The sequence below is a fragment of the Gymnoscopelus microlampas genome, assembly GCF_963454915.1.
Source record: "Gymnoscopelus microlampas genome assembly, chromosome: 8".
Classification (NCBI taxonomy): domain Eukaryota; kingdom Metazoa; phylum Chordata; class Actinopteri; order Myctophiformes; family Myctophidae; genus Gymnoscopelus; species Gymnoscopelus microlampas.
The window spans coordinates 44455158-44699637 of NC_139945.1; the positions used below are offsets into that span (position 1 = coordinate 44455158).

Genomic DNA, 244480 nt, shown 5'->3' on the forward strand with positions numbered 1-244480 from the left:
GCCGGTCACGTAGATCTACGTGATTCAATTATTATTCTTTTTTTTGGGCAGTGTAGCCGCCCCCTATAAGTGAGTTTTGGACACCGACCAAAAGATTTGTATACCCCCTAACCCTTCCATTGTTAATGCAAATCGATACTTTTGCAAAGTCAGCCAATCACATTACAGCTAGTGTCATCACCACTAACTGTAATGTGATTGGCTGACTTTGCAAATTCAGGACTGTGATTGGCTAGCGAAACACATGACACATGTGCAGCCCTATGAATAGCAGTATGGACTTTAAAAAAAGTCATTTAACTTTTTAGCGGCGCTAGCCGCTCTATACCTTTAGGTATAGAGCGGATATTAGCCCTCTATACCTGGCTTTTGCGTCAACGTTCGGATTGGTCAGGCTCGCCAAGGTTCTGATTGGTCAGGTCCGTCAACGTTCTGATTGGTCAGGGTCGCCAAGGTTCTGATTGGTCAGGTCCGTCAACGTTCTGATTGGTCAGGCTCGCCAAGGTTCTGATTGGTCAGGTCCCTCAATGTTCTGATTGGTCAGGCTCACCAAGGTTCTGATTGGTCAGGTCCGTCAACGTTCTGATTGGTCAGGCTCGCCAAGGTTCTGATTGGTCAGGTCCGTCAACGTTCTGATTGGTCAGGTCCGTCAACGTTCTGATTGGTCACTATTCATGACATCACTATGTTACTATTCATGACATCACTATGATGTCATGAATATAGAATTAGATGTCTATATAAACAATGATATAGACATCTAATATGAGATTTAATATTGTTTCTCTAGTAGAAACACATAACTATGACAAAATATATCAAGGGCGCCGCTACCTTCACACAGGTGTGATTTTTTTTAAAGTGAGTCATGTTGTGATGACCACACACCGCCCACTTCACACTGGGTGTGATTTTTTATTCGACAAGAGGGCTCAACTTACTGTACTGTAGGCATGATCCCGCGACTCTCCTAGAAGGAATCAACGGATGTGACGTCATCCCCAAAAAACGTCCAATGATGGGATTTGGAGAAAAACACTTCTACAGTAACTATAGCTCTGATTCTTATTTTTTGGGCGAAAACCAGGCATTTTCAACGCGCGATCGCTCTAAAATGGCCGATCGCTGTAAAAAAATGTTGTTCCAGTGGATAGACGGGACCCTACACCACCCCACGGACACTTTTTGGTTACATCCGCATGCACGTTGTGGCTTCTGCGGCGCTCCATAGATCGTCAAAACAGGTAAAAAAAAAACGCTGGCAGCAGCAGGATAAAGCGGATGTATAGTACCTGGCGGTGAATGTGTTAAGTATTACAATAGCATAGAATTTTGAAGAGCACTTCACAATCATGCCTTTCGTTTGCGCACAGACGCACAGCTGCTGCACACAACATCATGAACAGACAACTTATTTCAAAAGATGCACATGCAGATGCACATGCAGAAGAATGCTGCTGTTCTGACTTGCAGATTGGCCGTTTAAAGTTGCAAAAAATACTCACACAACAAGCACCACAATTAGTTTTGCTCTAAACGCTTGAAACCCACCGGGCACGCATGCATAAGCGTGCAGACACCGCTTTTTCCCGCTCGCATGTTAACACATTGATTGCCTAGATCGAGTTAACTCGATTTTAGAATCCATCACTTGCTTGCCTAGATCGAGTTAACTCGATTTTAGCAAAAAAATAAATTTTTCAAAAAAAAAAAAATGTTTTTAATTTTGACCCAAAGACCAAGGAGATATGATTTTTCAAAGATTTAGACTCCTATCCACTTCCTTGTTAACTTAAAACTTAAAAATTCTGTATCTCGGCTCCTGAGTACTTTTTTTTTTCCCAATGAAAACTCTCTTGGCATAAAACTGCAAAAAATCTGCAAAAAATCTGGCAGTGAATGTGTTAATGAATGACCAGCCACGCACGGACGTGGATTTTTTTTCCCGCTCCGGCATTTTCACCGCATTGACCAGACGTCCACTGTGGCCATGTTTGGCGAGCCGAGAACAGTTGCGCTCAAACCTCCGCACACAATAAAGAGGGAGGGTGACCAGCGTAAGTCACACTCAAGCCTCTGTGAGACCCTTGGGCCAGCCATACAGTAACACTATGCATGAAGGGTGTGTACAGTATGCACACAAATGATGCTGAGAAACTTTCTTCACAAAGACCAGCATGTATGAAAAGGAAACTTCTGTACTGTAGGTGGGAATGTGATCTGACTAAAATATAGGAAGTGAACAAAAAGACAATGTTATCCCTTGACCAATAATATAAATCTTTGTCACAAAACAAAACATACTACAAATATAGTGAGGATTTTTAACAGTCAAAAAACTGAGAATTAACAAAAAACAAACAGCTTGTAGCAAACAGTAAAAAGTAAATCAAAACCAGAGTCCTCAAGGTCACATAAAAGTGGTTATAAATGTGGTTACCAACAGGAAAACAGGAGTTTACCTTGTAAATTGTGTCCAATACACAAGCAACTGCTTTGACCACATGCCATTTGTTTACAATGTTTGGTGTGCTTGACAAAGACAAAGTGCAGTGTGAATGCTAACAGAAGCAGAAACATATGAAAAATGCAACAATGTTGCAACTTCACCCCGAATTGCACCGAGTCTACTGAACTAAACTGTAGAAGAATAACCATTTGAGTGACCCCATACAGCCTTTACTCTAATACCACCCGGCCTCAGGCCAAAATGCCAACTTTCTGCACAAGATATCTCATTATAGAATTGGCAAATTGCAGGATGAACCCTACTGATTTTGGTGACCTCATGGCCTTTACTCTTAAGGTCCTTATACGACGGGAGCATTTTTTTGGTGCGATTGATTCACCCAAAAATATATGTTTTCGAACAGTTGTTTGTGTCGTGAGTACAGTCGCACAGAATCCAAATATCAAAGTGTTGATAAAGGGCCAATTTTTATTTGGAACAGGTCATTTTTTCTGAGCTTCTGCTTGAATAAAGGCATTAACTACATGAATATGTATTTTTTTGACATTTGATGTCAAATGTCTAACGGTGAATGAATTCATTTATTTTTTGCATTAACAGATTGTATATTCTTCTTTACACACTTGTTTTCTGTATTAAAGGGGCTTTTTAATATAGGTACTTTCAGAGTTAAATTAACACTCAGGATTTACAGCTGACTTGTAGCTGACTCCAGGCATGAACACAGATGTTAACAGGCCACCCAACAAAAATAATCCGTAGTTTAACCCCTGTGACACACAACCTATACATTAAACTCTAATTGGACAAACAGAAAGAGAGACACAAGGAGATAGAGACTGACGAGGGAGAGAGAGAGAGAGAGAGAGAGAGAGAGATGGAGAGATGGAGATAGAGACTGAGAGAGCGAGACAGACAGAGAGCGAGTGAGAGGCACAGGGACAGGGAAGTTTCATGTCTGTGATAAAATACACATCTAATCCCAAGGACCAGTGGCCCATTGCACTGTATTGATTGGCCATGATTGATTCTGTGGGGGAATCGTCACAGATCAATTTTGTATTAAGAATTGATGTTCTGGTGTGGTATCAAGCACCGGGGATACAGAAACCCATCTATTACCTGTGATAATGGAAGTTTACCATTAACTAACGTGGTAACTGTATTCCACAGGAGTCTTTGTATATTTGGCTGGCAGGTGTTCAGGACCCCAACCACGTCCAGGGTGAAGAGGTCACAGCAGTTAGAAAAGATTAATGAAATGGGTTGGAAACTGAGTGAAATAATCATTAAAATGAGAATGGGTCCAACAATGACAGCAATTAGCATCAACTGATCAGTGTTGAGGCATTTGTCTCCTATTATATACAATTCAATAAAATTCCACTTTATATGTTACATTATAATACTCTTTGCAAAGAAAATATTCGCACATCCACTTCGTTCAGATGCAGGTGCGCTGGACAGTGACAAATGAAGCAATGAGGAACAAACATTCATGAACACAAATCTTGTACTCTGCTCTTGCTCAGCAGCACCAATTATTCAATTTGACACGATGTTTCGGTCCCTCTGGACCTTCATCAAGAGTGTCTTCTCTGATGAAGGTCCACTTAAGTATTCAAAAGTACAAATTATAATGCATTGCTGTATTAACATTTTTAACCCCCCCTCAAATTTAAAGATTTTCCAGAAATAAATAATAGCGAAAATAACAGATCTACAAGCTCACAACATGTCACATCATAACGCATTGTCAGCTTGTTGCTACTTTCACTATATTTTAAATTAGGCTTAAGTGGTTAATTTACAACGTAATTTTCACCTTCCTAGAAATGTAGTGGAGTCAGAAGTACAATATTTGTCTTTGAAACATAGTGATAATAGATAATAAGTGAAAGTTATAATTAGCCTACAGTACAAGTAAATGTGCTATGTTACTGTTCACCACTGCTGGACCCACGTGAGTCTGGCAATGCCAGGCTATCCAAACACAGTTGTAAAGCGAATGGGTAATTTTCTGACAATTTCCTGACCACGTCTATTCACACTGTGCGAGGTAGTCTGTAGTGATCCCTTTTTAACAGCTTAATAAATATGTCAATGAATAGCGAATGTGTTCATTGTATTGCCTGCAATAAGTAGAGCGGAAATATTCAGTACACAGTAAAATCCTCAGCGTTTATTCATCCATTTGTAACTCAGAGAGTGTACACATGTAACCAAAAACCCTTCCAGGTCCATTTGGATACATTTGTATTTGTACACAATTCAAAAAGAGTTAAATCAACACTCAAGATTTTATAGTGTATTGTAGGTCCAAGGTCATAATCTCAGCCCCACTTTCATCCCTGCCCATGAGGTCTGGTACTAATGCTGATGGAATGACACCTCATTGAAGACGGGCCAGGGAGGGCCGGCCTTAGAAGGACTGTGTCTTATGTGGAGCCTCATCTCCAGATGGGTCGAGGCTGATTTAGTGAAGAGCGTAGGGGTCTTTATAATGACTGAGTGCTTTAGGCAGACAGACACATCTCCATACCCACCCATTTGGACTGGAATAGCTGAAGGGTGAGCAGTGAGGTCCTGTCCATTTGGAGGAATGACAGCACAATCAGAGATGTGTTAATCACATCTGGTGGTGTCATTAATCAGAGGAAGCACCACTGCTAACTGTTATGTCTCTTTCCAACAGAATGCATTTCCATTTATGATTTGGATACCCTCCAGTGAAAAAACAGAGACCTTTCACTGATGGCGATGAATAATGCTAAAGAGTGTCAAAAAAGTTTTGAGGTTAGACTCACATTTTTAGAGGTTGATTTGCCAAATTCTCTCAGATCCTGCTCATATTCTTCAAACAATGTCATTATTTAATTAGTGAGGTTGTATTTACATTCACTATGCTTACTGTTAATCCATATTAATAAAGCCAAACAAAAGAGTAAAGCAGAAACATTAACCTGACCTTGTGGTTCTGCTTAGAGCTTGAATGCCTGACTGTTTTTCGAAAAAAAATATTTTGAAGTGGTTTGTGAATATACAGTATGCACATACAAAAGGAAACCATGTCTGCCTATTTTGTTTAAGAATGTATTTAGCAAGACTGATTATTTACCACAAAATCTACTGGGAAAAAAGAGAATTTAAGACATGAACACATTGATTTACTGTACTAGACCTGGGGCTAATAATGGCTGGTGTAGTTGGTCTCTTGGAATATTGTTTATAGTAAATAAAACACATTTTCTGACATTAGCCAGAAGTCTAGCAGAGCCCCCAGCTGAGGTTAGACCTAGTTTTCATTTGAGTAAGAGAACGCAACCTGGCGTGCTGACACAATCCATATTCAACAATTTATTCACCATCCCAAATTTTAAATAAGAATTTATTTATTTAATGGTACCCGGAAGTGCCATCTTGAAATCAATGTAAAGTACTGCAACATTCAGCTATAATACGGGAATATACTGTACCACTTATTTCAGACATTCCTGATAGTATTCTTTAAAAACCATTTCACCATACATGCTGTTTAGAAAGATCTGATACCATTATAAGCTACTTATGCTGTTGGATAGCCCTAAAGTGGGGGGGGGGGAGAGAGAGAGAGAGAGAGAGAGAGAGAGAGAAACATACTGTATGGCCCACTGGTATCATAGAGGTAAAACATTTGCACACCAGCGCAGAGGCCTGGGTTAGCTTCCCAACAGTGGTGCCTCCGGCTTGGCTGGGTGCTCAAACAAACACAACTGGCATTGGCAGCGTTTACGTGTGGGGAGCCAGCAGGGGATTGTGTCCTTGTTGCTGCACTAGCGACTCCTACTGGTTGGTCTCCCCAGGCCAATATGCTGGCAGGACGTTGGTATAGCAACAGGGACCACAGTACACATGGGGGGAAATTGGCAATGTCTAAATTGGGGAGAAAATGAAAAAAACATTTGCTCAAAGACAAAACAAAAAGGTGTGTGTGTGTGTGTGTGTGTGTGTGTGTGTGTGTGTGTGTGTGTGTGTGTGTGTGTGTGTGTGTGTGTGTGTGTGTGTGTGTGTGTGTGTGTGTGTGTGTGTGTGTGTGTGTGTGCGCGCGTGCGTGCGTGCATACAAGGGTGGGGGGTCTCAACTTGAGTCAGATGTAAGAAGGGGGGCTCCAAGGAAAAGTGGTTGGGAGCCATTGGACTGTATGGTCTATAGGAACTGAGCACAATAAGTGGGACAGAGATGGATGCTGTGACAAAGCAGAGCAAACACAGATCTAATGACTGACATATATAGAAATGATCTAATGGCTCTGTTCACGTCCACTTTGACTCCAAGTTTAGCTAAGGTCACAAAATCTGATTTGATATGAAATGCTTAAGGCCATAGTAAAGCCAATAAGGGCTTGTTACAATAGTTTTTGAATAAACAAAGCATATTTCTATTTGGGAGTACTAAAGTATCCACTGAATAATTCTGTCTTTGAAAATCATCTGCTGTTGCTGGGGGACAGTGATACACTTTTGGGAACTTCAACCATCACATATCCCCCTGTGTAATTTGCTGTTTATTGTCAAATTACTTTCTGCCCAAGTACTATTGGCAGCCCTTTCCATTGCCACTTAATCCCTACCACACAGCTGTTCCACAAAGATTAATGCACAGCAATAGAAAATAGCATAACAAATAGAGTAAATAAATAAATATAGGTTTGATCAACAACCAAAGAGGCTGGCTCTATGGCTAAACCAATGTAAATCCACTTGTTTTGTGAACCCTGATACCACAAAGTTGTTAATTTCACAGTGCTGAGAGGGCATGCGTCATTTTTAGAGGGCCAAAAATGATTCCTCTCCCAAAGAATAGATCTGTGATGACATGTTGGTCCCTTCACATACAGGTATTTGGTTGGAGTAAACACTGCATAATCAATTCCACATCACTGCTGATAGATCACTGTCCTAAAGCAGAAACGTGGCCTGAATCTCTATAAGGGCTGCTCCCCTGACACACATGTATAAGACATTCTGTTCTAAGAGGGTTTGTTTCATGTTGAAGAGAAATTACATACAATAAAACAAATAGAATTCAATACTACTAGAAATAGTTATTTTTGCATAGGCTTGGCTGGGTCTCTCAACTCAAATCAAATGCAAATCTTTCCCACTGAGTATGACAACACCCACTTCATTAATGGGAACAACTGAGGGAATCCTTGAGATGGTTTCTTAAAGTGGATGTATTACACTCAAAAGTGCAAGAACGTAATAATTAATAATAATAGTAAAAATACCACTAACCGAAACCTTTAATAATTACTGAAAACTAATTGACAGACATTCAGACTTATCTTAATTTGCACTTTATGCCCCTAAAATCTGTAAAATGTTAACGACGGAACTCTGCTGGACTTAATACCCTATTAAGTAAGGTGTACTGTACATCTTCCCATGTTCCCTTGAAGATACAGTACAGGGCCCTATTTAGATGATCTATGGCACAAGATGGTGCAAGGTTTAAAGCGCATGGCACAAGTGCCTTGGGGGCCTGTCCAACTCTCCAATTTAGCAAGTTACACAACACATATTCTGGGTGCAAAGTAAGGAACAAGGTAGTCTCTGAATTATTCATGGGTGTATTTTGGCAATAACATTTATCAGACCAATCACAGTGTCCCTATTTTGGACGTGTCATTATAGGCAAAAATCTGTAAAAATAGGCTTAATTACGTTGGTGCCACGCAGGGAAATAGCAGAGCTACAAGCTCACAACGCATCGCGATGTGACAAGTTGTTTTTCACCATGCAATGCAACACCATTGTACTACTAATTATAATGGCATAAGGCATAAGTGGTTAAATAGTGGAATCGGGAAGTTCGAGGAGAAGCAAACTGTTTTCTACTGAGGAAACGGAACTGCTCATGCTTGAAGTGAAAGCAGAAATAATGTGATATAATGATGTCAGGAGATGCGGGAAACATCAGTTCACCATTCACCAAAATCATCAAATGGAAACAAGAGCTGGACCACCCTCAGTGGCCATGCTGCTTCTGGCATATTTTGAGAGACATCTGTGATATAAACTTAATAATCACATGTTCATTCTCTTTACTAAAACCACCTACTGTACTGAAGCATGACTGGGGGACGCTGCATGCTCTATGCGCCGGAGCCTCAAAGCGGATATTGATGACAGGTCATTGTTATTATGTGTAAGTACCTAAATGGAAATAAGTCCTGGACTTTATTGTGTTATATTCTCAACTGGTTGTAACTTTTGTTATTGCTTTTCAAATCAACTAAACTAAAGGCCTGTTACTGTATATTGCACAAAGAAAAAGAAAATCAGAAGGGTATATATGGGTTCACTAAATTATTCCACTACAAGAGGTCTTTGAACATATTTATATCAGCAATAATGTGTAGGCTACTATGACAGCAATGGGGAGGGCATAGGGAGCTGATATTTATGATAGCAGATGACAAATGTCTATTACAACCTGATGAGAAAAGAGCGGTTTACAGCAGCACTCGGTCCTTAGTGCTGTGAACCGACATACATACGGTACTGTAGGTTTAGATAGCAGGGAAATACGGCACTGGGACTGTGCTGGACTTAAGAGTTAAGACCATGTCTGAGCTGGTCTAATGCCCAATCACTTTCTGACTTTTCACACTCTCCATAAGATAGTACAGATAGGCGCAAGTACATTGGTACTTACACAACGTGGTCGCTGGGTATGAAAATGACAACTGCATTGGTTGTAAACTAGCGATGACACTGCGCTTTGCGTATTCCACTAGCTGTAACGGGCCTGTGTACAGTATGTATTGTAAGTGTGCATACTGTATGCAGCTGATTGTGCATAGTATGTATAGAGTACACAACTGTAAAAGATGCTGTCATAGTTGTGATTTCTTGGTTTTTGTTGAAGTTGTATGACTGATTAATTACGTTACATTGGCATCATTAATTATCCTCATGCTGTTATTTGAACTTCAATGCCCACAGTGAATTTTGTTGATAAATGACAAGACCATATGTTGTTTGTTCACATACCACCCCTGAACAACGGTAATTAATCAAACAAGGCTGAAAAAGTCATGGCTGACAAATTATTGTAACATAAGGTCAGGTAAGAAAATCAAATGAAAACAAATTGAGACTTTGCACACAAAGTATGCTTCAACAGCCATTGGAAGAAACAGCTCCAAATTCCATATGAGAAAAGGGATTATCCAGCCTTCCATGGCTCACAACTGGACACATGCAGCAACCATTAATTAGCCTAATGAGCTTGACATTTTATATGAAGATCCATTACTTATTGTCATTAAAGGTCATTTTTGCAATTAAAGGTCTGTCACAGTTTATATTGCAATTAAATGTCTGTGACAGTTTATAACCTCAATTTAAAACATTATTAAATTATATGCATACATTAGTAAATTATTATGCAAAGTGAAGAGTATGAAGAATATGTTGCAAGTCACCATCACCAATGCACTGATCACTAGCAACTGCTATACTACTACAGTGTACGGTACTGTATGTAAATAAAAAATAATTAAACCTATGTGGGATTTCCTCTTAATGCGTTCAAACTTTTTTCAAGTTTCTAATGTTCTGCAAATTTTTTTGAAAACCCAAATATTTGTGCTAAATTAATTAGCCAATAAATCACATCAAGGCTCTTCGCACAGTCCAGCACGTTATGGTAATTAAGGTAAGTTACATCTCAAGAGCCAATCACATTGGCCTTGTTTGGGTAAAACCAAGGCTATGATAGAAGAAGGTTCCACGGGCCAGTTAGGTGCCATTGACGCACATGGGTGGCAACACTAGATCCGGAGGTTCAGTGAATTACATTGGAGTAATGAGAGCAGCTTGTGAACAAACAATATTTCTGAACGATTGGGACCTTTGTCATTGTTATTCTGTTCAGGAATATAAAAGAAGACATATCACAGGTTGTTTTCCAATCATTTGTTTTTTGATTTGTACTGTATAATTTTATTGAGGCATCTAAACAGCGGCTTGTATTGTTTCTGGCTCTGCAGTATCGCAAGATTTGGTTGTCAGGCTGTCAATGATGGAGAGTCTTGTGATACGTTGGCATGTTCAGAAGCTTACTTTGTGTGTGTCTTCTTTTATTTTCCTGGGCAGAGTATTTCACACAGGTTGCAGTCGTTCAGAAATAGTGTTTGTTCATAAGCTGGTCCACCTGGCCCTCATTGACTCCAATGTATTCCACGGCTGCAGTTTGCCTACCAGTGCGACAAATCTGCCGGCTGGAATTGCTGGATTGTAGTCTGACACATTGTCTCTAGGAGGAACTAAAAGTAAGTCATTAAGAGAATGTGAAACATACATAGGTTATTGTTGATAATCTCTCTCTCTCTCTCTCTCTCTCTCTCTCTCTCTCTCTCAGCAAGAAATAATAACACTCTGTCCCCCAGTGCAATATCTGACTGCTGCTAAGTGTATTAATGCAATGTTGAAGGTATTATGTGATTTTTTCATTTTGACTGACCCCATGTGAAATATGAGAACATCCACACACTGGTTTAAAGCTCCAAGACGTATTTTATTAATGGCGTAACGTTTCAACCTTATAGGTCTTCATCAGGGGACTTCATCAGTATTTTACTATTTACACATTGACTGCCAGGAATTAATTAATTCATCATCCTTGCCAGTGTGTTTACCTTATTTTGACGATCCACGGAGACCCACGGAAAGCCACGATGTGGACACAGATGTAAACAAAGCTGTCTGGGGGGAGGGGGAGGGTCTCTTCTTTCCACCGGAACAGCCGCGATCGTCAGTTCTGTTGTTATCGGCAGTTGAATATGGCTCGTTTTCACCATAAAAAGAAGAGCTAGATGTGTTTTTCTAAATCTCATAACATGGGAGTCAACCGAGTTTTTTGGGGGGGAATGACGTCATTTCAGCTTCTGAAAATCATTCTCTCACAGTCAAGGGATCATTCATAGGTTGGCAAAGGGCAACTCTAGCGTAATCACTGAAAACAAGACTTTTTTTTAAAGACCGCATATATGCGTTCTTGGCAGGCAATGTTAATGACTAGATATTTTATTAGATTATTTGACTGACTACTATGACTTTATAATATTTGTGTGTGTGTGTGTGTGGGGGGGGGGGGGGGGGGGTGGGATTGTGGATTGCTGCCAAAAAAAATATTAATGTCCTTTTTTATGCAATGACAATAATGCATCTAATGTAATCTAATGTATGTGGCAGGAAAAATCTCTTACGGTTGCTCTCCACCGCACCGCAGCAGTATACGTGTTGGAAAGCGTCTTGTTGCCGAAAATCTGCTGGTGAATGGGTGGAGGACACTGTCGCGTCGGGTCTCAAGTTATAGGGAAGCGTCGAAAGCTGACTGAGCAAGCTTTCGATGATTGGATATCAACGGGCTTGTTACTGAAAAAGACATCAAGCCATAGGCTATTTTTAGCACCTTCGTAGCCGGTGTCAGCTCTCAGGTGCATTCAGCATCTCAATCTTTTCAGGCCGCGACCCCCCAAAATAATCATATTTGAACTGGGGACCAGTTTAACAATTTATTGAAAAGTAAGGAGATGAATGTAGGACGGGATGAGGAACCCAAGGTAGGCCGAGACTCAGGGTGGGGGCGTAGTCTCAGGAGCTGACGGCCATCGTTGCTCTACTCGGGGAGCGGTCGGTCATCTCTGCTCCGTCACTGCCACTAAAAGAGCTGGCTAGAAGATGTAATGAAAGGCCGGGAGCTGGAGACAGAAGGTCTTGAAGCTCGGGCAACGTGTCGCATGATCCCCCTGTCCTTAGACCATCAATCGGGCGAGGAAAAACTCCCACTAAGCTGAGTGAAGAAAATAGGAAGAAACCTTGGGAAGGATCGCAAGAGAGGGACCCCCTTCCGGGGCAGACAGGCTGAAGATGATGCAACGTGATACGGTCATCCCAGGTGGAGATGGGCGTTACGGATCTCGTGGATGTTGCTTCTGATGTAATTGTGGTAGGCTTGGGAGGACCATTGACCGGGGATGCAAATTACGTGATCTGAAGGACTTGCGTGGACGTAGTAGAAGGAACGCCGAAGTGGAAAGAGTGGCCGGAGTAGAGGTGAGGTTGAATGCCGGATAGGGTTAATATTTACAGTACACTACAGTGGGGGGTGATGGGGTCGCCAAAAAAAAACCCTCATAATATGGGGTCGTGGTATAAAAAAGTTTGAGAACCCCTGTGTTAGACAATGGCTAGAAACACTTATGCAAGTGTGATACTCACAGACAGAAGTTATTGACTGGAACTCAATAGATTACTGGCACTTCATAAATAAACTTAATTCAGTGTAACGATAGTTCATGTAGACACGGAAGGCAGAATGTTTATATACTTCATTCATACTCCCCGGACCCCCCCCCCCCCCCCCCCATTCGCTAATAAACTATTCAGTCGTACACCTTTAAGTCAGTACGTTCAACCTCTTGTCATTTCATTTTCTACAAGTTAAATCACTCACGCTCCCATACCCACAGTGCAATTCTGGCGGTCCATTTAAGCAGCCTCAGTTCTCTGTTCATTCTACGTGCTTAGCTGTCAATGCCGGTTGTACAGCTGTCAGTTGTAAAAAAATCCTCCACCTCCCCGGCCTCCTCCCCGTGGCTTCTGGTTTTTGGTGGGATGGTTCCATAGATGGTTGTTATGGTGGTGGTTGTGCATTAATATATGGGTTATGGTTAATATGGTATGGTTAATAAATGGTAAATGGTTCATTAACGGTCTGGTTATTTCTGAGCTGAAATGTCTAAATGAAATCATACTTACTTATCAAACTTGAAAGCAATGAATAGCAGAAATAGTCTGAAATTGGTCTGTCGTGAAGCAGAGCAAACAAGCTTGTGAATGGGGAGTGGCTAATGAATGGGGAGTGGCTCACAATTTTTGCTACTTTCTTATATAATTGGACAATTTGGCTAATGTTTGACCAGTTTTTATAGTATAGTTTGTTGATTACTTTTGATGCAGTGATGGTCTTTTTTTCTTAAAAGTCTGTAAATTGTCACTTCACCCCCCCCTCCAAATCATGTGGTTGAGAACCACTGCTTTAGATAAACCAACATTGTTCTTGTCAAGAAGTTTTGTAAAGGACTACACAGATAGGTACAGTACTGTATGTCCATTTTAACCCTTCAACTCTAGTTAAATATTGCACTGATCAGAGAGCAATGGTAACCGAGCAATGGCCATTTGAAGTGTTAAACACTGCTGTAACACTGTTGTAGTGCCCCATATGTGTGACTACTCTCATGACCCCTGAACTCATTCAATGCCAATGAAATAAAAGAATAATTGTGAACTGTGCCAGCAATTTTTCAATTTTCTTATACCTTTTTCAAGTAGTCACAGAATATTTATCTCCAGTATAATCGATCCACTCAGATGTGCTAATCACTGAGGGTTGCACTGTGTGGTTTCACAAATGGCAATGAGGTCATTGGACCTCGTTGACATTAATTGTCTGCCTTTTGAAAATAACATAATAACATTGAAAAATACATAGAAAAAAAAAATTGCTCAGGAGCCGAGATACAGCCTTTTTCAGTAATAAGTTAAACAAGAAGTGAGTGGAGCAGCAGATCTTCAAATGATGATATCTTGGGTTCTGAAAGTTTTTTTTCCAATGGCACGTTGCGCCATTGCGGTAAAACACGTGAAACGCGTCAATGGCACTCAATGAGTTAACAGTGTTTGTGCCAAGGTTGGTGCAACAGTGTGCCTGTGACCCCTGGGCGCCCATGGGGTGGCCCCTAGGGGCCATACGTTGCCCCTGGTGTGGCTATTCTCATGGCAGACCCCTGTTACCCTCTAGGCAATTTTAATATAGGAAGGGGACAACTACCACAGGGGTTCCTGTGGGTGAACCATGAAATCTGATTGTCAAGGATGTTAACACCACTGTATCTTGTCAAACTGCACCTTTGATATGGGATGGCTGACCCTTTTAGTGATGCCATCAACACCACAGTTTTTGATAACATCAGGGATCATCACATCTCCATATTCAGTTGATCGGTCAGACGATTAGTACGAACACACACACACACACACACACACACACACACACACACACACACACACACACACACACACACACACACACACACACACACACACACACACACACACACATCAGGAACAGCAAAATCGGGCCAAAGCGGTAAGTGGGGAAAACCAGTATAAATATACAGAACAGATGTATAGATACATGGACCACACACCAAGGTAGGAGTGGACTCCTAGAGGGGGAAGTAAGAGGATGAGGGACAACTAGATGCAAGTGAGGGGGTTAGAGAGAGACAAGTGACTGATCCACACATCACATATATTAACCCTGTGCTGGTAAGGAAGAGAGAGCAATTGATGGCGAAGGGAGGTAAGCAATGAGGACGAGTGACAGGAGGGGAGAAGAGGAGAGGGACAGAGGAACTGCCAGCAACACTTTGGATGGAGAGGAGAAATGCAGGCTGACAGGTGAACCCAAGAGGATTGACTGGCCTGCATCCAGCTGTCAGTGAGAACTCATCTGGTACCAGCAGAACCTACAGTACATATCAAATAGTGGGAGGACAGAAGGAGCCCTATGCCTGTTCTTGCACAGATGTGGCCAAGCCCCACACTAAGCTGTTTTAATGAACGCTTAATGATAATTCAGGACATGGGAGTGATTATCATCTCACACGTAGTGTGACGATGGAGTTGTTGCACTGCCTCGACTCAAACGATATACATGTTTCCAATAATGATGAAGAACTAGGTATTGAGTAATCATTGACACCAGCACTCTGTGCCAATAAACCAGTAGTACTGTAGACTGTAGTAATATAAGGACACATTGCCATAGGTCCTGTAATCATTACGCAAAGGCAAGGCAAGTTTATTTGCAAAGCACATTTCTTTGTCACAATGTGTCACATACTCAAAGGCAATTCAAGGTGCTTTACATAAGTTATAAAAGGCATTTAAAGGCAAAACATTTAAAAGCATAAAATGCAACTTATTAAAAACAAGGCATATAATAAAACTCACAAATTCCTCCCTAGCAAATAATGTTTTTTTGCCAAGACTAATGCATTTTTGAACTCCAGTACTAGATTTAGAATAATACAGTAGTCTCTTGAACTGCATGTATCTCAATCTGTACCCTTCTGCACCATGACCCTGTGCATCTAAGTCCTGTGAACAGTTTTGTCAAGCACTTGAGACCATGATTTGTTTGTGCAAATATAGCAAAATCTTGTAACAAGCTGATTTTGTTCATAAAGCTATTTAGCCTCATGCTTGACAGCTCCTGGCTGAGTATGCACCTGTGTCCTGCTGACTCTCCAGTTAGGCTGCTTATGAACAGATGTGCAAAGCATTTGTTGCAATGTTTAGGATCACTTGTCTATCAAAAATAACATTCACGTTTGTGCAAATAAAGACAATTGCAACATTTGTATATTTTAATTCGTTTCTTGTTAAGTATATTTTAAACAACACATCAAATGTGATTAAAGCACTCCTGCCAACCACAAGAATCATAATCTTATTAAGTTTATTTTTATTTTTATGTTTAGTTTTATTTTTGAAGTATTTTCACATACTACAAGGAATTTGACTTGATGCATCTATCTACAGTATAAAGTCATGGATGTCTGTGTGTGTCTGTCCCCCGGTCTGTGGGGGATGTACATCTGCATTTTTTGCAATAAAAAGAAAAATATTTAGAAAAAAGAATTAACTCCCTAACAGCCCTAAACATACAGGTAATGGTCAGTTTTTCAGTGCCACAAATACTTGGCAAATATTTGTATTATATAGAATGAAAAACTACATAATGACAAACAGGTACATACATAAGTATGCCATTAACTCCAGAATACTCTTATACAATACAACATGGCTACATAATAAGGTGATCAATAGTCAAGAGTATAAACAATAGAATAACTAAGTAAAGCACAGTCTTAGCCGAACTGCCACGACTGCATCTGACCTGGGCCGCGTCATCGTCAGGAAAGTGAGTTCAAAGACTAACGGACAACAGAATGGAACAGTACCGTTTGCAGAAATATAAATAAGTGATAATATAATATACAGAAAGAAAATGTGGCATGTGAGGGGTGCTGCCGACGCATTTCGGCACCAATCTACTGCTATTTCTGCAGCCCGCGGCGTGGACAGTTTTGCCGCCGTCATTTGCAATAGGTCTTTTTTTTGGGCCGGCCGCTTGGTGCCCCGGGCTGCAGCCCCTAAAGCCTGTGCATTAAGCCGGCCTGGACATGGCACTTTGGGCAGACTTTCAAACACCAAAAACTAATTTCACAAACATCGAAAGAAACAATCGACACCCTAGCATTTACCACTGAATGAACTAAATCTGGTCATTCTAGAACAAAGACCACTCCGAGACCTTGACAGCCATCCTCCAGCATTTATCTCTTTCCGAAGGTTGTGCTCACATAACTTGTAGTGATGCAGACAGTAATGAAACAGCCAGCGCTGTTCGCCTAAAGTATAACAATGCTTCTCAAAAGCCGGAATCCGACTGCAGCTTAAGCACGACTAACAATAAAGTATCCCCTTGCACTACCCCCCTCCCCTCCCGGGGGGAATCGACGCCCTTTTCTTCAACACTGGGTCTCTGTAAATATTACGGGAGCAGTGTTGCCACATCCGCTTAGTTGCTTATTTGGGCTTGTTTCTAAAGTGTAGTTGCTTATTTGGGGGTTGTTTCTAAAGTGTAGTTGCTTATTTGGGGGTTGTTTCTAAAGTGTAGTTGCTTATTTGGGGATTGTTTCCTTATTTTATTGAAACCAGTGGTTCTTAAACATTTTCATGTCAAGGACCCCAAATTAAACAGACCACCCCCCCTCATCTGAACATATTTTGTGCCAGGGACCCCCATATAAGATTTTTTAGTTTGTAGATCTGCTATTTTCAAATAGCCGTAGCCTAGTCGCTTCTTTTGGGCTTCTTTTCATAGACCTCGTTGCTTGTTTTTCTCGCTAAACCTGGCAACACTGTACGGGCAAGGCTAACGCAATTGTTTTTATAGAAGTGGTGGACAACGTTTTTAGACGCCACACGGGTCTTCACAATAATAACGACGATTAACGTCAGGGTGAACATGGCCAAATAATAACTTAACAGCCAAACTAGCTCTGAGGAAGCACGCTAGCATGTAGGCAAGCTGGGCTAGCATTTAGCCTAGCTGTGCTGTTACTGAGCAAAAAAACACAATAAAAGTCACTAATACTGAGTCCCAAACTAGACAAAAACAATCGTGTCTACAAAACTTTTGTTTTGGACAGACACAGCTGTGAGGAATGCATTCTCCGACCAATCAGTAGCAGCAGCGTTAAACGTCAGTGCTTTGGCCCCGCTTAGCCTAGCTCGGAACCTACCCTGGAGTGGGTAGTTTTTAGGCACTCATTTCGTACCACTTTGACACCACTCCAATTCCTTGTAGTGGAAACGCTGGCACAAGTAGGCGGTGTGGGGTAGAGTGCTGTAGAGCCATGCCAATGGAAATGCAGCTAAAGTGCAGTCCGGGGACCCACACTGAGACTTGAACACAGTATCATCTTGTCTTGACTACATGCTCTCACACCTCAATCACAAGGTCAGAGCACAGCTTCATGATGTGCAGAATATTCAGTTTTCAAGGTTATGGATGAACATTAGAGACACGTCATGTGACCGTACTATCCCTACTTAAGTTTCTCAAAACTAGCAGAGTGACAATCCCACATTTCTTTCAAGTTCACCACTTGAAAGAAATGTTGGATTTGAGTTGAGCTTGCACTTTCTGGGAAAATCCATTTAAAACAGGCATAGAGAAGCATATAACATTAACAAGCCATGTGGAGCCTTGCATCAGCTTGATCATTGAACAGTGAAGTTGTAATAGCCAACACAATGACTACTGCTGAATGTTTCTGCACGCTCGGCATCATGGGGGTTCAGGCCCTCAGTACTGCTGCACCCAAACTCAGGAACTTACTCCTAGCCTTCATTTAGGACACAGACTCAAAGGCTACCTTCGAGACTAGACTCGAAACCCATTTTTTAGAATGGATTTCAGCAGTATTGCACCATTACCCCATGCTAATGACACGAAACTCCTTTTTTATGGCAGCATTTATCTTTTTTGGCCATTGCTCCTGTAAGCCATTTTAGATTCCTTTTTCAGTGTCCTTGGCAGTGCTGTGATTCTTGTGATCAATAACAATGGAGCGATGACCTCTATCTAATTTCCAAACATAAGAATAAAACATGACTGGTTGTAAGAACACAACTACAATAAGGGTGATTGATTTATTGATTAATTGATTGATTGATTGATTGATTGATTGATTGAATACTTTATTGGTCAGAAATGTAAACAGCACATGGTACAGTCAGACATTAAGGCTAAAAGGATAACACAAAAAAGTCCTGGGGACTTATTGTGGAAACTAGCAATTGATTAGGAATGTGTTAAATTTTCATTAGTGAATGAATGTCTAATTCAGACACGGCACAATTTGCATCTACATTTGTGAAAAGAGAAGAATAGACAGACGATGTACAGTACTGTAGGCAGGTTCTCCACAAAGCAGAGACAAAGGATTAATAGTTTGTTATCAGACACCAGCTGGGAGACTTGCCCTCTTGGTCAGTAACCCATCCTTCGAAAAGACGACAGTTGGAGAAGTAATTAGCTAATTAATGAGCAATGAAAATTGTAGCATCTCTAGGCATTTATACACACATTAGGCAATCTAAGGTGACTGGAAAAACCTGTACAACTAGGCAACATATTAAACTCACTTAGTGATTGATAGAGGTGTGTGTGTGTGTGTGTGTGTGTGTGTGTGTGTGTGTGTGTGTGTGTGTGTGTGTGTGTGTGTGTGTATACGCTGTATACTATATATATATACTGTATATCGTTGCTTTCGGGCAGGAAACCTCTTATCTCCATATTTTAACTTTTGGTGTTTTTTTCGTAAATCAATGTCCTATTTGATCATACTACAGCGTCACAAAAACGTAGCAGATATACAAGCTCGAAACGCGGTCCGAAGCGGCCCATTTTGAGCTTGTAGATCTGCTACTTTTGTATTTTGGAATTTGAATACTGAAAAGTAACAGTTCTGGACTCATGAGGTTTCCAACCGACATATATATATATATATATATATCTTCAAGGATTGTCACAAGATGTATGAATGCTTGAAGGACAAGGTTAGTGCAGTGCAGAACCTGGTCTTCACACTACGGCATAAACAGCTATAATAGGAACATTGCACAGTGCATCTCCCAATCCATCTGGCTCCCACAGGCACAGTGAAATCACAGCGGAAGCCCCAAGGTAAAGTACATTATGTGAATGTGTGAATAAGGACCACAGTGAAATAGAAAACCCCATGTTGATTTAGAGACTGGGCTGCTGTGGCTGTTGAAGGACCAAAGGAATATGCTTAAAATAGTAAATGCTCCTTTCACATATGTGCTATGAATCAAATTTGAATGAATCAGTGTTAACTAGACTGAATTATAATTATGAAATTGTGGGTTAATCATATTCTTAAGCAAAAGTACACGAGAATCCGAGGTACAGTATAGTGTGATTACATCATGGCTACAGGTGCCACTGGCACAATGTTAAGTGGAGAGCCTTAAACACCCGTAACGTAACGTGGTCCCTCATATATTATGGAGTTTATAACATAGATTCACCAGATTCACCTACAGTTTTAATCAAAAACATTCTGTTACTAACCAAGCCCTATTGTAGCAGTAGCTTATCATCATACAATGAAGGACTTCAATGCGTTCCAAAGAGGAGTTCCAATTCAACCATGTTATAACATAAAATAATTAGATTATTATTTTAACCATTATCATAGAGCTCAGTTGATCATGAATTCATGAGACCAAGACCTTTAATGTCTGGTCTTCAACATCTGCCTAGCATGTAGGCTTCCGCTGTAGGTCACCTCTGAAGTCCGTTCTTTAAAGTTTATTTTCTCTTTTGTTTTTGTTTTTCAATAACCCAGTTTTATCTATTTATTTATAGTGTGGCTTATTCATGTGTACATAGATTAATGTTTGTACCTTTTGCAACACTGTTTTATAAATATAAAGCTGCCTTCATTGAGCAACATGGGGATGTTATGTCACTATGATTGCCTTGTATCCTCAACATAACTATGAGCAACAGAAGATGGACTGCTATAGTCGCTAGACATTGCTTCATGTCATCTCCTGTGTCCACTTTCTGCCAATACGCCTGGCTACACAGAGCCCTGTGCCACACACAGTCAATGGAGCATCACACAGACAAATTGAAAACTCCTCATACAGTACATAGCAGAGGACTGCAATATCCACTCACTCTGATGAAGACAGCACAATTGTGTCTGTAGTGCAGAGTCACATTTGTTTTGTTTTTTTACCTAAAAATGCCAGAACACTACTACTACTTCATGCTGTATATTCCTTCAGATATGTATTCTTCAAATATGAAATATCCACATATCAGATAATGATATTGGACAGAATTGATAATGGTATTAGATAGTGATGAAAATACAGATACAGTGCTGTATCAATATCTATTAATATAATTATTATTGTTATTATAGCGAAGTGTTACAATAGTAATTGCAGTAAATACACCATGCCTGTCTGGTCATATAACATTTAATGAAAAAGATAAGGCCGATCACTGAAAAGAACCATGTCATTAGCCTGGTAAACCATCCCGGTCGCGTGAATTCACCATGCCCACCGAAAGGAGTTGTTCAAAAACAGACATCATTTAGCTGGGGACCCCCTGGAACTGCCTCAAGTACCCCTGGGGGTCCCCGTACCCCACTTTGAGAACCAATGGACTACACAGTACAAACTCACTTTCGATCCCTGATAAACTCTCTGTTCTCAGCGCATAAGCCAAACTGCACACTTTGGGTGCTCATATTCCCCAACGGGTATGGTCTAGTACTGTTAATCATTCAAGCCACTAATGTGTTACCAAAACTCCTCTTGCAATTATTTGTAGACTGACAAGTACAGATTATTTCTTAATGATGTCTGGTTTAGTGCTATGGTTTCATATTTATAGAATGATGTGGGTTGACTGCACTCCCCATAGAATAACTTGCAGAACGCTTGGATTCATTGTAGTGTCACTGTATAACTATTTGCTGCAATAAATGGTCCTAAATCCTTTGACCTGAGTGTTTTGAGTGAATTAACATACCAGCCAGGCTCATCGTCTTATTATCAAGTATTTCTTAACAGTTGTAATCTGTATTGCATGCTTACAGTGAATCATGCCGCAGTGTTGGATGCAGCCAGCAGCATGAATCCCGAGATAATAGGAGAAATGTAGCTGACACCACTACTAACTTTTGATGTACAGTAACTTGGCAAAGTTTTGTGTTTGTAACCTACAAACACATGTATGCGTAAGACAGTTTGTTGGCTTTTTGTCTATTTAAAGCCTTTTACATATGAGGATACCAAAGAGGGAAATCTAGAACAGTTCTTTTGAAACATACATGTTCAACACCCATAGGACCTAGCCTAAATAAGCTATAAGCCAGAGGAGCACCTTTACTGTCTTACATCCTCACAATAAGATATCAGTAAGTGAATGTGTGCAATGTGCAGACCAGTAAAGGGTTTATTAATACTGCATACTTTGATAGTCACTTCTCAATATTGGACAGTATTTCAAGTTCATGTTTACTTAGGCACCACTGAGAAGAGTCTCTTGGAAGTCACTGCTAGCCTAGACACATTGTATTTGGTACTAGCAAACTATGTCTATATTTCTCCGTTGCAATTACGTGTGTATAACTAATCGCAGTTCATTTTCACACATTTGAAAAAGGGATTGATGCTTTACTAACCACTGCAGCAACATACCGTTAAGCTGTAACCAAATGTCCAGCATTGAGTGTTGTGTGCATGCATACTGCTGTTGTGCAACTTTTGGGAGAAAAAAAGAAAAAAGAAACACTGACATAATTATAATGTTGTATGTTTGAGTCAATGCTAATCTTAAGAAACACATGTTGATACACACAGGAGAAAGGGCTTTAATTGTACTCTTTGTGGCAAAAGCTTTAGTCAATGCTAAAGATTACTTTTTGTTGCTCTCCTTCATGGAGCTACTTGCGGATTATACCAGGGTCAGTCCACCTTAGGTGAACACGCACTGACCCTCTGCACCTTAATCCCCATGTATAACGCACAATCTTTTTTTTATTTTTTTTTTTTATTACTGCGCTCTTTTCTCTCTAAGCACCTTAGCGTCTATAAGTATATCATGCACAGTATACATACATTGCTGCTATGCTCAGGCACCTTAGTTTGTCTCTTATCTCAGGTACTTTGTAAATATGTAGATAACTTGTTTTTGGCCTTCTATTGTTCTCTGTTGATCTCCTTCCCACTTAACCCCCTACCCCTCTTCTTTTTCTCTCTCCCCACTCTTCTTTCTACGGAATTTAACGTTGCGATGGGAGTGTTGTACAAAAACGAATTTCACCCACTTTTTTACCTTGTAAACCTGTGATGTGACAATAAACCTGATTCTGATTCTGATTCTGATTCTAAGGCAAAGGGTGAGAACCATAACAACTATATAAAATGTAATCCTACCACAATTTTTCCATAGCACCATACACTCAATTTGGCGTCATGGTGGGTGGGATCCCATCATAAGATGGTCTCTATTTATTTTTTAGCAGCCGCTCTACCTTTGACTATGTCCGTCCGTATGTCCGTATGTCCGTTTGTCCGTTTCAGCACGGGCTTTAAACAGCTATAACTCCAGTTCGCAGCATGCCAGCAAGTCCAAATTTGGTATGTGGACTTAGACCACCAATAGGGACGAGCATTGATTGCTGAAGCCCCGCCCCGCCCTATTATAGCGCCACCAGGAGGCCACTGCCTTTAAACAGCTATAACTCCAGTTTGCAGCATGCCACCAAGTCCAAATTTGGTATGTGGACTTACACCACCAATAGGGACGAGCATTAATTGCTGAAGCCCCGCCCCGCCCTATTATAGCGCCACCAGGAGGCCACTCATCAAAGGCACCGCTTCCTTCACACAGGGTGCGATTTTTTATTTTATTGTTTGGATCCTGTGACAAATTAAATCAGAGTGTTATTTCACTGCTGACTGACATTAAGTTTCACAGGACTCAGGCTGGCGGGCCAGGTTGCAGGTACTGTAGGCTCCACTGGTTTGCATGAGTCTGCTGCCTTACTTCTAACGATCTGGAGAAGCGAGCTGGCATGAGAGCACAATTCTCAACTGGTGTGCAGTCAATTAGGACAGCTGCACATCTACTTCTTTAGTCTCCAAAAAGAATATGCCTCCTTTTTTGGTGGACTAGAGGAAGTGCCAATTCAAACAAAAACAAAGCCAAAAATCCTGTTGCATAATATCTCCACAATGTCATAATCCCAATTTCAGTTCCTTTTTCTCTCTAAGGGTACAGTATATCGTCGCTGTCCAGCAGGAACCAGATAACTCCATTCTCAGCTTTTTTTTTTTCATAAATCAACGCTGTTGAACACCCTTTCCGTCTGTGTAAAAAAAAAAAAAAAAAAAACGATGAAAAGTATTAAAAAGCGCCTCTGACAAAACCTCCTTACTCCATTGGATCGTCTAACTGTCCGTCAAAGCAGGCAACCCCCCCTCTCCTCTATTACACTGTGCAGTGCTGTGTGGAGGATCAGCAGATAAACAAACAGTGACGACGCAGTTACATTACATTACATTACATTACAGTCATTTAGCAGACGCTTTTATCCAAAGCGACTTACAATAAGTGCAATCAACAAAGGTAGGGAACGAAAGCTACTAATCACCAGAGGTTATAAGTGCATTTTCTGCAATAACAAGCAACCAAGAGCATACCTAGCGCTAAGGTAAAAGTGCAATATATCAGCTACCTATTTCCTTAAACAGATGAGACAAAATAGCTAAGTCAAATGAGCAGGAGCTAAAAACAAATAATTGTATTGACTAAACAAGATCCAATAAACAATTCAACAGCAGTTTTTTCCCCCCCGTAGTCTGTTAAAACTATGCAGTGTACCTGTTTATCAAACTTGCCTTATTGCCTTATTTATATATTGGCCTATATAATAAGTGTCATGAAGCATCAGGGCATTAATTCACACGTTGTGATGCATTGTGAGCTTGGAGATCCATTTGCAATTTAGCCCCATTTGGAATCTCTCCCTCCGCACGATTGGAGCTATTGTCAGCTGTTCTGACCGACACAACTCCTAACTCCATTTGAGCTGGATTTCTGTTTGGACAAAACTCCTAACTCCACTTGAGCTGGATTTGGGTAAAGTGGTGGTAATATAATGACACATGCAAGTATCTGACAATATATAAAGTCACTATATCAACTTTGACGAGGCAGTATTGCTTTGTTTTGAAAATATACGTTTTTCTTCATTTCCTGAAAAGTTTATATTTTGTCTTTTCATTTCCTGAAAAATGAGCGTTTTGGAGCTGATTCCTGCCGGACAGCAGAGATATGCAATACTGTAGCCTCCCTTACACCATCTTTCAATATTTCACTGCCAATATTTGATTATTATTCATAACAACTCCTTGTAGGGACTAAAATATCTCTTCTGGTTGGTCAATTTGGTGTGCAGCACACTGATGGAGCCTGTGACAACAATCTGACTTGCTGTGCTGCTGAGCTAGCGGATTTTTTTGGGCTCTATTGAGCTAACAGATAAGCTAGTACTGTACGCTCGGAGGAAATGAGGAAAAAGTGTCACAGAGTGGAAATGAGCTGATCAATTATTGCCATCTAAAAACAGTAGGCCCCAAGCCCTATGTCAACTTTAGTGCAGTAGTAAATTGAGGTAGAATCCATGACTGCTGATTTGTAAGGTAAGGTTTAAATGGGGTAAAGAAACCACAAAAGCACTGAATTGGTATCATACACCATGTTGTTGTTTGTTGTTTGGGCATGCGATCAAGGAACCTGGGTCAGCTACATGCAGGACTATAGCCTTATTTATAATGCTATGAGCTTTTACTCTGCAAGTCCCTGGGGAACCTCATACTCCATGTTTTGAGTGTGTTTATACTGGTACCTAAGACAAAAGAGTATTTATTTAGAGCATTTGAGCTCTAAATATGGAAATGGAGGTATGCACTGGACAGTAGAGGAATGAAAGTCAGCAGGAGTACAACAGAATATGTGTGTGTGAACGAGAGGGAGGACAGTGGTACGATGAGGATGCAAGGAGTAGAGGTGGTGAAGGTGAATGAGTTTAAATACCTGGGGTCAACTATCTTAAGTAATGGGGAGTGTGGAATAGAGTTGAAGAATAGAGTGCAAACTGGGTGGAACGGATGGAGGAAAGTGTTATGAGTAATTTGTCACAGAAGGGTACCAGCCAAAGTGAGAGAGAAGATGTATAAAGCCCAAAACATACTCCGTCCAGCCAAAGTTCGGATGACATGTTGGATGTCAGTCGTACCATTTTAGATAGATAGATAACTTTATTGATCCAGCGGGGGGAAATCAGTCGCCAAGTTACAGAGTTACAGGTAAAGAGGTAAAGAGTAAGGAAAGAAAGTACTGTCGTATACAGCAACAAGAAGCCCCGTCAATACAGAACAACAGTGTACAATAGTATAAACCACAAGTGTCCTGTACTGTACTATGCAGGAAGCAACAACACAAGGTTACAGTGTCTCACCGTATGCTGTCCTAAAACAAATAAAGTGACCATTATAGTCAGTGCAATGCTTTTCAAGCACTATGCAGGAAAGCAACAACACAACATTTTGAAGTATGTATGGGGCTCAAGACGATATTGAGACCAGCCAAGCTTTACGGCTTGGAAACCGTGGCATTAATGTTAAGACATGAAGCGGACCTGAAGGCGGCACAATTGAAGATTGAAGATTCTTGACATTTTCATGTCAACGACCCTTAATCTATCTATACGTATGAGGCCGCGGACCCCCATTTGAAAAGATTTTGTGCCAGGGATGCCATAAGGGATGTTTGTTGTTAGATTACATTTAGTACAGAATTATGTCTATGCTGTAGGTGGAGAAAGTGAAACCTATGATATGAAAAGTCATTCTTATACATTCTCTCATTTGACTAACTTCTCGCAGGTGAAATAATAGTGAAATTATTGTTTTGCATTGCAACGCATTGTGAGCAACAACTCACAATTTATGTATCACCTCAAGAAACCATAGTAGAACCACATGTCATTCTCCTATTAACTTGTCGCGCGGGCGTATCTTACTACAAAAAATACATATATTTAACTGAATAATTACCGACATGTCAACACTTTTTTCCAGTTTAAATCACTATACATCACTAGTTTTATTACTGTATGTAAGGTTGTATTTTCTGACTGTGGTAATGCAACATGTAAAAAGTTGCTCATCTTACTCCGTTTTCCCCTACCTACCTACCGCCATCAGATTCCTTTTTTTTAACTGTGGTACTGTGGTATTTTTACCACTGCACTGTACATTTTGCATGAGTATGACCTAGACAGTGGTGCTCTACACAGTGGAGAGATCACATTGATGTGGCATGTTGACTTCTGGCAATTTTAACAAGTAAAATGCATCTGGTAGTTTATTATGTGGGTTCTATGTATTTTGCTTATTCTTGTGCATCTGAATGTGTCAATGTCGGGTGCACAACAATGTGATGTAGACATATGCAGTATAGGTCAAGAGAGGACAGAATGATAATAGTCTGTCTGCCTAGGCTTCTGTCACTTGTCAAATAGCACTGACATCTCATGCATACACAGTACTAAGCCTCTCTCTCTCTCTCTCTCTCTCTCTCTCTCTCTCTCTCTCTCTCTCTCTCTCTCTCTCTCTCTCTCTCTCTCTCTCTCTCTCTCTCTCTCTCTCTCTCTCTCTCTCTCTCTCTCTCTCTCTCTCTCTCTCTCTCTCTCTCTCTCTCTCTCTCTCTCTCTCTCTCTCTCTCTCTCTCTCTCTCTCTCTCTCTCTCTCTCTCTCTCTCTCTCTCTCTCTCTCTCTCTCTCTCTCTCTCTCTCTCTCTCTCTCTCTCTCTCCCCCAGTGGAGGGAAACAAGGTATGACTGTTTCGTTAAATCTCTGAATCTGTACCACAAATCCTTTGAGCACAACCGAAGGAAATACACAATGGCAGCCGACGGCTGTAGAGGTCTCTGAGCTGTGTTGAGACAGTGCTGTCTCATTATTCTTTGTCACACACACACACACACACACACACACACACACACACACACACACACACACACACACACACACACACACACACACACACACACACACACACACAGAGGAAACAGAGGAAACATCATTCTGAATCAGTAAGAAAATGTGATGTTTCATTTAAGAATGAATTAATGAATACATGAACTTCAGCCTCAATTTTGTGGGATCATGTTGAAGAATTGTACTGTATACTGTAGTGTCACTATTAAATATTGTAAACATGTGCAAATGTGTACTAGACTAGCTAGCCTACACTCTCAATTGCAAGCCTACGTTTAAAAAAAAAAGTGTAGTAACCAAGATGGAAAGAGGTATTCACATGTTTTGCCTTGCGGTATGAATCAAAATCACAATAAAACGGTGTGCACATGAATGCACTGCTATTCAGCACAGTCAATTCTCACAGTTATAGGGAAGGCATACATAAAAAAGAAATGGCTTGTCTTAGGGTAAATAGTGTCTGCTAATTCTGTTTGATCCAAGGTTTTTGCAGTGTGCTGCAGTCAAACCTTAGTCACTTTTTGTTACCATAAAACACGCCAGTAACTGATATCCGTCATGCAAATTCTGCTGAACGTTAATTACAATGTATTCATAAGATTGTTGTGGTGGTCTCCTCTGTGACGGTGGTCTCCTTTGTGACAGTGTCACATTTAACATTTCCCTATTTGTGTGTGGAGCACAGGTCTCCGCCAGGTCAGGTAGGTTATTGTGGGCCAGCAATGTTCGGAATTCGCCAATCAGGATGGAATAGGAAAAATCGGAAAGGACCATCTTGATCACTTAACTATAGAGACAATGTGTACCGATTAGCATGATGATTGGACAAAATTTGTAGGAGTAATATAAAAAAGAAAAGGGTTGCAAAAATCGGCCTTCTGGTGGCGCTATAATAGGGCAATGTTAAAAGGGTGGCATTTGTTCCTCAATGTAGTGCGAATGTGCGTGCAAAGTTTCACTGTAATCGGATGCTGCGTTCACGATTTGTGGCATTTTGTTCAAAACGGGCCACTCCTGCAAACTTTAGATGTCAATGTTAGCCAATCAGGATGGAATATGAAAAATCAAACAGATCCGTCTTGATCACATGACTATAGAGATCATGTGTACCGATTTGCGTGACATTTAGATAAAATCTGAAGGCTTAATATAAAAAAAATGTCGGCCTCCTGGTGGCGCTATAAAAGGCAGATGTGAAAAATGCAGGGCAAAGGTTTTTCCTTCGCCTCTTCCTGCGCCTCTAGAGAGTGTGCATACAAAGTTTTACACAGATCGGTGCATAATTATGCCCTTCAATTCTATCTGTGAGGCACTTAATACATCTTATACAAAAGTGCTACACTTTTGATGATAAAAACATTATTATCATCATTGCTTGTCCATACCCGTGTGCTTTGAACAGCATTTAAGGTGGTGGTCTAATGTTGAACATACTGTATATAGCCAATGTTCTCAAGTAAAGAAAACAATCTCAATTGATCACTAAGGAACACATGAATTAAGTACATTTTATTGTGTTCAGTTTGTTAAGACAATAAACCTTTTTAGCGCATTACTTTAGTATGTAAAGAGCATTACATACAAGAGTATTTGATTAATTCCATTTTATCAAAAATAAGTAGAATTCTTTCCTCTTTTTTTTAACCAATAGAAAAAGAACTAGAGACTGAGACAGTGGGGGGATGTCAACGTGTGTCTCTTTCAAACATGGAAGCATATGTAATGGGAAACAAGATAACTAAATAAAAGTACAAATACAATTATATCTACATAAAAGTGTTCATATCACAGACCACCATTTTAATTGAACCTATAGCAAAAGCTGCACTATGTAACTTTCCTCTTCTAGCCTGGATTTGAACCTGTTTTTTTATTGGATTTTTTTATTGTATTCATAAATAAAAAAGTGACAGTGCCGCTTTCATTATAAAGTCATGCTAACTAGACTGCAAGACGGGAGTATTGTTACAAACAAAACAACATCAAACAATGTCATTTCTATGTCCCTGCATCTGGACCCACATGCATGAATAGCAGGAGTGAGTCTAAAGGCATACCAAATGCAGTCCCACAAATGGCACTACAGTATAATCAATAGTTTCCCAGGCCACTTGTTAAAAATGCTATTTCCATCTCCAAGTTGCTGAGAGGGCCCCTTCACAGGAGAGAGCCACATATCATTCTCTCCACACGACTGGCGGAATGAAAAATAGGGGCCCACTGTCACTGACCAATATTGATTATGAGTGAAAATGTGATCATTTTGTATTAACTTGCCCCTCAGAGCCCTGTTCTGTCAGGTTTGCTGGTGGAAATTAATGCTTTCATATCACGCTTAAGAAAAATATGGGCCGTTACTCATTTTGCCCTCCAGACAAAGGGGTATATGCCAATCAGAGAAATGTAATAGCTTTCAGAAAGGAACATGATGATATGAATTAGATTAAAGTCATTATTTAACACCTTTCCCCCCCCTCCTTTAAGGATATTTATTATTGCTTCTGACACCACTTTAATGAAGCCCTGGACTTGGCATTTAAAATATCAATTTCGATGATTAGAGTTGTCACTGTTAAAAAGAGAGAGGATGTGTGCGAGGGAGGGCTAGTTGAGTTAGCCTGCTCTCATAAAAGGCTTGGGTCATGATAATGTTGTCAGTGTGTAATGTTTCATTAATTAGTGACAGACTGAACTGAAACACAGGGACAAAACAAAGTGAGTGAACATCTAAAAGTTCTAAATTTGGTGGAGCTTAGCATTATCCCAGTTTTTGCCTGAGCCATAGCATGGTACTCTCCTTTATATGATAACTACACAGTACAATTCTCAGTGATAATGTATCTGTTTGTAACTCAGAGAATGCACAGAAATGTAACCAAATGGACCCTTGTGAGTCCATCTGGTTGTGCACTCTCAGAGTTAAACAAAACGTTCATAGTACACCACTCACGCACTGTAACGGAATAAAAGCACAGTCTCTTCCATGCACACCTCATACACATTCATAGTACACCCACCCCTACATATGCATAATACAGTAGCCACATACAGTATTGTAATGCACACCACAGCAATTTAATTCACTCCTTTGTTTCATTTTGGCATTTTCTTTCTGAAGTACAGCATATTGAATGAAAGGAAACAAATGAAAAGAAAGACTTTGAATATAGTCATGTCAGCATAACAAGATAAAAGCAGTAGGCAAAGAATTTTGGATGCCATATTACTGGCCCTCACTTTATCCCTGTCTGAGTGGAATGGTGGGGGTCCATAATTACAGTATACCCTCCAGACAAATGCCCAAACCTGGGCCCCACTCAGTGCTTATTGAAGGAGCCTTTCCTCAAGAGACACAAGTCATAAATACTGCCCTACAGGAAAATAACCTATGGTATTATATATTATTTTGAGAGTGTTTTTCTTTTTTTTGTGGTCCTTTTCCTATTGTAAATGCAATAAATCTTTGCCAATTCTATTGCACTTTCACACTCCAACAAACTTAGCAGACCCTTGAAGGCATTTTGTCCCCCTCATAGACACTCCCCAGACTAGTGATGGCTACAGCAGCAATATTACACAGAGTCATATTGCACATGCCTTATCTGGCCTCATAAATACTTCCATTCAAAGTAGCAATGCATTAAACATGGGGGAAAAATAGAGAGCCAATATCTTATGTTTGTTTCCAAACCAAATCCATATGAAAGATTTAATAAGCCACTTGCATATGGGGTTACTCTACATAGTGGTCATCCATTAAATCTAAATGAATGTAGCACAATGATATATCTACTATATGAGGTTGAAGTTGTGACAAGCAGTGTCTGTGGGTCTACGGTGGACACGCAAATTATGCCTATATGGACTGGACATTCGCAACGCGTTGTCACATATATATATTGTCACATATATATATATATATATATATATATATATATTTACACACACATACATACACAGTATATTGCTGAGGTTCAAGTTTGGCAAAGGGGGAACGTAGAGGACGTGATCATATTTATTTTTAGAGAGCTCCATTATTCTTCCACCTGTGAAGGCTGGGTGGAATTGGGTTTGAGTATGCGTGGGTGAAGGTGCCAGCTCACACCATAGTCAGTTATATCAACTGCACAGCCATAATCCCTCTCAGACTTGCTGGAGAGCTACTGTAAGTTGCCATGCTGCTCCATACAAATGCACTGGATTACCCAGAGTTCCTGGCAACGACAAACAGATGTCACAGAACACCACATTGTCAATTTCTCAAGACAGGTGGGAATTGCTCTCCAATCTGTAGCAAATCAGGGGTAGCAAGTGAATTACACTGAGACAAGCCTATAGGGGGAAAGCCGTTGTCTTTTTATACTGTCACGCTCAATGGAGGGGTGAAAGTCATGTTATCATTAAATACCCTGAACAGACATGTGGCAACAGCGATTTCACTCTTCACGTGTTTTAATTGATACCATCCATCAATTTCAGCTCTTAAATCATGGTCCTGATTTGATCTCACACTGCCTGTGTAGTTTTCACCAGTATTGTTATCTCAGGCTTAGTCTAGTCCTGCAGGCCTTTGGCTCCAAATGGGTAGTGCCCAGTTAGTCGGAGCTCTGAATCAGACCAGAGGCCCTATTGGCCAGGGGGATAAGAATGAGCAGACCCTCGATCACACACTTGCATACACACCACCAGCTGCTCTAGCAAAAGCAGGGCTCTGTGACAGAGAACTGATCTGTGTGTGCCGCTCATGAGGCAGCGGAGAGATGGGTTAGTCCATCTTACCTTAAGATTGACATATGCTCTGAGATCAAAAAATCGAGGCTCTCTGGTAGTGTCAGGAGTTCACCAAAAGGTGACAGTTTTTATGTGGCTCGTGATTATGAGAAAGTGTGCTGCATGACAATGCTTCGATGCCACACTGCTTCACTCAGCCAGAAAATGAAAAGAAATAGAAAAAATAAAAATACGAGAGAAACTGACTCTGTTAATCATTTAGAGAGTTGGCTTTTGAGCGGTCATATCATTTCTACACTGATAACAATATCAACAACTCACCAGAATCTCATGAGCCCTTCGCAATCTGTGACGACGAGTGCTGGCCAAGAACGGCGGGAGACATTTGTTCTCTCTCCCCTCTTTTTCCCCTTCCCTTGTTTTCATTTGGCTTGGCATGCCATGAAGGAATGGCTAATTAAACAATCAAGCCCATGGAGGAGTCACAATACCCATCTGTCCCATTGACTTTGTCACAGCACTCATCCTCAACCCCAGTGTAACGTCTCTTGTCTGATGCCAGTCTAAAGAGAATGGCACTTGTTATTCCCCCCCCCCCCCCAATCTCACTCTCTCCTCTGTGAGTAGAAAGTATCAGCATCAAAGCAGCAGGAACAAAAGAGAGCTCTGAGGGACCAGACCAAAGCACTGACCATGGGCTTGAGCTGTGTGGAAATGGTTCGGAATTTGAGTAGTTCAATTGTGTCTCTGAAGATAGACAATATCAAAATCGTATTCAATTGCCGATCACACACTGTAAAATCCTGAGAGTTAATTTAACTCTGAAAGTAGTGTACAACGTTTTAAGTCCCATTTCTACTTCTGTGTACCACAGTGCTTGTTGTGAAGTTGTGAGAGAATACATCTGCTCCACACTACCTGCCTCGCTGGACCTGTGGCAGTTTGCATACTGTCAAAACAGATCCACTGACGATGTAATTGCCATGGCTCTTCACACCGTCCTGTCGCACATGGATGACAAGAAGCTGAAGGACAAGCGCGTGGGTATGTTGTTTGTGGACTACAGCTCAGCTTTCAACACTATTGTCCCAGCAAGACTTGACACAAAGCTCAGAGACCTGGAGCTACACCCTTGCATGTGCGACTGGATACTAGACTTCCTGTCAAACCACCGCCAGAAATTCCTTTTTATGAGCAAGATCATTTTTGTTATTTCCATAAGAGAAAGGGAAGAAGAAGAAGGGGGGGGGGGCAGGGGGGATAGATCAATAAAAACAAACAAATTATCTACATTTGTACACATAGCACTGTATATCTATCCAGTACAGTAAGTACCTGAAGTAAGACATAACGTGTGGTAAGTAGGTATGTGTGTGAGCATAGCAGCAGATATATACTGTACATGATATGCTGGACGTTAGTTAAGGTGCGAGAAAAAAACTAAAGAAAGCATATTGTACATGGGATTAAGGTGCAAAGTGTCAGCGCGTGTCGACCGCATAGTCCACATAAGGTAACTGACACTGGTATAATCCGCAGGTACAGTAGGTCCATTTAGGAAGTGCAAAAAAATCCAAGTCACTATCCGCAGGTAGGTGCAGCAAAAGGATAAGTGCTGAGCCCTCTCCTCTACTCCCTGTACATGCACCTCATCCTGAAGTATGCTGATGACACGACAGTGAAAGGTCGGATTATCAACACTGATGAGTCTGCCTGCAGAGATGAGATCAAGTTTACTGGCACTCTGGTGCCAGGAGAACAGCCTCACCATCAACAAGACCAAGGAGCTGATCGTGGACTTCAGGAGGCCGAGGAGAGACCATGCGCCCGTCTTCATCGATGGAACTGCAGAAAGGTCAGTGAGTTCAAGTTTCATATCAAATATTCACTCGATGTCTCGCCTATGGGAGAGCGCCCTCTGGCGTGATCACAGAAGCATTACCTAGCATCCAGACAATTCTATTGGCTGGACTCTGACCTCCCTCTGACTGGAGGTCCCGCCCTCTATCTATATCAGTCAGTGGAGGGTCAGATTCCTTAATTCAGTTTTTCTTCTCGTTCAATCGAGGAAGCACCTTCTCAGTCCACCTTATGAAGTCAGTACGGCGAAAGTCTCAACAGGACAGGATAATATCCCGGACCACGAGGCGCTACTGATGGTAGGTGTTGACTGTCTTTACAAAACCTGTGATAATATCGTAAGGTTCCTAGAGGACCATAACATGTTCCCTAGTTTTTCTAGCTTAAGTTGCTAATGTGTAGTATAGTCTACTACTTCTCAGCCTAGCAGCAGGTTGCCAGAGGATGAGCCTGATAAAGCTCTCCTCAGCCCCACAAACTGCTAGCCACAGTTAGCCACGAGCTAGCTAGGAGAAAAACAAACATGTGAGCATAGTCTGCTCGACCCCTGTGTTTTTGTTTTTCCCTCCTCCCTGTTCTGTTCCTTCAGTTTAAACCGCTTAACGTGAACATGGCCTCCGCAACTCTGAGGAGCCGGACCGGGTCCAACAGAGCCCCGGTCCCGCAGAAAAGAGTGCGAGACGCCACCGAGTAGTATCATATACTACCAGCTAACCTAGCATGTTGTCACCGGGAGCTTAACAAGCTCCCACTAGCGACACTTGCAGGCTACCATGCTAACACAGGGTAACACGACATCTTAACATCGTGTTTTTCTCCAGGGTGAATTCTTGCCCACAAGCTAACACCGAGTAAACACACCAGCGTCGTCCGCTCTTAGTGTGCTTTCTCCGGGTCAGCTCTGCACGCCACCACCTAGCGCCATAAGATACCAGCTAGTTTTTAGCATGTTGTCACCGGTGAGCTTAATACACTCCCACTAACAACACGTTTGGCAAGAAATAGCAAACACGACAGCATCTCTGCTTTACATCGCGGTTTTTCTCCGAGGTGGTTCTTAGCCAAGAGCTAAAACACTGAACAAACACACCAGCGTTTACACTCTTAGTGTGTCTTTTCTCTGGGGCAGCCCTGCACACCACCAACTAGCTTAATACGCTACCAGCTGGCTTAGTGTGTTGCCATCAGTGAAGCTTAACAAGCTCCTACCAGCAACACGTTACACACTGCGTGCTGACACAGAGTAAACACGACAGCATAACCTGCTTCACATCGTGTTTTCTCCCAGAGGTGTGGTTTTTAGCCACAAGCTAAACACGGGGCAAACACACCGGCGTCGTCCGCTCCTACTGTGTTCCTTCAGAGACAGCCCTGTACACCACCAGCTAGCATAATATGCTACCGGCTTGCTTAGCACGTTGCCATCGGTAAGCTTAGAGCTCCCACTAGCAACACGCTCTGCACACGACGTGCTATCACTGAGTAAAACACGACAGCATCACTGCTCCACATCGTGTTTTTGTCTCTAAGGTGGCCTCGTAGCCACGAGCTAAAACCGAGCAAACACACTAGCGTTAAACGCTCTTAGTGTTTCTCTTTCAGCTCTGCAAGCCACCAGCTAGCATCATAAACTACCAGCTGGGCAGGCTACAGTTAGCTACACACTAACACCGACATCGTGTTGTTTCTCTGGGACAATAAAAGCTTAGCAAGTTTTTCTCCCATACACGACTCCCCTGTTTACAGACCTTGCCACAAACAGGCTCCACGCGTGTTGTGAACAATGACCGCTGCAGCCCAGCAACGAAGGGACCCCTGTCCCTCGAAAGAGTGCGGGGTCTGCGGGAATAAAATGTCGGGTCACGACGGACACAACTCATGTGTTATTTGCCTGGGACCGACCCACGCAGCCCGAGGGCCGTGTGAAGAAGGTCCATTCCGCATAGCATGCGGACAGACTGAACCTAGGTTCATCAGAAAAACGGGCCATACATTTCCAAATGTTTGACCCGGCAACTACTCCAGGGTACAGAATATGTCCCCTATAACCGGGTCATTGAGCAGACCGTGTCCTGGGCTGAGCCCTACTCTTCCGCTACCCGTGGAAGAAGGGGTTGCCACACACCTCACGTCAGAAGCCACGGCTCTGACACGAGAGCCCAAATCCGTTGCGAAGCACGCGTCGCCTAAATGGCAGGCGCTCTTGCTTGCAGTTTACAGGCCAGGAGGAGCACCCTAGCCAGCCAGAGGCAGGCCTCGGGTAGCTACTCTACAAGAGTGAAATACATAAAGGAGAGGGACATGGCTGGGACTATGTCAGGAGGAGACGGTGGACACCACCTCCCCCTCTCTCTCTGGTGGTCCTGGAGTTCTGGTGTCCGGGCGGAGCGGGGTGAACACGCTCCACCGCCCGATGGAAAGGAGAATGACTTTACACACTATACATTATGTGGATAATGTTGTGTGAATATAAACTTGAGTTACGACTGTAACCCCGGTTCGCTGATACTATGACCAAAATGTCTCCTTTGGCAAGACATCGGAGTGGTTATTAGAAATTGAACCCTCTCTACCTGTTTCTCCAATAAAATTTCAAACCGTTACAGCCTGAATTTCAGGAGCACGGCAAAAAGAAATGAAACAGGACAAAACCAGAACATAAGGGACACACGCTCACTACCACAGAGGTCTCACGGACACTTCATGGTAGCGGGGCGAATGCTCGCCATGGGGAGAGGACGATTATGCCCTGTCCCCAAGGGAACAGCTCACGGTCGACTCTGTTCAACCACTATATGGCGCCACGGCACCACAATCGAGCCTAACCAGTGTTGTAGGAACCCCACTGTATGAATTCGGAATGGATAAGGTGCGACACACCACAGTAGGTGCTGCACTCTATATCCAGGGGATGTATACTACAGTTCGCCTCGAGACCTCCCCAGGCTAGTGGAAGTGATCTTCTCTTAAAGGAGACACACCATGAATTTCATTATTTTTCATTTCATTATTTTTTTGGTATTTTTTGGGCTCCCCAGTGTCTCTTGTACCCCAAAAAATATTTTTTTTAAACATTCAGTCATTCATTCTCATTTCAGAGATTTTCAAAATGGGCGTGTCTGAACAGGCCATCTCAGAATGGCAAGTTTGCTTACATCACCAAACTTTCTGCCCATGTATTTTGATGTATTCTGAGTATTTAGAATTGCTCAGTAGCACCCCTGTGCCCAACAGGACGTTTTGGTATTGCAGCTGAAAGTGCTTTATAAGCCTGAGAGAATTGACTTGGGATGAGTATATCTGAGTGTTGATTTAGGCTCAAACCTTTTGAAAATGGTTTGAGGGACATACACCATATGATATTAAATATCAAATATTTTTTTTAAATTCATGGTGTGTCTCCTTTAAGCAGGGGACAGGCGGGCGACTTTCTACAGGAAGATAATTCTCCCTGTTAGGAAAACGAACTGTACAGGAAATACCCAGAGACCAAGCTAACAGCGGGCTCTACCCGTGCTATTCCTGGCTGCGTCCGATACTGGACCTAAGAGCCCTCAATGAGTATCTAAAGGTGTTCAAATTCAGGATGTTATCAAATCCATCTCTCCGCATGGTGCGTCAGAGAGACTGGTTCACATCGATAGACCTAAAAGACGCCTATTCTTTATGCTCCTTTTTACCCACCACACAGAAATCTCTGTTGTTAGGGTTCTGAGGTTAAAATTACGAATACACGGTGCTACCGTTTGTAACGTCCTCAGCCCCAGAGTATTTGTCGAACTCACGCAGGTTGCAATGGGCCCTCTGAGGAGAGAAGGCACTCGCATAGCGTCTTACATAAGACGATGGGCTGCTACAAGCCGACTCAAGGATCAGCAGCAAGGCAGCATACTCAGAAAGTGGTGCCTCACCTACTGAAATCGAGTTTTCAGGGTCAACTGCGTGTTGGTGCCTGCACAAACAGCGAATTTCATAGGCAGGACTCTGAACTCACTATTGTTCAAAGCCAGCCCGCCACTGAAAAGGATCAGTCCTTTTTTGTCCTGCCTAGCACAATTTTGCACGGGCCGGAGGGTCTCCTTCAAAATGTGCATGAGAATTTCAGGTATAATGGCCTCAGCCGTATCGCTAAGACGGTTGGGCAGTTGCGGTCGTGTGTTGGTCACAGAGGAATGTGTGACAGCACTGTGTCGCTGGAGGAACCTGTGATTCCTCTCAGACGACTGGTCTCTGCACCCGGAGATACCAGGACGGATCTGGGATCGTTTGATCGCCCCCTGGTGAATCTTTTTGCCTCACTGGAAGACAAGGGATGTCCGTTGTTCTTCTCAGAGGAGGGTGCGGTGCCTCTGGGTCGAAATGCACTAGTGCACGAATGGCTCAGAACTCTTTTTACGTTTTCCTCCGCTGTCCCTGCTAGCTCCCACACTCGTGAGAGTGAGGGACCAGGGGCTGATGGTGATACTGGTGGTCCCAGAATGGGGTCACTGGGTGTCAGTCGAACCTGTCCTGTACGACCGCTCGTGGCTGCTTCCGTTACGCAGAAACATGCTAAGCGCTAGCAGGGGGCGAGTTAATTTGTCCCTGACCAGAACATCTGACTCTCTGGGCTCAGCCCATGAGGGGATGAATCTGAGTACCGAGGGGTTACCCCGGAACGGTTTGAGATGAGGTGCGAGAAGTCGCACCCTATATAGGCGTCTCGCACTGTGCCGTTCCAAACCCATGTCCATTAAGTCCTTCTGCAGGACTTAGTGGATAAGGGCAGAGCCTTTTCCACAATAGAAGTCTACTTGGCGGCTATCTCAGCCTGCCGTATTGCTTGAGGCCGAGACGGTGGGTCAGCACTGCCTGATTTGTCGGTTCATGAAGGGACCGAACGTCTCTTCCCGAGTCAAAGTCCCCGGTGTCACCCTGGGATTTAAGCCGGGTGTTGGACTCCTTGTCTCGGCCACTTTTCGAGCCTCTGTGTCAGATTGACAGAACAACTATCAATCAAGAATCAGTGACTACTGTAGAGCTCAGTGATCTTCATGCACTGTCAGTACACAAGGAGTGTACACAGTTCAAGGAAGGAGCTACAAGGGTGGTTGTCAGACCCAGACCTGGGTGTGGGCCAAAGGACCCCTTGGTACCAAGTGTCCTTGTGACCTTGAATGCGTTTCACCCGCCTATTTTCGCCTCATAGGAGGATGAAAAGTTACATTGCCTTTGTCCGGTTCGGGCTTTGGAAATGTGCATTGGCAGATCTAGGACTTTGAGAAAGTCAGATCAGCTATTTGTGTCATGGACTCCACGGATGGTGGGCACTGGGCAAGCCCATTGCATAACAGACACTTTCCCACTGGATTTTAGAGGCTATTCAGTTAGCCTATTCCAGTGGTGGGATGCTGCCCCAGTGGGACTGTGGGCACATTCTACAAGGGAAATAGCGACATCATGGACCCTCTTCGGGGGGGTCCCCAATTGGGATGTCTGCAGTGTGGCATGTTGGGCTTAGGCCTTGACATTTGCCAGGTTCTACAGTTTGGACGTAACCGCAGCCCCTGTGGTGCATACGGTCCATAGTGTAGCTTCCAGACAGGGGTCAGGCCCCTAGGCTGGTTATTCTGGACTTCGAGATAACAATCAGGGAGTTTACTATATCTCCCATAGGCGAGACATCGAGTGAATATTTGATATGAAACTATAGGTTACTGGACGTAACCCCGGTTTCATGATAATATGAGCGAGATGTCTCGAAAGACACCCTTCTTGTTTACGAACGAGAAGAAAAATGTTATCTTGAATTAAGGAATCTGACACTCCACTGACTGATATAGATAGAGGGCGGGACCTCCAGTCTGAGGGAGGTCAGAGTCCAGCCAATAGAATTGTCTGGAAGTTTATAAGGTAATGCTTCTGTGATCACGCCAGAGGGCGCTCTCCCATAGGCGAGACATCTCGCTCATATTATCATGAAACCGGGGTTACGTCCAGTAACCTATAGTTTCTCAGGCTACACAAAGAGGTGGATCTCATCCTCATGTAGGCCTACATAATATTCGGCTGGATATGCTATGTGTAAATATGTAGATACCTTGTTGTCTTTCTTTGATTCCTGCCCCCCCCCCCCCCTATTTCCTTTCTTTCTCTTTCTGGTAACAATCAAAAAATGAGCTTGCACAAAAACGAATTTCACCCACTGTTTTACACCTGTAAACCTGTGATGTGACAATAAAGACGATTCTGATTCTGGATCTGGTATTTTCAGCAACAGTGACACTGTTGTTATACAAACATATGTATTAAGCATTAAAACGTGCGCGAGAGTCTGAATTACCCCTCTGAGTTACAAAAAACAGTAAATTTTACTGTGTATTAAAAGAAAATAGACCAGAATACTTTAATACTGATTAAAAACAAATATTGTCCACATACTGTACTCCATCTTGTGGTTTTTGTGTTGTTTTGTTGTTTGATGGTGTATTTTCTATCCAAATTTTAAAGGGAATGTTTTTTTAACGATCTAAAACCTGAACGTAACCGTACATTTTCGGTGTCATCCCCTAAAAACTAAAGAGCAAAGGCTTCTTTATAGACTCAACCATTCTGCACTGTTTAGAGGAAATGGGATTTCAAACGGAGAAACCCAGTGCAGAAGAGGCAGATTCACAATTGTATAGACCCACAGTAACCTCATAAACAAGGTTATTGTAGTTAACTAAAAAAAAGTAATGAAATAATGAAAACTAGATGTGAAAGAAAAACACATTTTAAAATAAAAATAAAAATGATCCCTATTATAGGGATCTCTGGATCCACATGATCCCGAAATCCAAAGTGGATCTCGGACCTCATGCGGCCAGTCTGTGAAATCATGTGTCTATGACATATCTATGACATACTGTAATATGACAATCAAATTTGGGCAAGGCTTCAGAGCCCCATTGCATTCCATTATAATGTTAAATATTAAAAACATCTAAAACATAAATATAAAACATAATAATAATCTCCCAAAACTTTTCAAGCGTAAAAAAATAAAAAACAACTATTGGAGGTATGGTAAATTAGCCTACTGGTAATTAGTGTGCACAAGAAATTAGGTGCTGATCAGTCAAGCAGTTTGTGAGATTAGCTCTGCATCACACATACAAGACACACAGTCAGACCCTCTTACAGACAGCTAGCCACCTGCAGAGCCACACTGTAAAAACAAGGCTTTACAAAAAACAGAACTAACTAGAAAAATTGCTCCTCGGAGCACAAGTCTCCGCCAGGTCAGGTAGGTTATTGTGCCCTCCTGGTGGCGCTATAATAGGCCAACGTGAAAAGGGTGCCATTTCTTCTTAGGCCTTTCACAGCAATATGACACTCATGATTTGAGGCATTTTGTTCCAAAAATGTGGTTTGCTAAATTAGACCTTCTGGTGGCGCTATAACAGGCCAATGTGAAAAGGGTGGCATTTCTTCCTCGGCCTAGTAGGAATGTGCATGCAAAATTTCACGGAAATCGTATGTTGCGTTCATGATTTGAGGCATTTTGTTCAAAACGAACCAATCCTGCAAACTTTGTAAGCCAATCTTAGCCAATCAGGATGGAATATGGAAAATCGGACAGATCCACGTTGATCACATGACTACACAGATACTGTTTACCGATTTGCGTGTCTTTTGGACAAAATCTGTAGGAGTAATATAAAAGAAATGTTTTGCAAAGGTCGGCCTCATGGTGGTGCTATGACAGGCTGATCTGAAAAATGTGGGGCAGAGGTTCTGCTGTGGCATCCGGGGAGTGTGTGCGCGCAGTTTCACAGCGACCGGGCCAACGGATTAGCTGGTCACAGACAGAAGGACGGACGGACGGACGGACGGACGGACGGACGGACGGACAGAGGGCAAAACATACTCTCTCGCCATGCCTTTCGGCCTGGCGGAGACAACTAACTGAAATGGTATCATGTGTTTACACAGCTAACTAAAACAAAACTAGAAAGTGCACTCCTCAGAGCACAAGTCTTCTGCAAGATTTTTTTTTTTGTAGGACATATGGTTCAAGACTTCGTGGCCTGTTATAGCGCCACCATGAGGCCGAAAGTTTGGGTAAAGTTTCTTCCGCGGCATACTGGGAGTGTGAGAACATTTCCCACTGATCGGTCCAGCGGTGCAGGACATTAGCTGCTCACTAATCTCTCAAGAACATATCCATAGCTGCGCTTGGATCTGTCGGTAGCCGTGTTGACAACCCATGCACATTGGCGTGGCGTGAGCGTGCCTTCAGATCAGGAAGCAGGCCACGTTTTACCCAATCAAATGTAGTGGGCGGGATTTACATGTGTGCGGCTTAATTCCCACTGGAAACAAACCGAAACTCATTTAACAATAGTGTCCTCGGAGCAGACTAAACCACGGAAAGTTAGTAACATTTTAACTTGCTCTTTCATCATAGAAACAAGTGGGCTTATAACCAAAACGATCCATGTTCTTTGGGAGAAATTGTGTTAGTGTTCCGTGGAGAAATACTGTTAGTGGGAATGAAAACATAGTCGTAACCACCGGAAGTGGAAGGCTGAGGGTAGACCAAAACCCCGGTTTTCCGTGAGCAAAGGTCCTCCGTACAGCTCCGCCCAGAGTCAAATGGAAGAGTTAAAAACAGCAGAGGGCGCTGTTTTTCTTTTTATTTGACGATGGGTTCCCAGATTGGCTGCTCACAAACTCTCACACACACACACACACACACACACACACACACACACACACACACACACACACACACACACACACACACACACACACACACAGAGCTCGGCTGATACCGACAATAAGCATCTTACTTATTTCATACAGTACATAAGCCTAGTATTTTGGGTGGATATGAAATATATCTTCCGATGTTTTTGCTGTGCCAGTTTAAAATGTATATTGTAAATTTTTTGTTAAACAATATTTGTTTTAATTTTAAACTTTGATTATTCATCCTTCCTATGTCGGCTATGTAAAGTTTACTTACATGTTTAAAATGATAACACAATTTTAATGTATCCATTATAACACGCTTATGGGTCCATTTGATTACATTTGTACAGTCTCAGAGTTATCTTAGTATCTTACTTATCTCAGTTTTAGAGGGCACATTTGAGGGTCAGTTGAGCAAGGAGCCTGCCCTCGGCAAAAGAAGCTTTGTTTGTCTGTGGATAAAGATTTACCTTCGGGATCCTGGCATAAGGCAAGCACATTCAATGTTTAGCCTTGTTTTGTTTCTCTTCATGGTTATTGAGTTGTTGTTGTTTTTTTTAAGAGCGTGTTTTATTGGCCACAAGGTCAAGGTGTTTCAGGATGCAGTATATACTGTATTGTAGACTTATCCTTACTGCAACATTGATTGAATGTTTGCTGACCTGCTGACAAAATGTAAGGGTGAGGCTGTCAGGCTCTGAATGTGAGTAACAACACACTGATTGTCTATGAGAGTTTCATTATGATATATTTTCCGCCAGGCGCAGGACAGCGCTGGGTGCAGCAAAACTATCATTGCTATTTCCCAACCAAAGAACTTTTACAGAGCCCAATGCTATCTTACACACAGAGGGAAGAGTTAAACACTGACTGTGTTTTAGAACATCTTCAAGTTAGTCTTAATTGCTGGCACGGTGACGGCAAAGGTGAATCCTTACTACTTTGAGCGCTTTATTGGGATTAGGATGTGTTAAGACATGTTGCTCATAAGATGTGTTGTTGTGTTCAACAATTTAGATGACATTGCTGAGAGACTCAGCATTGAGGTTGAAAAGATTATGAATGATCTGGGCCATATTATCCACGTCTGTTCAGACAAATAAACACATTTTCAAGCACTTGATTTTTCATTAATCCTATTAATACGAAATAAAACAAAAGGTTGCCGCTGCTATGCATTTCCAAAGACGGAGAGAAAAAGAGAAGGATTTATTCCAGTAAGTAGCCTGCCTACACTTGCTGATAGAATGTGTTCAAATACCTCTTTTCATGTTAGAATGCTGTGAATCCAGCCTCCAGGCATTCTTTATCTGTCTCTGTAGCTACACGGTCATCATTGATATCCAATTGGGGCACAATGGAAACAAGTTTGTTTGTGTTATCCTTTTAGCCTTAATGTCGAACTGTACCTTGTGCTGTTTACATTTCTGAATAATATTCAATCAGTCAAAAACTGAGGACACAGAATGCGCTCCGCTGCACCGCTGTAGTGCTTTAATATGCAGGGACTGCCTCTCTTCCATGGGCAGAGAGGGAGCGTGTACGATAGCACTGGGCATAACGCATAGCGCAGCCTGCTCTTAAAGGCAATGGCACCTGGCACGCTGATTAGTTTGATTAATGTAACACCTATGCATAATGTAATGCGCAGGTGTTTCAGGGATAGGGCTGGTGACGCACAATAGCAACACGGCTGTGGAAACGCCTCTTGCGCAATATGCTTTATCCCGAAATTGCGGGTAGCGCAGCTAGATAGACCCAGAGGCTACAGTGATTCTGCAGCATGGCAAATGCGTTTGGTCCACCTCTCCATTCCATCTGATGTTTCGGTGAGCAGAAAGCTTTTGTTTCCCCTGCGTCCCCTGACATGATCATTATATCACATTATTAATGCTGCCCCCATAGATGGTTGAATACAATTTTCCTCTGCAGAAATGTGATTGCATCTCCTCCAACTTGCTAAATCTGGCCTTTAAATAACGTGTAGTACATTGGTGAAGTGCAACAAACTCTTAAAGGGAATGGGAGACTACACTCTGATTGGTCTAATTTATATGTTATATTCAATATGTATATTATGCCCCAAAAACACCCATGACAAATTCAGTCTAAATACAAACCCTTTACGCCGTGTGCACTACTTAGCGCCCAGATAACGCGCAATTTAACAAGCAAAATTAGAGGGGAAATACCCCCGACCGAATTCCACCTTGTATTCTGCGACCTGCGCTATAGATCATCTAAATGGGACCCATTATGTCACGATCATCAGAATCATTTAGTTGTCTGCCATTACAATAAGCCTTTAGTTCATTAAATGGTATTTGAAGAAACTAAATCAATTGCAACTAAAGATCATTGTATCAGACTAATGTGAACATTTGCTCATTCTGACCATTTTTATATGCAATCCTCCTACAGTACACATACCGTACCAATAGGGTTATTCATGCAGTTACAGAGCTACATTTCAGAGCCGTCTTCTCATTTTCAGCTGTGATCTACCCATGAGATTATACATGTGTAGAGCAGTCATCAATGTTAGGGCCACAGGTTGACCAAACTCAACAAAAGCCCTGTCATTCATGTGTTGTGTTAAGAACGCCCAACAATTCCAACGTCTCCCTGTCAGCCATGATGGTCACTGCTGAAACATGCAGCTGTCAGAGACCACGCCCTGCCCCCACCCCGAGCAGTGGTAGCGCATATGCACACATACCAGTGCTGGTCGGGGGGGGGGGGGACTCAGTTGTACCACTCAGGATGGATGTTCCCCATCATGCAGCTCAATCAGCCGCCCAATGATTAATTTCACAGACACTTGGGTAATTATAGGCGTCTGCACTTCACCTCTGGGATGAAACTGCATGAGTGGAGCGGGGCGGGGGTGGGGGTGTTGTGGCTCGTGGTGGAGGGGGGCACAAGGAGCAGGAACAGAGTGAGAAAGAAGTGAGTGACGGAAAACTGAGAAACAGGAGTGAGAAGGGAGAAGATGGAGTGTGAGACGTAGCGAGATTCATTTAACCGGTGTGTCAATAGGTCTTATTCTGGCGGGGGAACAAACAGCATTATCGGTGACTCTGGAACGAGGCAAAGACATTGGTGGCATGGCATGTGTGACCTCTGTAAAACATTTACGACGATTAGGGAGGCAAAACAAGCAAAATAAATAAAAAAAACAGACAGATAAAACTTGCCAATGCAGACAAAGGCAAAGGCTATATAAAGGATGCTTGAGAAGGAGGGGGAATGAAAAATGCATGATGAGAGGAAAGACAAGAAAAGATGTTCTGGGAGAGAGCTAGGTCATAGCAAGTGTGCAAGCTCCCCCTATTGGTGGCATTGAATCAATAATATGTTGAATGTATACCTCATTTACAACATCAAAGTAAACAAAGCTTGTTCAGGTCAAACATCTGCTTAAAAAAAGCAATAAGTATGAATGGCATAAAAAGATTTTCTCAAGACTTAACACCATAGAAGAGAACAAAGACAGAAACAATTTAATAATACAAAAATAAAAAAAACACTCAATAGTCTTTAGTGAGTTCAATGAAGTGAACAAAATATTGATTTGGATGACAAAATATAATTGGTTGCTGGGAGCCTGAGTGAATAAATCTGGGTGTGAGAGCTGTTTCAGTCTTTGAGCAAGGCAACGAATCTAAAGAGCACATTGATTTTGTTATATTTGTTGCCAAATGTGAAATATTCATAGTAGATGCTTGTTTAAGCGTATCATATTGAGCTGGCTTGCTAATTCTGCTCATCTGGCTGTTTGCAACTGCTTGCTTGTGGTCACTGATTTCACAACCATGGTGAAAGTACAGAGCCATTACAGTATAATGATGCACAGCCATAAGAGCATAGGTAAGATTACCTATGCAAAGATATGCTAAAGTCATTATCTACAGCTCATAAGCATCGAATCTTTAAGTTACAGTCAATATACAGTACAGTTGGGCTTTATTACGGTATAGCCATAGGCCAAGCCATCAAGACCAGGGTTGTTCATTATGGATGTAATGTATACAGTTTATATGCATGTATGTCTGTCCGGTCAAAACTAGATCAATCACAGCTTTTAACGGACATCACAAAATAGAACCATCTTGATGACCACCATGAATACATATGGACCAAGCGTCCATGTTGGTCTTAAAATGAGGTGTGGTCTGGCACAATAGTATTGTACATACAGAAAGAAGAGTCAAAAGTGATTGCACCTTAGACCAACTCCAGTTGTTCTAAAGCTCGGTATTTCCCTATTATTTTAAGAGTGCATTAGATAGTAGTGTATGTACATTACAATTAAATTCAACATGGTATGCTGAACGTGACAGCACGACAATAAGAATGTGTCGTGAATAATAATAAGAATGTGTCCGTGCATCTTTGGAGACCAGAACGACGAGGAAAGAGAGAGAGGGAGAAAGAGAGATAAGGAGAGGTTCATGCAGTTTATTTAAGAAAACTTTGCCAGGCCGGACAACATGTCTGTCGTCCGTGTGCGTGCGTGCGTGCGTGCATGCGTGCGTGCGTGCACAACTGCCTATCGGACCAACTAAATACAAACTAAATGCCTCCCTCGGGTCCTGGCCGAGTTTGAAGTCCATCGGTCGGAAGGTTCTCAAGATATGCAAAGGACTAATACGTACGAACAGAGACATTTTGCACATTCATAGTAGGATAGCAACATGAGGAGGACTATTCGTATCTCAGACCAACAATAATAAAAGATGACAAGACATTGTAGAAGTCGTCCTCTGGAATAACTACCATAACTCTGCCTTAGGAAGTACTTCTTCTACAGTATATGATAAAGATCTCATCTTACCTCCAGTTTTATACTGCTGTGGCATAAATTGTTATTTGAGCCGCAAACCAATTGTGAAACTGTTGAGGCTGTTGATCTGTCTGTGTGTGTATGTACAGTACTGTATACTATGAATTTCACTATCTTGAATTGACAGTACAGTAAGTAAGTAAAGTAAGTAAGTAAAATGTTTTTGTATTTTTTTTTAAATTGTCAACAAAAGACACAGCTCTTATGTCAGAAGATTGCTCCATAGTCTAGGGGCAAAACACGCAAAGACTTGATCACCTTGTCTTTAATCTCGTGCGAGGAACAACCAGCAGGCCCTGACAATTAAATCTGTAACTCTATATCTGGCATTCTGACAATTTGGTGCAATTTGGTAGTCAAAGGTCAAAGTCAAGAAGGTCAATTATTGATAAACACATTAGAGTAGATGTTTTATTGCCATTATGTATAAAGCACAACAGAACTTAGTTGAGTCAGATTGCATTTTCCACCATTTAGAATTTTCTTCAAAACAGTTTTTGCTACTACTCCTACAAAACTAACAAATCGGTACAAGATGTATAAGTGTGATTTTTCCGATCCGATTCCATTTGGCTATGACTGCCTTCCAAAGTTTGCGGGTCCTGGTTAGGCAACCCAGCTTGGCGGGCTCAGAGGAGCACTCTTTTCTAGTTGACCAGCGTGTTCAGATTGATGGAGTTATTTGCTGAGCTGAAGTCAACAAACAGCATCCTGACGTAGGTGTTGGGGAATTCTAGGTGAGTGAGAGATTTGTGTAGCACTAACAAGATGGCGTCATCTGTTAATGTGTCATACATACATGAACTATTCATAGTAGAAGGATCAGAGTGGACTAATTTGGATCAGCAGTTAATTAGTTAGTAAAGTTAAGGTCCCATGAGTTGGGGGTCGGTCTGATAAACGTGCGCGTATTTACACCGAGAGTCTGCCCTTGCATGAAGTCGTCAGTTGATCATTTTAATGACGTCTACCCTAGACTTTCGACTACCTTCGGTCAAGATCAAATCAATCAGCCTTCAGTTGAATTCTAAGTAGGAGAAGGGGCGTTGCGTGGAAGTACCACAGAAATATACAGTGGTCTGCAGATACAAAACCATAACATTGGTATGTATAGGCCATATTAAAATATAAACACATGGCCTATGCGCAAGAAAACGTCACTGTAGCATGAAATTACAGGTTTACAGGAGAATAATCTGTAGTTAAGAGTTCAAGTGAGCCTTCCTTCATGCTTTTTAGCAAACAAAACAGGGATAGGAGGGGTGATCAAGCACAGTGAGAAACAAATACTTTACATTACATTGTTCATTATCTAATGTGAAGTGCAAATTTGTTACAGGCTGTAGATCACAATGTCATATACTGTCTCGTATTATAGTGTTTGCTGGTTCCTGGTCCGTGGGAATATCCTCCTATAATTTCAGTAACCTCTGTCTGTCTGTAGTCGTATCTGTAGTCGTCTCATGGTGAAGCTACCCAGTTCTCCTCAGTGGCTGGAGCAATTGCTCTGATTTTGCACACAGCCATTGACCATTACCATCTGAACTTAACTGCAAAGCCCGTTTTTCAATTTCATCAAATCTCAGCTTCTTATTAGCGTTTATGTGTCAAACAATGGGTGATAACGTTGCCAGGTTTCGCGCGAGAGAGCGTGTGTGTTTGCGACGGGACCCGGGGGGTTCCGCGAGGGGGGGGGGGGTTGTCCGTGGGGAGGGTTGACCGCGGGGGGTGCCGCGACGGGGGACAAACCACGCGACGTGCATTAACCCCAAGTTTGCAACTACTTTAGCCTGCGCCCGTCACCGGGTATGGTCTAGTGTGTATAACAGACTTAACAGACATTATTGTATTGGTCTTTCTGTATGTGTGTCTGTCTGTATGTTCAGTGTAGCTAATCTTGCAAACCGCTGGACCGATCAGCAGCACATTTCTTGATGCCAGTAGACCAATTTAGTACCTTTGTGGTAACTGGTAATGTATAGTCATTACATCGTTTCTCTGTAAGAGATAGTTTTGCATACAACACAATGCCTCACCAGTGTCACCACAAATCAAATCGTGCAAAGTGTAGAAAAATAAATGCAGAAGAAAACAAAAAGCTTGCATGGCAGAAACACCAGAAGTTGTAGACCAGCAGATCAGTGAAAGTTAATCAGCCATGGTGGAGCACAGAACACAACATCATCAATATGATGTCCGAGATCCATATAGGAGCAATGCCATTATTGGACCACATCTTGTTTTATTTATTTTTCACCGCCAACGAGTGCAAGTATAGGTAGCGGCAGTCAAACATGGCGCTGGAGTGTGGGCATGTTGACACAAGTACAAATGGTCATATTGAAGCGCAATGTTGAAATACTGTAGGCGGTTGGCACCAAGCCTGGCAAGTCAACTGTAACTGGTCAGTCCGGGGCAGGTGCAGAGCCTTGAGCCCTGTGAGGCGCACCCCAGCAAGGTGGGCCTGAGCAAGGCGCCAGCCGAGCGAATGCCCACGCCAAACGGTGGAATGGCTGCACCGTCTGCGTTGCGTTCAAATAAGATGGGAATCAGTTAGAATCTATTTTAAATTTGCACATGGTTCGTTTTCACATGGTGGCGCTATTGACTCAATTGCTTTGTGTGGACACGCACACTCGAGAGACATGTTTGTCCACAGTTAACCACTACTCGACAAGTGCTGTATGGCATTGGTTCTCAAAGTGGGGTCTGGGGTCCATCTCGTTCAATTTGTACACTCTCTGCCAATTGCATACAAAACTGGAGGTCCTTGAAATTAAAACGTTTGAGAATCACTGCCATACGGGATCCACATTCTTGTATGTTCTTACACAATGTATTGACATTGAGCACACAATGAATGTCCCTTTCACATGGTTTTATTTACCTCTCACAGACAACAACAGAACAACAGAATTCTTTCAACCAAACAGGTCTTCCTCAGGGTGAGAGGGCACACTAGAGCATTTCTTGCGTAATACACAATGTATGCAATGTGTTCTGTTGTGTTCCCATCTATATTTTAACTTAATGCCATCCATGTAATGACATCTCAGGAATGGGGTTATTTTCTGTAGCTTTCTCTTGTAAAAGTGATTGAAATATAACAGAGGTATTGGTTAATATCATGTAATGCCACACAACTAAGAAGATCTACTTCTCTTCATCACATCTCCCTCCACCTTCCTACTCGACATAGTACCTACCTACTCTAATGTTTCTCAGCTGCTTCTCCAGCTCCTTCCATGTTGTGACTCAATTTTTTCTGTCCCTGAGTGCTGTGTGCAGAAACGTGACGCATTGTTAGAAATTCCAAGGCTATGGAGAGCAGGTGCAGGGCCATTGTGACAAGCACAATTTATCGGCTGCTCCCAAGCAAGAGAACACATTCAATAATGTGCAGGGAAGATTAATCCGTCCCCCACACAGGGCTGGGCTTGCAGGGCGCAGGGACAGGCATAATTTACACATGCAGGTAGCCGAACTCAGCAGTTAAGGCCTTCAGTGTTGTAAAATATCTGTGTATTAGCGTTTCAATCCGTTTAATTACATTTTAAACTTCCCACTGACACCATCTAAGACCACAAGGCTGTCATGGACACCATGCATAATGACCTTCGGCACATTATCTGTTTGTTCTGCAAAGATGGGTTCACAAACAGCAGCAAACCACTGATATGAACTGTATCAACATTTCTAGATACTTGGGGTTTGATGCTGACGCTGAGGGTACCCTTTCGCATAGCATGTTGACTGCAGCCCATGTCAACTCAACACAGTAGAAAATAACCCTAACCCCCTACTACACCAAACCAACCGTAACCAAAAGAACTATACTTAACTGTAATGTCAGAACTGCACAGTGAGTTTAATACCTATAGGACCCCAATGAAAACAAGACTGCAAGGACTGTTTTGGTGTTATCCTTTTAGACAAAGGGTTTGACTGTACTCGTGCTGTTTTACAATTCTGTTTAATAAAATATTCAATCAATCAATCGGTCAAAACAGATGGTATGGATTCAGAAACATCGAGATTCTACCTATCCATGGTTTGCAGAAATGTAAAATGACAAAAACATATTCACTGCTTTCGTACTGTGTACTGTGTCTCTGCTGTGCGTGTGCGTGTGTGTGTCATCTGTTTGGACAAGTACTAGAAGGACCATTGCCATAAGAATGCAATATGTTTCACAATTGAATCCAGAGAAAAATGCAACTTTTGTCAAATTGCGCGAGTTTAGAGGTAAACTAGGGAATGTTTTTTGCTAAAGGGGACAGTTCCAAGTTTTTCACAGAAGGCTAGGATATGGGAGGGTGGAGCATTGACAGACAGGGAGAGCAGAAGGCAGCCAGACAGACATGATGTACAGCCCTGCATAATCAGTTCTCAGCCCCATTAATCTAAGCCGACTGCAACACTTGATGAGACCGTGATGCATTTGGGGAAAGGTTCCTCCCTCAAATGTCATTCTGAAGAACACTGTCAGTGCAAGTGCTGGTGCCCAGAAGCCCAGCCACACCCCTTACCACAACACCATTAAACTCAGAGGACAAACGCTCCAAGACTCTGAGGACATCTGGAGCTCTCTGACTCAGGCAACAAAGGTAGATTCATAACTATCTTCATGAGGCTGTACATTATATACTTAAATACATGCACAGCATGTGAGCATCATCTGTGGCAAGTGCTTTGGTCTCCTTTCTAAAACTCAAACATGACACCATTAGGGTGTCGTGTTTGCCAGGAGCAGGGGCAGAAGGATATATGGTTCCTAAATCTTTAGATCACCATCAAACCAACGGTGAGAGAACATGACCTGGGCTCCTCTCAAGGGAGACAGGACATTACACCAAGCTACACAAAGCAAAGGGTCATGCTGCAGGGTGAGAGGGCACACTAGAGCATTTCTTGCGTAATTGTAAATCTTCCCTCAGGGCAGTTCAAATTGCAGTAGCACGTTCCATCATAGTTTTATGCGTTTATTGGTGTATAGGAAATGAAATCTTAATTGCAACATCTCAACTTCCAGGGTAAGGAAAGCTGAACTTATCATTGGAAAGAGAAACACGAGATTTATTACTCGTAGCTTGACAAACCTTACTGCTTTTAATGTTTCCAGCTAGCTATGACCGGAACAATGTAGTGCAGTGTACACTGCCACTCATAAAAATGTTGATTACATGAAACATTTGGATCTAGGCTATGTTGTTTTATTCAACAGAATACAATGTATTCTACATTCTCTATGGTTCTGTGGTACAGAGAACATAAAGGACACCAGCTTATACTGTAATACACACTTAATCTACTGTATGTCACATCTCAGTCACTTTTCTCATTTAAATTGAAATAAGGATTATTATCATTAGCAATTTTAGATTAAAAAGCTATGTTAGTAGTGAGTCGCAATGTGAGACTTAATGGTCCTTGCAGTGTGTAGGGAGTCGAGGGCTGTGACTGTGTCATATTCCACTGGGACACCTCTCCCCCTCTTCTGCGCCGGGCCATCGAAGAGCCATGGTCTTTATGGCCTTCAGTAATATTTCATGACCCTATATATCACTAAACCAGAGAGCGATGCAGAAACACAGAAAGCAGCACAGACACGTTTCAGTTCACAACAAACACTACCAAACAAAAAAAGCGTACTTGAGTTGCTCAATATCTTAAGGCTCAATGACAATAAGGTCATGTAAAATGTGCAAGTGCAACCAGGCATCCTAAATGAACTGTGTGAATGGTGCTTCTAATAAAATGCCTTGATGAAGTCATTTGTGTAGTAATGGTGCAGCAGCACCCTGCCATGTTGTGGTCCTTTTCCAGTTGACTACAACAGCTTTGACTACTTCCATGTCTATTCTACATTGCTGCATTAGAAAAAGGAGACACTATGGCCAAAGGGCAGTGACAAAAGCACAAAACAACCTACCCAATGGAAACAACTATGTGTTCTATATCTAAAACACAAATGAATCATGCAGACCTAGCAAATATTTGTGCATACAAAGCAAAAATATTAAGCAACAGATCAACTATACTATATAATACTCTATACTGAATCTAAAACACATGCATTGTTCCTGCTCTCAACCAAACCGGATGAATTGTTCCACTTAAAGAGCGCAATAGTGCCATCTAGTGTGATTTTCCAGAAGGAGTCAGAGTCTCTCTCTCTCTCTCTCTCTCTCTCTCTCTCTCTCTCTCTCTCTCTCTCTCTCTCTCTCTCTCTCTCTCTCTCTCTCTCTCTCTCTCTCTCTCTCTCTCTCTCTCTCTCTCTCTCTCTCTCTCTCTCTCTCTCTCTCTCTCTCTCTCTCTCTCTCTCTCTCTCTCTCTCTCTCTCTCTCTCTCTCTCTCTCTCTCTCTCTCTCTCTCTCTCTCTCTCTCTCTCTCTCTCTCTCTCTCTCTCAAGTAACTTATAATGGTATCAGATCTTTCTAAACAGCATGTATGGTGAAATGGTATACTAGCTTATTAGCTTCAAAAAGAGTTGAAGAAATACACCCATTGCCAGTGTAATGAGTATCTCTATGTTCTTACTAGTGGGTTTTGACACTTTTCATTGCGTAAATCTAAAGCACTACACCTCGTAGAATCAACTTGGCTGTCAAACTGCACTTTCCCACACTGGATTTAAATACATTACTGTCTTCATTGCCAGGTTGCTCTGTTACTCACAGATTCAATATCCATTTATTCTTGGTAATAAAAAAAAATCAATCTGCATGGTGGCTGGCATACTTCCATAGCTACTTGATAGGGCCGAGCTGGCTCTGGGCACATTCCTGGGAGCTGGATGTACCTCCAATGTCATAGCAACAGTTTTCAGAGTGCATGAGAGAAATTTGTTGCATATATCATTTCATGTTTACTCAGTGTCGTTGAATGGGGCCTGAATTCCTGTGGATAGATGTACTGCAATATATGTACTGTATCATAGGCCTACTATAAAAAAGAGATAGATAGATAGATAGATATACGCTCTGACTGTATTGAACCATGTTTATGGTGGAATGTTGAGATGTGTCATACACTCTCACTGCCTGTATTTCAGGGCTAGCTGTACCTTTATTCACAAGTACTGAGAAAGCTTATAAATATGTATTAATATTATTCTGACAAGTGAAGGCTAGTAGACTGCATGCATTGTACTGACTGACTGTCCCTAAAAGAATAAACTACACAGTCTGCAGAATCCGCACAGTCTCTGCTACCACCCAGAGCATCCTGACAGGGCCCATCACCGCCTGGTAAGGGACAAGCTCTTCCTCAACTTGGTGCGGTCGGCTGAGTCCGAGTTTTTATTCTTACCTGTACTATAGCCAACTTTATTTATTTTTCGTATACAACCAGTATTATCTTGTTAGCACAGTCTGCGGAATATGCCACACCAACATTTTGCTGCTTGAAACTGTTTGAGTGAGTGACAAATAAACCCTCTTGAATGTTGTGACTTGAATGTTAAGGCAGTTGTTACTTTAAGCAAGTTTAAGTTAAACACATCCTCGTTTTTGAAATATTTTGAAAGATAAATATGTTTTGAAACTGCTTGGACGCCTACTGATTATTAGGCAGAGACTATTATTACAAAGAATTGTTAAGGAGATGTCAGCCAGTGCTCCCTTTAGTAGAGACATCCCGATCCGAACTTAATAAGGTTTATGTGATATGACTGAATGGATTTGGACTTCTTATTGATATGGATACTGAGAATGTGGATGTACCTACACATGGGGGTTTCTTATGGGGGATTTATTTTATTAATCACATTTTCCATTCCTTCCTTTGTGTGCAGTTTTAACTAGAATGTTGGGGAATGACACGCAGCTAAGGCCGTCGGGAACGGTGTCACGCTGTCAGGCTACATTGTAGCCTAGGTGCCCGGACCACTGCCATACTTTTTCTTATTTATGATAACTACCTCCACTTAACTCATTCAGTGCCTGACTTATTTCTGGCAGTTTGACTCTGAGTGCTTAAGAGCCTTTTTCAGTAAGAAGTTAAAAAAGAAGTGAATGGAGCAGAACATTTTCAAATGATGATATATTGGGTTTTGAAAAATGTCCCCCCCCCCCCCCCCAAAAAAAAAAAAAAAAAATATATATATATATATATATATATATATACATATATATTTTTTTTTTACATCTTAGACGTCCAGTGGCACAGGGCTTATGATACAACGGACGTCTTAGACGTCGAGTGGCACTGAATGAGTTAAGATGAAAACATGCACTTCTGGGAAAAGAACATATCTATACTGAACATATCTATGTATTGTCGCTGCCGGGCAGAAACCCTGTATCTCCATATTTCAACTTCTTATGTTGTTTTTGTAAATTTAATGAATGCCCATCGCTGTACTGTCATGGAAAAATAGCAAAAATAGCTGATCTACAAACTCATGGCAGAAATAGTCTACTTTCGCTATTTTCAGGGTCATAATGTATTGAAAGTGCTCTATAAACCGTGAAAAAGTCTGATATTAATTTCACAAAAGCACTGCTCTTAACAAACTGACCCATGACCTGTCCCAGAGGGTCTTGTATTTTCACTTGTTTTGAAATGCCACTGCTCAGCAGTTTCATTCTCTGCATTTCCAATCAGCCATCAGCTTTTGTTAGGAAGACCGGAAGGGAAGGGAGTTCTGTGCAATTTTTATGTTTCATTCTGGAATTTCGGGAAATGAGTCACTGCTTTGGCATTGTACAGTATGTTGTCACACAACACCAACCAAAGTAATCTTTTTTTTTTTTTTTTGACCGTTGTATAACCTTTCCATGGAAAAATAATTATCTGTGGCACCAATCCTATTGCTACAGTCAGTGCACTGGACAGACTCAATCTCTTCTGCAACAGCTTGTGTTCACCTTGACAAGAGTGCCACATCCTCAGCAGAAGGCAAGCAGCTTCAGGGAAGCAGCAACACTAATAACCAGATGGCAGTTACAAAGAAGCATACTGTTTTTCACAGAACACTGAACACTTATAGCCCACACTTTACATAATCCATAACTTTTGGGGGGTGCAACTTTTTCTTTTAAGTAAAAGCTGTGAAGTATTGCACAATCACATAGTCTTTGTTGAATCGTTATTACAAACCACCCATCCAATCAGAATCACTATAAAAAAAAAAGCTGTCCAATCACAATCGCTGTCATTAGTCTGTCCAATCCATCCAAAATTGCTGTTACACCTTCCAACCAGAAATCAGCTCAAAATAATATATATATATATAATATATATATATTTATATATTTTTTATATATATATATATATATATCGATACTAGAAACCAGTTGCCTTTCTCCTGTGATGCATTATCAATACAAAACAGTGAGAGAGAAAGAGAAACAGAATGAGAAAGAGAGATATAGGGTAGAAAGATTACTGACCTCTGGTGGTAAACCTAAATCATCACCCACAACAAAAACAGACAAAAGAGGCCTAAAATATAATAGACAAACATAGCCTTGCATTTAAATAGTCCTATAGTTGGACAGTACTGTTAAATACATCTTTGTTATTACTTAAAATTGCAGCTTGAGCAATAACATATAAATACTATAATAAAAACACAGTAAATATGTAATGCTACCATTGAATCAATCTGGGAACCCATCGCCAAATAAAAAGGAAAAACAGCGCCCGTCCGTCCGTCCGTTTGAGCACGGCCTCAACAGCTGCAGCTGATTGCAATACAAGGATGCAACCATTACACTAATTCAAAGGCACCACTCTCTTCACACTGGGTGTGATTTTTTAGCGGCGCTAGCCGGTATGATCCTGCTCTATACCTGACTTTGTCCGTGTTCACCGTCAACGTTCTGATGACAAAATGTATCAAAGGCGCCGCTACCTTCACACAGGGTGTGATTTTTACTCTTTCACTTGGCTCTGGGGGGGCTATACGGTGGACCCGTGCGCAAGGAAACCAGGGTTTTTGGTGTGCCTTCAGCGCTCCACTTCTGGTCGTGCGACTATGTTTTCATTCCCACTAACAATATTTCTCCACGGAACACTAACACCAATTCTCCCAAAGAACATGGATCGTTTGGTTATAAGCCCACTTGTTTCTATGATGAAAGAGCAATTTAAAATGTTACTAACTTTCCGTGGTCTTGTCGGCTTCGAGGACGCTATTGTTAAATGAGTTTCGCTTGTTTCTAGTGGGGAAGGAACGGCACACACGTAATTCCCGCCCACTACATTTGATTGGGTAAAGCGCGGCCTGCTTCCTGATCTGATAGCACGCCCACTTGAAACCAATGCGCACGGGTTGTCAACACGGCTACCGACAGATTCAAACGCAGAGCAGAATCTGTTCTTGAGAGATTACTGTTGAATATAATCAACACATCTTCTATGGGTTAATTGGACTGCAGGCAAGATTACATTATACAGTACTTCTTAATCTTAATATTCCAGTAAAGCCTGTGGTTCACCAGTGTGCAGCAATGGTACAGTAGTTATTCTCCAATAACATGCAACTTATTTTAGTTTTTAGCCCTGATATCATAATTAAACCCATGGTTGATTACTGTATAATAGCAAACCTTCAATGACTTCAATGCCTTAACATTTATGAAGGAGCTATGTTCAGCCAAAGTTGTTTTATCATCAGGAAATACATTTTAGAGAGGGTCATTCTTAAACTGTACAGCACCGTCTTTTGCTGGAGGCAAAGAAGGTGCTGTACAGTTTATCTTGCTTTGCATCCACGTTTCTTTTGTGCTGTGGAATTTCCTACAGTATACAAGCCACTTTTCAACAGATTAAGAATAGCACAGAGGTCATGAAAGTAGGTGAACGATACGATAATACTTTATTGTCAGTTCACACTGAAATTTGTCTTTTGAATGAGACCTTTCTAAGAAAATATCTACAGTAGATAATGTTTTCAGCCAAAATAAGTACAAGCCTATGTATGTTATTGTTAAAGCTGGCACCATGGACAGTGAACCTCCTATTTCATTGCAATTCCCTGCTTTTGACTAACTTCATAGGATACTGCGATGTTATGATGTTGTCTCTGTTTTCCAGAGCAATTATTTTTTACTTTGAATGCAATAGACCAGGGATGGGCAACTGGCGGCAATGCGGCCCAAGGCCAAAATCAAAAAAAAAAAAAAATAGTTTTTTTTTTTCTTTTTTTTTTTTTGGGGCCAAAAATGTTTTAAATTGTTTTTTGGCCAAGTCTACACCTGCAACCACACGTAACTTCTACTTTATTCTTCTTATTCCTCGTCTTTGTATTGGTATTGTTTGTGTTGGAGCGCCTCAGTGCGGCTGCAGAGTTCATGTGCAACCTCTTTCAGAGAGAGATAGAGACACTAGAAACTCTGCTGGAGACACAAAACAAACTGTGTAGACTTGGCCCTTTGAAATAAAATGTATTTTGCCCCCAAAAAAAATAAAATATATATATATATTTTTTTTTTGCATTTTGGCCCGAACCGGCGCACCGCCCCCGGACCGTTTTGCCAATGGGGGGGTTTTTGTCAACGGTGGGGGGGGGGGGGGTCCCTGCCGATAAACAATGCGGCCCCCCAGAGTGATTGAGGAAATTTTGTGGCCCTCACCATCTACAAAGTTGCCCACCCCTGCAATAGACACAAAGGAAAAAAGTGATCACCTTTCCTAGGAAGTTTCTCACGTATGGCAATCTTTTTCTATATCTAGTCAAATACAACATGTACTGTAACTCCTTGTTATTGTACATATAAAACATACCTTACCTTTTCCATGCAAAACAGTAGACAACAACCAAGAGACTAAAAGCCCCACTGGCTGCCCCTAGAGGCTGCTGTGGTGCTCCTTTCACCTTATCATAGGGTTGAACCAGGTACATCCACTTCCATCCAATAGCATTTTATTATTCATGACCGGAAATCCAAGATGGTGGATTTGAATTTGCTTTACTACAGGCTTAAAAACAGGTCTGCAGAAATCAATCTGTCCCTTTAGTCCATATTGTTTTACAGTCTATAGTTGACTAACATTGCTGTCCTTACCAATGTTGCATGCTCTCACAAGTGGGTAAAAAAGGTGTAAAAAGAAAGGGAAAGGGGAGAAAAGTTGGCCTTAGGTTGCCGCTTAGTAAGGGTCATGATAATCCACCAAATTAGATTTTGAAATACCTGCAAGTGGATACTACAGGCAGCATGAAGGTGTGCCACAAAACTTCATGGCAATCCTGCCAATAGGTTTCAAAGTGTCTTGTTTGACCGACAGCACCATCCTCAGAGCCTAGTTGCTAGCGGAGCTAAAATTGTTCATTCACAAGATTTCAAACCTCATCTACAGGTTTTAGGTTTGTAATCATCTGCTCTGCAACTTCGTCTCGCCTGTCGTCCCACACCATTACCCTGGCTTATGTCACAGCTGAGACCCATTAATCACAAGTCATCATAGAAGTGCTGAAACCTAAAATGCACGCTACTCACAATTCCTGCACATTAACCTTGTTGCCCACACAACACCCCTTAAGCTTGGCAATCATGAAGTGCAGTGCGTGTGTGAGCACACATGTATTTTGAGCCCTTGTCACTCATGTACGTGTGTGCGTGTGTGTGTGCGTGCGCGCGCACACACGCATGTATTTTGAGCTCTTGTCACTTGTTAGTGTAGCAGTTCTTGCCATGCTATAAATAAAACTGGCCACAGGGAGTCGTGGATGCCAGTGGAGTGTTCTGACAGCAGAGGGCACAGTGGCCTTGTCTGCCTTGGAAATGAAGATTGAATCTGGTCTCCAAACTAGCCAACAGACAACAGTATGTGGCATCCCAGAAGAGGAAAAAAACATTATCATTTGGTAAATATCAATGTTACCCATGGAGGGAGGTTGAGTGATGAATGTGAAAAATCTGCAGTTGAAAGCTACAATCGCATGCATAAAATTTAAATATCTGTGGAAAATTCTCATTTCTACCGTGCCTCTGTTGTTACTCTCCGACAACTGCGCCATGAAAAATCACACTGGAATATGTTTATGTCTTACCTTGGCCCTGAGCATCAAGTAAGTGACTGCAGAGAAGTAGAAGGACCTGGATGAGTGGGAGATGGGCAAACGCGGAGGTACCTCTGCAGCCCACACTGCCCTGGTGTTTTGTTGCCATCACACCATTGGATGCTGTGTAGGGGAGAAAAATAATGTTTCAAAGTCTGTCTAACCTTGACTGTATCCTCTCTCTACATACCATCCTGTTCTGAGAACACAGTAAAATCATCATTGTTAATTTAACTCAGAGAGTGTACAACTACAAATCCAAATCTGGATAATTTAACACAGAGGGTTTAACCGTGATCTTTAACAGGCTACTGACATACCGGAAGGTACCAGTACATCAGTAGAGGACCATAGTCGCAGTAAATCCAAATACTTGGATTGCTTTTTCATTTAAGACAAAGGTTAAATTATGTGGACAGGAATTTAATTCAACAAGTGTGGCGGTAGTAATAATTACTGTAGAATCAAGCTCAAATAAAGTAGCTATTAAAACAAGCTTTAATGATTAAACACAGTTCTCATCATCTCTCTGACTGACACACACACACACACACACACACACACACACACACACACACACACACACACACACACACACACACACACACACACACACACACACACACACACACACACACACACACACACACACACACACACACACACACACACACACACACACAGTATATATAATACATTTATAAATGGTTAATGTAGGTTGTCACACCACTCTTTCATTAAGTATTATTTCTTTCCAGTTAAAGTGAATACAATATTTAAGCAAATGAAATGTAAAACAACTAAAAACCTGGCAGGGAATCTTGGCAAGCTGGACTGCTCTGAATAATAGCCACACACATCTAAAACTCTGGTCATAAATTAGGTTCTACTCTATAGCAGTTAAACTTTCCCAGAAAGACTTTAGTACACCTTCAGTCGTCCCTGGTAGAGGAATAAATCCTCTACCGTCAGAGGAAATAAGATTCATTCAGCTTGCAAGTAGAGAATGCGATGTGTAGGTGGTGGTGCTGGTGGTGGGTAAATGAAACAGGCTGGTGCCAATTTCCTCTGCAAATTGCAAAACAGTGTCAAGTAGAAACTACAGTAAAAGGTTATAGGCTTTTTGATGCTGGAATGGTCTACAGTACTCCATACGCTGCGCAGTTGCTGCACGGCCCTTGATGGGGGAATGGTGACATCTCATGTAAGGTTCTTTTACAATTACTAATGACGGTTAAAGCCAACAACCTTTACTCCAACATATCGACAGCTATCAACTTATTGTAGCCCATTTTGAGCCAGAGGAATGTTGCACCGCACAGATGCCTTTGAAAAGTTTTGTCTTTGATGTCATGCATCGTGTCAAACAGACTAGAGAGAAATTGCTTTCCTGCAGTTGCTGGTAAAGCTCCATCCAATCACACCAACCAATGTACACCACATGGCAGAGTTCACTAAGTGCTATCACTCACTCTGACATTTCACAACAAGCTCTCACAGGATGAAGAGAAATCAATAGGCGGACGCTTATAACACACACATTTATTTTTCCATCTAGACACCGGAGAGAAAGATTAATTACTTGGCAGGTATAATGATCTGCATCATTGAATGCACATAAATAAACCCAAATCGCTCTGCTCCTACAAACATAACACCATGCAAATAAATATTAGTTGTTTACTGGCCAACATAGTATTTCATCCAGGAATTCTAAATTCTCACTATCGTGTAGTTGTAGTAGCATGTAGAAGCTCTGCCAGTGTTTCAGAGGGTTAAAGCTGAGCATTACATGGCATGATGGCATGAAACACTTCAATCATTGACAAAATTGTTCTACATCATACAGTATGTAACAGTAATTAACTTTCATGAAAAGTAGGCTTGAACCTGACAGAAGAACAGGAGTGGAGAGGAGCAACAATAGCCAGGTGGCTCCATTATTTGGAGTGTTCATCTATGACCTTCCTGTCTCTTAACCTCTTCTCATCAATCTGCCCGCTTGTATGTTAGTGCTCCCATGGCCAACAATGAAATACTGGCACAAGGTTTAGTCTGTTTAACTACTGTATAGAATGTTGCAATGAAAAGTAACTGTAGATTAACGGGTTGTAGATTAACTAAAGTTTAAATGATGATTCGATATGAACCTGGACAAGTTAAAGGTAGGGTATGTGATTATTATTATTGTTTTGTTAAAATAAGTGTTAAATAGCTTTATTTTCCGATAGTAATCATTGCTAAAGCGTGTTTGTTCAGTAATATGGTTCTCCCCGTCTCTCCTGCTCTTTAGGAAAAAGAAAATGCATTTTCAGGTCAGGATGACCAATTGTATCCAATCAGGAGAAAGAACTCACACAGGATACAGATTAAACAAGTGAAACTGGAAGTGATGACACAAAGAAATTAACCGATTTTTTTTAAACTAAAATTGAAGCTGATATATACTAGTACTCCGTTCTGATTGGCTGAAATTGTCAACCCACCTGAAAATGTATTTTCTGTTTATTAAAGAGCTGGAGAGATGGGAAGAACCCTGCTCCGGTTCCAGACCAGTATGACTGAGAAGAAACAGTAAACAAACAAACCTTGTCATACAGTGGAGGTCTAAGAAAGCATGTTTACTTCAACACTATTATTTTCCTATTAATATTAAGGGTGTACTCTTAAACGATTAAGACCTGGAAAGCCTATAAGTTGTTATACCTTTAAAACCGGGAAAGCATCTGTTTTTCAGAAAACTTGGTTGGGTTTTAGAAGGAGTTTTTAAAATATGCCTCAGGTCTACATATTGCAGGAATTAGTATCAAGCACATTCCAATCGTCTAGCTAGCATATACCATAGTCAAGTATGTCTATATCTACTGTAAATAAGAGGACAGTGTGTGAATATCAATAGATAACCAGAAGTGACAGAAGGGATGAGGAGTGTTACGGTGTGATGTGGAGTCTGAAGAGGTGAGTTTTCAGACTGAGGTGGAAAATGGGGAGTGAGTCTGCAAGTCCTGACAGAGAGAAGGTCATTCCACAGCTTGGGAGCCAGAAGGGAGAAGAGTCTATCTAGAACTATTGGAGCGTTGGCCAAGGTATCGCAGGGAAGGGAGGGACAGACACCCTGTGTTAGCTGATCTAAGTGTGAGGGAAGGGGTGTAGGTATAGGTGTGGATCACAGTCCTGTTTACCATTTTGTTTCAAAGGTGTTAGTTAGCTTTCCCATTCCCAAACCTGCAGCAAATCAACACAGATTTACAACAGGAAGTAAACACTTGCAGCATTACTGCATTCTCAACACAGTTCTACACAAGGGACATTTTTCAGGATTAATCAAATTATGCACAACTGAATATGAACTGCAATATTAATGGAATACATGCTTTTGCAAATCATGTAAATTGCTTATACATGACAGGATTTTACTGCTTGTGGATTGTGTTGGTAATAGCATTATTTATGAGTCATTGGCTCAGGTCAAAAGACTAATCAATAAACATCCGTAAACACAAATCAACTGATTAAATATATTAAGATGAAAAACGATAGGTCTGTCTTTTTCAGGATAATGAATATCAGATATTATAAGTTTAGACCAGAAACATAAAAAAAGAATCTAACATGAAACAAAGTTGGCAATAAATGCTGTTTTTACAACATTTACAACACGAGAAAAGGACAGAAAAATCTCTCATATACTTATATGTAATGGCCCAAATGGCATCAGTAATTGTAGCTTCAATTGTGCAATTCATAAAGTAGCAATGCATTTCTCAAAGTCTGACATCATATAAAAAAAAATAAGAAAATACAATATATTGTTTATACTTGGGTAAGAAATGTCAATTTTAGTTTTTCCAGTACTTTCAGATTAATACATCTGTCCAGTCCTCCGCCACACTTTAAAATACATACTGTAGGGCAGTACTGTTACTATGTACCCACCGCAGCCAACCTGACATCACCCTCCACATGCAGAGACTCCCGCCCACTCCTCTTTCTCACATAGACTTTTGCAGTACCTGTATCTGAGACTCCACTGCACTGCCGTGATGTCTTTCTGCTGTATATCCCCCACGCCCGAGAGTAGCTCTTTCTTCTGCCTGACCGAGCACAGAGTTTCCTCTCTATGCCTCTGCTACATACTCAGAACTGGCACCGTGCTGTTTCGCAGTCCAAAACACAGCCCATCTGCAAAGAGAGAGGGAGGGACGAGAGAGAAGAGGAGCAAGAGAAAGGAGAGGAAAAGAGGTGGACATGGAAAGAGATGAAAAAGGAGAAGGAGAGAGATTGCCTTCATAATGCAGATTGTCATGGGGGTCGCATTCTTGGTAAGCCAATACACCAGGAATAAAAATCTCTGTCATTTCAGTGACTTAAACTAATTTGATTCTACAATCCTTCGGAACAACTGCTTCCTTTCCATTCATGTATTCATCTCTAGGCTCCCAAGCTCCAAATCACAAGCATGGGCACCATGCACTTATGGTAATTTAAAGCCCAATGAGGTAAGATTAATAATAACAATCTATGCAGGATCTAGTTGAAGCATTATAGGTGGAAACCTGCAGCATGATGTCTTTTTTATTTTGCTCCCATCTCTCATATGCATAACATCACACGTCAAAACTATTAAGAGCTACTTGAAAGTGACTGAAGTCGTCTTAAAATTAAATGGCAGAATCCTGACAATGTACAGGTTGGTAGAGAAGTTGGATGGTGTGTTTGAGTCAATAGACTGGTATAAAAACAAATCTGTCTCTCTTTTAAGTTTGTCGATTTTGGATGTGAATCCCACCCTTCAAACAGAATAAGTTAACCTTTGAGATCACATACAATTCATATTTAATCTAAGAGGAAACTTAACAAGCTACTTTAGCTTGAACTCAAAAAAAGTATTTGAAGTGAGTCTCCCACTCACATTGATGGCCAAGACTCCAACCACCGCCTTTGCAATAAACACTCAAGACTGGAGACAGAATGAATTTGTAGAGCTTTAACTTTTGCACATAAGGATAATTCCTTTTAACAGGTCGTTCATGAAAGTCCTTGCGGTCTTGTTTCCAATGAGAACCTGTGAGCAATTAGGGGTTAAGAGTCTTGCTCAGGGACAAATTTCATTTCATCGACACACATGCTGGCGTGGCCTGGAATCGAACCTGGGGCAACCAGGGCCTCTGGCCCCCTAGGCGGGCTCACTAACCACTCAGCTATGGCCGCCCCACATACAAATAATAATCACTTATGTTACCTTTAAGTTGCTCTTTTAAAAGGTCCTATGACATGAAACACTTCTTAGTAACAAAAAATGTGTGGGAGCCTGGGAGGGGTCCATTTCTTATTTAAAAACAAACAAAAAACACCATATATCATGAACACAACATCAATCAAATACAAATTAGAATAACGTTGAAGGCATACTTCCAAAAGGTTATTCACAAGTTCTGCCCATAGGGGGTGCATCAAATACAAAGCATTGATCCTTAAAGTAATACTAGGTAACTTTTTCAATAAAACTAAAGTTAAATTGTATATCTTTTGTGAGTGGCAAATGTTTCACAACACCCACTCCATGAATTTCACCCCCGAAAGCCTTTTATTTATATATTTTCTATTGAACGCTGTCGGGGTTGACTTTCCCGCAAAAATGACGTCATCTGGCCGGAAAATGGAAGTGGAAATGCACCGGTTTCCTGTTTGGCCAGGAACTACCGCGCCGGTTTCCTGTTTGGCCAGGAACTACCGCGCTATTAACAAAAAGGAAACTCACACTGATTTTAAGAGATTGTATGATTTGAAGAACGAAAAACAACAGCAAAAGAAAACACAGCTCACGGTAACTAAAGCTCCACTGGCTAAGAGAAACGATCCACAGATCGTATAAAACAATTAAAAGAACGCTTTTTGAAACGCTTCCGTCTTCCGGTGAAAACGAATGGAATTCTGGGTAACGCAGTAATAAACGAACGGCCTGCAGTGACGGTAATGACCAGCAGAGGCTGCTAAAAATATTTTTTTTGAAATTTGCACTGTACAACTTTAAGTCATAAAAAAGCTATTCCTCCCCGCAGATTCCTTGGGTCTATGTTTCTATTGTTATTTTATTTTTTCACAGAGAATGGTCATTTCATTACTCTGTCCGTAAAGACGTAGGATACTTTTATATTCATGGGAGTGTGGACATCTGTCCTCTCAACACTCGCTGAGTGGACTGGAGCGGGGTGCTGAAAGGATAGCAGATGGACACCAGCGCATTAGAATTGGCAATAAGTTAATAAATGTAATTGGCATTAGAAAAATATCAACAAATCGATATATCAAAAGTACATTAAAGGGAAAGAGAGTATTTTCTTGTCTCCGGGGGAGGTCAAATTGCTTTTACAGTTTCACCGAGCTGATGGCTGCTCAGATGACACAGATGAGTGCACAGGGGGGGGGGCAACAACTCTCATCGTCTGGGTACAGGCGTGTAAGGAATTGCAGCCTATGGTCACTCAGGTGAGTAGTAGCTCCATCTCGGTAGACTAAATAGCACTCATGTACTGTAGTATTTCACTGAACAGAGTGGGCTGTGCTGCAGACCACGCATGGTTAGGGATGAGTGGTCAGGTGACACTCGACACACTCGTGTCGTGACGAACGTAGTAATCACGTCTCACGTTGGGTGGGGCTGATGTTGCTGTGTAATGTGCCTGGTAGGAACATATGCAACCTGATGATGCTCAGGAGATTAGTAGTTGCATCTTGATGAACCATAGTACGCCCGTCTCTCATTAGGTGGAGTAGGTGGTTCTGTGTAGCATGCCGATGAGGGTGGTGGTCAGAAAGCCAGCCAGCCAGAACAAGCTCCATTCGGTATCCAGCAGTCCGAAATATTCAGGGGCCAGAGTGAACTGGCAGTCCAGCTTCACACTCACTGGCCTTTTCTATGGAAGTCGCCGTAGATGTAATCTCTACACCAGAGGCCAAACCATGGACAGACACAGAGGAAATGAATGTCATCAATAACATGCATAATAATGCATAACTAGACAAGAAAGAAATAAAACGCTAAATTAAATATTGGACTTTTTTCAACCCACATTGAATCCAACTGAATACCAATATCACAAGCATTGAAGGGGCAATAAGTAAGCAAGCATTGCAGAGCCATGTGGCCCATAGGGCAGGAGCCTATCTCCTGTTTCTGTAGCGTAAGGCAGCTTGATGTACAAGTACACCCCTATATATCGCAGGGACTTACCCCCAACCAAACCTGTGATGCTGAGTCCCAAGCAGGGAGGCATTGGGTCCCATTTTGATAGTCTTTGTTGTGACCCGGCCAGGGATCGAACCCCGACCTGACATCCCAATCTCAGGGCGGACACTCTAACCACCACTGAGCCACTGAGCCGGTATAGAAGGGACAATAAGGAATATTATACAATTATTTATCAACTAGGTTCATTTATTGACATTTAGGCAATATCACCTTTAGGTCAGTATGTTTGGCGCAACACTTAAAGCCTCACTACGTAACCTTTTTTTAATGAATACATTTTAATTGTGTTTAGAGTATGTTAGAGTAGAGTATGTTAGTACATTATAGCTTATACAATTGGGGTGGTTGTATTATGTCTCCCTGCCCTTCTACTGAGACATTTAAGGTCAAAGGTCATGTCACACCTAGACACAGGATTTGGCATTTTGACCTGATGGGCAACATTCAATTTGTCCCCCGAGCAAGCAGGCTGGCTCTATCAGCTCAATGGTAAAAATGTCAGCACTTAAGCAGGAAACCAGGTTCAAATCCGGGGTAGAAGAGGAAAGTTACATAGTGCTGCTTCAAATATGGAATTTTAAAATAACTAGATTCAGTGACAACCTTAAAGGGATTGTAGGGAACATTAAGCCTAAATTTAAAAACATACTTATATACTGTATATTGCATTTTCTCCCCTCTATCAGCCACTATATAATGATGCTGGGGTGTTTTCCTGCATTGAAACACAGTCCTCTGTCTGAAATCCGTATTTTCCCTACTGTTTATGTTTATGTTACGTTTGTCCGGTACGTAAATTAACGCACGCATGTGCGCGTCCTTGCGCGTCCGTGCGAACTTTTTACTTTCGGTTTTAAAACGCTCTCAAACTTATTTTTTGAGGCACAAAATTTACTTTTAAAAAATCGTTTGGATAGAATTTAGTTGTTTAACTTCATATATGTGGTCAATTTATCATGAAAGAGCCTATTTAAAAATAAAAATTCAGAGAACCGTAGGGGCGGGCAGTTCCGCGAATTGTATCCGCATAAGGCAACCTATTTTGGGCATGGTCCATTTAAAAAGTCAGCCCTGCGTCACCCCCTGGTGGTCGGGGAAAAGAACTGCTGGAGGGGCGGTGTTTGACAACAGTTTTTTTCTTTGATTATGTCTGAACTCGCCTACAATCCCTTTAAAGAAAAACATCTTGTACCACTGTAATTTATAAGTGCAAGATTTAGCCAGAAAGTTCTTATCAGGCATTCATTTTCTCACACATTTAGATCTCGCTTCTTTTCGTCTCTACACAAATGCTCAAAGCAGTACGGTTTTCAATTGTAATTCTATTCAATGCTGGAAAAAGTACTGTTTTTTTTACTTAAAGGGCAAGACCACTTTGGTAGAGGTTTGGGTTGTGTAGTTACCTTGCCATGGGGTGCATGTCGCCTTTCCGACGTTAACGAACCCTATACCTAACCCTAACCGCACGCGGAAGCCACTAGTCGGAGTGGCGAGATGTCGGAATGGAGAAATTACCCCCTTGCCATGATGTAACTCCAAAGGTGGACAAGAAATCAAAAAGAATTGCCCCATTGATTAGAAATTGATAATTCAAAATATTCTCCTCATTGACTTACATTGTACACTGAAATAGCTCTCACTCAAAGTCACTCTTTTAGCACATAAACGAACGCAAACAAAGTTGATTCAGACAATATAGAGCATCACCAAACCCAGTAGCCTACTGTTTTTTTTTTAAATAAAAATGTTAACTTCCTGTTGATTTGGGCATTTTTATTAGGACTGGATCCGCGGATCCGGATCTTCAAATAGTAAAAACAATAGGAAGTTGACATTTTTATTAAAAAAACAAACAGTACAATTGTAAGTACACTTAGTACAGTACTTGACTTGAGTAAATGTACTTAGTTACTTTACACCACTGATTGATTCAATTAATAATAATTGATTCAACGTGAGCTGTAGTTTCAGTTGCCTGACAATTTCAAACTAGCTAGTTTAGCCTTAGAGTCAGTCAGAGCCTTCCTTGAATGGCTCTGGTTGGAGTAAGTTCACAGTTCACTTCGCGACGACGCCATGACGTACACCAGCCTAGCTTCCTTGTTGTTAAAACTAATAATGCACCTACTAGGCTGACTGTGTTGACATGTTTTAATAGTATTTTCATTCAACAACAGTGAGAGACAATGTCGAGAAATTAGGCCAAACACACCGACGTTACCTGGCTCGGCTTGCTGGCTGTCACCAATTAAGTTAAGCATGTGGGGATGGATATGGGTGCTGAATGTTGCTCCGTCCGTAGGCATGGTTCACACGACGGTCGTCTGTCATGACCGTCATGGCGAAACTCCAACCTGGTGTTTGCACCCCCCCCCCCCAAAAAAAATCCTTTCAATTACGCGACCCTATCGGTTGGGAGGTGTATTGCAATGGCCACCAATCGGATTAAAATGCTTTTTATTGAACAATACGGAAGATACGGGTACTTCTGAGGGCCGTACACAATTGTAACATCCGTGGCTATAGGGTAAGCACTTTATATTTGAAATTTGAACGTTTATGTGGATGTACGGGACAAAAAGGGAGAAAGTGCAAACACCAGTTTGAAGTTCATCCGTGACTGTCATGATATGACAGTCATCATGTTTCAGGGCTAGGTGCTGATGTTGCTCCGTCCGCAGTTGCACCAGTCTGTGCCAAATTAAGCTGATTGATTGATTGAATACTTTATTAGCAGTTTGCAAAAAAAAAAAGCACAGGAAAGTACAGTTCAATAAGGTCGAGGTTGCAGTATTGATGGTGCGGTTTCGCAGAAATCAGATGCAGTTGTCGGGAACACGCTTATAAATTAAAAAAAATGATGCCATATCATGACATGGGCCAAATTTAAAATCTAAAATTAAAATGAGAAAACAAAAGGGCACTTAAAGTAATACGGACAGTGTGTAACTTAACAAAATATATTTTTGATACAATCTTTCACTGGCAGCTTATATTTTTCACAGTCACCATTCCACAGTCACCGTTTTTTGTCAACTCCTCGAAATTAAACATTATATCTGCGAGTGTCAGCCACTCCAAATGTACAGGAAATTAATTGAATTAATTAATAATGTGTATTTATTTTAATGGGCCTTTTTTGCAATATATATGGTAGAGTAGGCCTATGTTAATGCAAAATAACGAATACACCTGTGGTGGTTGTAGGCCTCCCTGCTCTTTTATTTAGATCCTGTGGTCTGGTGGTAGGACCACTCTCCCCTGAGCAAGCAGTCTTCTACATTAGGTCAGTAGTAAAAATGTCAGAATTTGCGCAGGGGACCACCAGGTTCAAATCCCTAATAGGACATGAAAGTTACAGAGTGCATCTTTAAGGCCAAAAAAGCGCAGGTGCTTGAGCTTAGCAGCATAATGGTCTGTGCTGTGCACTAACTGGCTGAGACACCAGGCACTCCCATCATTTTACATTGTTACATTCTTTCAACAATGTCTAAATAAAGTTATATACACACACACCCAGTTTATTCTCTAGATATTCCACTGAAGGTCACTACCGCAGGAGGTGACCAGCGCAGGTGCGATTTATTGCTTTAATTACTTGAAGAATTATATTGTTTGCTTTCAGCAACCAGCCAACCACACTAATAATCTAACAATTCTGCTCCAGTGCCACCATTTCCTAACATGCTGTATTCATTAGAGGGGTGCCGATGTGCTTTCCAATCCCCGTTGTTTCTGACTATACAGTAGATGTCAGCTTGCTGTACCTAGAATCCATGCCAGACCTGCATGATGAGCTTGGGGCTCCAAAAGCCATTAATTACATGAAATCCTGGAGCTCACATGCACACACTGAAGTTATCACTACTGAGACATAGGGACCTTTTCCAGAAAATCTTCAGCTGGCTTTATTATGCTGTTCAGTAGTTTTCTCATAAAGGTCAGTCCATTCTTTTTAAAATGTGTTTTTTTTTAGATAATGCACAAATCAACTTTAGTGCAATTTAATAAGAGATCACAGATTATGATTAAACTGTTAATGTGTTATCAAAGTGTTGTCACAGAGTTGGTCCATTGGCTCGTTCTGCTACCAATCCATCCATGTGGTTGCAGAAATGAGTCTGAAAAGATTCTTGTGCCTAATGAAGAGACACGCCCGACCCCTTAGAACACCCAGGAGATTCTTGTGCCTAATGAAGAGACAAGCCCCGAGCCCTTAGAACACCCAGGATAATAAAGAGGACTGGTGGAGCAGCAACTGCCATGGCAACAGCACTAGATACCTATGACGAAGAGGAGAACCACAACATCAACAATACAATACACCTCAAATCGTGTTTCTTCTACTAAATCTATAGAAAGCATACAAACCTTAATAGTACTTATGTAGTCTTGCTTGAATATTTGTAAATATACATTGTAGAGGGCTAGAGTGCAAGGCAAGTAGGAATCTGTTCTTTCCGAGTCTCTGCATCTGTAAAAAAAAAAAAAAAAAATGTACACGCACTCTCACACACACACACACACACACACACACACACCTGGACCCGTTCCATTTGTTTTTTTTAATGTAGATTAGGGTCCCAGAGATACAAAATAAAATTGTACCAAATGGTGGTCCGTAGCCTAATGCATATCGACCTGGGGGTTCTCCGAATTAAAAAGGTTGAGAATCACTGCTGTACACAACATTCATAGAAACAACCAGTACTCACTTGGTGTAAAGAGTAGTTAAAAGCACAGTCTTGTTTGCTAGATAGAGCTCTGGTATACCCAGCTCAAGCAAAACAGGCAATGGCAGCCTATATCCATCTTGAGCAAGGAGACCAAGATTATACCATCCCTGTGGATAATTAATTGATTGGTTTTATTTATGGATGGACTATCAGACAAATAAAAACAAGAATCCAAAGGATACATGTTAGTGAGAATACTTATTTCAAACATGGTCCCAATTCTAAGATTCTAAGACACAAATACACTAAAATCCCAATAGCACATCATAATAAAAAATAAATACAATAACAAGAGCTAACTTTTCAATAACATTATAAATCTGTTACCCTGTTCCATAAGGAAATCCTAACATGACTTCTACTGTATAAGACCCTCTAGGCTACTATAAAAAATGTAACGTGTAGCAGAAGGCTGTTCCACAATATAGCAACAGTGTTAAAAAAAAAAAAAGTAACTTCTGGCTACATTATTCACTCAAGGCATTTTACAAGAACGCACAATGACAATGAGGTATTATATTTATGCTGAGTATGGACCATTTCTTATCAGAGAACACAAATATATAACGGAGCATACTCATTATAATATTGTACATGAGAAGTAGCATTGTACAAAGGCTTAGGTATAAATGCGCGCGCGCACACACACACACACACACACACACACACACACACACACACACAGCAAAAATAGCAGTACATGTACAGCTCACAATGTGTCACATCGCAACACTTTGTGAGCTTGTAGATTGCTATTTCCAGTGAAGAGATTTGATGTAGTAGAGGGTAAAAGGACAGGGCCAAGTACAGGACCCTGGGGGACCCTGGTCAACGTATATGCTGTAGGGTTTAATTAAGTTATGAATTAAAGCATACCTGTGGTTCATTTCTTAGTGCTGCTTGTTTGTACATCTGAGCTGCATAAATCACGTCTTTCTGGCTCCCATCATGTCCCTCATACAACAAGTCACCCATTCTAATTAGGGCTGGAAAGGTGACAGAAGTGATGTGAAATGTTTGCAAACAAAATTATTTTCATTTTTGTCCAGCAATTGTTTATTCACCATATGTATCTGGACTTTGACTCTGGGTTGTAAGGTTGTAATATCTCATCATGCAATTTGCTGCAAAATCAGGGTCCAGGAAATCTCCCTATTCACACACAGAGTAAAAACAACATTAATCTATGAAATACTGGACAGAAAAAAGTGGATTAACTTCTTATATTTGTGTGACAAATAAAATAGTATAATTAAATATAAATATATGAACACTGCTTGACTGCTATTTCATGAAAAGTACATTTCTGTCACTTACTATATTTTGTTCACATAGATAGGCCACATTGAATTGGGCCACTGCAAACCCTGAATCAGCAGCCATGATATAATATACCAATGACATTAACCTGTTGGAAAGCATATGAAGTTGTAACCACAATCAACCCTCCTAATCAACATAGCATGTGAAAAGTATACTGTATGTAAATAAGCTCATTTACATGTCGCTTTGGAAATAGGAATCCAGGCCTTTCCGTAAGACATTTCCTAGGTATCCATTGTGTTCAGCTGCCCACTTTGCCCATCTGTATTGCATCACAAGTTAATTTAGCATACAGTAACACTATTATGGTATATTTATATCTGAGGTAACACAAAAATAATAAGGTTAGTGGCTAACAATACGGCATCTAATGGGCGCCTGTTGACATGGCCAGGTATCCCAGTGGTCCACATGTCAGCCAGGACAATTGCTCCACTGATATGTCCTCTCCTTGCAGACTTCAAATAGTATGTATAGGCCATGAACTGTGGGAAAGACAAAGGTTTGAGACCTCATCCAATGCAATTAAATGAAGAGTTGTGAGGTAGCATTCTAGCAGGCTACTATAGGTTGCATGAACAGTATCGATATATTGGCCAGACTGATAATGGTCTAAAAATGATAAAAATGATAATGGTCATAATTTAATCACTTTCAACCTGGTGTCCTTATTTTGGTTCAGTCATCACAGGCAAAACGTTTCAAAAATAGCAGATCTATAAGCTCTGCTCATCTTTTGACAATTTTTGAAGGGCTTAAGGTTCAGCTTTGCACAGTTCAATCATTGGTTCAATCATTGCACAGTTTATGTGTGTATGCGTGTGTTATGTGTTTTTTATCTATCAAAAATTATTTGTGTTTATTTTGTATATATGTTTTGTTTTCTTATCCTATATAAACAAATACAAATCTGGCATTGGTCAGGCTCTAATGACCAATTGATGTAACCTGGTCTGCAGCCTTTCCGGGATAGAGGCCTTGAGAGTACATGACACCAAGATTCATGGCAGCATCTGGGCTCCCGTGGAGATCCGCCTGCTCCCACAGCTGTACTGCACGCTCATAATCCTTCTCAAACTGCTCATAGTACCAACCAAGGGCATTCATTGCAGGTGCAAAACCCTGTCGAGAGCACATTATGAATAGCAGCAATATAGGATGCGAATAGGCTCATAATTATACAGTAGGTGTCAGATTATGTTCTCACACACAGTAACACCTTAAGTATGAACAACACACAACCTGCTCCGTTGCTTTCCTCAGGAAAGTGACAGCTCTTGCGATATCTTTCTTCACTCCACGTCCCTACAGAGCAAAAAAGAAAACAGAATATTCAATATTAGTTAAATATTAACTGTCACAGACCATAAGTAGTGCTCTTCTAGTGGGACAATACATTGCATTTCATATGTTTTAATATCTGACCTGGAGTAAGACTATGGCATAGTCATACATGGATACAGGGTCTTCCAGTCGGACAGCTCCTCTCTCATAGTGTCTTATGGCCTTGTCAATGTTTGGAGAAACCCCCTGCTGGCCCCAAAACAGCATACGACCAATGGCTTGCTGCAAGATACAGTAATTAAGGGGTCTTCAACGTTTTCAGGCCAAGGACCCCTTAGTAGAGAGATGAAGCAGGGACCCCTACTATAATGTGTAAAATTGTGTTAAATATTAAACCTTTTCATCGATTTCATAGCTTTGTTGACTATCTTCAGCGTTGTGTAAATCAATGTTTTTTGTTTATTTCAGACATTTAACACTTAAACCCTCAATACTTAGTAAACTTGACCTTGGCTCTGTACTTGATTTGCTCCTTTTTCCTTCCACACAAAACCTCTTTGCTGAAAATAGCAGATCTGCTATTTTCGGCTAATGTTCCTCTCAGAATAGGGATGCTATAGTGTTGAAGTGGTTAATGTGAAAAAACAAAATAGTTTCCTATCACACAAAGATTTGGCCCCTGTAGTAACTCTGAGGACCTCCTAGGGGTCCCGGACCACTTGTTTGGCAAACTAAAAAGCACGCTCATGTTGTTCATGTGTCGGAAACATTCTTCCACTATATCAATATTATAGTTTTACAAAAGAGACTACGTGTTGTGAGCTTGTAGTTGTAGATCGGCTATTTTCTTTATTATGTGCAAAAAGGTATAAATCAGGCTTAAAAATTGCAGTGAAAGTCATACCTCAGCCTCAGCAGCTCCATTGCGGGCCTGTAGTTTTAACCACTGGAAGATGTGATGACCCTCATTCGTTTGAAGCTTTAACGTCTCATCGTCATTGAGGTAAACAGACTCAACAAACTTCTAATAATATGAAAATATGAATGAATATTAATTTGCTCTTTTTCTTGATCTTCCTGAAAGCATTCTAAGCTAGTTCAAAATGCATTTATTTTTCCTTGAAAATGTTAGTGAATTTTTGGGGACATTACATAGTCATTGTAAACCAAACAGAGGGCATTAACCTTTGGCATTGTAAATCATCCAGTGTATTACAGAAGTGTCTTTCACATAAGTCATGACAGTGATTATTGTTTATGTGTATATGTTTTTGGTCATGTAGTATTAAAAAGCTTTGTCTAAGGACCACCAACTCTCAATAACACTGTAAAATCAAGCCTTTAAAGAATCTGTTTCGGGTATTATGTCAGTCAAGCTGTGTAGCTGGCTGCACACTGAAATATGTAGTTTAGGTATGAATTACTGATATATTACATTCAAACCTTAATCCTTTAGAAAGTGATTGTCATTGTAAATAAAAAATATGTAAAGCTACAGGAGGAGGTATCACACAAAACGTTTTAGATTGTACATCATTTTCTATAAAAGGAACCTGGAGGCAAAGTGGTGTACAGTACCTGCTGGGGTGTTGGGTTGTGACGGTCCAATGATGTCTGCTTAGCAATGTTGGCATAATAGCCATAGGCCAAGTCTGGGTCTAAGGGAATGCCATGGTCACCCTGGTGGTGCATGTGGCCAAGTCGCAGGAGTGCCAATCTAGAGTCCTTCTGGGCTGCCAGCAGGGCCAATAGCCATGCCTGAAGAGGGACAGATAAAAATAATAGAATAAGTCATGACGACACCACCACACAGGTGTACTGAAAAAGCCTTTAAAGAAATTAGACTCGCCCCACTACAGGGATATGCTTGTGCTCTGGTTTACGCATAAACACACCTTATTGGGCTGTTGTTTTACTCCAAGGCCACTGCTGTAGAGCACAGATGATAAATGCAGAGCTTGGGTATGTCCTAAGCAGCCAGCTTGGAGCAGTAATGGTGTTATTCTGCTGACTATTCCAGTGTGACTCGCTTTGTTCATCTTATGAAGTGATAAGGAGTAGAGGGCGCTGCCCACTGATTTCAAATCAACCTTTCTGCCCCCTGCATGTGAGATCAGATAGTGGATATCAACATTTCATCTTTGTTCGTAATATAGGGACACTTTGGCAATTATGTTGAACCTATTTTGTTTTATCGTTCAAGCCTCTTACCATATTTGAAAACCAATAATTTGGCCAGTTTGACAGCCTGTCGTCTCTGAGGGATACTCGTCTCCCAGGGCTCACACTGTGACTTTAAATGCAGTGAATCCTTTTTAATCCAATTATAAAAAGCATCAACACAACTGTCTGGAAAAAAAAGAAATCAACCTGTTTTATTCCCACCATGGACTGTATATGTCCCACAAACATTTCAAAATCCTTTACTAGCATCTAGTGGATAATGTGTGTACTACCAGACTCTGCTTTCTTCCCGGCAATCCGTGAATATGCAATCATTTTCACATCAAGCTCCAGGTGGAAATCTTGACATGTCTGTAGCCATCCTGTCAGGTTGATACCCTTAATAAGTTCTGGAACAACAACTTCAGACTGCAGACCAGAGCAATAATGAAATTAAATTATTCTGTTGCAGAATAAATAAAGAACAATTTATGGTAGGTTATTCAATACCTGGCTATATTACCATGTGTTGTGGAGGTATTCTGTTGCGGTAGTACACCAAAGGCCCAAAATAACCTTCCAACCCATTGACATATTTCCCTCCTCCGATCACAAAATAGCCCTCTGTGTCATCCAACTCTACTGTGTGACTGAATCTGTAAGAGAAGATACATTATACACACTTAACAGTGCAGTGAAGGCGTGTCAATCTAAAAAGAGAATAAAGTAGTGTTGACAAGAAATATGTAAATATGTACAGTATATTGTTATGGACTTTGTCATGTCATAACCTTACGTGTGTTGTGCAGAATTAAATATACGTTCTTCCTTATCCATGCACACCAAGGATGCAGAAACCTGTGATCCATTATGAGACAATAACAGCTGTCATCTTGTTTGACTTTATTTTCCCGGTGTAATATCCATTTTTAATGCCCTCTGTAGAAATTGCTTACCATTCTACCACGCAGCACCACGTTGAGGTTACACCACTGACTTAGAGGCACTCTGAATGGAGAGAGGAACGCAGAAGATACTCCAGACTCTCCATTCACCTGGATGTGTAGCTGGCCTTTAGAGATGACAAAGGGTTGAAAGACTCATTAAGTCCCAACAATAATGGTGCATGGCTGTATTAGGAGAGGAATTCTGTAATATTTGTAGAAGTGGGAGCAGAAAACTTATTTTGACCTGAATCTGTAAGGAATATCAATGGTGTGGCATAGTCATCATGGGAGTCTATATGATGAAGTATTCCACACAAGCTCTGTGGGCAGTGTCTGATCACAAATATCCACATGGAAAACATACACCTAAAGGCAAATGAAAGATTGGTGAATTGAGTCTTGCTGATGCTTGCAGTGATAAGTGCTACATTGCTTTTTCTTACCATGGATAAGACACAGCCTTGAGACGCAAATGCTCTACAACCTCACTGTTGAAGGGCTGCAATGTCTTTGTCACACCAAACTTCTCCCCAGTTGAAGCGTACATCGATGACAGCAAATACACAGTTTCTGAATAACATGAGGTTTTCACTGATCACAAGTCACTAAGTCAGCACAACTATCAATGTTTTAGTAGTTTAGTTCTAGTATTGATTAGGTGCTATAGCGCCCCAAATTCAGGGACTCAAACCAGAGACCTTCTAGTCATGACATTGCATCTCTTAACCTACCTGGCTCCAATGGGCACTGAGTCCTTGAGGTCATTTGGGTTAGCCAGAGCATCTGTGTACTCCAGGCCGGGCAGAGTTGATGTTGCTTGAAAGGGCGACTGAGGAAGGGTATGGGCTGCATGTTCCCCACATCCTGATCTCGGATAGACCTGCCATTTTCTTCAAATGCACTGTCCCTGAGTGTTGCTCGAAGGAGACTGCTCAACACCCACTGAGTGTGTGGAATTACCTCATCAGGTTGGTACACCAACCAATCAGGCAAGCTCAGTATCAGAGTTCTTACTCTGGGGTTACCAGGATCACAGCTCCAGTGTCTTATCAGAAGAGTGGAAGTGGTGCCAGTCTCAAAAGATATAATACAGTCCAACTGCACAGTAGCAGGGGTATCACACGAATAAAGCACTTTCAAATGATGGCCTGATACAGCCTCTTCTGGAGGATTCAGTAGTGTTACTTTATCTAAACCGTAAGCAACCTGTGTATGACAAAAGAAAGAAGCAGTGCAGAGCATTGATAAGACCATCTGCTAGCAGTAAAAAACACTGATATTTTTACCATACCTAGGAAAGAAATATTCCTACCTGTAAACTGAGGCAAACGTGAAATACATGGAATAGTGTATGGCAATCCATGGTCCACGTGGTCTTTTCACAAATATGTCCATAAAAATGTATACAAAACTGATCAGGAAAAAGCTAAAATGTAGATAATTACGGAACCAAGTAGCAGAAATTAAATTGCTCTGACATACAAAGCCCTGAAACAGCTTTACAACCCGGACCCTCTTCCTGCTTTACCCAAGTGAAGTAGGTGCTCACGACTAGGTAAATATTGAACACATGGTCACACCTATTGACATACTGTGCAGTTATGTGGAGCATAGTAAGCTTCATTTCACAATTAATTTGATATTATATGTATATTGTGACGCCCACTGGGGCCTTTGCCAGGGTTTTGTGTACTGTGTGCTTAATCATTGCAGTGCTGGTTTGGAGGTGGAGTCGGAGACAATCAGGGGATGGGGAGACACCTGGCCACTGTCTCTTCATTCTTTCCCACTCCCCAAGAGCGGCCACAAAAGAACATTTCTGTTTGATTTAGTTTGCTTGCCTTAGCCCTGTTTAAGTTGGAAACTTTTTGACTTTATTTTTTTACCATTTGTTAACATAATTGTTAACAGATACAAATAATAGAAAAAGTCAAAAAGTCAACATAATCTTTTTGCATACCCTCCTTCTGTGTTTCCGATGTATTTGTTGTGGCCTTAGAGCCAGGCCATGACAATATGTAAATGTAAGCTAATTCGAAACACTTTGATTTGGGACAGGAGATCTAAGAGCATATACCTACAGGGCAGTGCAGCATTTACTGTCAAACATAATTTCCCTTAACAAATCACATTGACATTCATTCAAAATAGTTTATTGCTATCATGCAGAAGTGCCATAAAAGTATATAACGTCACAGAAGATGCAAAATTATTTTCTCTGTACAAATATATGTATTCATAAATAGAAGCTCAAAAGGAGAAATAGAGAAAAACACAGGGTGGGGGGAGTCGAATGATCCAGTTGATCCACCCCCCTAACCCAGTAGAGGTTTTGTTACAGCAGATGACATGCATTATTACAGTTCATTGTACTGGGAGCAGAAAGGCAGACACACACTCACTGAGAGCAGAATCCAATTACAGCTTCATCGTGCAAAAGATGTACAAATTACATTATTTTAAAGTACCAGTAGAAAATGTGATTTCACCTGTCTGCTAAAGAAACGATTTAGAAATGTTTTACATCCATACCGTCTGTTACACAATGGAACCTCTTCACAGCAGACATTTTGACAGGTAAACAAAGCTCAAGCTGTGAATTTCACTTCTACAGTATGCTCCAGCATGAAGTTACCGTACACTACAAAGGCGCTGTCCATGCTGGCGCACATTAACACCTAAATGAACACACCCACAAAAGACCTTTTTCATGACAGCTATATTGACATGAAATAGTAAGGTAAACACAGATATTACCAATGATACCAATTAAGGCTTTGCACAATAGCACCATCCTGACTATTTTTGACCTGAATGGAACCTATTATGGTAAGACCTGTTTACTGTACACTACAGCACATTACTATACATTTCATGCCAATATGGCTGCTGTGACAAAGGTCTATTGTATCACTTTTTGGGTTTCCATTATACCCAGGTGTGTGCTGTATTGCGAGTGCCTATGACTGTAGTCTAAATAGTCTCCATTACCAATGCATAGTTCTGTGTTCTTACCAGAAATAAATGGCACAATCATTTTTGCTGTGGTAATCTGAAGACTGTATTTTTCTGGATCATGAAAATGTGTGCACTTGCCGATTCCTATAAGTAAACATTATTGGGGTGAATAACTATGGTGCAAACCCTAGTACAACTGATTGTACTGCTGGGTATTGAGGAAATAGAATATTTCTTTTGAGTAATAAGCGAACACGTTTAAAAGAAAAAAAAGATTGGTCACTTTTTGTTCAGTGTTGAAGGACCTTGTCCTAAACACATACTGTACCTGGCCTGATACAACGGTAGGCAATATTCACACAGCCAGCACACTGGTCTTGCTTCATACATACTTTGGGTCCACCCCAAGTATAAAGCAAGAACAAAAAGGCTACTGTGTGGAAATATGGTCAATACTGTTTTGTGGCACTTTTACATGATAGGCTGGTCTCTTAACATCTGCTTGCACAACTTAAGAATGGCCTCTAAAGATTGGTATGCAATTAAATATAAATGATATTTTCCATAATTGAAACTGCAACAAAAAAATTAATAAAATAAAACTTGGTGTACAGTTACTGCAGCTTATAGATACAGCAAATGGTTTTGCTTTATACAACTACATGCAATTTATTTCATTAATCTGTGATGCCATTTCTACATCAACCTGTCTATTTTTACTGTACTGTATGCAAGTCAGAGCTTTGGTGTATATTATGTAAATGAAAAACAGACCAACTTTGTTTCATATTACCGCTGCTCACTCAGTGGGGGTTACAAATTCTTCAGCCCTTATCAGCCCCCTCCTCTCACGGATTAATACTGACAACTGCAAAGTATTCCATGTTCACTCTTCACTTCAACCCTATATACCTTGTTGTAGGTCAATAGCGAAACGACTCAACGTGATGCGTTCCGAGCTTGTACAATCTGCTATTTTCTCTAAATATTCACAAATTATCTCTGAATGTTTGCGGATTTTTGCTGAATGTTCATGTGGCTTACTTTTGTGAAAGGGAGGATAACAGTAGCCTATGAATACAAACTAATATCACACCCGTTTTCGTTGATTCAATCTGGACTTAATCTGTAACAAAATGGTGTCTGCCTGCCTGGCATAAACTGGAGAAACATTTTTGGATGTCATTTCTCTTATATGAGAACATTCTATGAACCAAAATGTAGATCATGGATGCATAGATTTCACAGGAGAAAGGCCAATATTTCATCAGTACCTTTTTTTTGCTGTTGTTGCTAAAAGCATGTACAGTATATAGGATAGGTTCCACAACAAAAGTGCCTGATTTGGTCTTTTTAGCTCTGTGAAGTTATGAACTTCACTATCATATACATACTGGAAACACATGCGACACCACCCCAATATAAAAACAGCTACTTTTACATTGTTGCCCTCTGGTCTTGCAAGGTTATTGGTTGTAAACACGTTATGTGTGTCAATGTGTTACTGGACCAGTGTTAATTTTGGTGGCATGGTTTCAAAACTGTGACAAGCATTTAACAAGTTTACAATAAATATGCATTTCCCTGTGAGTCGGCATTTTAAAAATTAAAATGTAACAAATATATTATTGATGTCATGTGCTAATGGCAATTTAAATTCAATAACACATGGGAACTTATACAGTTACAGCAGGACTATTATGCTTTTCCTTAAATAATGTTACACGGTAAGATGTTAAACTTAAAAGGTGGTCAAAGTAGTTTCAAATAATGATTTAAACGAATGATAAATTAATCCCAAAGCTCAGGCTTCAGACTGCTCTGAATGCTAGGTTTCCAAAGTTTTTTTTCTACTTTCGAGATGAACTGATGTCATCTTGTGACGGATTTCTTTCTATGGTAATTTGCTCCTGACACAGTACACCAGTCCATTGAGCTATATTTATCTGTACGATTAGGAGGCACAGAAAATCCCCATCACATTTCAATAAACCTAGCTCACCCAGCGCTGAATGTCAGATAAATCAAATCAAATTCTAGAAAGGGTCTATGTGGGTTATGTGTCCACAGCTAATCTTTGAACCGATCAGTGCCACATTTCTTGTGCACGTTGCCAGTAGACCAAGGAAGTAAATCCCCAAATATTTTTCACGTTTTTGAATTTTTCAAAAGTTAAAACTTACATTTTTATACCGGAAGACAATGGAGGTCGGATTGGGCTTAAACTTTGCACAAATATGGAGATGACTATCATCATAGTACTGACATCATAGACTGGCCATACTGTATGAAATCTGACCAAGTCTTTTTAAACTGTGATTCATGCAAAGACACAGAATAAAAACTTATATAACTGGAAATTAGCATAATAGGTCCCGACTAGTCTGTAATTAGCACTTCACATGTGGCCAACTACTCAGAGGAATTATCTGAGATAGACTACTAGCTCATGTTGACCAGCTGGCCCATGCCAACAAATGTGCCATTTCACCTCCTGCACAGAAGACACCAAAATTGGCAAAAAAAATAAACAAAAAACAAGTATTCATCAATAAGAAATTAAACACAGTGTCTGTGAAAAGAAATGGAGTGTGAATTCAGTTTGGGATTGTAGGCTCGACGGGTACTGAGGTTTTAAGGACGAAGAATTAAGCAAGCACTAAGAGCATTCAAGTGTCAGTCAAACGAAGGTGAAGACATGCAAACTGATATAGACTGAAGTACAAGAGAAAAATCCACCCGGGAGTCTTGTTTTCCTTTGAGAGACTGGCACCACTTCCTGCAAAATAAATAGCACTTTACATTCCAATATACAACCCTACCCATTACCCACATATTCAACATTGACAAAATAAAGATAAAACAGTTGGTTGCTCCCACAGTTCCTCAGAGGAGGTACCTACAAAATGACACAGCGGCAACAAATTGCCATCATTTGACCATAATAAATCCCAAAAGGTGACTTTTCCAAAAACAGAACAAAGAAGTTAGTCAAACCGTTTTTGATAGCTTGTAGTTCATAGCCCTTATTTCTTCTGTTTCTTGAAGATCTTAAAGGTGTGTTTCTTGCGGCTGGCTGTGGAGTCAGTGTCTTCTCCAGTTGAGCCACTGTCCTCCTCCAGGGGGCTCTTCTTAGAGGAGAGCTGTGGGATTCGGGTGCTGCCTTTGGCCCCTGCGGCGCCTGGCTGCCCTCCTGTAGGCGATGGCGTGTCGGGTTCAGTGGAGTTAGGGCTGAGGGAGCGGGAAGACTCTGATATCGACATACTATTGATCTCTCCCAAGCTGGAAGACTTCTCTATGCCATACACCTTCTTCATGAGTATGGGGCTTTCAGGGACCGTCTCGCCCTGAATTCCTCCCTCATGAATACGGTTCCCCCCATTGGGCGTGTAGGCATGCAGAGAGGTGGTTTCGTCCATACGGTGGGAGGAGCTATGCATGAGAGAGGTGGGCTTGACCAGGTGGACTTTGGAGCTGTAGGCAGACAGCCGATCGCCAACTTGGGAGAGGGACAAGGAGGAGTCTGAGTCAGAGCGATTTAGGTCCCTGTGATAGAGAATAAAAGAAGTGCAAGGGAAAAGATTAGAGGTTTGAATACTCACAAATAGATTAGTTAAACCATTGCATGCCGGGGCTTGTCTACACACTATGGGCCCTATTCCAGGTTCAAGTTGCTAAAGCCACTAATATCGGATTTAGGACTAGGCAAGGGGCGCTCCCCCGCAAAAGTTGCTATTCTGGGACACCTCCCTTACCCGCTAAACACCTGCGCTACCCGTTACATTATGCATAGGTGTGGTTTGGGCGTTACAATGATAAAAACAATCACCGTGCCAGATGCCATTACCTTTAAGAGAAGACTGCACCACCCATTATCCCCAATCCAATATACGCTCTCCTATATCCCTGTCTGAAGTGTTGCCTGGTCTGATTATTATAAGCCACATTGGGCTTGTTTTTCTGAAGTTGGTTGTAAATAATGGTAGAACGGTTGTGAACTTGTAGATCGTCTATTTTCAAATAGCCAACATATATGAATATGCACATTGTTGAATGGACAAGATATATAGGTTTGAAGTGCTCATGTGGCCTATTAATATTCTTTCGGCCTTGTTTTCATAGACCAGGTTGCTTATTTGTCTCGCAAATTCTGGCAACACAGGTCCTGTGCGCAACGGCACACAGTGAGGATTTATCATGGAAAAATACACCCGATGTTTGGTTTTTAAGCTCTGGACTCGTTACTGATTAGAGAGAATTTTATATTTTTGGTTATAATCAGTTCATTATTTCCTGCATAATCGATGAATAAAACGGACAAAATAAATTGGAGCATTGCATTGCGCAATGCACAAATTTTCTTCTTTAAATAGACTATCATCTTATACACCCTCCCTTCTGCTGATTATAGTAAAATTAGAATCACAGAGATTTGTTGACAATAGGCCTAATAGCCTAGTAGAGAGAGGTGCGCGCTGTGCGTCCTGGCCGTCTCCACGAACCATTGCAGTCTGTGCGCTCTTGCGGGTGGTTTTAGAATCCGCTGTGCGCTTTCCCAAAGCCGCACCTGTGAGTGTGGGCAGGATAGCAATTTTGGGGATATAGCAACAACACGCCCACGGGCACACCTCCACCCGCAAATAACGGTGTCAGCATAATGGAGAACAGGTATAGCAGGTACAGAATAGCTTTTAGGGGCAGCGCCAGCTCCCTTATTCGTATTTAAAGGGTAATGGGTAGAAAATCGCTGGTAATGGGTAGGGGTTTAGCCTGCCACAGAATAGGGCCCTATGCCTGCAAAGCTATGGACATTGGAACTGCACACGTGTTAGTAGTGCAGGAAGAGGGCCAAGATCATGAAAATGGGGAGGGGGCTGAAATATTAAGTGAAATAAATAGATGGAGATGGCATAATGAGTTGTGAGATTAAAAAAATAAATTAAAAAAAGAGGAAAACGGAAAACTCAAGAAAGCACTGCAAAACAAATTAATAAATAAAATAGTTTTTCTTTTAAAGGTAGGGCAGAACAATATGCTGAAAAGGCCACTAAAACAATCAAGATTATGGGAAAACCATGTGGGAACAAATATATATGGAAGGCTAGTATAGGTGATGGGGGTGGGGGCAATGACATCCACGCACATGCGATGCGCGTTTACAATTGAGAGCAGATGGATACCCGAAGCTGCCGCTACGCCTGGTGCGCACTTTGGGGACATCTGGAGATGGGAGGTCAGGGATGGTGTCCAAGGGCTGGAAATAAGAGGAGTGATAGATGTGGGAGGAATGAGGGCCAAGGCCCACAGAGCTGGGCGAGCAGGATGAGGATGAAGACAGAGATTGAGGATTTGGGTTGGAGTTGCAGATGAGAGAAGTGTGCGAACCAGCCGAGGAGAGGGAAGGAAAGAAAGCCTCAAATTGTCCAATAGACTGACTGTGTGACTGTCTCAAGGTAACCCTAGACCGGGATGGGTAGGTGGTCCCCTCTCCCTGGTGCCCCGCCAACAGAGAACTCTCTACCAACCTCTGGGAGCCCATGGCCAGCTGGGGGTCAATGTGGCGTTGGCGCAGGGACATCATACTGGGAGCTGTGGGCACAAAATGACAGCATCATTAACAATTACTCATAAATAAAACGTGATCTCACGACAGTTAATATAAATGGGACACCAGTGGTAAGAGTCAGGTGTTGGGATTAATTTCTTTAATGCTTATGGCTTGAACATCTGTTAATCTTATGTTGTATTTTATTTTGTATAATGACATATTTTGTATTCTCATGTTTTTATAGTGTGTGTGTGTGTGTGTGTGTGTGTGTGTGTGTGTGTGTGTGTGTGTGTGTGTGTGTGTGTGTGTGTGTGTGTGTGTGTGTGTGTGTGTGTGTGTGCATCTTCTATGGACCCCAGGAAGATTAGCTGTCGCCCCGGCGTCAGCTAATGGGGATCCATTTAATAACAATAAACAATGGGGCTTTGAAAAGTAAAATGTTGAGTTCAATAAGCCAAATCTAGTTTTGATTTGATCAGGAACACCATTTCATTATGGGTAATTATTTGTATATATTGCAGACTGCAAATACTTGAAGAACTCAAACATATTTTAGACTGCAAAGACATGAAGAACTCCACCACTTGAGTCTTATGTGTGCCACTGCATTATGGACAAAATTAACAAATACAACATAAGGAGAGAGCTTTGGGGATAGTACTGAAAGGTAAAAAGTCTTGCTTGTCTTGTTAAGTGCATCTGCAGGAAAGGATTAAGTGAAGAAATAGACATTATACCCTTGCAAAAACAAATTGTATACAGAGTGTAGAGGGCGGTGGATAGATAAAGACTCAATCAAAGCAAGCAGTGGAAGACAAGGTCAGGGGTGTGAATGAACCAGGCATTTAGTTAGCATTTGCTTTCAGCTGTTTCCATCTACATGACCTTGTGCCATTAATAGCAGAATTAGGTGCTGTGTAGCTTTGACAGGAATGACTCAAGGTAAGAGATAAGGATGCCGAACTCAGGACGGAGTTCGACCATGAATACAGTAAATGGCCAACCAGAGTATTTCCACAGGGGCTGGCAGTCTGAACCCACAGACCACATGTCACTGGCTCTGCGTTCCGGTAACCAGGTTGAATCTGTAGTTGGCCAATGACACAGTGGCGGAAGCCAAAGACCAGAAAAGTAATGGAGGGAGAGAGGGAAGTCAAATAAGGAGTGTAATCAGTGAGGATAAAAAAAGACTTACTCACTAGTCACTACTGCAGTTGTAAATCGTTTCAGCTGTACAACTTTCCTCAGCAGTTAGTCAACCCTTCTGTTTGTGGCAAGTTCTACCATAACAACCCAAGTATTGCCCAAAAAACATATTGATGCTCAGGAATTGTAAAATAGAATGTCAGTCAATATAGTTTTTGTAAAGAATAACAACAAATTGTAAAACGTGATGGCTTGGCATATATATATATATATATATATATATATATATATATATATATATATATATACAGTATATAGTAATCCTTTTAAATGTAATGGTTCTCTGAAGATGGAATATTGGGATATCAGATATTGCTTACATAATCCATGTTGCGTTTTACTTTACTTGTTCGACCAACAACAAACGCCAAAGACCACAAATTAGGACAACCACTAGAAATACATCAGCACAAACATTTTGGTGTCAATAAGAAGCATATATTTCATCAAAGTTGCATTCCATGAACATCGTCGTTGTTGCACATAGTTCTACCAAACCCATCCTCTATTCTTAATTGGGTGTCAAGCACAGAATGACCCAAAATGGAACATGAAATACATACTCAGCTTGGGATAAAAAACAAAACAAAAACACAGTTTTGTGAAGTTACAGTTTATATATTACAAGATGACAACACACACAATCCCAATAAAAACAGGGAGGCCACAGTGATAAATTCAGGCAATGATTTGTTTTTTAGTAATTATTTTTTGATTTCCCCAGTAGGCCCGTGGTGTGTTTAGGGGTTCGTCTGAGCGATTCGTATGAAGTCTTACATTGCAGAGGTGCGGGCGGCATCATGTCCTCGTCCATGTCGTCCAAGTCGTCCGTCATAATGTAGTGCTGCGGTGTACTAGCGACTCTGCCGCCCATGAAGCTGGGATCCAGGTTCAAGGATGAGGCTAAAGTAGGCAGCCCTGGGTTGTTGACAATAGTAAACCCTGTGAGGAACTCAATCTGCTGCCAACGATGCAACCTCTCACGCAGAGCAGCAGTCACCTCACCCAGGGCCTGTCTAGAGGAGACACAGAGAAGGTGACAGACAGAAGAAATGAGTACCGGTAATAGCATTGGAAATGGACCGAAAGGCCACTTAAGCCCTGTACAAAAACAAAAGTCTGAATATCCGCTAATAAGCTCGCAAATTCGTTTTTCACCTGTAATGACATGCCCAAAATAGGGACTAAAGTGGTTTATACTCTTGACAGACAGGGATAGAGCCATGCTAGAACTTTGCTCAAGTAACAGTTTACTGCATTGTGAAACTTGGTATTCTGAATCTTGGTATCCTAATATTTTTCCTGGAATGTTATCAGTTTCCAGAGCAATTTGACCTCAATGACAATGCTTGCAATCACTAGCGTTGGAGCCCACAAGCTGCCATCTGAACAACCACATTGGATAGAAACCTTATTGCGAACGCAGCGGAAGGAGGCGCCTCCGCGCAAGTGGAGCTTACTATGAAACCGTGCTCGGCTTGTGAGTCCGTCTCTCTGTCTCTCTGTGTGCAGTATGTGTGCACTGCCTGTGTAAAGCCAAGTAAATGTCCAATATAGACGTACCATACATCAAATGAAAGGTCTTTGAAAACTGAACACACCTGTCAAGGTTGCGTTTAAGCCCGCCCCTTCCCCCGGAAGCCACGCCCCGGAGAAGGCTCCTAAAAACTCCCCATTGAAACCCCATGTTAAATGAAAAGTGCCCGAATCGCTCCCAAACTTTTGCTACCCCCCCTAAGTGGGGGTCTACGAACAAATACTTCGGCCTCGGATTTTGGCTCCGCCCCCCGGAAGTGGGTGAAACAGGCACTTCAAACACTTTGTTGAATTGTTCAAAAACATTCAAAAAATTTGTATTTTTCTAAGATGCTCCTTTTAACGCAGAATGTTTTGGTATTTTAAAAAAAAATGTTTTTGGTTACTTTTTTTAAAATATTTTTTTTCATTATTATTTTTTTGTTTTGCGTTCGCTACCCGCGTTCGCGCGTCTTACTTGTGAGTAAAATATACCACAGGCCACTGCAATGCAGCATCACTCTGATCCAGAGCCTAGGCTTCTGTTTAATTTTTTATTTTTTATACCATATATCTGGCCAGGGGTGGCAGCTTTTGGTATACAAGTGATGGAGTGATTTTATAATGCAATTTGTTTATTTTGATTCTCAAATGCCGAAGAAAATTAGCAAAACATTAGTGAAACAGTGTGTCTTGGTTAATTAATTCAAATCTGTCTGTTGCGAACGTTCAGGGCATACTTGCCAGCACTAGCCTATATATGGAGATCCCCATAAATGGAGCTGATCGACTTACGAAGTCTGACAGCATAGAATCTCTAGAAAGGGAGATTCCTAAAGGTACCTAGCTCTGACATCAGAACACCCATCCTGGGAACTCCATATATGGAGATAACCGAAACATCCAGGACTGACATCATAGTCCCAGATTTGGGCATAACTGACATAGCCCGCTCCATATATGGATATGCCTGACACTACCTGACGTCACCGTAGTGACATCAGGGGCCACAGCCAACCGTATAAAGGACTCTGGATGCCCTGGTTAAACCAGTGTCCTCAGTGACGCTTGAAGACCATCTCAACTCTCTCCAGAGCACCAGGAGATTAGCTGGCCTTACAAACCAGTTAATCCCGGATTGCATATTCAAGGCGACTAGCTGGCTTTACAACCCAGTTAGGCCTCACAGTGGCTCTTGAGTCCGGTTTAACCAACCAGCCGATTATCAGTTTTCTAGTGTCATCAAACTCATATTTACTTTGCTGACAGGATTTTGTGGTCCACGTCATCGAGGGAGGAGCTGTGTGCCACGTGGAAGGTCCCAAACAGGGTGTTCCTCTTCTTCTTTATCTTCTCTGCCTATGAATGCAGGAGGACAATTTTACATTCTGTTCTATCTCTAATCTTAGGCAAACAGTGCAACAGGTCAGAGCACACACACCAGGAGCACACACCAGTAGTGAAGAGGTGCTGACCACGGGAGATATATAAATGTTGCAAAGAAAAGAGGTCGCACAGCTCGTAGCCACGATGCAATAAACTTTTCTTTTTTTTAACGTGTCAACACAATATAGTTCTTCTTCAGGATATGAAGAACTATATTGTGTTGAAACGTTGGTAAAAAAATCTATGCCATATCTAATCTTAACCACTTAAAACCTCTAGTCTTAGAGAACTAGACTTGAGTTACAACTGTACTTTGACGCTTTTCCCCCCCATCTACACCAAATGTCCTTGCCAAAAATAGTCGATCTACAAGCTCACAATGAACGCATTGCAAGCTTGTAGACCGGCTATTTTTGGTGAATGTTCCCCCGAGAATATGGACGCTGGGGTTCAAGTGGTTAAAAGATGAATCGCATCCGATTGTTATTATAAATTTAGGACCCAAAATTATTCCTATGGTCTAAGACCAGTCAGTATTTCCCCACATGAACAGCTCTCCCTAGGGGCCACAAATGTCAGTACTAAGTACTAATCAAAATGCAAATACAAATAGAGCTAATTTAGTCGATCCACAGAATATTTTAATCCTCAAGTTAAATACAGCACTTGCGTTATCTTTGGTGGAACACATTTTAACACTTGATGCCAATATCATTTAATGTATTATTTCTATGGATATAGAATAGTCTTTCAAATGCATTATATTAATTAGCGTTGTAAAACGATTTGAAAAATGTATTATTAAATTATTAAATTCCCTTTTAAGGATATGATCTTACCCCTTCTTTGGCTATCAGTAGCTGTTTCTCGGCATTCTGCTTCTTGATATTGTAATACTGCACTTCCACCTCATGGGTGAGCTGCAACCACTTCTGAAGTGAGTCAGGGGGTGACCAGCTACTCCGTGACTCCAGCTCTTTCTCTGCTTTTTTCAGAGCCATGCGCACCTATAGCAAATACCAAGCAGTAGGTGACAAAAGTCAGAAGAAAAGTAAACAACTGGATCATGAGAATATAGTTTACAGTTTTCAAAAAGAAAGAAAGGGTTAAACACTTCTGACAGACAGTAGAAGTAATGCAATGCAGGTAATGGACATTATGTTTTTATGATATTAATAAAATGTTACATCAACATTATTGATGCATCTTAAAGTAATGCTTTCTGGTTCTCCACTTTCAAGAGGAACATTTAAAAGTGTTTTTATCCCTCTGCTTTCTAAACATTCCTCCGCTTTCTAAACATTATAAATTCTATATCACCAGTACGTGCTAAGTGTCTGTAATTCTGAGGTTGCAGGCCCAAATAAGAGCAAAATTCTGGCCACTGTCAACTAGCAGAAATGATTAAGTGCACCACTCTGATTTTTCATAAACTGTAAACTATTAGTTAATCTTACTACGGTAGTTTTGCAAATGTTCAGCAAGTGACACAAACTGCAACACAACATCTTCAGAATGACAACTGTGAGCCCTTAGCACATAAAAAATATATGTACGGTAGTACATATTGTGCTCACTGTAAAATAAAGCATATTTTTAAATGTTCTTTTTTCCCTCCATCTCTACTTTTCCCATTAATGTGCAAACCACCCCATGACATCACTGCTTGTTTTGCGCAATGTGTTCTAGATTTGCCTGTGGCATCAAAGGTTGTGAGTTGCAGCCCAGAGTGGTGGCAATATTTTGTGTGAATATTTTGCTCTTCCCTGCTCTTCCAATTACAGTATTCTTTCTCCTCTTATTCTTAATTTGTCTTGCTCTTCTTCCACAACTTGACAATTGAGGTTAGCAGTGGTTGCATCTTCATTTTCTCAGAAACCGTAAGGGCTAGAGTTACAAAACTTGGAGGGAAGGTTCATTGTTTATTGCCAAATAAACAAAAATAATTATACCAAATTTTCCATTTTATCTTTTCAAAATGTTCAATAAAGATTAACATTTTCATAATCTCCTGGCCTCATGGTGGCGCTAACAGCCCACTTTACCTTTTGGCCTATAACTCTTGAACCATAGGTCCTAGAATAAAAAAACCTGTGACTGGCGTCGGCGCAAACACACTTTTGACATTTTTATAAAAAAAACAAACGCTACTGGGTTTGGTGATGTTCTATATTGTCTGAATCGGCTTTGTTTGTGTTTGTTTACGGGCTAAAGGAGTGACTTTGAGAGCTGTTTCACTGTACAATGTAAGTCAATAGGAGCATATTTTGAATTATCAATTTTTAATCAATGGAGCAATTATTTTTTTGTCCACCTTTGGGGTTACATCATGGCATGGTAACTACACAAATCAAACCTCTACCAAAGGGGTCTTGCCCTTTAACTGGCTGGTAAATAAGCGGTAAGGTCTGTGTATTTGAGTGGGCAGTGCCGTTTCTTTGCCGGCCAAATCCCTGATGGCAAATGAGTTGAGTAGGTGTATTTATACTAATCCGAACCTTTTCATTCTGAACATACTGTAGAGCTGCTTCACTGGAAACTGGTACAGATTATTCGGTTACCTTGAGAATTTTATTCCAGATCTGTACTACACATTTCCTAACGGAGCTTCTTGTACAACCCCTCTCTCCAACAGTACAGCAACAGCAGAACTGTCTATACCTAGTTTTTCCATGACTGGGTATAGACAGTATGTTGTGATGTTACCTGATCTAGCTCTTCCTCCGCATATTTCTGTCGGCTCAGCTCATTCTCTGTGCCTTCACGCAGCTCCTTCAGTCGCTGGGCCTCCTGCTTGGCAGAGTTGATCTCATCCCTCAGCTTCTGCTCCAGGTTCACCTTCTCCACCTCCACCGTACTACGCTCCTCCTGGGCGATCTGCAGCCTGAAGGAGACACAGGGGTCAAACAGATACACTTTAGATCGTTAAAAATACTCTGGTTGCTTGCTTGACAGACAAAAGCAAAATAAATAGCTTTTCTCTTCATCGTGTTTCAGTGACAGTGTTACTGTAGGGTTATAATCTGAAAGGGCATTGTAACACTCTGAGGGCAATGCTGCAGCATTTTTCTATTGTCTTGGATATTAAGCAAGAAATGCGACTGAGAAATAAGAAACCTGCATCAGCAATGCATCACCAGAATCATTGGCTAATGTGCAGAAGTCAATGGGCTTTGGCCAGCTGCCAGAGAGCTCACAGTAAAGTGACATCAGAGACAGCAAGGCCAAAAATGGGGGCCTTGCGACACAGCTGTCAGCATGCACTTTGTAATATCCAACAGTCCTGTAGTGACTCGCATTTGATGTATTGTGTCTGAAATAATAATAAAAACAGCCAATAAATAATACAAAATTGGCATAATCATCCGTTACAGTATATTTAAACTTGTTGGTCAAAACGTACACTAATTTAAAATAAAGAAAATGTTTCCTCTGTAGCACGGAGATTTTATAACACAATCAATAGAATAATTTCACTGCAAAGTAATAAGGCACAGGGATATTACACCATATCAACAAAAACCTTAAAGCACACTGACACTTTGGTAGAGGTTTGGGCAGTGTAGTTAGTATTTAGCTTGTCATGATGTAACTACCGTAATTCCCGGACTATAAGCCGCTACTCTTTCCCCATGCTTTCAACCCTGCGGCCTATACAACGGTGCGGCTAATCTATGGATTTTTACAGCTAACGGCCACTAAGGGACCTTCTAAATCTATGGATTTCACACCTGCGGCTTATAGTCAAGTGCGGCTTATAGTCAAGTGCGGCTTGTATATGCACACATTTGTTTTTTTCCCTAAATTTGGCTGGTGCGGCTTATATTCAGGTGCGCCTTATAGTCCGGAAATTACGTAGTCCAATTGGTGAGATATCTTAGCTCTGCTGTTCCATTGATTAGAAACGGATATTCCAAAAATAGTGTCCTTATTGACTCAAAATCACTCAATTAGCACATTAACAAACGCAAACAAAGCTGATTCTGCCAATATATAACATCACAAAACCTGGTACGGTATTTTTCTTTAAAATAAAAATGGCAACTTTGTTGATTTTGCCATTTGAAGATCCGGATCCACAGATCCAGTCCAGGTCTTGTTCCTGCTACAAATGGCTAAATCAACAAAGTTGCCATTTTCATTTTGTTGACATAATAAGTTGACATAATAAAAAAATGATAGAACAAAAGGCTGAATAATATTAGCCGGCATACTGGGCAAAGACAACCTAGGTACTTGGGCTTTGTGATGTTATATATTGACAGAATCAGCTTTTTTTGGTCATTTATGTACAGTACTAAAAGAGTGACTTTGAGAGCAGTTTCACCATACAATGCAAGTCAATGAGTAGACTATTTTTAGATAATCAATTTCTAATCAACTGTGCAGGAGCAAGATATCTCACCAGCTGGACTAGTTACATCGTGACAAGGTAACAATACATAACCCAAACCTCTACTAAAGTGTCATTGCGCTTTAACTACCTAAGAGTCTTTTTTAATAATGTCCACAGCTGTAGTTTACCAAACAGAGTAACAGAAGCGTTTCGGCACGCAGGCCTTTTACAGTGTTAGTCTGACTAACACCCAGTATGTTCTTGAACTTTTCCAGACTGTCCTTGAGATGAGCGAGCCTTTCCCTTGAAGTGAGCCACAACAAACTATGCTCATCATCTAATCTCAAATTAAAATATAACTGCAAAGCAGCAATTTGGAAGTTCAGTCCAACACAGACTGTGAAGTTCAAAGTGAAAAGAGGTCTAGACTTTTGTCAGTTTCGAACACCTGTATAATCAGTTTTTTTTTATTTTCTTTATGATCGGACAGATGCTCATTAATTTCTGGCCAAATGAGTGCCAGGCCATATTCGTGCAATGCATTTTGTGGATTTCTGGTGCATGTTGGCATTTTTATCAGGTCACAGAGAGTTGAAAAATGTTCAACTTTTGGTGAAACGCTGGTCATCACTGTCATCACTGAAAAATCGCTCCACCCTCAGGTGCTCTATGATGAGTGTTTTAGAAAAGCACTTTGTGTTTTCAGCTGGGAAAAAAATGCTTTGGACACGCAGCCAACATAAATATGTACTTAACACACTTAACTGGTTGAGCCAGTATGAAATAATTAAGCACCATGTTGTGTATGGGATTTTTTTTTTTAAATGTGTGAAATTTGTCCTCAGCCTTTAAATCCTATCAACAATTATGGGGTGGGGGGTATTCAGGACCAGAGAACAGGCAAGATACAAGGAATAATATTATTTTTCCTGACACTAGGGAGCAGTAAACACTTCCTGTCAAGCCATCATTGACGGCTGAGGTAGCCGAACAGTGCTGAGGCCCAATGAAAGGTGATCCAGATGGCAGAGGATGGAAAATGTGGGCAGTGGACTGTCCTGCTAATGCCTTCGACCCTGACCTCTGTCATTCTCTACATAAAGACTCATCAGTTCTGCCTGTGCTAGCAGCTCTACAAGGAGGAAGTACATCTAAATGGTTTTTCAGTTGCTCTGCATTGCAGGATTCACAGGGACTCAAACAAAATGTCTGCAGATTTGTCTGTGGTGGGTTATTGTTTGAAACAAATACACAAGGTTTTATTTGCAGGTTATTAATATAGATTTTGTATTCAACGTGTGCTATTGATGTTGTGTAGGAAAATACATCATAATGTCTAGAAGTCAGCAGTATTTGCAATTTGACGAAGGGACAGAGACGGTTCTTTCCTGTCTGTGTGCACGCCACACTTAATCTCACCGGAAATGAGTGCTGGAGCTGACATGTTAAGCAGTTATACTTCACACCAGCTTGAGTTATAAAAGACACCCAGGAAACAACATGCAATACCGCTCTAGCCACAAAGCCACAACCTACTGTCTCCCAACAGGGAAGCTGTGACTATGCCATGCCACTTGATATGGCCACAGGATCTGCTTGAAGGTTTGCAAAGCGAGCAGCTGGCAGTAGGGATCAGGAAGAAAGGCACAGCTACAGACACAGAGGACATAACCCACCCCCTTCATGCACTCATGCTTTCTCTCTCTCTCTCTCTCTCTCTCTCTCTCTCTCTGATCCCCAGACAAATACTCTAGGAGAGATGCCAGCCTCTTGTATTTGCAGCCACAGCCACATAATGTATAATCAAATGTATGCCTTACAGATGCTCAACAGTTGCAATGCTTGACTGTCCAGATAAGGGGATCTCATTAAGGACATTTAAATTACCAGAGGCATAAGATAATGTATTTAAAATGATAGTAAAATGTGGGCAGCTGGTCTAATCACTGCAAACATGGGCTACATCTGAGTTGAAACCTCCCAAACCATGTAAAACCAAGTATATCAAATGTTGTCCTATCCACTAGAGATATATTCAAATCAAGTCTTTCCCTTACTATTGCATGGGTAACAACAGAGACACTTTACAGTCAACAGGCAGAGCATTAGGACCTGCTACATCCAGCACATACTGTCACACTGCCATGTCTGTCAGGAGGCACAGCGTTAATCTGTTCCAAGGCTACACTCGGCAGAGGAGAAGAGTCAGTCATAATAACCAACCAAAAATGGTAATACAACACACGTTACCGAGGGAGGTCCATTTAAATCTAACTAAGCTAAAAGCGGAGTACATTGAACTCAATTTACAAACAGCTTTTGATGACTTGACAAAGCGGAGCTGGACATGCAGTATATCATGACATGAAGTGGCAAAGGGCACACTACGAGTAAATGTTAACCACTTTACTCTGTCTGTTCCAGTAAGATAAGGATGAACCATAGCAAAGAACGAAGCCAATTCACTTCTATGCTTTTATCAGCGAGCATGAGTATATCCTTTGGTAAAACACCAGAGCAAAAAAATAGATAAGCCATGCCAGTCTTTTTGTTTGACCTCCCTGGCTTGTCCTGGTGCAACACTGACAAGGTTGGTCTGCAGTCAAAAGGCAGTTTGATCACACACAGAACAGCTGTGTGGGACATGATGTAATACCACGGGGAGAGGTATAATGGTATGGAAACATAGCCGGAGTCATATGCTCAACTCAAACACAGAGGGAAGGAACTTTGGATTAACTGACTAACTCCAAAACATATTTATTGTCAGTATAGCCGATAAACAATCATATAGCACTGCTATCTAATGAAAGAAAATGAAAAAAACTGATGGCTGCTTCATGGCCATGACTTCTATCATCTTTCTTTACTTAGACAATGAGGCCTGAAAATATATTTTAAGTACTACAGTCAAAATGGCAGTTGCTGTACACATTTCTTATAATAAATGATATTTTGTGTCCGTGCCAGATTTAGAGGCACATGACCTTAGGTGCATGCAAATATACTGGATATGTACAGTACATGGGACACCTATTGTGTACTGTATGTTGTCGAGCAGACAACAACATACAGTACGCATTATTTCCTCCGATTTTCCATAAATTAATGCCCTATTCTATACTTCATCATATGACAGTGTAGCGCAAAAGTAAGAAAAAATAGCTGATCTACAACCTTGCAATGCAAAGTGTTTTGAGCTTGTAGACATGGTATTTGTGCAAATGTTTACACATTTTCACCTATAATGACATGACTACTGGAACACAGGTAATTTTTTTCCCATTTCCTGAAGTAAAAGTTTTGGACGATATGCTTAACTGTATACTGTATATGTGTGTGTGTGCTGAAGGTTCATAAAGTATGTGAAGAAAATAAATAATATGGCCATTGGATGAGGGGTTGCAATGGCAATTAAATTATCAGCTGATTTAGGAAGCTTGACCATGTGCATGAATACAGCATGGGATCAAATTTAAGAAGTATTAAGTCTACAAATTTCAACTATCTGTAAAATGCAGTCAGTGAAGAATGTGTGCTATCATTTGCCAGCGAATTATTCACAGTCCTGTTCTCACAGCCCAACAACAGTTTTTAACTTCCTCTTTGTGATGAATAGGCCTCTCTGTACATGAACTATCTGTGAAAGTTGCTATGACAACACATGACTAACTACTATGGCAAACCGGTGTATCCTTGTACACCGGTTTCACTACATGCAACTGTTTCAGCAATCTTCTCAAAGAACATGACTTTTTTGTGAAATCTGATTACATTGTGGCTATTAGCACGGGTATGGGCTAAGCGCCACATATTTCAGAAAGAATAACGGTATTGACAATGATATCCGTTTGTTTTACTACTGCGATTACTAGCGCTTGTTTAGACGGCCGGTAATCTGAACGCTGCTAATCTGGACACTGTGTTCAAAAATAAAAATAACAAAAAAAAGGTACAATAATGCAGCGAGCAAGGTGTTAAATGTACAAATGTATGCCATGGAGAGACATGCTGGTTTATGTGAGTAAAGGAGAGCACATCAGTGCTGCAGAGGTGCAAACCACAGTGAGCTGAGGGAGATCAACATTAAAAAGGAAGTCACACAACCTATAGCCAGGATGCTAAAAATAATTCTAATAGACACACCAACGCTTGGTCTGTCTATTACAATTATTTTAGCTTTGTGGCAAGGAGTTGTGCGACTTCTTTTTTTTAATTTTAAATGTGCATAATGAAAAAAATAAAACGTGTGTGACACATTTGTAAAAGACATGTGGTCGGGGTGCAGCAGCTTGTGTTGTGCATGGTAGGAAAAACCCTCACTTCTGTTGTAGGTCATGCAGACTCTGTTCAGCCCTCTGCAAACCCTCCAGGTCTCCCATCATCTTCTTCATGTGGTCCTTAGAGTAGCGGTTCTGGATGTAGGCAAACCAGCAGCCACCCATGCCGATGACTATTGACACCACCAGCATGAAGTCTTTCAAGTGATTATGTCTATTCACTGGAGGAGGACAAAAAGAAGACATGTGTTTAGCATGGTATGTAAACTCGGCCTGCTTTAATGTGAACCACTTTGTGTTTACCAGTGAGCAAAATCAATCCATTATTATTCATCTTTAAATAACGGTTTTGCTATGGCCTCATCATACTTAACTGTCCAGATGTCACGGAAATAGAAGGTATTAGTAGTACAGCAAATGTTGGTTGGAGTAAGGGGGCGCCAAACTAAAAGACCAAGCTAAAGCCAGCTTAACACAATCTATTTCTAGTCTGGTAACTGATGCTGATAAACAAGTATGGGAATTATGACATTTTGCGAGTCAATGACTCAAACCATTGCTCTCTCGTTGTTGTCCCCCAACAGCTGGGGAGTGAAGCGTTAATATGACAACGTTGTCATGTCACAATGGTGTCCTCCTATGTAACCCATAGCTGTTGAATTCCTGGGAGTCACAGCACAGACAGGCAATCCCCAAAAACCCTTAGATGTATTTTTTCAAAGCCTCTGATGTCAGTCTTGTTAAAAAGGAAAATTATCAAAAATCAAGAAACGGATATTAAACGGATATTAGCGTCATAGAGTCGTTTGTTGAGAAATAGCAACTTCAACAGAGCATGTTTTCACAGTCATAAATGAGATCCATCTACTGTATACATGCGGAAATCAATTTGCTCTGGTGGTCACCTCCAATGAGGCACATTACTACTGTAACTTGTGTTATGTAAAAGTATCAGATTCATTGATACATGTTTGCTTGATACAATAAATAACCACAACATTAAAAAATAAATTACAATAAAAACGTAAAAATTTAAAAAGGTAGGGTAAGTGATTTGCAATTATTCCAATAATTGCAAAATGGGCCTATGTTCTGATAGTACTAGTTACTATAGAGTGTCCTGTCCATATAAGGAGTCTCCCATGTCTCTCCAGCTCTTTATTAAACAGAAAATGCATTTTCAGTGCTCTCTCCTGATTGGCTTAAATGTTGTCACCTACCTTAAAATGTATTTATATTCTGTTTACTAAAGAGCTGGGGAGACCCCGTGACCGAACAAACGCTCTGTAGCAATGATTACTATCAAAATATAGTACTTTAACCTTTTTAACAAAAACAAAAGAAATACCAAAACATATCACTTACCCTACCTTTAATGTTGGCAACATGCTGAACTAATTAACGTGCAATGGCCAGCTTGTATAGATCTAACATTTTTTGACAGCCTGTTTTGGGAGAACCTGTGTATTAATTAAGAAACAGCAGTAACTTCACGGTCTTCTCTATTATATTATTTTTGTTATTAGATGTCACGCTGGTTAACTAACATTGTTGTGCTCCACAACTGCCATTGTGGTTTATACTTATGCTGAGTGAGTGCAGTAAACCCTGAGTAAGGCCTGTGTCCACCAACACATATTTCTTTCCTGAGCACAGGGTATGTTTTGAATTGTTTTCAATGGGAGTGCCGCATATTCTATGCTGGGAAACACCAGTAGCATGACGAGGCGCTGAACTTCTATTCTGTGTTGTGGGTTCACGTCTGGCATTTTTATCTGGTCTTGGAGTTGGAATATTTTTACTTTTGGGCATTTGGAGTGTTTTAGAAGATCATCAGTTTTAGGACACACAGCTTTATACTTCATTGCATGTTGGTGTCGCGCACTGAAAATAGCAGCATCTACAAGCTTGGGCAATATATTGTTATTTCCGGTGTGCAACACCCACACACAACTAAGTAGGCTACCTTTTGCTTGCTGCTTGTGTCACCAACTGAAACTTCTCCAAAGTTTAGTTTAGCCTTCAGAACTGAAGACAATACAACAAATAAATGTATTAATTACATTTGTCATCTTTACTAGATGTGTTTTTTACAGATTCACCAATGAATAAACCCTATTTGGCTTTATTTTTGGGAGGGAATACATCTTAAACAAGCACTTTTCATTTGCTGGAGTGGGACGAAAAGGAAGACTTGCCTGTCTGGATAAGATCAAAGAAGACATGCACTATAACAAATGAACCTAACCGACCGTGTTCCATACTGACCATTATTTATAATGAACAAAGTCCTCCCTTGGCTACTTTCACCACATAAACCAACATCTCTTTCCATGAAATACAGCTCCATTTTCATGTCTCCACTGTAAGGTAATGTGAACATCATTAGGCCTCTAAGGCTTGCCTGCAAAGACCTGCCAAGAGGAGCGTGTATATTCCTGTAGCCATGTCTACACAATCCAGAGCAAACACAGGTAAGTAGGAGCCAACAGAACTTCAACAGTGACTCTTACAGATTTAGAGCAGCACAGTAAAGTCACTGGAGACAGGCAAAGAAACTTTGCTGCAAAACTCAAGAGCTTGAGGGACTACAACTGGGACTAAATGGCCCAGTCGCTTTTTCAATCCTACAGAACATGCAGACCACAAAGTGGAGAGATAACCTTATAGCTTTATTTTACATTTACTATGGCCATCACAAGCAAATTATACATTCTTAATTAAAAGAGAAAAGTTACCAAATATTAGGCTATATTGTCATGACATTAATCCCGAAAACTCACATCAAAATATTGGTCATTCCTAAACATTTTTTCAAGTTTAAAAAATCTTGCCTAATTACTGTGGTTACAACATGATCTTTTCTAGTCCATTTCTAATCTGTGTAATTTGCTACTTCCCAACATACTGCTTCACTGCCCTTAAGGAATGCTACCAACAGTCCAAAGTGACAGTTAATCATCCATTACATGGGGAAAGACAAGCTTTAAACATGTCTGCCCTATTATGCCTTAGGCAGACAGTCCATTTTCATGTAAAATGAGGCACACAAAAGGTATGAATGGGTCCACTTTGGTTAAACCACGTTAACCATTACACAAGTGTCCACTTCTATGCCACATTTAGCATCAATCCATTGTAAGAGGTGTCTTAAAATGATGCTGTTAAATCCGGTCAGCCTATGTGACCATTAGGGGGACCTCCCTGGCTTTGAGGGCCTGTCAATTCCACACAGCCCTCTAATGTCTTCCTCCAGCTGGGACTCGCTTACAAACACATGCACAATGACACATGCCAGACGCAGCCGACTATGCACTTTCACTCCAAACGAAACCATCCTTTGAAATTGTCTCTCTTTTGAGAGTCATGTTGCCTCTTCTTAGTACCACAGAATTGTTTACATGTCTTTGCTTTCATTAAACCTCCCCCCACCCTCGAAATACGCACCCATACCATTCTTCCCATCTGCAAAGCCTATCCTATTCCTGCTCCAGGAAGGACAGCACACAGAACTTCAAGGGCCAGAGAAAGCCTTGGGGCCTTGAGCAACATCATATTTTGTACAATTACATAATCTCCAAATATGGTTTTCGCCCTTTTATCTATGTTCACTGGTCTGAAACTTGGTATGGGATAGAGTAAAACATAGCATATCATTCATAAAAGACCACAATAAGAAAAGCAATGTTTTATATGAAAAAGGAACTTCTTATTGCCAAATCTGACATGTTTTCAGACCTTTTCACACAACACTTGTACGTGTATAACTTCATAGCAAGGGGCTATGATATTGTTGTAGCAGCATGAACAGACAACAGGACAACAGCTCCACTGCAGCTTCTCTATTGTATTCGGGCTGAGTCAAACTATGTCTGTTGAGACACACCCGCTAAAATCCTTAGGGGGAGAACAAAACTGTTGACGTTACAACATCAAGATTCTGTTCCCAGGAAGAGATGCAGCAGCAAGTCTGTGTTGTGAAAGAGTAGAACCAGAAAGCTCACATTCTACAGTTGCAGACTGGAGCAGTGATGGTGGATAAGTAGCAGGAGAGGATGAAGAAAGTATTTATTCATCTGCATGCGCAGAGCAGTGTGTCTAGAATACAGAGCAGCCAGGTTACCCCTCCGCAATAATTATGTTCCTAGGATGATCGGGGTATGACACAGCTTCTGATTGGCTGAAACGGGGGTAGGGAGCACTCGGCTGTGTCAGCTTGGACTGCACGTTTTTACTATGCCTAAACCTAACCTAAATCCTCAGTAAAACTATACCTAAACATAACCTCAGTAAAACTATGCCTGAACCTAACCTGATAAATATGCTTTTGTCCACCATGTGATTAGATGCTGAGACATTGGATTCGTAGCCAAGTGTGGCTATTCATTAAACCACAGAGGTCACTGCTCCATCATTGTTTTGAATGATACTCTATTCGGATATGAAGGTGTAACCAGGGACCACACCCCCGCGCAGGCGATGCTTTAACCCAGAACCCAGGGGACAGGGCGGGGCTTGTCCAAGAACAAGCGCTCCCTTACCCTGATCATCCTAGGTAAAGAATAATAGACTCACCAACTTCCTCCCTCAGATTGATAGAGCTGGCCTTTTGGATGGGGCAATGAGCTTCTTTGCACTGGGGATATTTACATATTTAGATTTTTTTTGTTTTACTTCTACACAATCTTCTGGAACTTATTACAATCTTTTCAAACCCCTTTTTGTAGTAAGGTTAATAAGAGATCATTTTAATCCTGATGAAGGTCTGAGGACCTAAATGTTGATTATTATAATAAAGAATTTTTGCAAGTTCAACACAGTGAACATAGATGCGTTAATATAAATAATTTATTTTAATTACATTATTTGATTTATCAAAAAAGTAAATGATAGAATAATCGCTAACAAAATCGATAGAGAATAATCAATAGTTGCAGCCCATGTACTGTATGTTAACACACAGGGCCTGAATTTCGGCACGGGATTGCAGGAATTGCGTGTAATTTAATTGATTCCCGCAAATGTAGCACTTATAATACGGGAGATTCCCGCACACATTTACAACAATGTTCATATAATCAGCCAACGCGGAATCGCAGGTGCGGGAGGACTGGCTGGAGCTGTATAGACAGATCATCGGTCTACCATTCAGTCTCTGTCTCTCTCCCTCTCTATCTGAGAGCATCTGCCTCTTTCTGCAAGGCACAAGCCCCCCTGGACCTCCCCAGGCTAGGTTTATTTATACTCCGTCGTACGACAGTGTCATACACCAAAAATAGCCGATCTACAAGCTCACAGCCCGTTGTGACCTTGCGCTGCGTTTTGAGGTTGCAGAGCAGCTATTTTCGGTGCACGACACCATTATACAATAAAGAATAAATCAGGCTAAAAACATGAATCATCTGAAGGGAATCCCACTCAGTAAAAAAGAAACACTAGAACAAAGAGTACTGGCGCAGTACTTAATGTCTGTACTTGTCTTTCTTCTTCTGCAAATCTCTATTTATCTTCCCCCTTCCACATTCTGTACTCCTTTCCAAGGAGACATATACTGTGGGCACAAATCTTTAAAATGTATATTAAAACTGTCCATACCCCTCCCTCTCCCTGATATAATCATGTGAACTCACTTTCAATGACCTCCTTCTTCTTACCAGCTTATTGTCTCCCTTCCCTTGTTCATTTCAAACTGACTCAACATCCTGCTTGGAAGCTGGTGACCTTTTTGTTTGTGTTTTTTAATGAAAAACATTTACTAAAAAAAGAATAAATGAAAGAAGTAATTGAAAAAAACACAACCCCTCACAAGGACAATATCAGTCACCAGAACAAAGGATGCGTGTTTTCACTGTGTCTAACATGGTAAGATGGAGTTTGAAGTTACAATGGGCTTATATAGGATGGGGCGTGTCTAATAAATGAATATAGGATGGGGCGTGTCTAATAAAATGAATATCAAATATCTATTGAATCAAGCAACTTAACTCATTCACTGCCTAGAACGACTAAAACGACTTTTGTCCCCATAAGCCATGCCTGCCTAGAACGACTAAAACGACTTAAAAAAAAAAAAAAAAAAAAGACCAAGGAGATATGATTTTTCGAAGATCTAGACTCCCATCCACTTCCTTGTTAAACTTAAAAATGCTGTATCTCGGTTCTTGAGTACTTTTTTTACCAGGTGCTCGAAGAGCGCCTGAGTCTATGAAGAGGCAGACCTACTAGTCATCGTTTCGACATATTACAGATTTGCATTCGACACATTTGTGACACATTTGCGTCATTGGCTGTCCTTTAAGCCAATGGGGATATTTTCCCATACTCTGCACAGGCGGCCTCGTCCTCCCAAGCTATGGGTAAGCGACACCTATATGTCATTGGCTGTCCTGGCTGTCCTTCACTCCTTTAAGCCAATGGCGACACGAATGGGAAGACGGTCCGCCCCCCGCAGTAACAGCGCTCTGCTGTCCGCTCTGCTCATTCACACTGCAACAGTTGCATGCAGAGCAGACAGTGCAAGTTGTATTGCAGCCTCAGACGGGGTGCTCCTTCCATTCCGACATCTCGCCACTCCGACTAGTGGCTTCCGTGTGCGGTTAGGGTTAGGGTTAGGTATAGGGTTCGTCGGAAAGACGACATTTCGGAAAGGTGAAATGCACCCGCCTCAGGCAGGAGGGTTAGCCTAAATTCTAGCGTGCTTCATTAGACCTAGTTTGGCTATTAAGTTATTATTTGGGCATGTTCACACTGACTTCAATCTTCGCTATTGTTGGGAAGACCTGTGTGGTGTCTAAAAATGTTACCACCACTTATATAAAAAACATTATTAGCGTTTAGCGTCGCAGATTCTGTTGCCAGGTTTGGCGAGAGAAACAAGCCGAAAAATCCGAAAAACAAGTAATCAGGTCTATGAAAACAAACACACACACACACACACACACACACACACACACACACACACACACACACACACACACACACACACACACACACACACACACACACACAGAGCACCTGGGAGAATATGACTTCAAGTCATTTCTTTCTTGTTTTTCAATGAAAAATCTTGGCAGTGGGCAAACGCGGCCAGAAATAATTCAGGCAGTGAATGAGTTAAAAACTGTCTCAAAAGCCTGAGTAGGTGTTAAAATGTCCCCAGAAATGTTTTAAAGTGAAATACCCCTTTAAATACCCCTTTAAGGGCTTCCCTTATTGCCTGACGGGCTGCATGTGGGCTGCATGTGTGACCAGTGCCATGCACCCAGTGACTGCAAAATCGGGACCCAATAAAATACCACCTATCACCTCCCACAGCCTGAGCTTGGGAACCCAAACCCTGTGCTGGATTGACTTAGCCATTTCCCCTGGTTTGACATACACATTTTTACATATAAAGGCAAATGTCCTAATGACAAACTTTTATATATAAATAATATTCGCTAAGCTATTAGGTAGTTATTTTTTCCATCACTTACTCAGTGGGGCTCCAAAAAGTACAGTATCCAAGGCTTTGAGTTGCAACTTCTGGACATGGGTGCGATCCAGCATCTTGAGAATAGATATAGTCAATGTGCCATTCTTCACAGCTAGCCTGAAAAAGAACAGACAGTGAATGTTTTTTTTTTCATGTGAGAGTACTGGTGCTTCCAGCCGCAAAACCTAGCACAAGCTAAACTTTAGGAGGGCATACCCAAATTTGGACACCAGGAACCCACAGCACCTGACATAAGGGCTTACATGAAGGTAACCCCATAACGTTACCCTAACCATGACCAAACCCATGCCTTAACTTACAAACATTGCCTAACCTCAATACATGCATCTTAATCCATCAAAGGCACTTCTCCCAGGCAGATTGCCATGAAACTTGCTGAGGTCATCATGCTCCCCGGAAAATGAACTGTGAATATTTGAGTGACCCCATAGCCTTTCCTTTAGTGCTATCCTCAGATCAAAATTACACAAATATCTCATAATTTAACAGGAAGATTGAAGTATTAACCCTAGTGATTTTGTTGCCCCCATGGCCTTTTATTTGCTATTGTAATGTAAATCGGTCAGAGAACATACTATATGTAACCCCCCCCCCCCCCCATCCCGTAGTGACGTGATGTCCGATAAAAGCAGTTTAATTAATCACATATTCTACTGAAGATAAACTGTCACCTACCTCGGCATGGTAGTGCCATTAAAATGCATCTTGCGAAAGCCTTCCACGTACTGTGGCAGTTCCACATAGGTAATGAGCCATTCCACAACCTCATCCACTGTCCAGTTGTACACTGAGGGAAAGAAAGAAGATATATCTGCTGAAAAATATTCAATTATTCTCACTCCTCCAAAACATTGAATATTCAGATTCAGGCAACATCTTCTCCATCGCAGCGTATGCAACTTGAGACTAGTGTAGACATCTGTGATTCTACTCAATACTTCATAACAGTGTGCACCTACTGTAATTCGTAAAATGAGCCAAGACAAATTCCCTGTCATAACATGCATGCATTGGCCAACTTTCAATACAAACAGGGTAAAGAGATGTCTGCTTCAGTTAGCCCTGGGAAAAAGTCAATATTGTGGGTTGCAAGTGTTAATGTGCTGCATGTTGCTGGACTGAACAAAGACCCAGTTTCCTGGCTCAGAACCTCCTCTGAGCCCTGACAAGAAGCTGCAATGCAGGGTTATTCAAACAGAACCACAAGCACAAAAAAGGGTGGGGGGAGGCTAGAGGAAAGGGTGTGAAATGTCATGAGTGCAAGTATACAGTGCAGACATGATATCTGCAGTAAAAGGCTAGCTGAACAAAGATAACTAGAAGGAGGTGAGATAAAGTGTGTTATGAGAGACAGCGTGTTGTGTTGACAGATTCAATAATGCCCCCTTGAGTGGGTAAGTGTTCTGCACTTTGCATGACAATCATGATATTAGATGCCTCTGATGGAAGTGCCCCGCTTCACTGTAAATTGGGTGAGAAGGACCTGTGTGCCACCCTTGTTTTTTCAGTCATGGGGAAAAAAATCTGAAATTTAACAGATGACAAATAGAAGTAGGGCTGCGACTATCGATTATTCTATTCATCCCTTTTTGGTTAATCAAATAAAGCACATTATATTTAATTTGTTTTAGATGACACTGGTAACTGGTGTAGTGTGATCTGGGATGGTGGGAGAGCCCTTATGTCCTTGTTGGTTGATTGTTCTGTGTTATTGGACTGCTTTACATGTTGTGCTCGAAGGCCCCCTTGAAAACAAGATGATGCATCTTAAAGGGATAGTTCACCCCCAAAATGATTTTTTTTCCTATCTTCTAATAGAATAAAAGAAAATAGATAAGATAGATAGATAGACGGACGGAGACAGACAATTTTATATAAAATCAATGTGAAAATATTCTAATTGATTATTGTTTATAATCTACATTTATTGGTCCAATTAACTGTTGCAGCCTTATTGGAATTCATGATCCATTCATGGTACTGTACTAAAGACGTATACTATATGTACTGTACAGGGTGTATTCTATGTTCTGTGTAGTGAGTGTGTGTGTGTGTGTGTGTGTGTGTGTGTGTGTGTGTGTGTGTGTGTGTGTGTGTGTGTGTGTGTGTGTGTGTGTGTGTGTGTGTGTGTGTGTGTTCATTGAACATCATATGTAAAAAAGATCACAAGCACTCAAGACTAGAATTAATTACTAAAAACAAATTCAAAGGACAGTCAGCATACACTAACAACACTAACAATGAATGATTAGCCATCAAACAAACTGGGCAGAGCATATCAAAGAGGAATACTGAGTACAGCGTGAGATTACATATAACTGAAGTCATTTATGAAAAGAAATGCAAACGTGCAAAATCTGCCCAGGGACAGGTTTTTGTTCAGCTAGAAAGCACACTACAACACAACGCCGTACCTTCAGAGCCCTTCCAAGCCCTCCACAAGTCCTCCACACTGATGAATTGATCATCCCCATGGAAGGTGTTGTGTTTGGCCTTGGGATCATGGTAGTTCAGATCCTCCCTAAGGAACTGTGGGAGGACAGGGATGTTTCATAGTGGTGTTAGAAAGATCATATTTAGATAGACATAATCTTGTAGATTAGCTATTTTTGCCACGCGACACCATCATACGTCAAAGTATAAAATAGGCTCAAGTGGTTAACAATAGAAAGTTGTAACTTCTCAGCTACCCATATCGACAGACCCCAAGATTCTCCTGCACAACATGTTGCTTCATATTTAAACTGTGAGTGTGTTATGCATTTGCTCTACTCTGTGGAATGTTTTATTTTTACCTCATTTGCACGCATGCCTTTTAAACACAATCTTTTTTTAGCACTTTTTGCCAAATATGGGAAGGTGGGTGGAAAAATTAGTGCTACATGGTTTTGGTTGAAATGATTAGTCTCAATTATTAGACACATAATTCCATTCACTTCTTTGGACTTCTATTCAACTATTTAAATCAGTCTGCTCCATGCACCTTTTTTCACAATGCTGTTAAATAGCAGAAGCATAATTGCTGTAATTGGCCTCGAAGCAGAATCTGAACACCCAGAGTGTGCTCCATCCAGGTGGTTCTATATAAAATTAAACTTTCAAATATTACCAAATTATTTATTGTCACAACATAAGGTGTGATACACGATAACAGGCAATATATGCCAATTATCTACTGTAGCCATCTCCTAAATTATTTGGTGAGGCCAAATCAAATATTGGTCAATGATGTCTGTTATGAGGACTCCAAATAATTAGAGGAAGAGGCATGTTGTATGCACAATAACATGATATGTGACTGGCTAACCACCTCTATTTAACAAAATAGTCACAGGTTAGTGTGGGCCAGCAATGATCGGAATTCGCCAATCAGGCTGGAATGTGAAAAATCGGACGGATCCGTCTTGATCACTTGACTAAAGAGATAATATGTACCAATTTGCGCGATGTTTTGACAACATTTGTAGGAGTAATATAAAAAAGATGTTTTGCAAAACTCGTCCTCCTGGTGGTGCTACAATAGGGCAATGTTAAAAGGGTCGCCTTTTAATCTGCTCTGAGGAAGGCTACGGCCGAAACGCGTTAGCGTTCACATCTCAATAAAATGAGAAACCACATCTGAGCCACTGTCTTGCAATTTTTATTTTGGTGTGCCGCTTTTTTCCACTTAGGTGGTTTTCTTTTGAGTTAAAAGGGTGGCATTTGTTCCTAAACGTAGTGCGAATGTGCGTGCAAATGTTCACCGCAATCGGATGCTGCGTTCATGATTAGAGCATTTTGTTCAAAATTGCCCGCTCCTGTAAACTTTAGATGTCAATCTTAGCCAATCAGGATGGAATATGAAAAATCAAACAGATCCGTCTTGATCACATGACTATAGACATTCTGTGTACCGATTTGCATGAAATGAAATTTGGATACAATCTGAAGGGGTAATATCCAAAAATGTGTTTTACATAAGTGGGCCTCCTGGTGGCGCTATAAAAGGCAGATGTGAAAAATGCAGGGCAAAGGTTTTTCCTTGGCATCTAGGGAGTGCACATACAAAGTTTTAGGGCCACAGTGGCCACAGTGGAAGTAAGTCCTGCACTTTATGTTGTAGTTGGAGAGTATTGGCCAAATACACATTTACACATACTTGGAACGTGCCCTCTACATTTAACTTATCCTAACTATTAGGAGCATTGTCTTTCATTCTCGACTGTTTCTAACAAACGTGTTTAATTCATTAATGGGTTTATGCAATCTAAAACCCATGATTAATCTAAATAAAATAAAAAGAAACACAGCCCTGGCTCATATCAAGAGAGAATATAACTGGCAGGTGTGGATTCTACCCTCAGTCATATAGCAATCATCTGTCCTCATTATTCAGTCTTTGAAACACAACAGGAACCAGGCCCATTGTCTTGAAGTGCTCTATAACCCTTTGAGCGGTCTAAATTGTGTCTTGGCTCAAGGCCACTGCAGATGAGTGCCTACTGCACTGTACTTGATTCCTAAACCTGAGCAGGCTTTATAATGCAAGTGTGTCTCCTCCAAAATTGTATAGCATGCAGCAGAAAAGCAGCTAATCTGGTCCAGCTTTTAAAATACAAAATATTAACCAAATGGGCATGGTACTCGGCAGTCACCTCTTCACGGCCCCATGATGTAAGCAACTTAAAGCAAGACTAAACAATGCTTAAAAAGGGGGCTGCAGGCTGAGGTCCCCCAAACACTAGAATACTTCACTATTGTTTACACATAAGCTATGGTATTCGTTTAATGAGCTTTAATTGTATTTTTAGGATAATAGCGCCATGAGGGCTACTACTGACATAAATAAGCTATAGCCTACTTTATTCCATCATATTGTGTATTGTCTTAATGTTAAATGCTGATTTTTTGGGGGGTATTTAAGTTAAAAACTACACAAGGGCAAAAAAATGACAGGTGCTGACCTCAGTACAAAGTGATGTAAGCAACACAGCTGCAGATAATAAATGAATAATGGTTGTGTTATATTTAGGTGTGTCAATGTGTACGTTTGTCAACATACTGTTGACTACTGTGAATATGTACACACCTAGAGTGGTGTAAAGAGAATGGTGACAACTCTGTTCAGGAGTTTTTTCACAACAATTTCCGGATAATGGTGCTTCTTTTTAGTTCCCAGAAGTTAGCAGAAAACAACACTAGCACCACAGTAGAGAAGAAGCAGAACAGACCATTTGTTTGAGACCACTTTTAAAAGGTAATATGTTTAAATAATCATAATCAGATATGGTATATTAACCAAGATAACAGGGCAACATTGGCTTAAAATATGTCACCAAGGCAGGTACCATTACTGTAGCTGTTCACACTCAAATATGAGCAAATTCTACATTTCTTTTAAAGAAGATCTACAGTATTCATGTAACTAGATACTACATAGTCTGTCTCTCTACTGTCTCTCTTCTCTGTCTGGGAACTGATTCATGAGTGACATGACTTAGTATTTTGGACTTCCATTTTCGTCACTGTCTTTACAGCACTCTGGGCACACCTAAATCTTACACCCCCATTATTATTTGTATTATGTGTCACACTACTATCATATACAAGTACAATCATTTCTGTGTGTACTAAGGTCAGCACCTGCCATGTTTTTAACTTTCTGCAGTTTATTACCTTGTACAGGAAAATATTAGGGCCGGGACTTTATCGTTTTAATTTCAATCAATTAATTACAGAAAAAATATTGCGTTAAAAACGCATTTTGTGCACCTATTTTTGCACCGCGGAACGTTTCTCACTGGACGAGTTTCAAACGGACCGATCATAGCAGCGCACCGGTGCCCTGGTATTATCGGTCCGTCTGAGAAGCTGCCTGAGAAGCACTTCTCAGACAACAACAAAGTTAGCTGCAGCCACTGAATGAAGACGTGGCAAATCAGAAGCTGTAATGATGCCCCCTTCCCACGCGCGCGTTTGTCCCGTTTAGGGGGGGGTGGCGGTGCGCTGGGGGGAGGGGGGGTGCACGATGCGGTGCAGGTCACATGCACGCGATTTTTATTAATAATTCATTAAACGACTATAAAACAACAGTAACAACACACTCTACCAGCCTCCAGTGGTGGAAAATAGCAGATCTACAAGCTCACAATGCCTTGCGCTTGTAGATCTGCTATTTTCACATGGTTACTGTATGTTTTATAATAATAATCGAAATCTACACAGTAACTTGTAACTAAAGTTTTCAAATAATTGTAGAGTAAAAGTAAAATATTTGCCTCTGAGATATAGTAGAGTTACTGGAGTAGAAGTAAAGTATTAGAAATTGGAAATACTCGAGAGTCAAGTGCAAATACCTCAAAATTGTGAGTACATGTACTGCCAAAATCCATTTGAAAAAAATGCTTTTCACTGTTCTCAGGTCAAATATTGATATGCGATTAAAAGCGATTACAATTAATTACAAAGCCTCTAATTAATTAGATTATTTTTTTTAATCGAGTCCCAGCCCTAGAAAATATACAACAAATTTGACCAACATTCCCTTTTAAATGTCAAGCAGAGCCCTGAAAGTGATGGTATTAATTGGGGGACAATTCTCCACTTACATTGAGAGCATGTTAATGGCATTATAGGGCCATTATTAACTAATCCCATTTACTATGGTCTTCTTAGAAAGGAATCCTCACCGATGACCAAGGATTACTGTAATGACACCTCTGTAAGCCTCTTCAGATTCATAACGAAAAGCCTGATAGTGTAACCATACACAAAAAAGTAGGGGTGTGCGTCGCGATATGACGATATTAAATCATGAACGATTCAAATGTCTCCACGATCTGCCTTTACAGAGAGATCGTTCTATCGTGAGTGTTAATTCTATCAGTTGCAGTATACCTTATTTTATACTCTGTAGTAAAACAGTCACTCGCAAAATAGAACATAAATCTACAAGCCTACCATGCGTTGTGATGCTACATGCAGTTAGCTTATAGAACTGTTATTTTCACACATGCATCCCTTTTTTTTTTTACAGGATGTCTTTGCAGGACTCAAGTTTATTTGGCAGCATACTGAGCATAGCAGAATGGATGACAACACAGACGAGTTGGTCCGTAAAACGAATTCCACCGTAGGTTAACTTGTAGGTCAATGGTGTTTTAACCCATTAACCCATTCAATCTGGGAACGCATACTGTACCATTATTTTATACTTCAAAAATAGCAGATATACGGTGCCGCGCTACGAGCTTGTAGATCTGCTTTTCTTTTTATTGTGAAAGTTTGTGAAAAATATTTAACTCCGATCTTGTTGTTGCTATAATATCAGTGGCTCTCAAAACTTTTTTTGAGAACCACTGTTCTCAAAAAACACTCACTCCAGAGGGCTCTGTATTTTTAACTATTTTCGTAAATTAATTAATTAATTTAATGTAATTAATTACAATTAATTCAAAAGTGGCAAAAATAGCAAATCTACAAGCTCAAAACACGTCGCACTGTGACGTGTTTTGAGCTTGCTAGTTTTTGCTATTTTTGAATTGGAATCATGTATTCGTTTTTGCAATTTCAAAAGTAACATTTGCATTTTATTTTAAATGCATTCAGTTATACTTATGTTATACTTAAATACAAATACATTGGACTTAAAAAAGACAATAGAATTTTAATACTAGTCATTATGTTACTAATATAGACTGAAGTAATTAAAGTGGGTCATGTTTGCATGTTTGGAATTGTTAACAGCTGAAATCAATAATATATCAGTATTCCGATATCAACCTGCATTAAGTGAAGGTGGGGGCTGCATGTGGCCCCTGGGCCGCCAGTTGCCCATGTATGCTATATAAATATATATTTATATAGCTAATCTAAAATGACACAGATGCTTTCCCGGTTTTAATGGGCTAATAGGGAATTTAGTGTGGTTGTACTGTTCAATGACTTGAAAATTTGTCTTAAAAACCCTACAAGAAAAATAATTGTGATTAAGAGATAGATTGTGATTGTTGCCATATCGCCCACCCGTACAACAAAGCCATGTTTCTCCTCCAACAGAACAGAAACACCAGTAGGAAATGACATTCTGGGCTGGTACTTACACCATCTGTCTCCGACACATCTACGTTGCCATTTTCATCATCGTCCATCTGCTTGTGGATATTCCGGATAGCCTCAAAGCTGAGAATAGCATTCTCATCCAAGCATAGTAGCTTATCAATGCGACAGAGTTCTAGTGGAAAAAACATAGCCATGCTAGTCAGTCAGAGCAATGAGAAAGGTTTTAACACAATATGGCAGGGGTTTTCAACAGGTGGTCCGGGGACCACTTGTGGTCCCTGAAGGTATTGCATGTGGTCCCTGACCATGCATTTTGTAATGTAGGAAAGTGACATTTGTTTTTTTCTTGTTCCACGGAACAGTGCATTAATGACCTGGTGACGTTGATGACATGTCAATGTTGTCAGTTACTGGGAAGTCGGAGGTCAAGAAATTCAACAGAATAGGGAGTTACAATCTCAAGACGGGGAAGTGTACCAGATTGCCTGATTAAGTCATTACTAGGAAATGTGCCCATGTAATTGCATGTGTCTGCTCACTCATACATAAGATACAAATCAGCACATGAGTGGAAGGTTGGATAAAGTAAGACAATGGAATACGGTTAACTGTGATAGGAATAGATCATGGTTCTCAATCTTTTTTTTTATAGCTCTGGACCACTCACATATTTCAGTTAAATAATGCCTGGGCTGTTATGAAATATTATTTAAACTATTAACAACGGTATTTTATTTTTGTATTTACATTTTAAAACATTTTCCCATTGACAACCTGCAGGCCTAATTATGCCCTGCACCACTAGTAGTCTGTGGACCATTGGTTGAGAAAAAGTGGTATGTATAGACAACGCATGCATAGCAAGTGTTACCAAAGCACTAATCTTTGCTCATATCCCCACCCAACACAACAGTGGTCCCCAGGTTGATTCTTAGTCAGGGTGGTGGTCCCTGGTTCACAATCAGTTGAAAACCCCTGCAATACGGCAACTGTAATAGTATCAACCACATTGATTTATCTATGAAAATTGAGTTAAATGATTTTTGATCAATGAAATACAGTTCAACTGGATGAACCAGTTTTAACAGGACTTATTGGTGTATAGGAGGCTTCTATTTGTAACAATAATCAAATATTTCAAGCTAAAGAGCAAAAAAGAACTGAAAACATTTGATGAAGTTGCCACAGCTCTCACTGACATGATTCTGTCCAACACAAACTGATTCATACACAGAAAGTAAAAGTGTGTGGCACTGAGACACGAAAGGGTCCATTTCAGGTACATTTTTACAAATTGGTTGATTGAAAAATGCAAGAAAGGTATACAGATATCCAGCACTAATAGTGTAGATTTTGTACATGTGCTATTGTGGTGCTTTTTCTGCTGGGATCTGACATATCTGTTCTGTTTGCTCCACCATTTCTAGAGCCCCCAAACAGCCTGCGGAGGTGCAAAACTACCTGCATATTGCATGCAAGCAGTGACAAAGTCATTGTGTTCCTGTAACCACAGCTAGCATTAGCAGTGCTTAGCAGATGTTTGAGGGAAGTCCTAGTCATGGCTCTTGCAGTTGCTATGCAACTGCTGAAAACCCACACAAATTTGAAGTTGAGAATTATTTTTCAGTATTTTCAATAGTTTCAGTATCCAGGTGAAAGACGTTCTGCAGTGGATGTTTCAAATGTCAGTGTGATTTTGTATGTATGTTTTAAACTTAATTTATCCTGGGTAGGTTTACTGACTATGGGTGCTCTTTTTCAGCCATGCCCTGCTTCACACACTTTCAGTTACAAATATTCACATTGGGGAGTAAGAGCAGCCCTAGCAGCTCCACTGCAGTTGGGCGTTCAGTGCTTTGCTCAAGGGCACCCACACAACGGTGGGTGTTACAGTAGGTGCACAGAGGGATTCAAACAAAAACAAAAACCAGACACTTTCAAACATACGTTTTTAATTAAGTCACTCGACAGATTCGAGTTTCTTGTTTCTTTTGTTTTGTATTTTCTGCCTTTATCTTGGTAGTACAGACTACAGAGGAGATAGAGAGGAAGCAGGGAAAAGAGTCAGGGAGTGACGTGCAGCAAAGGTTCGCCAGGCTGGGGAATCGGGTCAGTCTGCATCAGAGCCTATGGTACGCGCCTGAACCACTCGGCCATTAGCGCCCCTACACTTAATTCTGACAGTGGAATGGTGCGTCTTTCAAAAGGCTCATTCAATTTCAGTAAGGCACACAAATGACAATAAAAAAACTAGCCATAAAAAGGAGGTTGACCCTAGCCTGTTCTCACACCTCTTGTGAACTTATCATATACCAGCAGCAGTCTGTTTGCTCTAGTCATGGTTATGAAACAGTCTGTCAGTGGAGCCTGTCTGCCCTCATCTTCCTCCTCTCTCCGAAGGGATTAGAAACACTCTGCCACGGATCACAGATAAGCCTGCCGCTCCCACTGAAAGGAAATTTAGTTTGGCCTTAACTGCAGACACTCAGGGTTGTGTGAAAGAGTTACTTTTTCAGTAAAGGAAATGGTCAAAATGGATTCACAAGAACCTCTGAAATTGTGCAAAACTCATCTCCAGAAGCTACTTACATACAAGGGGAGCATAAACATGTTAAAGGAATGTGAAAAGTTTCAGTCACAACAGGTGACATTAAGCAGTAAGTTAACCCTTTCTCTCAAGCAGATGTAATTGCCACAAAGACAGTAAACTCACTCAATGGCTTATTATAACTTTTATAACAGATTTAATTTGTTTGACAATCTGAATTACAAAATCATTAACCCTCTCCAATACAAAGACTTAGCCGACACAAATGTGCCTCTGCAGTGCAGCTAAAGTGGGATGGAGCTTTTCTTATCCTGAAACTTCATTTTAGTGGCTAGAGGATAGGCAGGTTTTTTGTTGGACACCTGGCCCAGCCACCCGGGTTTGAAGAAGTGCTGACAACACATAACCGTTGCTTTAAATAAATACACAGGTGAGTTTCCAGGCCACAACATTGCATTGCATAGTGCTGGTTATCCTCACAACATACACTAGGGAAATGCATAAGTGAGTAATGTGTGTCAGTCAAAATGACTGTCTCACTCTTTATAGGAGCTTAAGACTTGTATTACTATAGTATGACACCATTACTATGACCCTACCACCTGTAGCTCTCTCACACACCAAACTTTCAGTCCCTCGTACTCATTTGGTTTGCAAACTTCCAGAGACAAAAGATAAGATATTTACATACCAGCCTGCCTTTTTTAAGCACAGTTACGCAAGTAATTTTTGAGCTTGTATGTCGACGGGAACACACTCTGTCTCTGAACCATTCCACTTCATAGCCTAAGAATTATCACAGTCACTGAAAAATGTCTGGCAAGACTCGGAGGCCACTGTCAGGAATCAGACCTGTGTAGACCAAGCCTGAATGGTTTAGTGAGGCTAACAACAGTTATGATTCGTCCTTTCCTTACTAGTTACTACCGTTTACCAAATTAATCCTTATTGTGAAAGAAACTACCACACTATATTTCAGCTACAATTTAACCTTTTAGGATCCATGCTCGTTAATATTTTCACAGTATTACTGATCACGTTATTAATGGTGCTGCATGGTGCTTTTCAGGAGTAGAATTACAATAGATTATCAAGTTGGGTAGCAGGCTCTTGCCAATCTGCTACCCGGCAGATAAAAAAGGGTAGAGTATGCTCTGTTGTGTTCATTGTTTTGCTGTTAGCATGCTAGCACGAGCATGGACCATACAACAAAATATGACTTTCAGGGTAAGTAGTTCCGTTCCCCATTTTTCAAAAGCACTGTAAATGTATTATCTGAGAAAACATATCTAAACCAAATAGTTACTGGGTGGACATTACTATGGGGAAGTCGAATTGCAGAGTGTAACTGGTTTTTCAACAACAGCAAAACATTCACTTCCTGTAGCTGCTCTGATGAAAACTGAATTCATTGCAAAAGGTTTGTGGCCTTACAACATAGTTAAACAAGGATAAACAACACTGTTAACATGTTAAAGTACACTTGTTTGTATACCAATACAATAATACTTTAGCATTATGTTATGGGGTAGATTGGCTCTTAATGTTTTTGCTGCCTCTTTCCAATGGAAGCCTGTAGAGATTACATGTGGAATAATTATGTGCTCAGTTTACAGGTGTGATCTGCTATGCTGTGAAGAACGGGGTGGCCACTATGAATAGGAACTCAGCATAGATGTTTGTCAGGTTCCTTTCATATTGCTCAAGGTGTTATAGAGTCAAATAATAGTAAGTTAAGAAGTGCTGTGTACTTGTGTAGTGATTAAAAATTAGTGTTGCAACTTAAGATTTGTCTTCTAACCAAACTGTGGCCATTTGATGCAAAAAGTCATTAATTCAAATGAGGGCCCGTCTTACACCTCACCTGACTACCAAGATCAGCTAGCGGGTCCTCCTTGTTTTATGATCTAAGTTAAAGGACAAGGCTTAATGGTGAGTACATACCCTGACTATTCTCAGCGCAGCTACATTTAGAACCTGTACAATTTCACAGATAGGGAATGCAATTTTGGCAGTGCAAGTCTATTAGTCTGTACAGTTATCTATAAGGAATTGTACAAAGGCACTTCTCAAATGCAATTACTAATGATTTGATGGTCATTCATAACTCACCGGACAAGCCATGATCAGGATGATGTTGGTCCAATGTGGCCATACAGGTTTTTTCGGCCTGACTTCCCCCAACGATACACAGAAATAAAATCCATGTGGTCACCAATGTGCTGAACTCCATAACGAAGGTTTTCTGTAAAATAGGAGGTATATTTGCTTGAAATGTCTCTGAGGTTCACAGAGGCATAACAAAAAACACAATTAAACTGCATTATGCACTCGACCAGTTCAAATAATGGTACCCAATGCCTCTCTGCTTGACACTCCACATTAAGGGTTGGATTGTGGGCATGTCCCTGCGACATACTAGCGTCATGTCCAGGGGGTGCACTTGTAAGGAAACAGGAGATCCTCCTTACTATGGGCCACATGGCTAGGGAATCGTTTGTTCCTAAGGCTACAATGCACTATAATAAGTGCAGCGGGCATTGTGATGTTCATGACATGTTACTCTCCCGTAGGAGACTAAATGTCTCCTACCAGTTAGAGCTGCAATCCATAACTTGTTTGTCCTACTCAGGATCCAATCTCCCATTTGAGGGACCACATTTCAACAGCTCATTCAAGACTCTGTAATCCCTGCTTGGCTATGGGAGTTGATATTGTGCTTTATGAGCTTGAGACAGTACTATTTGTTAATCAGTTAGGAGTTCTACCCACATCAGGGTCTAAATTCCTCAATGGAAAAGCATGGAGACCTCCTCCAATAACTTACTCTAGTCTGACTCTATGGGGACCCCTGCTCTACCATACAGATTGGTTAAAATAACGTTTTATTCATTGAAATGAGTCCTGGGTTGTAGCTTTAATAATGTTATGTAACTTGGACTTTTCTGTGGTGCTGTAAGAATGTACGGCATGTTTTGACTCGTTTTAGCTAAAGCATTTCAACTAGTGTCAACTGTCAGGTGACAGCGGTTGTCCTGTCACTTGACACTAGCCAGCCAGATATGGATTGTCTGTCTTTCATCTCGACCAAAAAGGTGTAGGTGCAAGAAATGCAGTAAAAACATATTTAGCCAAGAGTAGCCGATGATCCCCAAACTCGGCAGATCTGCAAGCATGTGTGAGCTTGTAGATCTGATTTCTCCAGTGTGGTGCGGCACCGTCGTAACAGTAATTAAAAATCGGGCTGAGATCAAAAGGAACGTACGAACCCCCCCCCTCCCCTAAATACATAACGTAGGCGTATTTGCAAACTGTACATTACAAAGAAAAGCGTCGACGCGATTTAGTTCCGCTACCGCAGTCTGTCTGTCAGTCTGGTTTCTCTGAGCAGCTAACCGTGTTAGCCCTAATACATGACTGTGAGTGTCATATCATGACAGTCATGGATGAACTTCAACCTGGTGTTTGCACTCTCCCTTTTTGGCCCCGTACATTTACACAAACGTTCAAATTTCAAATATAAAATGCTTGCCCCATGGCCACGGATGTTACAATTACGTACGGTCCCTCAGAAGTACCCGTATCTTCTGTATTGTTCAATAAAACGCATTTAATCCGATCCTTGGCCAATTCTCCGTGTTTTTGCAATATGGTTTCAAATTCGCGACCCTATCGGTTGAGGAGGTGTATTGCACTCTGATACATTATAACTCTATGAGAAAATGGCCACCGATCAGATTCAAATGCTTTTTATTGAACAATACGGAAGATAAGGGTACTTCTGAGGGTACGTAGAGAATTTTAACATCCGTGGCCATGGGCTAAGTACTTTATATTTGAAATCTGAACAGTTATGTACATGTACGGGTCGTGAATGGATAAAGTGCAAACACCAGGTTGAAGTTCATGTTTCAGACCCACTAACCGTGTTAGCTAGGAGATGAAAGAAAATGAAAAAAAAACGCAGTGAATTTGGATGATGTTCAGATAACAGATCTACAAGCTCACATGATGTCCACTCCACCTTTACTTTGGGATTTAAGTTACTGTTATAACGAGGAATATCACTGTAATAATGTAGATCTGACTGGGGTAGTACTAACGTCTATGTATGTGCCAGCTAATAACCACCAGAGAGAAGGCAAAGCTTGTATATACTCCGTAGTACGAGTGTACGACGGTGTGTCGCTTGCCCCAAAATAACAGATTTACAAGCTAACAACGCGTCACGGTGCGATGCGTTGTTTGCTTGTAGATCTGTTCTTTTCGGGGGGCATTGCGACAGGCTACAGCCTCGCACGATGGAGCTTTAGACGCGGAAGGAAGGCAAGTTTAGGGCAACGTAGCAAAGATACACATTTTTTTCCGTGGGTTGTTGTGTAAACGCTTGGAGGAGGAACGTAACACAACACAATTATACACATCCATGTCTATAAAATACAATAATGTAAACAATGTACCTGTCATATAAAGCGATCCGTGTTTTTTCAGCTCTGTTTGAACATTGCAGCAGATGGCTGGTCCCTCGGAGTGGAAGCACAGCAGACAGACTCCACCTCTATCTCCCTCTCTCTGTGTCTGGTTCGATGGTTCTGCTGCGATGCAAGCCAGCCAGCCGCATTCCAAGACAAACAATGGAAAACAAGACTCTCTGTCTCGCTTTACACTTCCTGTATCTGTATGATGTAGGCTGGGTGACCACCCCTTTAGCAGACCAGAAGTACGTCGTGAAAAGGTGGAGATTGGAGAAGTGAACGAGGACCTCTCTAGACCTACTTTCCTGCACATAAACAGAGCTGCTACCTTTAAACGCATTTTAAAGTCTGAGGCTTTTTTTGTACACTATTTAAATAGTTTTGAGAAAAAAATGCTACTAATTGTCCCAAAGTGACTGCAGAAGATTGCTGCTATTTGTTTCAAAAAAGCTTCATACCTTGAATATGACACAATGTGACATAGCTCTGTTTAACTGTTTTTATTATATTTTGACACTTGCTTTGGTAATGTAAACGTATGTTTTCTCATGCCAATGAAGCTCCTTTGAATTGAAAAATGTAATGGGGTGGGGGCATAGGGTGGGGGAGGAGGAGTGGAGACTGGAGAGATATTTTCCTCCGAGGTGGAAAGACTGGTGATGCGAGGTTAGGAGAGATACGGGGGTGGAGGGCGGGGAGAGGCCACCACAACGCCCACCACCATCAGACCAGTGGTGGAGCGTGGGACAGGCTATCTTCTCAAATTAATGGTCTTTGCCGCAGTGTTGCGTTGACTGATGCGCAGGAAGTGTCGTCTTCTTCTACTAAATGCCTCGGGGTCTTTTGGTATTACCAGAGCCACTGCCAAACGTGCTGCCTCCTATATGCGTGCCTTGACTGGATGTAGGATATTGCAAGTTTGTGCATTGCAAGTTTGTGCTTGTTTGAGAATGCCAATGCCAGTGTATAATGCCCCTCAAAGTGACAATAACCATCAATGTGATGTACAAAGACAGTTTCTTTTATATTAGTTTGATACGTATTTGTTGGAAAGACGTTAATTGCAATATGGACCTTCTGGCTTGATTTAACAAATGCCACCTCATTATTAAGAATATGTTGGTACGCTATTACTAGCCATGGTTCACATGACGCTCGTCTGTCACAAGCGTCATAGAACCACTTGTTCCTGTTTTTTGAATGGTCTCCATTACAACCCATACATCTACATAAACGTTCAAATTTCAAATTTGAAGTGCTTAGCCCAAAGCCACGGATGTAAAAAGTTAAAGCACCCGGGTCTTAGTACCCGTATCTTCCGTATTATTCCATAAAAAGCATTTTAATCTGATCGGTGGCAATTTTCTCAGAATTTTCTCCATATGCTTTCAACTACGCGATAGTGCGCTACTTACATGTGATACTTTCCGTGGCTTTGAATTACTTTATTTAAAAATTGGCTGTGAAATTTGAGTAGGATGTTACTTGGTTGTCTAGTGTCTACAGACTGTTCAGACCGATATGCCCATATATGGAGATCTCTCTGTATCTGTCGGTCCTTGTCCCTTTATGCCAATATATGGAGACCCCTGATGTCATCAGTGTATGCCCATGCTTATATATATAAAATATAAAATCTCCCAAATTCTCCCAAAAAATGTGCACATCAGCTCTTTGAGGTCTAACAAGACCAGGAGACCTGGTTCTTCCAGACCCAGACTTCACATGACGTGTCAGCCTGTGTCTATGCCCATGGACGAAAGGGGGACAGACTTTTATGGCTGGGGCCTAAGGACAAAGTGACCATGCCCATGTATGGAGAAAACAGGTACAAAGCCTCATGTAAGCCAGACCCCCTGGGTCCGGCAAAAATCGAATCTGGCTGGCTTTTGTACATACTGTAGCACAGAAGCAGCACTAATAAGAGTGGCAAATGTATCCTCATGCAGTGACTATGGTGAACATTCTATCCTGGTCCTGCTTGATTTAACATCTGTTTTTGATACTATTGAGAAGCTCTGAATAGGTGGGTGGGTAGGCTATCTCACGCTCTGCTTTCAATTGGCTAGTGATCTGTCAAACAGGATGTTTCCTTTGTATCTGCCATTGTCCATAGAGTTCCACAGGGTTCAATCATTGATATTATCTGATGGAGTTGAAACTATAGGTTTTGTGGACCAGATTGATATGATCTAGAAATATCGATCTAACCAGTCAAATTAATATAGTGATGTCTTTTTGGGCCTGTACTTCAGTCTTTTAAACATGCTTTTTGTAACTCTACTATACTTTCCCTACCAAGGCCATGTGACTCCATATTTGCTATCTGGTGCTGGCTCCATATGTTTCCAATCAGTAAAAACATGTCTTGGTCAACGCTTTGTGATTAAATGTCAAATGACCTATATCGGTGTAAGATGACCTGTATGACCGGGATATTGTCACAAATTTACTCTGTCAGTCACCCTGTCACAGATAAACCTGCCACATGTCCTATGATATCGAAGGAATAACTTGTTTATGGAACCAAAAGTTGTACACAAGGACACTATAAGATGAACAACAACTTATTATGATGACACCCTGATGCCTGACAGCTCATCAGATATGATCTGACGTCTGCAGAGTTTTAACCAATCGTTAGGATCCACCTTATATCTGATGTCCGGACTCCAACTTGTGTATAAATAATATTGCCTGTATTTGTAACACTAGTGTGTGATTTTATTCTTGTCTGTAACTTGTACTGTCCTCGTGAGCACGCTCTGAGCAATACAGAATTGTTTCATCCTTGGACTTATATCTGTTCTTGTCTGACTCTCATTTCTTTGTGTCGACTGGTCAAATCTTGGGGTCTTAGAACGAAAACCTACCTTTTTAACCCTATCACTATCCTTTTCTCACTTTACATGTTACTTCTAGGCTATCTGGTTAGCCAGTTCAATTGCATCTTGAATCATACGGATGACATATAGCTGTATTTTTCAGTTAAGCCAAACTATATGGGTAATTGGTACCCTCCATGATTATCTGGCTGCTTTTAAAGAATGGATGCCACTCAATGTACTTTAGCTAAATTCCAAACTGAGGTTCTTCTTTGGCCCTTTGTCTCTGAAGTTAAACCCTGTATCAGCATTCTGGCCTCCAATGTTAAGCACTTCCTTTGGTTCATGAAACCTGCTTTTTACAATGCTAAAATGTAATCAATGCAATCAACTACAGATCTATAATTAATAATCCATACACTCATTTCTTGAATACTGCAATCCTCAGTCTTTTCTGGTTTCTCTGGCTTGTCTGCAGCTTGTGCAAAATATTGCAGCCAGATTGTTAACTGTAACCATATCATCCCATATAACCATAGCTTCATTGGCATAAAGGCACTGTAGACCCTACAGTGTAATACGTATAATTAATTATTAAGGCACCCTGTGTGCATCCTTTGTAAATATTTTTAATTTCAGTATTTCTAAGTAAAAGACAAACAATTAAACATACACAATATTGTATTACAAGTATAATTATAATTATAACACATAACACACATATCGCATAAAGTAGAAGCGTCCACAAATGAGAGTATAAACAGGTAATTAAACAAGCTTCCTATTGGCACAATTGTTTTGTTTGTTTCATAATCTGATTAACTCTGATATGGCACTACTGGGGCTTGATATCAACATGAAAACAGAGAAATCCCCTCTTTATATCTGTCACCCTTTCAAGTTATCATGTAATACAAGGTATTGTGTACATAGGAGTGTTACAGTTTCTCGGATAAGAAACAAATAATAGCAGCGTGCCTAAACCTTGTAAATTACAATTACAAAGAAATGCATGTCAAGTACAAATGCATTAAGAAAGGCTTCAAGCAATCATAATGTGATCTAACCTTCATCAGTTGTGGGTTGTGTGATTGTACAACATAGACTATCTTTGTTTGACTGATCAGAAGTTTTTATCCTCAGAGGGTGAAATGATCATGACCTCTCTGCTCTTAAAGTCCCACAAAGCTGTTAGATGAAACGCCATGTTGGACAGGACAACCAAATATTCAAACAGGGCAAAAAAGGTATAGCCTGTAAATGGTAGGGAAGAGAAAATAGCATAATGTAATGAGTACCTCAATACAGGTTTGGTACATGTAAATATACATTTGACTTTGTGATACTTTAACATAAATCAGATCATAGAGAATTTGGCTTGCACAATATTCATTGCTTAAAATTGGGTAAGAATACGAATGTAACAACATAATATACAGTTTTACTCACTTCCTGGTTCACAGTACATGTTGTGTTTCCAAAAAAAGAAAGCAGCAAAAGCACAGAAGGATATGTAGAGGACTAAGAAACGTACTTTCCAGTGGTAAGACTTAGTATCCTGAAGGGGAAATATTTTCATAAACAGTTGCTGTTTTATTATGCCACTTAACAGTTGTTTCTCCAAGGACATTTACAATATTAGATTTTGTGTCAGTTATGTAAGTGAATTAGTGTTGTTGTTACCATAAAATACATAAAGTACCGACAATGCAGCATGTAGTAATGGTGAACAATAACTACAATTTTCAGCAATTCTTGCCTCTAAGCAGTGAGCACACTTAATGAAACATTACAGGAGTAGTCACTGAAAGTCAATCAACTGCATGTCAATGTGGTCCTTTACCACAGTGCCACATTGTGGTGGCTCTTAACTTAGCATGCAATACAATGTATTATGTACTTTAGGGTAGTTACTCAGATAAGAAAAAAGTAACGGCAGCAGAGATTCCTTAAACCTAGCTGTAATTTACAATTAGAAGGACATGCATGCCAATACAATGACAAAAGCGTCAAGCAAACACAACAAGATAATGTGTAGCTAACATTCAGTAGCATGAGAGATGTTTGTGTTTTGAGAGGGAGTTCCTTACCTCAGGACTTAGTGAGTACCTCTTGATAGTGTTCCACAACCAGCAGGTTATCAACATGTGGATAAGAGCGCTGATAAGGAACAGGACAAAGCCTTCCTTATGTACAACTAAAAATGGGGCAAAAGTATGCCAAGAGAGAAGGAGACAATGTATTTATGTGATCCTGTAAATTAAGTGAAAATGCATTTTCCTGAATACTAATATATCTCTGCTGTCCGGCAGAAACCAGCTAACTCAAACATTTTTCAGGAAATGACAAAAACAAAGCAAAAAGTGGAGTTAGGAGGTTTTGTTTATCATTGATAAGAACAGCTAAATGGACCTCAAAGCTCACAATGAGGTCAGAGGTCAAAAGGGGGTGGAGCCTGGAGTCAGCAAAACCAGATCCATTGGAGTTAGCTGGTTTTGACAGAAGCGCTTTTTAATACTTTTCATTGGTTCAATATTTTTTTAATCAACACACAGACGTAAAGGGTGTTCAATAGCACTGTTTATGGAAGAAAATGCAAAAGCAGAAACATTGAGTCACCTGGTTTCTGCCGGACAGCAACGTTCCCCCCAGGAAGTTCTTATGTGTATTAGAACAATTAACATTTGAAAAAAGCTCAGCAAATCAATTTAGGGACAAAAATGTCTTCAATCCAATATAGCCTACCCATGAATTAATGATATGTCGTGAAAACGAACAAAGAAATTAAGAGTTGTGTATTTTGTCCTCCTTTTTATGATATTTATGATTTTGTCCTATATTTTTATAACCCACAAATCCAATATTTCTGAGATGAAACAAACTACTCATTATTTCTGTGGACTGTTGGAGAGCACAGTGACTAAACTTGCTTTACTATTACGAACAAAACCAGCTGTGGGGTAACATTTCAAGGGCCAAAACATAATGCAATTAAATCAACCATTCATTCAGCTTGAAAATATATTGATTACTCACAGTATGTCTCACTGGATGACACATACGTAAGGAGCAAGAGACCCAAGTTTTCAAAGAAGGCAAAAACAAGATTCAGGAAGCTGAGTAAACTCTCAGGGAACCTTGATGTGAAGCGTCCTTTATAATACTCAAAGTATGTCAGGGCTACAAGAAACCTTGGTGCTGAGTGTAGTCCAATACAGAATCTCCAGATGTGGCATTCAGGGCTTAGGCTTATTGAGGCACTAATAGATGGCAGATAATTAGGAACCTAAGAGAAATGATAGACTAGGGTCAGGTGACTAATGCTGTAAATTGAGGTGAACATTTTCAAAAGCAAGGACCCTCCAGGGATGCTCAGGGGTCCTCGAGGGGGTTCCCAGCAAAATTAATCAACATAGCATCAAAGTCAGTTCAACCAATTTAACCCTATAGCCTACATCAGCTAGTTGAAAATAGCTGATACTTGTAGATCTGCTATTTTTAAAGAAAACTTTAAAAATTTTGATTTGAGTGAATGTGAGAATGTAAAATAAATACAAAATATTTTCTGATGGGGGGTCCACAGGCCAAATGCATTAATTTGAGGGTCCTTGACATGAAAACGTGTGAGAACCACTGTATTGTATTAGCCTACCTGACAATGCGTTCCAGTAGAATCTTCGAAATGGAAAGCAGAAGATATGAAGACACAACTTATTAAGCCAAGCAGTGGCAGGAAGACAGCCCCCAAAACACAGGTGGAGAATGATATGCTGACGATCAGGGGTCTCTCATACCCCAAGGTATTTGGACTGTGTAGCATCCTAAACTGGGTTAGAAAACATTTTTTTTTAAATTGCATGATTATAGTGATAATCATGCGTCCTTCTGATTTCGTGCAGTTGGATTAGTAAAATTGTAAATTGTAAAAATAGAACCATATAGAGTAGTAGACCATGCAGTAGGAGGCTAACCTACCTCTGCTCTGTGCAGTGACAAATACATCTTAAGCTGCACAAACCTAGCCCTGAAACATTGCATCCATGTCTGTCATATATTATGTGACAGGCATGGATGAACATAAACCTGGTGTTTGCACTTTCTCCCTTTTTTTGTCCGTACATCTACATAAACTTTCAGATTTCAAATATAAAGTGCTTACCTCATGGCCACGGATGTTACAATTATGTACGGGCCCTCAAAAATACCCGTATCTTCCGTATTGTTCAATAAAAAGCATTTTAATTCGATTGGTGGCCATTTTCTCCCTATGTTCTCCATTGCTTTCAACTATGTGACCCTATTGGTTGGGAGGTGTATTGCACTGTGATAAATTACAACTATGAGAACATGGCTACCAATAAATGTAAAATGTTTATTGAACAATACAGAAGATAGGAGTACTTCTGAGGGACCGTACATAATTGTAACATTTATGGCCATAGGGTAAGCACTTTATATTTGAAATTTGAACGTTTATGTAGATGTACGGGCCGTAAATGGAGAACATGCAAACACCAGGTTGAAGTTCATCCATGACGGTCGTGACAGACTACCATTGTGTGATCCATGGCTAACACAAACCTAGAATTCGGCTACCATTGGAGGTGTGAAATTCTTAAACAAACCCTCGTTTTCCCCCGCAAATAGATCGAAATGCCCATGCATGCCTAACATAGCCAACGTGTTAGATGAAAATAAAATATGAATAGCCTACCCGGAAGAGAAAGCAAACCAAGCGGCCGCATTGCAATGATAAAGATGACGCAGCCTATATCAAAAACATGCACAGACCTTCCTTGACCATATTAAGTGATATAGCTTATATATCTGATATGAATGTTTATCCTTAAAAGTCAAAACAAACTATAAAAGCAATCAATTCACCAATAGCAGCCTAGAGGACGCGGTGGTGCGTCGCGAACTGTCCTTGGTGCTGATTAATGATTACTGTCAGCAATGGTTGCCAAACAAAGAAAACATTTTTTGTTTTTCATTATTATTTATCTTTATTCATTATTAGCCTACAGTTCAGGCTTTTCTTGCGGGAAACGTGTAGGTATAAACCAGTGGTTGGTTCTCAACCTGTGGGTCGGGAGCCCCAGGGGGGTCCCTACATGATTTTGGGGTGGTCCCAAGACCTTTTTAATACCTAAAGAAAACATGGAAAGAAAAGAAAAAGACAATTACCGCATAAAAACAAACTATACTAAAAAAAACTGGTCAAACATTGGCCAAATTGTCAAAATAGTTGTGCATTGTGAGCTTGTAGATCTGCTATTTTCACATGGGGGGGGGGGGGGGGGGGGTCACCGTCTGAAAAAGGTTGAGAACAACTGATAAAAACTATTGTATCTTAATCTTTTACCAAATAATACGGTATGTGTGCCATTGTGTGGGATTAAGCTTTGTCTGTCAATCCACTGCCCCGCCTCTATGTTCAAGCACTGTCTGTCTGAACTGTCCATAAACTGTACACATGCCATTACTCCATGAGCAGCCCATATCTGAAGTAAACTGCTGCTGGTATAGGCTACTGCATTGTCTTCATAGACGTGCTCAATTGATCACTGGATCGAGTTAACCTGTTCTGCAAGATGAGAGTCCAAACATTAGGCCTACTTCTGTTAGCTATAAGTATCAATATTTTTCCAGGTAAGTTTTTTTCCCCTTCTTTTCTTTCAAGAAAATGATGCCACATGCACAATAATTTGTCGATCTTTAGTCTATCAAAGACTGCAAGGCTGCAAAGACTGTAATGAAAATTATAAAGAAAACGACAAATGATACAGTATAAATACCATTTTAAATTGTAGTCTATAAACCTATTGACTTATATTTAGTTGCCCATCCTATGTGTCTTACACAATAATCTATCTCTAAGATTGTGATGATGCAGGCGAGATATTTAATCATTTGCATAACCAGTTAATGTAGGGTAGGATAATCATTTATCATTTATGCAAATGAATTTTGTTGGAAGAAAGTGACATTAATTATTGATCAAATATTTGTATGTGGTATGGAGGATACTCTCCCCCACAGCCATTTCTCAGAATTCAAAACTTCGAGCAAGTTAGTGTATGTATTTCACTCAAAATGCTTTATTGAAATAGCAATACATAGTTGTCAAATGGATAACCCAAATCCAGAGTGGACATAAACAGGCAGCAGTTTGAGCCAAGTTGTATTTGCAATTAATCTGTTTTTTTGGGGTGTATTTTAAAAAATGCTGGAAAATCTTCCTTAAATTATAAATGATGGGATTGTTTAGTATCCTAACCATGTCCTCTGACCATTTTAATTATTATAGCCCATATGCTATGTTTCAGTTTATTTTCATGTTCTCACTGATTCAGTATGTGTGCCATGGATTAAGGGGTCGCCCAACACATATTCACTAAGGGTCAACAGAGGAATCCACAGTCTCTGCATGCTTCATGAGATTTGCCTTATCTCTAGAGTGTTATGGGACAAGCCAACCTGAAATCCATTCTGTCCCCCTTACACCATCTGTCATGTGTCAACATGTTCTCTGATACTCTTTTTCCAAACAGAGCATCCATAATGGTTTCACTCTGAATGTTAACATAGAACGTTACAATGACAATATCAGTCAACTCATCAGCTTTCACTGCTTTGATTTAATATAGTCTGTGTGGTCAGATTGGCTTATGTTCTATTATTTTCATGTATTTATTTTAGCAGGGACAATACACATTCATTAACATCACTGTTCTGTATAAATGAGTCAGATGTATCCAAAAGGGTAATTTGTATCGGCTGCCCCTATGATGTCAAAAGGTAAAAAAGAAAGAAAGAAGATGAAGAAAACCTTTAGTAGACAATACAAAATGAGAATATAGAATTAGAAATTAGACGAACAGGCACATACTGTATAGATCACATAAAACAAGTACATACTACATTAACCATCACTTTGACGTGGTACACAACACCATACAGCCAGGAAAGACCACACTACACACAGCATGTATACACCGACCTCACAAACCTGACTATTGCCAACGACCAGCTTTTTTAACAGTATACTGAATGCATCATAAGTTGTTAAGTTTCTCAAGTCAGCTGAAAGTATGTTCCAACCGTGTGATGTCCTAAATGAAAAGGATTGACTAGAAGCCCTTTTTCTGGTTGGTATAATGCAATAACCTCTGGAGACTGCAGAGTGTATGTACTTAATTATTGTTGAAGCGTGGAAGGGAAAGTGCATTATGGATTTTTAAAACAAATAATACATCATTAAACTTCAGCAGATTTTCTCTTAGCTACAATGATACAGTCATGGTATATCCATTTAACCTTTTTTCGAAGACCCTTTATCCTGTCTATAAATAATGTCTTTCTGAACAAATGTAGGACATAGAACATAATCATTTAGTCAGTTCAGTCAAATACAGCAGCAAGCCTTAAGCCTGAGCTGTACTTTGTGGTATGATGGTGTCACTTGTTGTCGAATAGAACTGATTTTCAACTGCGACACAGTGACACCATCATACGACAAAGTATAAATTAGGTTTTAGAGAGATTTACTGAAAAGTTTCCTCTCTCCTATTCCAGTGTGTTGGTGTGCTAAGGCGAAATATGCACAGAAGCTTCTGAAAGATTTATTCGCCAATTACAGCAGTGCATTGAGGCCTGTGGAAGACACTGATACCATTCTGAATGTCACCCTGCAAATTACTCTGTCACAAATCATCGATATGGTAAAACAAAGCACTGCTTCCCAATAAGCAGAAAACAACACAACTAGCTAATACACATTATCTGTCAAAAATGTGCATTTTGTATAACTAATGTTTTTATACTGTTCTGTTGCATTTCTTTTTTAATAACTTGTTTGGTGTGGTCATTGTTTACCTCCAATTTCTTACAGGATGAGCGTAACCAGATTTTGACAGCATATTTATGGATACGGCAGGTGTGGATTGATGCACTTCTCACATGGGATAAAGATGATTATGACGGACTCGATACCATCCGCATACCTAGTAGTTATATATGGAGACCTGATATAGTCCTATATAACAAGTAGGTCGGAGTGGTGTTGGGTTTACCAGGCTGTAGCTGTTCTTTTGTCGGCGTAAAGGCACAAGCTGAACATTCCTTGAAGCTGTTATTCATGGGAGTGTTCAGGTTCTTATCTGCTTTTGTACACCAGTTAATATTACACTTAAAAAAATTAGAATCTGAATATCCCAGTATTATAATTGCGTTGACATCACAGCAAATAAACAGAGTGTATGATGCAGATATTCAGAGCATACCAGGCTGAGGCATGAGTGCAAGTGAACTCCTCCCTCAGTGTCTGTACTTGTGCCTTATATCATTAAATAACATTCCTCCTGTAGTCCAGCCACTAGACCTATGGTTGTTTTTTCTTTTTCTGTTACTGCCCTATGGGAACTACAGTATGAAAGGAGATATTGTCTACAATTAAATAACTTAAAAAAAACAACAACTGTATAGTAGTGTTGTGAAAGTCATGGCATTACAGTTGTCTCTGTATTTCAGTGCTGATGACCATTTCACTGGTTCCATGGACACCAACGTGGTCATCCGGCATGATGGACAGATAATGTGGGACTCCCCAGCTATCACCAAGAGCTCCTGCAAAGTAGATGTGGCATTCTTTCCGTTTGATGCCCAGCAGTGTAGGTTCACCTATGGCTCCTGGACCTACAATGGTAACCAGCTGGACATCCTGAACGCCATGGACAATGCTGACCTGGCTGACCTTGTGGATAATGTTGAGTGGGAGGTGCAAGGTATGTCTGCTATAAAGAACGTCATCTTGTATGGCTGCTGTGCTGAGCCGTACCCCGATGTGACATACACACTGAAATTGAAGAGGAGGGCTACCTTTTACATTTTTAACTTGCTCATTCCGTGTGTGATGATCTCTTTCCTGGCCCCACTTGGTTTCTACCTGCCTGCTGACTCTGGAGAGAAAGTGTCTCTTGGTGTCACAGTGATGCTGGCCCTCACGGTCTTTCAGCTGTTGGTTGCAGAGATCATGCCACCTTCTGAGAGTGTACCTCTTATTGGTATGTACAATAAAATGCACTCAAAATGCATACTTAAGAGATCTTTGTGGAAATGAATTTCACTCTATGGTTGAGGTGTTGATTTTTCTTTCAATTTCCATTCACAGGCAAGTATTATATTGCTACCATGACCATGATAACAGCATCTACTGCCCTCACCATCTTCATCATGAACATACACCATTGTGGTCCAGATGCCAAGCCTGTGCCCAAATGGGCCAAGACAGTCATTCTGCAATATCTGGCCAGAATGTGCTTTGTTTATGAAGTAGGGGAGAACTGCATGTCACCGCAATCAGAGAAACAAGACCCGGCCCCTGTAAAGAACACAAACTGTACCATGAATGGCCAAGCTGGCCCTGCTGGCAGAGAGGACTATGTATTCAAGGTGGAGGGAGAACAAGAAGGTTTGGTTTACAAGTTCCCAGAAGAGAAAGAGGACGTGATGGAGCAGACAATGAGTCCAGTAGGCTCAATTGGGAAGAATCCTACCAGTAATTACAGTTCCTGGAAGAATGGTATTTTCATGAGCATGGACTGTGGAGACACACAGACATCCACAGGCAGGTGCAGGAAGGAGGGAGTGAGTGATGGAGAAAATAATGGAAGAGAAATTAACTGCATGACCCAGTGGCAGGAACAGCAGCTCTTACGAAACATTGAGTACATTGCCAACTGTTACAGAGATCAGAGGGCCACACAGAAAAGAACTGGGGAGTGGAAAAAGGTAGCCAAGGTCTTGGATCGCTTTTTTATGTGGCTATTTTTTATTATGGTTTTCTTCATGAGTCTCCTTATCATGGGTAAATCCATCTAGATGTAGAACTTTTTAGTGATTTCTGTCATTATCGTGTTAACACATGTCTGCATAGTTTAGTGCCAGATTCTTTGCTCATTCATCATCATGTAGATAATGAAAAGAAGATGCACGGTAAAGAGTTCAACCCTACTTCTAGAACACAGCCTACCTTTATGTATGGATGTTTAGAAGTCTAACAAGAATGACAAGTCATAATAAAGCCGCATGCGGCAGGCTTTTTTGGCCCCAATCTTGTCAACAACACAACATTTAACTATAAAGAAATGAAGATGACAAAAGACAGCTAATGGTTGTCAGGTGATGGACAATTAACACGTTGCAGAATGAATGAAAGATGCAATCAGAGTGATGCACAGCGAGCCACACAGTATAGGCAAAATAATAATAGTATTCAAATAGTAGCTTTAAGGCTACTAATCATTTATAGAGTTCTCAACGGGCCTGAAAATGAAGGCTCGGCCCTAACTGGGCCCGACTGGGCCGGCCCGGGGCTCGACCCAAACCCGACTATTGCCATCATGTTAGGCCCAAAACCCGAAAAAAAAGAAAAGAAGATTTTCGATTTTTTGTTTTATTAAATATTTTTAATATTATTATTCTGTTCTGAATATATATTTATCTAGTATGAAGATGGCGCTGACGGCAGCGGACATTAACTTACACTGTGCTTACACTGTGCTGATTTAAATTAAGTTAAATCCTTATCTTGCTCACGCACCTCTGTGCAATGAGATGCATCGTCTGCATTTCTCTGCCTCTCTCGACCGAGTCTTTGTCTCCCCCCTCCCGACTGTTTGAGACCGACTCGAGACTGTTGTTAACCTATTAGCTTAAGTTTACACGCGTTGGGTGAACACTTTTATAATACTGAACTAAACGCGGGTGGATTACATTGTATTGTGAAAATCAGAAAGCACCGTTTCTGCCACTTGTGTAACTTAACAAAACACGACGGCATAGAGCACGCCGGTCAGTTATCGTAACTCACAAAAACACATTGAACAGCCTGTTATACCTTCAAATTAAAACCATCTGAAAACGTCAACAACGACACATGTGTAGTGTACTGCGTGTATGCACGTTCTCGCGCGTGGCTTGCTATATATGGAAAACTCGCTCCTGTGTTCTTCAATTGATTTCTGAACGAACCTGACCACTGAATGTACACTATTGTTGAAGGCTGGTGTACTGTAGACCGAAATTGCCGTGGGTTTTTGTATTAAAAGGGCCCTTGATATGGATGCATCATGCGGTAGGCAGTAGCCCTGAAACATGAATGTGAACCATGGCTACATATGCGGCAATGGATTACAAGAACGCTCGTCCCCAAACACACTCGCCCGGGTCTAATCCGGCGGCCTCTGTCCGCGAAATGAATGGGGGTGAGTGTGTTTTGGGGCGAGTGTTCTGTTTACCTCGCCCAGAATCGCTTTTTTTTTTTTACTCTCTCTCACATGGTTAATACATTTGATTTTGGGATGTACAATACATGAAAATTACGGGATTAATAACGCAACTTGCGTCGAGAACTAATGGAGAGTGGACATTACCGCGTTTGGCTAAAAACAGTTAATAACATCATACAAGCATACCAGCTAACTATTAGCCAAATTCGGCTAGCGCTCAGACGAATCCACTGAGAGAGGCGTGTCTAGTCCCATAGCTTGGGAGGACGAGGGCGCCCGTTCAGAGTATGGGAAAGTATTGGCTTAAACGACAGCCAATCACGCAAAAAAAGTGTCGGAAACATGTCGGAAATCTGTCGGGTCAGAGTCAGACTGAATATAGAGCCGCTATGCTTTTCAGCATGCGGCTAAAAACTAGAAAATGTGCTCCTCGGAGCACAGGTCTCCGCCAGTACTGTTCCTGATTAATCCTGTCTTACCTCACTTCAAAAGATATAAATGATCTTTTGAAGTGACACACCTATTTATAGGCTCTATTTCATCATGCGTCTCGCTAGCCAATCAAAAGCTTGACCAATGTTAGCTTGGTGGACACACGGAAGGACGAGAACGAAAACATAGTCTCCTGGGCGGAGACAACAATAGTATAGGAAATTGTACCATACAGTACAGGTTCCACCCTGGGCGCTGTTCAATAGTTCTCCACTGCTCCCAGTAGTTAGGATGGGTTAAATGCAGAGGTAGAATTCCAGGTATGTGCTAATGTACTTGGCAAATATCTCAACAACATCAATAGCAACAATAAACAAATCATCAACTGTGGATATATTTTTCATTCAACCACCACTATCCACAACATTTTATTTGTTATTGGCTTGTGTAAGAACTCACATTCTGTACTGTTCCTGAGTGTGATGGTTAACTAGGTACTCCCAGAAATAACAAGTTTCGTGACACATCAATAAACCTGAACGACTGATGGCGATAGTAGTCTTAATGGTGTGTTCTGCATCAAAGATGAAAAGCCAAGTTGAAGTATACTATGATAACATATCCTGTTAATGTTGTGATAAAATATAGATAGCTTTGCATACTCTGAGTGCCTGCTCAACTCAGCAAACAAGAGCAATTCTATTCTCTATAGTAACACAGTGGTTTCAAAGACAAATAGTACAAGGGTAGGGAGGGTTTCCACCAAATGTTGACCTATTATGACATTCCCAGAATTAATCCTTGTAGATGTACTGTACATCACTTGAACCGCGTTGTTTGTTTGTTCTCCCACAGTCTTAAATAAACTTTATATATATGGCACTTTTCAAAACAAGGTTAAAGGGCTTTGCTGCACACCAGATTATACTGTAAGTAATACTTCACCTACTGGAAAGCAAAGTGAATTGTTAGGATAGTTAGTCAATTATTATAATATTTTGTTTTGAAATAAAAAGTGATTGATGAAAATTGTGTTTAGGTTTGAAGGTCTGTTCATGGTGTATAGATATCAACATTTAAGTGCTGAAATGAGCAGTCAAAAAAAAAATCTAATCTTTCAGAAACAGCATGCACAGAATGTGACAGCTGATATGATATCATTAAGATGTGTTCAGGGCCAGTTGAATGAAATCGTGTGACATCCAGTCCTTGACCTCAGCGGCATCATGGTCAACCACTGATACTGGCAGAAGAATTTAGCCTTGTTGTGACACAGAATATACAACCAAGGAAGCAAGTTAAACAATCACAAAGGTTGGAAATAACATTTTTGAAGGTACAGCAAAGTGAGAACCGGCCCTGGGTATTCTTGTCAAGCCAAGTCTGGATGAGTTAATGAGTGCCTTGATTGTGAATTACAAATGTGTAAAAATGTTCAAATATATCCCAGTCAGCAGTAGTTGAGGCACAGACATTAATATAATGCATGCTGATGCACAGAAGCAAAAGAAAACTTGTATTTAACTATGACGAGTTCAGGAGGCTCAGACAACATGAAGATGTTTATGCTATTCTATTATCAATGCACTGGATGTCTAGCCTGACACTCAGCCTGAATTTTCATTTCGTTTCACTCCATTATCAACTGGGTGTTCAAACATGCAGAAATCTCTCTCTTTTTTTCTCCCCCTTTTTTTTTTAACTGAATGGGTTCTCAAGATTGGACATGCAGAGGCTAATGAAAACGTACCCCTAGAATATTGATGTATGTACCTACTCTTAGACTTGAAAATATAACCACACACACTAAACTCCCATGTAGAATGGATCTTTACCAATATAAAGATTTTGTGTTGCCTCCAACAGGTTACACAAAATGTTAAACTTAAACAAATGTTGCAGGGAAGTATAGATACTGTAGACAGACATTTATTGATCCCTGTGTGGAAATGCAGGTGTTGTAGCAGAAACAGCAACAAATAGGTAAACAGAATAGCTAAGAGTACAGAGATTAAAAAAGAAGAAAAAAATACAATGTATGTTCAGACATTACAGTGACAGTGGATATGGATATGAGAGCAATATATACAGTGTCAGCCGGCCTACAACAGTGCCTATCTTGATTATATGTACAGTCTATCAACAGTGAATATGATGAGTAAATAGTACAGTCTATTAAGAAACATTTACAAGAGTTATCCTTAACACGTGTCTGTTGTGGTTCTGTATGTGCAAATATATACTAGTCAAATAATCACCTTTCTTTCAAGCCTTAATTTAGTATTAGGATTGAGTCACTTTTCTGTTTAGAATTTGCATAATTTTATCTCGTAATGTCTTTGTTTGCATTCCATAGATAACTGGATTTAAATTAGCAGGAACAACATGAAACAAAATATATGCAATTTTCCTTAGATCTGGATAATTTGGGAAGCGATGTAGAATGATGGTTAAAAACCCAGACCAGAGCATAATAAGATAAAGGACAAGATGACTAGCACAAGTTTGCAATGCTTTGCTATTCAAGTCTTTGTTTTTCTTAGTCCAACAGATGAGAGCAATCCTAAAATAGGTGATAGCTATGCTTCCCATTGAAGAACCAAACAACATTACAGTAAAAATCAGACCATATACATTGTTGATAGACACGTCCTCACAAGACAGCTTAAACAATGATGCATTGTCACAGTATGCATTTTGTATAACAGACCTACAGCGGGACAACCTGACTGTGAGCCCTATCAGAATAGATACTAACATTATTGAAGCTCCCCATGCAGATGTTGACAGTGCAACCACAGCTCTAGTAGTCATAATTGACCCGTACCTCAGTGGGTGAACTATTGCCACATATCTATCAACAGCCATTATGATCAGTATCATATGTGAGGCTGAGCCAAATGTGTGACTATAAAATGCTTGAGCGACGCATTGGTTGTACGTGATGAACCTCTCTGTTGATATGATGTCGGTCATGAGCCGTGGTAGTAAGACTGTGTTGCCTATTAGATCATTAATAGACAGGTTGCAAAAAAGGAGATACATTGGTTGGTGCAAACTCCTCTCAGTGATAATGAGAATGAGCACTGCAATATTGGAGACAAGGAGACTGAAATAAACAAACAGTAGTAAGAAAAACAAAGGGTATGTGAACTCTGGAGAAATGTCAAAGCCCTGGATTTTCAGGACATCACTTGGAACTGTAATGTTGCCGTCCATTCTGTTTAATGCTGAACATAAACCTGTAAAAAGGTTATTGTTATGTGAGGCAGGTATTAGAAGAATAATTCAGCTATATAAGAAAACAACAAACAAGCAAAAAATAAAACGTTTAAACCATAGCATTAGTTAAATAAAAGTGCTGAACCTATGGTTTTATGCACTGTGTGATAAGCATCCTCTTAGCATTTCCTGGTATTATACTGTAGGTAAACTACAATTACTTTGTGAAGTGCAATGTATTGTTTTTTTTTGTTTTTTTTACCATGACAATTTGTACGCAAAGAAAATACTCTAAGCCTAACATGTATTGATGATTCAAATCAGGTTAAATTAAAATTATTAAATAATGAATGTAAAACAATTGTTCCATGTGGATGCATTACCTTGTGTTTGAAGGCAGGAGTTCAGGCTCAGGAGCAAAGCTGAGCCCTTTTATCCCGGACTATCATTTTCCATCATCAAATCAACACTGAGGTCAGAACGTGTGACATGAGCTCATGTCACATGTTCATGTTTCCTGTCATCCCTAGACGGAATAACACAGGAATTCATCACCTGAAGAGCTTGAATGAGCACTTAATGGCCCAAAAAGTGTTTTTCAGTGTCAGTATAGGGTTGAGAATTTGTCTAAAAGAGGAGTGTGCATGAACATAGAAAAGTCAAGTATGTATAAGGTAACATATCTCTGCTGTCCGGCAGGAACCAGCTAACTCCAAAATCTTACTTTTTCAGGAAATGAAAAAAACAAAACAAAAAAAAAAGTTAGGAGGTTTTGTTTATCATTGATAAGAACAGTTGAATGGACCTCCAAGCTCACAATGAGGTTGGAGGTCAAAAGGGGGTGGAGCCTGGAGTCAGCAACCAGTTAACTTCACCCCCCTTTGCTGGAGTTAGCTGGTTTAGCAGAAAGTTTGAGGATCCAATGGAGTTAGCTGCTTTTGTCAGAAGCACTTTTTAATACTTTTCATTGGTTCAATATTTTCTTTACCAACACACAGACGTAAAGGGTGTTCAATAGCACTGATTTATGGAAAAAAAATGCAAAGGCGGAAAAATGGAGTTAGCTGGTTCCTGCCGGACAGCAACGATTATGTTACAGTTGGTCCGAATTTAGCACACTTGCTTGCTTATGGTTGTCCATCGAATCCGATGATGACGTCCACTTCTATCGGTGAGTTCTTTGGTGGCTGAATAGCCCTATCCTGGACCCACAAATCCTATTGCAGGTAGGACAAGTGTATGTGGTGGTAGTAGCAACGGCAACTGTAGGTGTGTTCCTCCTGAGTCTCCTCTCCTGTCTCCTGGCTGTCCTTTCCTCCTCCAGCATTTGGGTCCCATCCCGGCACAGCTGACGCCAGGTGTTACGGTCAGCAGCAATATCCTCCAGGGCCTCGGGTCTGATTTTACATTTCTTTAACACAGTCTTCAGCTGGTCTTTATAGCGCTTCTTCTGCCCTCCAGCAGAGCGTCGACCATGGTGTAGCTTAGCCTCCCTCCCTCCAGAAATCTCATTTTCATTTGATTTCAGGAAGGAGTCTGGCCTGAAGGCTTGTCTGGGCGTTTCTTGCCCGTTCACCAAATGAACGAGCCTATCAGCGTCGTCGCTCATCGTTCTGTGATTGACAGCGACAGTTGGCCAATCAGGTGGCGAGTTCGAGTGAGCCCGAATGAAGCCGAGTGCAGCCTGAGTGCAGCCGACAAAAGACGAACGGCAGCCATTGTTGTTGTCCGAGTGCCTTCACACACACACACACACACACACACACACACACACACACACACACACACACACACACACACACACACACACACACACACACACACACACACACACACACACACACACACACACACACACACACACACAGGATTTTTATTTCCCAATGTTTTTAGAAAGTATCAAACTTACAGTATGGTTAATGATATCTTTTTTTTTTCAACAATATGTTTATTTATTTTTCCTTTCTTTTCACAATTTTTCAACATTATATTACAAACACAACAGAAAACAAAAAGGACAATTACAATAAAACATACAAGACAATCAATGAAAAAACAAAAACAAAAGAAAAACATACATTGACATCAGCACTACTCCTCTCCAGATTCTTCCATTAAATGTGGCAGATTATTGTTTTCCATATACTGTATAAAACGACCCCACACCTCCTGAAACATCTCTTGTTTGTCCTTAAGTATATATGTGATTTGTTCTAGGGGTAGGCATAAAGACAGTTCCCTGAACCACTGTGCAATGGTTGCTTGGTCTATCGGGCCTCTTCCAGGTCAATGCAATTACTCTTTTGGCTTGTAAAAGACAAATATCTATGAATATTCTCTCATTGCACCTTATTCTGTGTCCAACTGGATAGAGGCCTAGCAGAAAGAACTTAGGTTCTGGTACAATGTTAATTAAAAGTATCCTTTGTATTTCCTGCCCAATCTCCCTCCAAAAGTCCATCAATCTTGGACAAGGTTAATGATATCTTGGTTGTTATCTTGGCTCTGCACCTTTATTAGAAATGTGGTGTATGAGAGATAACACCGTGACCATGAGGTTAAATAGAATCACTGTTGCAACTTCACAATGTTTGAGGGCATGCACAGGATAATTACTGTAAGTTAAAGGGCTTATTATTAGTCTAACAAGCCCTAAATAACAAATAACAACAGCCAAATGTGTAAATAGACTAAATAACAACAGTCAAGAGTCTAATTAAGGTTATATGATAAAGTCAGTTTAATATGTTTTTTCTCAGATTCACATTCTGTAGATCATTCAGCCATATGCAAACAATCACAGAATCAAATCAATGAACTCAGGGTCTTTTGTGTCCATTTCTCGGGGGAGAGATGATTAGTCTGTCCTGACTGCCCTTTTTAGTTCACTTCCTTTGTTCAGAAAGCCCTGATGTGACCATTTAAGTCACATAGTTTGGCCTTACTGCCTTAGCTCTCTTGGGATACAATTATGAAAATTGATACATTTGGCTGTGTATTTTTGTGATTGTGAAACATTCTAATGTTATTATATAACATTTAATAATAATGATGATGATGATGATGATGATGATGACGATGATGATTACTATTATTATTATAATTTCACTGTTTGTGGACCTGCAGTTTATGGACAACATGCCAACATGTGTTAAGAACTGTGCTCTTGTACTCTAGGAAAGTAAATTAAAATAATGATAATGTAATATAATATTTTAGCCGCTGTTTTGAACTGCAGTACTATTGAATTGTAACAAGATGACCTCATATTGAATGTTAGAGTCTCCCATTGAGTGTTATGAGAAACAAAAGCACCCTCTATTAGCAAACAACAAGGAATGTCATCGTCAACAAGAGGCCACCATATTATCAAGGGATTAATTATAAAGTGAGACAGTTAATAACACATCATTTAATCATATCTCAAAGGGGATCATTAATAAATGTGTGTTTTTTACAGAATAATGATGCACTCTCTGCTAGCTGATGTAATCATGTCAATAATCTAATCATATTTATCTTTTTGGCCCGGTGGCAGAGATTATGTTTTTGTAATGCAGCCTCTAGCCATAGAAAAGTATATGCCTCACTTTATTATTACTAGACTATTACTTGTACCCGTGTCAGAGCACCAGTTGTACGGGTTTGTCTGTCTGAGCCCCCTGTATGCCCATAAATGCAGATTTTTGTATCTGTCTGTCTGTGTCCCATCCATTCCAGGCATGCCCAAATATGGAATCCAAGAGTCATGTGACGTCAGTTAGACCCTCCAGAAAAATGCGATTATGCGATCGCAGAATTTATTACCGCATAATCAGCAAAATGGCGCATAATTGTGCGGGGGTAAAGTTTTTTCAAAAAGGCTGCACCGCATCCCATAATATGCGCATCGCATAATATGTGCATCGCATCGCATAATATGCGCTTCACATCGCATATTTCGCATATCGCATATTTCGCATATTGCCGCATATTTCACAACTTTCCACATATTTCGCAACTTCCTGCAATTTCACAGCATAAAATTGCAAAAAAAACCTGCATATTTCATTGCAAAATCAAGGATTTTAGCCCGCATAATTAAGAGTTTTAGCCCGCATAATCAAGGATTTTTACCCACGTTTTTTTCTGGAGGGTCTAGTGACTAGACCCTCCAGAAAAAATGGACTGGAGTACCCTGTCATAGTACTGACTAGACTCTAGTCAGTACTATGACAGGGTACTCCAGTCCATATATAGAGATTCGTGGTTTTATCGTTTTTTTTTTAGATGCGCTGCCGCTGATCCGTCCAACCGACCGACCTCGGTGCCTCAGAGATGCGAGCGCCGAGTTTGAAGTTTTAATCACAATAAGATATTGCGTTAGTTCTTTATTAATTTGGTGTAAAAAAAACATCACATGGATGCACCTGGGACGTATCATCAGTGTTGTAGCCTGGGGTCAACGGGTGTTTTGGGTCTCGCAACATACACCCTCGCCCAGGTGACCCAGCCGGGGTTGATCAAGCCCCGACTTACGTTCCAGTATCTACCCACGGTCAGTCCTCGGCAAGACAGGGCCACTCAGTCCGCTTCTCCGGAACTACTCTGCCGAGGCTCTGAGAGACTCTGGCTGGCACGTGGAGGGACTAGGCTCTGTGGATGGCCGGGCTCCTCCTTCGTCTCACCAGGTCCAGGACCTGAGCGTTGCACCAGACTCCCCCCGATCCAAACATTTCCTTCTGGCGTGATGGTTTCTTGGGCCATGGTGGTACTGCAGGCTCCACTTGCGGCTTGCTCTAATGGCCCTCCTTAAAGGCCTCACCGTGGATTTGTTGAGCTTCTTCCTCACAGAAGACACAGGCTGGGGCGCTAACCCATACTGCTCCCGGATGCCGTCTACACACCAAAATACAATTGTTTTCGTGGCTTTTCAAGTGGGCTAATGCTATGTACAGTAACAGCATAGAAATGGTCAAAACAGCACTAATCTTTTACATAAAAGCTATTTCAACAGCTATTAATATTAATACCTAGAGCAAAAAAAATAAAAAGGTGATAACCTGAAAGTTTCAGCTATTATCTTTAAACTTGTGCTAAAGGAAATTAGGGCGAACTTTGATGACCTCAAGGGATACGGAGGTTGAGTAAACAAGCCTGGTGGTGATATTTAAGACAGTAAGATGGCCAGTTCTCAACATCAGAAGTTGCAGCACTTTGCGACAAGTCACGTTTTAACTGGAAGATGCATCTGAAGCCTATACTTTGTACATTTTGGTTTAGTGTATTGTGATTCTATGACAACATTTCCTTGTAGATTTTAAGAAACACAGCTAGGCTAATATGGAAAACAGATCCCTCTGGTTCAGTACTGAGCTAAGTCTGGACCCATTCTTTATTCCGCACAGAGGAAAGTATGCCATATTTTTTCTAGGTCTTGCAATTTATTTCATTGGCATTTTCTGCAACCTCACCTTGTTGGCATTAATTATCTTGCAAAGGAACCTTCACAAACCCATGTATTTCATTCTCTTTAGCCTTCCTCTCAATGATCTGATTGGTATCACTGCAATGCTTCCAAAGGTACTTTCTGATATAGTGATGGGGACAAACAAGGTTTCGTATCCTCTCTGCGTCTTACAGGCATTCTTGCTCCATATGTATGGAGGTGGAGTTCTGTTCATTCTGGCAGCAATGGCCTTTGACCGATATGTTGCCATCTGCATGCCACTACGATACAGCTCTCTTATGACGCCGAGAGGTGTCATTTGTATCATCTCTCTTGTTTGGGGTCTTGACTTTGTTTTGATTGTATCATTGTTCTCTTTGCAGACAAGGCTTCCCAGGTGCAAATTTGCCATTATGAATGTATTCTGTGATAACCCATCTCTTCTAAAGCTCACTTGTGGCGGCAACACCACAATCAACAATGTCATAGGTTTATTTAACACAGCTGTCATGCAACTTGTCAGTGTGACTGTTCAGGTATTTTCTTATGTGAAGATTCTTATTGCTTGCTTGGTTACAAGGAAATCTGAGGCAAAGAGTAAAGCTATTAACACATGTGTTGCACAGTTGGTTATATTCTTCATATTTGAAATTGTGGGGACTTTCACCATTTTATCACACAGATTCAAAAATGTCTCTGCTGACTTGCAAAAGATCATGGGAATGCTCATATTTCTTGTACCTCCACTGCTGAATCCAATTGTATATGGGCTGAACACAAGTGAAATACGAAACACACTCCTTAGAGTCTTTAAAAATGAAGTGTCAGCCTAAATCCTGTGTATAATTTCTAAATTAATCATGTTAAATCTTAGAGCCTTATCTTAGCGTTATCATAAATAATAACACCAAATATCATTGTTTATTTGGCAATACTCTTCTGATATCATGTATAACAAATGATCACAATGTGTTGAAAAGAAATATCTCAGTACCAAATGATTTACTTTTGGAAATGTAAACAGAATCACTGAAAACTCTTTTGGGCAATACAGTATGTGAAAATGGGATGTGGCATTGTGTCATTTGGCAATGAAGGGTTTTTATTTTTATTTTATTGTAATGGAGGTAATGAAGAATCCTTATCCTTCAAACAACCTCTGAAGTTAACTTTCCTGCTCTGTTGAATGAAACTCACTATTCTAGGCTTGGTTGAAAGCATTACAGGAGTGTGTGAATTTTAATGGTAAATAGGGAATTAGCTTACACTTAGTAATCTGTGATTGATTTTACATTTTAATAGTCATTGAAATGATAAATGTATGTATGTTGTTTATGCTTTTGTAAAATGAAGCTGTATATTCAAGGAATATGTTTGAGAGAATGGTTGGTCACTTTATTAGCTTAGATTAAAACATTATTGTGATCAGAATCATATGCTTCTATTTGCAGGTCAATGATCATCTTTGATGAAGATAGACAAAACAGTTTCACCTGTTGCAGATATCACAATAAAAGTGGAGGATTTTTGACTTGAGAAATTGTATAGTTTTTTTTGGGTCTGGCTTTTCTGCCTTTAATTGGACCCAATAGTACAGTGGAGAGTGACAGGAAACAGGGAGAGAGAAACTGGGAGTGATACACAGCAAAGGTCGTCAGGCTCGGGAACAGGATCGGGGACTCGATGCGCCTTAACCATCGTTTTGATTGTATTTTGTTGTTTGTTTGTAGTTATACATAACAATATCATAATATCATAATATCAACCATTTTCTGATTCTAATTAAGGAACTGATGAATAAGGAATTTGCTTCATTACTGTATTCTTGTAAACTGTAAAATAAAGACATTGCTTGACCAGCCTGTTGGGTTTCCAAATCAATGTTGTTTTTTATATCTCAGAATAGGATTGGTATTGGGATTCCCATGCCTCAGACATTGATTTGACCTGGCTATTCTCTCATGTTGCGTGCTGACGAGAACGGATGATTCACGATTCCAAGCCTATCGGTACAGGGCTCAAGTCCGCTTCTGTTGTGCACCTGTCATTTTAAATGTTTTTAGAGGATGCAGCAATTTATTATAAGTTGGAAGTGAAAACAGTACTTCAGCCTTCCAGTGGGCGGGACTCCTGGTAAAGTTGAAACCAGGAGTCGAGTGAGAATATCTTGAGAAAATGAGAAAATGTAAAAAGTTTTTTTTTAATGTGATTTCAAAAGGTTCCCATGCTACTGTATATTGCCAGAAATAGATAGATTCAGTGTGAGTTAAAAAGTGAAAAAAGTGCACTTTTGCATTTATTTTAAATAACTAAATAACCTAATCTGAGACAGGATATAAAATAAATATGATGCAGTATTGTAGATCAGGCCTTATTCAACACCAATAGGCCTATCAATGCTGTACCAGCTCAGTCAGTAAGCACACATAGGCCTAACGCCATAGATTAGTGTAAAATAAATTTTCTCTACATTATTAGACTGTACACAAAATACAGGCTGGAAAAGGAAGGATAGGATAGATTGTTATTAAAATATATTTTTCAAGATATTTAAAATAGCCGATCTACAAGCTCACAATGTGTTAATGTTATCGGTTCCCCAGTGGGGCTGCAGAGTTTGTTTGATTAACCCAGAACACAAGCAGATTGCTGTAATTTAAAGTGGTTGCCATGATTTTGCACTTTTTCTGTTTTTCATGTGTCTATGGTGGTGTTTTTATGGTGTTTTATGTCTTCTCTGACTATTTTGAGTTTCTTCCTGGAGGCTGAAACCTTGAGGGTCAAACGTGCCAATAGAAAAGTGCTAAGGTGGTGGAGGAGGTGCTAAGGTGAGAACCAGGTATACTTAATGAACTGGAGGTGTGTCCACATAAAAACATAATTTTAACACTTTATGTACACTTTTTTGAAAAAAATCTTCCTCCTAGTATAACCATAATACCTGATGATTATGTTTTTGACACAATTGACACAAGGAATTGACACTCTCACTTCTGCTGATTATAGGAAAATTTGAATCACAGAGATACGTGGAGAATTAGGAGAGAAGAAGACCTCTGAATGTTGTGCTGTTGTGCACCCATCAGCTCGACTCCCGACATGTACATTGCAGGCGCGCTCTAATAAACGCATTTGGCACAGCGGATGGTTTTAGAATTCACTATGCTCTTTCCCAAAGATAGCAATTTTAGGGAAAGCGCAACAACAACCTCCAGGCGCAAATAACGGAGTCGGCATAATGAATAGCGGGTATAGCGGCCGCAAGATACCGTTTAGGGACATTGCCAGCTCCCTTGTGCGTAATTCACGGGTAGCGGGTAGTGCCAGCGGGTAAGGCACCGGCGAAAATAGAGCCCCTAGTGTTAAAGTGGTCAAACAGATTTTGATGTTATATTAACTCATTTTGCTGGGGACCCCCTGGAATCCGCTCAAGGACCCTTGGGGGTTCCCAGACCCCACTTTGAGAACCACTGGTGTAACCTACCTGCATTTTTCAGAGGGTGCACAGCACACCAGTCCTCATGAGGTGCCAGCTCACGGCAAAAACACTGAATGAAGAAAAAGAAGTAGAGCCGCACACTCGTAGCTGCCGATGCCAACTTTTTTAATAATAATCACAGGGAAACCAACGTTTCGGACCGACAAGCGGCCTTCTTCAGGGTATCTGATAAGAGCCATGGTCAGGGTGACAATAAATACCCAAAAGGCACCTTGTGCCAATTTGGGGGAGTGACACTCAATCAGGCATGTACTAGTGGAAAGGTACTGGGTAGACAAGGAGTGCACCCACAGGTCAAGACTCAGAAATACATATTAATATGCTCATCAAATTCGAATGGCCCATTGTCAAGTGAGTAACCTACCTGCATGTCATTTGGTGGGAGGCGGAGGACCTGGAGGAAACTCATCATGTGAACAGACTCCTCACAGAAAAGGCCCCAGTCGGCCCACAGTGGGATTCAAACCGAGGGAGGCAACAGTGCTAACCACCAAACAACCATCATAACACCCTTAATGTTTAGTGTGAACCACTTTGAATTGCCTTGTCGTTGAAATGTGCTATAGAAATCAACTTTGCCTTGTCTTATAATGCAACATATCGTAAAAGGGAAAGCTGTGTGAACAAAACAGAGTCTGCCAATAAATAATGAAAAGTGTTTTGATACATTCTTTATTTCTGCCTATTTTCCCACTGGCAGAAGTAGCAGCACATGCCGTTGGTGACCTAATGATTTCTGTTGTGCTAATGTCAAGGGTAATATACAGTACCATAAAGTACCAGGACTCTTTAATTCCCGGCTGAATCCGCTTTGTTCGTGTTAATTTATGTTCTACAGCATGATTTTGAGATCTGTAAAGCCATACAAAAAAGAATAAAAAACATCACGTGGATGCACCTGGGACATATCATCAGTGTTGTAGCCTGGGGTCATCGGGTGTTTCGGGTCTCGCAACATACACCCTCGCCCAGGTGACCCAGCCGGGGTTGATCAAGCCCCGGCTGGGGCCAACCCAAACAAATTCATTTGATATAACCAGTAAGACTCCCTAATCGGGAGATAAGCGACCGTAGAGTGTGTTTATAGGGGAAAGGAGGGATTGTTCGTGGGGGGCAAGCCCCCGAGTTACGGCATTTTATGTGAGCTGCAGTGGCAGGGGGTCCTCCACTGGGGGCGCCACCACTTTTGCATCCGTTCTGGAGCACCAGGAGTGGGTGGTCCCCGGGAATGCCCCGTGAGCAGCCCCGTTGGGGTGGTCATTTGGTAATTTGTCCACATGTGCTCATTTTTTACACTTGGGGGTCCCCGAGGCAGCTGGGGGTCCCTGGAGCTCCGGGGGTCCTTGGAGGGTGTAGTTTGGCAGGTAAGGAGTGTGTGTGCAAAATGTGGCATGGATCGGGGCAATGGGTGCGGAGATATGAGCAGGGCAAAAGTGTGACGTGTGTGACGGAGTGACGGACGGACACCTGGAGCAGCTTTCTGTAGTAAGTGCGACCTACGGTCGCAATGAATAAGCTTTATCCTGGGGGGACTCTGGTCAACTAAGTATATTGTATACTTAGGAGAATAATATAGTATGACAGACCTGCACTCTTGGGCAATCTAATGGGTTGTCCTACTAAATCCCAATAAAAGAGCCTGTGTTCATCTAATGACACGTCTCCACTGTGGTGGAGGAATAGGTAGGATAACTTATTGTGATCTTATCATCATTCTACTATGAAATAATTGTCTGTATTTATTAATGATAATATTGTTTTAGTTAGAGATGTGCTTAAATATTAACTTTTTTCTTTTCTTATCAATTAACAGCATGATATAATCATGGTGACTAACACCTCGCTTATTAATGGAACATTACTGACAATGATACCATTAGACCTATCTCCTGCAATGGTTTATCTAGCATTAATTTTGGGGACTCTTACTTATCTATTCATTCTCTTTTGTAATTTGTTGTTATTAACAACCATTGCCATGAAAAGAACTCTGCATAAGCCAATGTTTATCCTGCTTTTCAACTTGCCTATATGTGACATTATGGGTGCTACAGCTTTTTTCCCTCAGCTTGTGCTCAGCATCATATTACAGAACAGATCTATTTCCTATCCTGCATGTTATATCCAGGCTTTGCTCCTTCATCTTTACGGTACAGGAAATTTACTGTTCTTGACTGCCATGGCATATGATCGGTATGTTGCTATATGCTGGCCCTTGAGATATAACTCTGTCATGACTCAAAATGCCCTAGTAAGAATTATTGTAATTGTATGGCTCATAGATTTCACCTTGATCTTATTGCTGCTTGGTCTGGTCACACGGTTAAAAATCTGCAGGAGGACTGTTGTGGATATGTACTGCAATAATCCATCTTTGGTGAAACTCCTTTGTGGAGACACTTCTGTGAATAACTACTATGGGTTGTTTATCACAGCTCTTATCCAAGGGGGATCATTACTAGTGATCAGTTTCACCTACATCCAGATTTTGATTACCTGCATAAAGAATAACCAGTCAGATGCCAGGGTGAAAGCCATCCACACATGTGGTACACATCTGGTAGTGTTCTTATTGCTAGAATTAAACACTGCCTGTACTCTGATTGCTCATCGTTTTGAAGAGGCATCACCTTACCTGAGAAGGGCATTAGGTGTGTCTATTTTGGTTTTCCCGCCTCTTGTGAATCCTCTTATATATGGACTACGAACAAAAGAAATTAAGAGAAATATGATGACCATGTTAAAAGAGAAATCTAAATTTATATATAAAGGGAAATCCACCTGACAGTGATCAGAAACACAGACCTGGATGTTGGCTTTCATACTGTGTCACGCTGTAACGTACCTAACTTCAAATACTGTACATCCAAAATGCAGTGATCAAGCTCTTATATGCACGCATGTATCATGTTATCAGCTTAACCAGGACAAAACGAAGGTATTGGTCATTGGTGAGAAAGAGCAGAGAGAGGTGCTTTTAGGTGTCTGCACACCTAAAAACCCTCGCTCTTAACATTAAAAGCCAGGTCAGAAATCTAGGGGTCATACTTGACTCAGATTAAAATTTTGAGATTCAAATAGAAAATATAACCAAAAGCTCTTTTTTATCACCTCAGAAACATTGTTAAGGTGCAGCAGTTTCTCTCTCAGGCTGATACTGAAAAGCTGATACTAGTAGGTTATAGACTACTTTAACACTCTTTTAGCTGGTCTGCCAAAGAAAGCAATTGCAAAATTACAAATAATACAGAATACTAAGCGCAGAGCACACATCACACCGGTAAGATCTCTGCATTGGCTTCCCGTTACTTCCAGAATAGCTTTTAAAATGATTTTATTTGTCTATAAATCACTTAAAGACTGTGCACCAGTATACATGTCAGGTATGATCAAGAGGTATGAACCTATAGGTCGCTGAGATCCTCTGGCACTGAATGTTTAGAAGTTCTAACTGTCAAGAGACATGAAGAGGCAGCTCAGTTTGTATGCCCCCAAACTTTGGAACTCCCTGCCAGTCAATCTGAGAATGGCTGAATCAGTAGATATTTTTAAGTGTAATCTTAAAACATATATATTTTGCCTTGCTTATCGCAATGATTAATCAGATATTCTGTGGGTATTTTCTGTCCTTTTTTTTTGTTTTCTGCTCATTTGATTTGTTTCTTTGTGCTTTCCTTTTTTATGTACTTGTCTTGTTTTTTTATGCTCTTTCTTTTTTGTGTGTAAAGCACTTCTATGTATGAAAGGTGCTATATAAATAAAGATCCTTATCATTATGTCAAAAGTAACCCCATAATGTGTTATGTAGACATGGTTTATTGTAGTTTTAACACCGATGTTAGATACATGGCTGAATTGGACCCCCTTTAAAAATGTGCTATAACACTGTAATTATACTGAAAAGCCTGTGATTTAATTCAGCGTTGTAAGCACTGTATATAAATGAGTTATTAATTAATGTATCTAATGTGAACCATAAATAGGAGATATTATGAAGGGCACCTTATGTATGCGATAAAGAAAATGGTGATGGGCTTAGGCACTGATAAAGATATAAACAATCAATATTGATGCTTAAATGGTTTAAGCATGTTCACATCATGCTACTGAGGTAAAAGTACTGAAATGTGTTAATATATATACTGCTGAATAAATACCACTGTTTAAAACACCTTTATAATTCATGCAATTAAAGGAAATTCAAACAGCAGATTTTTTGTTGATTGTTTATTAAGGTGATTTTTTAACATAATGCAGATAGATGGTCTGGTCCATACGTGTCAGCATTGTAATAATATGCAGTTCATATCGATATGAAACTTCAATAGACATTCTGTATAATGACATATTAATAGACATTCTTTGGTTTAGCTTTTGGAAGGGTGTTATTCTTTGTATTAAATCAAATTATAATATTTTGGCTTGAAGTTTTAGGTTGAATTTTCACTTGAAATTTGTAACATTGAGCTACTTCAGCAGGCTGCACAGTTGTAAACTGCTACCCCCCCCCCCTCCGCCATTTAAAAATAAGAGCACCTCAGTCTCTTTTAAACAGAAAGTAATTCAGAGGACAGGAGCCTATCCTATGTCTGACAGCGCTGCGCCACCGTTTTCTGCCCCCCCCCCCCCCCCCTAGTGGCGCCCTAGGCAACTGCCTACTCTGCCTAATGGGCGCGCCGGCCCTGCGGAACCTCAACATTTTGACCAAATAATTGGTCGAAATATTGTGTTTGTGTGTATACAGAACATATTTTCGGAGCTTTCAGCTGTTCTTTTTCTTCTTCTTTTCTTCAGCTGCGTTCTTTTTCTTCTTTTTTCTTCTTTGTCTTCTTTACGCTTTTACTTTGTCCTGCACCAGCGACCACTGGATGTGCATATTTCTTTCCTAACTACTTAACCACAACAAACCCATGCAAAATTTGTCTGTCTCTAACCTATTGCCACAACATGACCAGGAAATGTACCGGCACATACTGTAGGAAACACAACTATGTGTAAGAACATTTACAGAGGCCAGTCTCACTTCACAGCCTCCATCTGCTTTAAAACTCACAAAAATACAATGGCCAGGAGAGCCTCAGTATCAGTTACTCTCACTACTATTTTATATTTATTAAAACTAACCCTACATACTAGGATACACGTGCACGCACGCACGCACACACACACACACACACACACACACACACACACACACACACACACCTGTGAATGGGTGAATGGTCATGTTAGGTGCCGGTGTTGGCAAGGGCAGAGAAATGTTGACTTCTGTTCAGCTGTCCTAGGAGAGCTGTACGTCGTCCCAAAGCCAATCGGTACCCAGGACACCTTTGAATCAACCACAAAGTCTACCAATCACCACACAACCAGGATGCATCAGACACACACTGATTATGCATTTAGTATTCATCTTGCTTCAGTTATATTAATATATGTATATACATATATATGTATGCTGATTTGTCTGAATGTAATGTCCCAAGAGAAGTCAATTAGTCTGATAATATGTCTTATGAGTTTAGTACACCCTCAGTGTACTTATTAAGCAGCAGGCTCACACAGCAAGGTCAAATAGCTATTCCTCTGTAGGCAAGCGGCAGACCTAGACAGCAAGACAACAAGTTATAAGGTTTTATGAACGCAAGGATAATGTTTCTCGTATCAGGCGTCATTATGCTGGCTAGGGCAGTGACTATGGCCTCGGCATATAGCAGTGGGCCTTCCATTCTCAGTCAATGAGAATTGAACACATGTTTATAGTTGGTCAGGGTAGTGTCGCTGCTCTTGGACACTGAGCGTGGAGCAGCACATTTCATAGTCAGGCAGAATTGACATTCCATACTCAAGTGCTTAGAACACATCTTTTGGTCAGACAGAAGAATGTCAGTCCTCAGTGTTATCCTAACAATGTGTATGTATCCCTGTATTTAAGCTGCCCCAACATACAGATCTGACTCCCGTTGCCTTCCGAGGCAACCTGACCCTGTCCACCTTTCCAACCATCTCCTTCCATCCCTTTTCTCCTGTCCACCTTTCCTTCCTCCATCTCCGTCCATCCCTTTTCCCTCTCCCTCTCTGTTCCTTATTCTTATTCTCATTATCATATTACATAGGAATTATTGTTATATTATTGCCATCTGTTGTATTTAATAAATCTACTGAAACCATATTTCAGTATTAACACTTCATTCTCTCACCGAGGAATTATTGAATTTCCAACACACACAATCTGCCAATCACACTATACCTGTAAGTTGCAACTAAGACAAAAGGAGAGAAAAGAAAAACAAACAAACAAAAAACAGGCTCGTAATATGCCTACACTATGACCAAGGGTCATAACATTTAAAAAATAAGCATTTTAAATATGAGGACCAAAGGTTTTCTAGAATAAAAGTAGGATTTTTGCTCCAAAGGAAGCGGGCTATAAAATCAAAGTAGATTGTTTTGTGTATGGTATGCAGGCTTTAGGAATTCAATTTTAAGTGTTTTGGAGACTTTGTGCAGCGCAAAAACATAGAACTAAAAGTCAAGTCAAGTCAATTTATTTATAAAGCACATGCAAATGTTGAAAAAGTGATGCTCCATAGAGCACATCTCCACTAGGCCCGGTGGCCTACCCATTGCTACCCAATGTTTGTTCAATAAACCTTGAACTAAATATTTCATACTAATGTTACAGTACTACTGGGCAACTGTTTTACATGTTCAACATTTTCAAGGCAATTGGTTTTGTAGCAACACATACAGGTACTGTAGATACAAGACAACAAAAAACACAGTCTAAACAAAGTCTATATAGGGTACATCAAATGGTGAACTCGTTGCAGGTTCGGTGTAAACAACAGTGGTCTTAGGTTGACCTTCCCAATCTTAGAATCACATAAAAAAAAAGTCAGTGAAGAGAGGCTTCAAGAGAGGCAATATAGGGAGCTTAGTAAAAGGTACAGAAAAACAGCATGTTCAACATCGATAAAAGTTCTAAAACTGCGAACACCTCGCTGTGAACCTGGATCTTACACTTTGTGACTGCCGGACCCCAGGTTGGATGGACACACCTCAGTCACCATCGCCCTCAACAACAGAGCACCCCAAGGCAGGGTGCAGACCCCTGCAGCATGGCCGTGCAGCGGTTAGCATGTTGCCTCACAACAAGAGGGTCTTAGGTTTGGCCTTTCTGTGTGGAGTTTGCACGTACTCCCCATGTTTGCGTTGAGTTTCCTCCGGATACTCCGGTTTCCCCCCACACCAAAAGACATGCATGTTGTTACTCATAATCCTGCCAGTGCCCTTGACCAAGGTATCGTAGGTTAAGACTTAGACAGGGGCCATTTTCGAATTGCAGCCTCCTGAAGGTGTATCTTTAGGGCAGTTTTGAAAGTGAGTAGGGTTTTACACTCTTTTTGGTAGGGCATTTCACATTTTTGTTGAATAGCATGAGAACGAGTTCATTCCCTTTGTTGAGACAAATCTGGGTTGAACATGATTCGTGGAGCTGCCTCTGGTGTTATGATCGTGGACTTCATTAACGTTTTGGAAGTATTTCGGTTATCGGAATATTGCAAAATATTGCACGCTGTGTTCATGATCTGAGGCACTTTGTTTCAAACCGGAGCACTCCTGCAAACTTTGGAAGCCAATCTTAGCCAATGAGGATGGAATATGAAAAATCTATTTTGTTTAATGACTATAGATACTGTGTACCAATTTGCGTGATGTTTGGACAAAATCTGTAGGAGCACTGTAAAAAAATGTGTTTTGCAAGAATCGGCCTCCTGGTGGCGGGCAGAGGTTCTACTCTGACATCCAGGGACTGTGAGTGTGTGCATAGTTTCGCTTCCTCATGCCAACTGTGCCGGAGACGGACGGCCGGACGGACGGACAGGGTGCAAAACATAGTCTCGGCCATGCCATCGGCCTGGCAAAGACAATAACCTCAAGGGGATACAAAATAAAGTACACCTCCACTGTACTCACTGATGTTGTGACCTGGAATAGCTCTAACTCCATCATGAAAATTTGCTGATGACACAGTCGTGGTACAATCAGTGACGAGAAGGCCTTCCTGGAGGTGGCAGATCTGTTGCTATGGTGCCAGGCCAACAGCTTCTTATTGAAGATCAGCAAAATCAAAGAAACGATCATAGATTATTGTACAGCAGAGGACCCACACCCGTCACAAAGCCACTACAGAGAGACACATAAATAGCTTTTTCCGTCAGGCTATCGGAGCCCATCTACAGTATTTCATTGGCAGTATCTATTACATTTCTTTAATTGGCCGTATAGGATAATTCACCAACATCTCTTGTTCTAGTACATCTTTCAAGACTGTTGCCTTGTGCTTTGAGGTTTTGACCCAGAACATCTCTTTGCGTGATCATTTCCACCAAGTCTGATGGAAATCTGCCCATTCCGTTATGAGGATCTGCCTATAGCCTCAATTAATCGTGCTAACAAACAAACACTGACAGGAATGATTAAACTATCCTGACACGCAAGCAAAACCCAAGCACGTTGCTCTAAGTGTCAGGGTAGAACCAAGGTTACCCATATGTCATGTAATGATCATGCTTGATCAGGCTGATCAGGTTGTTTAGGATGAGGGATGTGGGATGCAAGCCATCGGACTCTTTAGTAGTGTTTGGTCTGTCAATTGTCAATTTTTAATTTTGTAGGTTGACTATGCTTAGATGCCTATTTTAGATGTTTTCTATTACTATAATGTGTTTTTATTTTCTTATTTTTATTGATGTCTCTATGAGAGTTGCTGTAACATCTTAATTTCCCCTCTGGGATGAATAAAGTACCTTCCTACCTACCTACCTACCTACCTACCTAATATACGTACAGTAAATGTAATTTATAAACAAATGCAAAATTCATGCAAGCTGGCTATACTGACTTATATTTTTCAAACCATGGTCTCTTGTGACAAACTCTTGATTAATGTTCTTCAGACAACATCTCTAGATCCACTTTACCTCACAACACCTCATTGGACCCAAGAGAGCTTTGTGTGGTGGCATAACCTCTAGTGTAGCACTGTTATAAAGCCACAAGTACAGAGCTGCTGGAGGAGCAACAATACAGCGATTTTATTTTGGTGCAAAACTGTTATTTCCATAAATGATCATAGGAACAGACTATCATGTCGGAGTTAAATGAAATGATAATGTTATAAAGTGGAGACAGTGAGAGAAGTGAAGAAATCTGCCATACTTTATTCTGGAAATCATTTGGTGAGATATTTTTTCCAACCATCTTGCAAGAATGTAACTATGAATGGGTTCTCAATGTCATCAGCAGTGATTCATTTATGTAACAGATTTATTTAATATTATCTACAATTCTACATCAATCATTCCACATCTGTTTTGTAAAATGATATATTAACTGTTAACATGTTGTGACAATATACTGTATTTTTTTTTTTTTTTTTTTTTAGGCTGGAATAATGGTGGACTACTACAACACATCATTTTCTTTGACACTGCAAGGCTTCGATCTCTCCCCTGAAAGTGTATTTCCTGCATTTCTTTTTGCAACTCTAAGTTATTTGATTATACTTTTCTGTAACCTTGTTCTAATCCTGACCATTGTCCTTAACAAGAGCCTTCACCAGCCCATGTATCTTCTATTGCTGAATCTTCCCATCAATGATCTCATAGGCTCAACAGCCCTCTTTCCTCAGGTCATCAAAGAAATACTGCTGGACACCAAGACCATGCATTTCTCTGCCTGTGTGGCCCAAGCTTTTTTCATTCACATTTATGGGGTAGGTGCAGTGTTCATTTTGACTGCTATGGCCTATGATAGATATATTGCCATATGTTTGCCATTGAAATATACCACTATTATGACAAATTCCTACATGATGAAAATAATCACCATAGTATGGCTCCTGAATTTGCTTTTGATGGGCGTGCTCTTTATCCTTCTGTTGCGTTTACCGCGCTGTAGATCTGCGATAACACACCTTTACTGTGACAACCCGTCCTTGTTGACTCTGGTATGTGCAAACACAACCATCAATAACATTTATGGTCTTTTTACAGTTGCTAGTTCACAGGTGATAAGCAATGGGACAATTCTGTATACATATCTTCAGATCCTTATTGCATGTTTTAGAAGCAAACGGCCTGATACAAGGGCCAAAGCACTGCAGACCTGCGCGACACATTTAATTGTCTTCCTTCTCTTGGAGTGTCTGGGCCTTTTTACAATTATATCATACAGACTGAAGAATATTTCACCACATTTGAGGAGGTTCATAGGGGTCTCGACATTAATTTTCCCTCCAACATTGAATCCAATCATTTATGGTCTGAAAACAAAAGATATCAGAAATAAAGTAGTCCACTTTTTTAGCAAAACCATATTTTCTCTCTAGTGTATTGAGTACATTCATATATTGTTTGATACCTGTACATATTGTGTTCTTGTCTTGTATTATTCACTTATGCCAATTGTGAGCTTGCACTTATGTACGTGTTGACGTGAGATGTGATACTGCATGATATCACCAAAACAAATTAATATATGCACACTGTATTTGTGATTAAAAAATATTGACCAAGCTGATCCGTCACTAGTTTATTTTCCCTCTCTTTTCTTTTCTTCACTCCCCTATTTTGTTTGAGATGTAATTGTTTTTGTTTGTGCTCTTTTCATCATTCTGATTCCATATTGATTACTTACTTTGCAGTAATACACAAAGTGCATGTTATGGAGTGCTGCACACAGAGTGCTCTTTAGTCTACTGTTCACCCTCAGTGTTAAATAATCTGATTCTTCTACAAAGTGAAGGTATTATTCTTATTCTTATTATTAATGTTGTTATTTGTTTGCTTGTTTGTTTTAGGATAGACTTAATAAGTGTCTTGTACCACTGTAATGCTTAAAATGGTTTGTTGTATGGAGATCTTCTGAAAAAGATAGCAACACTCAAGGAACAAGAAAAACAAAGAGAGAAATCACCTAATTTCTTCTTTTATTTTTACAGTAAAAAAACATACGCTGATGCATTTTAGCACATTTAGCTTTCATCTGAGCATCTTTCTGAGGTCTTCTTTTCCTCCCATGATAAAATAAAACAAAAGAATTGGTGTCAAAATGTTCTGGTCTGGTGACAAAGTAAATAACCATTTCATACAGTGTTGTTCGTGTCAGTCATTTTGAAGGGGAAAATAAGGGATGACACAAGGATTCAACTTGATGAAAGTCTGGTTTGGCGCGAGGACATCATATAGGTCACTGAGCACAGTATCATGCCAGGCCAACAACATCCACCCTGGTATCTCAGCCATTAACCCCTTGTTCCCTATGTCATACATTCATTCATCATGTGACGCCGACAGTCGTGGAATAATTACTCTGATTTGTATATTTAAGTAAAAGTAGCAATACCACAACACTCTGTTACAAGTAAAATGAGCTGTATTCAAGACTTTACTTGAGTAAAAGTACAAACGTATTTCCATCAAAATGTTAATTTACCAAATCACTGTCAGTCTAGCTGTCTCACTGTCTGTGACTCTGTTGTCTGTCACCGATGTCGACAAACTCAGAAAGCGCCTGGACAGGTCTCAAATCGGGCTCATATGACCCGAGGTTTGCCCTGTCGAATAGCAATTTGGACAGACCAATGGTTTCCGAGAACGGAAAAAACGCATCTGTATCTGTATCTGTCTGACCGTGGGTCTAGGGAGGATGCACAAGTTCTCTGTGTTTTTGGGAGATTGCCTGCATCGGCTTCCTTGATTGGCCAACCTGACCTGTTGGATTAACTGGATGAAACCTTTTCAAACGTTTTGAAAATATATATACAGGCTCACGACGTGATGCATTGTGAGCTCTAAGATCAACTATTCAAATATCCCAAGAATGACATAGGGCTTAAGTGGTTAATGTATTGTAATGATTATCAACATCTCCAAAGTGACTAGTAACTAGTTTTAAAATAATTGTATTAGAGTAAAAAAGTACAATATTTGCCTCTGAGATGTAGTGGAGTTGCTAGTCATCATAACTAATGCTGTTGCTATTGCTTGTATAATTGTCTACGCCAAGCGGCAGCCGAAGGCATGGCCGAGACTATGTTTTGCACCCTGTCTGTCTGTCCGTCTGTGTGTCCGTCCGTCCGTCCGTCCGTCCGAGTGTCTGTCAGTGGACAGCTAATCTCCAGCACCGTTGGCCCGATTGACGTGAAACAGTGCACACACACTCCCTGGATGCCAGAGCAGAACCTCTGCCCCAAAATATTCACATGGGCCTGTTATAGCGATTTTTTTTATAGTACTCCTACAGATTTTGTCCAAACATCATGCAAATCGGTACACAGCATATTTGTTACGGCTCAGTCCTCCTCACCTTCACATTCACGGCTCCTCCCCTCTCTCTGACTACTCACTGGCTCAACTCAGCGCACCTGCTCTCCCTCACCAATCTCCACACCTGCCTTCCATTCTACAATCAACTGCTGCCACTATAAAACCCCAGTCTGCACTTCACTCCTCGCCAGAGCTTCACCAGTCTACCCGTACGGTAAAGTACAGGCCAGCCTACAGTAGTTACTTACTCTAGTTGTAGTGCTCTCCAGTTTAGATTTACACAGCTACTTTAACAGCCTGTTTAACTTCATGCAGTTGCAGTGCCAGCTTTCTGTTGCCTTTTGCCCTGTGATTATTTCCACTGATCCTGTGTCTCCTCTCCTCTCCAGTACCCCGGATTCCAACGCTGAGTTGTGCCGACCTGCGGAGCCACCTATCCACACCAACTCCACTTTCCACCCAAGATTGCTCTTTTCAATAAATACGCCCACGGGCTTCACCCTACCTACGTCTCCTCCTTGCTGTGCGCTTGGGTCACACACACTAGCCCTAACAATATTGTCATTAAACAAAATAAATCGTAAATAAATAAATTTCATATTCCATCCTGATTGGCTAAGATTGGCTTCCAAAGTTTGCAGGAGTTCTCCGTTTTGAACAAAATACCTCAAATCATGAACACAGCATGCAATTTCTGTGAGATTTTGCACACACATTCCCACTAGGCAGAGGAAGAAATACCACTAAAAAAACAACAAATTAGCCTCATGGTGGCACTAAAACAGGCCGATTCACGTTGTTACCTCTGACTGCACCGATCTGTGTAAAACTTTGTATGCGCACTCCCTAGAGGCCAAGGAAAAACCTTTGCATTTTTCACATCTGCCTTTTATAGTGCCACCAGGAGGCTGACTTAAGTAAAACAAATGTGATCAAGATAAGACGGATCTGTTTGATTTTTCATATTCCATCCTGATTGGCTAAGATTGACATCTAAAGTTTACAGGAGTGGCCCATTTAACAATACATATATTTCTCCTACAAATTGTGTCCAAACATCACGCAAATCGGTACGCTCACACATTATACTGCGGTCACGCTGGCCGCTCTTCAGAGAGAGTCAGTCGCACTAGCCGTGCTTCAAAAATGATTGCGCAGCTACGTGGCTTTTTACGGTTAGGCGAACTGATGGTGCGTTCAATGAAATCGTAAATCCCAGTTACTTCAATATACACGTAAAAATGTAATAAAACAAACTAAAAACATTGTTTGTGTCTAATGTTCTCGTCTGTGATTATTACCGATATGTTTTAAACCACAAATTATTAATAATAAAATATTGTAATATTACAGAATCCCATACAGTTTAATGTCATTTTTTGGAAAATCATAAAAAAATCTAAAAACATAGTTATCACCCAACAACTATATATTAATGTGCCCCATGGTCTCTTGTACACCTGTGATGATTACCAATATGTTTTACAGTAGCAATTATTAATAATAAAATATTGAAATATTACAGAATCCCCATCCATTTCAATGTAATTTTTCAAAAGATCATAAAAAAATCAAAAAACATAGTTATCACCCAACAACTATATATTAATGTGCCCCATGGTCTCTTGTAAAGCTGTGAGGATTATCAATATGTTTTACAGCAGCAATTATTAATAATAAATTATTGGCAAGGTAAATACACAACCCAAACCTCTACCAAAGTGGTCTTGCCCTTTAAATACAATTTAAAATACTTGTTTTCATTGAGGTCCTTAGTATTCAATTCATAGTCGTCAAATGGTTTTCATTTAGTCTGTAAGTTATGAATTCATACACAGTAAAAGTCTTAGTGTTAATATAATTCAAATGAGTGTACAATGAGGATTTTACAATGTAGGCTGCAGAAAAGAGAAAAAAAACAACTACTAATGTTGAAAATGCAAAGTCAGACTTTTGGGGAGAAAGGATGCAATTTCTGGGGGCGAGAAAAAAAAAAGTAACTAAAGTAATAAGTAACTAAGTACTTTTGGCAGGGAGTAATAAGTAAAGTAACTACATTACTTTTTAAACAAGTAATATGTAATAAGTAATATATTACTATGTTTTAGTAACTATCCCAACACTGATTATCAATAGGCTATGTTTTACAGCAGCAATTATTAATAATAAATTATTGAAATATTACAGAATCCCATCCATTTCAATGTAATCTTTAGAAAAATCATTAAGAAATCCAAAAAACATAGTTATCACCCAACAACTATATATTAATGTGCCCCATGGTCTCTTGTACACCTGTGATGATTACCAATATGTTTTACATTAGCAATTATTATTATTATTTTTTTTTTTTTTTTTTTTTTTTTTATAATTTTTATCCCACGATTTTGTAACCCATATTTTTTCACCCAGTGCCAATTGCCTATGTAATCCTGGGCACTACTTCCCTCTGCCAGCCTAGGGAGAGCCCAAGCTGAAGCTCATGCCTCCTTCAATGCATGAGGAGCAAGCAGGCCGCTTCTTATCACCCGACAGGGGGGAGGTTCCCTGGTTAGACGTAGCGCGTGGAAGGAACACGTTATTCCAACCAGTTCCTTTCCCCTCCATCAGGCGCCCCGGCTGACCAGGGGGAGGCAGTATAGTGACTAGGATTACTGCATGTTTTTGTGAGGGTATTAACTACCCTAGGAGACACGGGGAGAACATGCAAACTCCACACAGAAAGGCCCTTTCACCAACCCCACCTAGGGTATGGGCACTGATGACGCGGAGGAGAGAACACGCCCCCAGCGCCCACAGCGTCCCCGGCGGGAATTGAACCCAGGACCTTCTAGCTGTGAGGCGACAGCGCTACCGACTGCGCCACCGTGCCCCCACATTAGCAATTAATAAAAACATTAGCAATTATTAATAATAAAATATTGAAATATTACAGAATCCCCATCCATTTCAATGTAATTTTTCAAAAAATCATAAAAAAATCAAAAAACATAATTATCACCCAACAACTATATACTAATGTGCCCCATGGTCTCTTGTAAAGCTGTGATGATTATCAATATGTTTTACAGCAGCAATTATTAATAATAAATTATTGAAATATTACAGAATCCCATCCATTTCAATGTAAATTTCCAAAAAATTCAAAAAACATAGTTATCACCCAACAACTATATATTAATGTGCCCCATGGTCTCTTGCAAAGCTGTGATGATTATCTCTGCTCTGAGACTGCTCTGCTCTGAGATGCTCTGCTCTGAGACTGGTCTTCTCTGAGACTGCTCTGAGACGCTCTGCTCTGAGACTGCTCTGCTCTGAGACGCTCTGCTCTGCTCTGAGACGCTCCGCTCTGCTCTGAGACGCTCTGCTCTGAGACGCTCTGCTCTGAGACTGCTCTGCTCTGAGTCTGCTCTGCTCTGCTCTGAGACGCTCTGCTCTGAGACTGCTCTGCTCTGAGACGCTCTGCTCTGACACGCTCTGCTCTGAGACTGCTCTGCTCTGAGACACTCTGCTCTGAGACTGCTCTGCTCTGAGACGCTCTGCTCTGAGACGCTCTGCTCTGAGACGCTCTGCTCTGAGATGCTCTGCTCTGAGACTGCTCTGCTCTGAGACGCTCTGCTCTGAGACGCTCTGCTCTGAGACTGCTCTTCTCTGAGACGCTCTGCTCTGAGACTGCTCCGCTCTGAGACGCTCCGCTCTGCTCTGAGACGCTCTGCTCTGAGACTGCTCTGCTCTGAGACGCTCTGCTCTGAGACTGCTCCGCTCTGAGACGCTCCGCTCTGCTCTGAGACTGCTCTGCTCTGACACGCTCTGCTCTGAGACGCTCTGCTCTGAGACGCTCTGCTCTGCTCTTACACTGCTCTGCTCTGAGACGCTCTGCTCTGAGACGCTCTACTCTGAGACTGCTCCGCTCTGAGACGCTCCGCTCTGCTCTGAGACGCTCTGCTCTGAGACGCTCTGCTCTGAGACTGCTCTGCTCTGAGACGCTCTGCTCTGAGATTGCTCTGCTCTGAGACGCTCTAATCTGAGACTGCTCTGCTCTGAGACGCTCTGCTCTGAGACGCTCTGCTCTGAGACTGCTCCGCTCTGAGACGCTCTACTCTGAGACTGCTCTGCTCTGAGACGCTCTGCTCTGAGACTGCTCTGCTCTGAGACGCTCTGCTCTGAGACGCTCTGCTCTGAGACTGCTCCGCTCTGAGACGCTCTACTCTGAGACTGCTCTGCTCTGAGACGCTCTGCTCTGAGACTGCTCTGCTCTGAGACGCTCTGTTCTGAGACTGATCTGCTCTGAGACGCTCTGCTCTGAGACGCTCTGCTCTGAGACTGCTCTTCTCTGAGACGCTCTGCTCTGAGACTGCTCCGCTCTGAGACGCTCCGCTCTGCTCTGAGACGCTCTGCTCTGAGACTGCTCTGCTCTGAGACGCTCTGCTCTGAGACTGCTCCGCTCTGCTCTGAGACTGCTCCGCTCTGCTCTGAGACGCTCTGCTCTGAGACTGCTCTGCTCTGAGACTGCTCTGCTCTGAGACGCTCTGCTCTGAGACTGCTCCGCTCTGCTCTGAGAGTGCTCCGCTCTGCTCTGAGATGCTCTGCTCTGAGACGCTCTGCTCTGAGACTGCTCCGCTCTGAGACGCTCCGCTCTGCTCTGAGACTGCTCTGCTCTGAGACGCTCTGCTCTGAGACTCTCTGCTCTGAGACTGCTCCGCTCTGAGACGCTCCACTCTGCTCTGAGACTGCTCTGCTCTGAGACTGCTCCGCTCTGAGACGCTCCGCTCTGAGACGCTCCGCTCTGAGACGCTCTGCTCTGAGACTGCTCTGAGACTGCTCTGCTCTGAGACGCTCTGAGACGCTCTGCTCTGAGACGCTCTTCTCTGAGACGCTCTGCTCTGAGACTGCTCTGCTCTGAGACGCTCCGCTCTGCTCTGAGACTGCTCTGCTCTGAGACGCTCCGCTCTGCTCTGAGACTGCTCTGCTCTGAGACGCTCTGCTCTGAGACGCTCTGCTCTGAGACTGAGCTCTGCTCTGAGACTGCTCTGCTCTGAGACGCTCTGCTCTGAGACGCTCCGCTCTGCTCTGAGACGCTCCGCTCTGCTCTGAGACGCTCTGCTCTGAGACGCTCTGCTCTGAGACTGCTCTGCTCTGAGACGCTCTGCTCTGAGACGCTCTGCTCTGAGACTGCTCTGCTCTGAGACGCTCTGCTCTGAGACGCTCCGCTCTGCTTTGAGACGCTCCGCTCTGCTCTGAGACGCTCTGCTCTGAGACGCTCTGCTCTGAGACGCTCTGCTCTGAGACTGCTCTGCTCTGAGACGCTCCGCTCTGCTCTGAGACGCTCTGCTCTGAGACTGCTCTGCTCTGAGATGCTCTGCTCTGAGATGCTCTGCTCTGAGATGCTCTGCTCTGAGACGCTCTGCTCTGAGACTGCTCTGCTCTGAGACTGCTCCGCTCTGAGACTGCTCCGCTCTGAGACGCTCCGCTCTGAGACGCTCCGCTCTGAGACTGCTCTGCTCTGAGACGTTCTGCTCTGAGACGCTCCGCTCTGAGACTGCTCTGCTCTGAGACGCTCTGCTCTGAGACTGCTCTGCTCTGAGACGCTCTGCTCTGAGACGCTCTGCTCTGAGACGCTCCGCTCTGAGACTGCTCCGCTCTGAGACGCTCTGCTCTGAGACTGCTCTGCTCTGAGACGCTCTGCTCTGAGACGCTCCGCTCTGAGACTGCTCTGCTCTGAGACGCTCTGCTCTGAGACTGCTCTGCTCTGAGACGCTCTGCTCTGAGACGCTCTGCTCTGAGACTGCTCTGCTCTGAGACGCTCTGCTCTGAGACGTTCTGCTCTGAGACTGATCTGCTCTGAGACGCTCTGCTCTGAGACGCTCTGCTCTGAGACTGCTCTGCTCTGAGACGCTCTGCTCTGAGACTGCTCTGCTCTGAGACGCTCCGCTCTGCTCTGAGACGCTCTGCTCTGACACTGCTCCGCTCTGAGACGCTCCGCTCTGAGACGCTCCGCTCTGAGACTGCTCTGCTCTGAGACGCTCGGCTCTGAGACGCTCTGCTCTGAGACGCTCTGCTCTGACACTGCCCTGCTCTGAGACGCTCTGCTCTGAGACTGCTCTGCTCTGAGACGCTCTACTCTGAGACGCTCTGCTCTGAGACGCTCTGCTCTGAGACTGCTCTGCTCTGAGACGCTTTGCTCTGAGACTGCTCTGCTCTGAGACGCTCTGCTCTGAGACGCTCTGCTCTGAGACGCTCTGCTCTGAGACTGCTCTGCTCTGAGACGCTCCGCTCTGCTCTGAGACTGCTCTGCTCTGAGACGCTCTGCTCTGAGACGCTCTGCTCTGAGACGCTCTGCTCTGAGACTGCTCCGCTCTGCTCTTACACTGCTCTGCTCTGAGACGCTCTGCTCTGAGACGCTCTGCTCTGAGACTGCTCTGCTCTGAGACGCTCTGCTCTGAGACGCTCCGCTCTGCTCTGAGACGCTCTGCTCTGAGACGCTCTGCTCTGAGACGCTCTGCTCTGAGACTGCTCTGCTCTGAGACGCTCCGCTCTGCTCTGAGACGCTCTGCTCTGAGATTGCTCTGCTCTGAGATGCTCTGCTCTGAGATGCTCTGCTCTGAGATGCTCTGCTCTGAGACGCTCTGCTCTGAGACTGCTCTGCTCTGAGACTGCTCCGCTCTGAGACGCTCCGCTCTGAGACGCTCCGCTCTGAGACTGCTCTGCTCTGAGACGCTCCGCTCTGAGACGCTCCGCTCTGAGACTGCTCCGCTCTGAGACGCTCTGCTCTGAGACTGCTCTGCTCTGAGACGCTCTGCTCTGAGACGCTCTGCTCTGAGACGCTCCGCTCTGAGACTGCTCCGCTCTGAGACGCTCTGCTCTGAGACTGCTCTGCTCTGAGACGCTCTGCTCTGAGACGCTCCGCTCTGAGACTGCTCTGCTCTGAGACGCTCTGCTCTGAGACTGCTCTGCTCTGAGACGCTCTGCTCTGAGACGCTCTGCTCTGAGACTGCTCTGCTCTGAGACGCTCTGCTCTGAGACGCTCTGCTCTGAGACTGCTCTGCTCTGAGACGCTCTGCTCTGAGACGTTCTGCTCTGAGACTGATCTGCTCTGAGACGCTCTGCTCTGAGACGCTCTGCTCTGAGACTGCTCTGCTCTGAGACGCTCTGCTCTGAGACTGCTCTGCTCTGAGACGCTCCGCTCTGCTCTGAGACGCTCTGCTCTGACACTGCTCCGCTCTGAGACGCTCCGCTCTGAGACGCTCCGCTCTGAGACTGCTCTGCTCTGAGACGCTCGGCTCTGAGACGCTCTGCTCTGAGACGCTCTGCTCTGACACTGCCCTGCTCTGAGACGCTCTGCTCTGAGACTGCTCTGCTCTGAGACGCTCTACTCTGAGACGCTCTGCTCTGAGACGCTCTGCTCTGAGACTGCTCTGCTCTGAGACGCTCTGCTCTGAGACTGCTCTGCTCTGAGACGCTCTGCTCTGAGACGCTCTGCTCTGAGACGCTCTGCTCTGAGACTGCTCTGCTCTGAGACGCTCCGCTCTGCTCTGAGACTGCTCTGCTCTGAGACGCTCTGCTCTGAGACGCTCTGCTCTGAGACGCTCTGCTCTGAGACTGCTCCGCTCTGCTCTTACACTGCTCTGCTCTGAGACGCTCTTCTCTGAGACGCTCTGCTCTGAGACGCTCTATTCTGAGACTGCTCTGCTCTGAGACGCTCTGCTCTGAGACGCTCTGCTCTGAGACGCTCTGCTCTGAGACTGCTCTGCTCTGAGACGCTCTGCTCTGAGACGCTCTGCTCTGAGACTGCTCTGCTCTGAGACGCTCTGCTCTGAGACGCTCTTCTCTGAGACGCTCTTCTCTGATTGATTGATATGATTTTTCGAAAAATTGCATTGAAATGGATGGGATTCTGTAATATTTCAATAGTTTATTATTAATAATTGCTGCTGTAAAACATATTGATAATCCTCACAGACTGCTCTGCTCTGAGACGCTCTGCTCTGAGACTGCTCTGCTCTGAGACTGCTCTGCTCTGAGACGCTCTGCTCTGAGACTGCTCTGCTCTGAGACGCTCTGCTCTGAGACGCTCTGCTCTGAGAACTCTGCTCTGAGACGGTCTTCTCTGAGACGCTCTGCTCTGAGACTGCTCTGCTCTGAGACGCTCTGCTCTGAGACGCTCTGCTCTGAGACGCTCTTCTCTGAGACGCTCTTCTCTGAGACTTCTCCGCTCTGAGACGCTCTGCTCTGAGACTGCTCTGCTCTGAGACGCTCTGCTCTGAGACGCTCTGCTCTGAGACGCCTCTGCTCTGAGACGCTCTGCTCTGAGACTGCTCTGCTCTGAGACGCTCTGCTCTGAGACGCTCTGCTCTGAGACGCTCTGCTCTGAGACTGCTCTGCTCTGAGACGCTCTGCTCTGAGACGCTCTGTTCTGAGACGCTCTGCTCTGAGACTGCTCTGCTCTGAGACGCTCTGCTCTGAGACTGCTCTGCTCTGAGACTGCTCCGCTCTGAGACTGCTCCGCTCTGAGACGCTCCGCTCTGAGACGCTTCGCTCTGAGACACTCCGCTCTGAGACTGCTCCGCTCTGAGACGCTCCGCTCTGAGACCGCTCCGCTCTGAGACGCTCTGCTCTGAGACTGCTCTGCTCTGAGACGCTCCGCTCTGAGACGCTCCGCTCTGAGACTGCTCTGTTCTGAGACGCTCTGCTCTGAGACTGCTCTGTTCTGAGACGCTCTGCTCTGAGACGCCTCTGCTCTGAGACGCTCTGCTCTGAGACTGCTCTGCTCTGAGACTGCTCTGCTCTGAGACGCTCTGCTCTGAGACTGCTCTGCTCTGACACGCTCTGCTCTGAGACTGCTCTGCTCTGAGACGCTCCGCTCTGAGACGCTCCGCTCTGAGACTGCTCCGCTCTGAGACGCTCCGCTCTGAGACGCTCCGCTCTGAGACTGCTCTGCTCTGAGACGCTCTTCTCTGAGACGCTCTGCTCTGAGACTGCTCTGCTCTGAGACGCTCTGCTCTGAGACTGCTCTGCTCTGAGACGCTCTGCTCTGAGACTGCTCTGCTCTGAGACGCTCTTCTCTGAGACGCTCTGCTCTGAGACGCTCTGCTCTGAGACTGCTCTGCTCTGAGACGCTCTGCTCTGAGACGCTCTGCTCTGAGACGCTCTTCTCTGATTGATTGATATGATTCTTTGAAAAATTGCATTGAAATGGATGGGATTCTGTAATATTTCAATAGTTTATTATTAATAATTGCTGCTGTAAAACATATTGATAATCCTCACAGCTTTACAAGAGACCATGGGTCACATTAATATATAGTTGTTGGGTGATAACTATTTTTTTTTAATTTTTTATGATCTTTTGAAAAATGACATTGAAATGGATGGGGATTCTGTAATATTTCAATATTTTATTATTAATAATTGCTACTGTAAAACATATTGGTAATCATCACAGGTGTACAAGAGACCATGGGGCACATTAATATATAGTTGTTGGGTGATAACTATGTTTTTAGATTTTTTTATGATTTTCCAAAAAATTACATTAAACTGTATGGGATTCTGTAATATTACAATATTTTATTATTAATAATTTGTGCAGTAAAACATTTTGGTAATAATCACAGACGAGAACATTAGACACAAACAATGTTTTAAGTTTGTTTTATTACATTTTTACATGTATATATTGAAGTAACTGGGATTTACGATTTCATTGAACGCACCATCAGTTCGCCTAACCGTAACTGCGGAATCATTTTTGAAGCACGGCTAGTGCGACTGACTCTCTCTGAAGAGCGGCCAGCGTGACCGCAGTCACATTATCTCTATATAAGTGCTATCCTATCCTAGTCCTAGTCCGTCCTATCTAACTATATAAATGGCGACCGACTTCCGCACCCTCGGTGGCGACACCCCACAGCTCTGTTATCGAATAAACAACGCACCGCCAGACCACATGTCGCCAACTGACTCGCCACGGCGCCCGCACTGAATTTACGCCTCGCGTAGGGGACATCTCACTGCTCACTACACCTTTTCCACCGCGCAACATAATTAATTCTACTCACCAAATGTCGGACAAAACGGAAGGGGAGGCAGCTTCGTACCGTTTACCGTGCGCACGACCTAATCACCACAACAGCAGGCAGCCGGTGCAGGGGCATTTTCCTTTTTTTCCAAAATTTTTTTTTGGTCACCATTTTCTCCAGGAACCATTTCTGGTGTAACGCCACCGGCAGCATGCGCTGGGTTGCCAGGTTTGCACAGCCAGCGCCAGAAACAAGCAACCACCTTCATGAAAAAAAAAAAAAAAAACGAAATGGTCCGCAATGTTCCAGGGGTGTCCCCGCGTGTCCCAACACTCCACAGGGGGTCAGTGGACCAGCAGGGGGTCCGCGGACCCCCTGTGGACCCCCTGAAACATAACAAATATAATTTCTTCAAATTTTTTCCTTTTTCAAAAAAACTTTTCCACAGTTTTACTCCGGCGATTTGGGTCCCCCAATCTACACACGGCCACGCTGGGCCCCGTGCGCGGCTGGGGTTGAGGGGGGCGTAGCCCCCCGAAACTCTAGTCTTTCATATTCCATCCTGATTGCTGTTGGCCCACATCTGACCTGGCGGAGACCTGTGCTCCGAGGAGCAATTTTTCTAGTTGCTATTGCTTCTTCATAGTTTTACTATTGTTGTTATTGCTAATACTTGTATCTCTCGGTCTCTCCCTCCCTCTCTCTATTTCTCTCTGTCTCTCTCCTCTCTCCCTCTGCTCTCTCTTTCCCCCGACACAGTCCAGGCAGATGGCTGCCCACCCTATACAGCCTGGTTCTGCCTGATGTTTCTTCCAGTTAAGGGGGAGTTTTTCGTTGGCAGTTGCAAAAATGCTTGCTCAGGGTGGGACAATGTCAGGTCTCTGCTTTAGTCTATATTTAAAGTGTCTAGAGATGTTGTGATTTGGCACTGTAATAGAATAGAATTCAATTCAATTCAATTTGAAAATGACAACAATCTTTCCGGGAATCAGTTAACACAATTGGGAAACAATTGCAAAAGCATTAATGGATCTATTGCCATCCCAGTCATTAGAAACAATTGAGTCTGTTTGGTACAGAATATCACAAAATTATATTTTGCTGCCCCTTCTGTCTGTTATCGTTATTAGAAAGGAGAAGATACCAATGTGCATATCAGCAGAGCATGGTTAATAAGTAAAACAAAACTAAAGCAAAATTAGGAATAGGTAAATGAGATGCACTCAAGGTATGCACCTTTCCCATCAAATCCACACAACACAACCTCTCACTTTGAGGCCCAGAAAGGGCCAGTCAGGGTTATGGTTATGTTTCTGGTGGTTACAATCAACATTTTCAGTTTGGGCCAAGTTCAATGTATCAATGACTTCTGTTTTGAACTTCCTTACAATAGGCTACTCTATTGGCAGCACAATCAGATTTTTGTTGTTGTTGTTGCATAAAGTTATAGCCTACTTACAGTGACGATGGCCATGGATTTTTGTCCGGCATAGCACAAACCATCCCTAAGTGACATGACATAGCTATTTATTTATATGGATTCTACCTGTACGTTGTTGGGTAAATTTGTGTTAGGCCCAAATAAATACTATACTATTTGAATGATATGTAATGATTTGGAAAGTGTTGCTGACATTTAGACAATGTTATACTGCCCTCTGGTGGTTGAAACGAAACTAACAGGAAAACGCTCAACTCCAGAAGAAATTTGACACTGTTTGTTCATAATTAATTAAAACTGTTTTACATTTATTTTGCATATGATTTTCCTGTTAATAAATACTGTATAGCTCCTTGCGATAAAACCTGCAAGGAGGGATTAAAATCCATCAAGGCATTGAAGGCAGAATGAGATGTTTGTGCCCAGGCCCAGCAGCAACAACGACACAACGCACAGAGGAAGGCCACCCTAGCTCTGGTCCGTAGCGTTAGAAGGGTTAGAAGATTTTTTTGGGGGGGTAGGGTGAAACCCGCCAAAACACTCCCAAAATGCATAGAAAATGATGCATTATACCTACACAATGGTCTTACACCTGCATTGTAGGCTGATAACGCAGATAGACAGAGACATTCATGGAATTCTTTTTAAAAGTAGGCTACATTATATTTTTTTCCCCTGGAGCCAGGGTATGGCAGCTGCAATACCCTGCCATACCCAATTGACGCCTCTGGGGCTCAGAGTGTTCCCACTTAGTAGAGTAGGCTTTCAACTCCATAAAACCGTCTTTGTTTTGGTGAGTAGCAAAAGTGTATTTTTTATTTTTTACTACAGACGAGAGGCTGCGCTACCGCAGTGCGAGGGGAAAGAATTGAAAGTACCACATAGCGTGAAGGAGAACACCTTCTAACGCTATGAACCAGAGCTAAGGCCACCTAGCCTCGCGTGGCCAGACAATATCACATGACACACTGCGTGGATATTAGTCTGGTCCCTATCAACGCTAGATTTTTTTCCAAGGGGCGGTTACAAAAAGATCCAAACGGACTCTATTGGTTAGACTTAAACCAATCAGAGCAGTGCTTCCTTGTACGAACCAATCAGAGCAGTACTTCCTTGTTGATAAGCCCGCCTACATTTGAATACTGGGCCCTGGTTGGTTCCGCAAAACTGCGGAGGGAGAGAAATGAAATCTCTATGGAGGGGGGCCAGACCTAATCTGCCGAGGGCTAAAGTGCATGCAATTTTGCAAAGGCAGATTCGTCTGGAACCAGGCTAAAGGCCACCCTAAAGCCCCCAAGAGACAGTGGGGGCATGTAGCATGCCACTTGGACACAGGCCGGGGTCTGGTCAGCCTCGGTTCAATTACTTTTTTTAGAAAATGAAAAAAGATATAATAATAATAATAAAATAAAATTCAACAAATTTAAAAAGTAATTGAAAAAACACGGCCCCGGCCCGCACGAAAATTCAAAATCTTTGAATATGTGTTTTTCAAAGCGAACATTTGTAACTCAAATCTTTGCTTCTGGGGGATTCTACAAATGTCTTCTAAATCCTACATTTTCTTCTTGAAATACATTATGTTGCTATAGGCTAATATCAGTGGTCCTCAAACCTTTTTCATTTCAAGGACCCCCAAAATGATATGTATTTGGCCACGGACCCCCCCCCCCTATGTTGTTCCAGGGACCCCCCTAACCTGACCTGCCAGGGGGCTCGCGACCCACCAAAATGTGTGTCACAAGCTTCTTTCATCTGGCGGAGCCAAGTTATCCCCCCCACTCGTGCCGTGCTGTGCTACGAGCTTGTAGATCTGCTATTTTTGAATAGCCAAAGAAATCTTAAAATGACACAGATGTGTTCCCGGGTCTTAATGGGTTAAGGGTCCATATGGACCCCTGGTGGTCTGACGTTGAGAATTAACCATTGACCTAGGGTACAAACATTCACATTTGCCAATTCGAATTAACCTCTAGCCTTCACTACAGTACAGACCCTGTCAGACCACCATACAGAAGAACTCATGACTAAATGTATAATTTAGTCATTTTAGCAGACACTCTTATCCAGAGCAACTTACTAGTGTAAGATGAAAATAAATAGCATGAACCCTGATCAACAAGGTTGATGCCCTGTGCTTCAGCACCTGAAGCCAGCACTAGACCACACCAACATTTAGCTGCTTATACAGTACTATTTTAACTGAAAGAAGTAGAACAACAACATGATGATATAGGTACTGCTAGTGACAAATAAACCCCTCTTGATTTTCTTGATTCTGTCTATACAACATAACCCTGCTAACTAACCTATTAACAGGCAGGACTCTCAAGTAGAATAGAAAAAATCTAAATCTTTATTTGGTACAAATAAGGAATCGTAATAAAACTCTGTTTTATTCTAAATTAATTTTAAATACTGTTGCTGAGCAATGACATACAACATTAAAAACATCCCCTGATTGCACAGATGGACCAGTTGGCTTGTGCTCCACTCCTATAGACCCCTTAACAGACGACGTCATACTGGCTGCGTGCAGCCAGTATGCGCGCAACGAAACCCATTATATCAGGTCTCGTTAGGACGCGTCTCACTAGCCAACACACACAAGAGGGGGTTGGGGTGTGCTGAAACCAGTGCACCCCGAAACAGGTTGGGAATTGATTGCGTGAAACAATCACCTGTGCGTCCAGGCTCAATGTTAGTAAACAAATAATTGGTCTATTGGCTGCGGCCGTACAGAGGGGAATATAGGGGTGGTATCACACACTTTAAAATAGCACCCTACACTTGGCATCCAAGCCAACACTACAACTCATCAGAGCAACGTAACAAATCACTACAGACCAAGTAATTATACACGGCAGTCCAAACAGTGCATCAAAAAGCCCCTCAGACTCACCTTCATGGCAACCCAACACAAACTGGAGCTCAAGCACAGTTGGGTTACCAGGTTGAACTATAATAGATGACAGTACCTTCTTTTTAATTACCTTGTTCTACACAAGGTAAATAAAAAAAAGTAGAGCCATCTACGTAATTTTCGCTATGCAGCTATTCCAGCCGGCAGATTAGTCGCATTGGGACACTGGGAGGCAAACTGCAGCTGAGAGTTCAGTGGAATACATTGTCAATGAGAACCAGGTGGACCAGCTTATGAACAAACACTATTTCTGAACAAAACGTAAAATACTCTGCCCAGGAAAATAAAAGAAGACATATCACACATTGTTTACTGCTGTGTTGCTTTTTGATGTGTACACTGTATAATTTTATTGAGGTATCTAGAGAGTACTTTTCTGAACATGCCAAAGTATCTGAGACTGTCGGTCATTGACAGCCTGACAACGAAATCTTGCGATACTGCCGAGCCAGAAACGATACATAGCGCTGTTTTGGTGCCTCAATAAAATTGTACATTGTGCACATCGAAAAACTAATGATTAGAAAACAACATGTGATAGATCTTCTTTTATATTCCTGAACCGACAAAGGTCCCAATCGTTCAGAAATACCATTTGTTCACAAGCTGGTCCAGTCGGTTCTCGTTGACTCCAATGAATTTCACCTAACTTCCGGCTCCAGTTTTGCCTCCCATGCGCGTCAATGGCGCCTGCCTGGCCCGTGGACTGACTATACCTTCTTCTATCATAGCCTTGGTTCTACACCCGTCCCAGCAGTCACCGTTCACCAGAAGTGTTCACTGCCTATCTGTTCTGTTATTGGATGTACAGTCTCTTCGGGCTATGGGATTCGAAACCATGACTGACTATGCTGACTGGGAGATGGGGTCTAAAACAAACAGTGCCATGGATTTCAAAGGGACGTTTTAGAGCTGACTTTGATCTGCGTGCTCATATCCTAAAATGTAAACATAATGTGCCTGCATGCGTGTGTTGAACGTTGAACGGGTTGAGAGTTTGTGTGCCACTTGATTAAACTGCAGAGATACTGAAGTGCTCCAACTCCAAGTATGTTTCATTCATTTTAGTTTATAAAGGCTTTGATCTAATTCTAATAATAATAATCTAACATAATCCACACAGCTGTAGAAAACATTAAGCCTTCCGAAATACTGTTGACGAAGGCTGTAGTGTTAACTTTATGTAGGCTATTGTATCCTCCAACACTGTCTCAGTGGCAGGCTGTCTGCCTGCTTGGTTGGCTGCACACACACACACAACCTCGGTAAGCTTCTGCCTGATGGCAGTTGCTCTTCAGTTGCTCCTGGATCTTAGTGTCCTAAGTTCGTAATGTAAAAGGCTATTAGGCTGCGCTGCAATTATAAATAGCCTATAAATGTACTGCCCGAGCTTGGCCCGAAGGCCAACAAATATGTGACAAATCCGGCCTGGCCCGGCCCGGGTCGCAGAGTTTTACTCCCTAAAAACAAAGTTAGGCACGCCTGCGACAGTGTCAGCCATGTATGATGAGTTCCTTCTGCAGCTAGGTCGCCCAGGGTGACAGTTCCTTCTGCAGTCTGCCTATTTATGAGATCTCTATTTTGGTGTGAGGGTGGCACTAGAGCAGGGTTGTCCAAACTTTTTGAAAATATTAGAAAATATGAAAATACCTTAGACCTGACTGCATCTCCTGTCGTACCTTTGGACCATAACAAAGTCACAGACAAATGCATCACATTACAATCATTTTAGTGCAATATCAAGTCTTTGGCAGTGTAGCCAAATGTAACTCACTCATATATGCTGTGAACAAAACAGCACATATGTTCAATGTTTTCAGACTTTTTTCACATGCATGCACATCGCTTTTATATTTGTAGTTCAATAAAGTATTTCGTTCAAATGGCAGTGTAGACAAAATATAACCAGGTGTGAAAAGGTCTCGACAAAAAAATGCCTTTCTTTCACATCTTGAGAAGGAATCCTTACAAATTCTTATTCAATGAGAAATAGCCTATCTGCCCAGGTTAATTTCAAAACACTCAAAATACCCCAAGGTATGAATTTCACATGACTATACTGGCAGGCCATACATAATACATTTTACACAGGTCAGGCTAAACAACTAAATACAACAAAGGTGTTCTTTAATCACAATGCACTTGACCTTCCATGATTGGCCCCCGGGCCGGATTTTGGACATGTCTGCACTAGAGGGAAGCTCATGTGGTCAGTCAAAATGCACTCAGCAGGTTTCATGACATCTGCCCATTTGATTGAGATATTGTGAATGCATTTGGACATAATGCCTTTGACCTAAGGGTGGCACTATATAGGAAAGGCTGTGGGGTCACCAAAGGAAGGCGCACAGCAAATTCCATGCCAATTTGGCCAGTTGTTTTTCAGATACAGTATGTGTTTTGAGTAAAACATGTGCAAGTGGAAATAGTGGCCTAATAGTGGCACTAGTAGACCCTCCACTGGGTCACCAAAATCAGTTGGGATCATCCTCAGGATCATGTAGATGCAATGAATTTCATGGCAATCCGTAAATCCATCCTCGTAATCTTAAAGTTATGTTGTTTGGTCCGTTATGTTGTTTTGGGTAGTGTTTAGCCACTGCAGGCTAAATACTATAACAACTAAATAATAATATTACAAAGGTGTTCTTTATCCATAATGCACTTTAATGAAATTGAACATCCAAACACAGATCGCCCACTACATTTCATATCATCACTTAAACCTGCCTTATGATAACCTTTAATCTTGTTATTGAAGAAAGTCACTCTAGCAAACCGCTTGTGTAACAACCAGGAAATGTTTAATGTACTTTTTTTTGTTTTGCTCATTAGGTTTAATGACTCCTTTGTTTACAAAAGTGTTGCTATGAAGGATACTGCGTATACAGTCCTCCCGAGTGATTTTTCCTCTCTTCATGGATTCAGTAATGAACCTCAAAGGGGTTGATGACAGAGAACGCAATGTTTTGCAACAGCTCCTACTGTGAAAGACTGCACACAAATTAAAGCTGTAACTAACTGTATGTGTCCTTTAGTTAAGATTTACACCTTGATATTATCTGAATAATACCCTCTTCCTATATTATTTATCCATGGAACATCATGTTTTATATTTATCAAATATCAAACCTAAGCTAAATTAGAATCATAGAAACATGTACCAGTGTAGCCAATCATTTATGATCAAATAAGCTAACATGAAACAAAAGCTATGACTACAGATGTATTAGTTTTTTCTTAAGGTTATATGGTGTTAATATATTTTTTTCTGTCATTTGTGACATGGCAGTGGAACCGTGTCATTTTAAGTGTAATTTTTTATGGAAAATGGAAAATGCTCAAAGTAATTGTAGTGGAGTAAAAGTACAGTATTTGCCTCTGAGACGTACTGGAGTAGAAGTAAAAGTACTGAAAATTGGAAGTACTCCAGTAAAGTAAAATACCTCAAAATTGTACTTGAGTACAGTACTTGAGTAAATGTACTAGTTACTCTCCACCACTAGTAAGTGTGGGCATGGACTTGTGCCAGTTGGAGGTGGCGAGGAAGTCGTCTGACCAGTGTCTGTCCAGAGACTACTGCCATATGTCCCGGGCATAACTCGGGCGCCAACCGACTGAACGACCTCAAACTTGTCGTGTGACCTGGGGGTGTGCAGTGACAAGTGGCAAATAGATCGGACCAACAGTTTCCAAGAACCGAAAAACCACAAATGTCTGTATCTGTCTGTCTGTGGCACCGGCTTCCCTGATTGGCCAACCCGACCCGTCAGTTTAAGTGATTGGCCAAGCTTCACGTACGTTTGTGCCGCTCCGGCGCCGCCAATGTTCTTGTTATGTGTGCACCAGATTCCCTGATTGGCTGACCCAACCCGTCAGCTTCACTGATTGGCGGAGCTTTGTGTCACCGTTTGTACCGCTTCGTCAATATAAGTGCTGACATGTGAGAGAATGTGAGAAAAGCCTGAGACTGGTGGCATAAATCAGGATTAGCTGACTGATTTGTTTGCCCCTAATCTCTCAAGATAGATTCCGCTAACAGCAGAATCTGTCAAGACCACTGCCCAAACATGTAGTATTGTTGTTAGTAGGAATAAACACTGAAGCACCCGTGATGAAGTGGACTAAGAAGGGGGAGGAGCCAAACCAAGTTCCTGTTTCTACACAAAAAAAAATGGTGCCCCCAGTGGCAAAAACTAAGAAAAAAACAAAATAAAACAATGGGTTCCCACTCCCAGATTGGTTTGCGCCTGATGCCATGACGACACATTTAGGTTGGACAGCACACTCCATTTTTGGGCCTAGCTGCATTGGGAACTCCTTATATGGTTATGGCTGAGTCATAACCATGACTCAGCCATATGGTTGGCCATTCGGAATGCCCCTATTGATAGGGGACTGGATTATTGCTGATGGTGGTGATGTCCATATATGGGCATAATCTGAGCACACGCAACCATGGGTATCCAGGGGCGGACTAACCATTTGGCGTACCGGGCATATGCCCAGTGGGCCGCTGGGCCAGTGGACCGGTGGGCCACCCAAAAAAAGAAATATGAAAAATTATTTTGCTCCCGTTTTAGGATTATTATGGTCATTTCCGGGTCGCGCGGCCCAATTATTAGTTACGATAATGTTTGGGCCGGGATGCTTTCCAGCAGTGGCCTCAGTGCGGCTGCAGAGTTCATGTGCAGCCTATGTGGTGGCCTGTGCTTTACACAGGGTTGCTGGGCTGAAACAGTGAAACGCGTCCCCCCCCCCTACATGGAGATACATGGTATCTCCATGTATGGGCATGTGATGTGCAGATTTGCGGTGACTTTGGGCATGTCCGTATTTGGGCTTGCGTTGTTCACTCCACAGCACATCTGCACACCCACAACTTTTTTTTTCTTGGTAATAGTAAGGACTCACTCAAGCAGCAACGTTTTGGATCAAATGCAGTCATCTGATCAATATTGTATGTAGGCCATGAATTGTTACAAGACAGAAAAAAAATGCTTTCCCTCAAATGTTTTTGTAAAACTTGATAACAAAAGTGATAACACTGTAAATGAGGTTTTAACACAAAGTTAATTAGTGTCTCACTCACATGAACAATGGTCCCAAGTGTGTAATTAATTTGTCCTGCATAACACAACATTTTCTACTCAGTGCCAAGAAAAAACTTTGTACACTTGAGTCCTTGTTGAGACGTTTGTTTTCCCCCCAACTAATCTACAGTTTAAAAACAAGACTGGCTTTGATGGTTACTACTACTATTACAACTCTAGGCCAGTGGTATTCAACCAGTGGTCCGGGGACCACCAGTGGTCCTTGAGAGAGTACCAGGGGGTCCCCAGCAAAATTAGTTCATAGCATCACAATATTTTTTAACCACTTAGCTTAGGCTATTCAAAAATAGCAGATATACCGCGCTTTGAGCTTTTTTGCCTTTTCACAGGTTTTTCCCGCATTTTTTATAATCTTTTTCACCTACATTTATTCACCCCAGTATAACATTAGCAGTAACATTGGCACATACTGTGGCCCATCAGAACACTGGTAGTCAATCTATCAATTTGGAATGATCAATCTGAATAACTGACATATTCGAGAAATCATATTTTTATTGTTAACAGAATTCTATGACACCATGTAGCTTGTCTTTGTCCTGAAGCACTACATCAGAATTACAAGAAATTGAACAAAAATATGAAAATATAAAGTAAAATGCAGCCAAAAATGTCTCTATTTTCAAGGATAAAATTGAAAACATAAATGATCAAACATCACTAGAATTATTCAACATCAGAGGTGGTGTATTTAAAAAAAATGAAAATGAAACATTCATTTATCAGGTCCATTTTTTAACTGTAAGAACAATGCACAGCACACACAGCAAAACTCACTGTGGCTAAGAGAAAAATATGAGTTGTGTACAGTATTAAGCAAAACTCACTGTGGCTAACACACAGAAATATGAGTTGTGTACAGTAATAAGCAAAACTCACTGTGGCTAACAGAAATATGAATTGTGTACAGTAATAAGCAAAACTCACTGTGGCTAACAGAAATAGTAAGTAATAATATGTCCAACCAAACTGGCAGCAGATACAGTTTGATTAATTGTCCTGTTTGTGGGTGTATTTATTTGTGATGTTCTTGTGTGTTTTGTCCATGAATCATATGCTTGCCCATTTAGACACAGTAATCTTATTCTCCCAGAGGTGTTGACCGACTGTCTTCTCATGTAAATTGTAACGTCACGTCACCACAAGACAAAGTCAGGTCTCCCCTCCTGTCTCTCTCACAGGCTCTCTTGTCCTCACTCCATGTAGTTTCCATTCAATGGAGGGTGAATTGAATTAGGACTGAAAGTTTTATTTTAAAAATAAAGCCTAAACTGAGTGACGCGTTGTCACAAACAACAAACAGCGCCGCTCGCTGACTGTCCATCGTGCTATAGCCTACGGTTAACAGCAATGATGCGCTTATTATGCCCACAGTGCAGCGACTGCAGCCCATACAACTCCACACGTTTTCACTTGCCAAACACTCATAATTTCACAGCACAAACATCGTTCCTAATCAAAACACTGCACAACAGAAAATAGCAATAAACAACGTATTCTTACCTTTCAGTTTATCTGTTGAAAACCGCCCACACAACATCCTTAGAGCCCGCTTCCTCCATTATTCCTACTTCTTACTTTACTCCTACTGGTTTGAAAAAAGTTAACCGTTTTGTTTGTATCTTTGACATTTTAGCAGTAGGCTAACGATCGCTCGTAAACCACCTGTTTACCTCTTGAGTGCGGACAGTGCCCGGTGCGGAAACAAAACAACTCATTACGCATTGCGTGGTGTCACTCCGTAAATCACCTTTTTCCCCTGTTTTATTTTTTTCTGATTAAAATGCATAAAAAATAAGCAAAAAGGCATCGCTTCAGAGAGAAATAAAACACAGAGAGAACAGAGATAAAAAACACAGTTTATTTATAGATTTTCATTGACAGGAAAGGTGCTGGATCCAATCAAAGAGGTGCCGGGTCCAAACAAAAAGGTGCCGGTACCAATCAAAGAGGTTCTGGAGCTAGCTCCGGCTTGCTCCGGCACAAATTAAGCACATAATATAATGAGAAACAATAACAAACATTTGAATCACATCACAATGTGATTCAAAACAAGCCACCCCTGCAAACTTTAGATGCCAATCTTAGCCAATCAGGATGGATTATGAAAAATCCAACAGATCTGTGTAAAATCACAGATGTGTACCGATTTGCGTGATGTTTGGAAAAGATCTGTAGGAGTAACATATATATATATGTTTTTGCATAAATTGGCCTGCTGGTGGCGCTATAACAGGCCCATGTGAAACATTTGGGGTAGATGTTCTGCCCTGGCATCCAGGGAGTGTCTGTGCACAGTTTCACGTTGATCGGGCCGACGGTGCCGGAGGTAAGCTGTACACAGACGGACGGACACATGGACAGACACACAGACAGGTTGCAAAACGTAGACTCGGCCAATAATGATAATAATAACAACAACAACAACACAGATACACACATCTGTGTGTGTGTGTGTGTGTGTGTGTGTGTGTGTGTGTCTGTCCCCTGAATTTCGTCTGGCATAACTCTACTTTATTTATTTTTAAAATGTTTTTATAACAGGACTATTGCCTCTATTGTCACTGTAGTTTATATTCCTCTCTTAATTATGTTCTACATGGGCAAGGATGGGCAAGAGCATTTTTCTTTCCTTTATGAAGTTTCAAACTGTACAACAAGTACAATACAATCTAATTTAATTATGAGAGCCAGTCCCTGGTCTTTGTAGCTTAGAGCACACAATGTATATATACCATTGAGGATATTAATTCCCCTTTTGAACTATTAATCTATGTTACCCTTCGGGCTTTGCTAAAAGGCAGTTGTTTGTTCCTGGGAGATTTATTATCCATTAACTGTATTAATTAGCTGCTTTGGGTGACAAACTTGTCCACACTCCCTGTTATTTGCAGTTTCCCAATTACATTTCTGCTCATTGTACTTAAAAATGTGCCTATCGTATTAAAGTTTTGACTTTTAGTCAGGAAATACGCAATCTAACTACTGCCTGGAAAAAGACAATGATCTCAGAAATGTTGCTTTATTTACGTAATGATCATTAACCTGCGGTATACATTCTGAATTTCCAATTCGGGTACTGCTGGTGATCCATTGAGTATAAGAAGGGGTTGATGTCATGAACAGGGCAAGGCTAAAAATGTGTATATAATAGTACAGTGTATAATAGTACAGAGTATACCACTTAAACAGCGACACTTGTACACCAAGGGTCATAAGTATATAAAAAATATATAAATAATCAAGTAAAGTACAGATACAAAACATTTTACACCCAGGGAAGCACATACTGTATGGTAATCCTATATTAAAATTGGCTAGAGGGTCAACCGACGGTGGGTCGGCGGTCGACAGTGGGTGGACGCTGGACGACGGACGTCACAATCGTAACATGTTTTCGCTTTTTACAGGGGCCAGTTTCGAATTTCAGTCACCTGTAAGTGCTCTTTTAGAGCGTTTTTTAAGGAGAGTAAGGATTCACATTGTTTTATGACTGTTGTTAGGGCACATTTTTGTGGCATAGCACGCAGTAGAACAAATTCAATCCCTTGTTGGAGCCAAATCTGGGTTGAAGCAGAATTTGGTTATATAACGCCCAAACCACACCTATGAATAATCCAGGGCCGTATAGCGTTTAGCGCCGGTGTTGCCCTTGGCAGAAGATAGCGAAATAGCGCTGGGTCACCGGTCACGGCACAAGTTAAGACTCAGCGGCAGGCGTTAAGTTGCGCCGTCAAAATAGGGCTCTAGGTCTGAAACTTTGACCCAGAGGTTGCTGGCAAGAGCAGCCTGCACAGGACAACAATGCCACATTGATTTGCACACTTGACTTGCTAACACTGGGGTTTTCCAGCATCCGCCGGCCGCGCCGCGCCGGTGGCAAGCTGCTGACAACACCAGTGGCCACTGACAGAGTCACCACTGTCAGTGGTCATCAAACATGATTAGCACAGTACCTCACATCCACTGACGCCTCCAGGGGCTTTGAGCAGCCACCCTCCACTCCAAGTTTCGACAGTGTTATGCTATCTAGTGGGGGTGCTACCCTGTTACAATGGAGATGAACCTCCAGACGTCTATATCAGTCGTTCTCAAACTTATTTTTTCTAAAGAACCCCCATAACTCAGAGAGTGTACAAATTGTACATGTATACACTCTCAGAGTTACAGACCAGTAAGTTCCATTTGGAACCCCCTCAAGGAACCCTGAGTGTCCCTGGACCCCACTTCTGAGAACCCCTGGTAAATATCATCCTGTTTGCAGTAATTCAGTCGGCCGGGCCTACGTTCCAGGATGAAGCGAGGGAGCATTTTTTTAATGTGACTAAAAACTACGAACTATTTCACAGCTATTTCATCACACACAGCCAGAACGACATGGGAATTTGCTCATTCCTTGGAGTCATGAGTAAACAGCAGCGTGATCAGAGATATAAGGTAGCATTTCAGAGTTAAACTGTCCAAATGCTGCTCTGTCAGCAGCCAGGTATGACCTCCTCATTTTATCCCAGGAGAAGTATAGATTAGGAAATATTTGATCTAAAACGTTTGAGATCATTCTGACATTCTGACAGTTGATTTGCCCGTCTGAGAAATAAAAAGTTGGAGAGATCAGTTGTGCCTTTAGGAACAGGTCAGGTAAGCGTGTGTTTCTACTTTGAAGATCAGATCAGTGTCTTCATGTGAATAATAACTCTTGGTGAAGCAATAATGACTATGATCAACAACAATCTAACTACAACTATAAAAGAGTTTTACATCATTGGATTCCCTGGACTTCAACCACAGTACTATGGACCAGTGTCTTTGCTTCTCCTAATCACTTTGTTATCTATCGTTGTTGGCAATTTCTTCATTTTAGGTTTGGTTACCTTCGAAAGATTTCTTCATAAACCAACATATGTAATTTTTTGCCACTTGGCTTTGACAGACATAGCATTTGGGTTTGTGACTCTACCTAAAATCATTGGCAGATATTGGTGGGATGACAGAATGGTTTCATTTGGTGCTTGCTTCACTCAGATGTATTTTGTCCATTCCCTAGGAGCCATTCATTCTCTGATTTTGCTAATGATGGCCATTGATCGCTTTATTGCCATATGTCTTCCTTTGCGATACACAGCTTTGGTTACGAATTCTATTATGATGATTGTTTGTGGGTCGAGTTGGATTGTGACATTCATTAGAATGTCTGTAGTTGTAGCTCAGGCTCTCACTTTACCATACTGTAACTCTAACATCATTGCACATTGCTATTGTGATCGCATTTCAATCATCAGACTGGCTTGCCGAAAGGAAAAATACATAGAAGATATTGCATTTGGATTTGCAATGTTTAGTTTGTTGGTCCCACTTGGATTTATAATTATTTCATATTTTGCTATTATCTTCTCTGTTCTGAAAATCTCTAGCTCAGACAGGCGGTATAGAGTTATGGCTACCTGTACTCCACAGATATTCATAGCAAGTCTTTATTATCTCCCCCGATGTTTTGTTTATCTGGCATATTTTGTGGGATTTAAATTTCCAAATGCAGACCTCCGAATTGTTGTGATAATGATATACAGTCTTGTCCCAGCTGCGGTTAACCCGATCATATATTGTTTTAAGACTAAAGATATCAAAGAAATATTAATGAAAAGACTGAAAACCACAAAAATGTGTATTCAGATAAAGGTCTCCTTCTAAGCTCTTAGGCTAATTAGGGAATGTGCAGTCTAGTAATACTAATATAATGTAATTTGCTGCTGATATCAAAACATTTAATTTAATTTAGATCAAACCTTGTCATGTTTTTCTGTTGAACAGAATATAATGAGTTTACATAATCCCACAATGATCAAATTACTGCTGTTGTATTTTCAGGTGTGAACCTCTCCTGTCCTTCTGTCCTATCATTCTTTAATTCCAAAATCAGTCTTTAATTCCAGAAGATTTATTTACAAATATAATAACAAAATCACGATGTACTTTCATCAGTAAAAGTTAAGTAAAGTTAATGAAGTTAAAATATGATTAATATGTTCTCTTCTCCTGTGTTTTGTTAGACGCAGGCCTACAGCACCATCATTCCGTACAATTTGGAGCCTATTGAGTGTTTTTTTAGTTTTTAGTTTTTTTTTGCTTAAGACATGTTAAAATACCATGAACATGACATGCACTAGTCAAGGCATGAAGAAATAAGTACTGTATGTAAGACTTTGTCTTCTTTAAGACTCAAAATCTGATCTTAGATATAAGTTGATACTTGTTAATGTGGCTCTCAAAGTTTACGCTCACACTATATTATTGGAAAAAGTACAAAATCATGATTTTAAGAATGCAAGTGATCTAGGCCCATAATGACACGTTCTTTTCCATGTATGTTGGCCCTCTGCTTCTTTTGAACCTTTGGCACTGCTGCTAAAAATATATTAAGATGTACTGTATAATGCCTCTGCTCTTGGGCATTTTTTGACACTGCTGCTAAATTATGCCAAAATGATTTCAGAGCAATGTATTACGTGTGTCCATGATGGGATTTCAAGTGTTTCATCTGTGTTTTTGTCAACATTAATACGACATTTTGTCCTTGTTTTGATTATAAAGAATTGCTGTTGGCTTCAAATCATGATCTGCATTCTCTCTCTTTCTTTATCTCTCTCTCCCCAACTGGCGAGGCAGATGCCCATCCCCACACAGAGCCTGTTTTTCTCTGCATTTCGTCCTGTTAAAAAAATGTAGATAACTTGTTATTATTTGACTAATTATTTGATACATTGTGTGTGTGTGTGTGTGTGTGTGTGTGTGTGTGTGTGTGTGTGTGTGTGTGTGTGTGTGTGTGTGTGTGTGTGTGTGTGGGAGAGAGAGAGAGAGAGAGAGAGAGAGAGAGAGAGAGAGAGAGAGAGAGTATTTAGCAACAACAATGAGACCCAATGAAATACATAGTACTCGGCAATGCATGAATCTCCCTCCCAGCCTCCCATGGCCTCAATTATAAAACTCATCTAACCCCTGATAATTTTGATAGGATTGGATGGCTTAGGGTTGAGGACAGAGTACAGCAACTTGCTATGGGCCTGGTCTTCAAGATACACCACAACATTGGGATCCCCCTGTATTTGTCAAAATACTTTCAAAATGTTAATGATGTTTGATCACAATACCAGAGGCAGCTCCACAAACCTTGTCCAACCCTTTTTTGGCTCAACAAAGGTAAGGTTGTTGAGCCAAAAATGTGGAACGCCCTACCAAAAGGAGTAAAGGAGTGTAAAACCCTACTCTCTTTCAAAACTGCCCTAAAGATACACCTTCAGGAGGCTGCAATTGGAAAATGGCCCCTGTCTAACCTAACCTACCCCCCTACCCCTACCCCCCCCCCCTCTCTCTTTCTTCTTTTGTACATATTTCTCACTCTTCATACCAGTAACCTGTAAACTGATTGTATGACATTCTATAGTAGTTGTGTATATCTGTCTGTCTCTTATATGTCATCATGATTTGTGTGCATGGGGATCTCATCTTAAACAAGCTCAGTGCTTAATGAGTCTTCCAGTTTAGTAGACCTTGTATTGCGAATTTGTACTTCCATGTACTGCTGTTCTCATGTCTTACTAAATAAAGTACATCAATCAATCAACCTGTCTGTAACAATTGTCCACTAGGCGTAACAATTGTCCACTAGGCGGAGCCAAATCATTACTAGTGTAACCTCTACACAGGCTAGGCTTTCTCTACACTGGAGAAATGTCAGGGGTATGAATGGATGCAAGACTGCAAGTCTACACAAATCAGTTCTGATCTGTGGGTGGTTCTCAACCTGTGGGTCGGGACCCCCAGCGGGTGATTTTGGGGGGTCCCCAGATGACAGTGAAGTGATAATTCAAGGACTTTTAAGACCTTTTTAATACAAAAAAAGAAAAAAAGAAGACCTTTACTGCATTAAAGGTAATCAACAAACTATACTATAAAAACTGGTCAAACATTGGCCAAGTTGTCAAATAATATCAGAAAAAGGCAAAAAAAATGGGAAATAGCAGATCTACAACGCCTCGCAACGCAAGGCGCTGTGAGCTTGTAGATCTGCTATTTTCACAATATTTATCTGTGGAACCGAGTCAAACTAAATGTAATGCCTCAACTCCTACAATTCCATGTGCTTATCGAGGAGGGGGGTCCCCAGCTCAAATATGATTATTTTGGGGGGTCACGGGCCACGGCCTGAAAAGGTTGAGAACCACTGGGTTAGGCTATAGGATTCCAGTCTTCAACATCATGGATGTATTTTTACGTATAAGAAATTGCTCAAAACCCCACTTTTAAAAAGAAAACACCAATATATGTGTCCACAATTTCATGTGAAAACAGGCTGGGTATTTATTAGCATATACAGGTATATAACAATGACATGCAAATGCTTAGCATGACATTGTATTTATTAGCATATATAACAATGACATACAAATGCTTAGCATGACATGTTTATTAGTTATGGATATGACAGTAGATGATCCAATGGAAGCCTATGGGTGCATGGAATATGAAGTAATAAATGAGCAAAAAGATGGTCCTAAGTGGATGGACATACTTTTATTTTACTACTTTATATATATATATATATATATTTCTTTTTTTTGTCCATGTACACATCATTTGAATATCCCATCACTCCCCTGATGAATAAAAATACAAAATCTATATGAATGAGGACAGAATGATTCACTACAGTGATAGTATACTCTCCAATCACCATTGTAATTTTTCTTTAACCGCAGAAGAAAGGTATGCAGCAAACAGGGAAGTGAATATATACGTCATTATGTTTTTAGAAAGAAAAAATATGTATTTTAAATATTTACAGAATATGCAGATCAATTCTGAGAAAGCGAAATCTGGGGGGGGGGGGGGCATGTTGTGCCCCCTCAGATTGAATGAACGGATCGCTGCTGAGCCTTAACATTATGAGCAATCAAACTCCTAAAATAATGGTGGCAAATATTGACACATTCAACACATTAAGTACCCACATCAAAAACGAGTGCTAATTAAAATATACAGCAATTTCCTTTTTCAAATCCCACCTATCATTACAGGATTTGTTCAATGACTAATCGTGATCAAAGTCCAACCAAAAATACAGATTCAACTTGACATATTGACATGATTAAATGTTCTAATGAGGCATACAAGCAATAATTGTTATAGCTGTTGAACTAATTTCCATATCCGTAGTGCAATTAGCATAACTTTGCATTAGTACTTGCCTTTCTCTCACATATTACATTGTTGAAAAAGACACAACTGCAACTAGCAAATGATTTCTTCTAAGTCACTCTGCACATCACATTTATGACTGGGTTCAATTGGCAGACACGCAATATCCTCAAACACTTCCGAAAAGGTGCTAAATCTCAGCTGCAGATTCAGCATTTTTTCCCATTGCTCAATTGCCCCAGAAGACATGTACTGAGCTTCAGTGTACTGGCAGTTGTCTTTGAAAGCTGCAGGGACAGAGAAGATTTTTCGTCCAAAGCTGAATGCAGACAGTGATGACCTGTCATGAGTAAATTCCTTGTCTCTGATAACAGACAATTGTCCACACTCATACTCTGAGCTGGTGAATATGCTGTCTGTTTCACTATCAGATGAGAGGTCGCTCATTGTGATGGAATTCACTGGCCAAGGCCTCAGTGTCATTTGACATGAGTGATACTTGCAGGAGTCAATTTGTTCTAGAGGAGAGTTTAACTGACGGATCTCATCGAAAGAGAGGCACTGCACAGGCTCCAGGAGCTCTGGGGTTGGAGACCTCCTCATAAAACATGGCGGTGTGCACTGTGACTCCTTAACTTGTCGCACTTCAGGTTCTAACTTTATTGACACCTGCCTTTTTGGAAGAGAAAGGGTGTTGAGATTCATAGGAGACTGTTTCTTCGTATCTAGTCTTGAGGGGTCTTTCTTTTGATCTACTAATAACATCTGACAGTCTCCACAGCTTTTAGGATCAGGTGCTGCACAATTTGTACTGGACTGTACATGCTCATGCCAACTGAGCCTCAGGGAGGTAACGTCTGAATGAGTTGCACTACAGATACTGCCAATTTCATAGTACTCCAGTTCACTGTTTGGGACAACGGGCTGAGCTCTGGACGCATTGGTTCCATAATAAAACTCCATATTTGACAACTGTCTTTCGGGACAAATAATGTCAGGTGGCTTGTCTCCCTCTGCATATAAGGTCCCTGTCATTGTTCTGTTTTCATCTAAGTGAAACGCTTCATTGTCTCTCCCATGTTGTGTTCTCTGTGCTGAGCTATGACTCTGACACTTGGGAGCATTAGCCTTTGCGCTCCGTTTCTTCAGGGCAATAAGCAGCGTTATAAAAACCATAATGGAAGCAACAGGAAGGATCACAGCTATTAGCCACAAAGGAAAACTGTCCTGTGACTGTGGATCGGCGCATCCATCATTTATGGAATTGCAGATGTCACATGCCTGATCGGTGAAATTATGTACACAGATGCAGGAGCCATTCAGCAAGCCAGGTCCACACCTCCTCCGCATCATGGTTGTGTCATCTTCAGAACAAGGTGACGGGATGCAGAAACCCGCAGAGCCACAACTTGACTCGATTAGAGCCAAGCTAGGCAATACCTCCACAACTTCACTATATCCGCTGACAGGCAGAGTGTAACCTGTCATTTTGATATAAGCCACACATCCAGAGAGCCCTGTCATTTAGAGAGAGAAAATATGTTATGCATTAGTATTCATTAGTCTAAAAGTGTTACCGTGAGGTGAGATGATGAAAAAAAAAAGATAAAAAAGAAAGAAAGAAAAAAATAAGCATAACAGCAGTAGTCAAGAAATGCCTCCTAACAGTCAGCAACTACTCTGCCACAACTGCATATTACGTGATTCACCAGTACTAAATTCACAGTAAATACACATTTCCTGTAAAATGTTAGTGGTCCATTTACAAAAGGAAGTAAACATTTGTGTTGTTCAATGCTGTGGTAATGCTTCTGGTGAATAATACTGCCATGTTACTGAATATCTATCTCTGCTATATATTGTCTGCTTTTTCTCATCCAGTGTAAGGAATGGTGGAATGATGCAGAATTTTGGAACCAGTGAAAAGATGTATGGTCTGTAAGACTGTAAATCAAAACACAAAAAACTAGAAAAAGTGCTCCTCGGAGCACAGGTCTCCGCCAGGTCGGGTAGGCTATTGTGGCCTCCTGGTGGCGCTATAATAGGCCAACGTGAAAAGGGTGCCATTTCTTCTTAGGCCTTGCACGACAATCAGACTGACTGCATTCATGATTTGAGGCATTTTGTTAAAAACATGTGTTTCGCTAAATTAGACCTGTTGGTGGCGCTATAACAGGCCAATGTTAAAAGGGTGGCATTTGTTCCTCAACATAGTGTGAATGTGCGTGCAAAGTTTGAGAGCAATTGGACGGTGCGTTCATGATTTGTGGAATTTTGTTCAAAACAAGCCAATAATGCAAACTTTAGATGTCAATCTTAGCCAATCAGTATGGAATATAAAAAATCAAACACATCCATCGTGATCACATGACTATAGAGATCATGTGTACCGATTTGCGTGAAATTTGGATAAAATTGGAAGGAGTAGTATAAAAAAATGTGTTTTACATAAGTCGGCCTCCTGGTGGCGCTATAAAAGGCAGATGTGAAAAATGCAGGGCAAAGGTTTTTCCTTGACCTATAGGGAGTGTGCATACAAAGTTTTACACAGATCGGTGCAATTATAGGTAAAAACACGAATCGGCCTGTTATAGCGCCACCATGAGGCTGATTTGAATATTTTCAAATGGTAGTTCTTCCTCGGCCTAATGGGAATGTGCGTGCAAAATTTCACGGAAATTGCATGCTGTGTTCATGATTTGAGGCATTTTGTTCAAAACGGAGCACTCCTGCAAACTTTGGAAGACATTTTTAGCCAATCAGGATGGAATATTAGAAATCTGAAAGACCCGTTTCGTTTAATGACAATAGAGATACTGTGTACCGATTTGCGGGATTTTGGGACAAAATCTGTAGGAGTACTGTCAAAAAATGTGTTTTGCACAAATTGGCCTCCTGGTGGCGCTATAACAGGCCCCTGTGAAAATTTTGGGGCAGAGGTTCTGCTCTGGTATCCAGGGAATGCGTGTGCACAGTTTGGCTGCGAGCAAGCCAACGGTGCCGGAGATTAGCTGTACACAGACAGATCGAATGACACACGGACACACGGACACACGGACGGACGGACAAGGGGTAAAACATACTCTCTCGCCATGCCTTTCGGCCTGGCGGAGACAACAACCGTCAAAGACACAGGTTTATATAGCATACCTGAATGTTGCTTTGAAACCTTTGAAACCCCTGGTGGGCCTCCCCCAAGAACAATCTTATCCACATTGACAGGTGTAAAATCAAGAGTTCCATTCGTGGTATTCATGACTTGTTGTCCATCCAGAAGCAGAAGAGTGTTCTGTCCATTATTAACCAGGGAGATAAGGTGCCAGAGACCATCTGCTACCGGGGTGTTCACAGTCAATTGTGACATGTGTCTTGATGTTGTGTCTTTGGACACATACATGGGTTTTCCATCCTTTATCTGAATGGTGGAGAGAAGATAAGGGCCCAGTGTTTCAGACCACAACCATAAATGAGACTAAATACACTTCCATAATAAAGTATATTTTCAGTGTGCATGCCCACCCAAATGATTGTATATCCTTTGCTTCTGTCAATAAACAAAAGCACTCCATTGTCACGAGTCTTGAACTTGATGTCAAAATCTATTAAATATTTGGCATTTGAATCTTTACTAATTTTGTCTTTCATCAGGTAGTCTCTCTTGAATCGCTCCTTAATGACATACTGAATGTTACCATTCCCACTGAGTCGCAATGCAGACTCCTCTGGTATTTCTGTTTAAAGACAAACATAGATATTCATTTTGAATTATTAAAACTCATTAAAACCCCAATACTCAAGAGGGGAATCTATATCAATCATCCTCAATGATTACTTTATCTTACCTGTGGCACAGTTGCTACCACTGTACCGACTCTTGCAATTGCAAACATAGTGAGACCAAAGGTCATGGCACACACCACCATTCTTACATGGATTGCTGTGACAGGGTGGAACTACTGCACGAGAGCACCTGGGAGAAAAACAGAAGGAATACAGGGAAAATAACTAAATTGATATGCTGATTGATATCTTTGTATGTTACACAATGTTATACAACGTTACCTATGGTATGCATATATTTGGAATTTGGCAGGTCTACTGTACTGTACCTCTCAAAGATGTTGAATGTTGCCAAGGCCATGGAAGGCCTCAAGACCACACCATTCACATTTATATTTCTAACACACCCGACAAAGTCATGAGTTTTTATCTGAGCTGGATGCAGTAATATAGATTCAATTGACCTTATTCCTCCGAATGTCATATTGGTACTGCCAACATCTAATCTCCTAAACGGAATGAAAATCAGAAAAAAGAGTATCAATAATACTGTGAACAATGCAAAATCATATGTTGAATAATGCAAAATTAATGATTCATTGCCACCTTTTTGAGTTAATTCCGTCACTATGAGAGAAACAAAATTTGTCCACATCTGCACAATTGTCCACAAGTAGAGAGCCAATCTGTTAAATTGAAAACAGCAAAAGAAAAGAAACATGACAATACCATAAGCAAACTAGAAAAAGTGCTCCTTGGAGCACAGGTCTCCGCCAGGTCAGGTAGGTTATTGTGGGCCAGCAACGGAACCATCTTGATCACTAGACTATAGAGATAATGTGTACCGATTTGCATGATGTTTGGACAAAAGTAATATGAAAAAGAAAATTGTTGGAAAAATCGGTCTCCTGGTGACGCTATAACAGGCCAATGTTCAAAGGGTGGCATTTGTTCCTCAACGTAGCGCAAAAGTGCGTGCAAAGTTTCACTGCAATCGGACGCTGCGTTCATGATTTGCGGCATTTTGTCCAAAACGGGTCACTCCTGCAAACTTTAGATGTCAATCTTAGCCAATCAGGATGGAATATGAAAAATCAAACAGATCCGTCTTGATCAGATGACTATAGAGATCATGTGTACCGATTTGCGTGAAATTTGGATAAAATGTGAAGGCTTAATATCCAAAAATGTGTTTTACATAAGTCGGCCTCCAGGTGGCGCTATGAAAGGCAAATGTGTAAAATGCAGGGCAAAAGTTTTTCCTTGGCCTCTAGAGAGTGTGCATACAAAGTTTTACACAGATTGGTGCGGTTATTGGTAAAAACACAAATCGGCCTGTTATAGCGCCACCATGAGGCTGATCAGAAACATTTCAAATGGCATTTCTTCCTCAGCCTAATGGGAATGTGTGTGCAAAATGTCAAGGAAATTGCAGGCTGTGTTCATGATTTGAGGCATTTTTTTCAAACCGGAGTACTCCTGCAAACTTTGGAAGCCAATTTTAGCCAATCAGGATGGAATATGAAAAATCTGAAAGACCCGTTTGGTTGAATTAGACAGGGTCAATTTTCAGAGAAGCATAACCCCGAAGGCATTTCGTGTTTATTTTTGGTATACAACATTTCTAGGGGTATTAAGGGGTGCTGAATCCAAATCTGCTGTATACCCAGCGCAAAAATGTCAATTAAGGCCTCAAAATTGAGAAATTCAACATGGCCGCCAGCGCCAGGACCTCTTTCCAAAAAAACAGGTGCTAAACCCACATTCTTTATTCTACTGACATGAAACTTTGCACAGAACATCTGCACTTATGGGGGAAGAAAGTAGGAATATAGCTGGGGTGCAACCATGAGAGTAACAGGGTGTTTTTGACTGTCTAACTGTAATCTTTGTATAGGCGAGGATACAAAAATGACATTTCTTCAGTGTTTGCAGGAATACTACAGCAATTTGGTAATAACTGTACAGTGTTGGACACCAACATTGGAATCCCCCAAGTCTTAGCTTTCTTCAGGTACCAAGTTTATGCCAGTAGCCCTTATAAGTCTGGATATATAAGCATTTTAGTGTAAGCATGCTGTTTTAGGAGAATTTTCAAAAGATAAATGGTGGGGCTTATAGTAGGGTCCGAAAGTGAGGTTCTGTGACCATCCTTTGGCAAGTACGTTTTGACGATTGATTTGACCTCTATGGACCCTTTAGAAAAGATTTAGCCCCCAGGTCCCTCCCAAAAATCCCGGCATTTTTTGCTAGACAGCCAAATTCAAAATGGCGCCCGGCGCCATCTCTAAAAATTAACTTTTGATCTGAATGACCTAGAATCATGTATGAAGGCACTTTTCCATACAAGTCAACCATGAGGATTCCAATTCTGACACAATTTTAATTGTAAGACCTCGTTTTGACTCCGAAATTCAAGATGGCCGACATCCAGTAGAGTAAAAACTTATACCCAGGGGGCAAAGGGGGGTATGCTGCATTTGCCCTGCCATAAAAGGTTGGCCACAAGAAATAATATCTATGACCCAGTAGGATCACAACCTATATGGACAACCCGGTCACCTTGCTGCTGGAAATCCAATATGGCCGCCTCAATATTATCAGAAAATAGCTTTGGCAATAACTTTTGAACCAGATGGGCTAGAAATAAAAACTTGGTGTCTATTTCATGGTTTCAGAGCATGAGAAACTCAATGGAATACTTATCTTTATGATTGGGTGTGTCTGGACCTTTCATTTGCATATTTCCAAGATGGACGCCACGCGAAAATGAGTTTTACTATGACTTTTACAGTGACAGCTGACTGTTATGGCAAAAAGTCTGCTTTTTAAGCAATATGAACATATTTGGTCAGTTTGAGCTTTAATTTATATGTTGTCAATATGGCTGCAGTCATAAATAATGTATGGTATTACATTTTCCCTCAGATTTATTGATTTATAGATCTATAGTTGTGGGGATGATTGCAGAGAAAAATCGGAGAAAAAGCCCACAATGTATCTTATGTATCATTTTAATAAACTAAATACAATATAAACAGACACATGCACACTCCAAGACTTGCCAAAAACTTCAACTTTAGGGCTATACAAATTAACATAGTGGTATGCATTCAAGTAACATAACAAAAGATAGACTACTTAGTGACAAATAGAGTAAAGGCGGAGTTGAGGTTGCCTACAAAAGGTTCATTTTGACCTCTATGGTGCTGTCTTGCCTGCTTCTAAAGCCAATGATACTATGGTACAATGCTATTCACTGTCACTGTTGTCATGTGTTGCACTGATCCTGCTGCATCGTGTCTCCAGTCCCTGGCAACGGCATCCTAAGTAGCATGGAATTGCCTTCTTTGCACGGGAACAGTTTTTCTGGCAGCCTTTGATACAGCTGCATGATATTGCCTTGTTCATTGACACAGGCCAGGCTGGCTCGGTAGATGCAAGGGGGACTGCATTGCTAGCACTGAGAGACCATCCATACTCTGTGAAAGAAGGAATATCCGGCTTGGCGATATGTGCACATTTATCTATTATGGTTGCTAGAACAGCTCTTCTCAGGTGCTGGTCAAAGGCATTCTCTGTCGGGGGCAGCAGCTTTAAGAGGGTTGATCTATTATTGAGGAACTTGTACACTCTAAGCTTACTCAGGTCAAAATCCTCCTGGTGGTCCGCTTTGGATGTATATACAGCAATTGTGAGGTCTCGTGCCTGATTGATGGACGTCATCTGAGAGGGAATCATAAGAGTTTTCACCAAACTCCTCAAGTGCAGAGATCCAGACGCATGATGGCCTTGAACCATGCCTTCTTCCCAGTGAAGAAGGGATAGCTGGTGCTACAGTATCTCTGCCACTTAAACTATGGATAAAGGGCAGGGCACGACACTGTGCGAGCCCCAGTGCTGATACCATTTGATGGATAGGAAGGTATGAATTTTGCTCTGTTCTCACCCACAGCTCTGGAAGGCATCTGAGATGGGTTGCTGCATAGTAAAGGCACATGATGATGATGTCTGTGTCATTGGCATGGATGACAACTCTGTCAACTTTGTCATTCTGGACACTGTACAGGGTGTGGAGTATTATTCTTGTATCAGCCTCCTGTTGTGTGGATTCTAGTGCAGGGACATCTTCAATAGACCCCTCCTTGATCACCACACTCCTTGTCTCTTCTTTAAACCCCCCACCCAGGTAAAGATGTGTTGGACCAAGGGCCGACTTAAGTTTCACATTTTCACACCATTCGTCACAGAGGAAACTCAATAGGTTTGCCTTGTTAGCTGACACAGCAAAAAACTCCTGAGGATCTGGAGCTGTGTAATGCATACTGACTTCATATTCTTTGGTAGGTTTTGGTCAAGCATACAGTATCTGTGTTCTTGCTCAGCTGTCTTAAGACTAGGTCCACTGTACCGGTCAAAACAGAAGTGAATGATCTCTGTGCCAGCAGGCACATCATTCAACAGCAGACTTTGGTATCGTTCAGCGATTGTTCCAAATGCTTCACCTTTCAGGAACGACCAATGGCGCATGGCATACATGGCATCAATAACTACTGCTGTTTTTATGTCTTCTGTAGGCAGGTCAGGGATGCATGCAACTTTGGTCTCCTCTTTCAGGACCTTAACAAGGCTTGCCTTGGTACCTGTTCTCATCCTGCCATCTTCCTGGAAGAGGGAAGGGGGGAAGTCACTGCACTCGTGGTTGCCTATAAAGTCAACAAGGTTGAGTTCTCCACCACTGGCTATGATTTGGGTCATGCGCAGGAGGGCAGTAATTTCATTGCTCTTGCAGGTGCTGAGGTTTTCCCCTTAGATTTTGTGTTTTGAGTGTAGAAAGTGTTAAGCTTCATTATGCTTGTCTTCTTCTGTTCACTGGACAGTGACTCACACAGTGCCTTCAGACCCAGTTCTTTCACACTCATCAAGTCGTCCTTGACTGTGGAATCAGCACACTGTCCTGTAGATATGTTGATCATGGATGATGTGCTCACTGTAAATGGGCTAGTCTCCACTGCTGCCTTGACTACCATCTCTGCATCCCGGATTACACGACTGACATATAAATTAAAGCTCAAACTGACCAAATGTGTTCATATTACTTAAAAAGCAGACTTTTTGCCATAACAGTCAGCTGTCACTGTAAAAGTCATAGTAAAACTCATTTTCGCGTGGCGTCCATCTTGGAAATATGCAAATGAAAGGTCCAGACACACCCAATCATAAAGATAAGTATTCCATTGAGTTTCTCATGCTCTGAAACCATGAAATAGACACCAAGTTTTTATTTCTAGCCCATCTGGTTCAAAAGTTATTGCCAAAGCTATTTTCTGATAATATTGAGGCGCCCATATTGGATTTCCAGCAGCAAGGTGACCGGGTTGTCCATATAGGTTGTGATCCTACTGGGTCATAGATATTATTTCTTGTGGCCAACCTTTTATGGCAGGGCAAATGCAGCATACCCCCCTTTGCCCCCTGGGTATAAGTTTATAATCTACTGGATGTCGGCCATCTTGAATTTCGGAGTCAAAACGAGGTCTTACAATTAAAATTGTGTCAGAATTGGAATCCTCATGATCCTCATCAAAACGTACTTGCCAAAGGATGGTCACAGAACCTCACTTTCGGACCCTACTATAAGCCCCACCATTTATCTTTTGAAAATTCTCCTAAAACAGCATGCTTACACTAAAATGCTTATATATCCAGACTTATAAGGGCTACTGGCATAAACTTGGTACCTGAAGAAAGCTAAGACTTGGGGGATTCCAATGTTGGTGTCCAACACTGTACAGTTATTACCAAATTGCTGTAGTATTCCTGCAAACACTGAAGAAATGTCATTTTTGTATCCTCGCCTATACAAAGATTACAGTTAGACAGTCAAAAACACCCTGTTACTCTCATGGTTGCACCCCAGCTATATTCCTACTTTCTTCCCCCATAAGTGCAGATGTTCTGTGCAAAGTTTCATGTCAGTAGAATAAAGAATGTGGGTTTAGCACCTGTTTTTTTGGAAAGAGGTCCTGGCGCTGGCGGCCATGTTGAATTTCTCAATTTTGAGGCCTTAATTGACATTTTTGCGCTGGGTATACAGCAGATTTGGATTCAGCACCCCTTAATACCCCTAGAAATGTTGTATACCAAAAATAAACACGAAATGCCTTCAGCATTTTATACAAGCACATTTTCTGAAATTCTGCCTAGTCTAAATGACTATAAAGATACGGTGTACCGATTTGCGTGATTTCTGGACAAAATCTGTAAGAGTACTGTCCATTTCTTTGTGTGCACAAATTGGCCTCCTGGTGGCGCTATAAAAGGCCCATGTAAAAAATTGGGGGCAGAGGTTCTGCTTTGGCATCCATGGAGTGTGTGTGCGCAGTTTCGCTGCGATCAAGCCAACGGTGCCAGAGATTAGCTGTACACAGACAGAATGACGGACACACGGACGGACGGACGGACGGACGGGGGGTAAAACATATCTCTCGCCATGCCTTTCGGCCTGGCGGAGACAAATATGTAAATCACTAATGACATAGACCATTAAGAAGTCCCAAGAAGTGTGTGTGTGTGTGTGTGTGTGTGTGTGTGTGTGTGTGTGTGTGTGTGTGTGTGTGTGTGTGTGTGTGTGTGTGTGTGTGTGTGTGTGTGTGTGTGTGTGTGTGTGTGTGTGTGTGTGTGTGTGTGTGTGTGTGCGTGTGCCTGTGTGTGCGCATGTGTGTGTTCGCGTGTGTGTGCATGGGTGTGTTTTTTAGAACTCACGTTGCCAATCCTTCTGGCAGTGATACTATGAAAATGGCCATCTGCCACTTGCTTTTCTGTGTCCAGCCTGACGGGACCTGAGCCCAGGTCATATGAAACCACTGCTTTTCCATCCAGTATTTCTATTGCAAAGAATTCCTGGCTAAATACCCCTCCTGGATTGTAGAGGAGCAGGCAATTTTGTTGCAATGTTGCAAGTTCCAGAGAGATTATGTTGCTTCTAGGATCCAGTGGGGGGAACTCCATAAAAGACAACTCCTCAAAACCATAACTGTGCTCCTCACAGTGGATGCCGCTAAGTCCTAAAGATGAACCAAGCAGTATGATGCGTTAAATGAGATGTTTAAAGGTGACTTAAAGGTGACTTGTGACGTATACAAACGTTTTAACTAAAAGATAATTCCTGCTTTGTATGCGTGGTTCTGATTCATTTCTGACCTCAAAGTCGGTGCGCATTAAAGGTAGGGTAAGTGATTTTCTTTGGTTAAAATACGTGTTAAATAGCTCTATATTCTGATAGTACTCATTGCTATAGAGTGTTTGTTCAGTAAAAGGAGTCTCCTCGTCTCTCCAGCTCTTTATAAAACAGAAAATGCATTTTTGTTTCAGTTTCAGTTTCATTTCCAATTCTATCCAATCAGGATAGAGAACTCAATCAGGATATAGATTAAACAAGTGAAATTGGAAGTGATGACACTAAGAAATGAGCAGACAAAATTGGAACTGGAACACTTGGAAAGCTTAAAAATGGGTACTTTCTCCTGATTGGCTGAGATTTTGACACCTACCGGAAAATGTATTTTCTGTTTATTAAAGAGCTGGAGAGACGGGGAGACTCCTGTTACTGAACAAACACTCTATAGCAATGATTACTATCAGAATATAGTGCTTTAATCTTTTAACAAAATACTTTTTGCTTTAACCAAAAAATATCACTTACTTTAAGTGGCATGCATATCTGGTTCTCTACCAGACAAACACAAGCACAATTTAACTGCCGCTTAATTTGAGGTAACATAATGTACCTGAAGGAATATTATCATATTTTATCAATTATCAATACAGTATAATTCTGTCCACCATATTAACCAAACAGGAATTACCATTAACTTGATCAAAATGATAAATCAAAGAGAGTAATTCTTACCAAAAGGACAATGGCAAGAGAATCCCGTTAAAGAGTTAATGCATCTTCCATGGACACAGGGGGATGATGTACAGTGGTTCATCAACTGCTCACACATTTTCCCTAAAAAATAATAAGGTATAGAGTTCAGAATGATGATTCCGCTTATGTTTTAATACACAATAGAATTGTTGATCTTGTCAAGGTCTACCTTTATATCCAGGACCACAATGACACTGAAAACCCTCTGGCACGTGTACACAAGTTCCTCCATTTTCGCATTTGACCTGCAGGCATTCATCTACATCAGCAGAGCAGGAAGGACCAGAGAAGTCCCCCTGGCATTGGCAAAAGAATCCTCCAGGATTATTGACACATCTGCCTTTATTTTCACATGGATTCCCTTCACATTCATCGATGTCTGCTTCACACAGTCTTCCAGTAAAACCAGCAGAACAGGAGCAATTAAAGATCTCCACCTGTGGTGACACAAAGATGACCGCAAAGCTTTCCAGAACAGCAACTTGCTGGCCGATGTGAATGTTTTTATTGCACGTTGCCCCATTTTGACAAGGACTGACGAAACATGGGTCGCTGGTGATTCGAGATATTGTCACATTGCTTTGAATCTCAAGTGATTTCTTGTGGACTGCAGAGATATCAGTAGCAACCTCTTTACTGAGATATTGTCCGTTGTATCTTTTGACAGCAGCCAACAAAAGTATTTCAGTGCCAGTAACCTTCATTCCAAATACATGAGTTTTAGAGGCCTGTAGGTTAAAAAGACTATCCAGAGCTTTTGTGAACCGCAAATACTTGTGAGATAAGAAGTCTTCCACTGAGGAGGAAGACACATAGAAGAGTATACAGCTGTCCATAGTAGCATTGGTGAAGCCTTTGTAGTTTACATGGACACTGTTGTTAACTGGGAAGTGAAGCTGGTCTGTTGCTTCAATTGTGATGTTGTATTTAGCTTCTCCTTGAAAAGGAAATGACCACAACTCACATGTGCTGTAGGGAATCGTGAACATATTCAAATTCCCACTTTTGATGCTGCAGTTAAATGTGTCAGACTCATCCTGATCTTCGGGATGGACATTACCTAGCATGCCTCCTTGAAAAGAATTGCCATAATATTTCACCTCAATGTAGATGTTTCTCTGAACTGGAGGGTTATCATTTTCATCCAGAACACTTATGTGGAACGTTGTTGTGGAAGACAATGGAGGGATCCCTGCATCCCTAACAGCAATGAGGACTTCATATAAAGTTTTTTTTTCCCGATCAAGTGCCCGTGTTGTAAACAAAACCCCGTCCGACGTCAATGAAAAAGTATTCTCCAGTGTAGGCATCACAAGCCAGTAAGTGAAAGGTCCCTGGTTTGGAGGCAAATCAGAATCAGATGCATTTAATTTGGCCACAATGGTGCCTTGGGGCTGATTTTCCTTTACATTAGCCTCAGTCAGCATCAATCTGGGGGCATTGTCATTAATATCCCCAATCGTCACAACTACATTAGTGGTCCCAGTGGCAGGTGGAGAGCCATTATCTGTGGCTGTAATGGTCAGATTGTAAAGAGGGCACAGCTCTCTGTCTAGTGGAGAGTTTACTGAAATAGTACCAGTTAATGGATCAATAGCAAAAGAGGAGTTACTGTTTCCACTCGCTATACTAAAGGTAAACTGATTCCAGTCCATGATAGTGTCCTGGTCCAAAGCATTCACTGTTATTACAGATGCACCCACCATACTGTCTTCACTAAAATGTGTTAAATAGAGAACAGAGGTGAACTTGGGGGAATCATTTGTCTCTATAACGCTGATCTGGACAGAGGCTTCATCTACATTCTTACCTGTGATAACACCCCAGTTTTTCACCAGAGTCTTTAAAACTGTATGACTGTTGCCTTTATTTCTCAAACTACTAGTTGTGTATATTTCTCCAGAATGTCCATCAATTTCATAGCCTATATTTTTGTTTGGGCCAAATAGTAAGTAAAACACTTGTCCCTCTTTGCCGTAGTCAAAATCTGTAGCTGTTACTTTTCCAATTCTAGTGCCAATAGGCACATTTGCGAATACCGAAAAACGATATTCTTTTGACTTGAAAGTAGGGATGAACTCGTTGACCCCCAAGATTTGGATAATTACATGTGCCACAGTAAATATAGGTTGAATTCCCATGTTGGATGCTTTGATTGTTATATCAAAGGTCTTCTCTTGTTCAAAATCAAAAATATCCATAGTGGTGATTGTGCCATTTATTGGGTCAATTGCAAACTTTGCAACGTAACCTGCCACTAAAGAGTAGGTTATATGTGCGTTTGCACCCGAATCTGCATCGGTGGCCTTCTCTTGGAGGACAGTTGTTCCAATTCCAGAGTTTTCTGGCACTGAAGCGATGTACTCCAAAGCTGAAAACATTGGTAGATTGTCATTCACATCCATAACATTCACCGTAATATTTAACATCCCTGTTTTAGATAGCCAACCAGCATCCATAGCACTGACTTGAAGATGATATATGTCTTCTTTTTCAAAGTCAAGTTCTCCTATCAGTGTGAGCAACCCAGAAGTTTCCCCTATGGAGAATGGTAAGTACTTATTTCCTGTTGGCATGGAATATGTTCTCAGCTCTCTGCTGGAACTGTTGCCCCCGCGACCCGACTCCGGATAAGCGGTTGAAGATGGATGGATGGAATATGTTAGGACACCATTGGCACCATAATCTTCATCTTCTGCTCGAATTCTTCCAATAACTGAACCTACTGGCAAGTCCTCCGATACAGAAAAAAGTACGTCCAGCTCTGTAAAGTGTGGGGAAAATTGATTTGTCTCAGTAATCTCAAAAGTAATGTTAGTCTGTGATGTCAGTGGGGGAAATCCCTGATCCTTTGCCATAACTATTAATGTTAAAAATCCATTGAGTCTTTGACTCAAGCTTTGATTCAATATTAGTTTTCCATTGTCAGCCTGGATCCAAAAGAAATCAGAAGCATTTCCTCCATTCAAAACATACTCAACATCAGCAGTGCTTTGATTAAAATCCCAATCGACTGCTGAAAACTGGACCACCTCACTTCCTAAATCCATGTCAAAGGGGATGGCCAATAGAGTCTGAAAGGGCAAAAATGTTGGTGGGTTGTAATTAAATGGTACTAATTTCACAGTGACAGTCGTGTTGTCATACAGGGGATTCCTGCCACAGTCAAATGCAAAAACTGCAAAGCTAAAAGTTTCAGAGTTCGAATTATGCAAAGTCATTGGCTGCTTGGTATAGATATCACCAGAGGAGGTATTCACCCAAAATGCATCATGTTGGGGTTCAATAACATATAGAATTTGACTGTTTGGTCCCATGTCTGCATCTGTAGCTAGAACTTGCATAACAAAGACATCTTGCGCTTGGCTTTCAGCGAAGTCAGTGGTGTAGAAGTGATTGAAAAATATTGGTCCATTATCATTGATGTCAGTAATAACTATGGTGACATCTGTGCTAACGCTCCATGCCGAATCATTTGCATTTACTTTCACCACATAATGGTCCTGTGTCTCTCTATCCAGAGGTCTTATAACAGTTATATAACCACTGTAACTATCAATATTGAATGGTAGATTCTCAGTTTGGTCAATTATTGAATAGGCAATCTCAGCATTGGCATCAGCGTCATCATCATTTGAGATTATTTGTATGACAGTGTGTCCAATAGCTACATCTTCTGGTATCTCTGTGAAGAAAATGTGCAAAAAAATTGGTGCATGGTCATTTCTGTCTAAAACAACTACAATGACAGTTGCTCTGTCTATATGGAGAGGGTTATCTTGTTCTGTTGATTCAACTGTTAAATTGTATTCAGGTATATACTCTCTGTCTAAACTTATGGTAGTGCTCAATATGCCATTTTCAGAGTCAATAGTAAAAACACCATCAACATCTCCCTCTATAATGCTGTACTGCACCATACCATAACTTTCAAAATCTGCATCAATGGCAAGAACATCACAAAGCCACATTGGTGCAGAATTTTCAAACACTTCACACCTGTACTCTTTTTGAGTGAACTGAGGATAATTATCATTTATATCAGTGATGTTTATGTGAACTTCAGCAAACGATGAGAAAGGTGGGGCACCAGCATCTCTGGCTTCTATCAACAATAGAAAGTCCTTGTTGTTCTCATAATCCAGAGGATTCTCAATTGTTAGCTCGCCATTTGACTGATCCATGTGAAAAATGCCATCAAAGTCTCCAGAGATCATATAAAAAGAAACTGGTTCACTTCTGGTTGATTCTGCTGAAACCACTGCCACCAATGTTCCTACTGGCTCATCCTCAGAGAGTGAATATTTAAGAACATCCACATGTATCACCGGGAATTCTGAGGCATTTTGAAACCTGATGCTAATTGTCGTCATGTCAAATTTAGGATTTTCTCCACCATCTTCCACATGTACATTGATTGTAACATCTTCTGTCCCACTGAGACCAGTCGAAGTAAACAAAGTGCCACTTTGTGGATTTATGGAAAACATATCTGCAATGTGTCCATATAATGAAAACTGAAGTTCTGCATTCATGTCAGTATCTCCATCCGTGGCTCTGACGGCACAAACAACGGAGTCTGCAAAAGATACCAGAGTAAACAAATATTGTATCTGAGTCAAATGTGTATAGTGTCATTAACCTACAAATCTACAACAGTCAGAAGTGAATCCCCCCACCTGGAGCCACGTCTGTGGGCACATAGGCCACATAAGGGCTGTTTAGAAACTGAGGCCAATGGTCATTGACATCTCCAATGAGCACAGTAACAAGCACTGAGCTTGATAGAGGATGTGTAGGATGCTTATCACTGCCAAAGACTGTCAGTCTATAAAAGGCTACCGTCTCCCTGTCCAGAGTATCAGTTGTAAACAGCTCTCCAGATGATTCTTCAATGGAAAAGGGTGCATCGGTGTCCTCCATGTAATACCTTAGTACAATCAAATAGAACAATAACACTTTATTATCACACACATGCACACGCATACAGACATGCACATATAAGTATCCTCAGTGGCATTTTTCAGTGGCAGTGTTTTTCAATGTCTTCTTATATTTTAACTAATACTAGTACTGTACTAGATAGGTTAACTATCCTTCTTGTCCACTGTAATTTGCTCAATGTACTATAACACACATTGCTGGCACATAGAAGAGATTTGCAGAAACTGTTCTGTTCCGTTTACTGTAGGACATGATAGTACAGTACCTACCTAATTTCTCCACTTATGCCATCATCAATGTCAGATGCTGCTATCATAGCAAAAACAGTTCCTACAGGGCTGTCCTCTGATACTATAGTGTTATAGACATCCTCAGTAAATTCTGGTGTGTTATCATTCACATCATCCACTATGACATGTATCACTGCAGCTCCTGTTAGACGTGGCAATCCTTAAGATGAGAAAAAAAGATTGTGAAAAGGTTTTATGTTACACTAAACTACTTTTATTTTATTTTATCTGCAACAATCCCTTAATAGTAATTACCTGAATCAACAGCATTAATATGTATGATGTACAATGATTCCTTCTCCCTGTCAAGGTTGTGTACAATTTGAAATGTGCCATTGGGAGAGATGGAGAAAAAACCCAAGTCATTTCCTTTGTGAATGGAATAGGTTAGCTGAGCATTGACATCTGAATCTTCATCCACCGCTGAAATCTTATATATAAGAAGAAAAACACAAAACACACACAAAGAAAATAATGGAGGCTTTAAGTACAAGTATTTCACTACCTGCAACGTTGCCACTGCTGTAGTTTAAGTGCATATGACAAATAGATACCATCAAATATATTATACAATATTAATAATAAAATATAATTGTACCAAATGTAGTTAGTTCTGTAGTTAGCCTGTAATACCTGATGTGTCAGCTGAGAGAGGTCATCTTCATTCTCTCGTACATGCATTACCAGCATTGCCGGGGAAAAGAGAGGCGTGAAGTCATTCACATCCAAGACAGTGACACTGACAACAGCAGTGGTAGATCTGGGTATGTTGCCCTGATCTACAGCCACTATAATTAATGTGTAGTTAGCATTCTTCTCCCTATCCAGTTTATCCATGACTCTGACCTCACCTTGGACAGCATCCACCACAAACGGAGTCATCAAAGTCAACTCGTACCGCAGCTGTCCATTAGGCCCAATGTCTAAATCATGTGCTTCAGCCTGAAATATACTAGCTCCTCTGGGAACATCCTCTCGTACTGTCAGGTTGTAGACACCCTGAGAAAATTCAGGGTCATGATCATTTGTATCGTCAACATATACTGTGAGATTCATAGAGGATGTCATCTGGGGTGATCCGTTATCCATGGCAGCTACGGTGATGGTCAGCATATCAATCCTTTCCCTGTCTAATGGCCCCCGAAGATATAGATTTCCACTGCTGTTATCTATACTAAATCCACCACCTGATATGTCCTTTAAATAATATAAAACTTCTCCATTGGAACCAAGGTCTGCATCCTCAGCATGTACAGTCATTACGACTGAATTGATAAAAGTGTCCTCCGGTATAGTGATACTCCTGGCTGACACAAAGGATGGAGCATTGTCGTTGACATCAACAACGAAAATCATTACACGTGCTGTGCTTGTGAGCTGCGTAGAATTTGGCTGGGCACAGTCATTGGCTGTAATAGTCAGATTGTATGAAGATCTTCTCTCTCTGTCTAACTCTGTACTCAGGCATAAAACACCAATAGGGTTCATGAAGAACTTGTTCTCCTCATCTCCACTGATCACTCTCAGGTCCAAGTCACCATTTTCACCTAACAGAAAGGAAGAGAAAATGCTTGTCTTGTACTATGATACAAGTAAGTAAGAAAGGACTATGAGACATAATATATGTGTGTGTGTGTGTGTGTGTGTGTGTGTGTGTGTGTGTGTGTGTGTGTGTGTGTGTGTGTGTGTGTGTGTGTGTGTGTGTGTGTGTGTGTGTGTGTGTGTGTGTGTGTGTGCGTGCGTGTGCGCGTGCGCGTGCGCGTGCGTGTGTGTGTGTGTGTGTGTGTGTGAAATAACTTCTACAGTGCTTTATTTTCAACCCACTTTGAACAGAATATGCAATGAAAAAGTTCACATTTGTTATATTTTCAAATAGCCTATAGGGTTAAAGTGGTTAAACAGATTTTGATACTATATTAACACATTTTTCTGGGGACCCCCTGGGACCCCCTCAAGGACCCCTGGGGGTCATTGAAATGTGACACCGAAATATAAATAACGGAACTGTGAATTTTGTGAACCGCATATAGATATATAATATATAATTATTATTTGTATTTTATTTGTTATTTTCTTTATCCCCCCTATGTTATCACATGCCAATTCTCTGTATTCAAATACTGTAGGAAGAGTTGAATACTGTAGGTGTTTCACTTACCGTCATCTTTATCTGACACATTAAGGGAGAGGAAACAAGTGTCAGTAACTGTGTCTTCCAGTAGTGACACAGAATAGGTATCCTGTCTGAAAACAGGTGGATTGTCATTCATGTCCAACACATTGAAGTAAACTCTGACACTTGATACCGCCAAATCCCCCAGCTGCACCACCACTGTGAGAATGTAGAATCTTTGTGCTTCAAAATCCAGAGTGCGGGATAATAGGAACTCCCCAGAGTGTGGACTGAGTAAGAACAGGTTTTCTCCATCATCCTCCTGCACCCAGTATGTGATAGTCGTGAGACCCTCGTACATGGCTTCCACCTTTCCCACGACTGTTCCTGTTCCATATTCAGAGGAAAATTCATTATTTCTGTTGCAATTCATAAATTTGTAAGTTATGTCGTGTTTAAAGTCAAATTAAACAACACAATGCAAAAGAGTATTCAACAACGTGTTTTTTTAATTTAATGCTTTACTATTCTTAATAACAGAGTTGTGAATAATATTTCCATAACATGATAAAGGTAATAATCATAATGAATCATATATTATTGTTGTCTAAGAATCTTGAATTAATTATTATTGAGATGGTAATCTAAGCCCTAATTTGCAGGAAGGTCTTTGTACATGACGTGAGGTGACGTGACTGTGGCTTACCTGGAACTGTGTCTTCTTTAACTTCAAATGAATAGACTGTTTCGGTGAAAGACAGCTGGGTGAGTTGTCTCTTATGAGGACGCACACTAGCTGTGCCGTAATCCACGGATTCACTAGATGTAGCATACCAAGGGGAAAGTGCATTCCCCTGGATGGTATCAGGAAACTGTTTGTTGTTGCTTGCATTTACGATATTTGTAGATCCAGATCCCATAGAATGTATAGTGTTTAGCACCTGTTGAATTACACCAAACATACATTTATGTTATATGTAGAAGAAAAAATAAAAGCATTACAAGAAATAATAATAATAAATGTTAAATAATAACAGAACAATGTGTGTCTATATATATATGTATATGTATATATATATATATATATATATATATATATATATATATATATATATATATATATATATATATATATATATATATATATATATATATATATATATATATATATATATATATATATATATATATATATATATATATATATATATATATGTACACACACACACACACACACACACACACACACACACACACACACACACACACACACACACACACACACACACACACACACACACACACACAAATATCTGATTGTACTGATTGAAGGATATTGTCAGTGTTTATTCACATTTAGTCCCATATGACGAACTTCAGGATTGTCAAAACTTAGGAAAAACTAGGAAACACTAATAAGAAACCATACCATGAAGTTACAGGGATGTAAAAATAAACATTCAGTTGGAACAACATAGAAGTATATTTTCATGTATTTCTTCACTATTTTATAGTGTTGATTTGTATTTTTATACTGTATTTGTGCACTTTATCTTGTTTTGACAATGGATTACATCTGGAATCAAAGTGAAAAAGTATTAACTGTATCCTTTATAAGAACACATTCTGGTAAACTTGTGTAGCCTACTTAAATAAGCAGAATACAAACATAAGCATAAAGAGTGTGCAGTTCAGGCAACAACTGTAAGTGTTTTGTCTCACTTGTCAATCTCAATCTCTGAGATTCTATGCTTAAAATACATGCCAAGGTACTGCCACAGGAATGATTGGCAAACACAAAGATAGATTTTGTTCCATAAAATCCCATATACCCAAATTGCTCCTGAACACACACTTAAACATACACATCAACTTACCAGAAGATGAAATAGTAGTGCTCTGTATTTTTGCCATTGTCCAAAAATGTCCATTATCATGTTGATTTAGTAGATGCACTTTCTAATTGGTCATATTTAAACATTCATATTTATATATTCACATTTGAGAACGAAATCCTCTGCATAATATACTAAAACAAGACAATAAAGCGAAATCCTGGGGACACCATATAGTACCAGTAGCAGTATCCATGCAAGGGAAAACTATAAAAGCTGTATCCATAGCAATTACTCAATGCCCTTGCCTGTAATCCTGAGTGGCACGCCCCTTTGACATCACTCGACACAGATCCTGTGTCACAAAACGTTCCTTCAGTGGCCCTAAATGAAGCAGTTGACTTGAAGAACAACCATTTGTCACCGTTCTAGACTCATTCATCTCCCTTACCATCAAACTGGCCACACCATTTTGCGGTTAAGAATATAAATCAGCATAAATTGCAAGTATCTGCTATCAAAATGAAATGAATGATGTTGGTTGAAAAAAGCAAATCATAACAATTTGATTTTTCCCTCCCTGGATTTTGCAACTTCAGCAAATGGGTATCCTAACATATAAAATGAAACATTTTTGTAAAGTAAGATAGCCATGGGTGATCTTTTCTTGCTGCATGTGAGCGAGGAGGTTCATTCAGAGCCTGCAAGGCATTCATTCGGTGGGTCAAAGGAGAGAGGATAGAACAAAGAAAACAACTGCCACACTGAAACTGCTCTGTGCAATGATCAACATATTTAGTGCTCGAACAAAACTGAGAGGTTTTAATAAGCCTGTGGTGTAGTTATCTTCTTGGAGCAAACTGAGCAACATAATTTTAATTGCTTTTTATAATAAACAATGAAAAACAGTAATTATAAACACATGCAAAGATGGAAACCATCATTATTGAGTACCCCTTTTTGTCTTAAATGTTCATGAAGTTTGAGTTCATGAGAATACACACAAGTATATTTATGAGCTGAAAAGCTTGAAGTAATTGCTCAGTCATATTTGCAAACACCTTTAGAAGTGAGTCATGTCTTTGTACAGCAAAGGGCAACGCTACTGGAGGGAAAAACTGATCAATGAATAGCCTATGTGAACACTCTTTGTGATTGTGAGGCCACTCTGAGAGAATATTCAGTTACAGGGAGAAGAAACTCTATCCCATCAGTAGCTAAATAAAAGCACTCTACTCAGCAGAAGGCTTAGTAGACAAAAATGCTTCTCTCAACACTTTGGCAACATTTAATTGTTTCTTTGGTAAATGTCAGTAAGCTCCACCATAGCTTAATCACTGAACCAATGCATAAATACATTTAAAATACTTTGTGATAAATGAAGTGTCTTCTAAAAGTCATCTTCAATTATGGCGCCACCTTCTGGATTTTGATTGATCAAGCACCAATAAACAAATTAGCACTGTCAGTCTGTCTAACCGGTCTAAACAGCCCTCATTGTGGCAATGTAGTTCTTCTTACAGTAAGTTACGCAGCATAAAATAGACGGCCACGAGGAGATTAAACTATTAATGAAGCACAAATTGGGGTGTGAAAAACCTGCATTTATTACCTACAGGTAGACTGCTCCCAGCACAATTGCATTGTCGATTACTATAGTTCTTTGTAAGTGTATTTCACCATTATCCCTAATCTAAGTACAACCTATTTTTGTGCTCTAAATATTTCTGATTAATAACACAAAATAAAGTGTACCATCTGTAAAATAGTTAATTGCCAGTGTGCGTAACTGCTGTCCACATTTCTGAAAGCAATTATATACATACATCATTATACACATAGCTAGAGAGCAGAGGGCTCCAATTGAAAATAAAGTGGAAAAATATAAGTATCCACTGTGGCTGACCACACTTCAAAATGTAAATTACCCAGCTCTCTATTACATCAAGGATTATATACTTTTCTATTCAAATGATGCAAACAATGGATTCAGAAAACTCAAACTTCAGTTTCTTTAAAAAAAGAAAAAAAAAAGAACTTTTATTGAACAGCTGCATCTGATATTAGAGTGGTATTCAAAGAACAATAAGAATACATTGACAACACATGAAAAAATATTCTTTAAAACAAAGAAAAATACACTACCAACTCAGAATTCTCATGTTCGAGTTGTACACCCTAAAGTCTAGTTACTTCCATACTGATATTATAATCCTCCTAAATAGTTTAAGAGTATGGCAGGAATACAGAACTACCACTAGAAAAAAATCTTAACTTAAGATATGTAGTGTTAACTTTACAAAAAAGGAGGGTAACACTGTACATCTTAAAAACATTAAATATACACATGTTCTTGCTCAATCTGACTTTTGTTTCATGAAAACTGTTGAACTGGATATAATAGGGTTATATGGCATCAACAAGAAACCAGGCCATGGCACCTCCACAATCTACTCATCATCCTCTTCGTCATCATCATCTTCCTCCTCGTCCTCTTCATCATCGTCCTCTTCCTCTGCAGCAGCAGCAGCAGCAACTGGTGGAGCAGTACCCTTTGTACGGTAGGCTATGATTTCCTGATGAAGGTGAGAAATTTTTATTAATTTGTAGAGGCTGGTTGGGCTGTGAAATATGGCAACCCTAGGCATTCATCAAACTGGCCGTGAGTACATTAGTATTAATCATATCTATAAAAAACCTTAAAGGGATATTTCACTTTCAAAAAAACTTTTGGTCGTTTTATCGTCTACTCAGGCTTTTGTGAGCCCCCCAGACCGTTTAAGTTGCTTGATTCAGTATTTAGATATTTTATAATCATTTTATCAGACACGCCCCCTTCCTATACAAACCCATTATAACTTCAAACTCCATTTTTAACCTGTTAGATTCATCAAAAACACCCGTCCTTGGTTCTGGATCTCCTTGGATCCCTCCTAATGCGTGAGGGGGCCGTGTTTTTTCGATAACTCTTTTCATTTATTTTTAATGGAAAATGAAAAAAATGAATTACATAAAAAAATATAAATGAAAAAGTAATCGAAGAAACACGGCCCCCTCACGCATTAGGAGGGCAGGGTGAGTCACCAGAACCAAGGACGGGTGTTTTTGATGAATCTAACATGTTAAAAATAGAGTTTGAAGTTATAATGGGTTTGTATAGGAAGGGGTCTGATAAAATGATTATCAAATATCTAAATCCTGAATCAAGCAACTTAAAAACGGTCTGGGGGGCTCACAAAAGCCTGAGTAGACGATAAAATGACCAAAAGTTTTTTTGAAAGTGAAATATCCCTTTAAATATTACCCTCCATCTACCTTATCATATTTCTCCTTCAACTTAGCAGCGTTTTTCTCATAAGGCTTCTTTTCTTCAGCAGCCGACCTGTTCCACATCTCCCCCAACTTCTTTGCCGTGTCTCCAATGGACAGCCCAGGGGTCTCACCCTTTACCTTGGAACGGAAGTCGGCACAGAACAAGAAGAACGCGGACCTGTAAAACAAACGGTATACTTTGCTCAAACTTTTGACCATTTTTCGGCAAGCAGTAAGATAACAATGAGGATGGTTTAATTTTGTCACATACGGTGGTCTCTTGGGGGCATTAGGGTCCTTGAAGCGCTTCTTCTTTTGGCCCTTGGGAGGATCGTAGTGCGTCATTTCCCTCTCATAGCGGACCTTGTCTAGTTTTGCCATGTCTTCAAACTTTCCTTTCTCTTTAGGTGACATTGTCTGGAAATTAAGAAGAAACAGAAAAAAATGGCACATGGGGATTACCACATTTCTTTGTGTGCACTGTGCACATGGGGTGATCACTGCCTGCCTCCTGTGAATCGTTTTATTATTATTTTTGTTTAATTTATTTTTATTTTGTTCTTTTATTTTTTATGTATTCTTTTTTTTTTTAAAGAATACATAAATAACATCTCAGTAAACATGAACTTACCCTCCATCGCTCAGAGCATTTCTTGGAGAACGCTGCAAAGTTGACACTTTCTTCAGGATGTTTCTTCTTGTGCTCCTCCCGGCATGTTTGCACAAAGTAGGCATAGGAGGACATTTTGCCCCTCGGTTTCCTTGGATCTTTCACCATCTTGATTTACTGCATGGAAGGGGGGAAAAAATAATGTTTGAGTGAAACATATCCAAGTCTATTACTCAACAGCAATGACTATGTCTAAATATCCCTCTGCCCAATTGTCTGGATCTGCTTTGTCAGTTCCATCTATTGTTTAGGCCAGTGGGAAGGAGCAGTTGGGAGGAGGAGGAGGAGGAGGAGGGGGCGAGGAGGAGGAGGGAGGGGGTTGACTGATGAGCTATTGTATGAAGAGACCGTCATGGTGCCTAAAATATTGTACTTGGCTCCAACAACAGCCATGGTTTGTTTCAGGTACAACATCTGTGCTGGACAGCGCCTAAAAGCTAGTTTAAGACATAATGCATTCACCACCGTCTTTCTGCATCCCATTAACATGCAACGTGACAGCATTGTGGATGCACAAGATTCACGTTAGCATTAGAGCTACAACCTACCATCTTTGCGGGCTAGCCGTCGTTAGCCATTATGCAGTGTTGCCATGTACGCTTTTTATAAGTGACTTTGGGCTTCTTTTTTTATGTAAAGTTGCTTGTAAATGTTGGTAGTTGCGTTTATTTTGGGGCTTGTTTCTTAAATCTAGCTGCTTATTTGGGCTCGTTTCCCAGTGTTTTTTAAAGTTGTTTAAACCAGTGGTTCTCAAACATTTTCATGATCGATGACCCCCAAATTAATATGCATTCGTCTACGACCCCCCCCCCCCCTGAAAATATTATATTTTGTGCCAGGGACGGTGACCCCCCCCCCCCCCCCCCATACAAGATTTGTATTCAATGTCTCAAAAATATTTCAAGATTATCACCCCCCCCCCTTTTTTGGGAAATAGCAGATCTACAAGCTAACAATGACAACGCGTTGTGAACTTGTAGATCGGCTGTTTTCAAATAGCCCTATGCCTAGTCGTTTCTTTTCTTGTTTTCAGAATACCTGGTTGCTTGTTTCTCTCGCGAAACCTGGCAACGCTGTCATTATGGCTTCTTGCTTTGTGTCTTCACTCGCGCTGCAGCTAGTCACGATTGCATTGAATAGCCCACTAGCAGCTAGCTGGCTAACGTTAGCGCGCCTGCACAGCACGTATTACAATAGGAGGGGGGGCGGGGTGAGGGACTAGATGGGAACACTGGTGTAGAACATTAAGCGGTCGTTGTTATGCTAAAATCATACTGGTTAACGTTCCACGGGCCATGAAAAGGGTTAAATTAAGATTAGTTTATTAATACCAAGTAGGGCGACCCCTTTGTCCAGTGTGTCGACTAACACAAATATTTTTTTCGGTTGGAAACACGTAGATTTTATTGTCAGACACGGTTAGTTGTTCGTCTTAGTTTTGGTAGAACAATTGCTTTACGCCTTGGGCAGTGTTGTTGCCAGGTTTTGTAAGAGAAATAAGAAACCAGGTCTATGAAAACAAGCTGAAAAGGAACGACTAGGCTACGGCTATTTGAAAATAGCAGATCTATGGCTATTTGAAAATAGCAGATCTACAAGCGTTGTGAGCTTGTCGATTAATTTTCAAAAAGGAAATCTTGATAAAAAAAAGTGAAACATGTTTTACATTTAACAACGCAAATCTGGTGCAGGGGTCACAAAATAAATTTAGATGGAGAGGTCCGTGGACAAATTGGGGGTCCTTGCCATGAAAATGTTAAAGAACCACTGGTTTAAAAAACATTAGGAAACAAGCCCAAATAAGCAACTACACTTTAGAAACAAGCCCACAAAAAAATACGCAAGTACCAATATTTTAAAGCAACTTCACAGAAAAACAAGCCCAAAGTAGCTTATAATAAGCGGACATGGCAACCCTGGCCTTGATTTGGAAAGATGCTGCAGTATCTGCATCATTTCATTCACCGTTACATTACTAATTATTGTGGACGTCGTGTTTTTATTTGCCATTAAACATTATCTGGCTAATTAAATGTACAGTGACACTTTATAATGCGCATTACGCAAGGATAAAACGTTCTAAAGTGGCGTTTTGGAAGTGATGCGCAGCACAGTCGTTAGCCTGAAGCTAACCCGCTAGCTGGCATCACAGGTATACGTGCTGTTTAACCTTAACATATTATAGCGCTTCATACCAATTTAACGACCCAAAAAAAAAACATGTTTCGCTCACAGTTCAAAAATGCACGCTACCAAAAATCACACGATATGCATTTCGACGGTGTATTTCATTCATACATTGTGTGCAGTATTGATTTAATTCGCTGTCAGAGATATATATGTGATGCTTAGCTTACCCCCAACCAGCTCAGTCTGAAACAATGGGATGAAAACCACCCTCAATGCGCGCTCTTTTGGCTGTGTGAAAAAAAGCTCGCGCTGTATGTTTTGGGCTCCGGGTATCAAGGATTCGTAGGTGACGTCACCACAAAGCGTCACCTAGCGGAAGTGCGCGCTTCAGACTCAAGTTATAATGGGACTTATCATGAGTCCCATTAGACACTCATCCATAGAGTTATGGACTCATCGTGGCCCATGGGACCCTCCTTGCACCAAACGCATTATTTGATAATTTCATAATATGGCTGACAGGAAATGGGATGAGAGAGATGGAGATGCACACACTGTCAGGCATTAGCAGCCTAGGTTTCCGGACCGCTACGCCGCATCATCATCATCATCATTATTACCACCGTATTATTATTATTATCAGCCGTGTTGTCAGAACTTGTCACACTAAAGCCCCTTTCTCCTTCACACGATGTAACAGCAAGCAGCCAAGCATGCTTTAACAGTACACTTTTAAGCAGATGTTTTAAGGATTTTTTATTTTTAGAAAAGCAGCAAAATTACTGCAATCTTTTTTTTCGTGGGTGTTCATTTTGTTCCTGCAGCAAGAAGAAGTTAAGAACGTAAGAACTTAAACCCCAGCATCCGTATTGTGTGGAAAGCTTTCGCTGAAAATAGCAGAAAACGGGGAACCTGGTTTGACATCGTCACGGACGACGTCACTGTTTTATCCTTGGTTATACTGGTATCTTTAGAGAGGAGACTCTGCGGTATCGTTACACGGAGGTATCTTATCGTGCACGTATTTGCGCTCCAAGTTCAGCATGTTTTGTGATTGGTTGTCTTGGCTGTGAAGACACGATGGCGTTGATGATGGCGCAAAAAAATTGCAAGACACACATACAGTAGAAGAAGAGGGTGTGGAAATACAATATACCGTTTTACAGAATCCTTCATTGAGGCGCATATTAAGAAATGTTTTGCATTTAGGGGATATTATCTATTTGTTTGTCTATAGCGTTGGTGGTGCACTCGTTGCAATAATAATCCAACGTGACCTTACTGAAGGGTCGCTGTTTACTGGAGCTGTCCACGATTTATGGTAAACCTGGCTGAGCCTGTATGCATGCAGCAGATGCAGCCAAAGTCTCTGTTATTATGATAGGCTATTGTCTCTGGTGAGAGCAAGGACACAATAATATCCTACAGCCATGTCAAGAACCCTGGACCAAAATGCCATACCACATTAACTAGTACAGCCCCTTTCGGAACCCTGTATACCATTTGTTCTCAAAGTGGTCCTTGAGGGAACCAAATGGACCCTATGGGTCTGTAACTCTGAGAGTGTACAAATGGAACCAAATGGACCCATGCCATGTGTCTGTGACTGAGAATGTACAAATGGAACCAAAGGGACCCTAACGGGTCCCTTTGGTTCCATTTGTACACTCTCAGAGTTAAAGGTAGGGTAAGTGATATTTTTTGGTATATATATATATATTTTTTGTTGAAAAGGTTAAAGTACTATATTCTGATAGTAATCATTGAGCGTTTGTTCGGTCACAACGGTCTCTCCAGCTCTTTAGTAAACAGAATATAGTACATTTTCAGGTAGGTAACAACATTTAAGCCAATTAGGAGAGAGCACTGTAAATGCATTTTCTGTTTAATAAAGAGCTGGAGAGACATGGGAGACTCATTTTACTGAACAAACACTTTATAGCAATGAGTAGCCTATACTACCATAGTCTGGGAGGGTTAGCGTCGGAGCTTGGACAGCAGGGGCGCGGCCACTGCGTTGTGATTCAAATCAACAGCCAATGAAGAAAAGGGGGCGGGATCCACATGCAGTGGGTGATGCATCTAAATAGGATCGACGGGAAGCAATTTCCCCTTGAGAAATTTCGGCCGCCATTGTTGTGTACTGCTGTTTGCCTCTCGTCGGACTTTTTAGACGAGTTGCACAGCTCTCAGACCGGTAAGAGGCGTGTCCGCTCAGATTCAGAGCGTGACGTACATCCCGCCCACAAATACCAGGGCTGTGGCCCAGAAGTTCCTCGCCATAGCTGGCGAAAACTTCTGGGAACTCAGATTAATACTACCAGAATATAGAGCTATTTAACACTTATTTTAACCAAAGAAAATCACATACCCTACCTTTAAATTAACATTGATTTTACGTTAAATTGGGGTCCAAGAGATTGAAATGCCATTAAATGGGGGCCTGTAGTCTAATGCATGTCAAACTGGGGGTCCTTGAAATTAAAATGGTTAAAAATCACTGCTAAAGCCTTAAAATATTCTTATGGGGGACCTTGGCATATCTTTTCAAATGAGGGTCCACGGGCTAATATGTGTCGATTTGGGGGTCCATGACATGAAGAAATTTAAGAACCACTGTATAGGCTATTGTCTCTGGTGAGAACAATATCCTACAGCCATGTCGAGAACCCTGGACCAAATTGCTACACCATATTAACGTAGGACTAGGTAGCCCCTTTCGGAACCCTGTACTTTCTTTGTATTTGGCTGACGGTATCATCCCAATAAAGAAAAACATCACATGGATGCAACTGGGACGTATCATCAGTGTTGTAGCCTGGGGTCATCGGGTGTTTCGGGTCTCGCAACATACAACATACACCCTCGCCCAGGTGACCCAGCCAGGGTTGATCAAGCCCCGACTTACGTCCCAGTAGCTACCCACAGTCAGTCCTATAGGGCAAGACAGGGCAGTCTGCTTCTCCGGAAGTACTCTGCCGGGAGTCGGGGAGGCTCTGGCACGTGGATGGACTAGGCTCTGTGGGTTGTCTCCTGGCCGGGCTCCTCCTTCGTCTCACCAGGTCCAGGACCTGATCAGGTGCACCGCCCCGATCCAAACATTTCCTTCTGGCGTGATGGTTCCTTGGGTCGATACCAGTAGATTGGGCCGTCTAATGGTATTAGCTCCACTTGCGGTTAGCTGGAATGGCCCTCCTAAAGGCCTCACCGTGGGTTTGTTGGGCTTCTTCCTCACGGAAGACACAACCCATGCTCCCGGGATGCCGTCTACATTCCGGCTGTCACCAGTCTCTCCTGTGGTCACCAAACTATTCCTGGTTGTCACATAGTCTATTCCTATGAGCCACTATAAATAGAATAACTAATAAAGAAAAACATCACATGGATGCAACTGGGACGTATCATCAGTGTTGTTTGTTGTAGCCAAATAGTATACAAAATAGGTATATAGGGCTCCGAGAGGGGCCGTATAGCTTAGTCTGATGTCAGTGGCAGACAGTGCATCTATTCTTTCACACCTTTAAAACTAATTTATTTTAGCGCGTTAGAAACTCAATTATTATAAACATCAAATGTAAGTGGGGAGCAGCCACACTAGTGCTATCGCTTAGTCTTGCATGTAAAACCCCCCTGCAGAGTGTTCACGTGACGGGGAACTGTTGTAGTAAGTTTCCATAACAACGTGTACCTATCATCTGACCATTATAATTTCTGCTTCTGCATGTGGTGTGTAGACAATGTATTGCTTTATGCTCATGCTAGTGTAGACTGATTGTTAGGCAATCTCGTTGGGATCTTTCTTGTGAACAAAACACAAATTGGAAAGGTTTCAGTAAAGTCTGTAGCAAGTCATTGAACCATGGCAGCCAGAGGTAATGTTAAAACTCCATGTCATATAGCACTCAATTTTATCTAACTAGCCTATGTCCTGGCTTCGCGCAAAGTTTGCACATTATAGACATTATTTTTTCTTTCTTTCTTTTTACCACAGAGGTGATTGAACTAAATGCCTGTTTTTAAAGTTCTGTTATTATTGGCGATTAGCAATTTGGCATAAGATTATTCAAAAAGCAAGCTTGGACTGGTTTAGCCTATATGGATTAGCTGTTTTCTGTGGTACTTCTCTTTGCTTATTTGTTTTGCTTTGCTGTGTTTGATATTTATAAATGATTTATTAATTTTAATGGTCTGTTGGTTTGGCCAAATTAGATGTCAGCCAATAGGTGAGGACTTGTTCTATTTTTCAAAAAAATCTTCTATCACTATTCAAAAATAGTCTACGTTTTTTCAGATTTTTCAAAAAGTTAAAAAACAAAATGAGTGAGACTAGCCATTCAACAAGCTTACACCGCATCCCACCGTGGCACGTTTTGAGCCTGCCTGCCTGCCTGCATGGCATACGTGTGACCCCCCCCCCCCCCCACACACACACACACACACACCCACACACACAACGAAAAAGGTTGGGAGCCACTGGCCTAGAGAGTAATGATTGTTTCTTCTGTAGATAAGAAACCGTGGTGGGACCCATATGAAACATCTCAGAAGAGGGATTTCATCTACCGGCCAAACTCAACAACAGAGGTTCTACGGTATGTAAATATTATTAGACTTGCAGTAAAATATAGGGTGTTTCCATCATCTAATCTAAAATCTACGTGTGTGTGTGTGTGTGTGTGTGTGTGTGTGTGTGTGTGTGTGTGTGTGTGTGTGTGTGTGTGTGTGTGCGTGTGCGTGTGCGTGTTCTTCTTAGGCATGCAACATCACAGTCATATAGAAACTCATATTCAGTATCTGGACCTGTGGGTTCAACTGCATACGATGAGGACTTTTGCTGGAAGCTGACTTCTAAACCTGAATGCATTCGAACAGGATCAGCTTCAGGACAAAGGAGAAACAACCCACATCCAAGTGAGGTTGGTATTTAAAGGTATCCTTAACTGATGATTTAACATAGAGGTTCTCAAAGTGGGGTCCAGGGACACTCGGGGCTCTTTGAGGGACTTCCAAATGGACCGTTACAGGTTACTCTGAGATTGTATGACTGGAATGGTTCCATTCATGCACTCTCTGAGTTATGGGGGTCTTTCAAATTAAGAAGTTTGGGAACCCGTGATTTAACATTCACAGTATACCAACTCACTTTGTACACTCTTAGAGTTATGGGGGTCTTATTCAGCCTATTTTTCCCAAGTCTTTCATGGTGTGGAAACTGCCTAAGAGCTCCATAAGAAGCAGTGCAGATAGCAGGGCTCGACCATCTGAGGAGGAGATCCAAAAGGCTCTGACAGCACAGTACTGCTCCACCTACAGAACCGACTTCCTGGGAATACCTCAAGGTAGAGAAATCTGTTGAATGTGCCTGACGCAAAGGTAATGTGTCAGAAGAGCTTCACCTCTTGAACCCTGGCATCCCAATTTTTGGATGTTTTTTCATTATAGATTAAAAATAATAATAATAATAATAATCGGATAACAATAATTCTGAAATCTTGAAAAAAAAGTGGCAATGTCCTTAAGTAATGACATTCACACATTTAGAACTGAATTCACAACTTTGTTTTGGGACATGTTTTACAGGGTTTTATCACATACACAATACCGAAGGGCTGCTTGCACCTTCACACAGCCGGCCTCAAGGGCCTCAAATGTTCACAGACACAGAGATGAGACACAGTTACCGCCAACGGGAGCAAATACCTGAAATGCAAGGCAACAAGACCCGATGTGGGTGTAATTGCAACCCATGTGGTACTGTAAACTTTAAAATAGCCTAAAAGCATTGTATGTGAACCATAAAACTCATTCATGAACCCTACATTTCTTTCCTCTATTGCAGTAACCACTGGTCTTCAAAGTAACATTTGCAATCAGCGTGTCAAAAGGTTGGACATGACTACCTATGACATGTTCTTTGGAAAGAAAACCTCAGATGTCACATCTGTGCTTGAGTCTCTGCAGCCCCAGAGGCTGCAGCAATTGTGCAGAACTTTACCTGAAAAGGGTCAGTATCTAATACTTTGAACTGGTGAACAGACCGCTTTATGATGTTTACTAACTGGTGATTCCTGTTGGACCTTTTTAATAGCGTGCTCATTGATGTGTGTTTTGACATTGCAGGCAAAGAGCTTGTACAAGCACATTTGAGCAGAGCTGCTGATGTAAACCATGGGGAGAAAGGAAGGACTCTTCCTCCTATACCCCATACACCATAGTGGATATCAAGTCCTCAGTGAGCAGTCAATGTAGCGTCAGAGACCATTTTTGTGTTTGTGTTCAGGTATTAGTCTGTGTGTCATTAGATGAGCCATGTGAAGCGCTAGTCCACAACTAATGGTAGACTGTCTGTCTGACTGTGTATGTCACACTGTTTTCATTTTTGTCCACCAGGGGGTGCTTAATATATAATGCAAAATGTGAAACCATTTAATTTCTGCTCCCATATTTAACACTATCCACCTCTTTTTATTTCTGAAGAGAGAAGTTACAGGAGTGATATGAGTAGGGCCTATCCCTCAAACCACCGGTGCTTATTAAAGGGAATAATATTCAGGAGAAAGGAAACATTGTGACCAAAAGGGCATAACAAATCCAGATACTCAGGGTAGGTTTGATAAGTAAAAGACCTTTAATTCAATTGGCTTGAAACATTAAAATACACCAACATGTGTCAGCGTGTGCCTTCTTCAGGGTGTAGTGAAACAATAGAGACAGTGTGTGTGTGTGTGTGTGTGTGTGTGTGTGTGTGTGTGTGTGTGTGTGAGTGAGTGAGTGTATCATTTTTTCTTTATTTATTCTTTCTTTTTTTCTTTCTTTTTTTCATTTTGAAATACAAAATGTCACATTATCTCTCTTTGTTTTATAGATTGAGCTGTTGTACAGTGTCTCTTAGTTACCAGAGAGCCTCCCTTCTTGCCCAGGTGTAACGTTAGTATCAGTGTCAGGTAGCCTAATATCACTCCTGACAGGTCAAGGTCTGAGGAGTTGCTCTTAGCTTCATCTCATCTGTGTAGGTAGAGGTACACAGAAAATTAACAGAGATGTCATTGGGGGGAAAAGTTCGCCCTTCCTCAGCCTCAGGAAAAATAGAAACTCCTCCTGTTCCCAGGTACGCTGCTTTACTTTACTGACGACTGTAGATTTGAAATTGCTTTCCAGATTTGAAGTTGAATCTCCTTTTTTTCTCCTTCTCATTTTTTAAGTGTATTTACAGACTGGTAACTTTAATCTTCTATAAAGGTGATGTCAAGCCGATTTAATTTGAGATGTTTGCGTTTGTTTTTGTGTATCTGCCATAAGTCTATCTACAAGAGAACATCCTTATCGCTCAGAGAATGTTTACTGTTGCCAAGGCAACGAAGAGTTGCCTTCAGTGGCAACACTGAGTAGTTAGTTACTATGAAACATTGGAAGTATAGTTATATGTAACTCAATATAATCATGTTGATTGAATAGATTTCCTTGCAGTTTTCTGCCAAACAAACAATGAAAGGAGCGCACACTGCTATTGTGGAAGTGCTGACAGTTGTCTGTACAATATTCTAGTAGAATGAGTAGATAGTGGTATACAAGGATACATGGCAGTAACATATATGATGTTACATTGGGTTAATGGTGTCAAATTAACTGTATATCCTCACAGACAAATTAGCTATCAGGGACTCTTGGCAGTTAAGCAAAGTATTGTATACCTATTGTCTATACCTAGACAATAATCTAAATGCAACAATAATAATATAATATTACATTTGAGCCCAGTGTAGACAGCATGATTTGTCTAATGAGTATATGAACATTTCTAATTCCATAGCATCCTGTCTGAGCTGCGGAGCAAGGGTGAGAGGAGAGGAAGTGCTTCTGGGCCTGAGTGTTGGGGGGAGATAGTCAGCAATGAGTTTCTGGCAGCAAGCAACTCTGAAGCTGGAAAACATCCACCTGAATGGTTGGAGCGCGAATTGTTGAACCTGGACAGACAACGACATTCTGTTACTCTTGGTGATAAAGCTAATAGTACAAGACGACACCACAGCGCTAATCCATCTCCCAACCTCCGCAACCTTAAGGTACTGTACAGTTAGAAAGAGATATGCCCCTGTAAGAAAGCACAAATGTCACTTTAACCCAACTAACACATCTCCTTAGTCTAGCTTTCAGCCATGTATCTCTTTGTATTATTGTGTATAACTATGTAGCACTATATGTATGTTTATTGTATTTTGTTTATATGTATTGCCATGTGTAACTTTTGTTTAACTGCTTGTTTTCACCTCAAGGTGTCACTAGAGTGTCACCTGTTGTCTGGCCTTTTTAGACGTACCATTTTATTGACTCAGATTTACACTGCAATTGACACTCAACTCAAGCAGAGCCATAGTGAAATCATGCAAAAATATTAAATTAACTCATTACCTGGTGCACTAGAGTAGATACTGCATCCAGACAGCCCAGGCCATGTTTCATTTTAAATTAAAACAAATACAATTACTGGGCCATCTCCTTAAAAGGATTAAAAATTACAGCGTTTAAATTGAGAGGAATGACACAGAAGAGTAGTGCACATAATTTATGCTGAACTTTAGGCATTCGGTTACAACAGTCAATTTTAATCACTACCTCTCGGTTAATTCTGAGCATAAAAATGGACCTAAAGATGGACAGTTCCATAATAGTCAAGTCTTACAAGTCGAGTCAAATGAACACTGATGGTTTAAAGAAAGGGATTTGGAAGCTTGGGGTGATATTACCACGTTCAGGTTATTCACGATAACACACTACACTGATTAAGCAATTATCTCAACAATGCAGGAGATATCAAGGGAAAACCATGACTCCAGTTGCATCCTTGAGGGATTAGGCTGTTTATCCCTGTTATTTATTAGTGATAGATCAAATAGTCTCCATGGCTGAAAATGCTGTTGCTAGGAAACTATGTCAAGTTGAAGAAAGGACATTAACAGATAGAGAATGGCATGTCATCTACCCTTGCATGCACTTCTCATGGACACTTTCATGGGAGCCCTTTCATCCCCACAGGCCACAGCCTATCAAATCTGCCAATAATACTCAAAGGAGGCATAGCCATGGTGTGCATAGTTGATGTAGAGGGCATTGTTGGAGTCCATTCTTAATCCCCTCTCTCTAACCTTATTTTTAGCATTCAGAATTTATTAACTGGCTGGTAAGTGGACTTGCAATGGACAGCAACAATTGACGGAGCAATTTAGCCTATCAAGCTTGTTATTCTCACACAATGTGTATTCATCCTTTCTCCCCATTAAGATCGACCAGAGGGTATCACTTGACAACCTACAGAAAATGAAATTGGCATTTGAGGTACATAATATACCGTTTAAAATATATGACACAATATGCTGTATGTATTTCATGGGCTGTGCAGCTGATTTATTGTGTTTCCCTTCATGGAGGAATTTGAAATGGGTGGCTTGAGAACCCTTGATGAGACACATTTTGGACTAATAGTGAAGAGGTGTTTGGGGTTGCAAAACATGGTAAGAAATGTATATTTCTGAATCCCTGCCTTGCTCTCTTTTTGTGTCTCTTTCACTCACTCAGACTTGTGTATCTTTACAAAAGTTCAGTTTGAATAATAATGATCTTACTTAAAGTGTTCATTTTTGAATTTTACAGAGCAATGCACATATTCAAGAGTTATTCATGAAGATTGATTATTCAAGCCAGGGAAGGATTGCATGGGTGAGGTTACATTCATTATTATCTTCTATGGCTTAATAGATTACTTTCATTTGGCAGTTGCCAAATGACTTGTAATTGCAGATTCTACAAGTGCTTTGAGAACCCGCAAGTGAAAATGAAGAATCATAATAAAATTAAAGTGGATTGCTTGGACTTATTACGTTTTAAGGCTGTTCCCAGGCCTGGTACAGATCAAGGTCAAGTTAAACAAGCTGCACTGATTCAAATTACGTGTCATCTTTTTCTTTGTTTATTCTTCACTCCCAACTTTACTTGTAGCTTTGGATTTTATGTCCCTTTCATGGCCATTTTGACTTATATCATAGTGTGGAGACATTTTATATCCTCAAAACAATGGCTACATTATAATGCAGGGGTTTGGAGCTTGAATTTTAATTGCTTCTTCATTTATGATGTAGGATGAGTTCTGCACATACATGCAGCTGGAGTACACAGAAAAGGAAGAGTCTATAATACGCAGTAAGCAGGTGGCATTATCTCTGCCCGCCACCATTAAGACCATGTGTCATGGAGACCCAATTGTAAAAATACACTCCACTCCTGATGGTACCATCATAACGGTACGAGAAGGTGGGACAGTCTGCTACTGGAACCCTGAACTTCAAGTAAAGAGGACCAAAAGCGTGTTTGTATGTTTCATCTTGTGTATATCTTCATGCTTTGGCACACATGCACTCCTAATGCTTTGTTCTGTATTCATGATGCTCATGCGCTTTTGTCTTCATGCATGCATGAACAAAAAAAATCACAATCACATTTCTTCACATTGTGAAAAATGGCAACTAGATAAATGTGCATTATTGCTGTCGTTCAGTCAAAACAACATCATTATTTCAACTTGACCTGTGTAATCCTTAATCCTTATATGGTATCCTACTCATAACTGTCATATTATTTGCGTAAGAACATCTAATACAGCTAATACAGAGTTTTATTGCACTAGTTACATACATATGTGTACAATTGAATTTAGTATTAATGTTTAGTATTAATTTAGATATGCATGTGGTAAGTTGAAGGAGAAAATAATGTTCAAACAAAGTAGATCTGACAACATAGGGTTGGTGGCACCAGTTATAGATGCTATCCTTAATAGATTTAAGTATACCATTTATTTTTCATCTACCTTCTCGGATTTTCAAAACAGATGTTTAACATGGACTGGTTCCTACTTTGTTATTTATTCATAAGCCATTTAAATGAACTGTCGATTTGCCTTGTTTTATATATTTTTTGTAAATTGTGTTTGCTGTTGTGCAATACACTTGTCATTTATCAATGTTCTTCTGTGGGTTTGCCTTTTGTCCTGCAAAATGTCCTATTGGCTATTGCACTTGGAGGATATGTTCCTTGTCTGGACTGTAACCTTTTATTATTTTATCACAGCATGAAAGACCTCTAAACCGGAAGCCAAAGTGGGCAACTGATTTTATTCCTATGATGCAGTACAACAAGCTAATCATTGGAACCGGGTAATACGTAAAGAAATTCAGAGCTAATTTGATCATGCAGACCACATCATTGAATCAATACATTCACCATAATTATTATAGACAGCAGTTGGTTTATAGCTCTGATCCTCTCTTTGCAGGGAGAGAGAAATTCAACTTTATGAGCTTTCTTCTCTGGAGGCTTACTGCCAGATTAGTGCCCTGGACACGGTACCTCTGACGTTAGACTACTGGTAAGTATTGCACTGTAGGCTATTGTAGGTTAACATTATCCTCCATACAAATCTGATGCTATACTCTCTCTGCAGTTACACTGGCCCCGATGAATGTTGCATTCTCTATGGTGATGCCCAGGTACAATGATCCTCTTGTTGACCACATTCATTTAGCAGACAGAACATAATTGATTGCATCCATCTCATTTTATTATGTGAGGGTTCATTTTTCTGTTTGTGATCCAGGGCTGCATAAATGTCATATTAATTTCCTGCGTTGGAGAAACACTGAGGTAATTTAGCCATGTTCAAAAACGTGGGTTACTTGATGTATGAACTGTCATTAGTATGCAATCTGGGTCATCATGACTTATAAGACTGATTTCACAGCAACAGTCCCAAATTAGGACTGTTATTATTAGTTGACTCTTATTTGTGCAGTAGGAGGCATCAAACGTATATTAAAAGGTAACAACAAGCATTTGCTATATCCACTTCCCATTCATTACAAACATGTCAAAAAAGTCAAATAGTGATTATTGCATTTTCCCAAAAAGTATTCAATCTCTTAATTGTTTCCCAAATGGTTTGCATTTTAGCATGCAGTATCTTGAAATAATGATTATGAAATCATGTTCATCATAATGAAGAAGACTGGCACTAATTATGAGAGGAATTACAATAAAGCACAAATATTAAATAAAAGGCAGCTGCCTGCAGCAATGGCTGTCAGTTTCAAGCACAACAGCCTTACTTGGGCAGCCTTTATATGTTCTTCCAATCCTTTTCATATGAGGACCTGTTTGGAAGCTCTACTCTCCCCACTGTCTTGTGTGGATTCTGGGTTTAGATTCTGACTTGCTTTGTATTGACAACAGAAGCTTATGGTCAATATGAATCCTAGTTTCCTTTGACTTTCATGATGGACACCATCAGAATAATTGAGAAACAGCTGGTTCATTTTATGCAGAGCAGCGTAACCAAAGACATCTCTGCCAATTTTGCCTCATTCAGTGTCACTGCAGCATGACCACAGATAAGCTTTTTGGGAGAGATATTGATCAATGCATCATGTGCTTGTCTCACTGCCCATGTGAAAAAAAATAAACAGTTAGTCCTCATTCTAACTGTTTCATTCCCCATGAGCAAATTATTATTTATCATGTTTTTGCGTCCACATACAATGTACAATACAAACTCCAGCATTCCTCTTGCATGCATGATAATATATTTCAACACATTTATTTGTAGAATATGGAAGAAATTACCAAAGATTGAAAATGTGCCCAACATAGCAATAGACAACGCAGTGCTTTCTCCAAATGTGAGTTTTACCCGATGGAAGGTCCATGAAGACTGGGTGACAAAGGTGAGGTTTTACCTTTACAACCATCTGTTTCCTCAATTTTTGCAGGCAGTTACCTTAAAATGAGCCTGAATAATGTAAGCAAATAATGGTAATTCTAAAAAGGCAATGCAATATTTCTGCTCTACTTTTTTATTTTAGGTGAAGTATTTCCAAAACATTCGTGCCATTGTTTCCACCTCTAACCATGAAGCAACTGCTCTCGTCATAGGTAATTATTGTCCTGCTCATTCTTTAAGCCTTGGTTCGTGTTTTATTATTTGAGATATATGTTTATATATGTAAATATAGATCCAAATGATCTCTATAAGAACACAAAATGAAAAAAAGAAGAAGAAATTCACATACATATATATATATGCCCATTTTCTGCAAGGTGCAGTAATGCTTTTTGTGTTGATCTGATATGCATTAGCTGCAGCTTAGAAGGAGAGGAGACTCAAGCCTTATTTATACTTGGTTGCACATGTGGCTCTTGCTGAAAATAGCAGATCTACAAGCTCTCAATGTATCGCGCTGTGGTGCGTTTTTGAGTTTATAGCTTGGCTATTTTTGGTGCGAGACAACAGTATAAGGCGCCACAGTGACTCATCCATCATCATCTCCAATCTAAAGTCTACCAGTGTGTGTGTGTGTGTGTGTGTGTGTGTGTGTGTGTGTGTGTGTGTGTGTGTGTGTGTGTGTGTGTGTGTGTGTGTGTGTGTGTGTGTGTGTTTGTTTATGTGCATTCAGTGCCTATGATTAATTAACACTAACAAACGGAAGTGCTGGCTTCAAAATGAAAAACATTTTCTTTGCCAGGTAGTGTCCTACCTTCAACTAACATTGAGAGGCAAATGAAAGAGATCAAAGAAGTCTACCATGATGGCAAGTCCAAGAAGGTCCAATCGAACTGGACTCCGCAACCGCGGGCATCATGTGACCAGACAGTCTTCGCCATCTACAAAGGTGTGAAGACGTTTGACCTTTGCAAGAAACACAACTTGTTGGTGACTGGAGGCATGGACAGACTCATACGCTTGTGGAACCCTTATGTTCCTGGGTGAGATACTCTGAGATATTCTTCTTATACAGTAGTTTAAGTATTGGGCTTTCTGATTTCCCATTGTTTTTGGGTTTGTTGGCCTTCCACAGAAAACCGACTGGATTCTTGGAGGGCCACTCTGCCCCCATATTCTACCTCTGTATTTCCTCAGAGGACAATCAGATCTTCTCTATCTCCATGGACAACACTGTTAAAGTGGGTCAGGTGTCATTCTATCATTCATCACTCATTAATTTCATCCCGTCCCAGTCAATATTTGGTATGAAAGGCCATTTTATCGAATCTCCTTTCAGATCTGGCATATTCAAGATCAGTGTTGCTTGTTTACAGCACACCCGAAGGCCAGCCTGATTCGCGGTGACATATCTGCATGCTTCTATGCTCGCTCAATGAAAGCGCTTTACATTGCAGCAGACTCAATGGCTTTGCTCTCTCTTAAGATAAGGTTGGGTTTTTTCTGTCTTAGAATTAGTTAAATTAATTTAAATTCAGCACATAATTACATTTCATATACTGTAGATCATTTTTTGATAAGTAAGGCTATGTAATCTGACATAAACAGCAAGCCTTTGAAATGTTTCTCGAAAAGCAATTGAATGCCCTGTAATTAATCAAAACATATAATACAATACGCTATAAAAACAATTCAAGATTCATAGAAATTACAACATGTTAAAGTGGATCCTGTTATCAACTTTATCTTATCTCTTCAATTTAAGGCCACGGGCCCACGGCCGTCTGATTGTTTCACACAATGAGCCCGTCATGTGTTGTGGCTTTAGCAAAGCCTTTCGTCAAGTCGTCAGTTGCTCTGAAGGATCTGTGAGTAAAACAAATTTATCACGCCATTGACTGTTATGACCAACTTGAGATCTTTTTAAAACATTTCTACCCTCTAGCGTCCCTATTCTGGGGCGAACATTCTGTGAGAATGTGAAATTGTAGATAAGCTATTTTCAGAGAAAAGGGTGGGGACCAAGTATAGACCCCCTTGGGTCCCCGGTCAATGATATGGGCTTTAAGTTGTTAAAGGAAGAATGTAGTCTATGTTAAAACAATACCTAAAATGGATAACTCAGCTACTTTATGTCTGCAACAGTAATATCATTGTGCACTACTGTATTCTAAACAGTGTTTGGCCTTAGGTGGTAAAGGTCTGGGATTTCAATACCGGGCATCAGGTTTTCGAGTTTGGTGGTGCACACGGCTGGTCTGCCATTACGTGCATGACGTTTGACTCCAAAGGAACGAGGTATTGTAGGCGTACATGTGATATGAAGGATATCAAGTCTATATGAATTATATTTAGCTGCTACATTATGACGGTGTCTCCACTTACAGACTTTTCACTGGAGGAAGAGATGGCTGTCTGAAGGTCTGGAACTTTAACAATGGACAGTGCCTAAAGATACTAAAGAAAGGTAGGTATTTTCATCTCTTTGTCATAATACAGCGAGTGATGGAAATACTGTATATTCCCCATTTCTATGCATTATAACTTGCACTATTTCTTGTAGATGGTAAATGTCATGAGGTGTGTGACTGCGTCTATCTGACAGTGCACAGGAATGCGTAAGTAATGATGTGGTATCTGTCAGTTGCTGACTCATTAGAAACTGTCGCTCATATTAATTGTGTTCACGTTGTCTTTTGAAGCTATGTGATATCTGTTGGCTGGGATCAGACGATTGACATTTACACTGTGAGTACAAAATAAAAGACAAAGATCTGTGGACCATGCAGATAATATTTTACTGCACATACTGTAAGAGTATTTCTGGTTCCATTTCATATATGATTTGACTGCCTCCCACTCTCCTTCCATTTTCATTAGCAGTTGGAACATCTTTCTCCAGATCACAGCATGCATAATGTACCCTTTACTTTAACTTTGTTAGGACACACCAGAGGTACCCCATCATGTCCAGAGGCCACAGCCTGCATGGCAGGATGATCAGGTAGTCACTGAGTACCAAACCTTAATGTTTACGGAAGGAATTTCATGACTAACAATGGGAAGTGATTGTGATTTTATTTTTCCCTCCCAACTCATCTTTTGAAGTGTGATGTATTCAATCATTATCTCTGCACTTTCTCACATTCTGTAGTGTACGGCTGCCTGTGGTGAGAATCATTATAGCAATGGAAATAGTTTTTGTTGTGAACTGACTGTGTGGTAAAGAACAAACACATCCTGTAGGCCTACAGGTAATTTGCAATATGAAGAGGTGAGAATAGCTATCTTCCAATTATTCTCTCTGAATAGGTACTGCTAGGCACCTCTGATGTGTACAGTAGTATCTCCATCATGGTACCTCCATCCCTGTCACCGTTTTAAAATAGGTCACTGGGACTATCTTTGATAAATACTGTTTCAATAAGAAAATGTATTATTTAGTTTTCTCTTTTAAGCTATTCAGCTTCAGCAATTCCCACCATATAGAGTCAGACCATACAACTTAAATCTCTCTCATGTTCTTTGATCTACTCCAGGAAGGGCCACACCACCGCTTGCATTGGTCCATCTCATTATGTTGACAGATAAGCCCACCTCTAAGTAGCCCTTCAAGAGAGCAGAAAATTACATTAGAGTGGACTAGAAGGAAACATAGTCACTTCTGATTAGTAACAGTACCACTTCTTTAATTTGTTTCTCACTAATGGGCTTCAGAAAGATTCTCGGCCTATGTGTATACCGAGAATCTTAGGAATGTTATTGACAGCCTGTTATTGCATTTCACAAAGGTTTTAGCTTCGCTCCCACTCATCTGTACAGCACTTTGTTTTAGCTGCAGAATACAGCGTAAACTCGAGGTTACGTAGGTAACCCCAGTTTGTTTAAATTCAGAGTTAGATACTCACTATGGGATATCAGCGCCCCCTGGCGATGCACAGAGCTACATACAATAAACTCCCGGGCCATCTCATTGGCTGTGAAGGGTATGTCACGCGGACGGAAGTCCTAGGGGTATAAAACCCTCACGTGAGTGCGTGCATGTCACTGAAAAAGAGGATGCTGCGCAACTGAGCCTGGAAAGCCACCACCGACGGCGACTGTTCCAGACCCCAAGACACAAAAGAAAATCCATTTTATGTCGTATGCAGCTCTCGTGGCACTGGCCCTGGACCCCTGTATGTTAGCTACCATGTCAGGGGACAGGCCACACGAGCCCAAAGTCGCCCTCTCACGGACCAGACCCACAGGTCTAGGTCCTGATGGCGGGGGTGGAAGATCTGACGCTGTGGCGCGTCGCACCACAGCGTGAACCTTGGCTTGTTCGTTTCCATGGGGATCAATGGCGCCGCTACTTGGACCAACGGAGCCAAACGCGTGGCTCCCGCTAGAGACAGTAGAGGTAGCGATGGCCTGTTCGGGAGACTCGGGGAAGTCACGTGACCGAACACGGAAGCCTTCCGCGATGTCAACATCCGCCCAGCCTTGGTCGCCGGCATCTTGTCTCGCCCGGTCTGTCGGTCACGCTGGAAGTGACGACAGAAAGGCCCTACCCGAAGGAGGCGTTCTGCCGCCCTCCAGAGGCGAACGTGGCACAGTACACGAAAGGTTGTTGACACGACGAGACCTCCGATCCGCCATTTTGGGAGCCTCCAGTCCCACAGTGGGGTTTTGACGCCCCCTGGTGGACGGGAGGCAAAACTGGCTTGATTCTGGTACACTTTATTGGCTTTGGGCCCTGTATAGACAAATATCCCAGTAGTATTTGCCATGCCGGGAACCGTGCATGACAGATACTATGGGCTTATAAAGAGGGGTTATCGGCGCTGGTGGACCGCCTTGGGAACCCCATGTGTTGATACCTCTTGACAGGGGTTGAGACAGGTAGAGAAGGTATCCCAACAATGTCTACCATGCTATGAACCAGGCATGATAGGCACTTTTGGGCTTATAAGGGCTGGATAATGTGCTTATGTATTTTGAAACACGTGAAATGAAACAAAAGGAGGCACAGAATACAGTGTAACAGCATGAAACGTTTTCACATACCTTATGAAAAACCACCATGTGTCTCAATAGAGCCTCCTGACAGGGCTGCTAATGTGCTTATGTACTTTGAAAAATGTGAAATGAAACAAAAGTAGGCACAGAAACAGTAAACAGCATGAAACGTTTTAACATAGTCTTATGAAAAACCATCATGTGTCCCAATGGCGCCCGATGAACTTGTCCGCGGTTGTTCTGAGAGTCCGCGTGACATACCCTTCACAGCCAATGAGATGGCCCGGGAGTTTATTGTATGTAGCTCTGTGCAGCGCCAGGGGGCGCTGATATCCCATAGTGAGTATCTAACGGAGAATTGAAGACAAACTGTTCACTGATAGATTTCTGTAACCTTTGCAAAAATGTCATCATCTTCGCCTGCTCTGTTTCCTGTTGAGAATAAGTTCTGTCAGTGGAAGAACGTGTCTGAACAAACATCACAGCTGAGTTAAAAGTGAAATATCAGAGTAAATGTGCTAATTTGATTCATTCTACTGCGTAGTAGTAATTGTGATTCATTCACAATCATCAACAAAATGTAATGTAAATGTAATAGTGGCAGTAGAACAGTTTCTTTATTTATTGTTCACACACTCCCTGGATGCCAAACCTGAACTCCTGCCCTGAATTTTTGAGATCAGCCTGTCATAGCGCCATCATGAGGCCGATTTTTGCAAAACAACTTTTTTGATATTACTCCGCAAATCGGTACACAGTATCTCTATAGTCATGTGATCAACACGGATCTGTCCGATTTTCCATATTCCATCCTGATTGGCTAAGATTGGCTTCCAAAGTTTGCAGGATTGGTCCGTTTTGAACAAAATGCCTCAAATCATGAACGGAGCTTGAGATTTCAGTGACATTTTGCATGCACATTCCCACTTGGCCGAGGACGAAATGCCACTAGAAAATGTTCTAATCAGCCTCATGGTGGTGCTATAACAGGCCAATTGGGGTTTTTAACTACAACTGCACCGATCTGCGTGAAACCTTGCACGCACACTCCCTAGAGGCCAAGGAAAAACATCTGCCCTGCATTTTTCACATCTGCTTTTTATAGTCTATTTATTTATTTAGCTTGCTCATAGCTTCAATAACAAGTCGAGCCTCCAGTCCCACAGTGGGGTTTTGACGCCCCCTGGTGGACGGGAGGCAAAACTGGCTTGATTCTGGTACACTTTATTGGCTTTGGGCCCTGTATAGACAAATATCCCAGTAGTATTTGCCATGCCGGGAACCGTGCATGACAGATACTATGGGCTTATAAAGAGGGGTTATCGGCGCTGGTGGACCGCCTTGGGAACCCCATGTGTTGATACCTCTTGACAGGGGTTGAGACAGGTAGAGAAGGTATCCCAACAATGTCTACCATGCTATGAACCAGGCATGATAGGCACTTTTGGGCTTATAAGGGCTGGATAATGTGCTTATGTATTTTGAAACATGTGAAATGAAACAAAAGGAGGCACAGAATACAGTGTAACAGCATGAAACGTTTTCACATACCTTATGAAAAACCACCATGTGTCTCAATAGAGCCTCCTGACAGGGCTGCTAATGTGCTTATGTACTTTGAAAAATGTGAAATGAAACAAAAGTAGGCACAGAAACAGTAAACAGCATGAAACGTTTTAACATAGTCTTATGAAAAACCATCATGTGTCCCAATGGCGCCCGATGAACTTGTCCGCGGTTGTTCTGAGAGTCCGCGTGACATACCCTTCACAGCCAATGAGATGGCCCGGGAGTTTATTGTATGTAGCTCTGTGCAGCGCCAGGGGGCGCTGATATCCCATAGTGAGTATCTAACGGAGAATTGAAGACAAACTGTTCACTGATAGATTTCTGTAACCTTTGCAAAAATGTCATCATCTTCGCCTGCTCTGTTTCCTGTTGAGAATAAGTTCTGTCAGTGGAAGAACGTGTCTGAACAAACATCACAGCTGAGTTAAAAGTGAAATATCAGAGTAAATGTGCTAATTTGATTCATTCTACTGCGTAGTAGTAATTGTGATTCATTCACAATCATCAACAAAATGTAATGTAAATGTAATAGTGGCAGTAGAACAGTTTCTTTATTTATTGTTCACACACTCCCTGGATGCCAAACCTGAACTCCTGCCCTGAATTTTTGAGATCAGCCTGTCATAGCGCCATCATGAGGCCGATTTTTGCAAAACAACTTTTTTGATATTACTCCGCAAATCGGTACACAGTATCTCTATAGTCATGTGATCAACACGGATCTGTCCGATTTTCCATATTCCATCCTGATTGGCTAAGATTGGCTTCCAAAGTTTGCAGGATTGGTCCGTTTTGAACAAAATGCCTCAAATCATGAACGGAGCTTGAGATTTCAGTGACATTTTGCATGCACATTCCCACTTGGCCGAGGACGAAATGCCACTAGAAAATGTTCTAATCAGCCTCATGGTGGTGCTATAACAGGCCAATTGGGGTTTTTAACTACAACTGCACCGATCTGCGTGAAACCTTGCACGCACACTCCCTAGAGGCCAAGGAAAAACATCTGCCCTGCATTTTTCACATCTGCTTTTTATAGTCTATTTATTTATTTAGCTTGCTCATAGCTTCAATAACAAGTCGATCAAAATCTAAACTCAAACACCCTGAAGGTCTTTGCTTAAAGGGTAAGACCACTTTGGTAGAGGTTTGGGTTGTGTAGTTATACCTTGCCATGATGTAACTCCAATGATGTAACTTATTTCTTGCCCACCTTTGGAGTTACATCATGGCAAGGTAACTACACAACCCAAACCTCTACCAAAGTGGTCTTGCCCTTTAAACCTCTATCATCAGTTACAGTAGATATGGGGTAATGGGGTTAAGGTCACATGAATTGTATATAAAAAGATTATGCCAATTGAGAGACCAATTGATGTGTTTTGCTGTTACTTCCTTTTTCTTCTATGGGTACAAAATGTTAAAGTCAGATAAGGTTTTGTCTTTTTGATGTATTCATCAAATACCCCCCCCCCCCCCTGGGGGGATCATGAAAAGACTGACTACCAGAATATTATGATTATGATTGTGAGTCTTGGTGGGCCAGGTGCACTACCAAATCATTTTGTTAGATAACCTGTTAATAACCTTTAATTCTCCAGCTACTCAGAACAATCAATTGTGTTTCCAGAAAAAAGGCCATAAGGACGACATCCTGTGCATAGCTCAATGCCCTCCATCTCTTCTAGCCACCAGCAGCTATGATGGTGAGATCATCGTTTGGAATGTGGTATCTGGACATATACAGTGTCGATTTATGAGCCCCATTCCACCTGAATACCAACATGTTCAAGGTGATTGCACTTTTCAACACATATACACATATGCAGAAAATGGCTGGTGAAACTAATGGTTTAATTCACAGCATATCTCCACAACTGGTAATAATAAGCTGCTCTATCAAAATTCATACTTTGTCGCACGACTGCAAATGTGTTGTTTTCATTGAGTGACAAAGAATACTTTAGGGTTAAAGGAACAAAAGTTCCTATGATGTTTGCCTCTGATATTCAGGACTCAGTACAAGTGTTCCCAGCATCATCTTCCTGAAGAATCTCACATCACACACAGGTCTCCTGTCTTCTGGAATCAACGGTCAGGGCTAATAACCTATATGCATCAATTACAGCATGCAGTCCTTGTGATAGAGTGATAATTATGACTTTCCTTTTGTTAAAGGTTACATCAATTTCTGGAATGTGCTCAGTGGAGGAAGATTTGTGAGCTGTTTTGAAGCAGTAAGATATCTCACTGCATCTATAGCCATTTAAAGGGATTGATCACTTTTTTACATTCATTACAGCTGGTCAAATGATACTACTATATCATCAGAGCTTTCTCTCCTCTTCTAATTTATTTCAGGTGCTGGCTGGGTAACAATTAGCTTCCTTGCAGACACACACTGAGATAACATACAGTATATCTTCATATAGTTCAATGGGTAATGATGAATGCAGTTTACTCTAAGGTTAGGTCTTTGATTCCTGCTGGGGCTTCAAATGCTAATGAAGTAAAATGGCACGGTAAAAAAGAGCTTTAGATAACCGCACCAAGTGGCCTCCTGCTACTTGAGGTTAAATATTACTCCTGAGTCCTGTTACATAATGTTATACAGAAGCAGAAGACGTTTCTTCATGGCAACATAATAAATTGACTGCCCCTTCCTCCAGAGGGAGAGCTTAGCTGGTGTATTCACATCAAGATGAAGGGTCGGGTGAGACAAAGCCTATGACCCAGAAATCCCCAATTCATTCAGAGATGTTAGAAAGTAGGCTTGTATGTATTGTCGATACTTTCAACTAACGTAACCTCAGCTTTGTTTATTTGCAATCATGAAATAATAATTCCTTCCGTTTTTTATTTGAGATAATACTTTACACCTTTAGGACATAGCCTGCCAGGTTAATTAGCAGAGGGTGTGCTAGGTTGCATAGCTTCAGTAAGGTATTGTAACTGAAATGGATGGTTGAGGGTAATTTGTAAAACAATCAAGTGAAGTGCCCTCTTAATGTTAGGCTACACAAAAATGTAAGAAATTATTCTTGTTGTTTTTATTTTTCAGTCTAGGTTCCAACAACAGATAACAAAACTGGCAATAACAAAGTCCAACACATTACTATATGCAGCTGACCATGTTGGGTACATCTATATTTATGACATGGTGGCATTTGTTCTTGGTACAGAACTAAGGCCACAAAGAGGTAGGTTCCACATTCTCTTGATATGAACCAAAAGCAAGCTCTTCTTTGACATAGTTCACTGTTCCACAACAATGAAACACATCTTTCTTTTTTCAATAATTCCGCAGAAAACTATTGGCGTGCGCACACGAGCAGAATCACTGGGTATGTGTAGTAGTAAAGACACAGTTCTGCATTGTTTATTTACACAGTAAAATGTCATAGGCAAAACCAACTTCCATCATGCATTTAAACATTCATTGCAGTCAAATTGCCATTCACTTTTGCTGTATTCATTTTTGGTTGCACTGTGTTGCTACATTATAGAATAATGCATTCTAAGCATAAATTATATTTCACCATGCAGGGAGCAGTAGGCTCCAAACTCCTGATGGGTACATATACTGAGTAGAACCAAATCCGTCTGAGGCTGAGATGGTAGTAGCAGGGAACAGTGTCACTTGCAGCTGCAAGGGCAGTAGCCAAATAAAACACACTAGTACAGGATGCGTAGGATGATCTGATATAGAGGGTCAAATCAGTACAGGTGAGATGCTGACTGAGGAGCATCTGCCAGTGAGTCAGGGAGCCCTACACCGTGGGTGAGTTAGGGTGTCTTGACATAAATGGCTTTTCCCATTCCATCATATGTCTTTTTTTATTTTGGTGCAGGCTGCAGATTGTTGACAATGATGAAGTGGTGCTCACCTCATCCACTGACTGCACTGTACGCCTCTGGAGTGCCTCCGGAGAGTTCATAGGTGTGTAAACATTTTCTGGTCATTACTTCTGCTGTTAACATTATTAATAGACCATATTCACATGGTGGCCATTTTGCTCCAACTTCATACACAGGGGATGGCAAACCATTCTCCTTCAGGGTGAATATGGGCACTGGCCAATGCAAATAAGATTAATCTTAAGAACAGAATCTGGTTACCCACACATGCTGTCCTGTCTCCATCCACAGGCACATTTGGCCAAACTGAGGACTGGAGCGTCCATGTCTGTTCTTCCTGGAAGCATCCCGCTGTTCCATATGAGATTTTGATTGATCCTCTCAGTATGCCGGTTCATGACGTTCTGAATGGAGAAACAAGTTACTCTGAGGCTGAACAAGAGGAAGTAAAGGTGGGTGTTACGTGTTGATTTTTCAAGTTGTTTTTTGTTGTTTCTTCACAAATGATTGTCATTGTGCAGTTTCCTCTCCCTGCTTTACATGTTAAACTTGACTGGTTTGTTCCTCTCTTGTCATGAGTGCAGTCAGACTCACATAGCAAGCTCAGATTTCATCCATCATCCATCACCGATACTGACATTGAGGAAGAGATTAAAAATGTTTTTTACCCAGAAAATGGAAAACGGTGAGTAAATAATAGCTGATCAACAAGCTCACAATGTGTTGTAAGGCATTGTGAGCTTGTAGAGCTTCTATTTTTTATACATTTGGGGGGTGGGGATTTTGAAAATTGTTGAAACTTTTCACCTACAATGACATGCCCAAAATAGGGATGCCAGGTTGAACACTATTACAACTGTATGTCATGCACCAGACTCAGTCATGAGAGCCGGAGGAGATTAATGTCTGTCTAAAAAGAGAATATGGCCTCTTTTGCATTTCAGCCTGCGTCACGAAATATTCAAGCACAGCAACAAGACACCAAATCATGGAGGTCCAAAGGCTTATCACAGTCTGAAGTACTTTGATATCGTTGATGCACCAACTACCTGCACAAGACCTGATCTCTCCTTGGCTGGAATTGATCCCTTCATATCCAACGTTGTACAACTGGAATCTGATGAATACAATTAAGCACTGATAGTATTGTAAATCATGTATATATATGTATTGTATATTGTGCCTTATTGTATGTACCTCAGTTTGCAGCTGGTCCGAAGGCAACAGAGTTATTCTGGCCCCAGACAACATGATCTAAAATGCTTTCAGGAGTGCAGCCAAAACCATGATTGCCAAAACCATAATTGATTTTGGCTGCTTCCCGTTGCAATTTGAACGATGCAACTGTTCATGTTTGTCAGTTGTCAGAAAACATGGCACAAATAGAGAGATTTGTTGAAATATTGTTTAATATATTTCTAAATATTGCAATTTTATACAAAAATATAATAATAATTTCTTAAATAATATCACCATTTAAAACAAGATAGCCTTTCACGATACAGTAGCAAGTATGAGCTGGATTCTGAAAATGTAGAATTCAAAACTTGATATTATATTTCAGTTTTGTAAACCATGAGGGGATGATTATTACTTTGTGCAATTTATTTATTTATGCTAATATTTTGGTGCTGTGTGTTCTATGGCTTTTATTTTATTTATGGTACATTGTAAAATCCTGAGTGTTAATTTAACAAAAGTGTACAAATTGGCCCGTAAAGGTAACACTCTTGAGGTTTAATTAATACTCAGGATATTACTGATTGTGGACACGCACGCACTCGCACGAGCGCACACCCACACCCACACACACACACACACACACACACACACACACACACACACACACACACACACACACACACACACACACACACACACACACACACAGTGCCCTTAAACATAAACTTTATTTGTACACATTTGAAAATAGGCCACTATAGTGTAGCTTACACTGAGAATATACGATATATACAGGTAAAGCACTGTAAAAGGTGTCATCAACAATAGTTGGAAAATGCTATTTGAAGCAATTGGGTGTTGCTGTGCGTGCATGTCTTGTGTGTGTTTCAGGGGGATAAGTGGGTAAAGGTAAGGGGTGAATGGTTAATATAGAATAGAATACAATAGAATAGAGCACCAATCATTGCCACCACCACTGCCAAGCTGTTTGCCAATACAGGATGCATTCTAACCATCCTCTGTTCTATTAGGCAATATACCTGTGTAAATCTAGCTTATAATGAGGGGATGCTGTTAAATACATGAGTGGACAGAACAATTTGGATCAAAGTTAAAGGTAATTAATTGGGAAGATGCTATTAAAGCAGCACTTATTTCTTGATACATATCGACATAGGACTTGGCTATAGCCCATAGCTCAATTATCCACAATGACTCAACACAGTGCCTGCTCAAGGCACTGGCTATATAAATTATTAACTAAACCCTGGAGAAGTAAGCCTATACCCATGCCCTTAGCAAAAATCATGCTTTTTTCGGATTTGAAAAATGACGAATGTTTGCTCCAGAATATGGACGAATGAGCTTGTGGACTAGCTTGAGTTGGTAAACAGGGATCATTATCTGGCATGCAGCAGGAACCAACGTTCACAATTTAATAATGAAGTACTTCAGCGCCTATTGTTAGCTATTCAATTAATCACCAAAAACAAACCGAATCCCTTTGTGACATTCTGTTCATGTACTGCAGTGTGCACAAACCTGATATACTCCAGATGGCACCTGAATAGCCAAGATAATGGACATTCTCAAAAATGTGGAAAAGGTTTTTTGTTTGTTTGTTTGTTTTTCATACTTACAGAGACATCAGTCACGTCACATCACATAACACTGATATGCTTCAAAACAGAAATATTTTGGCTTGGGGCTGCTATCCAGAAATCTGCCAAGAAGGATCAAGGCTGCATGGTAAGAAATTCTCATCTCCAGAGCTTTGGCCTCAAAATACTTTACTCAGGAAACTTTATTACCTGACATCCTATTTGTGGCATGGAAATTACAGCCTGCAGCTATTATGTCTCACCAGCTACGCCCAGGGCTGGCTCTGGGTGTTTTTCACTCAGACGATAAAACAACAAAAGCTGCTTTCATAGAAGGACACAAACCATAAAATATTATATTATATTATAGGCTATTATTATGAAATATTATTGTTATATTTGGGGTATTGGGCACTTAAATCAATATTACTGAACAATAATATGATTCACTCAACACAACCACTGTTTAACTGACAAATGTATCAACCTTTGCTGAAATGGGATACTTTGGAATCAAGTCAACTTCAAGTGAGATATGCAGTATAGCAGTTATTAATATAGAAACTATATTCAGCTGGGAAACCTCCTGATTAGAAACCATTCTTATTTCTCTATTCATTTCCCTGGGAGAGACTTGTAAGTTGCAGCAAATCTATGGATCAGTCAACTGTCCAACTGCAGCACCATGTCACATGTGCAGGGGTCATCGCCATGTTGGCTTGTGGTGGACATTTTTGTCAAAATCACATTTTTACCACGGACATACAAAATGAGAGGACAATAATATTACCAGAAACACATGGAGAGCTAGGCCTGGATGATCATAATGTCTGTAACTCTGAGAGTGCGCAAATGGAACCAAATTTGGTTCCATTTGTACACTCTCACAGTTAAGGGGGTCCTTGCAAAAAAAAAACATTTGAGAACTAGTAGGCTATCAGTGGACCCTTAATGTGCCATACATAGTGTCATAGTAAATCAGTGTCATGTATATTCTGAAGAAAACCTGGAGACTGACATTCAGTCATTGGGTCTTATGATCAAAATAAGAGCAAGTCTTTGCGACTAACACATGTGTCCGTGTACGGATAAATGTGTTATTGATGACCCTGGCCCTGCGACATGTGCAATGTGCACAATGATGGGTGCACACTACCACAGGGGTCTTCAACAGGGGGTCCGGGGCCCCTAGGGGGTCCTCAGAGTTAATACAGGGGGTCCGCCAGATCTTTGTGTGATATGATTTTTTTTTTTTTTTACATTAACCACTTGAATCCTAGCATCCCTTTTCTGATGAGAACTTAAGCCAAAAATAGCAGATCTACACACAGAGTTAT

At 41.0% G+C, this 244480-nt stretch overlaps 12 protein-coding genes across 14 annotated transcripts; 7 read left to right on the top strand and 5 right to left on the bottom strand.

Moving 5' to 3' along the window:
• Positions 1-71412: 71412 nt before the first annotated feature.
• On the bottom strand, positions 71413-80199 carry LOC311050292 (protein sel-1 homolog 3). Its single transcript, XM_084064300.1, has 23 exons — positions 79967-80199; positions 79386-79860; positions 79098-79224; positions 78899-79020; positions 78664-78779; positions 78504-78565; positions 78231-78363; positions 78001-78136; positions 77756-77893; positions 77440-77645; positions 77123-77302; positions 76449-76568; positions 75686-75826; positions 75503-75565; positions 75209-75382; positions 74618-74745; positions 74439-74522; positions 74255-74345; positions 74002-74089; positions 73814-73923; positions 72917-73044; positions 72573-72675; positions 71413-72484 (listed from the first exon to the last, which is right to left on the bottom strand). Exons 1-23 carry the CDS (start codon positions 80015-80017, stop codon positions 72392-72394), a joined length of 3069 nt encoding a protein of 1022 aa, XP_083920426.1. The 5' UTR covers positions 80018-80199; the 3' UTR covers positions 71413-72391.
• Positions 80200-80791: 592 nt separating this feature from the next.
• stim1a (stromal interaction molecule 1a) lies at positions 80792-122547 on the bottom strand. 3 transcript variants are annotated; one of them, XM_084065111.1, is made up of 15 exons: positions 122427-122547; positions 120079-120211; positions 115460-115590; positions 109793-109907; positions 108054-108165; positions 107359-107474; positions 99927-100104; positions 93974-94151; positions 92107-92274; positions 91140-91240; positions 89144-89382; positions 88165-88245; positions 87138-87201; positions 84610-85158; positions 80792-84391 (listed from the first exon to the last, which is right to left on the bottom strand). In XM_084065111.1, the coding sequence occupies exons 2-14, from the start codon at positions 120197-120199 to the stop codon at positions 84639-84641; spliced, it is 2124 nt and encodes a 707-aa protein (XP_083921237.1). In that variant the 5' UTR covers positions 120200-120211; positions 122427-122547; the 3' UTR covers positions 80792-84391; positions 84610-84638. The 3 variants fall into 3 exon arrangements, with proteins under 3 accessions (XP_083921237.1, XP_083921236.1, XP_083921238.1); XM_084065110.1 differs by having other exon boundaries at positions 80792-85158; XM_084065112.1 differs by lacking the exon at positions 88165-88245 and having other exon boundaries at positions 80792-85158.
• Positions 122548-126389: 3842 nt separating this feature from the next.
• Positions 126390-129086, bottom strand: LOC311050301 (post-GPI attachment to proteins factor 2-like; the record flags this gene model as incomplete). The annotated part of the gene is made up of 5 exons (XM_084064312.1): positions 126390-126520; positions 126716-126824; positions 127357-127463; positions 128303-128552; positions 128919-129086. 5 exons carry the CDS (start codon positions 129084-129086, stop codon positions 126390-126392), a joined length of 765 nt encoding a protein of 254 aa, XP_083920438.1.
• Positions 129087-131156: 2070 nt separating this feature from the next.
• On the top strand, positions 131157-135148 carry chrna10a (cholinergic receptor, nicotinic, alpha 10a; the record flags this gene model as incomplete). The annotated part of the gene is made up of 5 exons (XM_084064683.1): positions 131157-131162; positions 132808-132990; positions 133161-133315; positions 133799-134331; positions 134439-135148. 5 exons carry the CDS (start codon positions 131157-131159, stop codon positions 135146-135148), a joined length of 1587 nt encoding a protein of 528 aa, XP_083920809.1.
• A 4124-nt stretch (positions 135149-139272) lies between these two features.
• LOC311050805 (olfactory receptor 52N4-like) lies at positions 139273-140208 on the bottom strand (the record flags this gene model as incomplete). Its single annotated transcript, XM_084064969.1, has 1 exon — positions 139273-140208. The coding sequence occupies one exon, from the start codon at positions 140206-140208 to the stop codon at positions 139273-139275; it is 936 nt and encodes a 311-aa protein (XP_083921095.1).
• A 5325-nt stretch (positions 140209-145533) lies between these two features.
• LOC311050599 (olfactory receptor 52E8-like) lies at positions 145534-146472 on the top strand (the record flags this gene model as incomplete). Its single annotated transcript, XM_084064684.1, has 1 exon — positions 145534-146472. The coding sequence occupies one exon, from the start codon at positions 145534-145536 to the stop codon at positions 146470-146472; it is 939 nt and encodes a 312-aa protein (XP_083920810.1).
• Positions 146473-151032: 4560 nt separating this feature from the next.
• LOC311050600 (olfactory receptor 52B2-like) lies at positions 151033-151923 on the top strand (the record flags this gene model as incomplete). The annotated part of the gene is made up of 1 exon (XM_084064685.1): positions 151033-151923. The coding sequence occupies one exon, from the start codon at positions 151033-151035 to the stop codon at positions 151921-151923; it is 891 nt and encodes a 296-aa protein (XP_083920811.1).
• Positions 151924-158595: 6672 nt separating this feature from the next.
• On the top strand, positions 158596-159531 carry LOC311050602 (olfactory receptor 52B2-like; the record flags this gene model as incomplete). The annotated part of the gene is made up of 1 exon (XM_084064688.1): positions 158596-159531. The coding sequence occupies one exon, from the start codon at positions 158596-158598 to the stop codon at positions 159529-159531; it is 936 nt and encodes a 311-aa protein (XP_083920814.1).
• A 26146-nt stretch (positions 159532-185677) lies between these two features.
• On the top strand, positions 185678-186655 carry LOC311050603 (olfactory receptor 52E8-like; the record flags this gene model as incomplete). Its single annotated transcript, XM_084064689.1, has 1 exon — positions 185678-186655. One exon carries the CDS (start codon positions 185678-185680, stop codon positions 186653-186655), a length of 978 nt encoding a protein of 325 aa, XP_083920815.1.
• Positions 186656-213063: 26408 nt separating this feature from the next.
• hmgb1b (high mobility group box 1b) lies at positions 213064-217511 on the bottom strand. The gene is made up of 5 exons (XM_084063813.1): positions 217394-217511; positions 214998-215153; positions 214638-214783; positions 214370-214544; positions 213064-213630 (listed from the first exon to the last, which is right to left on the bottom strand). Exons 2-5 carry the CDS (start codon positions 215142-215144, stop codon positions 213505-213507), a joined length of 594 nt encoding a protein of 197 aa, XP_083919939.1. The 5' UTR covers positions 215145-215153; positions 217394-217511; the 3' UTR covers positions 213064-213504.
• A 4143-nt stretch (positions 217512-221654) lies between these two features.
• tex26 (testis expressed 26) lies at positions 221655-223567 on the top strand (the record flags this gene model as incomplete). Its single annotated transcript, XM_084064690.1, has 6 exons — positions 221655-221758; positions 221920-222082; positions 222361-222505; positions 222747-222893; positions 223006-223170; positions 223557-223567. The coding sequence occupies 6 exons, from the start codon at positions 221655-221657 to the stop codon at positions 223565-223567; spliced, it is 735 nt and encodes a 244-aa protein (XP_083920816.1).
• Positions 223568-224206: 639 nt separating this feature from the next.
• On the top strand, positions 224207-241494 carry wdr95 (WD40 repeat domain 95; the record flags this gene model as incomplete). Its single annotated transcript, XM_084064691.1, has 28 exons — positions 224207-224274; positions 224977-225229; positions 226446-226457; positions 226815-226880; positions 227300-227506; positions 228288-228373; positions 228493-228585; positions 228661-228706; positions 228814-228860; positions 229819-229936; positions 230075-230144; positions 230735-230975; positions 231068-231173; positions 231272-231423; positions 231698-231800; positions 232124-232230; positions 232320-232399; positions 232496-232550; positions 232635-232680; positions 232877-232936; positions 238133-238295; positions 239172-239215; positions 239564-239702; positions 239810-239846; positions 240354-240442; positions 240652-240812; positions 240945-241045; positions 241305-241494. The coding sequence occupies 28 exons, from the start codon at positions 224207-224209 to the stop codon at positions 241492-241494; spliced, it is 2940 nt and encodes a 979-aa protein (XP_083920817.1).
• Between the last annotated feature and the right edge of the window lie 2986 nt (positions 241495-244480).

Excerpts from the sequence above, each read along its gene's own strand:
- LOC311050292 (XM_084064300.1), bottom strand. The coding sequence starts at position 80,017 with ATGGATTGCCATACACTATTCCATGTATTTCACGTTTGCCTCAGTTTA. Across the intron at positions 78,364-78,503 it reads TTTAATTCTGCACAACACAC|ATTCAGTCACACAGTAGAGT; the intron begins GTAAGGTTATGA and ends CTTCTCTTACAG. Across the intron at positions 75,827-76,448 it reads ATGGAGCTGCTGAGGCTGAG|CAAGCCATTGGTCGTATGCT; the intron begins GTATGACTTTCA and ends TGTATCTTGCAG.
- hmgb1b (XM_084063813.1), bottom strand. The coding sequence starts at position 215,144 with ATGGTGAAAGATCCAAGGAAACCGAGGGGCAAAATGTCCTCCTATGCC. Across the intron at positions 214,784-214,997 it reads AATGCTCTGAGCGATGGAGG|ACAATGTCACCTAAAGAGAA; the intron begins GTAAGTTCATGT and ends CTTAATTTCCAG. Across the intron at positions 213,631-214,369 it reads TGAAGGAGAAATATGATAAG|GAAATCATAGCCTACCGTAC; the intron begins GTAGATGGAGGG and ends CACCTTCATCAG.
- stim1a (XM_084065111.1), bottom strand. The coding sequence starts at position 120,199 with ATGGAGTTCAGCACATTGGTGACCACATGGATTTTATTTCTGTGTATC. Across the intron at positions 100,105-107,358 it reads ACTTTTTGGAGCCCCACTGA|TGAATAGACATAATCACTTG; the intron begins GTAAGTGATGGA and ends GTCCTCCTCCAG. Across the intron at positions 85,159-87,137 it reads CTGGCCATGGGCTCCCAGAG|GGACCTAAATCGCTCTGACT; the intron begins GTTGGTAGAGAG and ends TCTCTATCACAG.